At 43.3% G+C, this 241,781-nt stretch overlaps 5 protein-coding genes and 1 pseudogene across 14 annotated transcripts; 4 read left to right on the top strand and 2 right to left on the bottom strand.

Annotated features, from left to right (window-relative positions):
- Positions 1-5,987: 5,987 nt before the first annotated feature.
- clptm1l (CLPTM1 like) lies at positions 5,988-38,035 on the bottom strand. Its single transcript, XM_078539490.1, has 17 exons — positions 37,706-38,035; positions 32,573-32,673; positions 29,151-29,340; positions 23,930-24,072; positions 20,817-20,895; positions 19,920-20,037; positions 18,624-18,718; positions 17,557-17,641; positions 15,781-15,884; positions 15,558-15,623; positions 13,643-13,693; positions 13,227-13,309; positions 13,092-13,126; positions 12,910-12,965; positions 10,971-11,015; positions 8,440-8,555; positions 5,988-7,856 (listed from the first exon to the last, which is right to left on the bottom strand). The coding sequence occupies exons 1-17, from the start codon at positions 37,874-37,876 to the stop codon at positions 7,769-7,771; spliced, it is 1,626 nt and encodes a 541-aa protein (XP_078395616.1). The 5' UTR covers positions 37,877-38,035; the 3' UTR covers positions 5,988-7,768.
- Positions 38,036-51,189: 13,154 nt separating this feature from the next.
- Positions 51,190-89,282, bottom strand: LOC144679134 (MARVEL domain-containing protein 3-like). 5 transcript variants are annotated; one of them, XM_078539489.1, is made up of 4 exons: positions 88,802-89,137; positions 85,493-85,731; positions 81,868-82,043; positions 51,190-53,514 (listed from the first exon to the last, which is right to left on the bottom strand). In XM_078539489.1, exons 2-4 carry the CDS (start codon positions 85,693-85,695, stop codon positions 52,823-52,825), a joined length of 1,071 nt encoding a protein of 356 aa, XP_078395615.1. In that variant the 5' UTR covers positions 85,696-85,731; positions 88,802-89,137; the 3' UTR covers positions 51,190-52,822. The 5 variants fall into 5 exon arrangements, with proteins under 5 accessions (XP_078395615.1, XP_078395613.1, XP_078395612.1 ...); XM_078539487.1 differs by lacking the exons at positions 51,190-53,514; positions 88,802-89,137 and adding exons at positions 65,243-67,966; positions 89,150-89,282; XM_078539486.1 differs by lacking the exon at positions 51,190-53,514 and adding an exon at positions 65,243-67,966 and having other exon boundaries at positions 88,831-89,137.
- Positions 89,283-105,232: 15,950 nt separating this feature from the next.
- LOC144679132 (leukocyte elastase inhibitor-like) lies at positions 105,233-156,363 on the top strand. Of its 4 annotated transcripts, XM_078539484.1 has the most exons (8): positions 105,278-105,293; positions 116,394-116,439; positions 119,941-120,119; positions 141,320-141,457; positions 143,574-143,691; positions 144,804-144,946; positions 149,942-150,106; positions 154,872-156,363. In XM_078539484.1, exons 3-8 carry the CDS (start codon positions 119,952-119,954, stop codon positions 155,274-155,276), a joined length of 1,137 nt encoding a protein of 378 aa, XP_078395610.1. In that variant the 5' UTR covers positions 105,278-105,293; positions 116,394-116,439; positions 119,941-119,951; the 3' UTR covers positions 155,277-156,363. The 4 variants fall into 4 exon arrangements, with proteins under 4 accessions (XP_078395608.1, XP_078395610.1, XP_078395609.1 ...); XM_078539482.1 differs by lacking the exon at positions 116,394-116,439 and having other exon boundaries at positions 105,233-105,293; XM_078539483.1 differs by lacking the exons at positions 105,278-105,293; positions 116,394-116,439 and adding an exon at positions 112,734-112,754.
- A 4,517-nt stretch (positions 156,364-160,880) lies between these two features.
- On the top strand, positions 160,881-178,207 carry LOC144679141 (leukocyte elastase inhibitor-like). 2 transcript variants are annotated; one of them, XM_078539502.1, is made up of 7 exons: positions 160,881-161,035; positions 165,112-165,288; positions 167,985-168,122; positions 169,429-169,546; positions 172,833-172,975; positions 176,449-176,548; positions 177,616-178,207. In XM_078539502.1, exons 2-7 carry the CDS (start codon positions 165,121-165,123, stop codon positions 177,708-177,710), a joined length of 762 nt encoding a protein of 253 aa, XP_078395628.1. In that variant the 5' UTR covers positions 160,881-161,035; positions 165,112-165,120; the 3' UTR covers positions 177,711-178,207. The 2 variants fall into 2 exon arrangements, with proteins under 2 accessions (XP_078395628.1, XP_078395627.1); XM_078539501.1 differs by having other exon boundaries at positions 176,449-176,616.
- Positions 178,208-195,608: 17,401 nt separating this feature from the next.
- On the top strand, positions 195,609-206,889 carry LOC144674458 (leukocyte elastase inhibitor-like; annotated as a pseudogene). The gene is made up of 6 exons (XR_013574564.1): positions 195,609-195,648; positions 197,782-197,849; positions 198,115-198,232; positions 201,345-201,481; positions 203,191-203,358; positions 206,320-206,889. The product of XR_013574564.1 is annotated as a leukocyte elastase inhibitor-like (transcript).
- A 2,330-nt stretch (positions 206,890-209,219) lies between these two features.
- Positions 209,220-226,300, top strand: LOC144679140 (leukocyte elastase inhibitor-like). The gene is made up of 7 exons (XM_078539500.1): positions 209,220-209,339; positions 215,390-215,566; positions 216,127-216,264; positions 216,521-216,638; positions 219,195-219,337; positions 221,891-222,058; positions 225,771-226,300. Exons 2-7 carry the CDS (start codon positions 215,399-215,401, stop codon positions 226,173-226,175), a joined length of 1,140 nt encoding a protein of 379 aa, XP_078395626.1. The 5' UTR covers positions 209,220-209,339; positions 215,390-215,398; the 3' UTR covers positions 226,176-226,300.
- Positions 226,301-241,781: the final 15,481 nt, after the last annotated feature.

Genomic DNA, 241,781 nt, shown 5'->3' with positions numbered 1-241,781 from the left:
CTGGAGGTTTCATCACATGACTTGCTCCCACACTGCAGCCATTAGTCGGCCAACACATCCATTCTTGTGACTTACTGCCTTCCTACCCCAATTGGAAAGCAAAAAGACTCATTACCCAATTGGGTGATGCTTGACTGTCAGCCAGCCTTTTCTTTTTCCATTTTCAATAATTTTATATCTGGTGAAGAGGAATGTTCAAAGATTTTTTTTAAAAATCTTTCTTAATGTCCCTATGATTTTTCTCCAAAATTGCACACAGCAGTGTCCTGGAAATTGATCTTCAATTCTTGGAGATCCCAGGCCAATCCTGGAAGGTTGGCAACGCAATCCCTATCGGATTCATTAATGACTATCTACTGATGGTTAGGGTTCATTCCTAGCACTCTCGCCCCTGAATCTTATGGTTCTGGGTTCAAGTTCCAGCTTGAGACAAAACAAAAATCCAGGCCGACACTCCAGTAGTCCTGAGGGAGCGCAGCACTGTCAGAGGTACCGTCCTTCAGACGACACATTAAACTGAGGCCCCATCTGCCTGCTCAGGTGGATTTTAAATGATCCTGTGGCACTACTTGGAAGATGGGCAGGGAAGTTATCCCAGTGTCTCGTTCAATATTCATCCCTCAATCAACTTCGCAAACACAGATTATCTGGTCGTTGCTGTTTGCGGGAGTGCAAATTCACTGCTGTATTTCCTACATTACATCAGTGACTATACTACAAAAGTATCTCATTGGTTGTAAAGTGCTTTAAGATGTTCAGTGGTTGTGCAAAATGCTGTATAAATTCCAGTCCTTTTTCTGGGTAAAGAAGGTTCTCCTGAATTCCCTAATGGATTTGCGATCATCTTATATTTGACTTCGATTTTGGACTCCCCCGCAAGGTGAAACATCTCTAAGTCCAACCTGTCAACCCCTATCATCATTATAATGAGCTCTATCACCCCTCAGCCTTTCCTTTTCTATAGAAAAGAACCCCAACTTGTTCAACCTTATTTATCCTCGAAGTTCTGGTATCTTTCTTGTGTCATTTGTGTGTCCTCTCTGTGCCTCTATACCTATTTTACAACACGAAGACTAGAACTACTTTAAAGTGCGGTCTAACCATGGTTTTGTATAAGTTTAACATAAATTCCCTGCTTTTCCATTCTCTCTCTAGAATTAAAATTCCGGTGCCAGATCACCACCCAGGAACTATGGACAAATTTAGTTGAAAATGGCTGCTGTCAGTAGCAGATTCTGTTTAATCCTAACCATTAATCCTAACACAAAATCACCTAGCGTCAATAACAATATTCTGGGCTGGGAGTGCTATTTCAATGACATCGTTAACTGTATTATCAAAATCGCTTGCCATTTCAACACTCCACCCTGCTCTCATGCCCACATGTCCAGTGAAGCTCAACGCAAACTGGAGGAACAGCACCTCATCTTCCGACTAGGTACTTTACAGCCTTCCGGACTGAATATTGAGTTCATCCGGACTGAATATTGAATTCAACAATTTTAGATCATGAACTCGCTCCTCCATCCCCACCCCCTTTCCGATCCCCCTTTTTTCCAATAATTTATATAGATTTTTCTTTTTCCACCTATTTCCATTATTTTTAAATGTATTTCCATCCTTTGTTTTATCTTTACCTTTTAGTCTATTTCGACCCCTTTCCCCCCACCCCACCCCCACTTGGGCTATCTGTACCTTGCTCGTCCTGCTTTCTACCCTTAATGTCACCTATTAGCACATTCCTTAGATATCACCACCTTCAACAGCTCTTTGTCCTTTTGTCTATGACATCTTTTGGTTATCTCCACTTATCACTGGCTCTCTATCCAGCTCTACCTGTCCCACCCCCACTTAAACCAGCTTATATTACACCTCTCTTCTATTTTTCCTTAGCTCTGTTGAAGAGTCATACGGACTCGAAACGTTAACTGTGTTCCTCTCTGCAGATGCTGTCATACCTGCTGAGTTTTTCCAGGTATTTTTGTTTTTGTTTTGGATTTCCAGCATCCGCAGTTTTTTGCTTTTATCAATGCTCACTTTGACTAAATATACAACTCTTCTCCCCTCCTGTGCTAAACTGTTATATACCAATGTATGATTGACAATGCATGCTATGAGATGTTGGCAAACCGGAAAATACTGCAGGTGAACAGATGAATCCATTTCTGAAAGTTGATGTTTAGAATAGTCCTAATCTTTAAATACTCTTGATTGGCAAAAAAAAATCCGATGGCATATAGTGATCTGAATGTCAGAGGCTTTTGTCACTTGTTCAGGTTTTACAATGAGAGTAAGCACTGAGGGAAAGAACATTGCCAAATATAAGATGTAATGAAGGTGTATATACGAACATAGAATTAGCAGGGGTAGGCCACTCGGGCCCTTGAGCCTGCCCTGCCATTCAATAAGACCATAGTTGATCTGATTGTAACCTCAACTCCACATTCCTGCCTACCCCTGTTAACCTTTCACCCCCTTGTTAATCAAGAATCTATTACATCTGCCTTAGAAATATTTGTAGACTCTGCTTCCATTGCCTTTTGTGGAAGAGAGTTCCAAAGACTCAAGACCCTGAGAGAGAAAAATTTCACCTCATCTCTATTTTAAATGGGTGGCCCCTCGTTCTAGATTCTCCCGCAAAACATCCTTTCCACATCCACTCTGTCAAGACCTCCCAGGATCTTATATGTTTCATTCAAGTTGCCTCTTACTCTTCTAAACTCCAGCAGATGCAAACCTAGCCTGTCCAACCTTTCCTCACAAGACAACCCTCCCATTCCAGGTATTAGTCTAGTAAATATTCACTGAATTGCTTCCGTGTGTGATTTGCTCAGTAATTGCTCAATATTTTTAAAATTAATATTAAGTTTACTTACAAGTCAGGTTTCATTATTGGTCTGGTTGATAGGTTAGTGAACAAGTTGGAGGCAATATGCATCTAGTGGGTGCTTAGAGGGGAAGCAGTGTTAAAGAAAGCACTTGCACAATCTCAGATGCCCAGCGCACCTCAACCAATGAACTATTTTTGAAACATAGTCATTGTTGTAATAAAGGAAACATAGCAGCCAATTTGCACACAGTTCCCACAAACAACAATGAAATAAATGACCATACAAACCGTTAAAATGGCATTGGTTGAGGGATAATCACCAGGGAGAATTCCCGACTCCTCTTCGGACAGTGCTGTGGGATGCTTTACACCCAGGTGAGACGGGGCTTCTATTGAATGACCCACCGAAAGCCAGTACCTGACAGTGCAGCACTTGCAAATAAAAATAATTCGACCACATTAAAAAAATCGAATCACACTTTGCTGCGGTATTATTTTAACGTAGTCTTTAACCATTTCAGCCTAGGAACAATGTAAAAACATGGTGAAAAATGCTGTCTATTATTCTGATTACTGTATTACAAGAAAGACTTTTAAGTATTAGAGATGGTTCAGCAAAAGGCAACCAACTCGCCACAAAATTAGGACTAAGCCATTTCGGAGCAAACTCAGGAAAAAGCTCTTCTGCACAAAGCATAGTGGAAATCTGGAGAACACTCTCCCCTCAAAAGTTTGTGAATGCTGGGTTAATTGAAACTTTTGAAAATTACATTGGAGGATTTTTCAGGGAGGGGTAATCAAGAAATATGGGGAAAACTCAGGTAAATGAAGTTGAAGCACAAATCAGCAACAATCTAACTGAATGGTGGAACAGCCTCAAGCGGCTGAATGGCTTACTCCAGTTCCTACCGAAACTGATAACTGGAGTTAGGTAGTAGAGTTATCATATCAGCGCAGGTGGTAGAAACTAGAAACTTTTAGACAGGAAGAAAATCAGGCATGATATTGAAGCATTCAGCATCATTTACTGTATGAGATAAATATCACAGGAAGGGGGGTGTGAATAATGGCTCTCTAATAAATACCCAAGATGATAAGGAAACAAAAAATGAACAGAAAGTAGTGCTACTGCAAGCACAGGGTTGCGGCGGTGTAAGTCACATCAGGTAACAGGATGACATTAAGCACGTGCACACTAACCACAGTCAGAATGTGCTTATATAGTAATTTCTTATAAAGGGTGCTACGCAATTCAGGAACTTTATGCGGGCTTGTTTAGGGCTAGTGTGAACAGTCAAAATGACATTCCTAGGACCTGATGAGTTTGTTAATTGTGAGTATGAGTGGTACTAACATCATGTGCACTTAAGAGTTGCCGACTCTCCAGGATTGGCCTGGAGTCTCCAAGAATTTAAGATCAATCTCAAGGTCACTGCTTTATGCAACCCTGGAGAAAAATCTTTAGGACATTGAGAAAGATTTCTTTTCATTTTCTTTGAACATTTCTCTTTATCAGATATAAAAATATTGAAAATGGGGAAAAAGGCTGGCTGACAGCCAAGCATCATCCAATTGAGTAATGAGTCTTTTTGCTTTCCAATTGGGGTAGGAAGGTTGTACATCACAGGGATGGGTGTGTTGGCCAACTAATGGCTGGAGTTTGGGGCAGGTCATGATGAAACCTCCAAGAATACAGTTAATCACAGCTGGCAATCCTATGTGCACTGCATGTAATGGCTGGTAGTACAATCATTAACTTAATCGTCTCTCTAACTCAAGTCAGTGTAGTTAGAACACAGGAAAAATCATTAGGCAGATTGGGTTTGTCCTGCCTTTTGTGGACTAGACATACCTGGACATTTTTCCACATAGATGGTAATATTGTAGCTGTATAGCTTGGCTTGTTCTGGATCACAAGCCCTCAGCAGTACAACTGGAATGTCATTAGGGCCTGGAGCCTTTACTGTGTCCGGTGTGCTCAGCCATTGGAGCTAGAGACTTCTGATTATTAATAATGAGTATTAATGTAATGGGTTTACATGCAGTGCTAATGAGATCAGCATCACTAGTATTCATATAAGCACACTTCTCATGTCCTGTAAACAACATTCTTTTGAATGTTTAAGCTAGTCTTATACAAGCCATTTCTTAGAATCACATGGAATGAATTGCATTGACTGAAGACTAGCAGCTGTGATGTTGAGGACTCCAGAAGACCCAGAATGATCACCACTAAGCAACTCTGGCTGATGATGATTGCAAGTATTTCTGCCGTGTCTTCTACACTCACATTGGGCTCCACCATGGTTGAGAAAGGGATTTTCAGGACGACTCATCCTCCTGTTTTGTCCACCACCATTTACAATTGGTGGTGGCAGGGCTGCAAGCTTCAATCTGATGCAGGATTGCCAGCTCCGTCTGTAGCATTCTGTTTCACATTCACACTGTCATGCTGTTTTCACCAGGTTGGCACTTCTTTTTCAGGTATTCCTAGTGTTACTTCCAGTGTGCCTTCCCACACTTTTGTTGAACCAAGGTTGGCTGTCTGGCTTGACGGGGATGGAGGAGTGAAGGATATGTCAGTCCACATGGTTTGCAATTGTATAATTGTGTTGCAGCTGATGCTCCATTACACCTCATAGATGGCCCTAGTTTTGTATTTCTAATTGAACCACACTGTACTGGGAGTTTACGTCCCCCACCCAGGGTACATTCTATGCCCTTACTACTCTTATGTTTAGCATGGATGACTGATCCATTAACTGAGAGTTCAGTAAATGGTAATCAACAGGAGGTTTTCTTGCTCATGTTTGACTTGAAGCCATGAACATTTAGGGGGGTCCAGAGTCAAATGGTGAGGACTCCCAGTGTCCCCCCCACTGGGACAGGGCATATCCAGGGATTGTAATGGAAGAGTCTGTGACCTTGACTGATGAGCAAGAATGGCATCTGTGGAAAAATAGCGAGAGCTCAAATGGGCTGTTTTTGAAAGATCCAGTCCCAGACCAGATATGTAGCGGTTATAGCTTAAGTCTACAACCTAACAATTTTGTAGATGGGAAAGAAAACCACTTTCAGTTTAAATAGCTATGTGGTGTCATAATATGTACATGGACATATGCATGTATTTTTAAATGCACTTCCATAGAAAATTAAGTCAGATAACATCAGCAATTTATTTATCACACAGTCTCGAGTGCAATTTTTGTATTCATCTTCTACAGTTCCCTAGTGCCAGCAATTTTTCATCGGATCAACATTTCTGGTTTTGGACTGATTCAGAATTCTCACGCATTCATCATTTCAACCACTTCCTGGATTCACCTCTTTCTATGTAAATCACTCTGCATCATACTGCATTTACCCATTTGAAGACAACCTCTGTTAAAAGAGTGACAGTTTAGTTGGTACTAGGATTGCCCTATTTTGATTCTATTACCAACTGGACTAAGAAAACACATAGCCGTAGCCAAACTTTACAGCCCTGAGTGAGCAGATTATATCGGTCACTACTGCTGGTCTAGCAGTGACACCAGTTTGGTGCAATTTTATGAATTAAGAAAGAACATCTAGAGCCTAATGGTCTATGTGCTATCACTAAAAATAAGTTAAAAGATATTAACATATTCAGCTCTTAAGTTTCTTATATTCATACTTAAGCTCTGGGACTTACTCCTTAGAAAAGATTTGCCATCACTGCAAATATTTTGATATTTAGTACCTACAAGTTTTAAATTTGGAAAAAGTTGCATTCACCTTCACCACAGATACATAAAAACTGCAGAAAACACTTTTGGTGAGTATTATTAAAAAATAACTTTATAACCAAATCACAAAAATAAAAAGGAATGCATATTCAATTGAGAGATCATTACATCTGTTCAGCAAATCAAAGCAAATTTTATCAATAGTCAGAACAACTTAGAAAGAGCACTACCGAGAAGATTGGTCAGCAATGTCAATCATTAAATCAACAGAAACTAGAGCCATTTTCAACTTAGAGCCGATGTTTACTTTCATCGGCCTGAAATGTCCAACCCTCGGTCAGAATTAAATCAGAAGTTCTAAACAGCCAATTGTTAAATGTTACCACAGATTAGTATGAGATCATTTTTCCCTATTGATTTTTAAAATTGAATTAAAGTGATACTGCTGAATAAATTAAAAGTGTTGTATAGGTTTGATTTCAATATTTGAGAATCCAGTCAACAAATTAAAGCAAATTATTGTCCTTTTACCTTTTAAACATTTAACTTGAAAAATATTTATTGTACCCTCTACAAATCAATAACGTGGTCAAGTTTAACATCGGAATTGAAAATTTTAAAGTCCACTCTGTGCTAACTTGGATTAGTTTCAAATGTTTCAATCATTCGTTTGGCCGAATCATGGCTTATTAATACAATAAATGGAATGCAGAACTACAACTCCAGTAATAACCATAGTCACACAGAAACAATGACATCAAGCCGCCATAAGTTAAGTCAGATTGTAAATGTTGTAATGTCCCCTCTCAAAAAAAATGCAAACCGGTAAAATAAAGGCAAGCCTGTAAGGGTAGTGCGAGAGAATGCTTAAATACTCCGGTCATTAGTGAAGTTGCAAGTCATCCTTGACCAACTTTATCTACCGTTCTGATCAGTTAACACCACAACGGCTTGGACCCATGAAACAAATTACAATAAGTTACAAATTTGAACCGTGCTATCAAACAGCAACATTATAGTTTACACTCTCTATCTTCTTTATAAGAGTAATACTGTTTAACTCTCATGAGCTATGACCCAGAGTTGAAAATCCAGAAAGGTTGGCACTGCTGGAAATAATTTATACTGCAGTCACAAGCAGGAAAAGATCAATGATGAAGTGGCTGAGCTGCAGGTAACAGAGATTTGAAATATGGCTAGCAGCTGGTTGCAGAGAAAGCCCAGTCTAAAATCATTCTTTATGCTGCTTTTTCACAATCTCTTTCTCATCATATGATTCACCAAACTCATTAATTCTGGTTTTATCCACTGGGTAAAGCCTGCAATGAAAAATAACATTGAATTTTAGAATCATGGGGGAATAAAAAGGTAAATCTACCTGGTTATTCCGATTTACCATTTAAAGACAGCAATGTATTCACAAAACAAAGTCTGAGGCAATTTTCTCCCTTTCTTAATTTCAAAAAGTTGTTGGACAACGTTTTGTGCTCATCGTGGTGGACTGTGGTGCGAAAAGATGAAAAGTTCTTTCGCTCTGTTTGCAGCATCGGTATTACCAGGTCATGTGTTGGCTGCCTGACTGTCCAATAACATATCTGTAGAGCAAAGTGGCATTTCCATGTCTCATATCAGCCGCTGTTGTGGCCTGAGGGAAATGGCCAATTTAGTGCCAAGATACATTTTACAGGAAAGGAACTGAGAAAACTTCAATCCGTTTCAGTCAAGAATTTTGAACCCAGAAACTGTTAGTTTGGGCTCAATTCAAATTCAGCAAATGAAAGCACTTCACTCATTTCCTTATCTTTCTAATAAAACTTCTGCTTGAAATGTAAAATATAGCAGTTTAAAACCTTTAGTTTCTCAAACTGATATATTGCAATGATATATATTGGAAAGTCTTACCATCTCTGGTAGAGGTACACAAGAAACACTACATCATCTCTGAAGCAAGCTAGTCTGTGTGACGTTGGCATGGTGATGATGAAAGCAAAGACATCATCAATAAAGGTGTTAAATGCCTGCGAAGACAGACAGGTTGTGACAATAAAAGAGGTACATTATTTCGAGTCAGAAAGAGAAAAAATATTAGACAATGCATATTAAATTGCTAAGTGAACAGGAGTAACATGATAGAATACAAGCCTATGCTTACAAGCCTATGCTTTCAATTGACCACAATGAATTAATATCTCTGCTCAGCCATCATAGGGAAGTGAATACCAGACATCAGATTTGTGTTTTGTTTATATTGGAGACAGGAGTGGTTGTCCTTTATACATAAAATTGGCTACAAAACAAGACATTTGCTTGCTCTAGTTTGTCAAAAGATGGTACAATTAAAACATTTTCATATTATACTTCTCTATTATATTCATGTAGCTTTTCCTTTACAATCCGCTGAACATCTAGGCATTTGGGCTGACTTTCTCTATAGTGATAATACAAGCCTAAGATGTATTCAGTGGAAATGTAAACTATAAAACAGCAATTCCAGAGTAGTTTGGGCTTGGTGGCTCATGAATACACATTAATATAAATGAACAAAGCGGAGCTAACCATTGGGTTGAGAAAACAAAAATGAAACTAGAAAATAATAACACCACCAGAGATACTTTTGCCAGCGTCACTGTGTAGAGTGTTTGAGCAATTTTCAATAGAAACATTTTTGGGGGAGGAAACGTCAGCTCCATTCAACGTAAGCATATTTACACAGGAAACGAAGGTTGGCTAATGAGCCAAACTTTCATGTTGCCTCCCCAAAGACAGTAAATGATAAATAATTCATTAGCCCTTCTCCATAATTAGTAAACATCTCAACACCCATTATATTGCGAAGCTAATGGCTCTGGCCACTGTGCTGGGACTCAACAGACTTTACCCTCTGAACAGAGCATAATTTTAAAAAATCAAAGAGAGAAACATAATCAAACAGCCAATCTGGTCTTAAACAAAAATGGCAAGCTCTGGCCAGGCTCTGAGGAAGAATGCAGAAGGATTGTTAGAGTTATTTTGTTTTAGTCAAATTAGAAAACCGACTAACGTAATTCACTAATAAGTTGTACTGATTTAATTCTAATCATAATGGCATCTCTTTTTTCATTTGCTAGGAAATAAATCAGCTAAACAATTCGTATATGACCTCATCTTACCACCTCTTAGTCCACTATCGAGAAGACTGGAGAGGTACATGTATGAAAGATATGAATATCCAATTCAGATAACAATGGGGCACTATTGCTACACCCGTATTACACTATCTTATCATTTATATTGGTGATACAGGCACGCCCCTAAAGGTAAGATACTCTCAGCCTGCTTTTAACAGAGGCAGTGGCTATTTATCCCATTGTGCCTGTGCCAACACCTTAGAAGAGCTACTAAATTAGTCCTACTCCCCTGCTGATTCCCATAGCCCTTACATTTTCTTCCCTTCAAGTACTTATTTCATTCCCTTTTGAAAGTCATGATTGAATCTGCTTCCATCAAACTTTGCGGAAGCACATCCCAAACCATACTAACTTGCTGTGTAAAATATCACTGCTGAACCTGAGAGAATATCTCAGGAAAGATTTAAAACATGCAACAACCAAGAATATGTTACAGAGCTTCTGAAAATTTTCAGCTAAAAATACACTCATGTCACCACAGCCCACAATGTGCATTTTGTTTCAGTAAAGCTACTGAAATACAGCAAGCATCGTTTCAACCCCTAATTCAATTGCCAAAATCTATTTGTAAATGGATAAAATCAATATTTGATCACAAGTACTGGGGTTAATATAAGCCAAGGTGTTAGAAAATGCTAGGATATGGAGTCCACACCCATGATTATCCCGTCAGCAAGCTCCAATTCCCCAAATCAGCTGTACATTCAATGATAAGTGCCATCTGACTGTGAAAAGGCCACCCTAGCACACTTAGATATAAGAGTGGAAAATGCCTGGGACAGAGTCCTCTCAACCAGGGAACAGTGCACAATTACTTCTAGCATTTTTTTAAACTATAATGCTTCAAAATTAAATTAGTCCAGTTAGTGTTGTAAAATATTTATAACTAAATTATACACATTTGATTTGAGGATAGGACAAATCTGAATTTTCCTAACGAAACTGGAATCTGAGAGAAGAGTTAATCAGCTATTAACAAGTGCACACTGATGCAATTATAAGCTCTATGCAGAATTGGATATCCAGAGGTACAGTTATAAAAATCAATAACTTACATTCCATTGTACTCAATACATACAATGAGATGTCTCAACGCGCTGTACAAGATTGTAGATAGAAAATAGGCACTACTAAAAGTGCTAAATTCCCAAGTAACAGGCAACAGATCGCACAGGCACCACATGAGGAATTGGGTTGCTCTAATTCATTTGTGCATTATGTAACACTTGAGTCAGATTGGAAACACAAATAAAATTAATAGCTTACTTTATACATAAAAGCCTTCCATGGTAAATGTGCCACAGATTTCAGCTGCAAGTAAACAGAAAATATTAATTGGCAGCTGTCTTGAGTTTTAAAAAACCTTTCGCAACAAGCCCCATTCCCATTAGAGATAAGTTAGTCACTCTCCTGATGGAATAGTGCTTAAAAATGCCATCTGGTATAGTTTTAAGCCACATAGACAAGGAGGCCCTGGTACCTCAGCAGGAAAGCTGCTGTTGGGTATTCCTCACAGGAAGTAGGGTTGAGGAAGGGCTGGAGGGGGAAAGAGGAACATAAAAAGTTAGCCAGGATCCCATGCTCAAGTGTAGCTTGTGGATTTCAGTTCAGAAACAATTTGGGCTCAGCTGCCGATGAGTGCCCATGCTGACACTCATTGTCTAAGATTACATAGGAAGAATGGCTGCTCGAATGAGATATTAAAAGGCTGTCAGTGATTGCAGAACTATAACCCAGTAGGCAGCATTACAAAAAAACAATCAGGCATAATTCTCCAAACCTGTAATCTGTCTTGTGATGGGGACACTCAAATACTAGTTAACCTTCACTGAGGGTATTGATTGAGTACTACCAACTTTGGTCTATTCCACAACCCAATCTTTTAGGAACCTGACATTCGGAGATTAAACTGCAGACTGGATTAAATGGCAAATGTTGTGAAAGTCTGACATTTATTAAAACTTTTTTTTAAACAAAATGTTGAAGTACTTTATTGGGTAACAATACTTATAGGGATTGGAAAGACTACCAACTCCAGCCACCAGAATGACAAGCAGCAGATAAACCTGCCAAGTCATTAAAATTTGCCCATCTGAAATCGTCAAATGTAGCATGCCTTCACAAAACTGCAATTTTTAAACTAACAGAGTAACTGAGCAGGAATTAAGCCTTTTTCTTTACTCAGAATACATTGATTACTACATGAAACTGTAAAAAAATGCATTGTAGTGCCAAGTCTAATACAAGACCAGTTACTTTTATTATATAGTCTCATTTTTGCACCTTAGAATATGCTCAATATTTATTTACAAATTTCACTGATGGATCCATGGACTAAGGTAGCAATGTCCCATCATAAAATTCAAAATCAATGTACATTTTTGAAGCTCTGATGTGAAGGGAACTTTCTTTTTATGTATTGGATGTGCTAAAAGTTTCATATAATTGCTTTCTGGACTCTCATTAGGTTGCGATAATGCCAGTAGCCCTCTAATACAGTATTTGTCCTGATCATTCCTAACGTGTGGACCTGTACTGTGACCTGTACTCTGGAGCTATACTAAAGCGAAACAGGTTTTCTGAGCATTGAGAATCACAGTCAAGCTCGATCAATTCCACAATTCACTGGACTGTGATCTTAAGCAAGTACCCCCCCACCCAAACCCTGATAGCACAGTGTTGCTCCAGCTAAAGGTACAGAAGCTGGGGGTGGGGGCACTGGCATGTGTCTTTTTTTCCACACCACCCTACCAAAATTTATCAATTGGGCCTTTGAGATTTTATTGGATGCTCCAATTTTGGATGCCAGTTGCAAGTTCATACCTGTGGCTCCTTGATCTCAGCTACAGCTTTCTCACAGAATGAAAAACAAAACATGCAGAAGGAAGGGTCGGAGAGGAGGACTGGGGCGGAGGTGGGGGGGAGACACTGGACGGGACGCGTCGCATCAGTGGTAATGCAAGGCAGCCAAGGCCACTGTCTCACACTTCTAGTAACTAGCTTGCCTGCTCAAAAAGAAAGAACACACATTTGAAACCACCAAAAGAGACGAGGAGGATAATACACAATCAATGTGGCAGGGGCAAAAAGAGAAAGATCTAAACACAATAAAATGGCACTGGGGTCATTCCATTTCCAATTAAGATGGGCTGATTTCTCCTAAAATAGCTATAACACGAGCAGGATAAACTGTCTGATTACTAACCTTATAATTAACGAACAGTTGAGGCAGCATAAACAGGAATCCAAAAGCATAAACACCTGCAACAACCACACCAACATTTTATTGGCCATGTGGGAAAAAAAACAAACGTAAAGCAAATATATAAATGACTGTATCTAGAAAAACAACTCAAGTTAACAAAGCAATGTGCAAGAGACACTTACCGTTAACTAAACTATTTATCAGCCATGAGTACCAACTGAAAAGATATGAAATAATGTAAATCCAATGCACTAGATAACCTTTCCTTGAAGTTTCAAAAATAAATCAAGCTTAATTCAAAGGCCATTAATAGTTACCTTTTGTACTTTATATTTAATAAGGAATACACTGCTCCACCAAAACAAAGTGGATAAAGTACGTAGGACAAGTATTTCATTGCCTAAACAGAGAGGGATAAAAATCCACAACCATCAGAACATGTTTAAAATGGACTGAGAGCATCATATCCACTATATATTATGAAAATGAACATACATTTCTTAAAAATTTCATCAAACCCTTCAACATTTCGCTTTGGTTTATTTAGATTCAGTTAGCAGTCTTTCATACAGGAGTCAACATGAGCTCATATTGGGGTAATGCGTATTAAATATACTCAGGTGTAGACTGATGCACAAGATCCATAGCCCATAAAATTTCAACTGGATATTATATTCATTTTCTTAAATAACCATGCCAAGCCCAAGTAGAATAGCATAAATAAACCAAATACCTGAGTATCATATTCTTCAGTCTTTTTTTCAGATTCATCAAATGTTCCAAACTGCAAGTAATGGACACCCAAAGTAATCAATTTTGCTGCTCATCTAAATTTATATTTGTCACAGACAACTTGCAAATATACATAAAAAGGAATGCCCTAGTACAGACAGAGTTATCTTATTTCATTTAAGTAGTGGCTGATAAAATCTGGCCACAGCATCCTAGGGCTGGGGAGGAGAAAAAGTCAGATACCTTCTATCCAGCAGGCCTTCCCCAAAAGTCCTTGTGAGAACTGATGAGGAAAAGACTTGACTCCAGCCAAATTCTTCTCAGCTAATCACACATACCCCCACCACGCTGTTCTAGCTCTAATCCCACATCTAATTTCTCCGCCATCTCTCCACGAGGCCGACCTCCTGCTGCCTTGACAACAATCCCATTAAACTTCCTTTGCATTAGATAAACTTTTCTTTAAGATTCACTAACTCCATGCCGTTACCATCAAATACAACCTCAATTGGTTTAAAACCTTGATAGATACAGAGTCAAATTTTAGGCCTCACATCTGTTCCATCACCTGCATAATATCACCCAGCTCCGATCCTGCCTCAGCTGTCAAAACACTCATTCATGCCTTTGTCACCTCCAGACTATTCCAGTGATCCCCTGGCCGATGTTCCAAACTTAGAAAATTTCAGCTCATCCAAAACTTTGCTGTACTAGCCTGCTCGCCTATGTCTTCACTAATCAAGATTCATTCTCTGTCCCCCAACGCTTCCAGTTTAAAATTATCATCCATGTGTTGAAACCCATTCACGGTGTTACCCCTCTAGAGCCTCAATTAGGCCTTCAACCTGCTCCCAAGTTCTCCACTTCTTTACCTCTGGCATCTAGATCATTGCCCCTTCCTATACCCCTTCATTGATGGCCATGCCTTAGCCACCTAGGTCCCAGCTCTGAAACTACCTCCTGCTCAAACAGCTCTGCCTCTCCTCTTACATTTTCTCTTCAAAGACTTTCCTTAAAATGTTCTTCTTCAACTGAGTCTTTTTACCACCTTATCTAATATTTCTTTCTTTGATTTGGGGCACATCTTTATCTGATTATGCCTCCATGAAAGACATAGGGCACCTTTTCGCATTAAAAAAGGAGTTTAAAAAATGAAAACGTTGATTTTCACAATGCATTTCATCATGTCAAAATGTCCCAAAGTGTTTCATAGCCATTGAAGTACTTCTGAAATGTAGTCACTGTTGTAATGTAGCGAAATGCAGCAGCCAATTTCCTCAGGACAAAGTCCCACAAACAAATGAATGGGGAGGTTGGTTGAGGGATAAATTGTGGGGTATGTAATTCTGTTATCAACAACCCACAGCACCTCAGGGATGTCAAGTATTTCTTAGTCTGTCTCAATTACCAAATATTAGTGCACACTACACAATGGAGAAAGACTTTGTGGTGATGGTGTCTTTTTCCCTTTTAAAAGGATTGGGCAGTGGTCACGTCTACCAATTCTACTGTGGACATTTGTCCACGACTTCTAAGTTGGCAAGGATGATAATTTTTATACTTATTTCACAACTTGCCATGGGCAGATAGGCATGGACTCATGACTTTTGGGATTCTAACCCAGTTCAATACCTACTAGTCTACCGTACATTGGTGGCTAAGATACTACACTAACGAGTTGTAGTGATGGCTTTAAAATAAAAATCATAAGGAATTTTTTTAAAAAGGCCAATACTGCCAATTACTTCCTACGTACAATCATTCAGGCTGAACTCTTGACTTTCTAACGTTTGAAGGACTCAGCTGACCTCACAATTTAAAAGCAAGCTCAAGCAAATATTTCAGTGCGCAGTGAATTTAAAGTCATCTCCACTGCACATGTAAAGAAAAAAATTCCAGCTTTTCTCATACTTCACCTGAAATATTGGTCGCAAACCACGCCATTTAACAGTCATCTTAAAGGCTTTCTTAACTTTCCAGACCTGTAGAATAAAGGAGCGTACAAGTTACACTCATTAAATACAAACTAAAAATAGTCGCAAAGTTAAAAAGCAATTCAAATATCTTAAGTGTTTTAAAGGTTGATCCAATACCCAAGTAGATATTGATCTTGTGTGTAATTCTGGATTTTTACTTTACCTCTATAATTGCACCAATGCCAGCTGGAATAAGGACTAATAAACTGGTCTGCTCATCCAAAAGGAAAAGAAATACCACAATAGTACTAAAGCATCGCCAAAGCACTGTAGGAGAGACCAAGGGGAGAAAGAAGTTACATTCTACTAGTCACTTTCTTAGTTTTCTTAAGTTATTGGCTACCATCAACAGGTCAAATATTTAACACAGTTGTGTGGCTCTGTTCAAAACATAAACAAGCACACAGAGACAAGGACTCCTGCTCCTCTAATTTTCTCTCCTTAAAAGGCCTTACAGTTCAGAACTTGAGCAATCAGCAGTCTAAAAAGTGAGTAGACTTTTTTTTATGCTTTCATGATATGTGGGTATTGCTGGCAAGGCCAGCATTTGTTGTCCATCCCTAATTGTCCTCGAAATGAGTGGCTGCTAGGCCATTTGAGGGGGTAGTTAAGAGTCAGCCACATTGCTGTGGGTCTGAAGTCACATGTAGGCCAGACTGGTTAAGGATAGCAGATTTCCTTCCCTACAGTACCATTAGTGTCCTTTAAACACTAGTGAAAAAGATTGACTTTTACAACAATCAATGATAGCTTCATGCTCACCATTACTGAGACTAGTTCTCAATTCCAGTGTTTATTAATTGAATTAAATTCCACTAGCTGCCATAGTGGAATATGAACCCATGTCTCCCCGAGAATGTGAACTTGTAAGGCCATCATACATTCTACAGTCACACATGTACTTTCCATCATTAAGAACTGTTTCCCCCACCCATCCTTAGGCTAGGGATCACAAAAGCCAATTATTGACAAAAACAGAAAATGCTGGAAAAACTCTGCTGCGTTTTTCCACCATTTTCTGTTTTTGTTTCAGACTTCCAGCATCCCCAGTGTTTTGCTTTTAGCCAATTATTGACACTGTTCCATCTGAGATTCATTAACAATAGAGACCAGGAATTGAATCTCATTCAGAATGAAAAACAACTATTCTATTATAACAGTGTTACAGTCCCCACTGCTTACAACAGGGTTATCACGTGAATGCAATTTGTCCACTATACATAATGACTGATACGATGTGGTACAGCTAGGAAAATTTAAAATGATTCTAGTTAGTTGGCTTTGAGTGGTTGCTGAGCAAATTTTAATATGTAAAAAGATGTATTTTAATTTATATATGAAAAAATATATATTCCACCGAGTCTGGCAGTATCTAACAGCATTGACCAAATCTGTGTCAAATCCCAAGTGAGGGTGCATCATTGTTCAATGTCAGTGGTAAACAAACACCAACAGAAATTTCATTATCACACAGTATTGGTTGAACAGCAGTGTGTTAACCATAGTGACCTGATCTGACCGTTCAGGTACTAACAAGCTGCCAAAGTTCCACCCAGGTTTACAATACCACCACTCTTCTTGTCCTGTCATTCACTTTCTCCGCCTTTCTTCTATGTTGTGGATTGAGGCTTTGGAACAATTTTCAGTGATATTAAATCAGCATTTTGAACTGTAGAAGAAATGGAAGTCCAAGGGAACTGAAGGCTGTAAACTAGTGAGTACGCCAAGTTGTTTCTGCCAGAAGCAGAGCGCTCACGATCCTGTAACTACCAACTTTGAAACCAACAGTAATGCAAATGGAACAAAAAAACTGCTGGAAAAACTCAGCAGGTCTGACAGCATCTGTGGAAAGGAAGACCGAGTTAACGTTTCAAGTCCGTATGACACTTCATCAGAACTGAATATGGGTGCTGTTCATTAAACGGCATTTAGCTCTTACCTGCTTTTGTGGACATGCCAACCATACTTTTCTTCCGCCTCCAAAACGTAATATCGTTCTTAAAAGCTAAGAAATCAAACAGGAGCTGCACAAAAAAGGCAAATACATATTTAGTGCAGGACTGCAACAATAACTTGCATTCAAATAAAACCTTTAAATATAGAAAAATGCCCCAAATTGCTAAAAGAAACTGGACACCGCAGAAACTTAGCAGGGAATCTAGGGTGGATAACTAAAGGCACAGGTGAAGAGATATTTCAAAGCAATAAAAACATAATCCATGCTTGTGGATTCTTTTTTTCTGTCACTTTAGATGCTGGCAATTGCATGTCACTGCACTGCCTCAACCTTAATTTTACCAATATTGTTGAATGCAGTAAGCATCAGCTTCACATACGGAACTACGCCCCTGAAATGCAATGTTTAGAAATCTCAATCTCAAGCAGACCCTTTCTGTGAAAAGTGCTTCAGTGAAAAGGTTGGAAAATCAGGTGAGACAGAGTGGCCCACATTCTAGCAGCTGGATACAGAACAGCAATGGCAAAGGCCTGCTGAAAGGACGCATGCCTGTCCTTAGACTGGGAATGAACATAGTATTCTCCATGCTGCAGGTACTAATAAAAGTTTAAGTGCTCATTTGTTCAATCATACACATATCCACCAGTAAGTACACATGAATTGATGCTTAAATACATTTTGCTTTGAAAATATTAAATTTATTCCTTCTAATAGTTTGTATAATTTTGAATACCCCCCAGGAAATATCCTATAGATCTTACAAGCAAAGCCAGTATAAACAGGTAGAATTAGTGGCTGATTTCAAAATCTGACCTGCAGAATTATTGAAGAGCAGCATTAAAAAAATTGTCTCCCTCAAAACAGTTTTCTTATGTGCATTGGTTTTTTTGAATTAGACAAGTTACATTCCATCAAACACCCCAATGAAACAATCTTTAACTATGCATTTGGCTTTTTCTCACTGGGAAGTGTCCCCAAGTCTAAATATGCTGGACAACAGATAGAATAGTCCCCAAGGGAATAAAGCTTCTGACTTAGCTATAACTTACATGGAATGCTGCGACAAAGAATGTTAAAGCTAAGAAGTAGAGGTTGGTGTCTACAAAGATCCCTTTTACTTCATCAACATCTTTTTCAGTGAAACCTAAAATGCACATCATGAAAAGAGGAAGGAAACATTAGCTAAAAATAAAAATCAGCTAAAGTAAACAACCTTCCTTCCTATAATGCAACTTCTGGGGTTAAGGAGCAAAAATAATCCTGGCAACTATACAAATTTCAAAATAATTAGTACCATTATAATTCATGTAAAATAATTCGCCAGCTGGGTCTTCTGCAGATGAGATGGTGCAGCTGTGAAGAGATTTTCATCCTGAAGGCGGAGTTGCCTCCAGCAGGAATTACAGACAAATTATAATCACTACGTCCAAAGCAAAAAAAATTACAAGTGATTGGTGTGATTTGTAATCTTTAACATTCCGAGTGTATACTTCGATGTCATTCACAAAGCAATTAAGCACAGCATTAAGTCAACTTCCTATTACCAAAGAATAAATTTAAAACATCTCAGAAGAACACCTTTACTCAAAATGCCAAGCACTAAAGCAAAGAGAGGTAAAGGCTCTTATTGGAGTTATTTAAAAGATGATTATTTCCAATAATGAGAGCTGATGCACATAAAGGATGAGCTTTCATGATTAAATGGCTCTTTTTCCAACCTTAATTTATTTTTTTTAAATCCACAGTGAATTAAGGGGCGAGAGATGTGATTAATGTAGCAACAATCAATTGAATAATGTTAACAACAATATTCCAGTACTTGACATGGCTTGCCAAATAAACAGCAAGATGTTAATTAAAAGTATAATTGAAACAGTTCATTTGGATTCCACTGGTCCGCAAAAATACCTACAATATTCTTAGAAAAACTGCCAAATTACTGATAAGTGTGCATGACGCACTGCTGCACAGTTCAGTAATAAAATTCTCCAAGACTGAAATATTGGGTAGCTCTAACTCAGGACCCAGTGGCATGGCACACAATGCAGCGTTACCCATAATACAGCTCTAAATCAGCAAACAAAGGATGTGGCACAGGACTGTTGAGATGAGAAATGGAAGTGCAGAACTGGTACAGTAAAATATGCTCTTCTGAGATATATCTTAATGCCAAAGTTGACGTTTTGCTCAATGAGATGTTATGCCAGTATAACAAATATTAATATGGGTGCCCAAAATGGGAGAGACTCCCATTCCTCAGTACTAACATCCCTCAATTTGATAACAAATAAGAACACTTTTGAAAGCAAAAAGTAGCTGGCCATTTTCAAGAGCACAGGGCATACCAAAGCGTTGTAATGAATAGACAGCCTCTTGCATGTGGGTCCAAAACCTTAGCTTCCCAAGTGATATAGCATCATAAGAGATAGTAAGAGGTAACGTAATCGCTGTAGCATTTATAACCTGCAATATAAAGTTTCTCAGTATTAGACAACAGAAAGTATATTGTTCTGAAAAGGTGAAAAGGGTTTGGAGCACTGAAAGAGTTTAGTTCAAAGGAAACAAATGCAACTTTGCTCTAAAATATCCAATTTACAACCATTTTCTGATTGGAAGCACAATCTAGCAGAACTTCACAAAACATACTAGTACACAAAGGCTTCAAACATCAAGTCTAATCCAATCATTACTTCCCTCTGTTGATTAGTAAATTACTGGGTATAATTTACTGGGCTTCTAAGCTGCCATGCTATACAAGTGGTGATTGCTCCTTTATTTTGAGATTTGCCATTCACCTACATAGTGAGTGGACCAGAGATTACCATCCAAATGAAAATGTATTATTTCTTGGAAATATCTTAGGCAACAGATTGGAACACTGGTGCTTTTTAACCACAGACTGGTAAATTGGGAATTAACAACTATGATTTTCCACATGAGTTACAGATTTCAAACATATCAGCATGGGGAAGCCAGATGCTCCTACACTAAGTAGGAGAGCCTAAGGAACTCTTTGGTACCTCCCAGTGGGTAGTTCGAGAACAGCGAGCAATACAGCAAGTTACCTGGCAAGGATCAGGAAGAAAGAGGATAGGGCAAGGAAATATTTTTAAAAACCTTTTCCAACTTCTGTCATAAGACGAAATTTGGCAGTGACTGAACATGGAATGAAGCACATCCGTACATTTAAGTGTGATAACAAGGGGTTCTCCAGTTACGGGGGGAAAATAAAAGGAACTCACCCTCAAATCTCTCACTCGGTTGCTTAGCTCATCAACAAACAGTATAGGAAGATACTGCACAGTCTTTCCATGCTGCACCCTAAGATACCAAACATCACAACTGAAGTGTTAAAAAGAGGTGGTTCTTGGTCATATAAGCCTTTATTAAAGATCAGAATGGTTCTTCCTTCTTAAAGCAGATCCTGTGCTTATAAGTCCATCATGCTTGGCTAGAAAAACATTTCAATGAGGGAAAAGGTTTCTGTAGAATTTGAACACATAAGCACAAGGATTTACTCCGCCTAAACGGTTCATGATTTTATACACCCCTCTCAAATCTTGTAGCCTTCTCTGCTCTCAGGATAACCCAAGCTTCTCTAATCTATCCAAACAGCCAAAATCGCTCATCCCTGTACCCCTTCTTTTTAATCTCTTCTGTATCCTCTAAAAAGCATTCACATCCTTCCTAAAAGTGTGGTGCCCAGAATTAGACAATACTCCAGCTGGGCCAGACTAGTGTTTTCTACAGTTTTAGCATTGCACCTGGCTTTTGTACCTCTATTTAGAAAGCCTGGGATTCCACATGTTTTATTAACTGCTTTATTATCTTGTCCTGCCACCTTCAAAGATTTGTGCACAAGCACCCCCAGGTTTCTCTCTTCTAGCACCCTCTTTAAAATTATATAATTTAGTATAATTTCTGCTCATTCTTCTGACCAAAATTGTATCACCTCATACTTTACAGCACTGAATTTCACCTGCCATGTCTCCACCCATTCCACCAGCCTGTCTAGGCTCTCCTGAAGCCTACCAACATCTTCTTCAGTGTTTAATAATTTCCCAACTTTCACGTCATGGCGTATTGGCATTGTCACTCAACTAGTATTCCAGAGGCCCAGGGCAATGCTCTGGGGACTTGGGTTCAAATCCGAACTTAATGAAAATCTGGAATTAAAAGACTAATGACCATGAAACCATTGCCGATTGTTGTAAAAGCCCATCTGCTGTCCTTACCTAGTCTGGCCTACATGTGACTCCAGATCCACAACAATGTAGTTGACTCTGAAATGCCCTCTGAACAAGGGCAATTAGGGATGGGCAATAAATGCTGGCCTACGCAGTGACACCCCCATAAACAAATTTTTAAAAATGTACACCACAGGATTGGTCCCAGCACTGAAACTTGGGGAACTCTATTGTACACTTCCTTCCAGTCCAAAAAGCAGCCATTCACCACAACTATTTTCTATCCCTTAGTCAATTTTGCATCCATAATGTTGTTGTCCCTTTTATTTTTCAAACAAGCCTAGTATTTGATATTTAAAAGTCCGTGTGCACAACATCAACTGCACTGCCCTCATCCACCCTGTTATCTCATCAAAAAACTCAATCTAGTCAAACACGATTTGTCCTTAACATATGGCTTTCATTTATTAGCCCATGTTTGTCCAGGTGGCTGTTAATTTTCTCCAAGGTTATTGTTTTTAAAATTGCCCCACCATGAACATTAAACTGACTAGTGCATAATTGCCTGGTTTATCATTCTCCATCTTTTTGAACAAGGGTGCAACATTTGCAATCCTCCAGTCCTTTGGCACCACCTTGTATATAAGGAGGACTAGAAGGCTGTGGCAACTTCGGCAATTTCTATCGTTACTTCCCTCAGCAATCCAGGATGCATCCCATCTGGAGCAAGTATTTTATTCAGAACTACCAGCAGTACTAGCACCTCCTCTTTATTCATTTTTATCTCATCCAGTACCCCGCCAACCACCTGATGTACCATAATTTTGGCAAAAGTCTTTTTCCTTGATAAACATCAATGCAAAGTGCTCAATTATACCTCAATCATGCCATCTGCCTCCAAAAATGCACATTTTGGTCCTTAATCAGACCCACCACTCCTCTGATATCCAATTTACTGTTAGTATGCATATGGAAGACCTTTGGGTGCCTTTTTGTGTTGGCTGTCAATGTATGCTCATACTTGTCTTTACCGCTATTTTCTTTCTATACTTCATACTTTTTACATTCAGCCTGATCCTCCCTTGTATTATCACCTGCCAAATGCACCCTCAAAAGGAACTCTCTAATAAAAAAAAATCAAGTGTCACAACATGCAGTCATTCTAACAGATTTAATTAAAGTTTACATAGGTAGATAAATACAAATGTCTTAGTAATACCTGTATTCAAATAGTCATTTGGTAGTACAGAACTTGAGTATTGCTGAAAAAAGGCATTTTGTTGAAGCTTTTCATCTTGCACTCATCAGGACAATCGCAATACTAATGTCAAGGGAAACAATAACTTATACTGTATGAGAAGACAGTGCTGATTGATTGGCAAGTGGACTCTAATTGGTAGAGGTGTTGTCATGGAGAATGCGCCAGTTAATGGTGACTGACAGTTAACTGCCAATTATTGACTGAAATTTAAACCAGGCACCTTGACTCTGATTAGTCAAGGCATTGCCCTGAGAAATGAACCAACAGATGGCTCTTATTTATTTTGTTTAGCCGAGACAAGCACAACGTGTGTACATGTTCTTTCTGTCTGCAAAGAACAGGGCCCTGTGTATTAATGTATGTAGTTTCCAGTACACGCAAATGCGCCACACTGCTAGCCCGACTGACAATCTTAAATTGGTTGTCAGTGTAATTTTTAGCATACTCTGAGGATTATTTAGCAAATGTTGTCCAATCACAGAATCACATCTAACGTTGGATGCTGTGTTTTGAATTTTGCAAACATGAGTTGGTTGGCTAGTCTGTACCTTGCCTGTTGCGAACAGTGGAAGGGACATGCTGTTTGATACAATCCGCCAGTACAGCCTTCATACCTAGCATCACTGGCACTGAAATTCATATACCACATTGCTTGGCAATTAACTGTCAGTGACCATTAACTGGTGCATTCCCCATGGCAACGCCTCTACCAATTAGAGTCCACTTGCCAACCAATCAGCACTTATCTCATATAGTATAAAGCTGTTGTTTCCCCTGACATTGGAATTCTTGCGATTGTCCTGATGAGTGCAAGACAAAAAGCTTCAACAAAATGTCTTTTCTCAGCAAAATTCAAATACCTGTATTAAGATTTGCTTAAAATATCTACAACTAGTTATAAACTTACAATTTCAAATATCTGTGTACATCAGCAGGAAGTGCAGATCCATCAAAGGTGAAGTTGTCAGCCATGATATTGATGGTGAGTTTTGAACGCCAGTGTGCAACAGGCTGATCTGCAACTTTAGTTTCAGCGCTACCTGCTGTTTCCTGGTTTTGTGGAAAAAAATAAAGATCAAATTGATTCTGCAAAGGAAAGGAGCAAGATCTCTTGCTCAATGAGAAGCTGAAGAGTAGCCAGAAAATACAAAATAAAACTCCTAAAAAAGTGAAATGCATAAAATAAGCCAGTATAAGCACTGGGATTTGATTAATGCGTAATATCCAACTGCTGTTAAAATGAATATCCAGGTATATATTACCAATGGCAACATTAAGACCATAAGACGACTATAAGGCGTAGGAACAGTAGGCCATTCGGCCCATCGAGTCTGCTCCGCCAATGAGATCATGGCTGATCTGATAATCCTCAACTCCACTTTCCTGCCTCTTCCCCATAACCCTTTACTGATTAAAAATCTGTCTACCTCAGCCTTGAATATACTTAATGACCCAGCCCCTACAACCTTCTGCGGTAAAGAATTCCACAGGCTGACTACCCTCAGAGAATAAATTCCCCCTCATCTCCGTTTTAAATGGGCGCTCCCTTACTCAGATTATGTGCTCTTGGTCTAGGCTCTCCCACAAGGGGAACCAGCTTCTCAGCATCTACCCTGTCAAGCCCCCTAAGAATCTTATATGTTTCAATAAGGTCGCCTCTCATTCTTCTAAATTCCAAGAGTACAGGCCCAACCTACTCAACCTCTCCTCATAAGAAAATCCCTCCATCCCCAGGATCAACCTAGTGAACCTTCTATGGACTGCCTCCAATGCCAGTATATCTTTCCTTAGATAAGGGGACCAAAATTGCTCACAGTATTCTAGGTGTGGTCTAACTAGTGCCTTGTATGGTTTTAGCAAGACTTCCCTACTTTTATACTCCATTCCCTTTAAAATAAAGGCCAACATTCCATTTGCCTTCCCTATTACCTGTTGAACTTGTATGTTAGCTTCTTGGGATTCATGAACAAGGACTCCCAAATCCCCCTGTGCTGCAGCCTTCCACAGTCTTTCTCCACTTAAATAATATTCAGCTCCTCTATTCTGCCTGCCAAAGTGCATAACTTCACATTTTCCCACATTATATTCCATCTGCCAAGTTTCTGCCCACTCACTTAACCTGTCTATATCGCCCAGTAGACTCCTTGTGTCATCCTCACCACTTGGCTTCCCACCTATTTTTGTGTCATCCGCACTTAGCGATAATACATTCACTTCCCTCATATAAGTCATTAATATATATTGTAAATAATTGAGGCCCCAGCACTGATCCCTGTGGCACTCCAACAGTTACAGGTTGCCATTCTGAAAATGCCCTTATCCCAACTATCTTCTATTAGTTAGCCAATCCTCTGTCCATGCTAATATACTACCCCCAACACCATGGGCTCTTATCTTAAGTCGCCTTACATGCGGCACCTTATTGAGCACCTTTTGGAAATCCAAATATATTACCGTCTACTGGTTCCCCTTTATCTATCCTGCTCCTTACATCCTCAAAGAATTCTAATAAATTTGTTAGGCATGATTTCCCCTTCATGAAGCAAAGACGACTCTGCTTGATTAGATTATGTATTTCTAAATGCTTTAGAATAGCTTATTACATCCTTTATAATAGGCTCCAACATTTTTCCAATGACCAATGTTAAGCTAACTGGCCTATAGTTACCTGTTTTTTGTCTCCCTCCCTTTTTGGATAAGGGTGTTACATTGGTCATTCTCCAGTCCTCTGGAGCCTTTCCAGAATCTAAGGATTCTTAGAAGGTTACTACCAATGCATCCACTATCTCCATAGCTACTTCCTTTAATATCCTAGGATCAGGTCCAGGGGACTTATCAGCCTTTAGCCCCATTAGTTTCCCAAGTACTTTTTGTCTAGTGATTGTATTTATTTCCTCCCCCACCTTTTGCCCCTTCATTATTTAATATTTTTGGAATGCTATTAGTATCTTCTACCATGAAGACTGAAGCAAAGTATTTATTCAACTCCTCTGCCTTTTCCTGGTTCCCCATTATTATTTCCCCAGCCTCATTCTCTGAGGGGCCTGTGTTCACTTTGGCCTCTCCCTTCCTTTCTATATACTTAAAGAAGCTCCTACTGTCCATTTTTATATAACTTGCTCGTTTACCCTCAAAGTTTATTTTCTCCCTCTTTACTTTTTTTTTGGTAATCTTTTGTTGGTTTTTAAAGCTTTCCCAATCCTCTGGCTAACCACTAATCTTTGCCACATTGTATGTTTTTTCTTTCAATTTGATACTGCCCTTAACTTTCTTGGTTAACCATGTTTGGTTTATCCCCTTCCCTGAATCCTTCTTCCTCACCGGGATATATCTTTGTTGAGGGTCATGAACTATTTTCTTAAACGTTTACCATTGTTCACCAACCGTCTTTTCTGCTAAACTGCTCCTAGTCCATTCCAGCCAACTCTACCCTCATTCCATTGTAATTACCCTTATTTAAGTTTAGCACAGTTGTTTCAGACCCAAGTTTCTCATTCTCAAACTGAATGCTAAATTCTACCATATTATGGTCACTTCTTCCGAGGGGATCCTTTACATTTATTAAACCTTCCTCATTACACATTACCAGGTCCAAAGCAGCCTGACCCCTGGTTGGATTCACAACGTATTGTTCTAAGAAACTGTCCCGAATACACTCTGAATTCTTGCTCGTGTCTACCTCTGCCAATTTGATTTTCCCAATCTACATGAAGATTAAAGTCACCCATGAATAATGTACTGCCTTTTTTACATGCCCTCATTATCTCCTGATTTATACTCTGTCCTACAGTATAGCTGTCAGGGGGCCTATAGACCAATCCCACCAGTGTCGTCTTCCTCTTCTTGTTTCTTACCTCCACCCATATGGATTCTACATCTTCCAATCAAAGATCCTTTCTTGCTATCGCACTTATTCCATCTCATACTAAAAAAGCTACCCTACCACCCGTTCCTTCCTGCCTGCCCTTTCAAAAAGTCACATACCCCTGAATATTTAGTCCCCAGCTTTGATCTCCTTATAGCCATTATGGAGATGTGGTTACAAGATCATACCCATTAACCTCTATTATTTTGTTCCGAATGCTACGTGCATTTAAGAGCCATTAATTTTGCATTTTTACTATTTTTTTTCCTTTTTGACCCTATTTGCTGCTGTTTTTTTAATGTTTGCACTCTCTGTCCCTTCCTGTCACACTGGGTATCACTACCTAAATAGCTGACCTGCAAGGCTGCCATGTCCTTTTGCTTTATAAGCCTACGTATCCCCTTTCCAGAACCCTCCCCACCACTTATTTAATTTACATTACATCAACAATTATTGCACATCCAAAACCTTGCAAGTCATTCTTGTCGATTAACTACCATGTAATTGTTCTACTTTCAGTCTGTTGAACTTTACTGTCTCTGTAACAAAACAGAGTATTCCCTACGCATGCTACAGATGAACTTTAATAAGAATCTCAAGACATCACATGTTTGTCAGGCCGCTGAAAAAAATGACCTGAATAACATCACAACAATACTTAAGCTGGACATCCAGACCATCACGTTTTTCTATAAAATGGAATCTTAATGTTGTATCTATATAAATTTTTCTCAAAATATCAAATCCTCCCAAATAGCTTTGCTACCTTGAATTCAATCCTTCATATGCAAAAATTTGAATATGGAGCATATGGTCGCCCACTGAACCAAGATTGCTATAGCAACTTTAGTTACACAGTACCTTTAACATAGCAAAGCTTCTCGAGGTGAGTCATACATTCAAGCAAGAGGAGGCAGTGACCAAAAGTGCAGCCAAAGATGTGGCATGATATGAAGGTTCTACCAGAGAGGGGAGCAGGAGTTGTTACAGTCGACCAGAGGGAGAGAAGGAAAGCAGAAAGTGAGATCTTAGATGTTATAGCAGAAAACAGGCCATAGAAACTCTTGATGACAAGGATGAGAATTTTAGAGATGCTGAGAGTAGGGTGCCAATGCAAGAGGCTAAGAAGCCAGTGATAGGTAAAGAGGAATTTGTGCAGGTAGGCAAGGAATTTCAGAAGAGTTATAGTTTACGTAAAACAGAGGTTGAGAAGTCAGTGGAGAACACCTTGGAAAAATAAAGTCTCACATAACTAAGGCATGGACTGGGAATTTCAGCTACAAGGGGACTGAGTTAGAGACAGTCAAGTGAAGCTTCAAAGTTGGAAATGGACAGTACTGGTTGATGGACTGGAGATAGGGCTCAAAGCTCAGTTCAAGGCTGAACAAGATATCAAGGCTGTGTACCAATGGGTTGAGTTCAAGCAGCCAGCCAGGGAAGTCAGTATGATCGGAAATTGATTCTGGGGAGTGGCGGTGGGGGCAAGGCAGAAAACAGGGTGATTTTGGTCTTGCTAATGTTGAAGAAAGCAAGGGTTTCTCACTACGCCAGGAGAATACTTATGCCCACCCACCTAATAGTGCAGCGTACTACTTCCGGGCAATTAGGTTGATCAGTGGAAAGGAAGTTGAGAAAGCAAAAATAAACTGCATTGTCTGAAAGGCAACATATAATCAAATGTTATTTTAAAATGCACCAAGATCCTTGAGTTTTCTGAAAACTCTGGGTGAAGAGGTACCATTTTCAGCACCAATTAGGCTCTATGGTACAGTGACCAGGAAATGCAAAATTATACGGCAATGATTATTAACCACACAATCTACTAAAAAGCTAGAAACAGCAACTGTTTACCAGGCAACTAGCATCTCCAATGATTGAAGATGAGTGATTAAAACCATTTCTCTCAGCAGTACAGTCGAGGTATGAGTGCTTTAAGCTGCTGAACCCATTAATAATTAAAGTAAATTGGCTACTTTTGCTGAAATCACCTCTTTTCACATTTCCAAATACAATGTCAATTTGCTACTAATTTTGGAGCAAATCACCAACCGTAGCCCAGTCTGAACTTGCTATGTTTTCAATCTATTAAAATCAATACTCGAAATAAAGTGGAAACGTCATGTGGCTTCCTTCAAGCTCAGGTGATGCCAGGGGTTTGTGTCTGTCCAGGGACCTGCGTTGAGCTGTCACTAGCTCAGAGAGCCTCACTTTTTCTAACTTTAGTTTTAATTATATTTCCGTTCGTCATTCTTAAAACACATACTTGGGCCTCGGTCTCTCCTGTAATTAGGTTGATTTCCTCAGGTTTAGGAATCATGTATGTTGTAAGGTGTCCAATGCCATACACGTGATTACTGTCATGCCAAGGTGGTATGCCAACATGGTGGAGAAATAAGTGAGTGTACAGTGTCCCATTGTTACGGGTTTTCTTTGGTAATGAAACATTGACGACCCTTTAAAAAGATAAAGGAATGTATGTTAGATAGAATGATCCATAGAAGCCATGGTTATTATATACATATATTACCTAAGCTTGGTGCAATGACATTAATTAAAATGATAAAATTCACGGTAAACCAAGTTTTATTGTCAAAGAATGTAGAATTCAAAATAAATTCAGGGGATTATTAAAGAGAAACTAAATCCAAATGAAAACTCATTCCACCTAATTATCTCTAATGATATTTGACAGTTATTGCTGAAATTCAAAGAACATAGCATTTAACAGGTTACTGTGTGTCATTAGATACAATCATCTCCATAAAAAAGCAAACATTGAAACAAATTGTATATTAAAATCTCAACCAAATTTGAGTTATTTGTTGGCGTTTAATCTGTAGATCACCGTTTCTGTAGTTTTTTATTCCTTTAAAAAGTCAAACTCATTTGGACTACACGTTTTGCTGGGAAGTACTTGTTTAATTCATTTTACCAAAATTCTCCATTTTAAGAGTTGTAGGTGTAAACAACACAATGAAGTTTCCACAGTTCTTGCATAACATGTCTTTTCCCACACAGCATCCAATACTGTGGATGATATTGTGCAATGAAGATTAATTTTAAAAGATTGCATTTATACAGAGATTACACAAGCTTGCCAACTGACCCAAGCAGTCTGTGTTGGTATTCATTCTCTACATCCAATAATTAACATGGGAAAAGGAATATCTTAGCAACACTGAACAAGCTAAACAGATGGACACAAAATATTCTCACTAAGGGAGCAGGAGACAAACACATTACCAGTTTTTGTTTCTCATACAGTATTAATGATTTCTGCGCTCTGCTTAAGGACAGTTTTGTTCTATGGCCTCACAACAGTCAAAATAGAGATAAGCCCTCACTGCATTTCACTTGAGGCCATTACAAATATGGCAGAGAGACTCTCGATTGCTTTTAGATGGATGGGAACCTAGGCTTCAGAGATGAAAGAATAGTGTTTTTATACATTGCACCACCCAATCCAGTGCAGTAGCATTGATGAAAAGGTTTGCTGAAAAAGTTAATCCACATATTCCCCAACTTCTTCATCTCTCTCAGCTGGTGAAGTTCCAGTATTGAGCAGCTCTTTCATAACTATTAGCCAGGAAACTACTGAATGGATTTGTGAAGTGAAATCTTCACCCATACTAACCCAAATTAAACACAAACTACTTAGCAAATTACACATTCTACTCTCAATGCACAACTGAAATATGTACTCCAGGGTCTAATAGCTGGCACTCAAGAGTAACCAAGAAATTATGAGCCGTTTTTGGAAAACGTTAATATATATTTTTAAAGGCCCACTTCAGAAAACAACATTAATGGTCAGCCCCACATCTAGTCCATCAATCTGATCTTCTCTCGGTCCAGCACCATGATTTTTCTCTCGGTCCAGCACCATGATTTTTCTCTCACCCATTTCAAATCAGCTGCTTCTGTTCTTAATTTACTCTAATTGCTGTCAATATTCAGCACCATGCATTCATCACCTTGAGGACAAATTTCTGAAGCCTGCCCATTTTGGCCTCCCGAACCTCCCAGTTAATGCAGAACTCCAAGGCACAAATCTTCTTATCCACAAAGTCGGCACTCACCAACCCATTCTTTCACAGTTCCATTGGCTCCCAACATAACATTGAATCAATTTTGAGACCCTCACTTTTGACTCCTATGACAGCCTTACGCTACTCAACTTGGATAACTATCTGCAGTTATTCATAAAGACAGACCAAAAAGCAAGCAACTGGACACAGAGGTGACCTGTTTGATTGGGGTGCAATAAACCATTATGCCAGGTTCATCGACTATGTTGGTACACATAGGATTAGAATCACAAAAGTGTAGTGCTATAGTCATGGCGTTTGGAGGAGAAAATGTGAAGAAAAGTGGAATAGTTAAGTGCCAAGATAGCTGAGAGGTTGAGAAGGAGAATGAAGCACAGCAAGCTGTGGTCATAGTTACAGAGTACACAACTGGTGACTTGTCACCGCTGTCTGGTCATAAACTAGGCCTTGAGACTCAATTAGTAATAAGTACTTGGGTACATATTCAAGGAGCTTGGATAGAAAGGAGAGTTTAGGGATAGAACTTTAACAAGCGAGAATAGAAATGTCACAAGAGATAAATAAGAAAAGTTTTAAAATATATGGAAACAGTGCCAGAAGAATGAGTGAAGTTGACCATGTCAGAAAACTGAAGAAAGAGAAGCTGGTTGAAAAACCAAATCACGGACATGTTAGAGAAAATAAATCTGATGAGAGCTGCAGTGGTAATTGAGAAGGAGCACCAGAATATGGGAGTGAGGTTAGGAAAATGAGAGCTACAATAGGCCCAGCTATGTAGAGACATTGATTTTGGAATCCAGAAGCTCCTCACAGGTTGGGCTTTCCTTGCCTTCCAGGGTGACCTCTGGCAGAGGACGATTTGGCTGTGCAATGCTCAACGTTGGAAGAATGTTCCACAAGAAAAAATATAGTTAGGAGGTCTAGCCAGGAATAATCATTTTATGAGCCTGGAGTCAATTATTACATATTAGAATGCCTGTCTTAATGGGTAAGCAACTAGTCTACTCCTGATCATTCAAAGTCATTTCTACATGAAAAATGAGAATTACCGCAAATTAAACAAGTAGAACAGAGTAGTAGTACATTCTGTACTCAAAAAAAACATCCAAAATGAATTAAGCAACTTTCAATTAAGAGTAGATTATATCTTTGAGTAAACATCGCTGATTATTTAACGCTTTTGAACTACATCCAAAGGTTCAAACAATACTTATAGAGCACTACAGGAGCTTGCATTCAGAAAATATGAATCCTGGTGCTAAGGTTCTTTGGGGTTATTTATCCTTCCTTCTGATTCCGCTCCCCTCTCCTATTACCCCAGAACCCTCCATACTCAAATGGTCTTGTTATGTAGGAAAGGATTGTGCTCATGTCTTTTTAACATATCTGCAGGAAACAGTATTTCAAATCTAAGAATTAATTGGCAATAAACAGTGACATAAATTCATTTTCCTTTTTACTTCCGTTTTCTGGAAAGACTAGAAAAGTGAAGTAGAGATCAGCATCCTTCAGACTATGGGCATACTCTTCTACCCACCGGTAAGTGTGGAATACTCACTAATTCAGGTGTGACTTAGGTTTCCCACATACATAATTAATAAACACACTAGAATGTATTAAAGTGAAAAGTAGTTACCTCTCAAACTTAGAGTTCACATCAAAGTGTTCTATCTTCAATATGAGGTTTAAATTGGCTCCATCAATAACACTGCTTTTTGTTGAAGTATAGACACTCAGCTAAAATACAAATTCAAAACTGTAAGCAAACTTTAAAGAAAAATCATTTATTCCATTATTCTTTCAAGGCTGTGTTCCTGAAAGAAGCATTTACTAAAATGGCAATGTTAACATCATCCATATAAGCAAACAAAGGCACATCAAGTAACATTGGGAGTGCAAACAATGAACACCACAACACTAAGTCGCAGAAAACTGAAAATAATTGTTTCAAAGAATGTCAAATGTTGTCAGCAAAATCAATAACAATTTAATCCTGCCTCTAACAATATGAGAATTAAAAATTATGTAGTCTCATTGTTTTTCCTTTTTGGCAAAGCATCTCACTGAAAACCAACATACGTCACCTGAACAACATGAAACACAAGCTGAAGCCTCTCATGCCATCTTCCCAAAGCACAGATTGAAAGCTGGGTATGCCCACATAAGGAGGAAAAATTGTCAATCCGAGGGCATTCTCTGACACCTCCTAGAACTTGGCTCAGAATAGGAATAGATAGGGCCTGAGAGGAAGCCACATCCATCATTTGGGTAGCTTTGGGAAGAAAATATAAGGAAGCTAGCCTCTGATTAAAAAGAGCACATTCAATAGATGATTTGATCAGGTTGCAGCTGTAGAGCCTGACAATTGTCACAGGAATCAAATGGTGCCGTGATAGGTTCACTGTCACACCAGCTGCTCTGAAAGCAGCTTAGGAGTAGGTGTCATCTCTGGGTTGTCCAACCGGCCTCTGAATCTTCACAATTCAACCTTTCCTGTCCAGGCAACTTGGTCCTATCTCAAATTTTATTTCTTGTTTGCTGGATTGTGATGCTTGAATTTTGTCGTGCTAAGCTTGGAAAGTTTTTTTAGGCACTGTTGGTTGGAAAGAGCTGTTTTCAGTGCTGTTGCTCTAATAAAACTGGGTAGTTTCCCAGCACAATGCTTTAGCTGACCTCAGTCATAATTTGATACACCACAAAGTTGATCTTTAACAAGACAGCAAAAAATAAAGCTGCCATTCACTGTGTTTGAGCTAATTATTTAAAAAGCACAAGAACTGCTCAAGCACTAGTAAAACAAGCACATATTAGGCCAAACAATTAAAAGATTTTGGCCTTTTCTTCCTTGCCATTTTAAAAGTCAATTTTATAATGTTGTGGGTCAAAACTATTTCAAGGTCAGCTACAGCGTTGTGCTATCACAGAAACAGTCCCCTGACACACAGGATCCGCATAAAAACCTGTCAGCAGCCAATTTTAAGCCGGTTAGATTAACACTACATCTTCTGAAGGTCTTTGTCTGTGTCAACAACCCGATTCAAAATGGGAAGGTAGAGGATACATCGCAAGTACTGGAAAATAAACCACTGAAGCTGCTGCAGAATTCACAAATGCTAGAGAAAGTTGAGTTACACTGACCCTTGCCAGTAGTTTGCACTTTGAACAATGGCTCACCTCTTGAGTCAAAGCATATTAGGTTCAAATCCCCCTCCAGAGATTGAACTCAACTCTAAGCTGACACTCCTGTGTAGTACCTGAGGAGCGCTGCAGTCAGAGATGCTATCTTTTGAGGCACCAACTGCTCTCTCAGTGAGATGTGGAAGATCCCGTGCATTAATTCGAAGAACAGGGCTGTTATCCCCAGTGTCCTGCTCAATATTTACCTAACAACCACTAAACACAGATTATCTGGTCATTATCACATTGTTCTTTGTAGAAGGTTGCTATGTGCAAATTGGCTGCTGTGTTTCCTGCAGTGCAAAAATGACCGCAGTTACTTAATTGCCTATAAACTGCTTTGGGGCACCCTGATGTTGTGAAAAGTTATTATTTAATGCCAGTCTTCTTTCTTTCTTGGTGTCTAATGTGTTATCCTCACACCGTGTAAATCTTTGAAATAAAATTAATCTGATCATTTCCAGCACAGAATTAGCAGCAAGCTGTAGGGTAGCTGTAGTGCTGTAGGTGAGGCAAAACTCAAACATTATTTTTATGTCTACCTGATGTTCTCACTGGATGAAAAGAAATGTTAGAAATTCATACCCAAGACCGAGAAATAAAAGAGAGTATCAACACATCAAATATTATTCATTCAGGCACCTGGTTCTACAAAAAGAAATGTTTCATTATAATTAAATGTACTTCAGCCTTTAAAAGCAAAACATGTATGGAATAATGCTAAATTTATATCAGCTGCCACTACAGTCAAAGAAATTATTCCGTAATTTCTTTTTGTTAGTTCACGGAGTGATCGTGTTGCTGGCTAGGCCAGCATTCATTGCCTATGCCTAATTGCCCTCGAGGAGATGGTGGTGAGCCGCCTTCTTGAATTGCTGCAGTCCACATGATGTAGGTACATCCACAGTGTTGTTAGTAAGGGAGTTCCAGTGGCCATGAAGGAACAGCGATATAGTTCCAAGGCAGGGTGTGGCTTGAAGAGTGGTTCCAAGGGAGCCAGGTCTACTTTCAGAATATAGGAACAGGAGAGGAATCTTCAGCTCCCCAAGCCTGTTCAGCCACTCAATTTAGGTCATGACTAAGCTGTACTTCAATTTTAGTTATTCACCTTTTCTTCATACTTGATACCTTTACCTAACAAAAACCTATCCAAGGAAAACTTCAACAGAACCAAAATCCACAGCTAATTGTGGGGGTTTGGGGGGTGCATGCGTTCAGTTTTCCAGTACTGTTCGTGTAAAAATGCATCAGGATTTCACTCCTCTATTGTCTAGACCCAGTTTAAAAATGACATTGTGTTCTCAATTCCAGCAGAGGAAATAGTTTCTCTTTCCAACTCATCGACTTCCTTTTTTATCAACACGTCAGTTATATCAACACTTAACCTTCTAAATGCAAGGACACAGTAAACCAGGTTTGTGCAACCAATCACATAATTTAACCCATAATTCTGCTGAATCTACACTATATGCTCTCCAAGACTAATGTATCTTTTTTGAGGTGTGGTGCCCAAAACTGAAGTCAGTACTCCAGGTGGGGTTTGATCAAGGCATTATACAAATGAAGCACAACTTCCTCACTTTTGCATTCCAACTTCCTTGAGATAAAAGCCAACATCCCATTAGCCTTTTTGATTACTTTTTTTCCTCCATAGTTCATAGTCTCTCACCAATAAAAAAAATGCTGATTTGTCTCAGATCTGGAATCAGTGATTTTACATTGAACGCCATCCGCCACAGTTTTGGTCACTCACTTGATTATTTCCCTCTGTAACCCACTGCTCCCATCTACACAACTTACTGTGCCTAACTTAATCTCTTCTGGAAATTTGCACATATGACTCTCTATTCCCTCATCCAAGTTGTCAGGGTATACAGTTAAAAACTGAGGCTCTAGTACAAATCCTTGGGGACGTGACCAGTCACGCTCCCTATTCAAAGAAAGCTCCGTCTACCTCTATTCTGTTTCTTACCATCCAACTAATTACTAACCATGTCACAAGCTACTCTTTCCTAATTCTGAGAGCTTTCATTTTTGCTATATAAAAAAAATCTTACCTGGAACCTTTAAGCCTTCTGAAAACTCAACACAAACCAACCATAGGCACTCCTCTCTCCAACGTGCTAATGATCATCTCAACAATTCAGTTAGAGAACTGAAACAAATGTGCATACATAAGCATGCATGTATAGCTGTTTTAACATCACAAGATAGTGCCACTTAACTACCTCTTCAATGACTGTGACAAATGAAAACCATGCAGCAGTTTCTGGCGAAAGCTTCACCCTACCGCATCATGAAAACAAAATCCACATGAAGACAATTGTCACAGCATGTTTTTGTGCAAGTAATCCACCCCTGCAAATACTGACCCTTTTGTGACCACATCCGCCCATTCCCCCCACCCACAAATTTATTCCTGGGAAAACTGGTCCAAGTTTCCTAAAGGGTGCCAGTTACCCATGAAAACAGGGCCAGTATCACAGGCCTTTTACAAATACTCAGCAACAGAAACAATTTGCCAGTAAGTCATTAAATATAAAAATAAATGCTAAATTCCAATAACAGGGAAATCTGGTGACTTCAGGGATTCGCTGGAAAATCTCAACTTGATATCCTATGGTTATTTCAGTAATGTGCCAGCACAAGGCCTCCTCCATTAATAAATTGTCAAAGTAAATAGGATGGTATCCCCGTCACCAGATGCAGTCGACAGGTCCAAATATGTTCCTTTGAGCTCCAGCTGGGGGACATGTGCAAACAAGAAAATGGCTGCAAGTGCTAGCCCATGTTCTCAGCCTCCCTAAAAATTATTTCATCAATCACAGCATAGTTCAGATTTTGCCTGACCTTTGTCGGTGCTCCCAGTTGCAGAAAAAGTCACTGCGATTTAAAACAACTGCACACATTCCGAGCAGTTTTATAGTGATGCTGGCTGTCCCTCCACAACATAAATGGAGCAACTTTTACAGCAATAGCAGTGACTGTGAATGCAAGTACAGTATAACATTCCTCCGTATGAAGGATTTAAGGATGACTTCAAAGCATCCCTGAAGAGGTCAAACACCCCCACCAACACATGGTAGACCCTGGATTGTGACCGGGCAAGGTTCATTCGGGAAGGTACCGAACAAACTGTTTCATCTGAAAAATGCAGAGACAAAGTCTCGGCGTCGCAGGGAGGACACAAACCTCCCAACAACTCACATACCCAACCCTCCAATCACCACCTGACTCACATATGGCAGAGTCTGCAGATCACATATTAAACTTACCATCCATCTCAGAGCCAATCAAACTAAAGTGGAAGCAAGTCAACCTCAACCCCAAGATGGACTGCCCAAGACTCAGTATAACAGTGAAACTTCCCACTTCTAAAGTTGATTCAGTCACTGTCTCAACATCAATGAAATTTCTAAACCACAGGCAAAGTATTAGGCAAACCTTTAAAAAAAAACTTTCAAGCCACATCATATTGATATCCTGAACTAAAATATACAATTTAGAGGAAAGGCATCAACTTAGCTAACATGTGATACGTTGAATTTTGGAGGAGAATCAACTGCAGTGTGTAAAAACCAAAGGCACTGACCTGAATTTTAGGGTTAAGAGCTAGGTAAGGCTTGATGCAGTTCTTGTTCTTGGGGTTAGTGCAGGGCTTGGTGTAAACTATCCCATACATCACCCAGCAAGTGTGTAAGACATAGGCAACAAATACCCCCACAATCAGGGTGGTGAAAGAGGTTGTCTTTAACCCAAACATATTGGGAACAGTTTAAAACTACAAGAACAGCAACATATCTGAATTTAAAAATAAAAACGATGGAGCTGCAAGATAAACCGCCCCTCCCCGCCTGTCTAACTCGTACACTCGCCCTGCGCCTCCATTGCTGCTTCCACCGGTTAACCGCCAGCCCCTTCCGCCCGGAACTGACGTCACCAAACTCGCCGGCGGAAATAGAATGGCGGCACGCGGACACCGAGACCGTTAATTGTTCAAAGCGAGAGGGCGCGCTCTGTGGAGAAACTCCTCCCCCAGAATCCTCCCCTAAGCCCCTCCCCCACCACACAGCGGGACCGTTAACATTCAAATTGGGAGTGTGGGCTCCCCGCGGGGCAGTCTGCTCATTGGAGCCCTGCACCCACCCCCTACCTCCTCACTCACCCTCCTCCAACCACCTCACTCACACTCCCCCAACCCACCCCCCACCTCCTCACTCACCCTCCCCCGACCCACCACCCCCCCCACCTCCTCACTCACCCTCCCCCGACCCACCACCCCCCCCACCTCCTCACTCACCCTCCCCCAGCCCACTCCCTACCTCCTCACTCACCCTCCTCCAACCACCTCACTCACTCTCCCCCGACCCACCCCCTACCTCCTCACTCACCCTCCCCCAGCCCACCCCCTACCTCCTCACTCACCCTCCCCCAACCCACTCCCTACCTCCTCACTCACCCTCTCCCTACCTCCTCACTCACCCTCCCCCGACCCACTCCCTACCTCCTCACTCACCCTCTCCCTACCTCCTCACTCACCCTCCCCCGACCCACTCCCTACCTCCTCACTCACCCTCTCCCTACCTCCTCACTCACCCTCCCCCGACCCACTCCCTACCTCCTCACTCACCCTCTCCCTACCTCCTCACTCACCCTCCCCCGACCCACTCCCTACCTCCTCACTCACCCTCTCCCTACCTCCTCACTCACCCTCCCCCAGCCCACCCCCTACCTCCTCACTCACCCTCCCCCAACCCACTCCCTACCTCCTCACTCACCCTCTCCCTACCTCCTCACTCACCCTCCCCCGACCCACTCCCCACCTCCTCACTCACCCTCCCTACCTCCTCACTCACCCTCCCCCGACCCACTCCCTACCTCCTCACTCACCCTCCCCCGACCCACTCCCTACCTCCTCACTCACCCTCCCCCGACCCACCCCCTACCACCTCACTCTCTCCCCCGACCCACTCCCTACCTCCTCACTCACCCTCTCCCTACCTCCTCACTCACCCTCCCCCGACCCACCCCCTACCACCTCACCCTCCCCGACCCACCCCCTACCACCTCACTCACCCTCCCCCGACCCACCCCCTACCACCTCACCCTCCCCGACCCACTCCCTACCACCTCACTCACCCTCCCCCGACCCACCCCCTACCACCTCTCACACTCCCCCAACCCACCCCCTCACTCACCCTCCCCCGACCCACCCCCTACCACCTCACTCACCCTCCCCCGACCCACTCCCTACCACCTCACTCTCTCCCCCAACCCACCCCCTCACTCACCCTCCCCCGACCCACCCCCTCACTCATTCTCCCCCGACCCACTCCCTACCTCCTCACTCACTCTCCCCCGACCCACCCCCTCACTCACTCTCCCCCGACCCACTCCCTACCTCCTCATTCACTCTCCCCCGACCCACCCCCTCACTCACTCTCCCCCGACCCACTCCCTACCTCCTCACTCACTCTCCCCCGACCTCCTCACTTACCCTCCCCCGACCTACTCCCTACCTCCTCACTCACCCTCCCCCGACCCACCCCCTACCTCCTCACTCACTCTCCCCCGACCCACCCCCTACCACCTCACTCACCCACCCCCTACCTCCTCACTCACCCTCCCCCGACCCACCCCTACCTCCTCACTCACCCTCCCTCGACCCACCCCCTACCTCCTCACTCACCCACCCCCTACCTCCTCACTCACCCACCCCCTACCTCCTCACTCACCCACCCCCTACCTCCTCACTCACCCACCCCCACCTCCTCACTCACCCACCCCCACCTCCTCACTCACCCTCCCCCGACCCACCCCCCACCTCCTCACTCACCCACCCTCCCCCGACCCACCCCCCACCTCCTCACTCACCCACCCTCCCCCGACCCACCCCCCACCTCCTCACTCACCCACCCCCACCTCCTCACTCACCCACCCCCACCTCCTCACTCACCCACCCCCACCTCCTCACTCACCCTCCCCCGACCCACCTCCTCACTCACCCTCCCCCGACCCACCACCCCCCCCACCTCCTCACTCACCCTCCCCCGACCCACCACCCCCCCCACCTCCTCATCACCCTCCCCCGACCCACCCCCCCCCACCTCCTCACTCACCCTCCCCCGACCCACCCCCCCCCACCTCCTCACTCACCCTCCCCCGACCCACCCCCCCCACCTCCTCACTCACCCTCCCCCGACCCACCCCCCCCCACCTCCTCACTCACCCTCCCCCGACCCACCTCCTCACTCACCCTCCCCCGACCCACCACCCCCCCCACCTCCTCACTCACCCTCCCCCGACCCACCACCCCCCCCACCTCCTCATCACCCTCCCCCGACCCACCCCCCCCCCACCTCCTCACTCACCCTCCCCCGACCCACCCCCCCCACCTCCTCACTCACCCTCCCCCGACCCACCCCCCCCCACCTCCTCACTCACCCTCCCCCGACCCACCCCCCCCCACCTCCTCACTCACCCTCCCCCGACCCACCCCCCCCCACCTCCTCACTCACCCTCCCCCGACCCACCCCCCCCCCACCTCCTCACTCACCCTCCCCCGACCCACCCCCCCCCACCTCCTCACTCACCCTCCCCCGACCCACCCCCCCCACCTCCTCACTCACCCTCCCCCGACCCACCCCCCCCACCTCCTCACTCACCCTCCCCCGACCCACCCCCCCCCCCCCACCTCCTCACTCACCCTCCCCCGACCCACCCCCCCCACCTCCTCACTCACCCTCCCCCGACCCACCCCCCCCCCCACCTCCTCACTCACCCTCCCCACCTCCTCACTCACCCTCCCCCGACCCACCCCCCCCACCTCCTCACTCACCCTCCCCCGACCCACCCCCCCCACCTCCTCACTCACCCTCCCCCGACCCACCCCCCCCACCTCCTCACTCACCCTCCCCCGACCCACCCCCCCCACCTCCTCACTCACCCTCCCCCGACCCACCCCCCCCACCTCCTCACTCACCCTCCCCCGACCCACCCCCCCCACCTCCTCACTCACCCTCCCCCGACCCCCCACCTCCTCACTCACCCTCCCCCGACCCCCCACCTCCTCACTCACCCTCCCCCGACCCCCCACCTCCTCACTCACCCTCCCCCGACCCCCCACCTCCTCACTCACCCTCCCCCGACCCCCCACCCACACCCCCCTCCTCCACTTTACCCCTCTCCCCTTTACCCCCCTCCCCCACACCCCTCTCCCCTTTACCCCTCTCCCCCACTTTAACCCCCTCCCCCACACCCCCCTCCCCCACACCCCCCTCCCCCACTTTACCCACCTCACCCACACCCCTCTCCCCCACTTTACCCACCTCACCCACACCCCTCTCCCCCACTTCACCCACACCCCTCTCCCCCACCTCACCCACACCCCTCTCCCCCACCTCACCCACACCCCTCTCCCCCACCTCACCCACACCCCTCTCCCCCACCTCACCCACACCCCTCTCCCCCACCTCACCCACACCCCTCTCCCCCACCTCACCCACACCCCTCTCCCCCACCTCACCCACACCCCTCTCCCCCACCTCACCCACACCCACACCCCTCTCCCCCACCTCACCCACACCCACACCCCTCTCCCCCACCTCACCCACACCCCTCTCCCCCACCTCACCCACACCCACACCCCTCTCCCCCACCTCACCCACACCCACACCCCTCTCCCCCACCTCACCCACACCCACACCCCTCTCCCCCACCTCACCCACACCCCTCTCCCCCACCTCACCCACACCCCTCTCCCCCACCTCACCCACACCCCTCTCCCCCACCTCACCCACACCCCTCTCCCCCACCTCACCCACACCCCTCTCCCCCACCTTACCCACACACACCCCTCCTGTGCCCCTGCTCACTTTCCCCTCCCCCACTGCCCCTTAACCTCATATCCTCAATTCCCTGCCCCATGATCTTCCAAACCCCTTCCTCTCCCCCACATCATTTCCCCACCCTCTCACCACTAATTGTCACTACATGCCAAGATTTTGTCTGTCCCTAGTGTTGCAAAGGATTAGTTTCACCACATTGCCATTGAACGCCCCAGTCAGTTGGAGTGTGTCGCACCACCTGTCCCTCGCAGAAAAGTTTATGCACAAAAACCCCTTTCACCACAAGTCCATCAGGCAGTGGGCGGCATGTAACGTCCCAGAGGCCCTGCAGGAAAAGGAGATGGCGAATGGTTTTTGCAGACTGTCAAATTAATTTATGCTAAAACTTTCAAACAAGCACAAAATGTAGCTTGACTGGAGGAAAGAGCCCTCCCCATCAGATTGCAAGTGTAGTGAAGCACTGCAGAGTGTGACATACTGTATTAAAAGAAACTGATCTATTTGGAACTTCATGTAATGTCTACTTTGACCTGTTGTGCCATATACAGTTAGAAATTTTATGAATGAAGTATATTTCATAAAGAAACGCAATGATGATGGCGATGAGAAGGGTCCTCCCCAGATCTTCCTGTACGCCAGTGTCTCTTCCCCCTCTCGACACTGCCCTCAGGGTGGCTGCAGTAGAGGAGACTGTTGCCCACCTCCTTCTGGAGTGTTGCTTCGCAAAGCAGGTCTGGAAAGAGATGCAGGGATTTCTGTCAAGGTTTATCCTGAGCAGCTCCATAACGCAGGACTCTTGTGCGCTGTGGGATTTTCCCAGGGATACACACTGAAATAAACATCAACCACTACTGGAGGATCATCAACTTGGTGAAAGACACCTTTTGGTCTGCCCAAAACATGGTCTTCCAGTGCAAAAAGCTCTCGATGACCGAGTATTGCAGACTGGCATCTGTTCAAGGTCCAGGACTATGTGCTGAGGGACATACATCCAGTGTACAGCTGATTGCCAGATAGTTTAATTAAAAACAAATTCAGGGCAGAAGCTCACACATTAAACTAACTATTTCTGCAATTTAATTTTGCATTGAGTTTTATCTAGCTATGGCTCAGTTGGTAGCACTCTTACCCCACAAGGTTCTGGGTTCAAACCCATGAGTGGGGCTTGAACCCAAAAATCAAGGCTAACACTGTAGTGCATTACTGAGGGGGTGCTAGTGTGGAAAGTGCTGTCTTTTGCTTGGAACATTAAACCAAGGCCCCATCTATCTGCCCCATCAGGTGAATGTAAAAGATCCCATGGCACTGTTTGAAAGAGGAGCAGGTAAGTTATTCCTAGTTTCCTGGCCAATATGTATACTTCACCCAACACCAGGAAAACAAATTATCTGGTCACTATCACATTGCTGTTTATGGGAGTTTGATGTGTGCACATTGGCTGCTGCGTTTCCTACATTACAACAGTGACTGCATTTCAAGAGTATTTTGTTGGCTCTAGGCACTTTGAGACATTTGTGGTCGTGAGAAACACTATATAAATGAAAGTCTTTCTTTTTGCTCAACGGATGTCAGGTGAATGGAATAGCACAACAGTACGACATAGTGGCCAGCAACCTGCAACTCATGACTAGCAACATTTCGCCATCAGAAATCCCATTCCAAGTGTGTTTCCCGTAGAAAGTGTTACTCAAAAGTAAACCAGTAAAGTTTACGCCCAGGGAATATGCATCACACGCAAGACATTTTTCAGTGAAAAATCAAATATTACATCAAAGGCAGAGATGTCAACATAATTTTATTACTGCAATTTAAGATAACATCTACACTTTACAGTAAAAATATTTTGAAAACTATTTAATACAATTTTTTGGTCGCTGATCTTTCTCCTATATTCTTCATTTTAAGTTTTATTTCGCATTTATTTTAAATTCTAAAAACTTACCTGTGTTTTTAAATCTCCACTGTCCCACTGTCTATTTGAGAGCTGGAGCCCACTGTAAAAACTGGGTACCACTGGCTGCAAATTAAGTCTGGAGGCTGATCTTTCTTAACCAGTGGTGAGATAGAACAATGAATTCAGATCAAATGCATGATTCATGACATTTTGGAGATAATATCAGGAATTCTAAGCTCATGGTAACTTCTATGAGGCTTTAGGAAGCTGTTTACCCTGAAACACTTCTTGCACTAGTGACAACATGAAGGGCAACTTTCTAATGTACAATGACATGTGCTTGTAACCAAAGGTTAGAAAACAACCCTTTAGACAACACTTTCCACCAAATTATTTATTGTTACACAAAAAACAAATGGTTACAATACCTCATCAAAAGGGGATTCACATAATCTAACACTGTTACAAAACCATTGTTCTGAATGTTCATTAGTGAAGTACGAAAGCTTTAGTACTGAATTAAAGTGTAAATGCTTTTTTGCGAATAGGAAATATTCTTCGCAAAATTGTAAAAGTCACCAGGGATGCAACAATATTGATGACCAGAAGTTAACAAACTTCAATGTGGTAGCACATCAATTGCCAAACTTGCAGTAAGCAAGATCATAGGACATCTAGAAACCCAAAACAACAAACTAATCTGTTCTCCAAGATTAACAATGGTGAGAGTCATAATACATTTGACTGGGGTATATTGGCAGATTATTTATTGGATAACCTGTATTGTAAAATTTGGCCCATAACTTGCACCTTCACACAGAGTTTTAAGAACTGTGAAATTGTGGGTGACTTATTCACGGGGGTAAGCAATCACTACCATATGCCATGAGGAAGTAAAGGGGCAACTTACACCCGCACACTTTTTTTTTTTAAAAACAGTAGAAAGGTGAAATACATACAATCTGAATCATATTATACAATAAAACTGTAGATTATCACTGCTGTTTTGCTTGTTTTTACAAGTTCTGCACCTAACATAAGAATTCAGTAAACATCACCTACAGTAAAAATAAAGGAAAATGACTCTTAAAAAAAAACACATTTCAATATATAAAGGGGCTTGTGCAAGCTGCTACATGAATACCTGCTAATGATATTACATTCATGCCATGAGATCAGCCATGATCGTAATGAATGGCAGGGCAGGCTCGAGGGGCTGAATTGCCTACTCCTGCTCCTAGTTCTTATGTATCATCGCCAAGCTTTCTCTTCTGATTATTTCTTATTTCTGTATATAGCACTTCTGTAAAAAAAGCTGTAATGGGCCAGCTGTCTACCGTTCTTTATTTTTCTTTACAATATGTCATGCTGACAGTTGATTACAAATTTCAAAACAGTATCAGCAAGTTTAAGTCACACTATTATCGCTGCATCTCTGAAAATAAAAGCAAAACTTATCTAAGACTAGAACCTCAAGATCAAAAAAAAAACTTTCTAACACTGATAACAATTCCACTTCAGTTGTTAAGCGAATAAAAATACAAAGTGGCAATCATCTACTGCAGAACAGTTCACAACAGAAACAACAACTCCCAATAAATACAATTTAGGAGAGTAAAATTTAGCTCCTACTGAAATCAGAGCTTACCAATTCTGCATAGTACATGTATTCTTTCTAAATAATTCAAAGGTTACATCTGCAGCTAGCCAAAAAAAACACTGGGAAACAAGGCAAAGTTTTACCCCAAATTTCCACTAGCAAAACATAACCAACTGACTTGGTACTGTAATTATAATTCTTACTCCCAATGAACTTCAGATCTGGTGCTTAAGCATATATAATCACTCCATTAATAATTACTTTCTGCTTCCCAAGGGATATGTCAAGAAGCTGACTTTCAACAGGTTATTTGTACTCTAACAGCTTATTTAAAAAAAATGTAAGTAGCACAGGTTGAAAATTGGTGATAACGAATACAAAAGCAAAGCCTCATCAGCTCAGCTAGATTTTGAGTCAAACATTTTGCTTGCTTCACTTTCTATATAAAAAAAATTCCTACAGTTGCCTTGATGCTTACTTTTATCTTTTTACTCAGCGTCCAATATTTCTCTGGTATTGCTTACTAATTCGCCACCAGAACAAATGGAAAACTTTGTACATCCAGCCAACTCATGAACTGCTACTTATGACTGAGGCAGATATGGTTTCCCCTGCAATATAAAGCTTTTGCACCAGGATTATTGCCAACTCTTAAGTAAAAATAAATTTAGTCTGTAATCACTGAAAGTGTAAAGTGATCAAATATCGAGAGATCAATTTAGGATCAAAACTAGTTATCTGCCTCAAGCATTCTGGAATCTGTTGCATTTTAAGTGTCAACCTCAGATCTAGAATACCTGTTTGGGTTAAATTTCTCAAATCACCTGCTCAGCTGTTTTAGTATGAATAATATTATTAAATCTCAAAATAAGTGGATAAAAAAAATAATTATTTTCTCACTTACATTTTAGTATGCTTAAAAAGCTGTTAGTGTTAGCTCCTTTGAGAAATATATAAAAAAAATTGTTACTATCCTTTCATTTAAATTATTCTTCAAATAGTGAGTACTAACAGTATTCTAAAACAAACAGGCTAACCAAAACTTTGTGAAAGCAAGTGTTTCTAAATTGCCATGTGCACTTGGCACAGGTTAATGACTTGTACCCGAGTTGCTAGGTCTAATTTCCTCATAGTTTCAGGCAATTTTTTTTTTTCTACAGCGTGTTCCTCTATGTCATCAGTATTTATCATTTGAACAGAAACATTCCGCAAAATAAAGCAGCAAACAGGCAAAAAGTATGTAAATCGTGACTCTTGAAGCAGCAGGAGTACCAAGGATAGCAGCAGCTCTCTCATACAGTGATCAAAAAGGTGATAAATATATAAGACTCAGGTTTGGCAAACTTAAAATGCAATTCTTCTAACCAAAGTACTAGCAAATTGCGGTGTAAAATGCGGACTTATATAATCAAAATATTATCCCTTTTTGAATATCTAATGTGCTGCATATAAAATAAATATTAGTTTGGTCAAAAATAATGGTTGGAGCACCATAAAGTCGAACTTCCATTCTGAAAGGATGTATCTGTGTACAACATCTAGAGCAGAATGGGTGCCAAACTAAAAATAGTTCTGCCCCTACCAAACTTGTAATGACTGAGGAGTAAGTCTTTCCTGTTACAGTTATGGAAAACAATGCACTGATGATAATTCTGACATGCAGCCAACACAAGGATCAGACACTATCTCATACTTGGACTAGGAACTTCCTAACAACTACTCGCATTCCTGCACTTTGTCAACAGGTGAGTGGAACCCACGTTCATGCAGAAAAGGGATTTCTGCTACACTTCTGCCAACGTTATGTTGTTCAGCATGAGCAGCTATGAGAAAATTCCCAGTCTGAGTTTTGTTATTTTAATGATTATTTTCTCATCATACATTACATTACAACTAAAATTCCCCATTTCTTAAACACAGGTTTTGTTAAAAACAAGATGGAAGCTATACTTTAAGATTCCACAGAAGTTGAATAAAACAAAAAATATTTCTCCTGTGCATATTTAGTCCAGGTTTTTTCCATTCTAATATTTAAAAAAATGTTCAAGTTATCAATCCAATATGCCTGCCAGATCTTTATTCTCTGCCACACTGATGGATTCAACTGTATTTTCACCTACTATTGACACATTAGCTTCCACCACCTCAAAAAAAGGATCCACATTTCTCAAAGGGCATGATCAAAGTTATAGGGCCACTAACATTCTGCATTACTGGACTCTCTTCAGCGTGTCCTTTGATTGTATCCTCAGCATTCTCATATTCCTTAACAGACTCCATTGCATCATTTACAGACTTCTCAAATGTCTCTGCAGACCGTCTACTGTTTTCCCTTTCAATTGTTTCCTTTATGGGCTTTTGTTGATTAGCACTCTCAGATGTTTGAATCAACTCCTCCAGAGATAACGTGTAATTCTACATTGTGTGCTTGCTCTTCAGCCACACTCACTGTAGTAGCACAGTCAGTATCTTTCTCCATAATCTTAAATATGTTTTCTACTTCAGATGATGTGCTGCTCTGGACACAAGTAATAGAGCCCAGTGAAGGCAGACATTTCTTTCCAGGCTCACAGATCTCCTCTATTCCAACATCTATATTTTCCTCTTCAGTCTGTTGAAGTTGCAACAAGCCCTCTTGGTTAGAATCCTTTTGCTCAACATATTCAGTCTCCCAGTCTTCATGTATTGATGTGTTCTCATTTTTAGTATATATAGATGATTTTTCTTCAAAGTCAACCGATTTTGATTGCTCTGTGTCATATTCTGAATCCCAATCTTCCGATGAAATTCTTTTTCCAGCAAAGGTTGATCTCTTCTCTTTATTTGTCGACTCAATTATTTTGGACCTACAATTCTCTCCCAAACGTTCATTTCCCTCTTGTATTGCAGAACCTGGTTGTCCTCTTTGCTGCCAGTTGCCTTCTCCAATTCCTGACCAGCGCATTTGTTTGGGAGCTGATAATGAATCCTGACGAGTGGACCATGAGGTTTCTTCTTCATTTCTCTTCCTGCTTCTGAAGTCTGACCCAAATGATTTTTCTCTGCCAAAACCACTCCTTTTATAATGATCTCCTGCATCTCCCCTCCTATAATTGCCACTTGCATCATCATTAAACTTTCTTGCAGCTCTACTAAAATTCCTGTCTTGCCATTCACGATCATCATTCTGACTACTTTTCCAATTCCCGGAGGTTCCCTGAAGTGAAGTACTTCTGAAATCATTTCCTTTGAAAGAACTCCTTACCTGATTAAAGCCACTTCTGCATCTTTCGTTAAAAGAAGCTTCATCAAAGGTTTGCATTGGTCTGGATGTATCATCCCATTTCTTTGTACTTGTTGCAGAGAATGAAGAGTTCATCTGTTCCCATCTTCTGTCTGAATGAAGAGCCATTTCTCTATTACCAATATGTGGATCAGCATAGCTATAATTCTGACTTGGCACTGAGTTTATTGGACCAGGCTGGTATCCTGTGTTAATGCTTGCTTGATTGGGATAAAATGTATTTGTGGAGTTATGTTGCTGGGTCAAGTATACAGGTACTGAATGACAGTCAACTACATTAGGCGTTCCACCATGACAAGGGCAGTAGGTCAAAGGGATAGTGTTTCTATATGCAGCTATACTGCATTGGTTGGCAAAGCATGGCCCTTGGGGTATTACATTGTAAGGATTCATAACAGTATGATTTAGCAAATAGGCAAGAGCATCCAGACGCATGGGTACAGTGATTGAAGATAAACTCCCCATTGTCTGAAGAGATTTTCCTAATATTGAAGATTGCAAATCCATTTGATTTGAACTTGCAAGGCTTTGGCTGACTGATTTATGGTTCTTGACTCCATCAGAGCTCTGTACAGCCCGAGTATGACTTGTGACAGAGGATACTGGTTTTCTGGTGGTGCTTAACTCCCTGCTCTTCTTTTGACGTTCCTCCTTCTTGCAGAGGTCCATCAGTGCACTTTTGTGACTTGACACAGATTTTGAAGTAACAGTTGTTTGAATGGATGGCTGTTTCATAACTGCTTCCACAGATTTTGTACTATTCAATTCTGCCTCCATTTCACCTTGCAACTTTTGTAAATCTTGAATGGAATCAGATGGACTGCAATTAAAAAAAATATAAAGTTATGATTATGTTAGGCAGCTGTTTGGAATTAATGAACCCCATCCAGAACGCAAGAAATGCTGTTACATCTCTTATGACTTACATGTAATATGGTTCATTTGGTGGGCATTCATTGCACTATCCATACATTTAGAGTCTTGGGTGATCACAAGTAAAACGTTGGGTATAAACTGCAAACTGAAACTGGACCATGCAGTGGATCAGCCTAAGCATGAGTCACTGGTAGTGGTAAAAAGGAACAAATGGAGAAAGTATTAATCTGCCATAAAATAATGAATGAGTTCTCTGGATTTTTAGTGAAAGTTGGTATTAAAAATTCAGAAACAAATAGTGAACAGAGAAAACAATTGGATAAATAGTGCTGTGGTCACGTCCTGTCCCCTTTGGAAGAGAAGTTCCAATAGATTTTCACATTTTTTTTAAATTTGTAAGCAAACCAGCCTGAATGAAGCCTACACCAAGTGTTCATAGAAATTACAGCAAATTAAGCCATTTGGTCGGTGGTAAACATTCTAGGTAAATGTGATAGAAACACGATTGTGCTGTGTTTCGAATGCATTCAACTTTTTCTTTTGAGAAGATTGCTGCCCACCCGCAGTATTTAAACATCGATGAAGGTCTTACCTTCCTCACTTATTTCTGAAAAAGCCATCAGCAAAAAATTGGCCCGTTTTCTTCAACAACCACCACCACCACCCCCTCCAACAATTCTTCTCCCCAATCATCAGCACCTCGTCCACCCTCAACTTCCACCCTGAACGTTTCAATTTAAAAGGTTTTTTTTAGGACTTCCTCTCCCCACTTGGATTCATTAGGGTCGAATCGTTTTTGCTTCACAATAATTCTTACCCTTCTTTAAGGTTTGCAATCTCTCCATCCTCTAATTCCATCTTGATTTTGGCGGCGCGTTTCTCTTGCTCACTCACTCACCACCTCACCTTCGTTTTCTTACCCACCAGCTCCTCCTCAAAACCCTGGGGGGGATGAACAGAAAAGAGAGGCGGGGCGCACTTGTTTGGGATAGAGCTAAAAACCAGGTGAGAAAGTGGTCCCGCATTGTACTGTCTACTTATTAAATCAGCTACATCTCTTACAAGTATCCCAGGTTTTAAGAGGTCAAACTTTCAGTGTTGACTCGCTTTTCGTTGTGCCTACAACGCTCACCTGTTTTGGAAAACAAATTTTATTGATCTTGTTGCAGCATTTATTACTTCTGCATCGCTCCAGTTTCCCAACTTACCAAATGACTCATCTCTTTTGGTGGGTTTAGACCTTCATTGATCTTTTCCACCACCGTTGTCAACCTTTAGGAACTGTTTTTTTCTGATTGCATTCCAATCCAATGACAAGCCCTGCCACTAATAAAACGTGTTTGTGTTGAATTGTTAGTATTATTTGATTAATGGCTCTTTTCTATATCACATCCTCAATTTAGCACGTTGACTCTCAACAGAATTGATCAATTAAAAGTGTGGAACGCCACACGATCAAGATGTTAACTCAGGCCACAACATTCTTTAGGGATGATTTACATTATAAAGGTTGGACAAATGATCAAAATCTCAGTTTGATCCACTCAATTGGCAAGAACACACATGAAATGCATACTTCAGAAAGTCAGTTTATTTAAAAAATATTTTCAAGACAGTCTTAAGAAATGGAGATTTTATTTGAGCCTTATGTAGATAAAGATCATATACAAAACCAAGTATTTTAATGTACACGTGGCTTATTAGGCTCCCTCTCATTTACAGCTAGAGCTCTTCACAAAACATTTTTCATTTATCTCAATTTGTGAACTCGCTGTAGCAGAAAACAGCAGCATTCTTCCTTCTAATAGCAAGCACAGATCATACTTTCAGAAAATGTACTAAAGTATTGGATTTTGCATAATTTTTAAAATTCTTGCAACATGATATGCTTAATACTTTAAAAAATGTCTGTAATGATGGAGGTAGAAACTGACTAAAAGGTCAAGAGAACATAGGACAAAAAAAGTGAAACTTGAGCTGTTTAACTCAAATTTATATATATAGTAAAACTGGACTTCTTACAATCTCATTGTCATCAGACAATGATGGACAGCAGATTAATTGAACTATATGACTTGATAATGACATTCAGATTTGATTTTATAGATTTGTGCAGAGGAATATCATACCACCTACAGCGTGTAAGATTTTCAACATGTAAAACCTATTATTTTCCAATTCATTTCATTAGGTATTGAACACGTGGTTGCAGTCATCTCCATGTGATGTAAATATGAAATGAAATTAACTGTTTAAAAAAAGAATCAAGATTGTAAACCTTCACCAGAGTTGTAGAATTTAATTTTTTTTAAAAATTTTTTCAGCATGTTAATGGAGCAACTTAAAATGTTTTTAGTTTCATCTTGGTAGCATATAGTTCCACTGGTTACCACTTCCAGTATCTCAGCCCAGCCTAGGTCATTATTCACATGTGAGCTTTGACTTTTGCCGGCAGTCTATTGAGCCCAGGGATCCATCATTACCAAGTCTGGTTGTGTTCTTGCTTAACATCCATATGCACACTTCTGCAGATATTATTGGAGAGTTATCATCAGAAGTGGAAACACTAACGGATTTTTTTTTTCCTAACCCTGGGAATTCTGGCTGGTTTTAGTTTTCTTTCACTCGACTCATTCCTGGGATGAGGGGTTTATCTTATGAAGAAAGGTTGACCAGGTTGGGCCTATGCCCATTGGAGTTTAGAAGAATGAGAAGTGATCTTATTGAAACATATAACATCCTGAAGGGACTTGATAGTGTAGATACCAGGAGGATGTTTCCACTCGTGGGGGAGACTAGAACTAGGGGACGCACAATTTAAGAATAAGAGGTCTCCCTTTTAAGACAGAGATGAGAGGAATTTTTTTCTCTGAGGGTTGTTAGTATGGAATTCTCTTCCCTAGAGAGCAGTGGAAGCTGGGTCATTGAATTTATTCAAGGCGGAGTTAGACATATTCTTGATAGACAAAAGAGTCAAGGGTTATTGGGGGAAGACACTACCCCATGATCTTATTGAATGGCGGAGCGGGCTTGAAGGGCTGAATGGCCTACTCAGCTCCTAAGTCCTATGTTCACTACTCCAGCTGATATCAGGTAACACAACACAGATCAGTGATTGAGCATGGCACCTTCCCGACCTATTTGGCTCAATTACTCACTAGCTAAACCTTGAGACACTGGGGAAACAAAATATACTTAGGTTAGCTACTTTACACAAGAGTCGTGAGCTGCTGATCAGCCTTACCATCCTGATGGTTTGGATTCTCTTTATATTCAACTTCCTCAAAATCTTGGTGGACTGCATTGTCCGCATTCATCTCTTTGGTAATTTTCTTCAGAGTTCTCAGTGCCAGAAAACTGAAAACTGCACTTGCACAATACAAGCAAGCAGAAATTAAGCCAAATAAAGCCACAGCAGCATCTCCTCCCTGAACATCACAATTCATAAAGGTGTAACCACGGCCGGCATATAAACGGTTTCTTAATCTACAAACTTCTGTGCTATTTACCGTAATTATAAGATGCAGGTAAAGCCCAACGCCCACTATGTACCCGATACAGGCAAGAATATTAAACACAAATTCAGCCATGAGAAATTTTGAGGAAAGGCGGTGAAGAGGTTTAGCGCCGCCCACTAAAAAGAGAAGGGTGAGAGAACCTGCAACAATGCTAAAAACGACCCCTGCGTACACTCCAGGGGTTCTCATTTGGCTAAACTGCATGTCAAGATCCCGGACCTGCTGCAGCTCAGTGCCTTGGAAGGGGCTGTACGCTGAATCAATGCTAAAAGCACCTGTCCCAAGTCCTCCCATAGACGTGTAGCCAGATATTGCTGCTTGCGAAGCTGCCACGCAAATCAGGACCATGAGGTTGGTTATAATCTCGCTGAACTGCAAGATACCTGCAAACAAAACACAAAGATTTTAAGACCATGCAATCACACAAGAACTTTGCACTTTGTAAAGGTCAGATATTTTCCTCCCGTTCCACTGGCGGTGGGGCAGGAGGAAGGAGGCAATTATGGTGAATCCGTAGCTGCTTTCACTTGGAAATTGTAGCATAGTTTGGAGTTTGTAGCCAGGATGAGAGCTAGTGTTAGGATTTGTGCCCATTGTGGCTACAATATATGGCGTTAGGGCCTGAATCCTATTCCCACGAATGGCGAAGGGAAACTTTCATCCCAAATATCCCAGCTGGATCAGATGACCACCCCACTGGGACAAAAACACGAATGACCAATCATTCTGGGGTTGTTGATGTCAGAGTCAGCAATTCCAAGTGATATTGAGCGGAACTTGAAGTTGGATTTGTTTAGACCAAAAAGAAACTTTACAAAGCCATTTAAGATGGTTAATCAGAAGTAACATATTCCACATTTAAATAATGATTATAATAAATAAGGGATGCTTCACATGTCTGGAAGGTCACCAAGGCTCCTTTATTTTTTATATTCATTTATGGGATGTGGGTGTCGCTGGCTAGGCCAGCATTTATTGCCCACCCCTAATTGCCCTTGTTCAGAGGGCATTTGAGAGTCAACCACATTGCTGTGGGTCTGGAGTCACATGTAGGCCAGACCAGGTAAGGACGGCAGATTTCCTTCCCTAAAGGACATTAGTGACCAGATGGGTTTTTACAACAATTGGCAATGGTTTCATGGTCCTCATTAGACTTTTCATTCCAGATTTTTATTGAATTCAAATTCTACCATCTGCCATGGTGGGATTCAAACCCTGGTTCCCAAAGCATTACCCTAGTCTCTGGTAATCCGGTAGTCCAGTGACAATACCGCTATGCCACCGCCTCCCCATAGACAGCATCTTCCAAAGCCATGACCACTACCATCTAGAAGGTCAAGGGCAGCACATAGATGGGAACACCACCACCTGGAAGTTCCCCTCCGAGTCACTCAACATCCTTGGAAATATATCGCCGTTCCTTCACTGTCGCTGGGTCAAAATCCTGGAACTCCCTTCCTAACAGCACCGTGGTGTACCTACATCACATGGACTGCAGCAGTTCAAGAAGGCAGCTCACCACCACCTTCTAAAAGGCAACTAGGGATGAGCAATAAATGCTAGCCCAGCCAGCGAAGCCCACATCCCGTAAATGAATATTTTTAAAAATTTTGCATACTCTTGCACTGGCACTGGTTATAAGTCCTCAATTCTCCAACACAGAAATTCTGGACCCCGGTGAGTACAAGAAATATGACTATAAGGACACTGACAGGGAAAAGCAAAACAGGAAATGAGATCCAGAGACAGAAGTACAAAATATTTAGTTTTGACCATTTTTTTAAAGCTAATTTTGTTGTTATTTACTTAAAAGGAGAGAAAGACCGAGTAAAGCAATTAATAGTCTTACTTATACTCTGTCCTGACAGGTCATATAGTCATGTTTAATTAATCAATAATCTTTTTGCATGGTGGGTAAACATGCGTGGAGGGCCTGCAGTTTTTTACAGCATGGTGGTACTTTCAAAGAATGTGATGCATACTGAACATTGCTCATTCCTTTTGCAGTTCTTAAGGTCTATTAAACAGTTCGATGAATGCAAACAAAACTAAAATATGTCCACTTTTTGACACCACTGTGTTTTTAATGAGATTGCATAGACATCAAGCTCAGAATTGGTTAATATTTGCCAATGAACTCTCCAAACCTGTTGACTGATTGGGTATTAAAATCGGTTGATTAGCAATGTGTTTACATGGTTTGGCAGATCTTTCAGGCCGATGGCTAAACTGATTCACAAATTTAGTTTGATCAAGGTATTTGTTGACAATAGCTACAGTTTCAAATGTTGTCAACTTGTCTGTAAATTATACATGTAAAAAGGTGGGTTTAATAACTGCCACTAAGCTGAAAACTTGATGACAAAAAAGACCCATGTAATTAATTTTGTTGTGACCTACCACTCATGCAGGGCAAGGACGTGAGAGCAAACGCAACACTAACAGTGACAGATTATTGTTATGGAAAAAATACGATTACCAACTGATGCTCGAGCAAATTATTTGGATGCTGGATTAGATCATCAACCTGAAATGAAAGCTTATCTCTCTCCATAGATGTGGCCTGACCTGCTGAGCATTTCCAGTATTTTCTGCTTCTATCACCTACTAATTCAGCTCACGATCTGAACATTTGCAAGTAAAAGCAAGCTGCAGATTGTAGAGCTGATAAATTCAGCATGGCTCGTTGGAGATGGAAAATAGCCTGTTATTTATTTCCCACTACTCACACTCTTGGGAGGTCTTATAGCGTAACGGGCAGCATCCCTGAGCTTCTGAGCCAGAAGTTCTGGGCTCAAATTCCCATCCCAGAAATTGATGGTCAAGGAAGGCGTGGTTCATAATGTAGCCAAACAGGTTAAGTATCAACCTGCAGATCATTCCAACACACGCCAATGGCAGGTGTTAAGAGTGAGAGAGATTCCTGGTCAGCCATGTGGTGGAAAGAATGTTCATAGACTCAGACATTTACAGTACAGAAGGAGGCCATTTGGCCCATCATGTCTGCGCTGGTCAAAGATCTGACTACACTAATCCCATTTTCCAGTACTTGGCCCATAGCCCTGGAGGCTATGGCAACGCAAGTGCAGTAAATGTTGAAGCCTCTACCAGCGCTATCCATAGCTCCAGGTTACAACAGGCATGTGCAAGTCACCACAACATCTCAGACTTCCTGGACAGAATTTTTCCGTCGGCGATCTGGGGGCGGGGCCCGCTCGCCGATATGAAAATGACGCAGGATGACGTCGGGGATTCCTGCCCCATTTAAATATTCAGGAAGGCGGGGGGGGGGAGACAGCGCGATCAGCTGTCCACCCGCCAACCTGTCAATGACCAATTGAGGCCATTGACAGCGTAGTTAAATCAATTAAAGGCCCTGCCCATCCAACCTTAAGATTGGCAGGCAGGCCAGGAGTCCCGGCGGGCTTCTGAAATAACATGAAATCTCATCCACCGGTGGGATGAGGTTTCATGTCGGTTTTAAAAAACTTTAATAAAGTTTCTGTGATATTTATTAGCATGTCCCATCTCGTGTGACATTGTCACATGAGGGGGACATGTTAATAATTTTTTTATTTTTCTATTTTTAAACTTTCAAACACCGTCAGCGCTCTCCCTGCACGAAAGAACGCACTCTGGCAGCATAGCGCTTCCCGTCGGGCGGCCCGCTGGACGGGCCATAATTGGCCCGCCCACTTAAAATGGCGGCGGGGCCTGTTTCGGCGGTGGCGATCGGCTGCCTGCCTGTTGCCGAGCCTGTGGGCCCGCCCCGCCCACCCACCAAGGGCAAAATTCTGCCCCCTGAGTGAACAGTAACCCACCACTATTCACATTTTTGGTCTTGTGCCTTTGGCTTTTGCATTAAATGTAAAAAAAAAAATCCCAGGAAACAAAATTAGAATATTTTTTCATTTTATGTTCTAGGTATAAAAAAATTCAGTTCCATTTTTAGAATTCTGGAATTCAATCTCTCCATTTTCAATACAGTTTTGTTGTTTTGGCAACAAAAATATTTGGAGGATTCAGCACCCAGTAAGCAGACTGCAATCATTTTCACTCTCCTTAACTCTTGCAATACCTTCTAAACTTTTAAGGCGGCAAACAACGTACATTTTTAATCAAAACTTTCAGAATAGGTGTAATAAAGAATGCTTATAAAAAGAAAAAGAAACACAATTTATTTTCTTAAATGAATTACAGTATGAAGTTAAAATACAAAATATCATCCAGAAATATTCAATTATCCATGATTTGTGTTTTGAAGTTTAACGCGTGAGCCTTAAAACAAGTATCCCCACTGTCACACTGAACATTTTATTGCGAAAATTTGCAACTGAAGCCAAACCAATTTTCATCATGCATTTTCCTACCATATTTTAGAGTTTACATGAAGCATTGGATTTATTATCCCGTTTGAAAAGTGCAGCCACATTTATCTGTTGCAAACAACCGCCTTTTATAACATTTTGTTTTGTACTAAATGCATTAGTATGCATTGTTCCGTTTGAAACTCTGTACCATTTTTATAAAATGTTAACCAAAGCATTTGAAAAAACCTAGTTAGGAGGGAAAAGCTGAGGAGTTGAACTGAGCATTTTGAGAACTAAAATACCAGTCAAAAACAAACTTGATGCCACACAATCTTCACCATTACCATAGAGAAAACGGCAAAGTCTCTCAATAAAAAGATGTCAATATTCTAAAAATATGCAGATTTATGGGCCGGAATCTTTCATTCTGGAGTCAGAGTTCAGGGGCAGGTGCGGAAGTGGGAGTGATTTCCACTGGGGGATGGGATGGCTGGTCAAACTCGATCTTGCGCTGTTCAGCCCATTACATATGTATCCGCAAGAAGCTCACCGATTCTCGCGGTGGGGACCGGCAGGAAGTTGCATTCCTGCCATTACCTCATGAGGTCAAAGGCCTAGATGACGTTGGTAAAGGCCGCCCGGACAGCCTGAACTATATCTTCCACCTTTGCCCGGCCACTGCTCCACCCTTCCCTGCTAACCTTTCCTCTCTCCCTTGGTCATCCTCCACACAACTTGCACTGCCACCACCCGGTCTCAAGCATTGGGGAGCATCTGTAAATGCCAACCTAAGAGGACAATGCAACTGCAACTCACCGTTAATCATGGAAGAAGCTTACCTCGCCAGGTGCACACAACTTATGTGCAGTTGTGAACGTGAATGTTCTAATTTCTCGCTGGCGGGGAACTTAATTCCAGCGAGCTGGCCTTTTATTGAGCACCCATGACATGTTAATACATGCAAAAGGGCTTCCCGACATTGGTCGTCGGGAAGACTCGCCTTTATAACCCCAAGAACATAACTGCTGAAGTTCATCTTGCCATTGGGCAACTGATTTTTCGCCTTGCGCCAAATTAAGTTCCCCCACCCGCCACGCTTCCCGTCCATAATCGGCACATCCAAAAATCTTTCAAAACCATACTGTAACCGAATCCAACTATTACAATTCACGATGATGCTGCAAACAATAGTTTGGCTTCAGAAAACATGGGGCCATGTTTGGAGTAAACATACTCAGAGACACTTACACCCAGCACATTCACCTATTTACTTACTGTTAAATGAGTCATCAAGAAACTCAAATTCTTGTTTTGGTGACAAAGCTGAAATGATGAAGATAATGTTGTACTGATTTTCTTGCCCCTTGATGTTGCAGGAGTGACTTCTAATTGTAGAATGAGAAACCTCTTAATTTTGTGACCTGGGACATTTGTTTTCTACCCTTAGCTTGGAGTGAGGTTGCAGCCTCTCTTCCACTATTTGAAGGGGCTGCACTTCAGTCCCATACCCTGATCTCTGGCCACCAAGTGCAGGGAGGGGTACAGGCAAGTCAAAGGACCTCTTCATGGGTCTGCTGTTTGGCCTGGCCAAGGCAGCCATTAACAGGTCCAGGTAGCATGTTGCCATGGGTGGGGGTGGTGGGGAACAACCGCCCTCCTTGACTGCCTGCCTCTCTTCCATTGCTATGTACCTGAAGAGGGAGGAAGCATATGGTGGCTGCAAATACATTTGAGGCCTATGACCTGTGGGCACTAGAAGGAAGACTTTGGAGATTTTTGTCAACGCTGTTTTAAAATGGGACACGTTTGTTTGTTTGAATTGTGTTGGTCACAAAAATCAATCAATCAGGAAACAGGAGAAACTCGGCAGCTAAAATTACCCTGATTGTGCTGCACTTTGGGAACCAAAGTTATCTAAAATTTAATCATTGGCTATGTAATCAAGTGGTTTACCTTCAAACAGTTCAGAACCAAATAAAACTAAACCTGCAGAGGCTGACTTCTTGATGGGAATGGTGATTATTGAGATTACTACTAAAACTCAGTTTGAGTTCCAGGTATGGTCTAACCAAGGTTTTACACAGGTTAACACAACTTCTCTGCTTTACAGTTTTATTCCTCTAGAAATAAATGCCAGTTGATTTGCTTTTTAATGGCCACATTAACCTGCATTGCTATTTTAAGTGATTGGCATATCTGTACTTCCAAATTCCTTTTTCTCTACCCCATTCAGACATTTATCATCCAAGCAATATATTGTTAAATGTATCCCAAGCCAGATGGTGAAGCATGAAACTAGACAGATCCTTTTCTTGATAATAGGTTTATTCACAGAATGCAGCATTACATGTTTCTGCCTCTTACCTACCCAGGGTCTCAGCAGTCCCTTTTGTGTGTGCTCAAGATACTTAATTATCAATACCCAATCCTTAACAATACAATTAACATAACTAACATATGTGGCCTCCGAATTCTTCCCAACAAAATATATCCAGCTCACACTTACCTCTAAAGTTCATTTTCCAATTACATGCCATTCTGCAAGCAAAGCAATATCTTCCTGTATTTTATCACTGTTCTCCTAAGTATTAATTACAGCCCCAAATATATCATCCACAAATTTTGAAATTGAAATTACCAGTCTGAGTAACTACCTTACTCCCTACTCTGTTTTTTAACCAGCATTGCTATCCATTCCGCTTCTTGCCTCTCGATTGCAGATGTTCTGATCTTCATTACGAATCTATTATTATTGGGGCATCTTATTCAAGCACTATAAGAATCCTTAAATATAGAATTAATTTAATTCCTTCTAATACCCGAAATCCAGAACAGATTCAAACTTGTTCAGTAGACCATATAGTCAACTTACTAATACAAAACACACAGGCAAAAACATGCTGGAGGAGAGGAGGGAAGATTCAAAACATTAAACCAACATTGTACTGCCTTCACCTGCAGATTGTAAAAAGTACATTACAAAATAATATAAACTCTGCTGTACCTTCACCAGTTGCTGCCAAGTCCGTCAAGGGCGGATTATCACCCCCAGACTACAAAAGGGCGCGGAGAGAAGAAATATCCCCATTCCCGGTTTGTTGGAAGTACACCAAGGTATGAGCAGTGTGCGAGGAGGATCGGGTTGAGCTGTGATGCCTTTCCCAGACTAACAGTTCACTGAAACTCATCACCTAGGCTTACATATGAAGAGTAGCTGATTCAGGAAGGCAACGTTTGTACAATTGTACTCCGGTAGCTTAAAAATATCAGGGAGAAACTTTTGGAACTGCAGTGAAAACAAGCTTTGGTATTCTACCCTGCTTGTCCCATCAGCTAATTGTATTGTCTCTTCTATCCTTCATGATCAGGAAGGTGGGCATTCTCAGTGCATATAACGTCTCTCAGTCTTTTTCATCATATGACCTAATCTGGTGTCAAAACCAGTGGACTGCCGCGAAATAAAAAGGTCTTTTGTAAACCAATAAATAGAGTGAGTTCTAGAGCTTCAACAACCATCAACAAAGCATATGGAAAATTTACCCAGAAATGCTACATAGAATTTTACTGTGAGCTTTGTGCCATATTTTTCACTGTCACTACAGGGTCACAGTATTAATGTAAAATATATGTAACAGAATGATAACACTCTTAGACAAATACAAACAAGCAGTTCTGAGTGAACTGTGGGATTGAAAAATGCGTTAATAAATTACTACATCTGTAAACCTGTTGTTAATCCCAAAATTTAAAAGTGCTGCAAGAATGAGATTAAAGCCTTCCACTTCTATGCAGCGTAAAAAAGAATGTATAGAGTTTTCTTCTGATAATTCAAAATTGTCCTTTAAATTGATTAATTAAACAAATTTTCGAGTAGTTTCAATTAACAATGCAGTACTGGAGGTTTTTTGTTGTTGATTAATTTCTATTTGAATTAAGCATTTTTCATCCTTCTTTTCTCTTTCTTGGACAAACATAATTGTATATACCGCAATGTGATGATATAATTCAGCAAATGCCATGTTTTTTAATTTATTCTTTCATGGAGTGTGGGCGTCGCTGGCAAGACCAGCATTTGTTGTTCGTCCCTAACTGCCCTCGAGAGGGTGGTATCACTGCAGACAGTAAGAGAAGAGCCTCACCAATGAGAAAGTTCCAAATCATTGCAGAATAGCATTAATCTTCAAAAATTAGAGATGGACTATGTAATATTTTTCAACATAAACTGTAACATAATTAATGGGCTTCTACTACCCTAAATCTCAACAGTGAAGGTTAAATGCTTACAACACAAAGCAACATCAAGCCCCAAGAATGTGTTACATCCAATAACATATGTCCAGTCTTACTTACCTATCATCCTCTCCCTCCCCCCGCAATAGCCTTACAGAACTATAGATCATTTTTAAAATGTCCAAGACAATCCTTAATAATCCAAATTATTAGGCAATCTCTTGCCTAATTTTTCTTCAGAGCTTCCTCGATATTGAAAACTTGCTCTTTGTAGAATTGAGGACTAAAACCTGTACCCTCTCACTAAGTATTACACTCCATTGCCTCCCAACACCCTTTACCGGAATCCAGTTTGTGCATTATCTTCATTCTTGGGACTTTTCTGTTTTAGTTTTCCCCAAATTTTCATTTGGAATTAATGGCTGATATTGTTTTCTATTCAGTAGCACCTCAGCATTGCTAGGCTAGATGGATAGTCGGATTTTTGTATCCTCCACGCACCGATTGAAGTTACATAGGTAAATCACATTGTGTTACAATTGTACAAAAAGCTATGAAACTATAAACAAGAAAATCAAATGTTTTCATTAGGGCAACAGTAAATTTCCAAAACACTTTTGTTTAAATGTCCAGCAAAGCCCTACACATACATACAATAACATTAAGAGAATAAAGCAGTTATGAATACAATATTTCCACATTCCTTTTGTCCCCAATTCATTCTTTTTTCACCTGCATGTCACACTGCCAAATAAAACTAAAAAATGTAAACAGAATAGCTGACATCAGCTTTAAGGTAGTAAGTTCTCTTAAAGTTTTGATATTATTGTTTATTGATTATTATTGTTAACCGACACTTAGGCCGGGACTTTCCAGTCCCACCAGCGGTGGGCATCGTCGTGGATAAGATGTGGAAAATTTGGAGAGCGGCCAAAAGTCAATTGACTTGTTTGACCACTCTCCAAATTTTCCCATCCCGCCCATGTCGAGAAAATCCCACCCTTAGGTTGTTCTTGTAGCTAACCTAAATAAGTGCATGCCTCAACTATCTCCTTAGTTAGTTGCTAAATACACAATCAAGATGCCACGGATCTTATTTTTTAAAAATTTATTCTTTCATGGGATGTGGGTGTCACTGGCAAGGCCAGCACTTGTTGCCCATCCGTAATTACCCTTGAACTGAGTGGCTTGCTCAGCCATTTCAGAGGGCAGTTCAGAGTCAACTACATTACTGTGGATCTGGAGTCACATGTAGGCCAGACCGGGTCATGACAGCAGATTTCCTTCCTTAACGGACATTAGTGAACCAGATGGGTTTTTAACAACAATCAATGATAGTTTCATGATCACCATTACTGATACTAGCTTTATATTCCAGATTTTTAAAAATTGAATTTAAATTCCACCAGCTACCCCACAGCATTAGCCTGAGCCTCTGGGTTACTAGTCCAGTGACATTATCACTATGCCACCATCACCCCCCACTGTACATTCTCTTTCTCATTGATTAAGCCTGTTAAAAGAAGCTTGCTTATCTTTCAATCTCAAAAAAGTCAAAGCCCAAAAAGTTAATTTTTTCCTTTTTACTTTCAATTTATAATCCATTATAATTATTATATTTCAATTTATAATCCATTATGTGTTTTTATTTTAAAAAATCATTGCTCTTAAAATCCCGTGACTGTATGTTGAAACTCCCAGTGTAAAAAGGCAATTTCAATTTGCTAATTATATAAAGTAAAATATCAGAAGTCATGAAGACATGATGGTTATGAAGGATTCCACCATATAATGTCATTGAAAATTATTAAGAATTTTGTCCGGTAGGAAACCTGGTTTCCGATCCAAATTGTTATCCTACCTCCTTCACAAGTCCCAACTTCAATCGCTTAGCAGAAATGCACCTTTTAGAAGATGCACAAAATTTAGGATTATATATATGTTCCTTTCTATAACTAATAGCTTATTTATGAATTTGTTCAATTCATCTCAACCATTTCCACAAAATATATTTGAAATCACATGATGAATAAGGTTAAAGAGATAGTGCTGCACTACTGAAGTACAGTAAAATGAGAACACAATGACATGATCAATGTGATATTGGTGTCAATTATATCCAGGGCTACAAATTCATTTCTAGCTTAGCTGTACTATAAACAGATATAGCACCTGCTGTCCCCATACCATCTGGCACAACTGGTCTGTAGAAGAACTTTCAAGGCAAGTTCCTTCACACGTTGAATTTTTCTGAGAATTTCCTGCTACTTCAAGCAGCTACAACTGGATTGAGAGTCAAAACGAATCTCAGTTTATATTTGAGAAGTGACAGAGGACCAGAGGCCAGGTGAATGTGCCCCTTCGGCAGGTTAATAATAGTTGGATCTATACACATGGGGGTAATTTCAGAAGTCTGCACTCTTAAACAGGAACGTCACTGGAGTGCAATCTCAAAATCAACTGCATAAACTTGGACAAAACAAAACAAAGACTACATCAGTATTTGGTTTCTAATCGATCCAAATTGTTAACCTACCTCCTTCACAAATCCCAACTTCAATCGCTTAGCAGAAATGCATCTTTTACAAGATGCATAAAATTTAGGATTATATATACCTTCCCTTCTATAACTAATAGCTTATATATATATATATATATATATATATATATATATAAATTTGTTCAAATCATCGCAATCATTTCCACAGCAAAAATTGCAGACATACAAGAGGCTACTGGCATATATGTAAACATCTAGGGCGGGATTTTCCAGCCCCACCCACTGCCGGGATCATCCGGTTCCACTTTTGGCTGGGCCGTTAAATCTCCTATGGTGGGTCCTGCCATGATGGGGCTGAAAACCCTGGCCCTGGATTTGAAACAGAGGCAAGGAAAATGTCTAATATACCCAGATCACAACCCTAACTTCTATTACACTTCACTGAACCAGGAGAATATCTTTAATTATACTTAAGTAAAGTTTTATGATCAATTCAAATTGATCATTTTGTGGTCTATCACCTAATTACATTGTATTACTTTTTTCATTTCAGCGTTGTGAAGACAGAGTCTGTCCATTATATCACTGCTGATTAATAAAGTAGGCAATTCCACGCAGATGTGGGGAATAATGAAATAGTGTCATTGGATAAATGTATTCCTAAACCATCTTACCCACCTCACTCTAGCTGTCTCAAGAGCAGAGTTCATGATGCCCTTGAAGCAAGTCATGATTCACCTCAATTTTTATGTACAAAATGTCTGCAAGTGCTATATTACGATGGAGCCAGAGCTCCATGTAAAACATGAAGAAAAAACAAAGACTCGCATTTATTTAGCACCTTACACAACTACTGGACATCTCAAAGCGCTTTTCAGCCAATGAAGTATTGTTTTAAGCGTAATCATTGTTGTAATGTAGGAAACACAGCAGCCAAGTTGCACACAGTAAACTCCCACAAACAGCAAGGTTTTCATGGCGATGATTGAAGGAAAAATATTAGTTAGGACACCAGAGAGAACTCCACTCTTCTTCTTCTTCTAAATGGTGCCATGAGATCTTAAACATCCACCAGAGGGGGCATACAGGGCCCAGGCTTAATGTCTCACCTGAAAGATGGCACCTCCGACAGTGCAGCACTCCCTCAGTACTGCAATGGAGCGTCAGGAATGATTTTTGTGCTCAACGCTTGGAGGAACTTAAACTTTCTGACTCAGACTTGAGTGTGCTACCAACTGAGCCATGGCTGACACATGGACACATATTATTTACAACATATCTAAGGCACCTATCAGTGGATCACTGCAGTTGTGGAAAAAAATCAGGATATTGAGGTAATCAACCATTAGACCAGGGGTGTCAAACATGTGGCCCACGGTGTATTGTGGCGAGTCTTCAGGTGGTAAATTTCCAGGTCATGCTTCTAACAGGGAGAGGAGAGAGTCAGGAAATCAGGACTCAGGGAGAGGTAGTGGGATGGATGGTGTTCAGAGGAGTGTGACAGAAACTGGGGGTTGGATAAGGGACTTGGGCGAAGAGAAGGAGACCAGGGAATGGCTATCACCAATTTGGGGCTTGGGCAGAGAAGAGGGGAGAAACAATGGACTAGGAGTCGGAGTGATTGGGGCTCAAGGGGATAGCGGAAAGAGAAGACTGTAAAATGGGGTAGGCATGGAGCCTAGCATCCTCTGCAGAGCCAGGAGCAAAGGCACCATGGGAACAGTGCCAAGACAGGGACAGCCAGTCAAGGGGGCTAATGAAACTTGGGAACTTTGCTCTGGGTAAATAATGAATGACTGTTACCACTGGAGCACAAAGGAGGAACAAAGTGACTGGAGACTGAGGACGCCCCTGCCCTTTGGGAGCTGCATGCCCTGATTATCTCTTCCATATATTATGCCTCTTGATGTATAGAATAGGGCCAATTGTAGACTGGCAGCCTTCTGATGTAGTTCTGCAAGGAGCATTCCTTCTTGCTCCACATAAAAGGGGAAATAATGAAAACGTGCCCTGGAATCTCTAGAGTGGCCATTTTGAAGACTGCCAAACTGTAAACTCTGGGTGGAGAGTGCAGAGCATATGCTCCACCTAATCTGCCATGCATTCTGCTGAAGAACCCTCAAACAGGCACTGGTCCTTTCTTCTCATACTGTACTTAAATTGAACCAATATGGATGTCAGGCAGTCGCCAGTTGACTTAATAAACCACATGCAGATTAGGTGCAGGATCTCGCAGTCAGGACATTAGTGAACCAGATGGGTTTTTACGACAATCAACAATGGTTTCATGGTCATCATTATACTTGTAATTCCAGATTTTTTTATTGAATTCAAATTCCACCATCTGCCATGACGGGATTGGAACCCAGGTCCTCAGAGCATTACCCTAGGTCTCTGGATTATTAGTCTAGTGACTATACCACTACACTACCGCCTCCCCGGTCTTGCAGTCATCAGGATAAATACAAAAATGCCAAATTTCAAATGATCACAACAATTCATACTACACTACCCAGGAGCTTGAGGATCCGTAGTTCCCCATTCCTTTCTTCATGGGAATGTCTCGGCTAATCAGAGTTGACTTGCCAACCAGCCAGCGCCCTTTTCTCCTGTAATATAAATTGTTGTGATCGTTTGAAATTTGGCATACTTGCATTCATTCTGAGAAGTGCAAGGTGAAAAGCTTTGGCAACATGTCTCCCTTTTCAGCAATATTCAAGTTCTATACTACCGAGCAACTGTTAGTACAGGAATAACAGATCTCTAAAGTCAAAATTAAGCCTGTAGATGAAGCCCAAGTGAAAGCATTACTTATGACTCAGGTGGCACCTGCAATCTTCTAGGCAGGAATTTAACTGATCTGCAGTTTCTGAATGCAAAAATATATTTTTCTATATCCATATGCAAAATATCATGCCACAAAATTAGCATCATTGGGTTACAGTATTCGCAAACCCCAAAATGGACAGATTTGACAATTCTTATTTCTTAAACCGGCTGTAGACTGGTAAAGACCCTGCTGGTAAAATCAGTCAAATAGATCTCACTGTTTGTATTATGAAAATATCATCTTCACTTTTGGACCAGAAACTCAAGTTTATATATACGAAAGGTCAGATTTCATTGGCACCATTTCAGGAGATGTGGTATGTTCCTGCGCGGTAGAGGTCCCTGGAGATTTTGTATATTCTGGTTGTGTCGCTTGCATGTCTCGGTAAGCCAAAACGCCAAGCACTACCCCGGCAATGTAAACAATGATCAGCATCACAGCAAAGATGGAAACTGCAACCTCTGTGCCTAGTATGTCACATTTCACTGAGCTGTAGCCATGCCGATTGTAGAGTGACTCCCTCTGCTTGCACGTGTCAGTGGCATTAACTTTATGAATGAAGTGAAGGTACAGTGCCACTCCTATAATGTAGGCCACAGCTGCAAGAGCCTTCGACACACATTCCACAATCAGGAAGTTTGAGAATGTACTGTGCTGCACGGAGGATCGGTTGTGCTGCATTACCCATCCGACAACTAGAAAGGCCACAGCAAAAGCAAACAGAATAACACTCAGCCCCACTGCACAGTACACAGTGGCTGACTTCATCTTGTTGTACAGTACGTCTAGTCCGCCGATCTGCTGTACTTCGTGATTTAGAAATCCACTGTTGGAATAACCCATGTTGTAATAATAGGGACTCCCGAAGCCTCCGATACTATCGAAGCCAGCAGAGGCACTTTGGGTTGCTGCAGCACAGATCAGCACCACCAGGTTCAGAATGATTTCAAACATCTGCAGCAATCCTGCAACAAGCAGATTGAGGAAGTTTGTTAATGGCAAAACGCAGCACACACTCAGTCCAACACCTCAACACAGCAGACCAATAGAGGATATAATGGAGGACCTCTGAGTGCGTAAGAGAATTGGTCCATTACTAGGCTGTATTATACAGTTAAAATACCTAGCTATACATACTAGAGCACACAGTACTTAGAAATTACTATAAAGATTGGATTTTATTGGATATGATTTTAATAGGTAAACTTATGGTTCAAACAACAATGTTTTGGCGTAAACGTCACACTTCATTTAAAATGCATGTTTTTCTTGTATGTGTTTTGTATTTTTGATATTTTATGATACTAAAGAATTCTGATATTTTGATCACCTTTATTATGTCGGTTGGTGCCATTAAATTAAAACTTGCTGTGTTCAATTAAACTTACTTGACCTATAGGTTTTTTTTAAAAAATAGGACAATTCCACTCAGGATTGGGAGACAAAAAGAAAAACTGCAGATGTTAGAAACCGAAAACAGTGATTGGAAAATGTAGGAAACACTCAGCAGGTCAGGCAGCATCCATGGAGAGAACGAACAAGTTTAACATTTCAGGCATGGATCTTTCACGCAAACAGTCCTGACAAATGGTCCACATTCAAAACGTCAACTTATCTTTTCTCTCCGCATATGCTGCCTGACCTGCTTGGCATTTCCAGTTTTTTGAAAACTATATACCTTGGTATAGTCTAGTTATCTAGTTCATGAACCTAGTTCAGGTTACACTAGAAAAATGCAGAGTGTTGCTATTTTGGAATTGCAGTTTTCATTCTTAGACATCTTGTCTGCTTTGCTATTATTATGAAGGCCCATGGTAGCTTCTAATCTGCTTTGTCCCATCAACTCCCATCACACTGCAACAATATACTAACTGCCTTCCTACCTGCTAGTGCTTAAAGAGAGTCCAAAGTGTGATGTGTTCCATGATCTGGTACTCATGGCCATAATCACACTTCGGGTCGTCCCTTATCTTCCACTTGTGGAGCAGGTGGCCATGTCGTCCATGTCCAGTATGGAATTGGCTGAACGCTGTCCACTGACTTTGAGAGGTCAAAGTCAGGAACCTCTGCTGTTGAGGTGTTGGTTCTTTATGCTGCATCTGTCTCAGTATGATTCATGAGCTAGTGTTTTCAAGGACGTTGGGGTACAACGATCATAGATGGCTATCCAACATCTCCTCCAGGCCTTAAAACAACTTGGGAGAGGAAGTTATAGCATGGAAAAGGGTCATCAGCCCAACTGGAGTCAGCATTTACCCTTCATACAACACACAAGAACACAAGTAGGAGCAGGAGTAGGCCATTCAGCCCTTTGAGCCTGTTCCACCATTCAATAAGACCATGGCAGATCAGATTGTGGCCTCAACTCTACCTACCTTGTCTGCCCCCATAACCCCCAACTCCGTGATAAAAAAAATCTAATATATTCAGTGACCCTATATTCTGCTGCTCTCTGGGGAAGAGAATTCCACAGACCAGTAACCCTGAGAAAAAATTATTTCTCCTCAACTCAGTCTTAAATGGGAGACCCCTAATTTTTAAACTGTTCCCTAGTTCTAGGCTCCCCCTTAAGGGGAAAAATCCCCTCAGTATCCACCCTGTCAAGTCCCCTCAAAATCTTATATGTTTCAATAAGATCATCTCTCATTCTTCTAAATTCCAATGGATACAGCCCAACCTTTCCTCATAAGATAACTCCTTCATCCCAGGAATCAATCGAATAACCTTCTCGGAGCTGCTTCTAATGCAATTACATCCCTTTTCAAATAAGGAGACCAAAACTGTACATCGTACTCCAGATGTGGTCTCACCAAGGCCCTGTACAGCTGTAGCAACACTTCCCCACTTTTATATTCCATTCCCCTTGCAATAAATACCAACATATAATTTGCCTTCCTAATCACTTGCTGTGCCTGTGTAGTAACTTTGTGATTCATGCACCAGGACACCCAGGTCCCTCTGTGGCATTTACATAATACACTGTTTTTCTATTCTTCCTGCCTAAGTGGACAAGTTCACTTTTTCCCTCAATATACACCATCTGTCAAATATTTTCCCCACTCAACTTAACCTATCTAAATACCTCCATAGACTCTATGTCCTCTTCACAACTTACTTTCCTACCTATCAGCAAAGTTAGCTACCATATATTCGGTCCCTTCATCCAAGTCACTGATACAGATTGCAAATAATTGAGGCCCCAGCACTGATCCCTGTGGCACTCCACTAGTCACAGCTTGCCAACCTGAAAATTTATTTAATATTATTCATTCATGGGATGTGGGCAACACCGGCTAGGCCAGCATTTATTGCCCATCTCTAATTGCCCTTCTTCAGAGGGCATTTAAGAGTCAACCACATTGCTGTAGGTCTGGAGTCACACATAGGCCAGACCAGGTAAGGACAGCAGATTTCCTTCCCTAAAGGACATTAGTGAACCAGGTGGGTTTTTACAACAATCGATTCATGGTCATCATTAGACTTTTAATTACAGATTTTTATTGAAGTCAAATTCCACCATCTGCCATGGCAGGATTCGAACCCAGGTCCCCAGAGCATTACCCTGGGTTTCTGGATTACTAGCCAGGGACAATACCACTACGGCATCATTTCCACCTTTGTTATTTCTCATCTCTGCCCAAACTGATTCCACATCTTGATCTTCTGAGCTACTGCACTAATGTCATCCTTAATTAACAGAGCTACCCCACCATCTATTCCTAACTTCCTGTCCTTCCTAAATGTCAAATACCCTGGAATATTTAGGTCCCGGTCTTGGTCATCTTGTAGCCACGATTTCGAAATGGTCAACAAGTCGTACATATGAATTTCTATTTGTGCTATTGATTCATTCATTTTGTTACAAATGTTGAGCGCATTCACATACAGAGCCTTTAGTTCTGTCTTTTTACCACTCTTGCAAACTCTGGCCTTATCTGCTGGTGCTCTCAAGTTTGTACTCTGTCCTTTCCTGCCTCACTCTGGTTACCATCGCCCATATTTCAACCTTGCTCTATTGCCTTGTCCTGTCTCTTTAACTCACCATATCTCCCCTCGCGTGATCCCTCAACCTCTCCACTGCCCTAATTATAAAACTTGCCAGCATGGTTCAGGTGAAGACCATCCCAACTGTACAGCTCCCACTGCATCGTGAATCGAAACCCATTTCTCCCACACCAACCTGCATTTAGCTCTCTAATCTTATTTACCCTACTCCAAATCCCTCGTGGCTTGGGTAATAATCCAGAGATTCCTTTGTGGTTCTGCTTTTTACCTCAGCTGCTCATAATCCCCAAAGCAGAACCTCTTTCCTGGTCTTATCTATGTTGTTGGTACCCACGTGGACCATGACAACAGGATCCACCTCCTCCCACTGTAAGTTCCGCTCCAGCCCTGAGCAGATGTGTAGAATCCTGGCACCTGGGAAGTTTTCTTCTGGCAAGTTTTATAATTAGGGCAGTGGAGAGGTGCAACACAGCCGTCCAGGCTCACACTCTCAGCTGTAGAGAACTGTGTCTATCCCCCTGACTATACTATTCCATACTACCGCTATATTTCCTATTTACTCCCCTCACTTGAATGGCTTCCTGCACCACAGTGCCAATGTCAGATTGATCATCCATCTTGCAGCATCCACTCTCGTCCATATTAGCTGCAAGAACCTCGAACCTGTTGGACAATTATAAAGGCTGAGGCTCCTCCGCTTCTAACTTCTCAATCCTCATACCAGCCACACTCACAGTCACACCCTCCTGTCTTTGACCATGAATCAAATGAGACAACCCTAGCCTAAGGGGTGTGACTGCCGCCTGGAACAAAGTGTCCAGGTAACTTTCCCCCTCCCTGATGCATCGCAGCGAATGAAGCTCGGCCTCCAGTTTATTAACTCTGAGCTGAAGTTCCTCAAGCCACAGACACTTACTGCAGATGTGGCTGGCACGGATCACACTGGCATCCACCGGATCACACTGGCATCCACCGGATCACACTGGCATCCACCGGATCACACTGGCATCCACCAGCCCCCAGATTCTGCAGCTGCAATACATCATGTGCCTATCCATTTTTGTGTTTTAGTTAACTTATTTTCTTAAATAAATTTTCACAAATGTCTCGTGTGTTTATATTCTTCTCATTTCAATTAGGCTTCTACTTACCCAAATTGAAATTCCCTAGTTTACATAACAGAAATAGAAAATACTCCTCAACCGTCTACCTGCTTTCCTGCGATGTCACATCACGATTTTTCTTTCTGAATGCAGTCTCCACCGCCCATGTAGTGAACTTTCACTTTCTCCATGCTGTTTTGTACCTCACTCTGCCCTCGCTCTTTCCTGCCACTCAACAAGATCCCACCATACAGGGGTATCTTCTGACAATACCCTCTAGCTTCAGGATTTAACTCCACTACATCTTCACTCAAAGCAATGACCTTTTTGGGTATAGGACCTGCATTATAGAAACATTACAGCACAGGAGGGGGGCATTTGGTCCATTGTGTCTGTACCTGCCCTCAGCAAGAGAATCACGCCTTGCCCCATTCCCTGCCTTTTCCTCATGGCCCTGCAAATTTTTGCTTTTCAGATAATTAAGGCCATGATTGAATTTACCTCCACCACATATTCAGGCAGTGCATTCCAGATTCTAACCACTCACTGCATATAAAAGTTTTTCCTCCTGTCGCTAGTACTTCTTTTGCCGATTACTTTAAATCAATGTCCTCTGGATCTTAGTCCTCTCACCAACGGAAACATTTTCTCCCCATCTATCCTGTCCAGACCCTGCTATGAAATGTCCTCTTAATCTTCTCCAAGGAGTACAGTCCCCAGCTTCTCAAACACACAAATGCTCAGATAGTACACACAAAACAGCAGCTTTTGCAGTAATTACAGTTCTAGCCACACATACCATTTGTGTCTCATTCTCTCTGTTTGGCAGTAAGATCTATGAATCAACATTTAAGCAATGAACTCAAACCTTGATGTCTCTTTGTTAGTCTATACTAACTTCTAGTTTAGGAAAGCTGGAGAGCACCATTAAAAATCTTCGAACGACAAAACTAGTGTGAAAAACCTATGTCTAGTAAGCAGTAACGACTTATTAAGCAGAAGGACTTTTCACTGGTGTTACAGACAACACAACCAAAAATTGATCATATTCTGCGCAATTGTTAACTTAAGTTGCGTCCATGAGCTTTGTCACATTGCACTGCAATAGGTTACCCAATAGGTTACCCAAGTCTAATTCTTAACAATGAAAAGTGTCAATTATATCTGAGCACAGAGCTAACAGTAATTAGAAGGATGGATAGAAGGAGGAGCACACAAGGTTATTTCCTCTTCTCACCATGTATCATGGCAGCAAACTAGTATCTGAACTTTTTAGAACACCACCCGTTGCAGTTCTTGTAATTTCACAATTTATTACTTATCTGAGTGAAAATGAAGGGTTCAGATTGGAAAAAAAGAAACGCTATGGCAAGAATTTTCCCGTTGGCGAGTGGGGGCGGGGCCCGCTCACCAACGCATCAGATGATTCTGGATGATGTCGGGCGGAACTCCCGACACCATCCCGTGTCACTTGCATTTTCAGGTCGGCGGGGGGTGCAGCCAAGTCAGCTGTGCGCCCGCCGACCTGTCAACGGCCTCTTGAGGCCATTCGAAAAGCAATTAAAGCAATTAGTGGACTTGCCCGTCCAACCTTAAGGTCGGCGGGCAGGTCGGGAGCTCCACCTGAAAACGCATGAAACCTCATCCACGGGCAGGATGAGGTTTCATGACTGAATTAGCAAATTAAGATTAACTTTTACTTAAAAAGTTATGCCCATGTCCCAACTCATGTGACATTGTCACATGAGGGAACATGGATGTTTAATTAAATTTTCGAAAGGAAAACTTTTTCCCTTTGGGAACCGATCTCCCTGAGGCAGCGCTTAGTCTCGGGGAGATCGGAGCGCACTTCCGCATTTGCCATTCCCCCTCCGCCCGCACAGGGAGCGCACAACGCTTCCGTGCGGATGTCACGCTGGGCGGGCCTTAATTGGCCCGCCCTTGAAAAATGGCATGGCACCCCCAATTGAGGGTGCCGATCGGAGGGCCACCCGCCCACGTCCGCTCCTGCACTTTCCCCCCCAAATGGGGGGAAAATTTTGCCCAAATCAGTCCTCCTCCAGCATGTCAGCAAATCTGGAGTTCTGCACTACTGCATGAGATTAGGCAACAACTAGTGACAGCAAAGGATGAACGTGTAATGGTAGCAATTCAAACAAGAGCAAAAACACCTCTTCTAGTACCACACTTAGTGGCACAGTTGATCCACTTACGCTACCAGGAGACTGGAACGAAGCCATGAATTGTACAAATACAATAAACATAAGTTAAAACATCGCTGAATACCAAATGGAAGAGATATTCAGACCTCAGCATGAAGAACCACTGTAGCTTTAAGACTTATTGTACTGTGTAGTATCACGTGACAGTGTGAACGAATCAGCCTGAAGCACGGGGAACTTTAGGGGTGGAGTTTGTGTCTAGTTGCAGATCTTGGTGGAAGCATGTAACTGCTGCTGAAGCCTTTTAAATAAAGTTCGCTGTTTCTTATGAGAAACCTGTCTGGAAAATCAAGTCCATAATAACCACAAAACTACCCTTTCAGACTTAAAATCTGAATAGATTTTAAAGAACTCTAACATAGTTGCAGTATTGGGAATCTTAACAAGCTTATTCACTTGCACACAAATCTCAAGTGGATTTAGAAGATTGCTAGCACTAAGATTAAATAGTGATACTCGAGTAACACACAGTACTGGCTAATTGTTACTAAGTAGTCTGATTTTCTTTCAAATTATTTAAATATTGCTGTAGTATAGTTGACCACCTGTTCTCCAGCTCTGTAAGTACACCAGACATCATCATGTGGTGGTGAAATGGACGACAGGCTGGTAGTTTGAGCTTTCACTGCTATTGTAGAGGCTGCCTGCACAGTGTTGAGCAATTCCACTATGAGTCTGGAATGCAATTAGGATCATTCAACCAATGCTGGATCAGGAGGCTAAAATAATCGGTCGTGTTACAGAACACCTTGTTACATAACAAAGAACATTTTGTTTCTGGTTAGTCCTCTCTTAACTGAAATTCCCAAACTCTACAAAACTAGACCTCAAAAGTCCAGACACATCTACTGTTTATTGCTACAGAGCATGGACAGAAAAACATATCACAACATCACATGCATATGCTATAACGTAATAGGCTCTATATAGCTGTGGGTTCAATAGTCAAATATACAACATAGGTTTCAATACAGTGACAGCTACTATGCATCACTGAAAAATGCTTGAATGGGTGTGGCTCAATAGCTCTTTCCTGAAACTAGGCTGGTTAAAACTGGTTTGGTTACTATAGTTTCCTAAGGGCAGATATGGAAACAGTCCAACAGAAACTCCAAAGTCAATTACTCCACAACAACAACAAAAAATGAGCTACATTTCTTCTTTGTTCACATGCAGTTTATTTGTACTATTTTATTTGTAGCTAATACTTTTTGAACTTCCCCTAAATCTGAAAGGTGCCACGTCTGCAACGATGTGCTACAGGACCTACAAGGGCCGGGATTTTCCGGCCTCTCCATGGCAGGAGCCAAAAGTCCATTGACTTTCAGCGGGACCGGAAGATCCCCGGTGGCAAGCATGGCCGGAAAATGCCAGCCAAGGCCTTTTGGCGCAGTGGGTAGCCAACTTTCCTCTGAGCCCGAAGCTCCAGGTTCGCGTCCCATTCCAGGGCTTGACGTCCAAGGAAGGTGCATTCATAACACAGCCAAACCGGTTGAGTAGCAATCTGCAAATCCTTCCAACACACGCCAATGGCAGGAAGAAGGGGAGAGATTCCTGGTCAGCCATGTGATGGAAAGAGTTGCAGCCTCTACCATCACTACCCTTAGCTTCAGACTACGGCATGCAGGTAAAAGTCTATGTTGCCGCACAAACTTACACTCCCAACATGGACTCCCCGAGTCAACTATAACACACCGTCACCATCACCACCACCACCACCTCCACCTCCACCACCACCACCAGTTATACAGTAGGATAAAGTGGATCTCTCTGTAAACTGCTAGAAAATATAAGACACACTACCAAAATGTCACATTGTAAGATTTTTGACGATTTCACCACAGAAGGAGCTTGGTGTGATTTATACTCAAACATTATTGGAATTAAATTTCACTTTCAGAGGATTAATTTCTCTAGCAAGAGGGCTAGTTGACGTATTCAAGCCAAATAAATAATTGTCATGCCATTTTGCTTCTGGATAATGGAGCGTTGAAGCCTCGCTGCTGGAACTGTCTAGATGATCCTGTTCATTTTGGAAACAACAGCAAGCTTAATGTATGAAAGTCAACCTAGTCCCAGAGGACCACAGGCTGCTCTCTCATTAGAGAGAGAGAAACGACTGTGACGGTGAGTTTAACATGAGGGTCACCACACCTCAGGCAAGGGGCAAGGTTGAGAAGGTGGGGCCTTCATGGATGAGCCCACACTGTTGGCATCACTCTGCATCACAGACCAGCGTTCAGCCAGCTTAGCTAACCAACCCCCAAGGCTCAATGCAAACTCGAGGAACAGCACTGCATCTTTCGATTAGACACCTTTCTGACCTCGACAATGAGTTCAAAAATTTCAGGTCATAACCTCTGCCCCCAGTTTTTCAGACAACAGCTGTACATTACTCATCTTTCTTGCCCCATTACCATTATCGTTTTGCATTGTACCATCATCCCTTTGTTATTTAATCTCTCCTGCCTTCCATCCTATCACAGAGCTTCCATTTTGTCCTTTCTCCTTCCCCTGATTCTGTATTTGCTTAAAGCCCAACACATCTCTAACTTTTCCAGTTCAAAAAAAAAGCCATTGACCTGAAGCATTAACTCTGTTTCTTTCTCCACAGATACTCCCTGACCTGCTGACCACTGGCAGCATTTTCTGTTCTTAAATTAATTTTTTGGGCACTGCTGCAAGCAACCCAAGAGATAGTAGGAAAGTAGAATTTGTAGTTCACGTCTGTAGGGTTTCTAACTGACGCTTCAGCATCTGCAAGCATCAGTACCCTGGGAGGTGGAGTTCTTCACAGGCTTTTACCCTGCGATGGTGGTTAAGCCTCTGAGAGTGCAGAACTACAACTCCCAGAATGCTCTGTCCACCCTACCCTCCAAACATGGCATCTTGAGAGAAAGCAATGATCAGTGGGTGTGAAGTAAAGGACTTGCATTTATTTAGCGTTTTTCACAACCGCCGGACATCTCAAAGCGGTTCACAGCCAATGAAGTACTTTTGAAGTGTAATGTAGGAAATGTGGAAGCCAATATGTGCACAGCAAATTTCCATAAACAGCAATATGATACTCTGTTTTTGTGATGTTGATTGGAGGAATAAATGTTGACAAGGACACCAGGAATAATTCTCCTGCTCCTCTTTGAACTAGCACCATAGGGGTTTTTCTTCATGACCAGAGCAAACAGATGGCGTCTGGATTTGATGATTCATCCGAAAAATAGCAGTTCCGACAGTGCAGCACTGCCTCAGTACTGCACTGGTGTGTCAGCCTTGATTTTCGTGTTCAAGACCTGAAGTAGGACTTGAGCCCAGGCTTCTTGTGTCTCAGAGGATGGAATGTTACCAACTGACTCAGAGCTGACCTCTATGTTCATATAGAACAAGAACATGAAGCACAGCAAATCAAACCTTCCCCACTGGATGAGGTTTAGAGGGAACAACCAAACAAACAGACCCACAGTAGTTTAGCAGCAAAGTTTTAGAAATACAGTGAAAATTACAGCAAATTTTGAAATGATTTAAAGTCAATGCACTTTCAGCTTTCTCTCCCCACATTCAAAACCTCCCTCTTCGACCAAGCCTCAGGTCCTCCTTCCGAACTCTACTACTCCAGTGACTGACTGTTTTATTCATGCCCCAAGAATTCCTAATCCAGCTCTGACATTTTGAGGCCTTAAAATAATTTTTGAAATCTTCCTTGGGCAATTCAGTTCCCTTTACATGCCTGGCTGCCTCTTCCAACACTGAGCTGCAGGTTCCTTTTTACTAGCCCACCCGGATTGGGAAATTACCTCAAACTTGTGGTGATCTCCAGAATTGCGAAAAGCAGCAAAAAGCAAAAAGCCAACCTAAGTATGGGTTTAAGAAAGAAATCATGGGCAAGGACACAAAACCAAGAGGGCTGCCTGTCTTACTAAGCGAAGATGCGTCATCAGTGGCTCAGTTAATAGCATGTTTGTCCCTGAATGACAAGATTCCAGGTTGGAGGACAAAAATCAAGATTGACATTCCAGTGCAGTACTGAGGAAGTGCTGCATCGCTGAAGGTGCTGTCTTTCGGATAAGATGTTGAACCAAGAGCCTGCCTGCTTGGGCGAAGGTAGAAGAACAGGGGAGTTCTCTCCAGGCCAATATTTATCCCTCAATCAACACCACAGAGCCAGATTATCTGATCATATCAAATTGCTGTTTGTGGGAGCTTGCTGTGCATAAATTGGCTGCCATGTTTCCTACGTTACACTTCAAACATACATCATTGGCTGTAAAGCGCTTCAAGACATCCGGTGCTTGTGAAATGCACAATATAACTGCAAGTCTTTCATTCTTTTAAAGTAAATACAGTACTGTTTGCAAATGCCAAATGTTGTATATGTGTCAGAGCAATGCAGAGATGACACTAGTTTCTAAGTGTTTAGCAGGTTTATTTACAAGAGCTTTAAAATATCTCTGCAATCACAAAATCTCTGCACTCATGCTTGTCCCAGCTCTAGCTTCTAGCAGCTTCTCCGTTTACACAAGCTCGGAGTCCACCCCCAAGCTTAACCAATCAAACACAGTGAGCATGGATCAGTTACCAGACTCTCAATCAAACACAGAACAACTGAACAATTGAACACTACACTACCTGATCAAACCTCCAGGAATATGTCTAACCAGAGTTGGCAATGCTATTCCTAGCTGGACCTTTCACAACCACAGGACATCCCAAAGTGCTTTACAACCAGTGAAGTACTCTTGAAGTGTAATCGCTATTGTAATGCAGGAAACATGGCAGCCAATTTGCACACAGAAACTCCTACAAACAACAATATGATAATGACCAAATAATCCATTTTTTTTTAAACTGATGCTGATTGAGGGATAAATATTGACAAGGACAAACTCCCCTGACCTTTTTCTAAATAGTGACATGGGATATTTTACATCCTGCTGAGTGGACAGACAGGACCTCAGATTAAAGTCTCATCTGAACGACGGGCACCTCCAATAGTGTAGTACTCCCTTAGTGCCGCACTGGAGTGCAGCTTAGATTTTTGTGCTCAAGCCCAGAAGTGAAACTTGAACCTTCTGACTCAGAGGCAAGACCACTACCAACTGTGTCACGGCTGTCACTCTATTCCAAGATTCTATTATAACCTTCGAAAGGGGAATTTGAAGGGGGGTGGGGGGAGGGAGGCGGTGGGACTAATTTGAGCTCTTTCAAAGAGCCATCACAGACACAATGGACTAAATAACCTCCTTCTATGCTGTAAGATTCAATGATTCTATCTCCCTAGCAGGCAGGTAATCAATACATCACTTGAGAATCTCCAATCTTGTCCTCAGACTCTTTAGAACTTGGGTAGTTTCAGATGCACAGGGGTTTCCTGCACCCCTCTGCTTTTTCTACAACTGCTCACCTATTTCTCCTGCTTCTGGCCTTCCTCAGCCTGCAGAGTCAGTGCCTTGCTGTGGCACGTGTTCCACGAACCTTCTGTATGGTGGTCGACTCATGCACCATCTCAACACTGTTCTGCTCCAGCAACAAAATCATCCAACACTTCATCCATGTGTACTTCTCCTGGATAGTGTGTGGGACCAGGAAAACCTACATCACGTATGCCAGAAACAACTTCTTTTCCCCCCCCACAATTACATTTGCCATTTTCCTAAAGAGAACTGCTATTGGTTTCTAAAATGAAGTAGGTAGGTTTTTTTTGTGTGCGGGTAGGAAAATTAGTGGTACTGCACCATGAAAAATGTGGCAGATCTACCAGAGTCACGAGGAGATACGGTTTGCAAATTCCTGTTCATGATTTGTCAAACTGCTGCCTAGGCAAATTAGCAAATATGAGTATTAGCATTCATCCAGAATGCATCTAGTCTCTGCCACATTTCTTTTAAAAAGCTACCACTGAGTGGCAGTGCAAACATTGCAGCATCTCATAGAACACCAGGTTCTTGCAGATGAGAAACTCAACATCCTATAAAGTCAAATCAGTGCCCAAAAAAAAAGTCTAGGGTTGCCAACCCTGCAGATCAGACCTGGGGCAAAATTTTTACCACGGCGGGCGGGCGGGCACGTGCCCGACCCACTCGAGCATAAAATGACGCGCGTTGGCGTTGGGTGTGCGTCCTGACATCAACACACAGTCCTGCGATATTTCGGTTGGCAGGCAAGCGCCAGAAACGGCTGTGCTCCAGCCAACAATTAAAAGGCCAGTTAAGGCCATTAAAGTCTCAGTTAACTTACATTTTTCGCTGCCCGTCTAACCTTATGTTTGGCGGGCAGGCGAAAAGGCCAAGCGGCCTTTGCACTTCTTAGGAAACATCATCCACAGGCGGGATGTGGTTTCCAACAGCAATTAAGAATAAAATTAAAATGTAAACTTTTCATTAATAGCATGTCCCTGCTCATGTGGCAGAGTCACATGAGGGGGACGTGTTTTATAACATTTTTCAATTGTTTTATTTTGAAAACTCTTCTCCTCCTTGAGGCAGCTGTGTGCCTCAGGGAGATTCTCAAGCACGCGCTGTTCCGCATGCGCCAAGTTTGCACTCGCCCTGCTTGCCCTCCTCCCCCCCCCGCCCGCACAGGCAGCGTTGTCGCTTGCGTTTCACGCTGGGAGGGCCTCAATTGACCCGCCAAAGTGAAATCGCCTTCCGGCCTCGATCTCGTGCAGCGGTCGGCTCCCCAACCACTGCCGCCGAGCTCGCCCGACAAGGGCTAAATTCTGCCTTGGGGTCTCCGGGAATTGAAGGTCAATCTCCAGCACACTGCTGTGAGCAACTCTGGAGAGAAAAATCATAGGGACATGAAAAACTATAGTTTTTAAAAGAAAATTTCTTTGAACATTTCCCTTTACCAGATATAGAAATATTGAAAATGGGAAAAAGATGGCTGTTTGGCTGACAGTCAAGCATCAACCAATTGGGTAATGAATCTTTCCAATTGGCGTAGGGAGGCTGTGTGTTACAAGGATGGATGTGCTGGCCGACTAATGGCTGGAGCATGGGGGAAGGTCGTGTGATGAAACCTCCAGGGATACATTTAATTACAGTTGGCAACCCTATCACAGTCAGAGACAGAGAGGATAATGATAAGGACAGCATGGAAGTAAAAGATTAAGAAGATTTCAATAAGAAATTATACACAGTTGAAGAATATCGACCATGTGATATCACAGGCAAAAAATTACCCTGTATTGGAATTTAGAATTTTACTCAGTTTATTGCTTATCAAAATATTGCAATATGGAAATATAGATAGGGGTCCTCTTGTATTGTCAGAATATGTGGACCTGAATATGAAATCCAATAGAATCGCTGTATTACAAACATCCACGTGCAAATAAATTAATATGAAATACAGCTGAATATTTAACCAACAGGAAATACTGTTTTCAGTAAACCACTGTCACAGAAAGGCAAACTGTGCTACATCAAGCTTCTTCATATTCCCTGTATTCCCAAGATAAAAACATTTTGCATATCAGTTTAAAAATGGTATAGCAAGTTGCCACTCTTTTTAACTCAAGGTCAGTAACTTTATACATACCTCTTCTTGAGCACAAATATGAACATTTTGTCCCAAAGGATTCTTTTGGAGAGTTGTTAGTTTGTGATGCTGAGCTGTAATAAGGTGGTGATGAAGAAGATGGACGGCTGTTGGGTTGAGCTGGTGGCAATCTAGCACTAGGTGGTCTGGAGTAAGACTCTCCTCGTGGATCATATCTACAGAAACAGAACATTTTAAACTCAGATCAAATTTTCAATAGTTTGCAAAGATTCATAACGGATCCAAAATTGACAATTAGACTTAAGTCACCCACTGTGACTGCACTTCTGGAAGAGTTTAATTGCTGAACAGCCCAATTTAGCAAATCTTTCTGGTGTGAGAGGACTAAGACCTCACACTGTAGGTTTTTTATAATATATATTTCTCATCACTATTACTAAAATTTTTTAACACTGAACAAGACCTTTAAAATGGCTGAAACTGTGTCCATTTGTGACCCCTGAATAAAAGAGGTCACAAATCAGTTTCAGGGGAACTCACACCTTGTTATCTCTGAGGAGCTACAAACAACCACTTGCACAGCCCAACTTCAAAAGGAACCACACCAAGGCCATTTGTATTTGATAACCTAAGCTGGCCCGTGGAGACGTCTCAAACAGTCCTTTTAACCCATAATGGCCGAGACATTATCAACCTGGAACACAAAGCCAATTTCCAAACACTGGTTAAACAAAGGATGGAGAGATAAAAATCACATGACCTAGGCCTCTGGCTTGTTGAACAAGTAATATTGCTTTGCTGGGCTGAATAGCTCAATCTGCTGTTTAACATCTGACTAACAGGCCACACTGAAGGAGCTCTGGCCCAGGTTAGATACCTGGCACCATCTACCCTGCTTCTGCTGGAAGCTCTGTACCATGTCCTAATTCATCTCTGCATGCCTATCTCATCGTGTGAAGCCAGCGCCACCAGAAAAGTGAATTAGCCAGCATTGGTTTTCAACCCACCAACCTCTGTGAACGAATACCTCATTGGACTTTGATTCTTGATACTCTTGATCCACTTGAAACAATATTTCTTTTCTCTGTGGTCTCTGTACTGTAAATCTTTCCTTTTCTCTATCCCTCCCTTTACTATCTGAATACGAGGGGGGTGTTGTGAACCCTTTGTTCGCATTTTGAGTGTGCACAAGTAAACTAACCCTTTGACTTCATCCTATTTCGAGTTTGCTGTGGGATTGGATCGCACCAAAACTGAGGAGTTGGGAAATATGGAGGAGAAATTAGTGCTGTTTACGTTAGCCCCCCTCCTGTCTGTAACACTACATTACTGCATACAATGTTGTGGCATACCAATATTCCACTAAATCATTTGTTTTTATAAAACCCCTTCAATAAATACCTTACTTTTTTTCTTCTGATCTTTCATCTGCACTTTTAACTCATTCTTACTTTTTCTTTAAAAAACGTCAGCTGGGGTGGACCAATTCCTTCCCCAGGATATTTTAATCCTATGTCAATTTGGAAAGGCACTTGAATGTCTTTTTGTGAGTTAGGCTTGCCTGACCCATGACCAGTTAGATCACTGCCTCTTCTAACACTCATGGGGCAGAATTTTGCTGTTGGCAAGCAGGGGGCGGGGCCCGCTCGCCGACGCATAAAATGACGCGGGATGATGTTGGGGCGAACCCCCGACGTCACCCCGCCCCATTTAAATCTTCAGGAAGGCGGGAGCACAGCAAAATCTTCCGCTGCTGTAATTTATATATCACTCTGATTTTATTAAACTACACCTCTGTAGTGTGCTTTATACATTTTAATGTGCTCCCGCCGACCTGTCAATGGCCAATTGAGGCCATTGACAGGATCATTGAAACAATTAAAGGACCTGCCCGTCCAACCTTAAGGTTGGCGGGTCGGCCAAGAACCTCGGCGGCAAATAGAGAAAACATGAAACCTCATCCACCAGCGGGATGAGGTTTCATGCAGGGTTCTAAAAAGTTTAATAAAGTTTTACTGTAATTTATGGACATGTCCTATCTCATGTGACATTGTCACATGAGGGGGACATGTTAGGGGATTTTTTTTTCTATTTTTAATCTTTTTAAAAGCGTCAGCGATCTCCCTGAGGCAGCACTTAGCCTCAGGGAGATGTGCGCTCTTTCATGCGCATGCCGAAAGACCGCACTCTTGCTTTTGGGGAATCCCCCCCCCCCAACCCGGCCTGTACAGGGATCGCATAGCGCTTCCCGCCAGACGTCACGCTGGGTGGGCCTTAATTGGCCCGCCCGCGTAAAATGGCGGCGAGGCCCGCTTCTCCGGCAGGGTATCGGCTCCCCGTCCGCCGGAGATTGGGTCATGCCCGCCCGCCCAACAGGCAGAAAATCCTGCCCATGGTGTGGTAAGCATATGCACAGGTCCAGATACACGTTTTTTTTTAAATAGACAAAACCCAACTTTGAAAAAATTGCTGCAGATCTTTGAGGTTACCCTGGAATGATTTGATCACACAGCATTCTTTCCAAAACACCAACCAGGAAGGAGAAAGACAGTTTTTTGAATGCACAGAGGGTCAACTTTCATAACAGTACAAAAAAGCCATGGCTTGCATCACTTCTGAAATTTTCAATTGCCAAAATTCATTTTGTTTTAATAAATCAAAACATGTTCTACATACCACTTGACAATGGTTACTGAGAGCAAATAATTCCTAAAGTTTGCCAACCAAGTCAATTAAATCCTCCAAAGAGGAAAAATCTCGAGATCAGATATACTGCACTAGGATCTTTACCCAATAAAGTTTTTGATGACGGAAACTCCAGTGCTCCTCCAAGAACAGAACTTGCATTCTTAAAATAACTTTCACATCTTCTGAACAATTCACTGGCTTCACAAACAGCAGATAATTTTTAAAATTTTTATATAAGCAAAAATGGTGACCAATTTGCACACAGCAAGGTCCCACAAATAGTACATGAACAAGTGATCAGACGGTCTGTATTTGGTGGTGTTGGCAGAGGGATAAATCTTAGCCAAGACACCAAATATTTTTTTCTTCTTTTTACCTTCACCTAAACAGGCAGACAGAACCTAGATTTCAACTCATCAGAAAGACAGCCCCTCCGACAATGCAGCACTCCCTTTGTACTGGGCTGAGAGAACAACTGAGATGACATGGTTAAAGCCACGCTGGAGCTGGAACCCACAACCTTTTGACTCGGAGACAAGGGCTAGTTACTGAGTCAAGCTGACACCAACCAAAACTTGTCAGAAGCTACAGATTATGCCCTTTAAATTCACAATGTCACAAGGCATTTAAATCCCTGCCAAAGATAACCTGTATTGCATGTCCTGCACCTTGTATTTCAACTTATTTTTTCATTCCAAAGTATCTGCATACAAACTGCACAGGATGAGGACAGGAAAATGGCATATACAGTTCTATACTAAAATGGCATATAGAATTCTATACTAAACAAGAAAGTACTTTATATAAAGATGCAAAACTGCATTGAATGTGAATCCAATAGTTTTATCATTTCATCTGATCTGAAAAAGTGGCTTTGAATTCTCGCACACTAAAAATGTAATTAATGTTATATGGTTGATAAAATAAAGAATATATAAATGATATGATGGAAAACAAGTTATAAAATGGAATATACCTTTCACTGGAAGGGTACGATTGCCTAGAAGGATATGGTTTGCTTTGATGGGACTCCCTGGGATCTCTGTGATCTTCTCTGCTACGTCTACCAGAATGGTTACTCTCAGCACCAGAACGATCTTGATGTCTTCTTTCTCGATGAAGTCTATTAGAGGGACGGTTTCTGTCAGAACTTCTCGGAAGTTTATTTGCATCAGACATTTCTCTGCTTCATTTGTTCCCAGGTCTACATCAAATCTGAAGATGAAAGTACATTTATAGAATAGAGTCATAGAATGGTTACAGCACATAAGGAGGCAATTCGGCCCATCATGTCCATGCTGACTCTCTGCAAGAGCAATTTAGCTAATCCCATTACCCTGTCCTTACTCTGTAGCCCTGACAATATTTGCTCTACACATGCTTATGCAATTCTTTTTTGAAAGCATCAAATGAATCTACCTCCCCCACACTCTCAGGCAGTGCACTCCAGATCCAAACCACTTGCTACAAGTTTCCTCATGTTGCCGTTGTTTCTTTTGCCAATCATCTTAAAAATCGATGCCCTCTGGTTCCTGCCAGTGGGAACAGTTTTTTCTCCCTATCTACCCTGTCCAGACCCTTCATGATTTTGAATATCAAATCTATCAAATCTCCTCTCAATTTTCCCTTTTCCAAGTGGAACAGTCCCAGCTTCTCCAACCTATCCACAGAACTGAATGGTTCCAGGCCTGAGGAACTTTCTTGTGAATCTTTTTGTTCCCTCTCAAAAACTGTGAGAACAGGAGCAATCGTATTTTTAAATAAGATCTTAAACCTTTTAATAATTGGTACAGAAAGATGAGCACAAAACATTACTAGTGAAACATGTTCCAAAAATTGTTAACTGTTCATCCTTCAGGCATACAACCGGAGCATTTACAATATGCCAAATACATCTCCATATTCTACATGTGGCAAAGGAACTTTGCACAGTCTGCCATAAAAATATCTTCATTCCCATTTTATTAATAAAATGTTTTTCATTAAATAGGTCATTTGACATGGTGACAAATGTAATACCTGCAAACTATGTACAAGACTGTAATCTATACAGTAATCTCCATTCACAAAGAGTGGTCAACATACAATTGATAATTATTATCAAGTACAAGAAACAATGTTCAGTGAAATCTGTAGTTCTACATTATGAGTAAACATACTGCCTACACAATAAAGATGAAGTCCAGCAAGAGAAAGAGGATTTCATTTTCAATAGTCGCATCACTCAAATGAACAGAGCTTGAATTAACATTGATACAGGCAGAATGTTAAGAGGCTTTATGACATGATACTTGACTGGTACTGGACTGCAACATGGATGACTACTCTGAAATGATACTGAGAATGGGAAAAAGGTGTTAATCCCACCACTACAACAGCAACACACACTCTCAGCTAAACAGCTCTGCGGTGACTTCCCGACAGAAAATGTCAGAATTCTAAATGCTGTGGGAAAGAGTTAAAATGAGATTCCTTCTAATTAAATTAGGGGGAAAATGCTTTTCAGTACATCATGTTGCGGTAAACAGAGCACGACAGCAATTTATGTTAATATAGCACCATTGACATAATAAAATGTTCCAAGGTGTTTCAGAGAAGCATTATAAAATAAAGTATGACACTGAGCCTCATAAGGAGATATCAGGTCAGATGACCAAAAGTTTGGTCAAAGAGGTGGGTTTCAAGGAGGCTCTTTAAGGAGGAAGGTGAGGCAGAGAGATTTAGGGAGGGAATTCCAGACCTTAGGGCCTAGGTAACTGAAGGTGGGGGCATCAACTGTGGGGTGATTAAAATCAGGGATGCACAAGAGGCCAGAATTAGAGGAGTGCAGATGCCTAGGAAGGTTGTGGGGCTGGAGTAGATTCGGCGATAGAGATAGGCGAGGCCATGGGGGAGGGAGGGGCGGTGGGAATTAGAAAACAAGGATGGCAATTTTAAAATCATTTTAAAAAACATGTCACCAAATGGTTCGCATTTTAAAAAAAATACTTGGAAATGCATGTGCTGTAGCCTACAGAGAGCTGGAAAGCCGGAATCAGACTGGACGGCACAGACACAATCAGCCAAATCCTTCTGTGGTGTAAATATTCTGCAGAAGCAACGATTTCCTTTAAATTCCATTACAGATTTTGGCGCCATATAAAATGCTCCTGTTGAAAGTGCGATCAAGGATTCTGAACTATCACAAACAGTAATCTTTAAGACTTCACACAGAATAATTGTATTTGAGTGATGGTTGGAAAATGCGAGCACTTCAAATACTATAATCCAAAATGTACTCTCCCTTTCAAAGAACATTAGGCCTGTTATTCGTAGTTTCTTATTTCAATTTGCAAGTTCAGCAGGTGCAGGACAAGCTGAAACATGCCAAAACAAAACAAACAACAGGTAAAAACAATTAAATCCTTTTGCAAAATACCCAGATTTATTTGTGCCATAATTGACTAGTAGATGAAACTATTTTTTTTCAGGAAATAACAGAGATACCAGGCAGGAGAAGCTAATCTTAGTATAGACAATGCTACTACAGTGCTACTATGTTATTTGACAACACCCTGCAGGTACATTCTTTAGCTGATGCTCCTTGCCTAGGGCATTCTCCCATTTCTTAACAAAGTCTCCCATTTCTTAACAAAGAACAGTCGTGGTAGAAAAGGATGGGGCACCAGGTCAACTTTAAAACGTCCACAGAGCCTGGCACTCAATCAAAAGGAAGAAATTTTCCCTTGGCTGTTCCCAATTAGCCACCATACAGTCGAAAGGAAAACAACCATCTGCGGACTTTGACGCAGTAAACGTTGGCCTTAGACTGAGGTGAGGTGAGGTGAGGGGGTGGGGGGGGGTGTTAAATGAAGGGCGGGGGTTTAGTGGGGGCGCCGAACTGGGCCACCCCAATCCTCAGGTGTGCAGACAAACAGGTAAAGAGTAAATTAAGAGAACAAATCGGACCCGACACCTGGGAGAAGCAGCGGGGTTCGCATTTGGGGCACGGGCGGCGCTCTCTGCCGCTTCCAGGTGATAGGCAGCAGCGCGGGTGGGAGCCATTCGGCCCGTCCTACCTGTGCTAGGGGGAGACTCATAAAACAATCTCCAGGCCACATCACCCTACTGTTCACCCCAAACAAGGTCTCAAATATTTATATATGTGTATTATATACGTATGTATGTATATATGTGTATATATATGTGTGTGTGTATGTATGTTTGTATGTGTGTGTGTGTATGTATAAAAGAAAGTGAAGATAAAAGAAGGAAAAGACAAATAAGCAAAAGAAAATGATCCGACCTCTGCTCAAACCGAGATAAAGTCCGCACCTTTCATCAGCAGCGCCTTGTTTGCAAACCGAAACCAGGCAGGTAAGCAGAGGGTAACTAACTGGTTATTCAGGTTGACCGAGCTTCTCGTTGCAGCTACAGCAAAACGACTGGCGAAGCTACCATTAGGACGAAAGAAAGTCTCTGATTAAAATGAAAAGGAACTTGCCGCCTGCAAAACTTCACAAAGAACCAAAAGCTGCTCCACAGAGTTCAAGCTTCAGATTAATGATTAAACCAGCAAACAAAACACATCGCCCGGCCCGCGAGAGAAACCAGTTTCTAATTCTCCTCGTTCCAGATCTGGCGAGTTGCTCACCTGAATCTGAATCTCTCACTCTGGAGACTGAACCTTCAGAGGGCGGGAATATCAGGAGGGCGGCTGTTGTAATTGCAACCTTAAAGCAGCTTTATTTACCCCAGACTATGCTTCATTCATAACACTTGTAAAGGTGCAATACTTTACACTTCAAATGTGGTCATTCATATGGTGCAATGCAGCCCAATTTGGTTAAATACTCTAGGGCAATTGAGATTCTGAAAACATTTTTGGTTGAATGAAGGACCTTACTTTTCGAAAGTGCTAGTAATCATAACATCCCGATAAAAGCAAAATACTGCAGATGCTGGAAATCTAGGGCAAAAACGAAAATACCTGGAAAAACTCAGCAGGTCTGACAGCATCTGCGGAGAGGAACACAGTTAACATTTCGAGTCCAAATGACTCTTCATCAGAACTAAAGAAAAATAGAAAAGAGGTGAAATATAAACTGGTTTAAGAGGGGGTGGGACAGGTAGAGCTGGATAGAGGGCCAGCGATAGGTGGAGATTGCCAAAAGATGTCATAGACAAAAGGACAAAGAGGTGGTGATATTAGCTAGGAAATGTGCTAATGGGGACATTAAGGTTGGAAAGCAGGACCAGCAAGGGACAGATAGCCCTAGTGGGGGTGGGGGTGGGGTGAAGGGATCGAAATAGGCTAAAAGGTGGAGATAAAACAATGGATGGAAATACATTTAAAAATAATAGAAATAAGTGGGAAAAGAAAAATCTATATAAATTATTGGAAAAAGGAGGATCGGAAAGGGCGTGAGGAAGGAGGAAAGAGTTCATGATCTAAAGTTGTTGAACTCAATATTCAGCCCGGAAGGCTGTAAAGTGCCTAGTTGGAAGATGAGGTGCTGTTCCTCCAGTTTGCGTTGAGCTTCACTGGAACATTGCAGCAGACCAAGGACGGACATGTGGGCATGAGAGCAGGGTGGTGTGTTGAAATGGCAAACAACAGGGAGGTCTAGGTAATGCTTGCGGACAGACCAAAGGTGTTCTGCAAAGCAGCCACCCAGTCTGCGTTTGGTCTCTCCAATGTAGAGGAAACCACATTGGGAGCAGCGAATGTAGTAGACTAAATTGAGGGAAGTGCAAGTGAAGTGCTGCTTCACTTGAAAGGAGTGTTTGGGCCCTTGGACGGTGAGGAGGAGGGAAGTAAAGGGGCAGGTGTTGCACCTTCTGCGGTTGCATGGGAAGGTGCTGCGGGAGGGGGTTGAGGTGTTGGGGGTGATGGGGAGTGGACCTGGGTGTCGCGGAGGGAATGATCCCTGCGAAATGCCACCAGGGGTGGTGAAGGGAAGATGTGTTTGGTGGTTGGTGGTGGAATCATGCTGGAGTTGCCGGAAATGGCGGAGGATGATCCTTTGAATGCGAAGGCTGGTGGGGTGATAAGTGAGGACAAGGAGGACCGTATCATGGTTCTGGGGGGGCGAGGAAGGTGTGAGGGTGGATGCGCGGGAGATGGGCCGGACACGGTTGAGGGCCCTGTCAACCACCGTGGGTGGAAAACCTCGGTTAAGGAAGAAGGAAGACATGTCAGAGGAACTGTTTTTGAAGGTAGTATCATCAGAACAGATGCGATGGAGGCGAAGGAACTGAGAGAATAGGATGGAGTCCTTACAGGAAGCGGGGTGTGAGGAGCTGTAGTCGAGGTAGCTGTGGGAGTCGGTAGGTTTGTAATGGATATTGGTGGACAGTCTATCACCAGAAATTGAGACTGAGAGGTCAAGGAAGGGAAAGGAAGTGTCAGTGATGGACCATGTGAAAATGATGGAGGGGTGGAAATTGGAAGCAAAATTAATAAATTTTCCCAGATCCAGACGAGAGCATGAATACCTCGCTGCCGCCGCTAAATGATCATTCAGCGCCCCCCGAGCCTGCTGGCCACTATTATGGCTTTAACTCCATCTTCCTGCCTACCTACACCAGCCACACACCACTCCCCCATAACTCTTGACTCTTGTCAATCAAAGATCTGTCTACCTCAGCCTTGAATATATTCAATCTGCCCCCTGGGGGAAGATAATTCCAAAGACTCGAATAAAAGCAAAAGGCTGCAGATGCTGGAAATCTGAACTAAAAACAGGAAATGCCAAAGAAACTCAGCAGGTCCACCAGCATTTGTGGATCAGAGAGACATAAAACTAATGTTTCCAGCCCATTTGACTCTTCAGAGCTATAAGACAATAAACTCTGAGAGAAGAAATTCCTCCTCATCCCTGTCTTAAACAGGATATCCCATATTTATAATCTGTGCCCCCTGTTCTAGATTCCTGCTCAAGAGGAAACATCCTCTCAGCATCTATTCTGTCAAGGCCCCTCAGAATCTTATAGGCTGCAATAAGATCATCTCTCCCTCTTCTAAACTCCAATGAGTATATATATATATATATACATATACTCATATTGGCCCAGCCTGCTCGACCTTCCCTCATAAGGTGAACGCTTCATCCCAAGACTCTGAACTGTTTCCAATGCAAGTATATAACTCCTTAAATAAGGAGACTAAAACTGTACTCAGTACTCCAGGTGCGGTCTCACCAATGACCTGTACGGTTCTAGCAAGACTTCCCTATTCTTATACCCCATCCCCCTTGCAATAAAGTCCAACGTTCCATTTATAAAAACAAAAAACTGCGGATGCTGGAAATCCAAAACAAAAACAGAATTACCTGGAAAAACTCAGCAGGTCTGGCAGCATCGGCGGAGAAGAAAAGAGTTGACATTTCGAGTCCTCATGACCCTTCAACAGAACTGAACGTTCCATTTGTTTTCCTAATTACTTGCTGTACCTGGGTGCTGATGTGATTCATGTACAAGGACACCCAGGTCCCTCTGTAGTGCAGCATTTTGCAGACTGTCTCCATTTGAATAACATTCTGCAGTGTCTCTCTATCCTTGGTAAGCACAGGAAGGAAGCAGAACTTGGAGAGACAAAGAGCATGGAAGAGCAGAAATGGGGGATAGGGGAGCAGGGCAGTGGGCAGACGTATGAAGAGAGCAAGAATTCGATGAGTAGAGAACAGGGAGAGCAGGAGCATTGGGAGAGCAGAGGACAGGGAGAGCAGGAGAACTGGGAGAGCAGAGGACAGGGAGAGCAGGAGAACTGGGAGCGCAGAGGACAGGGACAGCAAAAGCATGGAGGCACAGGAACACAGAGAGAGCCTGGGGGTTTGGGGGTAGCAGAGCACACCTCTGGTCACCAACCATTCATTTATTCTTGGCTACAGCACTTTCACATTATTTGTGGAGCCCATGGAAAATCTCTACAGATCCCAAAGGATCTATGAATCCCAGTTTGAAAACCATTGCACTGAGGTAGGGTTGGGGGGCGGGGGGTGGGGGGAGGATGGAGGTGGCGGTGGTGAGGGCTCAATCCACTTATGAATGCATCTACTTTTCCATTATATTAAACATTTCCTGAGGCGTACAGCCCCAGGGGCTTTACAATGGTTCCAGCCAGTTTATCATAGTGGGAGGGCCATAATCTGTCGCCTGTTCCCATTAAGACTACTTTATTCATTCCCAAAATATGGGCATTGCTTGAATAAGGCCAACATTCAGTGCCCATTCAAGTGGGGATCGTCTGCCATTTCTGTTAACCTGTTAGGAGACAGGTTTTTGAGTGTCATCAACCCAAATGAAAGAAATCTTTAAAAATGTCCCATTTCTATAGGGGCATAACTAATGCAACCTAAATCATAAAAATACATCAGATAGTTCTCAAGTGAATAATAACAATGGTATTCAGAATAGTTTGTTTACTTAGAGGAGATGGTGTTCCCATACGCCTGCTGCCCTTGTCCTAGGTGGTGGAGGAAAGTGAGGTAATTTAGGTTGCTCTCTGAAGAAGAGTCATACGGACTTGAAACGTTAACTCTGTCTTCCTCTCCACAGATGCTATCAGACCTGCTGAGTTTTTCCAGCATTTTTTGTTTTTGTTTCATTTAGGATGCCCCTTTGAATCAAACAATAAGAAAACACTGGACTGTTCCAGTGTCATTAACAAAAAGCGCTCACGTTTTTAGAGAGGCACATCTAATAGAAAACTAAACCATTCAAGATTAGGAAACTTGGCAAATCAAGTAATGTTGCCACCCCTACCTAATGCACCCCATTCGTTGTGATTTGGTTAGGATGCATTTCCAGACAATAACAGAATTACCTGGAAAAACTCAGCAGGTCTGGCAGCATCGGTGGAGAAGAAAAGAGTTGACGTTTCCAGTCCAACATGACCCTTCAACAGAACTGAAGTATAGTTAGGAGGGGGGGAATATAAGCTGGTTTAAGGTGGGGGGCGGGGGGAGAGAGAAGTTGAGGTGGTTGTGGGGACAAGCAAGCAGTGATAGGAGCAGATAATCAAAAGATGTCACAGACAAAGGATCAAAGAGGTGTTGAAGGTGGTGATATTATCTAAGAAAAGTGCTAATTAAGAATGGATGGCAGGATACTCAAGGTACAGCTCTAGTGGGGGTGGGGTGGAAAGACTAACAAGGTATTAGTTGTAGATTTAAAAATAATGGAAATAGGTGGGAAAAGAAGAATCTATATAAATTATTGAAAAAAAAAGGGAGGGGGAAGAAACGGGGGGAGGATGGGGGGAGGGGGAGTTTAAGATCTAAAGTTGTTGAATTCAATTTTCAGCCCGGAAGGCTGTAAAGTGCCTAGTCGGAAGATGAGGTGCTGTTCCTCCAGTTTGCGTTGGGCTTCACTGGAACAATGCAGCAAGCCAAGGACAGACATGTGGGCAAGAGAGCAGGGTGGAGTGTTAAAATGGCAAGCGACAGGGAGGTTTGGGTCTTTCTTGCGGACAGATCGCAGGTGTTCTGCAAAGCGGTCGCCCAGTTTGCGTTTGGTCTCTCCAATGTAGAGGAGACCGCATTGGAAGCAACGAATGCTGTAGACTAAGTTAGGGGAAATGCAAGTGAAATGCTGCTTCACTTGAAAGGAGTGTTTGGGCCCTTGGACGGTGAGGAGAGAGGAAGTGAAGGGGCAGGTGTTGCATCTTCTGCGTGGGCATGGGGAGGTGCCATAGGTGGGGGTTGAGGAGCAGGGGGTGATGGAGGAGTGGACCAGGGTGTCCCAGAGGGAACGATCCCTACGGAATGCCACCAGGGGGAGTGAAGGGAAGATGTGTTTGGTGGTGGCATCATGCTGGAGTTGGCAGAAATGGCGGAGGATGATCCTTTGAATGCGGAGGCTGGTGGGGTGATAAGTGAGGACAAGGGGGACCCTATCATGTTTCTGGGAGGGAGGAGAAGGCGTGAGGGCGGATGCGCGGGAGATGGGCCGGACACGGTTGAGGGCCCTGTCAACGTGGGTGGAAAACCTCGGTTAAGGAAGAAGGAGGACATGTCAGAGGAGCTGTTTTTGAAGGTAGTGTCATCAGAACAGATGCGACGGAGGCGAAGGAACTGAGAGAATGGGATGGAGTCCTTACAGGAAGCGGGGTGTGAGGAGCTGTAGTCGAGGTAGCTGTGGGAGTCGGTAGGCTTGTAATGGATATTGGTGGATAGTCTATCATCAGAAATTGAGACAGAGAGGTCAAGGAAGGGAAGAGAAGTGTCAGAGATGGACCGTGTGAAAATGATGGCGGGGTGGAGATTGGAAGCAAAATTAATAAATTTTTCCAGGTCCCGACGAGAGCATGAAGCCGCACCGAAGTAATCATCGATGTACCGGAGAAAGAGTTGTGGGAGGGGGCCGGAGTAGGACTGGAACAAGGAATGTTCCACATACCCCATAAAGAGACAGGCATAGCTGGGGCCCATGCGGATACCCATAGCCACACCTTTTATTTGGAGGAAGTGAGAGGAGTTAAAGGAGAAATTGTTCAGTGTGAGAACAAGTTCAGCCAGACGGAGGAGAGTAGTGGTGGATGGGGATTGTTCGGGTCTCTGTTCAATGAAGAAGCTAAGGGCCCTCAGACCATCCTGGTGGGGGATGGAGGTGTAGAGGGATTGGACATCCATGGTGAAGAGGAAGCGGTTGGGGCCAGGGAACTGGAAATTGTTGATGTGACGTAAGGTGTCAGAGGAATCACAGATGTAGGTGGGAAGGGACTGGACAAGGGGAGAGAGAAGGGAGTCAAGATAACGAGAAATGAGTTCCGTGGGGCAGGAACAGGCTGACACGATCGGTCTGCCAGGACAGTTCTGTTTGTGGATTTTGGGTAGGAGGTAGAAGCGGGCCATCCGAGGTTGGGCAACTATCAGGTTGGAAGCTGTGGGAGGAAGATCTCCAGAGGAGATGAGGTCAGTGACAGTCCTGGAAACAATGGCTTGATGTTCTGTGGTAGGGTCATGGTCCAGGGAGAGATAGGAGGAAGTGTCTGCGAGTTGACGCTCAGCCTCCGCGAGGTAGAGGTCAGTGCGCCAGACAACAACAGCACCACCCTTGTCAGCGGGTTTGATGACAATGTTGGGGTTGGACCTGAGAGAACGGAGTGCAGTAAGTTCAGAGAGAGACAGATTAGAATGGGTGAGAGGAGCACAGAAATTGAGACGGCTAATGTCACGCTGACAGTTCTCAATGGAATGATGAAGAGAAGGTAAGAATCCAGAGGGAGGGGTCCAGGTCTCTCTCCCCCCGCCCCCCACCTTAAACCAGCTTATATTTCACCCCTCTCCTAACTATACTTCAGTTCTGTTGAAGGGTCATGTTGGACTCGAAACGTTGACTCTTTTCTTCTCCACCGATGCTGCCAGACCTGCTGAGTTTTTCCAGGTAATTCTGTTTTTGTTTTGGATTTCCAGCATCCGCAGTAGCTTTTTGTTTTTATTTCCAGACAATGTTGTGTTGTGCAGCATCCAGGTACAGAGACACAGTCAGGCAATGGGAGGTGTAATTGGACACCATTCTCCAAACTTTCTGCCTGGAATGTGTAATTTGATCCAACCAGTGGTGCTGAGATGGGTGGGGTGGGGGCTCAGCAGCCTTCAAGAACTCGTTAACTGCTTGAGATAGTTGCCAATGTAAGGTGACACCACCAATAACAACTTACGTTTATACACTGAGTACCTTTTGGTACATTTAAAACAGTAAACCATCCCAAGCTGCTTAAAGGAAAATAATCAAACAAAGTTCAACACCAAGCCACATTAGGAGATATTCGGGCAGGTGACCAAGTCCTTGATTTAAGAGGTAATTTTTAAAGAGCATCTTAAAGGCAAAGAGAGAGATATAGAGGAGGAAAGGCTCAGGGAGGGGATTCCAGAGTTTTGGGCCCAGGAGCTGAAGACAAAGTCACAGAAAGTGGAGCAATTAAATTCGAGGTTGCAGGGGCCTGATGGGGAGAAGCACAGAGATCTCAGGGGCTGGTAGAACTGGAGGAGGTTATAAAAATAGGGAGGGGCAAGGACATGGAGGGATTTGAAAACAGGAATGAAAATTTTAAAATTGAGTTGTTACCAGACCAGGAGCCATTGTACAGACAGTACCAACCAGCCAGTGCTTGAAAAACTCAAAACACAATGTCCAACATTAGATGTGATTCCATGATTGGATAACGTTTTCTAAATAATCCTCAATGTGCTAAGAATTACGCTGGCAACCAATTTAAGATTGACAGTCAGGCCCGCAGTGTGGCACATTTGTGTGTACTGGAAGCTACATATATTAATACACAGGGCCCTGGTCTTTGCAGACAGAAAGAACATATACACATTGCGCCTGTTTCAGCTAAACAAAACAAGTGACAGCCATTCGCTGACTCATTCTTCAGGGCAATGCCTTGACCAATCAGGGTCAAGTTACCTGGTTCAAATTTCAGGCAATGCTTGGCAGTTAACTGTCAGTCACTATCACTGGTGCATTCTCCATTGCAACACCTCTAACAATCAGAGTCCACTTGCCAACCAATCAGCACTCTCTTCTCATACAGTATAAATTGTTGTTTTCCCCTTATTTTGGTATTCTTGCAAAGTGTCCTGAAGAGTGCAAGACATAGAGCTTTGACATGTCTCTTTTTTCAGTAATACTCAAGTTCTCTACCACCAAACAACTATTGGTTAGGAATTGGAATGCATGGCCTCAAAGGGGATGGATATAGATTCAAGAAGGCAGCTCACCACTACCTTCTCATGCACAATTAGTGATGGGCAATAAATGCTGGTCTAGCTAGCGATGCTTACGTCCTATCAATGAATAATTTTTAAAAAGATTCAAAAGCAGCCCCCAGAAAGGAACTGCAGAAATAATTGCAGAGATACAAGGAAAGAGTGGGGAGTGAGCCCAACTGGAGTGCTTTTCAAAAGAACCAGTGCAGACATGGTGGGCCGAATGGACTTCTGTCCTGTTTTATCCTATGATTCTATGAGAATAAATTTGGAAAAAAAAATGATATTTAGGCTATATCTGCATTTGGTGCTCTTTCTCCAATTTTGGTCCTCACACATGACTAATAATATTGAGGCTTTGGGGAAAGTGTACAGAGAAGGTAACCAGAATGATCCTTAGCCTAAAGACTCTTTGTCATGAGAACAGGTTCTGTGAGTTAGAAATAAGACAAAGGTTTGGAATAGCCAAAGATACATTTCAAACAAATGAAAAAGATTATGATGAACTCAAAACTACCATGAAAACAAAGCCGAGAATCCTGGAATGTACATCACACCAATTTTGACATATGGAAGCGAGTGTTGGACGATTAACGAAGCAATGCAGAAAAGAACTGAGGCTGCGGAATTGTGAGACAAATGATGAATAAACGAACATACAAATGTACGAACTAGGAGCAGCAGTAGGGCACTTCAAGCCTGTTCCGCCATTCAATAAGACCATGGCTGATCTGACTGTAACTTACCGCCTACCCCCGATAACCTTTCACCCCCTTGTTAATCAAGAATTTATCTAGCTCTGCCTTGGAAAGCCTTGATGGGGGTTGGAGAGGCTACACACTGCAGGCCCGTCAAAGCATCGAGGACTAGGCCAGCTGCCTAGAGATGGCCTCTTGATGGACATGGGAATGGGGGAAGAGGTGTGCATGGGTGCACTGGTGCCCCAGGCAGGCACTGAGACCCTTCCCGCCCGCCTGGCTGCAGGCTGCCCTGTGGAGGGTTTCCCCCTCTACCATGGTAGCTGCTAAAGCGATTTTTTTTTAAATTGAGGTGGCTGTGCTCTCTTTTACCTGAACTACAACTTGTTCCAAGCTATTGGCTGCGTGAGCCCATCCGCTGTCCCTAATTGGACAGCGAGCCATCCTTTGGCCACTATTTGCCCCTAATGGGGGAAAAAAATCACTGCCGGGTGTCTCACTGTCTCACACTGTGCGAGGTCATGACCCCCATTTGACCCTGACATTGGGATCTCGACCCAAAGCCGTTCCCAAATCACCCACCAAGACTCTGGTCACCCCCTCCTAATCTCACCTCCTTTGACGCAGTGTCTTTTTGTCTATGAATCACAGAATTGTTATTGTGCAGAAGGAGGCCACTCAGTCCATCATGTCAGCACTGGGTCTTTGAATGAGCATTTCACCTAGTGCCATTCTCCTGCCTTCTCCCCGTACCCCTGAGCATCGTTTATTTGCAAATAATCATCTAATTCCCTCTCGAATGCCTCGATTGAACCTCCACGATACTCTCAGGCAGTGCATTCCAGACCTGAACCACTCATTGCGTGAAAAAGATTTTTCTCACGTCGCTTTTGCTTCTTTTGTCAAATTACTTTAAAATCTGTGCCCTCTGATCCTCGATCCTGCCACCAATGGGAACAGTTTCTCCCTGTTTACTCTGTCCGGGCCCCTCATGATTTTGAATACCTCTATCAAACCTCCTCTCGGGCTTCTTTTCTCCAAGGAAAACAGTCCCAACTTCTCCAAACTATCTTCATAATTGAAGTTTCTCATCCTGGATCCATTCTTGTGAACCTCTTCTGCACTCCCTCCAAAGCCATCACATCCTTCCTAAAGTGCGGTGCGGGAATGTTTCTTGGGGTCTTTCTCCATTTTAAAAATGGGGCATAAATGCCAGTTATGTTGCTATCCTTAATTGCCCTGAGAGGGTAGTCATGGAACTTCATCCCCGAGCACTTGGTTTTGGGGAACGAATGACTTGCTGGGCCAGTTCAGAAGGAACTAAACATTACTGGCTGCAGACACACGTGTCAAAACAATCAAGAGGTTTCCTCCACAAGACACAACAGCTAGGTGGCGAGGCAGAGCCAGGCAGACACACACACACACACAAACACAGGGTGCTGATTTTCAGCAGTAACCAGCCGAAATGCTGTATGTTCCACATTAAATGTGGACAGCTGGGAATGTAGCCAATCCCAGTGGGCACCAGATAACATTAGGAATAAGGAAGGAATCAGCAGCTTTTTATAAGCCAGAGTAGAGCATTACAGTTCATCCCAAACAAGGTTAAAGGAAGAAGCTTGTGCACAAGAGCTGAACTTTCATAAAAGCAAAATACGGCGGATGCTGGAAATCTAGAACAAAAACAAAAATACCTGGAAAAACTCAGCATGTCCGACAGCATCTGCGGAGAGGGATACAGTTGACGTTTCGAGTCCGCATGACCCTTCATCAGAACTAAAAAATATAGAAGTGAGATGAAATATAAGCTGGTAGAGGGGGGTGGGTGGGACAGGTAGAGCTGGATAGGGGGCCAGTGATAGTTGGAGGCCAAGAAGAGATTGCCAAAGATGTCATAGGCAAAAGGACAAAGGGGTGTTGAGGGTCGTGATATTATCTAAAGGATGTGCTAATGGGGACATTAAGGGTAGCAAGCAGGACAAGCTAGTGGCAGATGGCCCTAGTGGGGGTGGGATGGGGGGAAGGGATCAAAATGGGTGAAAAGGTGGGGATGAAACAATAGATTGAAATAAATTTAAAAATAGGTGGGAAAAGAAAAATATATTTTTTTAAAATTATATATTATTGGAAAAAGGGGAATCGGAAAAGGGGTGGGGATGGAGGAGAGAGTTCATGATCTGAAATTGTTGAACTCAATATTCAGTCCGGAAGACTGTAAAGTGCCTAGTCGCAAGATGAGGTGCTGTTCCTCCAGTTTGCGTTGAGCTTCACTGGAGCATTACAGCAGGCCAAGTACGGACATGTGGGCATGAGAGCAGGGTGGTGTGTTGAAATAGCAAATGACAGGGAGGTCTGGGTCATGCTTGTGGACAGACCGAAGGTGTTCCACAAAGCGGTCACCCAGTTTGGTGTCTCCAATGTAGAGGAGACCGCATTGGGAGCAGCAAATGCAGTAGACTAAATTGAGGGATGTGCAAGTGAAATGCTGCTTCACTTGAAAACCTGGGCCCTTGGACTGTGAAGAGGCGGGGGGGGGGGGGGAAGTAAAGGGGCAGGTGTTGCACCTTCTGTAGTTGCATGGGAAGGTGCCGTGGGAGGGGTTTCAGCTGTAGGGGGTGATGGACGAGAGGACCAGGGTGTCCCGGAGGGAACGATCCCTGCGGAATGCCGCCGGGGGGTGAAGGGAAGATGTGTTTGGTGGTGGCATCATGCTGGAATTGGCGGAAATGGCGGAGAATGATCCTTTGAATGCGGAGGCTGGTGGGATGATAAGTGAGGACAAGGGGGACCCTATCATGGTTCTGGTTGGGAGAGGAAGGTGTGAAGGCGGATGCGTGGGAGATGGGCCGGACACGGTTGAGGGCCCTGTCAACCACCGTGGGTTGAAAACCTTGGTTAAGGAAGAAGAAAAACGTGTCAGAGGAACTGTTTTTGAAAGTGGCATCATCAGAACAGATGTGACGGAGGCGAAGGAACTGAGAGAATGGGATGGAGTCCTTACAGGAAGCGGGTTGTGAAGAGCTGTAGTTGAGGTAGCTGTGGGAGTTGGTAGGCTTGTAATGAATATTGGTGGACAGTCTACCACCAGAAATTGAGACTGAGAGGTCAAGGAAGGGAAGGGAAGTGTCAGAGATGGACCATGTGAAAATGGTGGAGGGGTGGAAATTGGAAGCAAAATTAATAAATTTTTCCAGGTCCCGACGAGAGCATGAAGCAGCACGGAAGTAATCATCGATGTACCGGAGAAAGAGTTGTGGGAGGGGGCCTGAGTAAGACTGGAACAAGGAATGATCCACATACCCCAAAAAGAGACAGGCATAACTGGGGCCCATGTGGGTACCCATAGCCACATCTTTTATTTGGAGGAAGTGAGAGGAGTTTATGGAGAAATTGTTCAGTGAGGGAACAAGTTCAGCCAGACGGAAGAGAGTAGTGGTGGATGGGGATTGTTCAGGCCTCTGTTTGAGGAAGAAGCGGAGAGCCCTCAGACCACCCAAGTGGGGGATGGAGCTGAACTTTCATCTGTCCCACCCACATTGTATACTATCATGTGCTGTGGCCACGCCCTCTCCCCCCCCCAACCATCCCTATCAGCTGATTGGACTCAGTAAAGTAGGAGGAACCCGGGCTATGCTCTGCCCTTTGTGCTGTCAGTCACCCCGCAGTGAGTATGCCTGCTGTCTGTTTGTATCTGCGCTGCTGCTGCGCTAGCGCCTTGTTCTGTATCAGCGCAGCCGCGTTCAGTGAGCCAGAGCCCTGTGGGCAGCAGTGGCTGAGTCACTATTCGGGTGGGTCTGGCTTGCAGCACCTTTAACTCTTTTGGAGTCAAACAATTAAACTAAATTAACAAATTGAGGTATAAAGTAAACACAGCCCCTATGTTAGGTTAGCTGTAAAACCAAAGACAAAGTTTAAAGAAAACTTACAAACATCAAACCAAGATTTGATTAAGAGGGTCGATAAAGCACCCCAGTCCCCGCGGTGCCCACCGGGCATGGAAGTCCTCGATGGTGCCGGCAGATACCGTGTGCTCCCTCTCCAGGGACACCCAGCCACGAACGTAGCCGCGGAAGAGGGGCAGACAGTCAGGCGGGATGACCCGCTCGATCGCCCGCTGCCTGGACCTGTTAATGGCCAACTTGGCCAGGCCCAGGAGCAGGTTCACGAGGAGGTCCTCCTCCTTCCCGGCCCCCCTCCGCACCGGGTGCCCGTAAATCAGGAGCGTGGGACTGAAGTGCAAACAAAACAGAAATAAAAGGTTTTTTAAATAACTGAAAAGGGAGTGCAGCCTACCACACCCTACATAAACGTGGTGCACGGACTCCACAAGCCAACAAAAGGGGCAGGTATCCCGGGAGTCCGTGAGCCTACACATTCTGTGATTGTAGGGGACTGCTGTGTGCAACACCCTCCACCCCAGGTCCCCGATGGAAAGCGGGAGGACACCTCCGTAGAGGGCCCCCCGCCGCCGGACGGCAACAAGGCACCCCAGGGTGTGTCCGGGCAGTGGGCGAGGGCGAGGAAGTGAAAGGTGTGCAGCAGCAGCCCGTACAGGAAACCCCTCCGCCCTGTGCTAAAGGACACGGAGGGCATTTCCCCGAGGTGGCTCATATTGCGGGGCACCAGCACCCGAGGGAGGGTTCGGGACTTGGGACCAATGGGGAACGTTCAGACAGAAGACCACCGTGCACCTGGGCCACCTCAAGACCTAAAATTACATCGGGTCCGAGCACGACCGTCCTGAGGTCTCGAATGGCATCGGCCACGAGCCGGACGCCCACGGACGCGCGACACGCCAACTCCTGCAGGAGGATCCAGCCCTCTCCTCCACCACCCAGCACGCCCCCGATCTTGGCCACCCCGGCAGCCACAGCCCTCCTCTCCGCCAGCCACTGAAACGGACTCTTGGGGTCTTTCTCCATTTTAAAAATGGGGCATAAATGCCCGTTATGTTGCTATCCCTAATTGCCCTGAGAGGGTAGTCATGGAACTTCATCCCGCAGCACTTGCAGGGCCAGTTCAGAAAGGAACTGAACATTACTGGCTGTAGACACACGTGTCAAAACAATCAAGAGGTTTCCTGCGGAAGACAACAGCTAGGTGGCGAGGCAGAGCCAGGATCACACACACACACACACACACACACACAGGGTGCTGATTTTCAGCAGTAACCAGCCAAAACGCTGTATGTTCCACATTAAATGTGGACAGCTGGGGATGTAGCCAATCCCAGTGGGCACCAGATAACGTTAGGAATAAGGAAGGAAGGAATCAGCAGCTTTTTATAAGCCAGAGTAGAGCATTACCGTTCATCCCAAACAAGGTTAAAGGAAGAAGCTTGTGCCCGAGAGCTGAACTTTCATAAAAGCAAAATACTGCGGATGCTGGAAATCGAGAACAAAAACAAAAATACCTGGAAAAACTCAGCAGGTCTGACAGCATCTGAGGAGAGGGATACAGTTGACGTTTCGAGTCCGCATGACCCTTCATCAGAACTAAAAAATATAGAAATGGGACGAAATATAAGCTGGTAGGGGGGGGTGGGGGAGGTGGGACAGGTAGAGCTGGATAGGGGGCCAGTGATAGTTGGAGGCCAAGAAGAGATTGCCAAAGGATAGACAAAAGGACGAAGGGGTGTTGAGGGTCGTGATATTATCTAAAGGATGTGCTAATGGGGACATTAAGGGTAGCAAGCAGGACAAGCTAGTGGCAGATGGCCCTAGTGGGGGTGGGATGGGGGGAAGGGATCGAAATGGGCTAAAAGGTGGAGATGAAACAATAGATCGAAATAAATTTTAAAATAGGTGGGAAAAGAAAGATATATTTTTTTCAAATTATATATTATTGAAAAAAAGGGAATCGGAAAAGGAGTGGGGATGGATGAGAGAGTTCATGATCTGAAATTGTGGAACTCATTATTAAGTCCAGAAGACTGTAAAGTGCCTAGTCGCAAGATGAGGTGCTGTTCCTCCAGTTTGCATTGAACTTCACTGGAGCATTACAGCAGGCCAAGTACGGACATGTGGGCATGAGAGCAGGGTGGTGTGTTGAAATGGCAAGCGCCAGGGAGGTCTGGGCCATGCTTGTGGACAGACCGAAGGTGTTCAGCCAAGCGGTCACCCTGCTTGGTCTCTCCAATGTAGAGGAGACCGCATTGGGAGCAGCAAATGCAGTAGACTAAATTGAGGGAAGTGCAAGTAAAATGCTGCTTGACTTGAAAGGAGTGTTTGGGCCCTTGGACGGTGAAGAGGGGGGAAGTAAAGGGGCAGGTTTTGCACCTTCTGCGGTTGCATGGAAAGGTGCCGTGGGAGGGGGTTGAGGTGTAGGGGGTGATGGAGGAGAGGACCAGGGTGTCCCGGAGGGAACGATCTCTGCAGAATGCCGCCGGGGGGTGAAGGGAAGATGTGTTTGGTGGTGGCATCATGCTGGAATTGGCGGAAATGGCGGAGAATGATCCTTTGAATGCGGAGGCTGGTGGGATGATAAGTGAGGACAAGGGGGACCCTATCATGGTTCTGGTTGGGAGAGGAAGGTGTGAAGGCGGATGCGTGGGAGATGGGCCGGACACGGTTGAGGGCCCTGTCAACCACCGTGGGTTGAAAACCTTGGTTAAGGAAGAAGAAAAACGTGTCAGAGGAACTGTTTTTGAAAGTGGCATCATCAGAACAGATGTGACGGAGGCGAAGGAACTGAGAGAATGGGATGGAGTCCTTACAGGAAGCGGGTTGTGAAGAGCTGTAGTCGAGGTAGCTGTGGGAGTTGGTAGGCTTGTAATGAATATTGGTGGACAGTCTACCACCAGAAATTGAGACTGAGAGGTCAAGGAAGGGAAGGGAAGTGTCAGAGATGGACCATGTGAAAATGGTGGAGGGGTGGAAATTGGAAGCAAAATTAATAAATTTTTCCAGGTCCCGACGAGAGCATGAAGCAGCACGGAAGTAATCATCGATGTACCGGAGAAAGAGTTGTGGGAGGGGGCCTGAGTAAGACTGGAACAAGGAATGATCCACATACCCCAAAAAGAAACAGGCATAACTGGGGCCCATGTGGGTACCCATAGCCACATCTTTTATTTGGAGGAAGTGAGAGGAGTTTATGGAGAAATTGTTCAGTGAGAGAACAAGTTCAGCCAGACGGAAGAGAGTAGTGGTGGATGGGGATTGTTCAGGCCTCTGTTTGAGGAAGAAGCGGAGAGCCCTCAGACCACCCAAGTGGGGGATGGAGCTGAACTTTCATCTGTCCCACCCACATTGTATACTATCATGTGCTGTGGCCACGCCCTCTCCCCCCCCCAACCATCCCTATCAGCTGATTGGACTCAGTAAAGTAGGAGGAACCCGGGCTATGCTCTGCTCGTTGTGCTGTCAGTCACCCCGCAGTGAGTATGCCTGCTGTCTGTTTGTATCTGCGCTGCTGCTGCACTAGCGCCTTGTTCTGTATCAGCGCAGCCGCGTTCAGTGAGCCAGAGCCCTGTGGGCAGCAGTGGCTGAGTCACTATTCGGGTGGGTCTGGCTTGCAGCACCTTTAACTCTTTTGGAGTCAAACAATTAAACTAAATTAACAAAATGAGGGATAAAGTAAACACAGCCCCTAAGTTAGGTTAGCTTTAAAACCAAAGACAAAGTTTAAAGAAAACTTACAAACATCAAACCAAAATGTGAGGAAGAGGGTCGATAAAGCATCCCAGTCCCCGCGGTGCCCACCAGGCATGGAAGTCCTCGAGGGTTCCAGCAGACACTGCGTGCTCACTCTCCAGGGACACCCGGCCGTGAACGTAGCCGCGGAAGAGGGCCAGACAGTCGGGCGGGACAACCCCCTCGATCGCCCGCTGCCTGGACCTGTTAATGGCCAACTTGGCCAGGCCCAGGAGCAGGTTCACAAGGAGGTTCTCCTCCATCCCGGCCCCCCTCCGCATCGGGTGCCCGTAAATCAGGAGCATGGGACTGAAGTGCAAACATAACAGAAATAAAAGGTTTTTTAAATAACTGAAAAGGGAGTGCAGCCTACAACACCCTATACAAACATGGTCCACTGACTCCACAAGACGGCAAAAAGGTCAGGTATCCTGGGAGTCCGTGAACCGACACATCCTATGGTTATACGGGATTGCTGTGTGCAAGACCCTCCAACCCAGGTCACCGATGGAAAGCGGGAGCACACCTCCATAGAGGGCCCCCCAATTGGGACCTCCGCCGCCGGACGGCAACAAGGCGCGCCAGGGCGTGTCCAGGCAGTGGGCGAGGGCGAGGAAGTGAAAGGTGTGCAGCAGCCCGTACAGGACACCCCTCCGCCCCGTGCTAAAGGACACGGAGGGCATTTCCCCGAGGTGGCTCATATTGCAGGGCACCGGTACCCGAGGGAGGGTTCGGGGCTTGTGACCAATGGGGAACGTTCCGACAGAAGACCACTGCGCACCTGGGCCACCTCAAGACCTAAAATTACATCAGGTCCGAGCACGACCGTCCTGGGGTCTTGGATGGCATCGGCCACGATCCGGATGCCCATGGACGCGCAACACGCCAACTCCTGCGGGAGCATCCAGCCCGCCCCTCACCCACCCAGCACGCCGCCGATCCTGGCCACCCCGGCAGCCACAGCCCTCCTCTCCGCCAGCCACTGAAACGGACTCTTGGGGTCTTTCTCCATTTTAAAAATGGGGCATAAATGCCCGTTATGTCGCTATCCCTAATTGCCCTGAGAGGGTAGTCATGGAACTTCAGCCTGGAGCACTTGGTTTTGGGATGAATGACTCGCTGGGCCAGTTCAGAAGGAACTGAACATTACTGGCTGTAGACACACGTGTCAAAACAATCAAGAGGTTTCCTCACAAGACACAACAGCTAGGTGGCGAGGCAGAGCCAGGCAGACACACACACACACACACACACACAGGGTGCTGATTTTCAGCAGTAACCAGCCAAAACGCTGTATGTTCCACATTAAATGTGGACAGCTGGGGATGTAGCCAATCCCAGTGGGCACTAGATAACGTTAGGAATAAGGAAGGAATCAGCAGCTTTTTATAAGCCAGAGTAGAGCATTACAGTTCATCCCAAACAAGGTTAAAGGAAGAAGCTTGTGCACAAGAGCTGAACTTCCATAAAAGCAAAATACTGCGGATGCTGGAAATCGAGAACAAAAACAAAAATACCTGGAAAAACTCAGCAGGTCCGACAGCATCTGCGGAGAGGGATACAGTTGACGTTTCGAGTCCGCATGACCCTTCATCAGAACTAAAAAATATAGAAATGAGATGAAATATAAGCTGGTAGAGGGGGGTCGGTGGGACAGGTAGAGCTGGATAGGGGGCCAGTGATAGTTGGAGGCCAAGAAGAGATTGCCAAAGGATAGACAAAAGGACAAAGGGGTGTTGAGGGTCGTGATATTATCTAAAGGATGTGCTAATGGGGTAGCAAGCAGGACAAGCTAGTGGCAGATGGCCCTAGTGGGGGTGGGATGGGGGGAAGGGATCGAAATGGGCTAAAAGGTGGAGATGAAACAATAGATTGAAATAAATTTAAAAATAGGTGGGAAAAGAAAAATATATTTTTTAAAAATTATATATTATTAGAAAAAAGGGAATCGGAAAAGGAGTGGGGATGGATGAGAGAGTTCATGATCTGAAATTGTTGAACTCATTATTAAGTCCAGAAGACTGTAAAGTGCCTAGTCGCAAGATGAGGTGCTGTTCCTCCAGTTTGCACAGCAGGCCAAGGATGGACATGTGGGCATGAGAGCAGGGTGGTGTGTTGATATGGCAAGCGCCAGGGAGGTCTGGGTCATGCTTGTGGACAGACCAAAGGTGTTCAGCAAAGCGGTCACCCAGTTTGGTCTCTCCAATGTAGAGGAGACCGCATTGGGAGCAGCAAATGCAGTAGACTAAATTGAGGGAAGTGCAAGTAAAATGCTGCTTGACTTGAAAGGAGTGTTTGGGCCCTTGGACGGTGAAGAGGGGGGAAGTAAAGGGGCAGGTGTTGCACCTTCTGCGGTTGCATGGAAAGGTACCATGGGAGGGGGTTGAGGTGTAGGGGGTGATGGAGGAGAGGACCAGGGTGTCCCGGAGGGAACGATCCCTGCAGAATGCCACCAGGGGGGTGAAAGGAAGATGTGTTTGGTGGTGGCATCATGCTGGAGTTGGCGGAAATGGCGGAGAATGATCCTTTGAATGCGGAGGCTGGTGGGGTGATAAGTGAGGACAAGGGGGACCCTATCATGGTTCTGGGTGGGAGAGGAAGGTGTGAGGGCGGATGCGCGGGAGATGGGCCGGACACAGTTGAGGGCCCAGTCAACCACCATGGGTGGAAAACCTTGGTTAAGGAAGAAGGAAAACGTGTCAGAGGAACTGTTTTTGAAAGTGGAATCATCAGAACAGATGCGACGGAGGCAAAGGAACTGAGAGAATGGGATGGAGTCCTTACAGGAAGCGGGGTGTGAAGAGCTGTAGTCGAGGTAGCCGTGGGAGTCCGTAGGCTTGTAATGGATATTGGTGGACAGTCTACCACCAGAAATTGAGACTGAGAGGTCAAGGAAAGGATGGGAAGTGTCAGTGATGGACCACATGAAAATGATGGAGGGGTGGAAATTGGAAGCAAAATTAATAAATTTTTCCAGGTCCCGACGAGAGCATGAAGCCGCACCGAAGTAATCATCGATGTACTGGAGAAAGAGTTGTGGGAGGGGGCCGGAGTAGGACTGGAACAAGGAATGTTCCACATACCCCAAAAAGAGACAGGCATAACTGTGACCCAGGCGGGTACCCATAGCCACATCTTTTATTTGGAGGAAGTGAGAGGAGTTAAAGGGGAAATTGTTCAGTGAGAGAACAAGTTCAGCCAGACGGAAGAGAGTAGTGGTGGATGGGGATTGTTCAGGCCTCTGTTTGAGGAAGAAGCGGAGAGCCCTCAGACCATCCCAGTGGGGGATGGAGCTGAACTTTCATCTGTCCCACCCACATTGTATACTGTCATGTGCTGTGGCCACGCCCTCTCCCCCCCTCAACCATCCCTATCAGCTGATTGGACTCAGTAAAGTAGGAGGAACCCGGGCTATGCTCTGCCCTTTGTGCTGTCAGTCACCCCGCAGTGAGTATGCCTGCTGTCTGTTTGTATCTGCGCTGCTGCTGCTGCGCTAGCGCCTTGTTCTGTATCAGCGCAGCCGCGTTCAGTGAGCCAGAGCCCTGTGGGAAGCAGTGGCTGAGTCACTATTCGGGTCGGTCTGGCTTGCAGCACCTTTAACACTTTTGGAGTCAAACAATTAAACTAAATTAACAAAATGAGGGATAAAGTAAACACAGCCCTTAAGTTAGGTTAGCTGTAAAACCAAAGACAAAGTTTAAAGAAAATTTACAAACATCAAACCAAAATGTGGTTAAAGGGGGTCGATATTGCACCCCAGTCCCCGCGGTGCCCACCGGGCACGGAAGGCCTCGAGAGAGCCGGCAGACACCGCGTGCTCACTCTCCAGGGACACCCGGCCGTGAACGTAGCCACAGAAGAGGGGCAGACAGTCGGGTGGCACGACCCCTTCGATCGCCCGCTGCCTGGACCTGTTAATGGCCAACTTGGCCAGGCCCAGGAGCAGGTTCACGAGGAGATTCTCCTCCCTCCCGGTCCCCCTCCGCACCGGGTGCCCGTAAATCAGGAGTGTGGGACTGAAGTGCAAACAAAACAGAAATAAAAGGTTTTTTAAATAACTGAAAAGGGAGTGCAGCCTACAACACCCTACATAAACATTGTCCACGCACTCCACAAGATGGCAAAAAGGGCAGATATCCTGGGAGTCCATGAACCAACACATCCTATGGTTGTACGGGATTGCTGTGTGCAACACGCTCCACCCCAGGTCACCGATGGAAAGCGGGAGGACACCTCCGTAGAGGGCCCCCCAATGGGGACCTCCGCCGCTGGACGGCAACAAGGCACGCCAGGGTGTGTCCGGGCAGCGGGCGAGGGCGAGGAAGTGAAAGGTGTGCAGCAGCAGCCCGTACAGGAAACCCCTCCGCCCCGTGCTAAAGGACACGGAGGGCATTTCCCTGAGGCGGCTCATATTGCGGGGCACCGGCACCCGAGGGAGGGTTCGGGGCTTGGGGCCAATGTGGAATTCCGTCTGAACAGGGGAACGTTCAAACAGAAGACAACCGCGCACCTGGGCCACCTCGAGGCCAAAAATTAAATCGGGTCCGAGCACGACCGTCCTGGGGTCTTGGATGGCATCGGCCGCGAGCCGGATGCCCATGGACACGCGACGCGCCAACTCCTGCGGGAGCATCCAGCCCACCCCTCACCCACCCAGCACGCCCCCCGATCCTGGCCACCTCGGCAGCCACAGCCCTCCTCTCCGCCAGTCACTGAAACGGACTCTTGGGGTCTTTCTCCATTTTAAAAATGGGGCATAAATGCCCGTTATGTCGCTATCCCTAATTGCCCTGAGAGGGTAGTCATGGAACTTCATCCCGGAGCACTTGGTTTTGGGATGAATGACTCGCTGGGCCAGTTCAGAAGGAGCTAAACATTACTGGCTGTAGACACACGTGTCAAAACAATCAAGAGGTTTCCTCCACAGGACACAACAGCTAGGTGGCGAGGCAGAGCCAGGCAGACACACACACACACACACACACACACGGGTTGCTGATTTTCAGCAGTAACCAGCCAAAACGCTGTATGCTCCACATTAAATGTGGACAGCTGGGGATGTAGCCAATCCCAGTGGGCACTAGATAACGTTAGGAATAAGGAAGGAATCAGCAGCTTTTTATAAGCCAGAGTAGAGCATTACAGTTCATCCCAAACAAGGTTAAAGGAAGAAGCTTGTGCACAAGAGCTGAACTTTCATAAAAGCAAAATACTGCGGATGCTGGAAATCGAGAACAAAAACAAAAATACCTGGAAAAACTCAGCAGGTCCGACAGCATCTGCGGAGAGGCATACAGTTGACGTTTCGAGTCCGCATGACCCTTCATCAGAACTAAAAAATATAGAAATGAGATGAAATATAAGCTGGTAGAGGGGGGTGGGTGGGACAGGTAGAGCTGGATAGGGGGCTAGTGATAGTTGGAGGCCAAGAAGAGATTGCCAAAGGATAGACAAAAGGACAAAGGGGTGTTGAGGGTCGTGATATTATCTAAAGGATGTGCTAATGGGGACTTTAAGGGTAGCAAGCAGGACAAGCTAGTGGCAGATGGCCCTAGTAGGGGTGGGATGGGGGGAAGGGATCGAAATGGGCTAAAAGGTGGGGATGAAACAATAGATTGAAATAAATTTAAAAATAGGTGGGAACAGAAAAATATATTTTTTAAAAATTATATATTATTGGAAAAAGGGGAATCGGAAAGGGGGTGGGGATGGAGGAGAGAGTTCATGATCTGAAATTGTTGAACTCAATATTCAGTCCGGAAGACTGTAAAGTGCCTAGTCGCAAGATGAGGTGCTGTTCCTCCAGTTTGCGTTGAGCTTCACTGGAGCATTGCAGCAGGCCAAGGACGGACATGTGGGCATGAGAGCAGGGTGGTGTGTTGAAATGGCAAGGGACAGGGAGGTCTGGGTCATGCTTGTGGACAGACCGAAGGTGTTCCACAAAGCGGTCACCCAGTTTGGTGTCTCCAATGTAGAGGAGACCGCATTGGGAGCAGCAAATGCAGTAGACTAAATTGAGGGATGTGCAAGTGAAATGCTGCTTCACTTGAAAACTTGGGCCCTTGGACGGTGAAGAGGGGGGAAGTAAAGGGGCAAGTGTTGCACCTTCTGTGGTTGCATGGAAAGGTGCCGTGGGAGGGGGTTGAGGTGTAGGGGGTGATGGAGGAGTGGACCAGGGTGTCCCAAAGGGAACGATCCCTACGGAATGCCGCCGGGGGGTGAAGGGAAGATGTGTTTGGTGGTGGCATCATGCTGGAGTTGGCGGAAATGGCAGAGAATGATCCTTTGAATGCGGAGGTTGGTGGGATGATAAGTGAGGACAAGGGGGACCGTATCATGGTTCTGGGTGGGAGAGGAAGGTGTGAGGGCGGATGCGCAGGAGATGGGCCAGACACGGTTGAGGGCCCTGTCAACCACCGTGGGTGGAAAACCTTGGTTTAGGAAGAAGGAAGACATGTCAGAGGAACTGTTTTTGAAAGTGGCATCATCAGAACAGATGCGATGGAGGCAAAGGAACTGAGAGAATGGGATGGAGTCCTTACAGGAAGCCGGGTGTGAAGAGCTGTAGTCGAGGTAGCCGTGGGAGTCAGTAGGCTTGTAATGAATATTGGTGTACAGTCTACCACCAGAAATTGAGACTGAGAGGTCAAGGAAGGGAAGGAAAGTGTCAGTGATGGACCACATGAAAATGGTGGAGGGGTGGAAATTGGAAGCAAAATTAATAAATTTTTCCAGGTCCCGACGAGAGCATGAAGCAGCACCGAAGTAATCATCGATGTACTGGAGAAAGAGTTGTGGGAGGGGGCCTGAGTAGGACTGGAACAAGGAGTGTTCCACATACCCCATAAAGAGACAGGCATAACTGGGGCCCATGTGGGTACCCGTAGCCACACCTTTTATTTGGAGGAAGTGAGAGGAGTTTAAGGAGAAATTGTTCAGTGAGAGAACAAGTTCAGCCAGACGGAAGAGAGTAGTGGTGGATGGGGATTGTTCAGGCCTCTGTTTGAGGAAGAAGCGGAGAGCCATCAGACCATCCCAGTGGGGGATGGAGCTGAACTTTCACCTGTCCCACCCACATTATATACTGTCATGTGCTGTGGCCACGCCCTCTCCCCCCCCCAACCATCCCTATCAGCTGATTGGACTCAGTAAAGTAGGAGGAACCCGGGCTATGCTCTGCCCTTTGTGCTGTCAGTCACCCCGCAGTGAGTATGCCTGCTGTCTGTTTGTATCTGCGCTGCTGCGCTAGCGCCTTGTTCTGTATCAGCGCAGCCGCGTTCAGTGAGCCAGAGCTTTGTGGGCAGCAGTGGCTGAGTCACTATTCGGGTGGGTCTGGCTTGCAGCACCTTTAACTCTTTTGGAGTCAAACAATTAAACTAAATTAACAAATTGAGGGATAAAGTAAACACAGCCCCGAAGTTACGTTAGTTGTAAAACCAAAGACAAAGTTTAAAGAAAATTTACAAACATCAAACCAAAATGTGGTTAAAGGGGGTTGATATTGCACCCCAGTCCCCGCGGTGCCCACCGGGCACGGAAGTCCTCGAGAGTGCCGGCAGACACCACGTGCTCCCTCTCCCGGCCGTGAACATAGCCGCGGAAGAGGGGCAGACAGTCGGGTGGCACGACCCCCTCGATCGCCCGCTGCCTGGTCCTGTTAATGGCCAACTTGGCCAGGCCCAGGAGCAGGTTCAGGAGGAGGTCCTCCTCCCTCCCGGTCCCCCTCCGCACCGGGTGCCCATAAATCAGGAGCGTGGGACTGAAGTGCAAACAAAACAGAAATAAAAGGTTTTTTAAATAACTGAAAAGGGAGTGCAGCCTACAACACCCTACATAAACGTGGTGCACGGACTCCACAAGACCACAAAAAGGTCAGGTATCCCGGGAGCCCGTGAACCGACACATCCTATGGTTGTACGGGATTGCTGTGTGCAACACCCTCCACCCCAGGTCACCAATGGAAAGCGGGAGGACACCTCCATAGAGAGCCCCCCAATGGGGACCTCCGCCGCCGGACGGCAACAAGACACGCCAGGGCGTGTCCAGGCAGCGGGCAAGGGCAAGGAAGTGGAAGGTGTGCAGCAGCAGTCCTTACAGGAAGCTCCTCCGCGCCATGCTAAAGGACACGGAGGGCATTTCCCCGAGGCGGCTCATATTGCGGGGCACCGGCACCCGAGGGAGGGTTTGGGGCTTGGGGCCAATGTGGAATTCCGTCCGAACAGGGGAACGCTCAGACTGAAGACCACCGCGCACCTCGGCCACCTTGAGGCCCAATATGACTTCGGGTCCGAGCACGACCGTCCTGAGGTCTCGGACAGCATCGGCCGGGAGCCGGACGCCCACGGACGCACAACGCGCCAACTCCTGTGGGAGCATCCAGCCCACTCCTCCGCCACCCAGCACGCCCCCGATCCAGGCCACCCCGGCAGCCACAGCCCTCCTCTCCGCCAGCCACTGAAATGGACTCTTGGGGTCTTTCTCCATTTTAAAAACGGGGCTTAAATGCCCGTCATGTCGCTATCCCTAATTGCCCTGAGAGGGTAGTCATGGAACTTCATCCCGGAGCACTTGGTTTTGGGGAACGAATGACTTGCTGGGCCAGTTCAGAAAGGAACTGAACATTACTGGCTGTAGACACGCGTGTCAAAACAATCAAGAGGTTTCCTCCACAGGACACAACAGCTAGGTGGCGAGGCAGAGCCAGGCAGACACACACACACACACACACACACAAACACAGGGTGCTGATTTTCAGCAGTAACCAGCCAAAACGCTGTATGTTCCGCATTAAACGTGGGCAGCTGGGGATGTAGCCAATCCCAGTGGGCACCAGATAACATTAGGAATAAGGAAGGAATCAGCAGCTTTTTGTAAGCCAGAGTAGAGCATTACAGCTCATCCCAAACAAGGTTAAAGGAAGAAGCTTGTGCCCGAGAGCTGAACTTTCAGCCGTCCCCACCCCACGTTATATACTGTCATAGACCGTGACCGCGCCCTCTCTCCTCCCCACCCAAACCCACCCACACCCATCCCTGATCAGCTGATTGGACTCAATAAAGTAGGAGGAACCCGGGCTATGCTGTGCTCGCTGTGCTGTCAGTCATCCCGCAGTGAGTATGCCTGCTGTCTGTTTGTATCTGCGCTGCTGCTGCGCTAGCGCCTTGTTCTGTATCAGTGCAGCCGCGTTCAGTGAGCCGGAGCCCTGTGGACAGCAGTGGCTGAGCCACTATTCGGGTGGGTCTGGCTTGCAGCACCTTTAGGAGGGCTTAACTAAAACTGCATTTAATACACAGGGCGGCGGGAGGAGAGGGGGTTTAGTCATTGCAAAGGCGGTTCCATTCATTTCCTGATCTCATCGCCATGTTAGTTAGGGTGATTATGCTTTGGAAAATCTTGGATGTGAGGGCGAATCGAGTCTTTTAAAATAAAAATCAAAGCGGCAACTGTTAATTTTTCTTTTGAATTTGACGTGTCCTCGGATTTTATACATGGAAGGAATTTTATGAGTTAAATTACTTTGCATTACTTCCCCCAAGATTAGGTGAGTTTTACTCATTACAATTTTACAGCATCTAATTTTAAAAAAAAACAATTCAAATTCTCATGGTGGGATCTCTCTGCATTAGTCGTCCAGACCTCTGGTTTAGTAATCTGACCATTATAACTGTCGCGCCCCCAAATTTTTAAAAGTCACCACGTTATAGTGCGAGGCTATTAATTTCTTAATTGCTACAGGCGCCTATTCTCACTAGAGTGAAACCCAGTCTGAGTTTTCTCCTGGTTTGATTAATCTGTGCAGTGATCTAACTATCCACCACTTGTTGATTGATTTTTAAGAACATTTCCTGAACGCTCATCTGAATGAAGCTACTGAGTGTAAATAAAAGCATTTGGGACTTGTCCACCTGAACTGTTCAGCTGCTTTGTCCTTGGATGCTGATTGGCCTGATAACTTCCAGTATATGTTTGTCGTCTTAAATGGAAATGTCCTGATTTTAGATTTAGCATTGTGTGAGCACTGAGTAACAGTGATATTTTGGGTTTTTTAAAAAAATTATATGCTGTAGTCTTATTACACTGACATAAACTGGCCTGGTGCCATTAGCCACTTTTGTGTGGTATTTGTACATTTAGAATATAAAATCCCTGTAACCTTTCCACAAAACAGTGCAGGTTAAACTTGTTGAAAATTGTTCACCTACCAGCCATAAAGTACTAATTCTCAATGGACCCAAAATTCTGAACTCAACTAACCTACAGGTTTAGACCATAAGACCATAAGACATAGGAGCAGAAATTAGGCCATTCGGCCCATCGAGTCTGCTCCGCCATTCAATCATGGCTGAAAAGTTTCTCAACCCCATTCTCCCGCCTTCTCCCCATAACCTTATTTCAAAATGGGTTTGTCAGGAATGGGAAAAGACAGTGTGCTGTCAGAATGGTTAAGCTTTTCATGGGATGGGGCAATAATTGTATAAAATGGTAATTAGACAGTATTAAATTCACTGGGTTTAACACCCTTGCTGACTTTGTCTTGTAGCAACATACTATTGGCTAGCCCATTCTTGCAATAGTGACTAACACTATATGTTTCACAGGAAATCTGATTTAAATATGCCAGAGCGAAGATAGTGGCAAAACTGGGAGTTCAGAAGCATTTTTACAATTGCAGTAATAACGTTGCTGCTGCTCAGTTTATAGATCCTTTTAGTGAAGTGGCATATTGATATCCAAGTTGTGATTGCAATGTCTCCCTGTATAAGCTGAAGACCTGCTTTAAACAAGTCTTCAAAAGTATGTGTTTTGTGAATGTTTGAAATATTAATTGTGTTGTCCATTCTTAGTCCATGGCACAATGAAATGAGTTTACTGACTGAAATTAGCCTGCAGGTAAGTGCATGACCCCTTTGTCCTTGCTCATCCTTTTCATAGTCATCAGGCAGTGGGACAATAGCTTGCATTTATATATCGTTAATGTAGTAAAATGTTCCAAGAGTCTTCAAAAGTGTAATCAAAGTTTGACACCAATCCATTAAAATATTAAGACAGGCGAAGGTCAAAGAAGTAGGTTTCAAGAGGGAAGGGTCCAAGGAAGGAATTTCGGGAACTGCCATCAGAAGGGTGTGTTGAAAATTGAAGGAATGCAGAGATCTGATTTGCAGGATTGGAAAAGTTTAGAGATCAGGAAGGGTGAAGCCATGAAGGGATTTTTTTTAATATCCTTTCAAAGAATGTGGGTGTCGCTGGCTTGGCCAGCATTTGTTGCCCATCCCTAATTTCCATTTGAGAAGTTGCTGGTTAGAATAGAAGGATGGGAATTTTAAAATGGAGGTGTTGATGGAACAGAGACATATGAATGTTAAGAAGTAGGAGTAGACCGTTTGGCCCCTCTATTCTGCTCTGCTATTCAATAAGGTAGAGGCTGACCTCATTGTGGCCCCAGCTCTACTTTCCTGCTTGTATACCCCACACACCCTTCATTCCCTCATTGATCAAAAAATCTGCCTAACTCAGCCTGGAACGTATTTAGCGAGCCAGCCTCCACAGCTCTCAGGTAGAGGATTCAAACGGTTAACAACCCTCTGAGAAGGAATTCCTCCTTTATGTTTGACTTAAATGGAAGACCCATATTCTGAGAATGCGCCCCCTTCTCCTCCCCATGCCCCATGCGCCCCCCCCCCCCCCCCCCCCCCACCCCCCCATGAGTTCTAGATTCCCATGAGGGGGAAAACAAAAGAACACGAAAAACAGACTGTAAAAGCTTTTCTAGGTATGTAAAAAGGAAACGTTTGGCTAATACAAATGTGGATCCATTACAGGCGGAGTCAGCCACACAGGCGGAGTCAGCCGCACAGGCAATGGGGGAATAGAGAAATAGCAGAGAAGCTAAATGATTGCTTTGTGTCTGTCTTCATTTGAGGAAGATACAAGAAATCTCCCAGAGATCCAAGGGACTAGGGAGAATGAGGAGTTGAAGGAAATTAGTATAAATAAGAAGTTTGTATTGGGACTGAAGGCTGATAAGTCCCCAGGACCTGATATTCTACATCTGAATGTTGAAAAAGGTGGCTGTGGAAATATTGGATGCATTGGTGATCATTTTCCAAAATTCTGTAGCTACTGGAATGGTTCCTGCGGGTTGGAAGGTAGCAAATGTCACCCGACTATTTAAGAAGGGAGGGAAGAGAGAAAACAGGGAACTATGGACCTGTTAGCCTTGCATCAGTACTAGGTAAAATGCTAGAATCTATTCTAAAGGACGCTATAAATTGACATTTGGATGCCAATGATCTGGTTGGGCATGGCCAACATGGATTTATGAATGAGAAATCATGTTTGACGAACCAGTTGGCATTTTGTTGAGGATGTTACTAACAGAATTGATAAAGGGGAGTCACTGGATATAGTATACTTGGCTTTTCAGAAGGCTTTTGATAAAGTCCCCCTGCAAAAGATTGGTTAGCAAAATAAAAGCAAATGGGATAGGAGGTAATATACTGGCATGGATTAAGGATTGGCTAACGGGCAGAAAACAGTAGGAATAAATGGGTCATTCTCGGGTTGGCAGGTTGTGACTAGTGGGACGCCATAAAGATCAGTACTTGGGGCCCCAGCCGTTCACAATATACATCAATGATTTGGATGTGGGGACCAAATATAATATTTCCAAGTTTGCAGATGACACAAAGCTAGGTGGGAATGTACGTTGTGAGGAAAATGCAAAATGACTTCAAAAGGATTTGGACAGACTTAGTGAGTGGACAAGAACATGGCAGATGGAATATAATGTGGAAAAATGTAAGGCTATCCACCTGGTAGGAGAAATAGATGTGCAGAGTATTTCTCTTATCATTTAAGATTAGAAAGTGTAGAAGGGACCTGGGTGTCCTCTTCAGTAAGTTGCTGAAAGCTAACATGCAGGTGCAGCAAGCAATTAAGAAGGCTAACGGTATGTTGGCCTTATCGCAAGAGGATTTGAGCACAGGAGTAGTGAAATCTTGCTTCAATAGTATAGAATCTTGAACTGCACCTGGAATACTGTGTGCAGTTTTGGTCCCCTTACCTTAGGAAGGATATTATTCCCATAGAGGGAATGCAACGGAGCTTCACCAGATTTGCTCCCGGGATGGTAGGATTTGTCCTGTGAAGAGTGATTGGAGAAACTGGGCCTGTATTCTCGAGAGTTTTGAAAATGAGAGGTGATCTCATTGAACCCGACAAAATACTTTTAAGGGATAGACTGGGTAGACGCAGGTAAGATGTTTCCCCTGGTTGGGGAGTGTAGAACCAGGGACACAATTTCAAAATAAGGGGAAAGCCACTTATGAGATGAGGAGAAATTATTTTTACTCGGAGGCTTGTGAAACTTTGGAATTCTCTACGCCAGAGGGCAGTGGAAGCACACTCATTGCGTATGTTTAAAGTAGAGATTGGTATTTCGAAATCCGTCAATGACACAAAGGGATATGGGTATAGTGGGGTGGGTAGGAGTGGATGATCAGCCATGATTGTATTGAATGGTGCAGCAGGCTCAATGGACTGAATGGCCTACCCTCGTCCCTACGTTCCTATCCTCTGTGTACCCTCAGAATCCTTTATGTTTTAATAAGATCACCTCTCTCTCATCTAAACTCCAATGAGTATAGGCCTAACCTGCTAAACCTTTCCTCATATGACCCCCCTTCATGCTAATATAGGTTTGTGAGCTCTGAGGTGAAAGGAACTTGTGGGAGTGAGGATATGGATAGCAGAGTTTTGGATGAGCTCAACTTTGTGGAGGATGTAGGACATTGGCCAGGTCAGCGTTGGAATAGCGGGGTCTGAGCCGACCAGAACCTTTTTATTTAATGACGTACCTGCAAGTGGTGGGAAAATTAACTCAAATCCAGGAAATGTGCAATTGCTGCTGTTTTCAGTAAGGGGAGTGGAGTTTGCATGACTGACTTTTTTTTGGGTTTCTTGGCACACTTAAGTTCCAGGAGACTGTGGCCTTGTGAGAACAGCGGCATTGCTAATGCCACAGGCTAATGTAGGAATGGCATACATCATGATTTTCACACTACTATGGTGCTACAGCCCAGGAAATTCCTGGTCAATCTTTAGTCCTGAAATCTGTTATCGCTCCATTATAATGCAAAGTTGGAATACTACTCCCTGCAAAGCTGACCAACATTCAAAACCATGCTGTCCCTACTCCCTGCCCTCATAAACAATAGTGTTTGCTAGTCTTGTCAGCTTGTCTGCACAGCAAGGGATATAACTTTCCCTGCCCCAAACCAATCCCAAATGACTGGCATTTCGACAACGTGTCCTTTCTGTGAATTGGCTGGGAGAAGAATCGACGCAAACCACAATTCAAATATATATTTTTTTCCTTTTCTCCTGCTCTAGATACATTAAACATGGATTTTCTGGGTACTTCAAATGTCAATTTTGCTGTTGACCTCTTCAAACAGTTGAATAAAGAAGATAAAGATGGCAATATCTTTTTATCTCCATTAAGTATCTCAGCTGCTCTGGCCATGGTGTATCTCGGTGCTAAAGGAAACACTGCAGCTCAAATGGCTAAGGTAGGTGTATCATGAGCATTACATTATTAAAGGTATGCTTCTATTTACGTAGGATATATGGCACAAATTGACCCAATGAGTCCATCCCAATGTTTATGCTCCATTTGAGCCACCTTAAATCTATTGTTGTAACCCTCTATTCCCCTTTTCCCTCAATGTTCGTCTTGCTTCCCCTTAAATGCATCTATATCATTTGCTCCAGCCAAGCTGCTCCATGTGGTTCCACATTCTTAGCACTCCTTGGGTAATGAAGTTTCTCCTGAATTCCCTACTGCTTTTCCTTTTTTTTTACTGGCTATCTTATATCGATGGCATCTAGTTATGCTCTTCACCCTCGCCACCCCCTCCCCCACCCTGCAATGAAAAATTCTGTATCCACTCTTATCAAAAGCTTTCAGAATTTTAACTACAGGTTAAAATAGGTCAACCCTCAGCCTTTTGTTTTCTTGAAGAGAAAAGACACCCAGCCTGTTCACCCTTCTTGTAAACTTTCTCTGGACCCTCTCCATTTTCTTATAGACTTTGAAACTGAGCAAGAAAAACATTTAACCACAGAAAGCTCATGAGTAACAGAAGCTTGTTAGGGCAGCTGATCTATCTTAGTCACACTGCTGCACTCCGAACCTATTTTCTCACGACTTCTGGGACTTTGGCAGCAGTCATAGAATCACACAGCATGGATGGAGGTGTTCAGCCCATCATGCCTATGCCAGCTCTTTTGAATAATCTAGTCTTTTAGCTTTGGCCCCCTGCATGTTCCCAATAGTCCTGGACTATTACTAGTAATTACTAGTAATTTTTTTCACTTCGAATACAGATCAATTCTCTTCTTTAAAGTTAGTATTTAACCTGCTGCTGCCCTTTTGGACAGTTTCAGACGGACAATTCAGCTGTTTGTTTTTAAATAACTTTTTCTCTTCTCCCCTCTCTTTAGTGAAATAGAAAATCACTGGCCTATTGTTCTCATGCAGCAAATTCTTATCCCCACCTCATGATGAACTCATTCGGTTTTTAAAAGATTTCTCTAGTAAAGTGATGATCAGTTGTATAGTTTGATGTGATGATCAGTTGTGCAGTTTGACCTATTTCAAACTGAAGTGCGATTTAGAAGTGATGAGATGACAAATATGAGAAATTATTTAAGGTGATCTTTAGGATTGGGGTGGGAAAAAGAAAATGGGAAAATTCGCAAGAATAATAATGGTTTATTTTTGATGTAAACTCATTCTGGATTCAATGATAATCTATGAAAGCCGCCTCCTCTGAATGTGACTGACTTGTCAACATTATTTCACTGTGATTTATTGGCTAAAAGTATAAAAATCAGAGTTGGGGGTTTGGGGGTGAGGGGGGGTGGTGGGTGGGCTGGGGGGGTGCAGGTGGTGGGAAAGGTTATTTAATTAATTTTAAAATGTAATCTTTTTAAGATCTTTGCCAGGTTAAGTCCTTAACAGACGATTATAATCTTCATCCAAAAGTAATATAATGTAATATCATCAGTGATCAGTTAAACAAATATACTGGAATTTATTGAGGGCAGGGGAGAATCTGACAAAATAACTTGCTGACCAGGCTGTATATTGTGCAATGAATTACAATGACAAATAGCTCTCTCTCATTATGCAATAGATAAGGCTAGTTTACTTTGTTTTTAAACAGCAACCTTGTGTGGATAGCTTTTTTTAAAAATTGTTTCCTCTCGATCATCCGATTAGAGTCATATTGTGACACAAACATTACTATCATTTTTTAATTTCCGCTATGTGACATGCTGCTCTTAATCCCCGGCAATAAAGATGATGCTTATTTGAAATTGGCATTCGGCGGGGGTTTGCTGTTTTGAAACTGTAGTGAGGGGTGCTCTTGATGATCTTGAGTATCTCTCTTTCACCGAATTTGGAACTGCCTAACTGGACTGAATGAACGAAAGATGAGTTTCTGTAGCATCAGCAACTGCAATCATTTGGAATAGCAGCAGCTTATAACACAGGATCTAATATGGGGCTTGGCACATTAAATGAATTAGATGTTTTGTTGTACTGAATGCCACCTCTGGATTCCAGTCTTTTCAGAACAGCATGATCAAAGCTAGACACAAATGTACGCTCAGCATAATAAATCCATTGCATGGTGCTGTACTATTTAGGCATATATTGTCTCATTTCTATTAGTTAAATGATGCACTCCTTTTATAACCTGTAAATATAGAATTGTGTGCTGATCCTATGTTGCATTTGTAACTTAATTTAATTGCAGAAGAGAACAGAAACAATCGACCACCGACCTGAAACGTTAACTGTTTTTCGCCAGAGGTGTGGCTTGACCTGTTGAGTGTTTGCAACACAACTTTGGCTCCTAGTTTTTCTTTGCTGATGCTACAAACTGTAACCTATTTCTCTGCTGTTGCCAATATGCTATCCCACATTCGTGTGAAAGATGGCACAGACTGATCTCGAGTATCATGCTGGGCGAGAGTGTAATAATGCCTCAGCTCCTTTCTGGTGTCTTATGTATTCATATTGCTCTTAAACTTGTAATCAACTTCTCTATTTGCATCTCTATCCTTCCACTTTTTAAAAAAAATTGTAGAATGCGCTGTTGCCTCAATTACATTCCCACCTCGGATTCCTTGTTCACATGCTAATTTTTCCTGATTTAACATTGGAGGCGAAAGGGTCAGCTTCTAAATATACTCCCTGCAGTTTACCTCTCCACTTTCTCTGCTGCCATTTGGCTCAATGTTCATCTGACATGAAGGTCTGGCTACTAGAATTTAAAATTACTAACTGACTCTCTAAATGTCTACCTCTCCCTAGTCTTATCATCATCAACCTCCTTTAGCTGTCACCTGAGGCTAGGCCCTGAAGTCGAAACTCTTGGAACCCCTGAGCTTAACTTCTTTCTCTACAGCTTGTTTGTCGGCAAGATTACACTCTTTTCCTTCCAAAACCTTGTTCCCTCCTTTACCTCTGCCTTTCCCTCTCTGCCACCAAAAACCTGATCAGCACCTTTGTCGGCATTATGTTTAATGGTCTTTCTGCTACTACCCTCTAAGCTACGAGTTGTCCAGAATGCCATATTCTTGCCTGCACTAAAGCCCACCTCCCATCCCATCCCTCCTTGTCCTTCTAATTCTACTGGTTCTGAAATTGAATTTAATTTTCATCTCTTACAAATTGCTTCAGGCCCACCCTTCCATACATCCAATTTCCTCTAGCCATGTGTTGCTTCACACGGGCTCTATTTCTCTTGTTCCATTTTCCTAGCACTGACTACCTACTTGTTCCCTGCCCTCTGCCTGCCTCGCCACCTTTCCAACGTTTTTGATTTATCACAGCTTTGTTGACTTCTAAAAATTCCCTAAAAGTCATTCCTCTTTAGGTGTGTGTTTTGACATGGCAGGTGATGTGTGCCAGGCAGATCAAATTCACAAGGGAAACTTGGCCATGCTATCACAAGGGCTTTGCAATCTGTATTTTTATGAGAAGATTTGTGTACTGAATTCCAAAGCTATGAGTCCACTAACACTTTTTAGAGATTTTAAAAACGAAATTAAAACATTTTTTTACAAAAGAAAAGATTTCCAGCACATACATAAGATTACAGTTACTTAATACTACAACAAATCCCAACATCCCTAATTGACCTACTCCCAACTACTCACCCCTTTTTTAAAGGCAACAATTCCAAAATAGATTTTACATTTAAATACACAACCCAGCAAGTTTGCTACAGCACCCACTTGACAGTGGAATTCCAAAGGCTTTTTAACACAACTTTAGTTACTGGACACATCAGGCTTCTGCAAAAGTGGGTAGAGGCTTCCTCCAAGTCTGTCACGTGTTGTACCTTTCAGGATTTCACATGGCCACGCCCTTGCATAGCCTTTCATCCCTCTTTATATATGCTTTCTCTCTCTTCAACCTGTAAATTCCCTACATCTTTTGAAATTTACTTTTCCCATAATATAAAAATCTTTCATGTTGTCAATATGGTCAGTACCTTTTGGGGGAAAAATAAACATACTGCTTGGCCTTCCCTATCTTATTAGCTGTAAACATCATATCATCCCTTTGAAACCTAAACAACCCTTTCACTTATCTAAAAATGAAAATTTCCCTCACACCCTACATGCTGCCCTCATCCATGTTTACTCATTAGCATTTCAAATGCCTTTTGCTCCCAAATTCTTTTGATAATTTCAAGCTTGCAGTCTATCTGACTCTAATTCAATTAAATCTCAGCGGCAGAGCCATCTACACTCGCACCCATAAACCTACTTTACAATAAACCACACTAATATGTTAGTTAAAATGTTAGTTTCATGATATATATGATTACCAAACCTTAACTGCCCAAGCCCCCCCCCCCCTCCCCCCCCTCCCCCCCCACCCCTACTTAAGGCACACTTAGTGACCACTGACTTGGGGAAAAAGTAATAATTGAGTGTAAATCTCAATTTTCCTATATGTAATTAATGCTTAAAGTATTTTTCTTTTAGTAGCAAGTAAAATGCCAGCTTCAGGCGACAGCTAAGGAGGTTGATGATGATGAGACTAGGCGTTTAGAGAGTCACAGTTAGTAATTTTAAATTCTAATAACCAGTATGATCATCTTTGCCGCAGTAAAGCAACAATACTGACTGGCTCGAGCCACATCCATGTGCATGACTGTGTATTTATTTTCAATATATATTAGAATGGGCTAATGATGAGGTGTTTCTCTTTGATTTTGGCAGCTTTTTTTTTCTCTCATTGCTATTAAAGTACAGTGGCACTTAAGATATCATAATGAAGGAGCCAAATGAAGTCTCCAGAATCTTAAGACATAAGTGATGTACTGATATTTGATGGTGATTTCCAAACAGATGCTGCTGACTTTTGGCCACCAGTGTGAAGGATTTAGTGGTTGGGGGTAGGTGCATGTCATAACAATCTTCTTGTGGGTCTGCTCCTGGACCTGGCAAAGGTGACTACCTGTAAGTCCCAGAAAGGCATGGCTGGGTAGTGGTTGGTGGGGTGTGGTGGTGGTGCTGCCTCTCTTCTGCTCACTTGTTCATGTCTAGGTAGCCCTGGAGAGGGAGTGTGTGGTGATTGCCAGTATGATTGAGACCTTCAATGGTGGGCATGCATGACAAGACTAGAGTCTTTTTTAGGACACTGGAAATAATACAAACAATTGTTCAAAGTTATTAAGTAAAATTAAATATTCAAGACCTTTGGGCAGGTCATTGCTGGCCTATGAAATTTGCAGATGACACAAAACTTGGAAGCATTGTGAACTGAGGAGGATAGTGTAGAACTTCAAAAGGACATAGACACATTGGTGAAATGGGTGGACAAGTGGCAGATGAAGTTCAATGCGGAGAACTGTGAAGTGATTCATTGTGGTAGGAAGAACGTTGAGAGACCATGTTAATTAAAGGGTACTTTACAACTCTCAAGAGGATGCTGGAGCAGAGGGACCCTGGTGTATATGAGCATGTGGCAGACAGGTTGAGAGAAGGCTTACGAAAGCAAACTGGTAATCTAGGCTTTATTTATAGGGGCATAGAGTACAAGAGCAAGGAGATTATGTTGAACTTGTGTAAGACATTAGTTTGGCCTCATCTGGAATAGTGTGTCCAGTTCTGGGTGCTGCATTTTAGGAAGGATGTGAAAGCGTTGGAGAGAGTTCAGAAAGAATTCACAAGAATGGTTCCAGGCATGAGGAGCTTCAGTTATGAAGATAGATTAGAGAAGCTGGGACTGTTTTCCTTGGAGAAGAGAAGGCTGAGAGGAGATTTGAGAGAGGTATTGAGTGAGGGGTCGCGCCAGAGATGGAGAAGCTGTTCCCACTCGTGAAAGTATCAAAAACCAAAGGGCACAGATTTGAAAGTAATTGGCAAAAAGAAGCAAAAGTGATATGAGAGAACTTCTTCATGCAGCAAGTGGTTAAGGTCTGGACTACATAGCCTGAGTGCAGTGGAGGCAGATTCAGTCCAGGCATTCAGAAGGGAGTTGGACTGTTTTCTGAAAAGGATAGAATGTGCAACGTTTTGGGGAGAAGTTGGGTGAATGGCTCAATTTTGGAGAGCAAATGCGGACATGATGGGCTGAATAGCCTCCTGCGCTGTAACAATTGTGATTCTGTGATGTCGTTTACCTTAAGGTTGAAAACAAGTTAGCTATTGGCAGTTTGATGGATCTTTCTGGAACTTTGGATTTTGTTAATCTTGTAGGGGATGGTTTTCTATTGTCCTGTTCCCTATTATACATATTGATAACATTTTGTAAAGCAGGTTAGTTAAATTGGGAGATTGGCAGTACCGAAACAATTCCTGAAGGTGCCACAATCTACTGCTGATCACTCTTCAAATTTAGTTATAGCTCGAGGTTAAATTTCAATGGCTATTGTGATTCAGTTTTTTTGTGTGGTCGATTCTATGAAGTTAAGCAGGGTGGCTATTGTTGGATTCTTTAGGTTCGCAAATCAGAATTTTAAATGTGTTTCTATGTCATGTAAAGCTGAATTTCTGCTATGATGTGTCCTGAGAGATGTACAGCCTCCTCTGCTGGCACCACATGAAAAGCTAAGCCAGTCAGCAATGGAGGCTGTCATATAGTTGCTGTTTAAAAACCCATCTGGTTCAAAACTGTTCTTTAGAGAAGGAAATCTGCCATCCTTACCTGGTTTGGTTTCCAGACCCACAATTAACTCGTAATTGCCCTTACAAAATGGACTAGCAAGCCACTCAGTTCAAGGGCATCTAGGGATGGGTAACAAATGCTGGCCTTGCAAGTAATGCCCACATCCCATGAAAGAATAAAGAGGGGAAAAAGAAACTGGCTTAACTTTTCAATGTTGAGCATATGAATTAAAAGCAGGAGTAGGCCATTTGGCCCCTCGAGCCTGCTTCACCATTCAGTAAGATCATGGCTGACCTGATTGTGGCTTCAAAATTTCCACTTTCCTTCCTATTCCTAATAACCTTTGACTCTCTTGTCTATCCCTGGGAAGAGAATTCCACAGACCCACAACCCTCTGAGAAAAATATTCACCTCATCTGCCTTAAGTGGGGGACCCATTATTTTTAAACTGTGTCCCCTAGTTCTGGTCTGTCCCACAAGGGGAAACAACCTTTCAGTATTTACACTGTCCTGAACTGCTTCTAAAGCAATTATGTCCTTCCTTAAATAAGGAGACCAAAATTACACAGTACTCCAAATGTGGTTTCACCAACACCCTATATAACTGTAGAGAAACATCCCCTACTTTTTATATTCCATTCCCCTTGCAATAAGCAATAACATTCCATTTGCCTTCCTAATCACTTGCTGTACCTGTGCACTAACCTTTTGTGTTTCATGTACCAGGACACCCAGATCCCTCTGTAGCACTGAGTTCTGCGATCTCTCCCCATTTAAATAATATGCTGCTTTTAAAAAAATTCTTCCTGCCAAGTGGACAACCTCACACTTCTCCCATATTGTATTCCATCTGCCAATGTTTTGCCCACTCACTTAGCCTATCAATATCCCTTTGCAGACTCCTTCACCATGTAAAATGCATTTTTTAAATTTTGTGTGTATGTAGCTGCCTTTTGAGTGATTCAATTTTTTAAAAAAAAAGTAATCCAGCAGACAAGATTTATCCTTTAAACAAGATAAAGGTTAGTGTATTACAAAGTTACTTGGGTAAAAGTGATCAGCTAAAATACATTTACAAAGATTAAAATGCAGATAAAGGAAAAAGATACTTGCAAATGAGATTTCAAAGCAGCCTCTCTGAGCTTGTTGCAGGCCCATTGCTTGAGCTCCTTTTTCCCCAAAGTGAAGGGGTTGAAGCTCGGTTTTGCTTAGTAGCTGCGATTCCAATTGCTTGTTCGTCTTTTTCAGGTGGAGTCAGGTTTTGGGGGGAGAAAGAAGGTTTCCCATTCCTCGTTAATTCTGCCGTTACAGAACTTGTCGGTTGCCTGGATTCTTATGGCAGAGCAGCAATTAATTTCTTAATACCTTACTCCTGGCCCTCTCAGCCAAGAACACTCCCTAAAGTTGTTTCTGTGTTCTTCCAGGGGTTCTGTACACAGTGGCTATACCCTTCCAGTCTTTATTACAACCAAAACAAAATGGCTGCTGTTAATTTCGATGAAGCATTGTTCCATTAGGCAAAGAAGTTAATTATGTTGAAGTCCCTTACTGTTTGCTCTTCCCTTTTGAAGTAAAAGGGTTTATCACGCATTTTAGAATTCAATGGACGTCCATGGAGGGGTCTTATTAATTACCGTCCATAGCCAGCTCTAGAGATACGAGTCTGACAAAGTTTGAATAAACACTGGAAGTGCTTTGTCTGTCCGCACTTCCATTTTGAAAAAGGCATTTAAACTCCCGTGTAAGTATTTGAAAAACAGCAATGTGCCTTTAAAACAGTTATCTTTAAAACCCGCATTACCTTTAAATATTCATGACAAGTCCTTCTCACCAATTCCTTTCCTTTCCAATCTATCTTTGTGACATCAGCAAATTTAGCAACCATATATTTAACCCTGTCATCCCAAGCCACTACTATAGATTGTAAATAGTTGAGGCCCCAGCACTGATCCCTGTAGCGCTCCACTTGGTCAACCCAAAATCACCCATTTATGCCTATTCTGTCTCCTGTTCACTGGCCAATCCTCTATCCATGCTATTCTATGAGCACTTATTTTGTGTAGAGACCTTAGTGGCACCTTGTAAAATGCTTTCCAGAAATCAAAGTACACAATAGAACCATAGAAAAATTACAGTGCAGAGAAAGGACGTCCAGCCCATTGTATCTGTGCTGGCCAAAAAGAGAATCTAGCCATTCATATATTTTATTATTATTTATTCATTGTTTAGTCCCACTTTCCAGTACCTGGCCTGTAGCCTTGCAGGTTACAGCAGTTCAGGTGCAGATCCAGGTACCTTTTTAAAAATGAGTTGAGTGTATCAGCTTCAGCCACCGTCTTGGGCAGCGAATTCCAGATGCCCACCTCCTTCTGAGTGAAAAAGGTTTTCCTCATGTCCCCTCTAATCCTTCTACCAATCACCTTAAATCTATGCCCCCCTGGTAATTGAGCCCTCAGTGAGGGGAAACAAGTATTTCCTATCCACCCTATCTAGGTCCCTCATAATTTTGTACACTTCAGTTAGGTCACCCCTTAGCCTTCTCTGTTCTAAGAAAAACAACCCTAGCCTATCCAATCTCTCCTCATAGCTGCAATGTTTAAGCTCTGGCAACATTCTTGTAAATCTTCTCTGTACTCTCTCTCCAGAGCAGTTATGTCCTTCCCTGTAATGTGGTGGTCACCAGATTACAAGTTCCCCTTTCTCTCCACCTTGCTTGTTCCTTTCTCAAAGAATTGCAATGCAGTAGTCAAACATGTTCCCCCTTTCACAAAACCATGTTGACTCTAGCTGATTGCATTCTAAGTGTCCGGCCATAAACCTCCTTAATAATGGGGTCCAGCATTTTCCCTATGACAGATGTAAACTGACTTGTAGCTTCCTGCCTCCCTCCTAACTTGAATAGAGGAGTTACATTTGCTATTTTCCAATCAGATGGGATCTTTCCAGAATCTAGGGAACTTTGGAAAATTTAAAACCAATGCATCTATTTTCTCAGTGGCTACTTCTTTTAAGTCCTGAGGATGAAGTCCATCAGGACCTGGGGACTTGTTAGCTTTTAGTCCTAATAATTTTCTCAGTACTCTTTTTTTCCCTGGTGATTGTAAATGTTTTAAGTTCCTCTCTCCTTCCCACCCCTTGATGCACACTTATTTCTCGGGTGTTATTTGTACCCTGGCACCAGGCAGCCAACACAGCCTTCTGGACTCATGCACTTGGCTGCAGAGAACTGTCCTATCCCCCTGACTATACTGTCTCCTAATACCCCTACTACCACTATATTCCTATTTACTCCTGCCCACCCCTGATCATGTTTGAATGGCCTCTTGTACCACAGTGCCATGGTCAGTTTGCTCATCCACCCTGTAGCCACCACTTTCATCCATACAAGTTGCAAGCACATCAAAGCTGTTGGACAATTGCAAAGGCTGAGGCTCCTCCACTACCTTCTGGGTCCTCATACCTGCCTCACTTGCACTCACATCCTCCTGTCCCTGACCCAGTGACCAAATCAGGATGCTCTATCCTAAGGGGTGTGACTACTTCCTGGTACAAAGTGTTCAGGTAACTTTTCCCCCTTCCTGATGTGTTGCAGTGCCTGCAACTCAGCCTCCAACTCAATGAGCTGGTGACCCTCGAGCTGCAGCCATGTGTCCAGACCGTGAGCTATTGCCAGGCTTGGATTGCCCCTGCTCCTCAATGATCCTGCAATACAAAGATAACCCTTGCCTCAGGTGGCTTTTATCCATTGCCGACTGTCTCCTGAAATCCCTCTCTCCAGGCCCTCTGCCTTCACCACCAAGTACAAGGAGTACAAGCGGACTTGGCACTAAGATTGCTGCAATTGTTTCAGTTACTCCACCCAAACCCATGTCTTTCACTAGTTTCTCTCTTCCCATCCCTCAACTTTATCTTGTGCCATTAACATTTGTAAATGGCTTCCTTTTCCTAGAGTTCTGTCCTACTCACATTGAAAAATGCACTATTCCTCCCTCCAAAAAAAACCACTCCGTTCCTCTCATTGCAAACTATCACCCTGTCACCCGCCCCCCTTTTTCTCTCCGGTTCTTGAACATCATGTCATTGCTAAAATTTGTTTCCAGTGTTCCTGCCCCTGCCACAGTACTGCAGCCCTAATCACAAATAACGTCCTCTTTGACTAACCATGGTGCAGAATCCTTACCCTGCCTTTGTCCTCATCCTCCGGTCTTTAACATAGTTGGCCGCACCATCCCCCTCCATTGGATGGTGGAAATGCTGTCACCCGGTTCCACTCGTAACTACCCAATCATAGCCAGAACATGTCTTTCTGTTCTTTTGACCGCTCTTCCTCGGCACAGACTGATAGCATGAAGGTATATTCTGGCTATATGGGAGTAGTCAGTGTACGTGTGGAACCTGATGCCAAGTCTCCCTCTCTTCCAACCCTCTCATACCTTTCACTGCCTCCTTGTCATTAGCCTGTTTGTCCAATACCCTATCCTGGGTGAGTTACAGTTTTTACCAGTGTTACGAATGTGAAGATTATAAGATGATTACATTTTAAAACATCTCTTGATTTTAAAAATGGGATATTGAAAACAGCCATGTGGTCTGTTGAGTTCTGCCCAGCAACAGGCCAGGTGGGCTTGATTACCCAGGTGAGAAACACCCCACCCCCCCCTCAAGTCCAGCGTTAATAAGAGCAAGGTGAAAATAAGTGTTCACACCTGAAACAAAGGCAAGAGTAGCTGGTGCTGACAGCAGGTTGACTTTGTCTCTGAATTTTGAATAGAAAGGGAGGGAGGCCTCTGAGGGACAAAGGGCAGCTCCTATTGTGGTCAACAAAGAGGAAAGTGTGGCCTGCCTGTGGACTACTAGGTGGAATGTGTGAGGGAAGACAGTCTCTCTCTCTCTCTCTCGCTCTCTCTCTCTCTCTGGTCGAAGGAGATGCATCCCATGGAAATCTAACCAATCCCAGATATTCATCTTGGTGTGGCTGGGGTGGAGGGGTGGAAATGCCAAATAGGCGTACTGTTGGTATTTGGTTTAGGACTTCTCTGAAAACTGAGAGAAGTGCCTTTTGATGATCACTCGATGTTATGACTTAACGAAATGGGAGAGGTGAGCTCATTGGAAGCTTGGAGTGATGTTGGACTGGTTGCTATAAAACTACAATTCTGCAGGCAGTGAAGTATAACTGCAGCATGGGGATTTTGCACGTATTAAAGGGGTGGTGCCTTTTCTGTAGTTTAGTGTAATAGCTGCCTATTAAATGGCATTTAGCTGGTGTTTGTTACAATGGAAGTCTTAAAACTTGAAATGTCGTCATGCTGTTCCTTTAAGTCAGTCACTGGGAATTCAAATATCTTTTGTTATCGGTCTCTATGGGGATCGTAACACCAGCTACATGTTGAAAAGACCCAAGCCAATTTCTTCAGCCTTGCCACTAATTCCATCCTCTCCATAGCCGCTGTTGCTGGGTGAAGGCAAATGTTTACAACCTTGGGCATCCTATTTGATTTTGAGCTGGGCATCTGACCTTATAATCTCCCAGTCACAACGACTTTTATTTCTGTGACGTTTTCCTTTGTGCCCTGCCTTGGTCAGTGTGCCACTGAAACCCTTTCTCACCTCCAGATTTCATTATTCTGAAGTTCCCCTGGCTGGGCTCCCACTCTCCCTTCGACTCGGCTAAAACTCTGTGGTGCTTGTATCCTAACCCGCGTTGAGTCCTGCTCAGAGTTAAAGTTTTCAGCTTTGTGTTCAAGACCCTTCATGCCCTTGCCCCTCTCTCTCTAATATCGTGTAGCCTTGCAGCTCTATTGTTCCTCCAGCTCTAGCTTCTTGCATGTTCCTCACTCTTCGCCTTACCATGGAAACTATTCCTTCAGCCATCTTGGCTCTTATGCTGTAGAATTTCCTCCCTAAACCTCTCCACTTTTATTTTTAAACCCTTGTCCTCACCTCCTTCAAACTCGACTTTGAAGCTTTTAGTTACATCTCCTATTTTTTTTGTTTTAAGATTGGTGTTTAATTTTGTCTGATTAGGCTTCTGTGACAGCAAGAACTTGCATTTGTATAGCAGCCATCACATCCTAACGATATCCCGAAGAGCTTGGCATGCCAATAAAGTACTTCTGAAGTTAAAACAGAAAAATGTTGGAAATGCTCAGCAGGTCTGGCAGCACCTGTTGGGAGGAGAAACTTGAGTTAAAGTTTCAGATGGATGCTCTTTGTCAGAAGTTGTTTACACATGTTTGTATATAATGAAATAATTCAACTGAAATTGAGGGGAGGAAGATGGTTTCCAAGTGAATGACTTCAGATTTGTTTAGAAATCTAATCCCATTCACAACGTACCCTTGAGTGACAAAACGGTATGTATATCAAACTGAGGCAGAGCTGAACCAAGACAGACCAGTTTTCTCTCACTGGCTCCAGAATTTTTTTTAAAATGCAGCATTTTTGAGAGTGTTAATTTGTTTTCGCGACAAGGCCTCTCTGTAAAAGTGTACACAATGAAATGACTGTGTGGAGTAATATAATCTGACACTGACCAGAAAGGATGGAGCGCTATGAATGGAGACTATCCCAATTTGTGCTCTTAGAGGTTTATCACAAAGTCTTTGTGATCCTGAAGTTGTTGTGTCATATTGGCTGCAGGAATGATTCCTTTTTTTTTCATAAGGAGCTGAAAAGTTCAAATGAAGAATTGAATGGGTGGATAAAGAATGTTACAGCAGATGAGACTTCTGCTTTTAGACCAAAATGAGTGAGCACACAGATATTCGTTAACAGGAAAGGACAGTCCGACCACATTCTTCCATTGAATGTTAACCACTATAACAACCTTTTCACAATTATTTGAGCTGAATTTTTTTTTACAAAATGGGATAGTTCTCGTAGAGGGGCAGGAGGAAAAAATGGTAAAGCGTCAATTTTAAAATCCTCACATTTTAATTTCAATTCCGGCCAGCTCTGGAGCTGTCTTGGTGTGCTCGTCTCCTCCGCCACATCTCCCCAGTCCCTATCTGAGCTATTATCTGTAGCACAGTCTTTTAGCCACTTAACTCCACGGTTTTCAGACCTCTCCTTCCACCTTGCTATAAGGGTTGCCAACCCTCCAGTATTAACCACTCCAAGAGAGGTTGGATAGACTTGGGTTGTTTTCGTTGGAGCAGCGATGACTGAGTGGCGACCTGATTGAGGTGTACAAGGTTGAAGGGCGTGGGCAGGGTGGATAGGGAGCAGCTGTTCCCCTTAGTTGAAGGGTCAGTCACGAGGGGACATAAGTTCAAGGTGAGGGGCAGGAGGTTTAGGGGGATGTGAGGAAAAACTTTCTTACCCAGAGGCTGGTGATGATCTGGAGTGCGCTGCCTGGGAGGGTGGTGGAGGCGGGTTGCCTCACATCCTTTAAAAAGTGCCTGGATGAGCACTTGGCACGTCATAACATTCAAGGCTATGGGCCAAGTGCTGGTAAATGGGGTTAGGTAAGTAGGTCAGGTGTTTCTCACGTGTCGGTGCAGACTCGATGGGCCGAAGGGCCTCTTCTGTACTGTGTGATTCTGTGAACTGAAGATCAACCTCCAGGACCTTGCTGTGTGCAATCCTGGAGAAAAAAAATCGGGACGTTAAAGAAAAAACAATTTTTAGAACCGCTTTCTTTGAACGTTTCTCTTGACCAGGTATAAAATTATTGAAATCGGGGCGGGAAGGAGGAAGCCGTTTGGCTGACGGTCAAGCATCATCCAATTGGGTAATGAGTCTTTTTGCTTTCCAACTGGTGTAGGAAGGCAGTGCGTTACAGGTTGGAGCATGGGGGCAAGTCATGCGATGAAGCCCCCAGGAATATATTTATTCGCAGTTGGTGACCCTACCGGCTTCTATTTCTCGCTGCTTTCAAACCTGGCTCACCAGTGATGCCTTCAATTACCCGAGCAACGCACACATCCACCACCTCCTGAACAATCCTAACTGTTGTTAGCACCCCCAGCTCCGCAATTTGGTGGCCGGCCAACCTGTTGGTTTAACTACTGACCAACTTCAACTGTAATTTCCTGCCTGACATTACGAAAGAACAAGGTCACGTTGAAACCATCAGATGGTTGATTTGAGATTTTGCAGCTGGCCTGTGTTGGCGTTGGTGTGTGGTGTTCTAGCCAATCTGATATTAACATCTGACATGAGATGCTTTCCACGTAATCTAGGTTGATGCTGGCTTCTGCTTCCCCATTGTTGCACCTAATCTCCAACATTATCTTATCTCAATCATGACAATGACCACATGGAGTGATTAGCTTTTGACTTGTGTCAGCAGTCTGTGATCTGGAGTTTTATCAAGCAAAGTACAATATGGAGCCATGTAATGAGGTATTGGGCCAAATGATCAAAAGCTTAGTCAGATGGAGGTTTTAAGAAGTGCCTTAAAGGAGGAAAGCAATGTAGAAAAGCTTAGGGAGGGAATTCCAAAGCCTAGAGGCTAGGCAACTGAAGGCACAATCACCATTTATTTTTGTATTCTTTCATGGGATGTTGGCATCACTCGCAAGGCCAGCATTTGTTGCCCATCTCTAATTTCCCTTGAAGGTAGTGGCTGAGTGAATAAAATCCAGGATGTTCAAGATGTCAGAATTGGAGGGCGGGTACCTCTTAAGGTTTTGGGGCTGGAGGAGATCAGAGATGGGGAGGGGGTGAGACTTTGGAGGGATTTGAAAACTAGCGCGAGAATTTTAAAATATTCTTACATATATTATGACCCAGCAGTTTGGTAAAGCTGAGTTATTTAAAAATCCCAGAAAGAATCTTTAAGCAACTGTCATAACCTATATTTTTTTGTGGTTATGCTTGAGATGCAACTCTAAATTCAGGAATCAGACCACTAGTCCTCGATAGGTTTTATATTAAACTAAATGAAATGTTTTATTAATTTACACAAGCTAAATATATATACACATGGCTACAAATTACTATTATCATAACTTTTAACCAATTCCCAAACTAATCTCCATTTAAGGCAAAAGCAACCTATACACTTAATCAGACACCAGGCAAAGCGTTTTCACCTTATGAATTCAAAATGAGGTTCTTTCATTTTGGTTCCTGTGGAGACATTGTAGGCTTACAGCTACTTTGATCTTACTTTGCCTCTGCCCCTACGCGCACACAACTGCCATCGGATATATCTAACGCAGCTCATTGAATGTAAATTCTCATTGTATCATCAGCCTCCTTGATCTCCACTTTTTCTAACAAAACTCCTTTCATAGTACCAATTTTATTAATAATATAAACGCATTGCTTGGTCTCTGCTAGCTAGGTGCCAGATTTCATCCCACTTGAATGCTCTATTCAAAAAATGCAAATGCACTCTACCTCTCTGTTTACATCTCAAAACTAGTACACAAAGCACCCAGACTATCTGGCTTTAATCCAATTAAGACACCCACAGACTGAGCCTTTATTTTTAAAAGAAAAATAGTTTCCAATAATATATACATTAGTAGCTTCGTGACACACATGATGTTACTTCAAATGGAGGGAAGCTTTCCTACTGTGTGCACCAGCTGTTTGTTTAGTACCATGCACGTGCAAAGGCAACAAGAGTTGCCATCTTCTCTCCATTTCCTCAGGAACAGATCCCATTGAATACGTCAACTATGCAGTCCGCTAACCCACAACTAAATGCCATCACGAATGGTGTAATGAACCACTTTTGTTTTTAGAAAAAGGGCATGCTTTTGTGTAAACTTAAGGGAAGAACCACCACCACTGCTGCTAAAACAGACAATTGGCAAAGGCCCTGGCCCTGTAACTCCTGCCACTGACCGGAAAGGTGTAAGCATCCATGCGGTGGCTGCCTGAGCATGCGCAACTGTTCCTGCCTCCCTTCTGATTGGCGGCTGGTGTTTGAATTGGGATTGATTGCACTGTAGCAAATTTGCCAGCAATAAGTTCATCTCCGCTCCCAATTTGTGATGGGGTCATTTGAGTGATGCCTCCATAAGCTAGGCCCAGTGTGTGAAGGCTTTGTGTAATGAGTTTTTACACGGCCCAGGTTGCTCAATCAGTGGGTAATGGGACTCTTAATCCCAGGGTCATAGTTTCGATTTCCACATTGGATAATGAATTTTTTCCTAGATATTTTAATCAAAATACTCCTTTAGCCAATAAGTGTCCTTAAACTAAATATTACAATCAATTCTCCACATTGGAAATTGAGGATCTCATTTATTGAAATTTCCTGACTATAGATCTTCATTTTTAACTGAATTGCCAAAGGGAACAGCATGATAGGTGGGCTGTATACAAGAGCTTGCAAATGGTTAACTCAAACTTTATTTAATCTGGTAAAAGCAAAAATTTTAGATCATGAACTCTCTCCTCCATCCCCACCCCCTTTCCGATCCCCCCCTTTTCCAATTTATGTAGATTTTTCTTTTCCCACCTATTTCCATTATTTTCAAATGTATTTCCATCCTTTGTTTTATCTCTACATTTTAGCCTATTTCGATCCCTTCCCCCCACCCCACCCCCACTAGGGCTATCTGTACCTTGCTCATCCTGCTTTCTACCCTTAATGTCACCTATTAGCACATTCCTTAGCTAATATCACCACCGTCTACACCTCTTTGTCCTTTTGTCTGTGACATCTTTTGGTTATCTCCATCTATCACTGGCCCTCTATCCAGCTCTACCTGTCCCACCCCCCCTTAAACCAGCTTATATTTCACCTCTTTTCTATTTTTCCTTAGTTCTGTTGAAGAGTCATACGGACTCGAAACGTTAACTGTGTTCCTCTCCGCAGATGCTGCCAGACCTGCTGAGTTTTTCTAGGTATTTTTGTTTTTTATTTAGTCTGGTCTGTGCCAAGCCAACTTATTTGCCTTTAATGCAGGCAGCTGTCACTCTGACACCTGAGACTGCAATGGGCATGTGCAGAAAGTGCTCCCCTAGTACTGCGGCACAAAGAAACACAGCCTTTTAAAAAAATATATATAAGATTATCCGATTGATTATCACAGTGCATTTATGAGAGCTTACCACATGTAACTTGGGAAACTTGGCAGTCAATTCACAACAGTGACTACACTTCAAGAGTACTTAATTGACTATAAAATAGTTTAGGATGCCCTGAAGCCATGAAAGGTGCTATCTTTTTAATATTCATTTATGGGATGTGGGTGTCACTGGCTGGGCCAGCATTTATTGCCCATCCCTAGTTGTCCTTCAGAAGGTGGCGGTGAGCCACCTTCTTGAACTGCTGCAGGCCATGTGGTGTAGGTACACCCACAGTGCTGTTGGGGAGGGAGTTCCAGGATTTTGACCCCGCGACACTGAAGGAACAGCAATATATTTCCAAGTCAGGATAGTGTGGCTTGGAGGGGAACTTCCAGATGGTGGTGTTCCCATGTCTCTTCTGCCCTTGTCCTTCTAGATGGTAGCAGTCGTGGGTTTGGAAGGTGCTGCCTAAGGAGCCTTGGTGAGTTCCTGCAGTGCATCTTGTAGATGGTACACACTGCTGCCACTGTGTTGATGGTGGAGGGAGTGAATGATTGTGGATGGGATGCCAATCAAGTGGGCTGCTTTGTCCTGGATGTTAAGCTTCTTGAGTGTTGTGGGAGTTGCACTCATCCAGGCAAGTGGAGAGTATTCCATCACACTCCTGGCTTGTAGATGGTGGACAGGCTTTGGGGAGTCAGAAGGTGAGTTACTTGCTGCAGGATTCCTAACCTCTGGCCTGCTCTTGCAGCCACAGTATTTATATGGCTTGTCCAGTTTAGTTTCTGGTCAATGGTAACCCCTTGTATGTTAGTGGGGGATTCAGCAATGGTAATTCCATTGAAAGTCAAGGGAAAATGGTTAGATTCTTTCTTGTTGGAGATGGTCATCGCCTGGCACTTGTGTGGCATGAATGTTACTTGCCACTTGTCAGCCCAAGGCCTGGATATTGTCCGGGTCTTGCTGCATTTGGACATGAACTACTTCAGTAGTTGGGGTTGGGTGGACGGGAGGGGTTTGTGGGTCAGCCTGGCTTATGAAGCGTGGCAGGCAAAGAGGGCCTCTTCAGCTTGCCTAGAGCACTAGCTACCCTCCCCCAGGCTGGCATTGTGAATTTTGGCACCTGCCTGCACAGGGTGACCAACCCTTACCAAATATAAGGGACACCTTGACCAAGGGGTGTGGGAGGGGTGGGTCCTGGTGACTGTAATTCCCCTGGGTGGCCAATGGCCCCGGTGAACATGCTCACAAAAAGGAGACAAATGTAAGAGGAGACTCCCAGATTTATTCTCCCACAGGCTGCCTCAGAAGTAAGGGACTAAAGGCTGTGAGGGATGTGGGCCAAACAGTCAAAATAAGGGACAATCTCTCTCTAAAAGTACAAGACAGTTGGTTACCCTGTGCCTGCCTTCATGCTTACCACCATCAGGCCCTAAAAATTCAGCCCCTGGATTTGCTCTTTCTCTCACGTAGATAGTATGCCATCCAGAGGCATGTACCATAGATATGTTGCTGCACCTTATTAAACTCAGCTTTTCTTGCTTTTGTGGGTTTCTAGCTTCTGTTTATGTAAACAGTTCTTGAAAACCAGTGTCTGTGTCCCAGGGATATATGAGTCAAAAAGACAGAAATAGCATTGGAAACCTGTCAGGACCCAACTGAGGGAAACAAGCTAGCCAGTCCAGACATTATTTTTGCTGCTGTCTAGTAGAGTTCAATAGTCTCCATTGTTGTTCCACACTATAGGTTGGAAAATGAAATTTAAATATTGTGGAGAAACCCCTACTTATCAGGCTGAGTTCGGAGGTTGGGAACTCTGACCCCCGACGATCCTCTGACCTCTCGTGCACGTGTTGGCCGGGAACTGGGCACGCATGCACTGTACTACCGTCCCCATGTTCTTCAGGGTGAGGACCAGCCCTGTGCAAAAGAAAGAAGAATGGCATGACACCTAGTTCAGGTGACCTGGTGCAGTGCACCATTTTTGAGTGAGTGTCCCAGGGAGCGAGACATGGGAGGGGGACACTGAGGTCTCAAAAGGAAGTCCCGGGTAAGGACTGGGGCCAGAAATAAGTCCTGTTGAGTTAAAAGAATGGAGCAGAGAAAAAGTCTCCAAATTCAAGTCTGCTCCCTGCAGCTCTTCCTTTAGGTGAACTGGGCTCGGGAGAAGCCCTGATGATCTGAGAAGGCAGCTGAAGGCTGGTGATTCCATGCTACAGGCCATTGGGGGTGAAGGTGCCCCTTTGGAGCAGGGGTGTTCTGCTTGGCACAGCCGAAAATCTGAAATTGTGCTTCGAAGGCGAAGCTCGAGTATACTGAGATCTAGGGGAAAAGAGAGATTGAAACCCTGCGAAGTGGACCATTGTTGAAGCCGTCTTGAGTGGGAGCAATTTTTGGAGAGAATGCCAAGGTGAGATCTTCAAAGGTGCAGATTGGAAACCCTAATGAGAAAGATGGAGTTTGTGAGATTGGTTTGCACACAATGTGACAACAGTCTGGGCGAGGTGTTGAGAAATCCATGGAATCAGGTTTGGTTGCATCTGTCATCCGTTGTGTGGTGTTTTTGACCATAATTCATATGTATCTCCATATATTCTGAATGTTTACATGTAGGGTGGATATTGTAAGTTATTCTATCTTTCTGAACTTGTATAGTAAAGCTTTTATTGTTGTTTGTTCAAAACCCATGGACTCTTGTGACTTTATTCACTTAGTAAGTGTCTTGAATCTTTAGCTTTCCCTCCTCCTCCTTAAAAACGTCATTGGTCACTAACCAGAGGGTCTGGCCAAGGATCATAGTATATTGTAAAATTCAAACTTGCTTGTACACTTATACATGTACCTAAAGAGGGGGGAAAAAGAACTGAAATTATTGTCAAGGTTCAGAATGACCCTCTAGCACTAAGTTACCAGTGAAACATAAACTTATAACTGTTCTGAAAGAAGTGAAAGATTGTTTTTTAGTCAGGTCAGGACTGGGGTAGCCCACCATGGAACTAAATTCCCTAGGCTGTAATTGACTGTACACTGCGTTAGCAACTCTCCTCTGGCACAAGTTCACAAGATACGCCATACAGATTGAGCAATTTTTTTGAGATGATGCGTGAAACGTATCATCCAGGCAGGGAACTATTTCTGAACAGCCTCTGGCCAATGGCCTACCTCAATGTAGTCCTTGGCATGACCCTAGTCTCTCTTCACATTCCGATTGGCCAAACCAAATAGTCAGACACTGACTAATTTTCCAAGTTAAGAAATTGGATCTCCTTGTTGGACACATCCCCTGATAACTTTTGGAAACTCTGCTCTAGAGCTCTAGCCGTACATACGTGGCTCGGGAAACTTTTATTTTTCAGATTGCTTGGCTTTGAAGTAGCCTGGTGATGTACAGCAAATCTTGTCCAAGCCTACTGGCAGATATGTGAGCATGTTATGGAAATCATGGGGAAAAGAAATGATGTTGAAGTTGAACAAATCAACCAATGCCAAATAGTTGGTATGGTTTTCACCCCTGATTTAGAACTGGAATTCCAAATCTAAAATTAGATTCCCTTTTTAATTGATGGCTTAACTTTTTATCTCTCTCTCTCTCAGGTGCTTGCCTTTGATAAAGTACAAGACCTTCATTCTGAATTTCAGAAACTGCAAGCTGTAATCAACAAGCCTAATTCAAACTATCTGTTGAAGCTAGCCAATCGCCTCTATGGGGAAAAGAACTTCAACTTTCTTTCGGTAAGATCTGAACTGGTTGGACTGGGGCTCCACCAATGTGTCCAGTCAAATGGGGTGGAATTGCACAGATCAGCAAAATAGAGAGTTTGCTACCCATTTTTTTTTTTTAGTAAGCTGATCAGGGAACTGTTGTTACGAGTTATGCACTTTGACTTTCCCTTGCAAAGCCCAAGGATTGAAACCCATCAAGTTCCTGATCCTGCTTTATTAATTTGGTGAAATTGACTACAAACATAGGTGGGTGAGAATGGGCTTCCTCTTTTTTTTCCCTCATGGTCGAATAGCCTGCTATGCTACCTAGATGAATGGGCACAGGGTGAAGTGCTGTACATAAGGATGTGAGAACTAGGAGCTGGAGTCAGCCATTTGGCCCAGCAGCAAGATCATGGCTGATCTCCCACCTTAACTCCATCCAGTACTGACACAATGGGCTGAATGGCCTCTTTCTGTGCCATAATTGTTGATGGTCCTAAACGGCCTCCCTGTGCTATCCCCTTAATCCTTTAATTCTATTTGTAGCCAAAGTTCTCTTGAATATACTGACTGAGTACCCACAGCTCTTTTGAGGAATGAATTCCAAAGGTTCATAACCCTTTGAGTGAAGAAATTTCTCTTCATTTCAGTCCTAAATGGCTGACCCCTTTATTCTGAGGCTGTGACCCCATGTTCCAGATTCTCCAGCCAGAGGAAACACTTTCCCAACATCCACCCCGTCTAGCCTCTTTAAATTTGTACTTCAATTAGGTCACCTCTCGTTCTCCTAAATTGGAGGGAATAGAGGCCTAGTTTACTCGATCTCTCCTCCGAAAAAATTCCCTTATCCCAGAAACCAGTCTAGTGAACCTTTCTGGAGAGGAAGTATGTCCATCTGTAGGTAAGGACCCAAAATTGTGCGCGCACGTCCTGCAAGGTGAACATATTGTAGTAAATCAATGTAGCATTGTTTGGAGTATTGCATTTGGGGCACTGACTCTCAAAGGGGCAGTATTGTGGTAGGTAGCAATGTCAAAGTCGACCTTAGTGTAGATGGTTCACTCTTGAACCACAGATCCAATACCAACAGTTGAATGATTATAAAAATTATGCCAAGCCTCGGGCTGAATTTTTAAAAATAAACTAGAAGAGTCTAGCCAGAGGACACCGATTTAAGGCGATTGGCAAATGAAGCAACGGCAATTGTGAGGAAAACATTTTTTTTGAATACAGTGAGTGGGTAAGGCTTGGAATGCACTGCCTGAGAACATGGTGGAGGCAGATTCAATCGTGGCTTTCAAAAATAGGTTGGATAATTACCTGAAGAGAGAATTTTCAGGGCTACAGGGAAAGGTTGGGTGAGTGGAACTAGCTGGGATGCCCCTGCAGAAAGCCAGCATAGACATGGTGGGTCAAATGGCTGTCGCCTTCTGTTCTGTAACCATTCCATAATTCTATTCTCAAAATTTTGAAGCTTAATTTTGTAGTGATTCTATGAAAGTTAGAATGATTAAATGCCCTCCATTGCATTAACCAATACTTACCTGTACACCAAATTACACAGCAGAGTGTTATTTAGAAGTATTCGGGAAGGCATCCAATTTCCTGACAAAGTGAGCCTCCAACAGTTTATTATGCAGCAAATGTTTTTTTTTAGGAGGATCTTGTGTAATTTTAAAATGCTGTTATTTGAATTTACTGATGGATAAAAGTAAATAAAACAAACGAGAGGCAAAGATTCTCTGCAGAAGATTAATTTCCATCCTTTGCAAATGTTTTTTTTTGAGTGTGCAGAATCACTTCTGGGTGGGGGTTGTATTTAAATCTAGAATCTGTACGCTAATCTCTACTTTGCTTTACTTTTCCATTGATCTTGTGTTTGAGTTGGTGAGCACTTGGAGATGCTGGGCAAGTCATGACCCACAAACTTTAGCACTATACAAAAGGCAGTGAAAATCCACAGGGATATAACTTGAGGTAAAGGGTGGAAATGTATTTGCCCATTTTTTTTTTTGCCTGCCTGCTGCCCCACCCACTCTAAGCAATGCCACATTGTCACTCCATTCCAGTTGTGAAACTAATATTCAAATGGTGGAAATTAGAAAAGTTGATTATCTTTGACATCTCACCTGTCATCCTTCAGGATTTCCTTGGGGCCACTGTGAAGTACTATCAGGCAGAGTTAGCTGCTGTTGATTTTAGCAATGCAGCAGAAGAAGCTAGACAACAGATCAATGCCTGGACTGAAGCACAGACTGAAGGCAAGTGCTGCTAAATAGAAACTCTTTTTCCAGCTCTATTCTCACCACCTCTCGAACGACTCTACCGTTGCTAAATTATCAGACTGTATCTGACATCCAGCACTAGATCAGCAGAAATCTTCCAGTTAAATAGGAATGACTGAAACCATTCCAAACTCCATTCCTTAGCTACTGACTCCAGCCCCTTTCCCTGTCAACAGCCTGAGATTGAACCGTAGTCACATTTGACCCCGAGATGAGCTTCTGACCACATTTTGTGCCATTACCTGAGACCACTTATTTTCACTTCCATAGCTTTGGTTCTGTCTTGGCTCATCTGTTAAAACCCTAATTTGTGCCTTTACCTCTAGACTCGATTCTTAGAATGTGGGAGACCAGCCAGTAGTGTATTCAATCATCTGTAAACTGGAAGTCATCCAAAACTGGCACCAAGTATTGTTCTCCTATCGCTCATGTATGTTACTGGTCTGGGAGCCAATGTCTGATTTTTAAAATTCTCATCCTTGTTTTCAAATCTCTCCATGACCTCATCCTTCCATATCTTGCTAACCCTCCAGCTTCGCAATCCTCTGCACTCCTTTGGTTCTGGCTATTTGAACATCCCCAATCTTAATCACTCCACCATTGGTTGTCATGCTTCAGTTGCCTAGTATCTAACCTCCAGAATACCCTTTCCACCTCCCTTTAAGAGACTCCTTCAAATCTACCACTTTGGTAACCTTTTGGTCATCTGACCTAATATCTATATGTGGCTCGGTGTCATACTGTTTTCTAACGCTCCTGTGAAGCGCTTTGGGATATTTTACTATGTTAAAGATGCAGTATAAAAAACCATTGGTTGTAGGTACCTTCAGGATGTCTAATGCTTCCCAAATGGTCTCATTTACAATGTAGTTCCAGTCACAATTGTGAGGCATCAATCTATAAATGTTAAGTAACTTGTTTCAGGAACAAAAATCTCCTCTTGAGTCATGAAGCACCACGCAGTTGTCACATGACGTAAATACTTTAGTTCACAGCTTTGTGACCTTTGCCATTCATTTCACTATGTTTTCTTTTTTTAATTGATCTTTGACCTGATAATGTAAGTTTTTTTTTAAATTATCCTACAGGCAAGATCAAGAACTTGCTAGCCAAAGATACTGTTTGCAGCGACACCAGGCTTGTCCTTGTGAATGCCATTTATTTTAAAGGAAACTGGGAGAAGAAATTCCAAGAAGGAAATACCCATGAAGGACCATTCCAAATAAATCAGGTAACGAGAGAGAAACTGGGTGATGATATATCTACTGCTTGATGAACAAAAATTCAAATGGGAAATCTAGCAGAATATTGCTGAGTGCCCCCAATAAATTCCTGTCCTTCATGGTATAAATTTACATATTTGTATTTAACTTCCTTAGCTTGGCTGATACATGGAATAGAAACCAATGCATTCTTATAAGATTATAAGAAATAGGAGCAGGGATAGGCCATTCAGCCCCTCAAGCATGCTCTGCCATTCAATAAGATCATGTCTGATCTGATTGTGGCCTTAACTCCATTTTCCTACCTGTCCCCATAACCCTTGACTCCCTTGTCGATCAAAAATCTCTCTAACTCAGCCCTGAATATCTTCAGTGACTCAACCTTGACTGTTCCCTGGGGAAGAGAATTCCAAAGGCTAACAATCCTCAGAAGGAATTCCTCATCTCCATCTCAAATGGGAAATCCCTTATTTTTAAACTGTGCCCCCTAGTTCTAGATTCCCCCACAAGAGGAAATATTCTCTCAGCATCTACCCTGTTGAGCCCCCTGAATCTTCTATTTTCCAACAGACCATGAAGTGCCTGTTTACCTTAGTGAGAGAGAGGATTACAAATTCCAACTCCCTACCCCAAAAGATTCTGATCAAAATGGAGCATTTGAATGACCTGTAAAGATATACCGAGAGTTAATTGTGACAACATCAACTTGCAAGCTGAAATAGTAAAACGTCCCAATGAACATTAAAGGAGTGTTATTGAATAAAATTGGACACTTGGCCCTTTACAGCTTTTACTAACTCTGCTAGTTTCATAAATGCAACACAACTATTTCATGCTGTGATGCATGTAGTAGAAGGATCTGGTACCTAAAGGGTTAACATGGGACTGAGTACAGTACCGCCCACACAGTGATGTAAGAAAGTACATGAGCTACAGCTGGGGCCGGTCTAGAGACAAGAAGCTATGTGTAAGGACCTAGTATGGGATCCTCTCCAAACCTACTGTAAATATGTACATAGTTAGGCACTGTTAATAAAGACCTCCTTGTAACTTATACAAGGCTACTCCATGGTGTCCAAGCAGTATTCTTCATGCAGAGCGACAACAGAATATATCATGGTACCAGTGGTAGAATCGATCATGATGGCATTGTGGTTGACCTCAGTAATTTTTTTAAAAATTACTATCAAATGAGAAAGTGGCCTTCGCAAGATTTGTTTCTTGATTTCACGGACAAGCAAAAATTTAGGGCTAGGTTTTCTGAGCCGTCAGGTTAGCTGCCAGCAGTGTAACAGAACCCTTCTTTTAATCCACCGGGGCTTTACTGGCAGGGTTAGGGAGGTTAAGAAGATGTAACTCTTGTAGAGTTAAAACAATTAACTAAATTAACAATAACAAGGGAGAAATCAAGCACAGCCCCTAAGTCAGGTCAGCTGTAAAATCAAGGAAAAACTTTAAAGGAACCTTACAAACATCAAACCAAGATGTGATTAAAGGGGTCAACAAAACACCCCAGTCCCCGCGGTGCCCACCGAGCACGGAAGGGTTAAGAAGATGTAGTTGCACAGCCTGGGCATGGGTGTTAATCAATTGTACTTCACTATTGTAAATAAACTCCCAAGAATGTCTCCCTGACTATGGCTCCATGTTATGATGAGCAATATCAGAGCCCTCGCCCAGTATGAGATGGCTATGGAACTAGCCAAGGAGGAGCAGGACTGTGCATGATTTCGCTGTCCGCCCGCCTTCCTGAAGATTTAAATGGACCAGGATGATGTCGGGGGTTCCTCCCGTGAGCGGACCCCGCCCCCAAATCGCCGAGGAGAAAATCCTAGCCACTGTTTCTTAACTTCTTCTGGCTAGGTGTAACATTTCACCCTCTCTCTCTATCTCTCTTTTGAATTCGGGCTATTCTGGTTTCTTTAAAAATGCAAATGTCCCTTTACACCTCACATTCTACAATTTCACCATGTTTACCTAGTTAGCATTTCAAACCTAGTTTGTCCTCTATAACAAAGCTTTCAGACCAGCTGCCTCTAATTCAATTAAGTCTCTCACACACCCTATCCACCTGAAGCTGCAACCCTAGCACATCCCTGCTTCTCCGGATATACTGTCCACCCCACCATGTTCCCCAGATTGCCTGTCGCCTGTTTCCATCCTTGGCGCAGCTTTTGCCACTGGCACCCCTCCGAGTGATGGTCCCCTAGAAGGCGAACGCAATGCCTACTGACCTCAACATTTACCTCGCCACGTTACACCACTTGTGTACAGTCATAAAACTGTTCTAAATTCTCGCTGGTGGGGAGCTTAATTTGGAGGGGGAGCTTTAATTCTGGTGAGATGGCCTTTTGATGAGCATGCATGACATGCTAATGCATGTAAAATAGCTTCCCAACATTGTTCGTTGGGAATCTCATCCCATCTTTAAGCCACCTTTATCATCCCGAGAACACAACTCTTACAGTTCATCCTGATGTCAGGAAACTGACTTTTGGCCTCGCACCAAATTGAGTTCCCCTGCCCACCATCCTCTCTGCTACCGGCAGGACTGGAATTCCACCCAATTAGTTTATTGTACCGATGATGAAGCCGCACTGAATCTGAACCAGGGAGTGAATTCGCCATTATGACAATGTCAACTCGGGTGCTGAAACCACCCAAAACGAAGAGAAAGCAAGAGTTGATAGAGAAATGAAAGACACAAATATCAAATCTCCAACAGTAGTTAAAATCTGAAAGAATGAGACTCCATACTTCTACAGGTTAATTTTCAGTGCCAGAGAGGTGGTTTGCTTATAATTCACAGTTTCAAAAGGTACTTGTATTGGAATGGACAAGCTTCTCGGACAGTAACTTCCAGGTTCCAGTTACCAGAAGCTGCCCTCCGATTTACACTTAAATAATTGTGCCGTTTGATCACTCACTTATTTCCACCATAAAATCTTGCCCAGTGGGTGCCTGCTGAAATTGGAAGGAAGTGACTAATGGTGTATCTCATGTTAATAGATCTGACTTGTGGCATCAATTATTCACCTATATATTGATTGATGACTCTGATATAGGGCTCTTATTGTGTTATCAGAGTTTGCTGATGACAGTGATTGGCTGTACACTAATTTAGTGTAAGTAGGAAGCATAAAATTGCCAAGAGACCTTGATATGTTTGCGTTGAAATCCATCTACCACAGTTTTGCCCACTTAACCTGTGTGAGGTCATCCACCTTGGACCAAAAAAAATGAAACTTAATACTTTTTAAATGGTGAGAAGCTAGGAACAGCAGTAGTATGAAGAGATTTAGAAGTCCATGTGGATTGAAATGTAATAGACAAGTACAAAAAAAATCTAAAAGCTTAATGGAATATTGGCTCTTATTTTCGCTTGCTAGATAGATAAAAGAGAGGGTGTTTTTGCTGCAACTATACAAAGTCCTGGTTATATCACACCTGGAGTGCTGTGTACAGTTCTGGGCACCACACCTTTTAGAAGGGATATATTGACTTTGGAAAGGAGTGCAGTGTAGATGGAGTAGAAAGCTGTCAGGGCTACAGAGGTTAGGTTATATGACCCAGGCTACATTTATTCCAGTCACTACACTTCAAAAATACTTCATTGGCTGTGAAATGTTTTGGGACATCCTGGGGTCATGAAAGGTGCTATGTGAATTTTTAAGGCTTATAGTCCTTTGAATATAGAATGCTGAGGAGTGATTTAGATTTGAAGATTTTTTTTTAGAATTTTGAAAACCATTGGTAGGATAGATTGAGGGAAGCATTTTCTGCTGGAGGTGTTCATGCAGGGCAAGGGGACATGACCTTAAAATCAGATTCGGGCTGTTCAGTAGAGCAATTCGGAGACACCTCCTCATTGCAAAGAGTGGTGGGTGTATGGAAGTCACTTCCACAAAAAGCAGTAGATGCTAGCTCAATTAATCATATTTAAAATGTGATTCAGGTTTTGGTTTCTAGTCAGGGGTACTAATGGACATGGAGTCGAGGTAGGTGGACAAGGTGAGGATACAGATCAGCCGTGATCCCATTGAATGAATGGTGGAACAGACTCGAGGGCTGAAGAGCTACTGATGTTCCTATGTTGATAATTTGGGATTTGCAACTCTTCGTTGCTGCATTGCAAAATTTAAAACCTGATCTTCGAGATTATCTGCCAACCTCTTGGGACTTGCATTTGAATGGTGTGTACCATTAGTTAGACTTGCACCCGCACACTTCATCTCAAACACAATTGTCCACAGTTTCTGATAAGGACACAGTGAGGGGAAAGGGGGTGTCTGGCACCTCAGTGAGCAGGCAACTAACAGTATTATCTCCTTAGCCAACGAGATTTAAGCATTAGAAAATAAAAGCCAGACGGTGAAGGGCGAATGACAGGTCAGATTCGGGAAGAAATGGTCATGTAGTTGTTCTTCACATGAGAATTCCCTGAAGAATAGCGCAGAATTTTTTCCTCTGTTTCCCAAGTTGCATAACCCCAAGCACACAACACTCCAATTGCATATTTATATGAAAGGGAATGTCTAGTTTGGCTGCACGATGCACAGGGAATTTAGTTAATTAAATTACTGTGTTTTACTTTGCCTGAATTTTGACAACTTTGTCTAATGTGGGCAATGTTCCCTCTAATTTCTCTTTAGTGGGCGTGGCTGGCTTGTTGTGCTGCATGGTCCCTTTAAGATTGGCACATGGCCATGCATCTTAAAGGGAACATTGCTTGAGCTTGGTCCATTTGCTCCCTGAGCTGCACGTTCCCTATTGCTGCGCACACTTTCAGCTTTAGAGAAAGCGTTGATCGTGGCGCATGCCATGAACCATGCACTAACTGACATTGAGGAGTGATAACATGTTAAAGCTGGCTGAGCAGATCATCATTGTCTTGGTTGTACAAAGTGGAAGGAGGCTTTATTTTGTAACCACCTCCTCTAGAAATGATTTTGTGTGTGTTTGTGCATTCTTCAGCTTTGCTAATATTTTCTGTTTACTTGTAGAATGAATCTAAACCAGTGCAAATGATGTACCAAAAGGCCAAGTTTAATATGGCTTACATTCATGAAATTAAGGCCAAGGTACTCGAGCTCCCCTATGTCCAGAGTGAGCTGAGTATGATTATCCTGTTGCCAGATTTGGAAGACAATGCCAATGGGCTGGAAAACGTAAGTTGGAAGCTTTTAACATGAAACTTTATCTCAAGTTATTCAGAGGGAACAAATCAGCTGAGGGAAAAAATGATCGGCTCATCTCACCCAAAAATAAATGCACCTGACTAACTCCAATCTCATGACTAAATGGGAGTAAAATTCAGATAAACAATCTATTGAAATGGTTTATGATTAAGGCTAAAATCTGATTTGACTAACTTTTTTTGTGTAAAAAGGTAAGTGGGCCAACATTCTGACTTCCCTTGACAGCATTTGACAGAATGTGGCATCAAGGAGCCCTAGCAAAACTGCAGTCGGTGGGAATCAGGGAGAAAACTCTGCACTGGTTGGAGTCGCACCTAGCACAAAGGAAGATGGTTGTGGTTGTTGGTCAATCATCTCAGTTCCAGGACATCATTGCATGAGTTCCTCAGGGTAGTGTCCTAGGCCCAACTGTCTTCAGCTGCTTCATCAATGACCTTCCTTCCATAATAATGTCAGAAGTGGGGATGTGCGCTGATGATTGCACCATTTGCGACTCCTCAGATACAGAAATAGTCCATGTCCAAATGCAGCAAGGCCTGGACAACATCCAGACTTGGGCTGACAAGTGGCAAGTAACATTCATGCCACACAAGTGCCAGGCGATGACCAGCTGCAACAAAATAATCTAACCATCACCCCTCGACATTCAATGGCATTACCATCGCTGAATCCCCCACTATCAACATCCTGGGGGTTACCATTGTCCAGAAACTGCACTATACTAGCCATATAAATACTGTGGCTACAAGAACAGGTCAGAGGCTAGGAATCCTGTGGTGAATAACTCACCACCTGACTCCCCAAAGCCTATCCACCATCCACAAGGCACAGGTAAGGAGTGTGATGGAATACTCTCCACTTGCCTGGATGAGTGTAGCTCCAACAACACTCGAAGCTTGACACCATCCAAGACAAAGCAGCCCATTTGGCACCCATCCACGCTCCCTTCACCACCAACGCACAGTGGCAGCAGTGTGTACCATCTGCAAGATGCAGTGCAGGAGCTCAGGCTCCTTAGACAGCACCTTCCAAATCCATGACCACTATCACCTAGTAGGACAAGGGCAGCAGATACTTGAGAACACCACCACCTGGAAGTCCACCTCCAAGCCACTCGCCATCCTAATTTGGAAATATATCGCTGTTCCTTCACTGTCATTGAGTCAAAATCTTGGAACCCCCTCCCTAACAGCACTGAGTGTACCTGCACCACAGGGACTGCAGCAGTTCAAGAAGGCAGCTCATCACCACCTTCTCAAGGGCAATAAATGCTGGCCTAGCCAGCAACGCCCACATCCCATGAACGAATATTTTTTTAAGAAAAGAAATTCTGCTTGACTCTAATTTGTAGATGTGATACACGTACATTCAAATCCACCCATCACTTGGGTAAATTGCTAGGTGGTTTTGCTTTTAAGGAAGTTTATCTCGTCATTGTCCAACAACTGCAAATTACATAATTGTTCTTGTTTGGCCTTTTTGCTAACCAACAATAAGTAAATCTCTACCCTTCTGTCAAAACATCTTTGAATCTGAATGTTTCCTCCATTTCTCCAGAAGAGCTTTTTTTGGGGGAGTGCAACATGAGTATAAGATGTCTCCTGCTGCTTGACATAAATCTGTATTACAATTGGAGACTCTGCTCCAATGTTTAAAAAGGTGCAGAAAATCCTCTGGGACAAATGTCCAGAGTCCATGTCAACATCTGAGGGCAACATTACACTGCCCTGCACCTTGGTGTGAAGATTGACACATTTTTCCAACTAAAATTTATTTGTGTTATTAGGCTAGCAACACAGTCAAACAACTAAAACCAAAGCTTTTTTTTATTAATCTATTGATGAATAGTTTTAGATAGGTGAATGAGCCATGATTAACCACTAATAACCTCCCTTGTTAAACGATGAATAGCACTTTTTTATTTTAACGGCCATTTCGGTGTGTGATCTGTTGCAATTGTGGTACTTGAGTTTGTGGTTCATCTTTGACAGTTGCATAAGGTGCCTTCAATTTGTTAGCTGCATGGGAGATATTAGCTGGTGGTTCCCAGGGATCTGAGATTCGATTTGGATGAAGGGATACTTGTATATGCAAGTTTGCAGATGACACTAGAGATGGCTTGGGGAGCTGTTTTTAGATGGGAGCTGAAAGTTACGGAGGGCCATAGACATAACTATGTGGGCAAAACTATGACCGTCCAATGTGAGGTTAGGATTGATCAGAGAATGACAGGTCTGATCATTTTCTTTTCATGAATAGACTAGTGGAACTCTGGAGAAACAATGGGATTTAGGTGCCTATGCAAACTAGGGTTGTCAACTCTGCTTGGAGGTAGTCCTGAAGGTTTGGTCATGTGATGTCTGACTGTTCCCACACTTACCTATTAAAAGGTTGGGGCCTTTTTAGTTGAGTAGCATTGCTCATGCACCTATAACCAGGGCCAAGAAGTCACCTGTAAGAGGGCGAATAGAGGGCATGGAAGAGGAAAAACCACAGGTAGAGGAGCAGGCAGGAGGGAAGCCAGAGTTAGAAAGAACTTTGATTCCACTAATAACTCTGACATTGCACAGACATCTAATAGTCACACTGGCAACAATCTGACTTTTCCCCCTCCTAATCAGCAGTAGCTCATAACTCAAATCTGTAGATAAGTAGTAGTAATATGTCTGGTGCTCTGCTATCCTGCCTGTAACTAATAGTAATTCTTTCAGATAAAAACAAAATACTGTGGATGCTGGAAATCTGAAACAAAAACAGAAGATGCTGGAAAAACTCTATAGGTCTAGCGGCATCTGTGGAGCAAGAAATGGTCAACGTTTTGAGCCCACTCTGAAGAAGGGTCATACGGACTCAAACTGTTAACTCTTTCTCTCGCCACAGATGCTGCTAGACCTGCTGAGTTTTTTTCCAGCATTTTCTGTTTTTGTTTCAGTAATTCTATAATATCTTTATGCTGCAACCAAAGCTAGAATCTCCCTGCACTGCCAGAACTAGGATGCATTATCTTTTAAATTTAGAGCTGGGCCATTAGGAGAGAGAACACTTTTTTCGATGCAAAGGATAATGGAATTTTGGAACTCTCCCAAAAAGGCCTAAACTGCTGAGTCAGTTGAAAATTTCAAGACTGCGAGGATAACATTTTGTTGGTAAACAAAGTTGGGGTACGGATTGAATTATCAAGGAGCATAAAATAGTAAAACAATTTTACAGACACAATGGAAAAGGGAGTGATAGAAATTGGATCATTTGAGGGATAGACAGGACACTACCACAGTGAACAAAAGAGAGCAGAAATATTAAATAATTATTTGCTTTGATATTTACCAGTGAGATAGAACAGATGGATATGACATTGAGTCATATGAGAAATGCGTTGAAAATACAAGATGTATTGAATAAACTAAACTCTAGGATAATGCCCTAGTCCAGATGGCTTGAATTTGCATATTGTAAAAGAATCTAGGGAATGATAACGGAAGCATTATTGCACATATTTAATAAGTCATTAGCTATCCGCCAATCATGGGTCACTAATATAATTCCTATATTTAAAAAGAAGGATGGAACATGTCCTTGAAGTCCTAGACCAGTCAGCTTAACTTGGTGGTAGGAAAGAAAAATAATGGAATCCCTACCAAAGGAGAGAATGGAAGTATGCCTAAATATAGAAATATATTAATGGTCTGCATGGATTTCAAAAGAGAAAATCTTACTTGATCAACCTTTATTGAATTTTTTTTCTTTGAGGTACCAGAGAGCGAATAGGCAGTGATAATGCTGCAGGTGTAATTTATCTGCATTTTTCAAGTGCCCCAACAATCTAATGAATAAGGTGAGAGAATGTGGAGTTGGAGACAAGTGGCAGAAGTGATAGCGGGCTTCAAGACAAAGCAGAGAGTGGGCGTACAGGGTTAGTTATTCAGAGTGGCAGAAGGTAGGGACTGGTGTCCCACAGGGATCAGTGCTTGGACCACTGCCGTTTAAAGTTCACATTAACGATTTGGACTTTGGAATCAAAAATACAATTTCTAAATTTGCAGACGACACCAAATTGGGTGGAATAGTCAATACTGAGGAGGACTGCAACAAATTACAAGATGGCGTTGTTTTCCCATTCTGCAAGTTTAAGATCAACACCGATTAAATGTGTGTCAGTAACAGGACGATCACATTACTTGGAAGGTGCAAGCCTAGGTAGGGTAGACAAACAAATGGATCTGGGGTACAAATACATCAATCACAGTTAGCAAGGTCATTTTAAAAAAAAACAAACCAAGTACTAGCCTTTATTTCTAGAGGTATGGATTTGAAAAGTAGAGAAGTTATGTTAAACCTATATCCACCCACGTTTGACCACACTCAACCAGCACTGCAAGCAGTAATCTTGCCATTTTATAAAAAGGACATGGAGGCACAGAAAGGGTGCAGAGAAGATTTACAAGCATGATACCAAAAATGCATGGGTATACATAACAGGAAAGGATTGACAGGCTGGGTTTCTTTGTGTTGGAGGGGGGTGGGGGGAATAGCTGAGGGGTGACCTGATAGAGGCCTTTAAAATTATGGAAGGTTATGGACTGACTTCAACAAAACAAATAAGGTCACCGATTGGCAGCAGAGACACAAATGGAGTAATACTGATTCCACATTTCTTGAAAGTGCTGTTTGTTTTAAATACTCTGCATAAAGGTTGATGTCCAGAACTTTTAACATTTGGATTCATTTGTATTTTTAGCTTCAAAATCAACTCACCTTTGATAATCTGATGGATTGGACCAACCCAGAAAATATGGGTAATGTGGAGGTGAAAGTTATGCTGCCCAAATTCAAGCTGGAGGAGAAATATGACCTTGAATCAACCCTCAAGCTTATGGGGATGGTAGATGCTTTTAATATTTCACATGCTAACTTCTCTGGGATGACTGAGCAAAGTAATCTGTTTTTGTCAAAAGTTGTTCATAAAGCTTTTGTAGAAGTTAATGAAGAAGGCACTGAGGCAGCTGCTGCCACAGCAGCTATCATGATGTTGCGAAGTGCAGTAATTACACAGGAGTTTATGGCTGATCACCCATTCTTGTTCTTCATTAGGCACAACCCAACGCGCAACATTTTGTTTTTTGGGAGGCTCTCCTCCCCTTAAAACAATGCTTGAGCTGCAGCTATTGCCACCCAACCCTGCTCAGACTAATTGTATAAGGTCTAAACAAGTGGTTTTCCAACTACGCTGAACAGATCCTTTGACAATCTAATGCATTTCTCAGAATCTACAGGGTATTTAACTAGAGTGGACATTTAATGGAAGTTGAAAGAGAGAGGATAGAATGAAATAAAATGCATATTAATTTTTAATCAAGTCATAAAATTACTGTTGTTTTATCTAATACTGTTCCAGTACTGAACAGGAAGATTAAAAGTCTTACTAGAGGGGCCATGTTGCAAATCGCATTGCCTCCTATCGTTTGGTATGGCAAAGAATCTGTGATAGGGAGGGTTCTAATACAGAAGTTTGAAAAACCATTTTGTCCAGACATTTAATTAAAAATAACCAAAGGCTGTCTTCATTTATGCAATGTAACAAGAGGACCAAAGTAATGTGACCTTGATTTTAATTTTAACTTTCCATCCTATCTGGCTCAATAATGCTTTATTCCAAAACTAAATACAGCATCTTAATTAATCAAGGCAGATGATACACACACACTTCAAACCCCATTACAGCATTTAACAGTTTCCTTTATGCTTTGAGTTGTTACTTCACTATTGTATCTGAGGCTTCCTTCCAATTTTGCTCAATTTGTGATTACTTTCCTAAATGTACCATTTTCCCCAATTTAGACCTGTATCCCCATTTCCTATTTGCTACTTTAAATAAAAATCATATTCTAGATTCACCTTTCCTGTTCTCTTAACTGTTTTGTACACTTCTAAGATCACTTTGGATTGTTTCTGTCCAGACTTGAAGCACTTTGATTTTTAAAGATTTTAATGTTATGAATTATTTTTGAAGTACAGTGATTGTATGTAGGGGAATGTGGTTTTACTGCAAAGACTGTTCAAATTTCTGGAGAACAATTTGTGTTTATTAATACCAAAAAAAGTACAATGTTTTGCTGTGTACACTGCCTTTGTTTGGCCTTAACCTATATGTTGAAGGCTGCAATTTTAAAAAAAATGTATAATTGATGATCTATTGTAGCCGATGGCAAAATAAAATGCTTTGCATTTGCCTCATGTTTTCTTCATTTTGCTCATGACTGAGATCAGAGGGAGGAAACAATTAGACACCTTTTTAAGATGTTTCACTGTTGTCAATGTTGCCCTTAAAAGGGCAACATTTTGTTACAATGGTCAAGTTTATGATGTTTTCGGACAATATATTTTGGTTTGTGTCCTAGTTGGGGACTGAATCTTTAAATTTTGGGTAAATTAAGGTGATCATGTGACCTGTAGCACCTGCCTGACGATAAGCCTGGGGGGTTGAATTGTTCCAAGATCAAGGGCTCGGATTGTGTTTTTGAAAGGGAGGTGCCAAATGTTAACTCCTGGTGACAATGACTGTTTCTAAGCCCACATTGAGGAGCCCCTAATGCCTCCCAAAATGCAGAAGGAAGAAAGGGGTTATCAATAAGTTGTAAATATTTGTGCTGGAACCTGTCCCATAGTTTCTCAGATGAACGCAATGGTGATATCTGATTAACATTCTACTTGGTTGCAAGGCTGTCATGTTTCCTGTTGCCATGGAATGGAGGGTAGATAAGCCATTTTGATATCATGTTACAGGCTTCCCTATAAACCCAGGGATATCATAGACAGGGGGAAGATGCAGTTTGGTTCTGTGTAGTCTGCAGCCAACTTGGAATTGGGGAGCAAAAAGAGATGGATGTTAGCCAGGCCTGCACCTTAAGCTGAGAAAATGCTGAATCAATTATTCACCATGTGGAATGCAGGTGGGAGCTTGTACTCTTTTTGTTTGTTTGTTTGTTTGAAAACCAAGGTCATGAGGAGTTGAATCAAGGCTGGAGGATTTGCCTAGCTGAAGCTAGAGGGAGAATCCCCAGAAAACTCTCACTGGAAGATAATGTCGGAAGGAAAAGAACAAGAACGGAAGCAAAGCTCTTAGGAGTGACTAAACATTTGAAACTGGTTTCAGGGAAAGCGGGTGTCTACGTGTGAGACCGAGTAAGGGAATAAAATTGAGGTTTTTGATCGTCAGTAAAAGTTAAAAGGGACAAATTCTGTTTGGTTGTTTCAAAGCAAATTGCTATGACTAGAAAGTGTTTAGTTAAGTGTTTTGTCTTTAGAAGTTGATACAGTAAAAGTTATTTTTCAAATGTGAAATCTTGACTGATCATCCTTTTCAACTAATAACTAGAAGTTCAAATTTCCCTTAATTTTGGAACAGTATCTATGGAGATCATAACAGTTTTGGGGAATTTGCTTTGTTCCCCATCAAGAATTATTGGCTTTTTACACTGGCTTTTCAAGCTGGTTGGTATCAACTTTTCATTGGTTTTCAGTAAACTTTCCACTCTTTCACTGTGGAGGAAGAGAATACAATACCAGTATCATCAAAGAAACCTTAAAGTGGAGGTGGAACTTGAGTGGATTTAATACAAATCTGGGGAAAATAATGGAATTTGAGCAAGTGTTGAGCTGATATTTTCCACCTTGGTGTTAAAGAAATGGATGACTAAATGGCAAAAAGCATTTGTATTTTTCCAGAGCTCTCCAGATTGAAGAATTGTGCCATTTTGGGGATAAGAAAATTACAAATACTATTCCATTATTTAAGGGAGGGAGAAGCGGGTGACCACAGATGGACCAGTTTAAAGTTTGTCATTTTATGGGAGAAATTACTGGCTCCATCACAGGGCATTCATAATGTGGCCCAACCAGTTGAGTATCGACCTGGGGAAAATCCTTCCAACACATGCCAATGGCAGGCGGTAAGAGTGGGAGAGATTCCTGGTTAGTCATGGGATGGAAAAAGCGTTGGAGCCTCTACTGTCGTCTCTTCCCCCCACCCACCCTTGGCTGCAGCCTACAAGATGCATGTAAAAAGTGTATGTTGCCACAGCAACTCTGACTCCCTGAATTAACTAACACCACCACTGGCTCCATCATGCAGTGAGCATTTGGACAAGTACCCATTCTTTGAGATGATACGCGATCGACCAGGCAAGTCTGAGAAACCGTGAGAATTTCTTTTTGAGAAGCTCACTTATGTTGAAGAGGGAAGTGTTTTATATGGGTTTCCAAAAAGCACTTGGCCAGGATTTGCAAAACAAATTGCTCTCAAAAACCCAGAAGATCCACATTCATTTCATAGCCCCTTCCAACAACCTTAACGGGCCCTTCACCCATCGTCGAGGAACCCTCACCCTCCCACTCTACTGCATTCCACTGCCTCTTTTAACCATGACTGTAAGCTCCCACCATCAAGACCCTCTGTTTGCTCCTCAGGGTTCCACTATCAATACCAAGCCTTCCCTCTGAACCCTTCCGCGCCCTCCGCACCTCTGCTTTCATGTTACCCTTCTCCACCCCCCCACTCACAGCTCTCTGCTGCTCCCATGGCCCTTGCAACACTCTCTTGTCCAGTACCCAACTGCACCCAACCAAGACCCCGCAAGGCTTCATACTTTGCCGTCACACCCACCCACCCCCTCGACCACTTTTGACCTGCCCACCTCTTCGTGCCTCTCCTCCTCTCCATGTGCTCCATGAACCCCCCCCCCTCCCCCAGACCCGGTCACCGCACACCATCCACCTGCTCCAGCCTCCACTTGCTCCAGCCATCCAACACGTTAAGTCCCAGTGTGTGGGCGCCACGTTTTCCAGTCGCACTCTGGACCACCATGAAATCCCGCTGGCAGGGTGGTTGATCAGACAAAGTGGGGTGGGGGCGGGGTCAATTACGGCCGGGTGTTAATTTGAATCCCAACAATGGGATGCAAAACAGTTTCCTCGCGGCCTTTGGTGGGAACGGCGATCCGCCATTCTCCTGCCACGGTGGTCGGGACCACAAGTTCCCACCATCAATCACCGGCATCGGGAAGCCGAATTTTCCTTTCCTGCCGTATTGTCCGTCCCCATCCGCCACGAACCCTGCTGATGGCGGGAGGGGGCGATTCCACTGACGGTAATCGGTGCATCATATTAAAGGTGTAGATATTATTGAAATATATAATTGCCCAAATTTTTGTGGTCAATGGCAAACAAATTGTTCATTATGGTTACAACTGCCCAGAGGCTTTGAACGCTGTTGATGGCAACTCCCTGCCAGTATCCTGACGTAGCCCATGTGTAAACAGGGCAAGCACCAGCGTGTCTTCAACCAATCATGCTGAAGAATGCTTACTAGGCCTGCAGAGTCTAAACCAGGGAGTGGCAGCTAGAATAGTTAGGGAAATATAAAATCCTGTACAGAAAGTGAAATAAAGAGGGGATTAAGAAGAAGAGATAGAGATCAAGTTGAGCCAGGATTTTATGGTCCCTCTCACCCGGTGGGACACCACGTTCCCGCCGAATTGAATGGAGATTTAAATGGCTGCCGCCGGAGGCAGACACGCCACGGGGTGGGGGGAGGTGGGGGGGAGGGGGTAAAATCCTGGCCCAAGTTTTATTTTTTAAATCTCCGACAATTAAAATCGGAAATAATTGTATAATTTAATTACTGTCTGTTCAGTAGTTATCGTGCCATTTAAAACTTCACTTGCACTTGTATGGCCAAGTCCTATCTTTTTCCTGACATGTTTAGTCTGGGATGGAGGGGAGAGAAATGGGGGCCTGGGGAGTGGGGAAAAGGGTGCATGGGGAATGGGGGAAGAGGGTGGCAGCGGGAGGTGACAAGGGTGGAGTGGGGGCTGGGGAGTGAAATGGAGACGGGGAAATGGGACCCATCATTACCCACAGGACAGGAGAAGTGGCAACACGTTGGTGAGTGGGAGCAGCATCAAAGGTAACATGACACAGGAGTTCCTCAGAGGGGTCAGGCCTGTTTGTCATCAATTTGGTATCAATGGATCAAACCTCCAGGAATGCTTGCAGCCAGAGTTAGCAACCCTAGTCTTGAGTGCTGATAGGGGTTTAAGATTGAGTTCAGTGTGGAACTGGGCAGTGAGGTTACCTATTGTCTGCTTCAATCTGAGTGAGCATCCAGGGAGAGAGTTGGAGTCAGGAGTGAAGGGGGATGAAGGGTGAATTTCCTAAGGGTTTCTCCAGCTCCAATGCACTAGTTTTGTCGGAGGAACTGCAGCAACCCGGGGAAATGGTGTAACGGGTGTCGATGTTGTTTTGCTGGAGTTTCTGTCGCTCTTGAACTCAAGGAGAAACCCCACAGCAATTCACCCCGTTCGGCTTTTAACAGTTGATGAACAAAATGGTTTTGAATTATCTTTTTCAAAGTAATTTAAGAATCAGATTCAGAGAAGACCAACAGATATTGACAATATTGAGTCTCATTGGAGGAAATTCTCAGTGGGGAAATAATTGCCCAAATCAGCTCCGCCAGGGATGGGATGTGTCTGCAGCTTTCACTACAACACAGCCATGTCCTACTGCACTCTCAGTGTAACTACACGTCGTTGACCTGTATTCAGGAGGGTTTTGTACTTTCTGGGGCTCTGTCAGCTTGTGTTAAATTGACATGTACACTTCTCACAAGCTCTGTAGGATTTAATTTCGCAACAACTTGGAAAAACAAAAGCAGGAAACTCCTGGTGTGTCTGGGGAGAGGGCAGTCTCCGCTGTGACCGACAACACAGCAGTCCCATCAATCTGAGGGCGGGCGGGCGGGCGGTCACTCCGGGTTAAAAACCCGCCCCAGAGGCGGCGCACAGAGCAAAGTGAACACAGTGAAGAGGAAGTGTTGGATGCTGAAAGGTAGCGGTGCATAAGGTAAGTGTCTTTATGTCTCACCCAGGGGTTTTAGTCTCCCTACACTTCCCCGTCAGCGCTGCAAACCTTCGCTAAATTCATCATCAATTCCCCTCTTCGTGCATCAGAGAAACACCAGCCATTTCATTCATGTGGAAACTGTCCCTTCTCTCTCGGCCTGACTGTCAACAAACACTAATTGTCACCGAGCTGTTCATTTCGGATCGGATACAGGGAAATTTGCAAACCTGCATTTGCTTGAGGACTGACGATATTTTAATAGCCCAGCCCCAAAAGATGAAAGCTCACAGTCCTGAAAGGTTTAGTTTATTTCTCTCTCCACAAAAGACCTACTGAGTATTTCCAGGATTTTCTGTTTTTTCGCCGAGATTGCCAGTATTGTGATTTTATAAGAATAAGTGGACACTGGGGTAACTGGAAAAGTTGTGAATTTTGATCATATACCGAAAACCGAGGACTCGAAACGTCAGCTCTTTTCTTCTCTCCGATGCTGCCAGACCTGCTGAGTTTTTCCAGGTAATTCTGTTTTTATAATAGTGAACTGTTTTTCCTTCCGTTTTGTAACAGTAATAGGGCATTTAGATAAATATAAACCATAAAAGGTGAAATCAGAAGCAAGACTGAGGATTGATAATATTACGTGATTAGTTCCTGCAAATATTCATAATGGTCGACCCGAGAAACATGCCCAAGACAAACAGAATGAAGCAAATTAAAACTCATGACTTTTAAAGACCTAGTGAGGCTAACAAGGCTCCAAATGAATAAATCACTGGGAATCGATGGTATTTCCCCCAGAGTGCTGAAATGAATGGGGTGCCTTGTTAATAATACTCTATTCTACTCTGCATGGCTATCATGGGACAAGGTAGTAATGCACCAAAGGAATGTAAGGCAGGAGGTAGGATATCGCTGGTTATTTGATTGGCCATTTTGCATTCCATGGTGCAACATGTTTCTGCTGCAACAGAAATGAACAAAAAATTAGGGTCCCAATATGAATACTGACTGTACTTTGCAGCGTCATTATTTAGGTGGTCTCCTTTCAGAGCTGAATCTTGCTTACCTAAAGTGACAGGTCGTGTTCAAAAGGCTTTTAAACCACTTTTAAATAAGCCAGAAATCAGCCATCAAAGTACTTGGCTGTAATTGGTTTCAGTTTGTTCATGGAAGCTGTGCAAGGGCTGTTTCATGGAACAGATCAAAATCCAGGCTCAAGGGAGATATCTGGTAACATAAACTGATCCACTTAGTATGGTTTCCAGTTGTAAGCAGAAAATGTTGGAATCACTCAACAGGTTGGTCAGCATCTGTGGAGAGAGAGAAACGGGATTAATATTTCAGGTAAACATTCCTCAGAATGAAAATGCAAGGTGGGACCAGATCAAGTTATTACAGTACTTTGAGCTTCCAGCTATTTATATTTCAACAATGAACAAAAAGAAGGTTTCTGTGTTTCACACAGCTCCAGATGTTGGCAGCAAAAAAAAAAATCAAACCCCTCTCAATTCAGCGCAAGCATTATGCACCACTGATTCACATTTCCAGGAAAACTGCTACTAGGCATGGGTGTGGGATGATTGTGCAACTATTCCATGTTTAGAGCCAAATTGGTTTCCATTTTATTTCTCTTTGCCTTTGATTTGAAGATCCACAGAGAAATTGCTAAAGTGTTTACATCACCAACAATGCCAGTTACAAAACAGGTCAGACTTGTCCCTGCTGAGAGCTGAACCTAAAGAGGAAAATGCAGCAAAGGAATAGAATTGTTTCTTTAGAAAGTGGCCAAGTTACTTGTTTGTCACAGAGAAGCATTCGATTTGAAATAGGTTTGTTTTAATATATTAATTTGCCGCACTAGTGAGTGAGACAAAAATACAATAATTATCATCGGTTGTGCCTCAGAATGGTTTTGGTTCACCAGAATTTTGCACATTTAAAGTTAACTGTTTTACTGAGCTGAATAGGGCACTTATAAGCGTTTTCTTCTTCGGTTTTCTTTGTTAATTTCTGAAGCCTTGACAATTTGTTATGACGCAGCAGATGATGTGTGCCAGGTGGACTCAATCCATGAGGGAAACGTGGTCACGCTATCACAACAGTTATGCAATATGTATTTATTACGAGATACGTGCATTGAATTAGAAGTAACAAGTCCACCAAGACCTTTAGAGATGTAAAAAAAATTAAACTAAAATATTTATTAAAGAAATAAAAGATGTCAATTACATACATAAGACTACAATTACTACTATAATAGCTCCTAAAATTCCTAATTAACCTGACTCCCAGTTACACTCTCTTTAAGGAAATGGTCTGAAGTAGAGTTTAGATTTAAAACAGACTCAGCAAGTTAACACAATACCCTGGACAGTGGAATTCCAAATGGCTTCTCCCCAGCTTCTGATTTGTAGGACAGCAGAGACTTATGCATAAATGCTGGAGGCTCCATTAAGGCTATTTCACACACTTCTCTTCGCTCTTACATGGCCTTCTCCTGACACTTAGCATTTCACTCTCTTTTATTTATGCTTCTCTCTTTTAAATATGTATATTCTATTGTTTCATATGTCTTTGAAACTATATTTTCCTCATAATATAAAAACTTTCATGTTGTCACTATTTCCAGTAACCTTTGGGAAAAATTAATACATTCCTTAGCCTTCCTTATCTGGATAGTTGTAAACAAACTGAGATCCTTTTGAAATCCAAATATCCCTTAATTTATCTAAAAATGCAAATTCCCTTCACACCTTACATGCTAAGCCAGCATCTATGTTTACTCCTTAGCATTTCAAGCACGTAGCTTCTTTTGATGATTTAAACCTGCAGACTGCTTGACTCCAAATGTAATTAAATCATGCACAGACAGACTCAACTATACTTACCCCCATAAATCTACTTCACAATAAACCAGAAAAATATTCTGAAAATTATTATACTTTCATGACAACTTGCTGTGTTATTTCGCACCCATTGCTATCTTGTCTAATTGCCATTTCTGTGCAAGTATGAAAATTATAGTCAGCCTTGATCAATGTCTGCACTCGATGTCTGCACCTGCCAGCTCCCAGTTGGGACCTCTGGATAGTGAATAGGGTCAGATGGTCATCTAGTTTTCCCATCACAAATGAATACTTCAACTGCTGTCCTTATTCAGCACAGCTAACTCAGCATGAACCAGCAATTGAGCCTTCCTGTGTTCAGCTACCTGCTGCCGTGTTCTCTATCTACCAATAGTGACTACACTTTCAAAGAGCTTCAATGGCTGTAAAGTGTTTTGGTATGTTGTGAGGTCAAGAAATAGAAAGATAAATAAATGCAAGTTCTTTCTTTCTTTCTTTCTTTCTTTATAACCCCTTTCTTTATAACTCACTGAGAACTCTGTGTTATTTGATGTTTCCAGTTTTGTTCGGGAAGGATGGAGTTTATTTTTTTGTGATTGATCTATTGAAACAACTTTTCTTAAACTGGCAAATTTCCCATGAGTGTTTCAGTGCAAGTCAGAAGGCAAACTATTTAATAGATGACTAGATTTACTAGGTTTACTGGAATGTTACCTGGAATGAAAGATTGAGTTGTGTGGAGAGACTAGAGATCCTAGGGTTGTTTTCCTTCCAGTAGCTAAGATTAAGAGGAGAATTGGTAGAGATCTTTGAAATCATGATGAGTTTTGATAGAGTAAAGAGAAATAACAACAATTACATCTTCCTTTGTTTCCTAAATTTTCAAATATTATAGTGACACATTATCTGCTTCATTGATTGCAAATGTAACTTGGTTCTCTGGAATGTGTTGATTTTAAAATCTGGTTTTGAAAGAGGTGCCTTGAGACTGAAGTCTTTGTCTCATCAATGAACCATCAGTATGTTAGTTAGTCAGGAATGATAATATTTGAATGGCCTCTGTCTGCGCTGTAACATTTCTGTGGCTGTATGGCTCTATAGAGACATGCAGAATAAAAACCCTGTGCCCAGTTTTGCCAATTTTCAACCATGATAATTCATTAATTTCATGAGAAGATTATTTGATCAAAATGGCTTTAAAAATCTGTTTTACATTTATTTTTCTTACAGTTCAAAACAATGGAGGACCTGAGCAAAGCAAATTGTCAATTCACACTTGACCTATTCAAAAAGCTGATTGAAAAAAATCAAGCTGGCAACATCTTTTTTTCACCATTCAGTATCTCCACTGCATTAGCCATGGTTTACCTCGGAGCAAAAGGTAATACTGCATCTCAAATGGCAAAGGTATGTAGAAAAGTACTCTGAACAACAGATGTAGCTGAAAGGTTGTTTTAAATGTTTTGAGCGTGTTTTTATTAATAAGTCCTCACTTTTGCCAAACTCTAAACACTTTCAACCATGACAGGTGTTGTTGTATCTGATATTCGTCAATGTCAAGAAGCTTAAACGTAGCTCTTGTGTTCAGATAAATATCCACAGATCCTCACTGTAGTTATACTAAAGGAGAATGCAAGCCTATTTTGATAAAAGAAATGCTGTACTGCATTCTGATCCACATACCAGAGTGTTCATTGAGTTTTTCACAAGCCATCTCTCTTAACACTAAGAAACGCTATTTCTCTTAATTCACTGCATTCTGGGTGATAACCCACTGAGATCTCACTGCTACATGAAGCTTGTTGCTTTGCTTCACCAGCTGGCTGTATCTTGTTGTGCTTGGTCCCTCCCCACTGCCTACTACAGGTGAGTGAGAATAGGATTGTTAAACCTGATGCACTTTGCCAATTAATCATGTGGCAGAAAATCTGTTTCTGCCCGATGGCTGTATGCAAGCATGACAATGAATATGAAGGTTTTTTGCCTGTTTGGATAGAGATTTTCAATGAGGTGTGTGCATCTCAGCCTCCATATGTTGTTTGGCAAATAGAGTTTATGATGGGTAAAGAGGTTCATCACCAAAGGAATTAGGGATGAGCAATAAACACTGGCTATCGATATGCAAGTCCTGTATGGACAACGCTGTATCCATGTGCTCATTTGACATTGCTAGCCTATTCACCAATGTTTCACTTAAAGAAGCCATAGATATTTGTGCTGCAGCACTATATCATGGTGATCTAGTCCTGCCACCATTGCGTGAATCGGTATTCATTGAATTTATGAACTCAGCAATTCGCGCATTTGAATTCAACTTTAATGACACCATGTATGCCCAAATAGATGGTGTTGCCATGGGATCCCCTCTAGGCCCAGCTCTTCCAAACATCTTGGTTGGGTTCCATGAGAAAGAGTGTCTTCGATAGAATGGCACCTAAGCTCCTATCCCTTGCATATTTCCAATATGTGGATGATAATTTTGCTTTATTTAAATCCACAGCTGCATGTAATAATTTCCTCGCAAGTCTTATTGGGCTCCATCCTGCCCCTTGCAAGTGGAGCAGTCAAATGAACTCCCTTTCCTTGACATACTAGTTGAGGAATCTGCCAAGCATTTCTCTACCGTGGTCTACCTCAAGCCTACCTTCACTGAGATTCTTACAGTTCCATGCACTATGAAGTTAGTCTTATTGGCAACCTTGTAAATAAGGCCCAAGCCATTTGCTCATCATGCGAGCTTAATGCTGAAATAGGGCACTTCAAAGGCATCCTGCGGTTAATGGCTACCCTGAGTCATAGAGTCATAGAGGTCTGCAGCACAGAAAAAGGCCCTTCAGCCCATCAAGTCTGCGCCAGTCAAACAAGCACCTAACTATTCTAATCCCATTTTCCAGCACTAGGCCCATAGCCTTGTATGCCATGGCATTGCAAGTGCACATCCAAATACTTCTTAAATGTTGAGGGTTTCTGCCTCTACCACCCTTTCAGGCAGTGAGTTCCAGGTCTTTTCACGCTGTATATCGGGCAAACTCATGAACAGGCCCAAGGCTATCACTTTCAGCCCTGAAATGTGCCCAGTCCACCTCAGATTATCCTGGAAGAGCAAGGTATCTCAAAACTTTGAGTAACAGGTGAAGCTAGATGTTTCAATCTGCTATATGCGGTAGCAACATGAGTGGCATTCGCCACTAACAGGATGCTGCTGTCAAGCCAAAAAGACGTTCTGCCTATCACCCAAATGAGTAATGTGGTATATCAATTTCAGTGCTAGTGTGATGCTAGGTATGTAGGCTGCACATCACAAAAACTGGCGGATCATATCAAACAGCATGTCCCAGTCGCTGTTCACAATGTGTAAGGTATGGACCGTACCAAACCAAAATTCAAAACAGTGTTCAACATTAGATGTCATTCCGTGATTGTACAACATTTGCTAAATAATCCTCAATGTGCTAAGAATTACACTGACAACCAATTTATGATTGTCAGCTCACAGTATGGTGCATTTACATGTACTGGAAATTACATAGATTAATAGACAGGGCTCTGTTCTTTGCAGACAAAAAGGATATGTACAGACATTGTGCCTGTTTCAGCTAAACAAAATAAGTGACAGCCATTCGCTAGGTCATTCCCCAGGGCAATGTCTTGACCGATCAGAGGAAAGCTGCCTGGTTTAAATTTCAAACAATGTCTGGCAATTAACTGTAGGTTACCATCAACAGGTGCATTCTCCATTCTAACGCCTCCACCACTCAGAGTCCATTTGCCAATCAATCAGCACTCTCTTCTCATATGACTTGTTGTTTCCCCTGACATTGGTATTTTCTTGCAAATTGTCCTGATAAGTGCAAGATGAAAAGCCTCAACAAAAAATGTCTCTTTTTTCAGCAATACTTAAGTTCTGTACTACCAACTATTAATAATAATGGACTTTAGCAGAAAAGTAAGGGAATCAGGTTGATTTGGAAGCATTGGTCAACAGTGTTATCTCTGGATTGATTACTCAGTCCCATTTCCCCAATGCATTACAAAGCATTAATTAAGGGTGAGTGAATTATTCATTGCTTAATGTTTGTTTTGCCTATTTATTCTGATAACAGGCTCTCCATTTTGATCAAGTTGGAGATGTCCATTCTGGATTCCAGAAATTACAATTAGATATTAACCAAGCTGATGTTTCGTATCTGTTAAAAGTGGCCAATCGACTTTATGGAGAGAAGAGCTACAACTTCCTAGAAGTAAGTTGTGAGTGGGTCACCTGTTCCCAGATTCTTCCAGTGCTCAGGCGCCAAGCTGGAGGACTCATGCCAGTTATGTTCACAGATTTGTTACAGCACAGAAGGAGTCCATTTGGCCCATCGTGTCTGCACTGGCTCTCAGAAAGAGCATTATGACTCAGTGCCATTCTCCTGGTTTTACCCTGTATCCTTGCACATTGCTTCTTTTTAATAATAATCTAATGTCCTCTTCAACGCCTCGATTGAACCCGCCTCCACCACACTTCCAGGCAGTGCATTCCAGACTTGAACCACTCACTGTGTGAAAAGTTTTTTCTCAGATCACATTTGCTTCTTTTGCAAATCCCTTTAAGTTTGTGCCCTCTTGTTCTCGATCCTTTTACGAGCTGGGACAGTTTCTCCATATCGACTCTGTCCAGCCCCCTCATGATTTTGAACATCTTTTTCAAATCTCCTCTTAGGCTTCTCCTCTCCAAGGAGAACAGTCCCAACCTCTCCAATCTATCTTCGTAACTGAAGTTTCTCATCCCTGGAACCATTCTTGTAAATATCTTCTGCACTTCCACTGTGGCACCCAGTACTGCACACAATACTCCAGCTGAGGAGTAACTAGTGTCTTATATAAACTCAGCATAACCTTCTTGCTGTTGTACTCCATGCCCCTATTAATAAAGCCCAGGGTACTATATACTTTAGTAACTGCTCTCTCCACCTGTCCTGCCACCTTCAATGATCTTTGCACCTACACACCCAGGTCCCTCTGCTCCTGCACAGCGTTAAGAATTGAACCCCATATTTTATATTGTCTCTCCATGTTCTTCCTACCAATATGCATCACCTCACACTTCTCTGCATTGAACTTCATCTGCCACCTATCTGCCCACTCCACCAACTTGTCTATGCCCTTTTGAAGTTCTATACTGCCCTCACAGTTTATAACACTTCCAAATTTTGTATCATCTGCAAAATTTTAAAATGTCTCCATGCACACAAATATCTTGATCATTAATATATATCAGGAAAAGCAAGGTTCCAATACCGACCCCTGGGTAACTTCACTACAAGCCTTCCTCCAGCCTGAAAAATATACATTGGCCATTACCCTCTGTTTCCTATTCCTCTTATTATTGTTCTTGACTCCCCCGCCCCGATAATCCCTTCAAGGGACAGAGCTAAATCTATTGTCAATGTTTGTACATTGCTGCTACAGATGATACACCAATTCTGGTGATCCATTAATTGTTCAAGGGTTCAAAGACTTCCAAGCTGGACAGTATAACTAATTTTCCCTACATCCATTATTCAGGAATTCTGTAAATCCACAGTCAAATTTTACGGAGCAGAGATGACTGCAGTTGATTTCCAAGCTGCTGCAGATGAAACAAGACAGGAGATCAATAAATGGGTAGAGGCGCAGACTGAGGGTAAGTCCTCCCCATTATTGCAATTATGAGGTTTATAAAATTGTAATGTTTTGAGACTGTTCTGCAGTCTGCCTGACAGTAATCCTGGGTGTTTGATTGTTAGAGATTAAAGATGGATCAGATTGTTTAACTCGGAAGGAGGTGCAAGTGTTTATACTTGGAAACAATGGCAGCAGCCTGTGTGCTAACAGTGGATAGACTGCGATTCTCCAAAGTCTCAGAAAAGTGTTGTGAATGTTGTCCTCTAAATAGTTGTGCTTAAAGCAGTCAATTTACTTCCAAGTAAAAAGAGAGTTGTGGTCTCAAGGATAGCTAATCATCATTTCTGCCTGGATACAAAGCCCATGCGATTCACATTGCCATGGAGGTGGACTTTGAGAGGGGAAGGGTTTGTTATCCCTGAAAACTCACAATCAAGGTTAGTCTGCCAGGATCTGGGAGAGGGAGAGCAGCTCTAGGCAGTATGACACTATAGCTCACCATGCAGGAATGCGGGTGGGAGGTCACGCTCAGATTGAAAAGAGTGAACTCATGAAGAGTTAAAGCAAGGCTGAAATTCGTGAGGAGTAAAACATGCCTTGTGCTTTAGCAAGAAACTCAGGGAAAAAACCTCACTGTCGAAGGCTGTTGTGGGATTAAAGGTTCCAAGGCTGAGAAAGGAAAGGACAGAAGTAAACCCCAGAAGCTTAAAATCACCTGGAAATGGTTTCAGGAGAATTGATTATGTTGTGAGAGGACAGTGTAATATATATGTGTGAAGTGTGTTTTCGGTTGAGCTAAAGGAAAAGGGGGAATGTTCTCTCTTGTGGTTTGCAGTATAAATTGCCTTTAATGCTTGTAGACTTTTGTTAGAGTAAACGTCTCCAAAACATGAAGTATTGTTGTGTCATCCTTGGTGTTATTAACTGGAATTTCAAATTTCTTTTTAAAATCATTGGTCTGCACAGAGATTGTAATGACATTCAGCCATTTGCAAATTGAGGGTGAAGCAAGAATTGAAGTTTAAAAATGAAATGTATAACTCTTTCTCCCAGCCATTTTGTCAGTACATTAAAAAAATCCATTATTCAACATCGGGGATATTTTATGAATTAGCCTCCTCAGCAACAACAGTGTGAACTTGTAAAAAGTACTTTAATGTATTATGTAGAGTGAAGCTCGATTTAGAAATCAGACTGGTTGCCAAGAGAAAATTATTCCTCAGACTTGAGCCAGATTAATTGTGTCTCAGCTATCCTGATGACAAAGTGAATTGAGTTGAACAATAAGACGTCCATCCCATAGGTCAGGTTCTAGGTTATGCTGGCTGCACACAGTTGCATTTAGTGGCTTTGTCTGAACTTCAGAGCGTTTCTGTTGTGTACAGAAACATGCTTCATACACCCTCCATTGTCTGAATGTCTGTGCGCAACGATGCACTTTGTTACAGAATGCTGATGTACTTTGAGCATATGTTGATCAGAGTTACTTGAAAACTTGTGTGGAGGCAATAGTATAACCAAGGCCCAATGCTGATTATCAGTTTTAAAATAAATTGTGGAGGTTGGGGTGTGATTTGGGCCCGATTTTATGCTACATCCAAATTTCATTGATCCTTTAAGGCAATTGCGTAAAACCTCTGCTGCTGAATAACACGGCCTCAACTCCTGCACACAGCTGCAGCCGACGCAAACTTCCTGAATTTACGTCAGTTGTGAATGAGCTGCAAATGTGCTCCTATAACCTAATGTGTAAGGTGCACCAAAAGTAATTTTTCTGATGGTTTATGTTTTTTTTCCTTTTCTGGTTTCTCCTCACTCTGAAAGATGATTTATTTTCTTTGAATGCGTCTTTGTGGTGTTAAAATGTACGCTAAATATTCAAAATCAGTTGGTAAGGGCGGGTGAGTTTCCTGGTCAGCCTGCAGAAGACAATGACAAACCACTGCAGTACTTTGCCAAGCATGACCATGGACCAATTCAATGGAAGCTCATGGTCACCAATGCCCTTTTGGGGCGTGGTACCTGAAGTAGGAGGTGAAGGCATGTAACGGTGCTGAAACTGTAGGAGGAGAACTTCCTCCGTGCGTGCAGCTGCAGTGCCTGTGACATCAAAGTCAATGAGTTCTAGGCAACTGTCTGCACCAAAGATGGTGAAAATTAGCACAGAGTTCTCCTGTTGAAGACACAGGAGCTTGGAGGACTGAGAGGGGAGCGCACCTTCATTGGCAGCTGATGAAGTGGTTAGATTTTTTTTATTCATTCATGGCAAGTGGGCTTCACTGGCTGGGCCAGCATTTATTGCCCATCCCTAGATGCCCTTGAGAAGGTGGTGGTGAGCTGCCTTCTTGAACCGCTGCAGTCCATGTGGTGTGGGTACACCCACAGTGCTGTTAGGGAGGGAATCCCAGGATTTTGATGGAATTCCTACTTTTACACGCGGTGCTTTTCTAGAATGACGGTCAAAGAGGGTGAGAGACAGAACGAGGTTTTATATTGTTTTCCATCTGAAGATATGTCAAATGAGAGGGAGAACCTGGGATTTACATGTCTCATTTATATTACTATGAGCACCAATGTGCAGGGATCCTATTATAACCAAGACAGAGTGATCTCTTTCAGCTGCATATTAAACCTTACCCAAGGAGATTGAAATTCAAAATATTTAATCCAGCAAATTTCATTATAATTAATCCTACAAATGAAAACAATGTGTCACCATGTTTTTATTGTTGACTGACATCTTGAAGATTCAACATAACCACTGCTTGTAAACATGCTTCACTTCAATGGTTTTGTTTGTAATTATTGAAAGTGTAGCAATATATGGTATTATAAGCACCATAGGAACAAGGAACTCAAGGAAAAAAATCCCTGCAGCTCACCTGGCTCATCTTATCATTGGTATCTGCTGAAACATAGGCTATGGATTGCCAATGTATTGTAAAATTATCTGTTGGAACAAAGAAAAGCTAATTTGAAGAACCATTGGATGTATTATTTTCAGTTAGCAATGTTTTTGTACAAACTAACCCCTCCAGTACTCATTTAACATGGATATGAACCTATTTGGGAAATTGGACCATCCAACCCAGTGTGTCGATGTTCTGTGGGAAAAACCTCCCACTTCAGTGACTATTCTGAGAAAACATTTTTTAAAAGATGTAACGAAACATAGTTGAGTACTATCAATTTGATTTTTTACTCTCCTGAAGTTTTAAATTTAGAAAATAAATGACTGATGATTAAACTTTCTAAGTCTTTTTCCTGTGAAGTGTAGTTTATATAGAGAATCTCTTTCTGTTCAGGTAAGATCCAAGACTTGCTGATTCAAGGGTCTCTTAACAGTAATACCAGACTCGTGTTGGTGAATGCCATCTACTTCAAAGGAAGCTGGGCTGAGAAGTTTGATGAACAAAACACAAAGGAGATGCCATTCAGACTGAATAAGGTATACTAAACATGCTGCCAATACTGAACAAAGATCTTTTGTCTATTTATTTCTTCCCCGAGAAGAAAACACACAACTTATGGCCCTGATAATTGAATATTATAATTCAAATGATGACGTTTGAAGATTTAGCTGAGCTTGGATCAAGAACAAAGGGGCTAAATTGGAACCAAAATTAACACAACAGATGTGTTTTGCATGGCTTAGGGTCATTGTGTCATTTCTACCATTGTGAGATGTGAGTTTGGTGAAGGCCTAGAAAAAGACTCGGGGCAGAATTTTAACCTGGTCCTGCGACCCGGGACTCAGAATACGGGGACTGCTTCTTGTCCCAGTCCTGGCCATAGCCGCCACTGGCACTGCTGGGACAACAGAGCTCCTGGCCTTTCAGATTGGCCGGCATTTCTCTGAGCCAGGAGTTCGGCCTCTCCATCAGGTGGAAGTCCCACTCCCAGCCAATTAACGTCGCTCGGAGCTTTAAATGGCTGTGACGTGGCCATGATCAATGGGGAAGCATTCCTGCCGACTCTTCAGATGGCGATATGGGAAATCCCACCATCCAAATAATCCTGCCTGTGATGCATTCCAATTGTTGAGGCTTGCTGATCAGTAATGCCAATGTATCTACATAATGAAATAATATAGTATCTGCGGTCAAGGAGTTTAAAGGAACAGCTAACTTTTTAAATCCATAATTATTGATTTTAAGTGACCTAGTACCCGGTACCAGAATAAAGGTTCATTTTACAACAGAGAACATTTCTGAATGACAAATGGGTCTTCTCCTGTGGTGTTTTGTTTATTGAAAACTAAATTTGTATTTTGATTGGTCCAGAGGTGTAAATTTGGTAACGTGTCTTAGTGATTAAATGGTCGGCCAAATAAACTTAGCTGTAACTTTCATAAAGTGCATCCCACTTCCCTCAAAACCATATCTACAGGAAAGAGTAAAGTTGATTGGTTGTAGGTCCAGCATCATGACTACTTATCTTGACATAATAATGAGTACTCTTGTCAAACTGTGGCAATTATTACTGTCTCTTGCAAATTAATGCAGTATAACATAATGTACATATGTAATAATACTCAGTTTTTTGTCTGTGCAGATTTTTAAGATTGGTCAGTTTAAGTTGCACAACTGTTCATGTGTTTCTTTGGTGGGTGTGCCTGGTGAACATAGATACATGCGAAGGACTGGAGTGCAAGATGCACATGCAGCTACCAATGTTTGGTGGCAGTGTTGGCAGCAAGGTGGGGGGTTTGTTGGATGAGGGGAAACAGCAGAAGGTAGGAGGAGCCCAACAAAGTTACCCTGGCTGGAGTGATTGTTTCCATCAGGGATGGGATGGGATTGATGGGAGGGATATGGGGATGGCGCATGTGAGATGGGGAATGGCATGGGATGGATGGAGATGGCATAAGAGGGGCGGGTGGTATGGAAGGGAGAGGGTGGCATGGGAGGGGTGGATGAGATGATTGAATTGGTTTAGTGTGGTAAAATGTCGGGACAATTGTCTGATACAAATTATTAATCAATAGCTATTCTCTAAAAACGAGGATTCACTTGGCTTGAAGGAAAAAGTTTTAGAAAAGCTGTCAGGTGAATTTAATAAATACATCAGCATTGACCAGAAAGACCAAAAAAATGATAACAGTCTACATCCTCCCCAGGTTTCTCCAAGGTCTAATTCCAATGGAGATGCCACCGCACAAACTTAAGCTCAAGGAGGTGCAGTTATAACGTTGCTGAAGAACTGCTGAATCCTAAATAAGGCCTGCAGCCTGAATTTTCATCGCCAAGGCAGTGGCGGGAGTCGGGAAAATCCCCGGCTTGACCCGCATGCCAGGGGAGAAAGTGCCTGTAGAGGTGGGAGCTTCATTGCTGGGTGTGGTGCAGGGTAGGGGGCTGGAGTCGGGCCACTGGGAAACAGGTCAGAGGCAGCCACAGGGGTTGCCGGGTGGCAAGGTGAGTTGTTTTGAAAGGCCCACTTTGGTGCTTGTGGGGCTTTGTCGCAGTTAAAATAAAAGCAGAAAGGCCCTCCGGCCCTCGCCCCCTCACACCTCCTCACCCTCTACAAACTCCCCATGCTCCATCCAGGCCAATTCATGCCCCCTCACCCTCCATTGCCCCTCATACCTCAATGCTACCCTATGACCCTGCAACATCACCCCCCATGGCCCCTCATGCCCTCAATGCAAAGCTACGGCCCCCCATCTAACCCCCATGCTCCCTCATGCCCCCTATGCCAGGCAAGGTGGTTCACGTACCACCCTATAGCCAGTCTGGCCCTCTATGCCAAGATATAGCACTTCCATGCCCATTTACCCACTATACACTGCAGAGCACCAATGAAAGTGACAGTAGAATGTGTAAACAAATCTTTAAGAAAAGTTATTCATTTATTCCTGACCGGACTGTATGAAACTTGTGGAGCAGTAGGATGTGCCTATCTCCGCAATGCAGCAGCCAGACGGAAGTACCAGATGCAGGACTTTGGCACAAACCAGCCCGCATCCTTTAAAGACATTCCCAAAAATCAGGCAGCCCGGGAATAGGGTCAGGAGTCCCGGAATCGGGACCTGCCAGCCATCTTTAAAGGGCTCCCAAGTCACGCCAATTCGGTGAAAATCCAGCCTTGGCCATGGAATAAAATGGTGAGTCAGGAAGCTGTTTTCTTCGATGATAGATTCTGTAATTAGCAGGCAGATTTCAAGGAAATATTGGGTTTATTCCTCGGACAATACTGAGCCCATCAGATGTAAAGCTGCCTTTTCAACTCAGGAGAAAATAGTTCCCATTTAAGCTTTCAGGGATAAAGAAGTCGTCACAAGGCCAGATTCTTGACAAGATTTGTAGTTATATGCTTGGGCCTGTTTTCATTCATGGAGAGCTTCATGTCGCATTTCCAGAGTGAGAAGTTTTGATTCTGTTAATGTTTTTGCTGAAAGAATAACTAGAAATCCAGTAATTAAAGAAACCCTGTTCCAAAAAGATACAAATATCACCACAAAGATTTTGTGGGTCTCTGCTAGTAAAGAACAAAATGTTTATTTTTCAAAGTTAATAATGTGTTTTGACTAGCCCAGAGATGTAAATTTGGCAACTTGGCTTAGTGACTAAATGATCTGGGGAAACACATGTGGTTCTAGATCCCAAATCTCTCAAAAACATATATACAGTAAAGAGTAAAGTTGGCTAATTGTTGCAGATCACCCTGACTATATATATTTATGTAGCAGTGTGTACTCTTGTTAAACTATGTGCAATCATGACACTGCACTGTAACACAATGCACATGTACAACAATATGTTTATTTTGCAGATTACAGCATCATCTGAATTTTTACCCATATTTTTATCGTGACTGGTTTTGCTTCTTTTGAGTAATTTCTAGAACTATCTCTTTCCACACCTTTTTCAATTAATTTAATTTTAAGAAGGAATGATATGCAATGAATGTTGTTGTTCACAGAATGAAAGCAAGCCAGTGAAAATGATGTACCAAGAGGAGGAGTTTCTTTTCTGTGACAATCCTGAATTGAAAATCAAAGTTCTTGAGCTTCCATATGTTGGTAATGATTTAAGCATGATTATCTTGCTGCCAGATGACATCATGGATGATTCTACAGGTCTCAAGCAGGTACAGTTTCTTTTCATGATTTAAAGTGTTGACATACTTTACGTGGAGTCTGAAATTTGACATACAGATGCAGAACCCATTACTCTGTGAGCTGCAGGATTTTGACCCAGCGACAGTGAAAGAAGGGCGATATATTTCCAAGTCAGGATGGTGAGGGGAACTTCCATCCTGGTGGTGGTGGTGTCTCCATGTACCAGTTGCCCTTGTCCTTCTAGATGGTAGCGATCGTTTGGGTTTGGAAGGTGTTGCCTAAGCAGCCTTGGTGAATTTCTGCAGTGCATCTTGTAGATGGTACGCACTGCTGCCACTGTTCATCGGTCGCAGAGGGAGTGAATGTTTGTGGAAGGGGTGCCAATCAAGTGGGCTGCTTTGTCCTGGACGGTATCAAGCTTCTTGAGATTTATTTGAGCTGCACTCATCCAAGCAAATGGAGAGTATTCCATCATACTCCTGTGCCATGTAGATGGTGGACAGGCTTTGGAGAGTCAGGAGATGAGCTACTCGCCACAGGATCCCTAGCCCCTGACCTGCTCTTGTAGCCGCTGTATTTATATGGCAAGCCCAGTTTCTGGTCAGTGGTAACCCCCAGGATGTTGATAGTGGAGGATTCACCAATGGTAATTCCATTAAATGACAAGGGGCGATGGTTAGATTATTTCTTGTTGGAGATGGTCTTTGCCTGGCACTTGTGTGGCACAAATGTTCCACACAAATGGCAGCAAGAGATCCTCTTGTCGTCCAGTCTGTCCCACACAATTGTGATACCTTGAGTATCACGCGATATACACTCTGTACCTCACCCAGAAATCAGGTGATTCACTGGGAGAGGTGAAAAAACATTTTAAAATCTGGACCAATTTGTTGGGGAGAAACCTGAATTTGCTCCTCTGTTTCCTTGCAATCAAAACTAGTCCAGCAGATCACTGTGGGCCTGATCTTTTTACCTGAGCTTTTCTTGCTTTGGTCTCTAACTGATATCCCTGTATTTTGGTCCATCAGCTGGAGAAGGCACTTACTTTCGAAAAGCTGCAAGAATGGACACTTACGAACCGAATGCGAAAGATGAATGTTCATGTTCGTCTGCCCAAATTTAAACTGGAAGACGAGTATGAGCTCAGCTCGCCCCTGTCCAGCTTAGGCATGCAGGATCTTTTTGAAGTTTCGAGGGCTGATCTATCTGGAATGTCTGGAGCTCGTGACCTGTCCATGTCCAAAGTTGTACACAAGTCTTTCGTGGAGGTGAATGAAGAAGGAACTGAAGCAGCAGCTGCTACAGCGGTGGTCATCAGATGTCAGAGCTACACCATGCCACAGAGATTCATTGCTGATCATCCCTTCCTCTTTTTCATCAGGCACAACAAATCAAATAACATTCTGTTCTTTGGTAGATACACGTCTCCCTGAACACTCCTTATTAATGCTGCATGCGAAAACTTGAAAGTAAAATGTTGCAATGCTTGATCAGTAAATGGAAAGGAATAATCCTAATCCTAATTAAAAATATATAAAATTAATGTTTTTCACTTGTGAAAACTTCTGATTTACAAAAGTTTCTTTGAAATAAAATCTACCATTTGAAATGAATAGAAAATATGGCTCAGTGATTATTATCTTCAAATCCTTCAGGACGGATTTTATATCATGCTTGATTTGGACAGTGGCAAATCCCCATTTTTTAATTTTTTAAATATTAAAGGGATGTATTCTTTGGAATAAAAATAGAAACTACTGGTAAGAAATAATGGTCTAGGTTTATCAATTTCAGGCATAAGATTGTTGCTACAGATTGAAAAATCTTGGTTAGTGCATTAATCAGCATCCAAAACGCCAGGAAATGTTAATTTCATCAGAAGATATATACAAACATGGGAACAGGAATAAGCTATTCAGCCTCTTGAGCCTGTTCCACCATTCCATTTGATGTATCTTACCTGGTATGGGGGTAACATAGTGGCATGGATAGAAGATTGGCTGGCCAACATGAAGCAGAGGGTAGTCTTAAATGGGTCTTTTTCGGGCTGGCACAATGTAACAAGTGGTGTGCCACAGGGATCAATGCTGGGACCTCAACTGTTTACAATTTGTATTAAAGACTTGGATGAAGGGATGGATGGGATGGTTGCCAAATTTGCTGATGACACAAAGATAGATGGGAAAGTAATTTGTGAAGAGGACAAAAGGAGGCTACAAAGAGGTATAGATAGGTAAGTGAGTGGGCAAAGACCTGGCAGATGGAGTATAATGTGTGAAAATGTGGAAGTGTCCATTTTGGCAGGAAGAATAAAAGAGAAGCATATTATCTAAATGGTGAGAGATTGCAGAGCTTTGAAATGCAGAGGGATCTGGGTGTCTGAGTGCATGAATTGCAAAAGGCTAGTATGCAGGTAAAGCAAGTACTTAGGAAAGCTAATTGAAAGGTCCGAGGAATACTCTGGTACAAAATTTCAACACTCGGAGTCCAGATGCAATATTCAAGTGGTTCCTTTATTATGCAAATGCTGGGCAGTCCAGGCGCTTCTCCCCCGAGGTTCAAATGAGACCTGACCCCTTTGTTGGATGTATACCATTCGCGTGCGTCCGATAGTAACTGGGAGCCGGGGCTTAAAGCAGAAGTTGGAGGTGGTGATGTTGCAATGTAGGCTCCCGTATGTGTATGACTGCTCAGTGGTTGTCACACAGTATTTCCCCCTTTCCCTTGTATCCTGAGCGGGTGTGATGGTTTTCTCTGTGGGTAATTTCTAACATACAACCCTCCGTTCGGTTGTACCCGCGTTCGTTCAGCCCCCCGCTGTTCCAACTGGATGGGGGCAAATCGTGAGGCTACTTTTCCTCCTGCACCCGCTCAGTGATACCCCTTGTATGCCCTCATTCTTGTGTATGGCAGGCATGTCTATGGGGTAGTACCGGAAGGAATCATTGTCTCGGATTAACCCAATGTTGGTACTGAGGGTGGGGGCCCGTGTCTGCCGTGACTGAGGGGATTGCCCATACCATGCCTATCACGTTCATTTGGATTCTGGTGCACTTCTGAATCACTGGATACACCCTGGTCATTCCTTTCAATGTACAGGCGCTGATGACGCCTGGGTTCTTGGCCATCCCCCACAACCGGGTACTGTTGATCCAGCCCGGTACCTCCCCCCTTTGGATCTGGGCCGGATTGTGTCTTTATTGCCCAATCATCCACTGGCTGTAAGCGTGGCACAGCTGGCTTTTTGGGGTGCTGTCCTCTTGTTGTTCCTCCCTTTCTATTAATTGATTGGTGGCTTTAGCGTGGGTCTCTATAACGTGTACACTTTCCAATAGAGATGCCACACTCTTGCCCCTAGGGCCGCTGCTGTTTCACCGCCCCTCGCTGCTCTTATAAGCAGCTGCCTCATGATCCCTTTACGATTCGTGACCTCGGAGTTGATTCCTTGAATGTCGAGAGAGTTTACCAGGGAAGTTCCTGTGTTCACCCCTGTCAGTACATTGTTAACTAACCCTCTCTTCTGGTGGTGGAGAGCAGCATTTCCCCCGAATCTAGTGGCGCCCGTGGCGTCGGCCGCCTGACTAATCACAGCCTTACTCAGTCATTTGTATAGTTTTCGTAGAGGCGCTTGGTTACTACAATACTCAGGCAGTTGTATACCTGCCAGGTTCACAATTACTGGTACAATTTCATGTTTAACGTTATCATACAATAGTTCACCGTCCATATACAGTACCAGTCCATTCTGTGGCCCAGGGGTCATGTCTGGGCAAGATCGTCTCTGTGGTGTCATTGTGTCCCGTGATAGCGGGTTGGTGTCAGTCTGGGGTCCGCTGTTGTAGTCAACTCTGCGTGTTTGGGCCTCAAGATCCAATGCCAGGTATCTGTCATTCCCAAGTTGTCCTCCCCGGGACAGTGACCCCAGTTGTTGTTGTCCCGGGGTATGAAGGTAAATTATGAAAAGTCTCTCACACATTATATCTGGACCTGTGCCCCCTTCGCACATGTCCAGGGTCCGTCCAAACCATCGCTGATCTGGAAGCATGTTGAGCCCTCATTTTTCCATCGGAGTTCCGTTCCCATATCCCAGCTCTGCCCTAGGCTCTCTCCATCGCTCATTCCAATGGATAGTTGCTTAAGCCTGGTGCCACACTCCTTTCACACAATATCCATCGCTGACATTCTTGTAGTATAAGCCCATACAGGCCGCGGCTTCACGGTTTACGTTCTGTATGCCAGTGGCTGCGATAGCCAGGGCTCTGGTAATGATCATCGACACCCAGCTTTTTTCCATCTTGGCTTGGAGGTTACCCGGTTATTGTTATTTCTGTAATGAAGCATACTGCTGGTGACCACCAGGTCGTATTTAAGAGGCAGCTTTCTCCTTTTCACCCCTCCTTGTGCACAGCCCACGGTGACCCTCCCCGTAGTTGAGGATTCCCCTTTTGTCTTTTGGATGGCCAGTCCTCCAGATCAGGAATGAATCCTAAACCGCTTGGCTAACACAGTATGGACTGCTCGTTGCCCGTTTTCCCCCCACTGCCCGGTAATTCAGTCTTTCTTACTAACGTCATACCTTTTCAGTTGCGACCAGTGTTTCCACCTACCTTTTCCCTTCACATTGACGCAGGCACATGAATCGCAGGTCAAAATAATTTTGTACGGTCCAGTCCATTTTGGGACAAAACCTGGTTGGCTCGGGGTGATTTGAACAAACACCATGTCTCCGACCTCAGCCGGTGGTGATGGGGCCCCCCTTTTGTCCTCTCTGCTAAATCCCTGATAGCCTGTTGGTCCTTCACTTCCTGTTATAGTTCCTTTAGCTGTCCATCCAATTGCTTAATATAGTTTTTAATTTTATCTCTGATGGGTCCCCTATCCTCGCTTCCGGTGGCAATGCCCTCTGGCAAGCGCATAGTCCTCCCGGTCATCAACTCATAAAGGGTTAACCCAGTTGTCCTGTTAGGGGTAGCCCTCAGTCACATCAATATGCAGGGGAGCACATCCACCCATCACCTACCAGTTGCTGTGATTGCCTTTCCAATAGCGTTTTTTAACGTGCGGTTCATATGTTCTACCATTCCTGAGCTTTGTGGATGGTAAGGTACGTGAGATTTCTGTTTTACCCCTAGCAGTTCACACATCCTTTTCATAACACTGCCCGTAAATTGCGTTCCTTGATCCGAATCTATCTGTAAAGGGGTTTCCCACCTTGGTACCACTTCAAAAGCGAGGATCATTGTGACCGTGGTGGCGCTGCAGTCCCTGGTGGGGAAAGCCTTCACCCATCTAGTGAACTGGTCGATTATGGCCAGGCAGCATCTCTTTCCCCTGCTGTCGGGGAGGGGTCCCGTAAAATCTATCTGTAGGTTTTCCCATGGGCCCTTGGGGTGTGATAGCCTTACTTTGATCGGTTTGCCAGGGTTTTGCTGGGCGCAAATGATGCATCTCTGACAATACTTGGCTATATCCCTGCCAATGCCAGTCCACCACCAGTTCTGAAGCAGCCTACTGAGCATACTGCCCTGTCCGCTGTGGTCTGGTTCGTGATACAGTTTCAACAGGGTGTATTGTATACAGTTCGGGGCCATTGCTAACAACCCTTTCCTCCAAATTCCGTCTTTTCCCGTGGTGGCCCCCGCCCTTCTCCATTTTTCCTTTTCCTCGAGATCTGTATCTTCCTGTAATTTCTGCACATTCACCTCCTCTGGGCTATAAGCAGCCACCCGGACTATGTACGGTTCCTCATTCTCGGCTGCCTCTTTGGCCGCTGCGTCTGCCAGGATATTACCCCTTTGTTGCTGGTTTTCCACCCTCCTATGTGCCTGTATTTTAATAACTGCTGCCTCCGTGGGCGTCTGAGCTGCTTCCACTAACTCTCGTACTACATTCTCGTGCCTTATGTGCCCCCCCATCCTGAGGTGATGAATCCCCTCCTATTCCAGGCTGCCATGTAGTCATGGACTACCCCAAATGCATAGCGGCTGTCAGTATACACGTTCACCCTCTTGCCTTTAGCCGCTTTGAGGGCCTCCGTAAGGGCAATCACTTCAGCTACCTGAGCTGACAGGGTCCCTTCTAATCCCTCTTTTAGGACAGCCTCTTCATTCTGGTCTGCGACTGCCCACCCCAGTCTGAAATTGCCTGTTTATGTATCTTCTAGATCCATCCACATAAAGGATCAAATCTGGGTTCTCAAGTGGTTCATCTGAGATTCCCCCCTCCACCTCTTGGTCTAATCTCATCTTACACTGGTGCGGTTCCCCTTCGGATATCATTCCGTCTTCTGGGTTAACTTTAGTACCCCTTATGATCTGTACTGCCTTATCTTTTCTTAGTAACACAGCTTCCCATGTCGCCCGTCTGGAGCCTGGCACTGCTTCCAGTTTCCCAATGTTTAACAACTCCTCTAAAGTATGCTGGGTGTGCAGTATTATTTGTCCAGACATGGTGACAGGTTCACACACCCGGACTGCCCACGCAGCACAGTCTAGCACTGCCATGCACCTGGCCAGTCCCTTCACTACAAGGGACTGCTGGGTGGAATAATATGCTACGGGTCTCATACTTTCTCCTTGTTGTTGTGTCACTACCTGCATTGTAAAACTCCCCATCTATACTGCCGCAAATGTGGAATGGACGGGACATGTCGGGTAGCTTGAGGGCTGGTGCTGACATGAGACCAGCCTTCAACCCCGTATATGCTGTCTCTTGCTCTGGCTCCCATTCGATCTTTTCTGTCCCGGGCTTTCCTCCCTTTACTAAGCTCTGTCTCGGCGCCGCCGTTGCTGCAAACTGGGGTAGGAAGTTGCGGCAGTAGCTGAACAGCCCCATGACCTTTCGGACCCCCCTTACTGTAGTGGGACGAGGCATGTCCGCGATGGCCATTTTCCTGGCCTGTGTTAGGATCTTATTTCCCTGACTGATCTCGTGTCCTAAGTATCCAACCAGCGTTTGCCCTACTTGCGCCTTTTTGGGGTTTATCTTAAATCCAGCATTTTTCAGTGTCCTTAAGACCACCAAGAGAGCTCCGATGTGGCCCCTTTCTGATTCTGACGCTATTAGGATATCATCTATATATTGTAAGATTGTACTGTTGTAAGACTCTACATCACACTGACTCAGCTTCTCACTCATGACCCAATGGAAGATGTTCGGGCTGTTGTGGAATCCCTGTGGGACCCTCGCCCAGGTATACTGTCTCCCTCCCACAGTGAAAGCAAATTTATCTTGGGATTCCTGGTCCGGTGGTATTGACCAAAATCTATTGGCTACATCTAAAACTGTAAATATTTTATGTTCGGACTTTTACAATTAAAACTCACCTCGGGTTTAGGGACGGCTGTCGCGGTGGCCCACCGTCTCAGTGGGGTCTGTAACCTCCACTGCCAACACCTTTATCCTAGTTTTCCCTATGTGGTTATCTACCCCAGTGGCCCATCTTTCTAGCTCATCATATGTGTTCTTGTCTACTATCCCGGTGTTTAGGATTGCCTGGGGGGCCGGGCTAAGGCCATCCTTGTACAATTGCATAAACTGTCCATCGTCTCGGTTCGGCGCAGAACCTTCGCCCCTGTAGTTACAATATGCCTCAAACTTCCGATTGTCATATTCATGGGCACCATCGCCTTTTTCTTGTTTTACTCCAGTCACTATATTCCAATTAACTGGGGCTTGCCCTCAGACTTGTGCTATTTCTGCTCTAAAGGCTCAGAAATCGGCTTGCTGCTGTGCCTGGTCTGCCTGGTTGTCCGGGTACCGGGGGCACCTACTCTGTCTTAATTGGGGCCATGGGATATGGGGGTGCTGATTCCCAACCCACTTCCCGTTGTTCCTCATATCCTGCTGTCTGTTCCGCTAGCCCATTTCAATCTACATTATCTGTGTATTGTGGAGCTGCTGGTGGCTGTGTTAAAGTTGGTGAAACTGACGAGATTTTTTTGCCTGTACTAGCCCTTCATTTTGGGATTTGTTGGTCAACATTCTATTTACTTTCTTACTTAACTCTACATGTTGTCTTAACATTAGGATCCAGGCTTTATCATCTTTGTCTTTTTTCTGATTATCCCACCATTTTCTCTGAGCAGTGGGTGAGTCAAATGGGTTCCAATTGTTCTTTATCATTTTGCCTATCAATTTCTTAGTTTGACAGCTAAATGCTGTGTCAGGGATCCCTCTGGTCCCCACTCGAGTTTGTGGCTACTGGCCATCTCTGGGTAAGACGGTCAGTTGTCGCCAGCGGTACGGTTCTTACCTGGGTCCTTTCTGACCGTTACTTGCGACTAATACCGGATGTAATTATAACAATCTATAATACAAGCGTTTCTACCCCACCCTTACCACCCTTTGAACTATTGCCTGGAGCCTAGGTTTCGGATACGCGGGGCGCCTGGTATTTCCTGGGTCCGGGCGGAGTCAGATTGAGTATGAATAAAAATGTACTCACACGGTGACTCATCCCGGTTCCCCCTCGGCGTCCTGCGTCTTTTGTGCACTGCTCGCAGCGCCAATTGAAAGGTCCGAGGAATACTCTGGTACAAAATTTCAACACTCGGAGTCCAGATGTAATATTCAAGTGGTTCCTTTATTACACATGCGGGGAGCAAACACTGGGCAATCCAGGCGCTTCTCCCCCGAGGTTCAAATGAGCACAGTTTATATATCTTTTACTATCAGTTACAACTTAATGGTATTGGTTAGACAAAGGCCACAGCACAATGACCCCTCGGTGGGCTGATAATTGTGTTCTTGTACAGTAATTGCAGTGCAATTGTCCTTTTGAAGATGGCTATCAGACGGTGCAAAATGGCCTTCTCCATTTCTTGACTGAGTTATCCAGTGTCCCCGCCCTTGTGTCTGCCATTTCCTAATTGCAAATTTACAGCAGAGCCCTTTGTACAAGTTTTTAGCTTTCATGTAAGGCTGTGATTGTCTGTGTCTGCTTTGGCACCCTAGCTGCTGGTCCTGGCTGGCATTTTAAAATAAATCCCAATTTTCTCCATCTTCAACTGCAACACAGCCATGTCCTACTGCACTCTCAGTGTAACTACACGTCGTTGACCTGTATTCAGGAGGGTTTTGTACTTTCTGGGGCTCTGTCAGCTTGTGTTAAATTGACATGTACACTTCTCACAAGCTCTGTAGGATTTAATTCCGCAACAACTTGGAAGAACAAAAGCAGGAATCTCCTGGTGTGTCTGGGGGAGAGGGCAGTCTCCGCTGTGACCGACAACACAGGAGTCCTAACAATCTGAGGGCGGGAGGGCGGTCACTCCGGGTTAAAAACCCGCCCCAGAGGCGGCGCACAGAGCAAAGTGAACACAGTGAAGAGGAAGTGTTGGATGCTGAAAGGTAGCGGTGCATAAGGTAAGTGTCTTTATGTCTCACCCAGGGGTTTTAGTCTCCCTACACTTCCCCGTCAGCGCTGCAAACCTTCGCTAAATTCATCATCAATTCCCCTCTTCGTGCATCAGAGAAACACCAGCCATTTCATTCATGTGGAAACTGTCCCTTCTCTCTCGGTCTGACTGTCAACAAACACTACCGGGGCGAGGGAAATCCACTCGGTTCCGCTTTAGGAATTGTCACCGGGCTGTTCATTCCGGACCTGAAATAAACGGGGGAAATTTGCCAGCCTGAATGTTGCCCGAGGACTGACGATATTTTTTATGGTCCTGCAAAAAAAAAATAAATCTCACCCCGGTTCTGATAAACTCTGTTTCTCTCCCCACGAAAGACCTGCTGAATAATTCCAAGCATGTTCTGGTTTTGTTTTGCCGAGATTGCCAGCAACTGCGGTCTTTCACTCTTTTTTACAGGAAACTGGAAAGCTTGTGGATTTTGATCACGTATACATTCATATGGTATACATTTATACTCTATACATTCATATCGTATACATTCATACTCTATACATTCATACCGTATACATTCATATGGTATACATTCATATCGTATACATTCATACTCTATACATTCATACCGTATACATTCATACTCTATACATTCATACCGTATACATTCATATCGTATACATTCATACTCTATACATTCATATCGTATACATTCACATTCTATACATTCATATCGTATACATTCATACTCTATACATTCATACAGTATACATTCATACTCTATACATTTGTATGGTATACATTCATATCGTATACATTCATACTCTATACATTCATACCGTATACATTCATATCGTATACATTCATACTCTATACATTCATACCGTATACATTCATACCGTATACATTCATGCCGCATATAAGAACGCCACAAGCATCGGGGATAAGATGGTAGAACAGTTGTGCAGGGGGGAATTAAGATGTAGTGGGACTATCAGAAATATGTGCAAATATTTATATTTACAGATAAATATATTTTCCGGAAGTGAAGTCAATGCTCAGTGTGTTTAGAAAAGACAAAGGACAGGACAGAAACGCTGTTAGAGGGATCTGTATGTCAGGGACGCGTGGGCAGTAATCGCTGTGCATCCTGTGTTAGGGGGAAAAGCTGCGGAATGATCCACTCTGGGAAAACACCTCCACTCGGTCAAATCCTGACAAAATCTAGGGTATAATACAAAGCCCCAGACCTGCATAAAAAGGACAGATTGCTCTATTAAGAGATAGGAAGGATGTGCAAGTGGAAGAAGATTATTTTAATGGGAGATTTCACCATCCAAAGATAAATCACGGTCGGTAGATGTCCTTGTGTTGATCTGGTGTTAGGGGACTTGGACAATGTACAAGAACTGAATGCTATAAGCAAAAAACTGCGGATGCTGGAAATCCAAAACAAAAATAAAAATACCTGGAAAAACTCAGCAGGTCTGACAGCATCTGCGGAGAGGAACACAGTTAACGTTTCGAGCCCCTATGATTCTTCAACAGAACTAAGGAAAAATAGAAAAGAGGTGAAATATAAGAAATATAAGCCGGTTTGAGGGGAGGGGGGTTGGGGGGGGGGGGGGGGGGGGGCACAAGTAGAGCTGGATAGAGGGCAGTGATAGGTGGAGATAACCAAAAGATGTCATAGACAAAAGGACAAAGAGGTGTTGAAGGTGGTGATATTATCTAAGGAATGTGTTAATAGGTGACATTAAGGGTAGAAAGCAGGACAAGCAAGGTACAGATAGCCCTAGTGGGTGGAGGGAAGGGATTGAAATAGGCTAAAAGGTGGAGATAAAACAATGGATGGAAATACATTTAAAAATAATGGAAATAAGTGGGAAAAGAAAAATCTATATAAATTATTGGAAAAAAGGGGGATAGGAAAGGGGGTGGGGATGGAGGAGAGAGTTCATGATCTAAAATTGTTGAACTCAATATTCAGTCCGGAAGGCTGTAAAGTGCCTAGTCAGAAGATGAGGTGCTGTTCCTCCAGTTTGCGTTGAGCTTCACTGGAACAATGCAGCAGGCCAAGGACGGACATGTGGGCATGAGAGCAGGGTGGTGTGTTGAAATGGCAAGCGACAGGGAGGTCTGGGTCATGTTTGCGGACAGACCGAAGGTGTTCTGCAAAGCGGTCACCCAGTCTGCGTTTGGTCTCTCCAATGTAGAGGAAACCGCATTGGGAGCAGTGAATGCAGTAGACTAAATTGAGGGAAGGACAAGTGAAATGCTGCTTCACTTGAAAGGAGTGTTTGGGCCCTTGGACGGTGAGGAGAGGGGAAGTAAAGGGGCAGGTATTGCACCTTCTGCGGTTGCATGGGAAGGTGCCGTGGGAGGGGGTTAGGGGGTTGAGGTGTAGGGGGTGATGGAGGAGTGGACCAGGGTGTGGCCGGAGGGAACAATCCCTGCGGAATTCCGCTGGGGGGGGTGAAGGGAAGATGTGTTTGGTGACGGCATCATGCTGGAGTTGGCAGAAAATTATAGCCTCCCATGCCAGCTGTGCAAGTACAGTTTCTTAGAATGTATTGAAATCGAGGCTTAAGGGAGAAGCCTGGTAACAAGTCCAAATTTTGATCCACTTAATTTGTTCACTGAAAACCAAACTAAAACTCAATTATAAACAGAACGTGTCAGAACCTTAGCAGATTTGGCAGCATCTGAGAAGAGAGGAGAGAGGAACAGAGTTAATATTTCATGTAAACTTACATCAGAATGTAAACATGTGATGGGACCAGGCCAAATTATTACTTTGAGATTTCTGGCTATTTGTATTTTGACAATGAGAAAAGGGAAGGTTCCTTTGTTTCACACAGTGCCAGATGTTTCCAGATGCCCTTCTCAAGGGCACTTAGGGATGGGCAATAAATGCTGGCCTAGCAGTGACGCCCACATCCCATGAAATAATAAAAAAAAATGTTGGCAGAGAAATAAAATCAGATCCCTCAAGTTATTACAAGCATCTACACTCTTAATACTTAAGGTAAAGCATTGACTGCACATTCCCAGGATGACTGATGTCAGGCGTGGGTGTTTTTTGCTGATTGTACAACTATTTCATGGTTACAGGCAAATGTTTTCCATTTTATTTCTCTTACATTTTGTATCTTCAAATCAAAGTTAAATTGCTAAAATGTTTCGATCACCAATGTTGCCGGTCACAAACCAGCTCAGACTATACTAGGCTGATAGCTGCATCTAAAGAGAAAACAACAGCAAAAGCTCTTCTCTTCCAAGCAGCCAAGTTATTTGGTTGTCACAGAAACATTTGATTTGAATTAGCTTTGTTTCAATACATTATAACGCTGTGGGCCATCAGCGGCAGCAGAATTGTACTCAAACACAATCTGTAACCTCGTGGTCCGGCATATCCCCCACTCTGCCATTACCATCAAGCCAGGGGATCAACCCTGGTTCAATGAAGAGCATAGGAGGGCATGCCAGGAGCAGCACCAGGCATACCTGAAAATGAGGTGTCAACCTTTTGAAGCTATAACATGAGACTACTTGCGTGCCAAACAGCATAAAAAGCAAGTGATATACCGAGCTAAGTGATACCACAACCTACGGATCAGATCTAAGCTCTGTAGTCCTGTCACATCCAGTCATGAATGGTTGTGGACAATTAAACAACTCACCAGAGGAGGAGGCTCCACAAATATCCCCATCCTCAATGATGGAGGAGCCTAGCACATCAGTGGAAAAGATAAGGCTGAAGCATTTGCTACAATATTCAGCCAGAGGTGCCGAGTGGATGATCCATCTTGGCCTCCTCTGGAGGTCCCCAGCATCACAGTTGCCAGTCTTCAGCCAATTCGACTCACTCCACGTGATATCAAGAAACAGCTGAAGGCACAGGATAATACAAAGGCTATGGGCCCTGGCAATTCCAGTTATAGCACTGAAGACTTGTGCTCCAGAACTTGCTGCACCCCCTAGCCAAGTTGTTCCAATACAGGTACAACATTGGCATCTATCCAGCTTTGTACAAAATTGCCCAGGTATGTCCTGTATACAAAAAACAGGACAAATCCAACCCGACCAATTACCGCCCCATCAGTCTACTCTTGATCATCAGTAAAGTAATGGAAGGGGGTCATCAACAGTGCTGTCAAGCGACACTTGCTTAGCAATAACTTACTGACGCCCAGTTTGAGTTCCGCCAGAGCCACTCAGCTCCTGACCTCATTATAGCCTTGGTTCAAACATGGACAAAAGAGCTGAAGAGGTGATGTCCTTGACATCACGGCTGCATTTGACAGAGTGTGGCATCAAGGAGCCCTAGAAAAACTGGAGTCAATGGGAATCAGGGGGAAAACTCTCCACTGGTTGGAGTCATACCTAGCACAAAGGAAAATGGTTGTGGTTGTTGGAGGTCAATCATCTCAGTTCTAGGACATCACTGCTGAGTTCCACAGGGTAGCATCCTAAGCCCAACCATCTTCAGCTGCTTCATCAATGACCTTCCTACCATCATAAGGTCAGAAGTGGCGATGTGCAATCATCAGTGAATGATATTCAGCACCATTTGCAACTCCTCAGACACTGAAGTAGTTCATGTCCAAATCCAGGCTTGGGCTGACAAGTGGCAAGTAATATTCGCACCACACAAGTGCTAGGCAATGACCATCTCCAACAAGAGAGATTCTAACCATCGCCCCATGACGTTCAATGACATTACCATCACTGTATCCCCCACTATCAACATCCTGGGGATTACCAATGACCAGAAATTGAACTGGACTAGCCATATAAATGCTATGGCAACAAGAACAGGTCAAAGGCTGGGAATTCTGTGACGAGTAACTCACCTCCTGACTTTCCAAAGCCTGTCCACCATCTACAAAGCACAAATCAAGAGTGTGATGGAATACTCCCCACTTGCCTGGATGAGTGCAGCTTTCACAACACTCAAGAGGCATGATACCGTCCAGGACAAAGCAGCCCGCTTGATTGGCACCAGATCCACAAACATTCACTCCCTCCACCACTGATGCACAGTGGCAGCGGTGTGTACCATCTACAAGATGCACTGCAGGAACTCACCAAGGCTCCTTCAACAGCACCTTCCAAACCCGCGACCATCACCATCTAGAAGGATAAGGGCAGCAGATAGACGGGAACACCATCACCTTGAAGTTCCCCTCCAAGTCACTCACCATCCTGACTTGGAAATATACCGCTGTTCCTTCACTGTCGCTGGGTCAAAATACTGGAAACTCCTTCCTAACAGCACAGGGTGTGCCTACACCACATGGACTGCAGCGGTTCAAGGAGGCAGCTCACCACTACCTTCTCGAGGGCAATTAAGGATGGGCAATAAAAACTGGCCCAGCCAGAGTCACCCACATCCTGTGAATGAATAAAAAAAATTCACTGCACTACTGAGTGAGACACAAATACAATAATTATCATCAGTTGTGTCTCAGAATTGATTTCACTAAGTGAAACTGTGCACACTTAAAGTTTGCTGCCTCATGGAGCTGAGTGGGGCACTTAACAAGTTTTTTCCTTTGCAATTTTCTGTCCTCTCCCAAAATCTTGACTCTTGCTGGGTGATTTCAATCACTGTGCTATCTTGAAATCACTGTGCTATCTTGAAATCACTGTGCTATCTTGTCCATTAGCCATTCTTTATGTGCAGGAGTGGAACTTATAGTCAGCAGCTTATTCAATGGCAGGGGAGGTGAGAGGTGTGCCGTGGTCACTGTCTGATGTCCGCACCTGCCAACTCCTAACAGGGATCTCTGGATAGTGAATGGGGACAGATTTGCCATCCAGTTTTCCCATTGCTATCTAAGGTGCACCAAGACCAACTGTAAGTCTTCAACTGCCATCCTTATTTAGCACAGCTAACTCAGCATGAACCAGCAATTGAGCCTGAGATCAGCTACTGGCTGCCCTGTTCTCTGCATGGCAAGAGTGACTATACACTTTACACTTTAAAAGAATTTCACTGGCTGTAAAGCGCTTCAGGATTTTTTAAAAAATAATTCATTCAAGGAATGTGGGCTTCACTGACTAGGCCAGCATTTATTGCCCATTCCTAATTGCTCTTGAGAATGTGGTGGTGAGCTGCTTTCTTGAACCACTGCAGTCCATCTGGTTTAGATACGCCTACATGCCCTGAGGTCAAGAAATATAAAGCTAAATAAATGCAATTTCTTTCTTTTATAACCCAGTTAACATTCTTAACAGGGAACATGTTTTACTTGATAGAGTAAAAGAAAACAAGTTGCATTTACATATAACCTTTCAGAACCGCAGGATATCGCCAAAGCACTTTACAGTCCATCATGGGCCCATATCTTCTGAGCCATGCTTTGTTGGGCCAAGAGGGACAGTCAGCAGTTGCGCATTGTGACCCTGGGGAAGTCCCGACACGTGGACATGTGCAGAAGATCAGAGCAAGTTTTGAACTTCCAGTTAGGTTTTTTTTGCACCTCCTGATTCTTTTCGATCTTTAAATAGATAGTCGTGGAAAAGCTCATCAGTGTGTAGACTTGGGCTGGATGCTCGGGTGTGACGAAGATAATTAGAGGCATTTGCTTAGACTTTATCACTCAAAGGGCAGAATTTTACGGAAGGGGGTTTTACGTTCCCGCTGAAGTCAATGGGGTTTAGAATGTCTCGCCGAATTTTACGACCCCGTCCCCACCGAAACAGGGCCGTAAAATTCTGCCCATAGTCTAACAGCAGCAGCGAAGAGAGGAAGCAGCTATAGTGGAGAACTGGTGAAGGTGGATGAAAGGTACTTTTTTGATGCTGAATTGATGGTTCCAACGATCTGTAACTCTGCAGAATATTTTAAAATGATAGAAATGCGGAGTCTTTAACAAATTTTTCATGCAATTGGGGTGTGTATGATCCCTTTCAAAAGGGCTTTGTCTATGCAGAATGGTGTATTTAAGTTTTAAAAGTCTCTCTAGTGCAATGTTGATCTTTAGAAGCTTTTTGGAAAAATAAATGTGATATATGTGGGTTTGGAGGTCTGCAGCATGTTATAACTCACTGTGACAAGTCGGTTTCTGTACTTGGGCTTTTTAGAATGTTTTATAAAAGTGCAATGTGTTATCAGTGACATAAGCAAACCCACCTGTAAGCTGATGTAAATGGTCACTTTAACAGGTATTCCCGAATCTGTTGGAGAATTGAGCTGGAGACATGCTCGCCTCCTGGCACCTCAGAAATCGTGCTTCGCGTACTGCAACTGTGCTGCTTATATTGAGGGCACGACGCAGGCAGAGGGACCACCAGAGAAGAGTCAGGCAACATGTCCGCTTGCTGACCAAGAAGATTAACTACCCACCTCAGAGAGTATACAGGCAGAGGATGTCCTATGAGATGATGTCGGAGGAGTTGTGTGTCAGGAGACTAGGTTTCAGCAAGGAAGCGATCGGACGCCTCTGTGAAATCTTGAAGGATGACCTGAAGCCAAGCTCCAAATGTCTTACTGCCCTAACAGTGCCAATGAAAGTCACCATAGCACTGAATTTTTTTGCCTGCGGGTCACTCCAATCTGATACTGGTGACATGTGCAACATTTCCCAGAGTGCTGCAAGGACCTGCATTCACCAGGTAACAGAGGCAATTTTCCATAGGGCTTCAGACTTCATTCATTTTGATATGTCCCCTGTGAGGATGAAGGAGAGGTCCCTTGCATTCTACAAGATTGCTGGTTTCCCAGAAGTGATTGGGGCCATCGATGGAACGCACGTCCCACTGAAGCCACCAAAAGACGAGCCTGTTTCCTTCGTCAACAGGAAGGGCTTCCATTCTTTGAATGTGATGATTGTATGTGATGCCCAGATGAAGATCCTGACCGTGAACGCAGATAACCGGGGAAGTGCACACGATTCATTTGTCCTGGCGAACTCAAGGTTGCATCGGGCCATGAGTGCATCACCAGGAGTTACAGGATGGCTACTGGGTGATGAGGAATACCCGTTGAGAACGTGGCTGATGACACCGTATCGGAGGACCAGGAGCAAAGCGCAGGATCGATACAACCGGGCGCATGACACAACGCGTAAGGTGGTGGAGAAGGCGGTAGGGGTACTGAAATCACGCTTCCGTTGCCTGCGGTCAGGGGGCACTTTACAGTACTCGCCTGTGAAAGTTTCCAAGATTGTAGTCGTGTGTTGCGCATTGCACAACTTTGCCCTCCAGGAAGGACTGACCCTTCACCTTGAGGATGACTTAGCGCCAGAAGTGGAAGAGCTGGAGGAATGCAACGTGGATCCAGATGCAGACTTACCTCCTGGAGCATGGGAGGAGGCCAGGGCCGCTAGAGATCACCTGGTCGCTAGCGCTTTTGAACACTGAGGTTTGCAAACTCCCTGTCGCTTCCTTGTCCCCTCCTCCCCTCCTGAAATAAGACAAGAGAACTGGTGTTTTAACAGTAAACAAATTATTTTATTTTTGTACCAAATTCTTGAAAGACTTTTGAGGTATACAGATGAAGAAGGTAAAGTTCAGCTGTTCAAGTAAATGGCTATTGTGTTCTCAAATATTTAAGATTTTGTGTCTCTTCCGTTACTTTTATGTGAATAAAACTTTTCAGAAAACTTTATGAAGACTACAGCTAATATATTATTCGAGGATCAGAAACAGTGAATACTTATTCGTTAATAGCTTTCTTATATTTAATGTTACTCAAACAAATCTGAAGTGGAACAGTGCACATTGGCATAAATATATCAAATAATACAGAAAACAATACAAAACAAGTTAAATCTAACACACAGTGTGCAGTCAAATGTAATGGTGAATATAACGATGAATGTGGATGTCACAGGCAATTTAAAGGTGTTTTCCCCAAAGTCACCCTTGAACGATGGCCAGGATTTTTTCAGTCAGCATGCAGGGGCGGGGCCCGACTACGCTGATATGTAAAATCACGTGCGATGATGTTGGGCGTGTGTCCCGATGTCACCGCGCTGTCTCGCGATGTTTCGTTCAGCGGGCGCCCGCTGATAACTGATATGGCCTTTAATAGGCCTTAACGAATTAATTAATGTCATTGTTTACACTGCCCGTCCAACCTTAAGGTGGGCGGGGCAGGCGATAAGGCCAAGCAGCCTTCACATTTTTTTAGGAAACCTCATCCACGAGCGGGATGAGGTTTCCAAAAACTTTTATTAATTAAGTAAATTTCTCTGAAATATAAAAACATGCCCCATCTCATGTGACGCAGTTAAATGAGGCGGCACGTTTAATTACATTTTTAATCCATTGATTTATTTTTTTTAACAATCGCTTCAATCTCCCTGAGGCAGCTCCGTGCCCTCCCACCGACAGAAAAATTCAGGCCAATATATTTGTGAGTGTGTACGTTTTGTCCCTGGAGTGGGTAATTCAATTTAAAATAACCTGCCAGCAAAGACCTTTATCATAGAAAGGAAAAAGGTTAGTTTATTTCACACTATTGCTCTGGAAGTTACTTACGGAAAGATCAAGTTATCAACACGTACACCCACAGAGATTTGTTACAGATGAAGATTAAAATGACACTTATAAGCACGAATCAAGTTCAGTCTGCATAGTTCAGTACTGGCCTGATTGAAGTCGTGATGTTGCGTTGTCTGAAGTAAAGGGGTTTTGAGGATGTCTCTGCAGCTGTGATGGCTTCCATTGTTGAATTGTCAGAGGATGCTTTAACAGGTGAGTTTAGTAGGTGGAATCAGGTCTACAAGGTGGAGAAAAGATTCTTTGCTTCTAGTTCTGCTTTTAATTACAGCAGACCATTAACTGTTTCTGGATGTCTCTCCCGGGGTTAAAATTCTCATCTGTTTCTCTGAAGGTGTATCAAGATGGTTCAAGATGAAAGAAAAACAGGAAATGCTGAAAAAACTCCAGCAGGTCTGACAGCATCTGTGGAGAGAGAAACAGAGTTGACGTTTCGAGTCCTTATGACCCTTCTTCATACAGACTCGAAACGTCAACTCTTGTTTCTCACTCCACAGATGCTTTCAGACCTTCTGGAGATTTTTCAGCATTTTCTGTTTCTCTTTCAGGTTTCCAGCGTCCGCAGTATTTTGCTTTTATCTTGACTCAAGATGAATCTGCTTATGTAAGCCAAGATGGTCACTTATCATGTGATCTGTAGGAGAATGCTGTGTCACTTTCCATATAAGGCAAGCGGTAATCCCATTTAACAACCTGAAGCCTCCTTAACACCTGCAGTGTTCAAAAGGGCCAAAGTTTTCATACATTCAGAGAAAAGCCATTGTCTATTTGAGGACTCAGTGGGCAGGATTTTGCCCTTGGCAGGGGTGCTTGGCAGGGACGGTTGGGAAGCTGACCAACGCCCGCGATCGGCTCCACACCGCGATTTCATGCTGGCGGGCCAATTAAGGCTCGCCCAGCGCTGCCTGTGCGGGCAGGGGGAGGATGGCGAGCAGGCCTAGCACGATCTTCACGCATACGTGCGAAAGAGCGCTTCAATCTCCCCGAGGCATGGAGCTGCCCTCAGGGAGATGAAGCGCTGTTTTTACAAAAGATAAAGGAAATAAAACTATCATAAAACATGTCGCCTCATGTGACCCTGGGACATGTTTTTAATTCAAAAATAAGATTTTTATTCAATGTTTACTTGCGTTAGGAAACCTCATCACGCCCGTGGATGAGGTTCCCTGAAAAATGTAAAGGCTGCTTGGCCTTTTTGCCTGCCCGCCAACCATTAGGTTGGACGGGCAGCATGAATTTGAATTTAATTACCTTCTGAGTGGCCTTAATAGGCTTTTTAATGATCGGCGGGCACACAGCCGACTCCAGCGCGTGCCCGCGAACGAAATATCGCGAGACTGCGCGATGACGTCAGGGCACACGCCCAACGTCATCGCACGTCATTTTACACTCGGGTGTGTCGGGCGCGTGCCCGTACGCCGAATATAATATTCTGTCCACTGAATTTCAAAGGTCTTTCTGTGCCTGGGTATGTCTGCTTGTAAACCACTTGGAGCCTTCTGAAAGCTTCATAACAGTTTATGCAGTCAGGTGACTTTTGGCAGCCATTTTTAAGGCCTACTGAGTGCATTTATTAAAAGAGAGTACAGATTTTTACAAAATCTATAACATCAGAGCTACACACACCGGGACAAGGAGCATAACACAGAGCGAAGAAAAGACAGAAAAATATCCCTCATGATTAATAAAAGATGGGGGGTGGCATGGATAATGAGGTAGAGAAGGCAATGGCGGAGGGAGGAACACTTTCTGTGTCTCCCCCCGTCACCGTGACATGAACTCTCTCGTGCCAAAGGCATGCCCAGTAGCAGTTGTCACTGTCCTGGGCTGCTGCTGGCCAGAAGGTGCAGGCACTAGAATTTGTGCCATCGTGCCATTCAAAGTTTCATTGCTTCTTTGCAAAAGCTGACAAAGAACCTCTCTATGCTGCTGAAGAATCTCATTATTCTGGTGAAGAGCCTCATTGTTTCTTTGTGGATGCTTGTAATTCAGTCCAAAGTTTGCTGAAGCAAGTTAGAAATGGCCTGATGCCTCTCACTACTTTGAACTTGTTCCTGACATAAGTGCTCAAGGAGCATGGGTTAGCTTCATTTTCTTCACCACAGCATGGACCTGATGTTGCCTGCGTGCTCGTGGACCTTCTCCCAAAGCCACAGGCTCCTCACCGCCTGAAATTTCTGAGCACCCTCCCTCCCCCACAGCATCTCAGGCCTCCCCCTCCTCACAAACCGTAACATTTTAACGTTACCACAAAAGTTTCACCAGCTACCCTCCAAATTAGACATCTCACCTTCCTGTCCCTCCTCCTACAACTAGATATTAACTGAGCTGATGTTTCATGTCTGTTAAAAGTGGCCAATCGCCTTTATGGAGAGAAGAGCTACAACTTCCTAGCAGTAAGTTGTGAGTGGGTCACCTGTTCCCAGATTCTTCCGGTGCTCAGGAACCAAGCTGGAAGATGTATGCCAGTTATGTTGTTCTTAGCTCCTCCCAATAATCAGTTCAAAGGACAGAGCTGAACCCAATGCCAATGTTTTGGGCATTGCTGCTATAGACAATATATCAATTCTGGTGATCCACTAATTGATCATTTTTAAATCAGGTCTTAAAAAGCTTCCAAACTGGACAGTGTAACTAATTTTCCCTATATCCATTATTCAGGAATTCTGTAAATCCACCGTCAAATTCTACGGAGCAGAGATGCCTGTAGTTGGTCTCCGAGCTGCTGCAGATGAAACAAGGCAGGAGATCAATAAGTGGGTGGAGGTGCAGACTGAGGGTAAGATGTCCTCCACATTCAACCATTTGCAAACTGAGGGTGAAGCAAGAATTGACTTTTTAAAACGCAAAGGAAGTTTAAATCTTTCTACTGGCAATTTGGTCAGTATATTTTTTAAAATTCTCATTTTGATCTGTTGTGAGGGTGGCCAAGTTGCTACTATTGATAGAGTTGATCCACAGAGGCTTCTTGGATGGAAACATTAAGCTTATTTACAATATACTCAACAGCAACTACACACATGATTTCAACTCCAACTGTATCTCTACACTGACTGAGGTAGCCCGTGCTGCTCTCCTATTGGTTACGACAGAACATGTGATCTTTCCCAACAAGTATTATTCTTAAAGGTACATTACACACTAAATTAAACCATAATTACTACATGAACACAGGGTAGATTGTATGATAAAATCAAAATACTGTGGATGCTGGAAATCTGAAACAAAAACAAAAATTGCTGGAAAAACTCAGCAGGCCTGACAGCGTCTGTGGAGAGAAAGACAGAGTTAACGCTTTGAGTCCAGATAACTCTTCTTTAGAACTAAAGAGAAGTAGAAATGTGGTGAAATATGTGCTGTATAAGGCGGTGGGATAGATGAAGCTGAAGGCCAGAAATAGGTGGAGGCAAAGGAGAGATTGCAAAAGATGGCATAAACAAAAGGTCGAAGGGGTGTTGATGGTGGTGAAACTGGCTAAAGGAGGTGCTAATGGTGACATTAAGAGTAGAGAGCAGGATGAGCCAGTGACAGATGGCCCTAGTGGGGGTGGGGTGGGGACAGGGGACAGTGTTGGAGCAAAGATCAAAATAGGCTAAAAGATGGGGATAAAACAATGAATGGAAATAAATTTTAAAAATAACAATAGAAATAGGTGGGAAAAAATGTGTATATAAAAATTGAAAAATAAATATTTGAAAAAAAGGGATCAAAAAGGAGTGAGGATGGAGGAGAAGATTTTATGAATTAGGCTCCCGAGCAACAGCAGTGTGAATCTAAATGATGTTTTAATGTATTATGTTGAATGAAACTGGATTTAAAAAGCAGACTGAATACCAACATCAAATTAATTTCCTTTGACTTGAGCCAGATTAGCTATGTTGCAATGTACTACTGTACCTTTATTGTAGCTATCCTGATGACATAGCGAATTGAGTTGAACAATGAGACCTTCAATGTACAGGTCAGGTTATAGGTTATACTGGCTGCACAGTGCGCTCAATGGTTTTGCCTGAGGTTTGGAACTTGAGGACTTCTATTGTGTACAGAACCCGGTCTGTCCGCAAGTATGACCCAGACCTCCCTGTCGCTTGCCATTTCAACACACCACCATGCTCTCATGCCCACATGTCCGTCCTTGGCCTGCTGCAATGTTCCAGTGAAGCTCAACGCAAACTGGAGGAACAGCACCTCATCTTCCGACTAGGCACTTTACAGCCTTCCGGACTGAATATTGAGTTCGACAATTTTAGATCATGAACTCTCTCCTCCATCCCCGTCCCCTTTCCGATCCCCCCTTTTCCAATAATTTATATAGATTTTTCTTTTCCCACCTATTTCCATTATTTTTAAATGTATTTCCATCCATTGTTTTATCTCTACCTTTTAGCCTATTTCAATCCCTTCCCCCCACCCCCACTAGGGCTATCTGTACCTTGTTCGTCTTGCTTTCTATCCTTAATGTCCCCATTAGCACATTTCTTAGCTAATATCACCACCGTCAACACCTCGTCTATGACATCTTTTGGCAATCTCCACCTATCACTGGCCCTCTAACTAGCTCTACCTGTCCCACCCCCCCTTAAACCAGCTTATATTTCACCTCTTTTCTATTTTTACTTAGTTCTGATGAAGAGTCATTCGGACTCGAAACGTTAACTGTGCTCCTCTCTGCAGATGCTGTCAGACCTGCTGAGTTTTTCCAGGTGTTTTTGTTTTTGTTCTTGCACAATACACCCTTTGTTGTCTGAATGTCTGTCACCTTGTGCACAGTAATGCACTTTGTTAAAGAATGCAGGTGTGTTTTGATTGTGCTCACGTTGACCAGAGATACCTAAAATCTTCTGTGGACACAATAGTATAACCAAGGCCCGATGTCGATTATCAGTTTTAAAAATTGAGGAGTGTCAGGTGTGACTTGCACCCAATTTTATGCTACATCCAAATTTCATTGATCTTCTGAGGCAATTGCATAAACCTCTCCTGCTGAATAACACGGCCTTAGCTCCTAAAGTGCAGCTGACGCAAAATGTGAATGAGCTGCAAATGTACTCCTATAATTTAATGTGTAAGATGATCAAAAGCCATTTTTCTGATGTTTTATGCTTTTTTTTTCCCTTTTCTGGTTTCTCCAGAAGATTTATTTTCTTTGAATGTATCTTCATGGTGTCACAAAAACTTATATTAAAGATTCAAAAACTTCTGCTCTTCAATCTTCTTAAAAATCTTGTGCCAATGTGCAGAAATGAATGCTCGATGGTTTCAAACTTCAATTTGGTTGCCTAAAGAGGGATTTAACAGAGAATCTGGCATAATTTCTGTGCTTCCCTCAGGCCCTGACTGTTTACACTTGTTTCACCCTGGTTTTTTACATTGGCTGTAGGTAACGTGGTGAAACTGTAGGGGGAGCCCTTCCTGCACACTCGCAGCTACAGTGCCTGTGACATCAAAGTCAGCAACGTCAGTGGCAACGACTGCCTGCACCAGAAATGGTGCAAATTAGTGCAGGGTCCTCCCAGCCTAGGACACAGGAGCTTGGAGGACTGAGAGGGGAGGCCACCTTCATTGGCAGGTGGCGAAGTGGTTAGATGATGGAAGTTCCTACTTTTATGGATGGCGCTACTGTAGAATGATGGTCAAAGAGGGTGAGTGACAGAATGAGGTTTTGCATGGTTTTCCTGGTTTTCCAGCTGAAGAAATGTCAGATGTGTGGGAGAGCCTGGAATTTTCATGTCTCACTTACATTATTATGAGCAGAACTGGGCAAGAATCCTAGTATAACCAGGAATACATGATCTCATTCAACTGCATATTAAATCTTACCCAAGGAGATTGAGATCATGAATATTTAATCAAGCAAGCTTCATTATCATTAATCCTACTAATGATTACAGTCCAACACTTGCTGACTCAAGGGTCAGTTGGCAGTGATACCAGACTTGTGTTGGTGAATGCCATCCACTTCATTGGGCACTGGGCTGAGACGTTTGATGAACAAAACACAAAGGAAATGCCTTTCAGACTGAAGAAGGTATACCATAGTACCAATACTGAACAAAGATGTTTTGTTTCTATCCTTCTTCCCCTGTAATAAAACAGATAAGTTATGGTCCTGCTCACTTCAATCCTAATGTTAAATTATGACCTTTGACAATTTTACTGAATTTGGATCAACAGCGAAGGAGCTAAACGGGAACCAAAATGAGTAAAGCAAATTTGTTTTGCAATGCTTGGGGGCATTGTGGCATTGCTATCAGTATGAGACATGAGCTTTGTGAAAGTCTAAAAACAGACATTGGCCGGGGTTCTGTATAGGGTCAATGGGGGTCTTGATCATTGGCTGGAGAACTTGGGGGTATTCCCCAACAGTTCTGTGGGTGGGGGGAGACTCAATGCTAACAATTGCTTTTCAGGCACTTATGTAGCCACTGTCTGGCCTTCCTTGCGATTAAAGCCCCCAGCAGTGATAGCCTGAGCCACCGAGAGCTGCCAGCCTATCAGAGGCTGACAGCTGCTTATTGCTGCCAGTGCCAGCAGGAATGGTGGCAGCTGCTGGCAATATACCGGCCAGAGGTCCAGGAACATTGTGGGACCTCAGACCGAAGGTAAAAGAAGGTGGCATTGAGATCGCAGGATGTGGATCGCGGGATGGGGGTCATGGAAGAGGGGGAGCAGAGGGGTCAGAGACACGGGCAACAGAGTGGCTTTCAATGGCCCCCCTTCTCGATTCCAGGTCCCTCGATCATGCACAGAGCGCCAGACTATGAGAAAGCCCTCCAGGAGGCCGGTGTTAAACACAATTTCTGGATAGTGTTCCGAGGGTGCAGAAAAGCTGTGCAGCCGCCATTTAATCCCTGAGCCACACTAAATTGCCATGGGCCCAGGGATTATGAGTGTCAATTAGCTCATTAATGAGCCTGATTGACATCCCCACCACTGGCGGCCAGGAATCCCGCGTCAGTGTCTTCCGCCTCTGACTTAATTGGGTGAGGCTTTCCTGCTGCCAGGTCTCTCCTGCGATTAACTGGACCCAGCCACCATGTTTCCCATTGTGACGCACTGCATTAAATCCAGCCCAATGTATATTCCAATCCTGGAGACTTGCGGATCAATAATGCCAATGTATTTAGACAATGTATTTAGATAACTATATAACAAAGTATCTATAGTCAAGGAACTTGGAGGAACAGTTAATTATTTTTCATGTAATCATTGATTTTAAGTGAACTAATACCCGGTACCAGAATAAAGGTGACCACATTTTAGAATAAAGGCCTTTTCTGAATAATAGTGGGTCTCCTCCCACAGACTGTTTTGTTTACTCAAAGATAAAAATGTAGATTGATGATTGGGTAACTTTGGCAACTTGGCCTAGTGACTAAATGATCTGGGAAGTATACTTAGTTGTAGCTTTCAGAAGAGCAAATCCCTGGCCCTTAAAACATATATACAGTAAAGAGTAAAGTTGATTAATTGTTTGCAGGTCACCCTTACTACATATATTTATTTAGTTCTCTTGTCAAACTATGTGCAATTATGACACTGCACTATAACACAATGCACATATACAACAATATGTTTATTTTGCAGATTATAGCTTCACCTGAAATTTTACCCATATTTTTATCTTGTGACTGGTTTTTCTTTTGAGTAATTTCTAGAACTGTTTTTTTCAACGCCTTTTCTCAATGAATTGAATTGACAGAAGTAATGATGTGCAATGAATGTTATTGTTCATAGAATGAAAGTAAGCCAGTGAGAATGACGTACCAAAAGGCGGAGTTCAGTTTCCACCATGACCCTGAATTGAAAATCAAAGTTGTTGAGCTTCCGTACGTTGGTAATAACTTGAGCATGGTCATCTTGTTACCAGATGACACCATGGATGATTCCACAGGTCTCAAACAGGTACAGCATCTTTTCAATGTTGACATACATTATGTGGAGTCCGAAATTCCACACATAGTTGCAGAAACTCTCTACATTATGAGCTGCGTGAAGATTCAGCACTCTTAAATTTGAAGCATTTCTAAAATTCTTAGGATTCTTAGGAATCCTAAGAAGCATTCTTAGGAATGAAGAGTATTTATAGAGTAGTTGAATAATTTAACTTCAGGGCCTATTGGTTACATCAATCTGTTTCACAGCTTGATACTTATTTGTCCATTTCATGAATGGAAAACACAACTTTCAGCCCCAATATGTCAAAATGGCAAACTAGGCGAGATTGTGAACCAGAACAGCTGAGATTCCTCTGAATCCACCGTCCTTTATTTTAAACTGCTTTTCATCTTGCAATTCTGGGGAGACCATGCCATAGTGACAATATCACTGGACCAGTAATCTAGAGGCCCAAACTAATGCTCTGGGGATATGGGTTCAAACCCCAGCATGGCTGCTGGTGGAATTTTGTTCCAATTAATAAACCTGGAATTATGAAGATAGTTTCATGGTCACCATTACTGAATCTATCATCCATTGTTGTAAAAACCCATCTGGTCCACTAATGCCCTTTAGGGAAGGAAATCTGTCATCTCAGCCAGTCTGGCCTACATGTGACTCCAGACCCACAGCAATGTGGTTGACTCTTAACTGCTCCTCTAAAATGGCCAAGAAAGCCACTCAGTTCAAGGGTAATTAGGGATGGGTAACAAACGATCGCCTTGCTAACGATGCCCACATCCCATTAAAGAAAAAAAATTGTCGATTTCTAAAAAATGGCGGAAAAACATAAACATAGAATGAGAAGCTGAAATCATTTTATTATCTACGCTGGATTTTACTCATAGAACTGACATTCACAGGTAAAAGGTGTACCCCAGTAAAATGTTTACACTATATAATGTTTAGAATAAATGTACTTTTATTTTTTGAAGTTCACCACGGTGAATGCTTCACTGGCTCTGTAAGTTCATCCATTGAATTAGTTGTACCATACAGACCAGAACCAGGAACTACAGTAAGGTGGCTAGAATTCACCCTCTCTGTGTCATGCACTATTCATTTTAAAGTACCTTTTGTTCCCGGGCTAGAAGAGGAAACTCGGAGGAATTCTGCCTGTGATTGCTCCAGCACATTCTAAGTCCAATGTATGGATTTCCAGTCAGTTTGCTTACACTTGCTGTTTACAGTGATAATGGCAATGTAGCCAATAAGAAAGCTGGACTAGTGAAAGCATTGTTCAGTACAGAGTCAGCACTTTCAAGGAAGTGGGGTCAAAAAAGTGGCAAGAGTAAAAATAGTTTCCCACCCAGGGCTACAATGCTTCAGCATTTCTGATGCAAACATGACATGAAAGAATTACTTCCAGCTCCCAACACCAATTATGATTTAAGACATACAAACATAAAAATTAAGAGCAGGAGTAGGCCATTCAGCCCCTCGAGCCTGTTCCACCATTCAATAAGATCATGGCTGATCTGATTGTAACCTCAATCCCACATCCCTGCCTACCCCCAATAACCTCTCACCCCCTTGTTAATCAAGAATCTATCTGTCTCTGCCTTAAAAATATTCAAAGACTCAGCTTCCACCGCCTTTTGAGGAAGAGAGTTCCAAAGGCTCACAGCCCTCAGAGAAAAAATTTCTCCTCATCTCTGTCTTAAATGAGTGACCCCTTATTTTTAAACAGCGATCCCTAGTTCTAGATTCTCCCACAAGAGGAAACATCCTCTCCACATCCACCTTGTCAAGACCCCTCAGGATCTTAAAGGTTTCAATTAAGTCACCTCTTACTCTTCTAAATTCCAGTGGATACAAGCCTAACCTATCCAGCCTTTCCTCATAAGACAGCCTGCCCATTCCTGGTATTATAAAGGCCCGAGTGCTGTTGAACAAGGGGCCTCTCTGGAGCCTGTTAGCAAAAGGTTTGCTTGTGCTGGTCCCCATAAGGCATGAACATGTGAACAATGGTGGACAGGAAAAGAGCCTCTAGCCCATCCAGCCTGTTCCACACAATTGTCAAACCTTGGGTAGAATCTCGTGGAGGCAACGGGAGCCTTGGCTTCCAGCTGGAGAGCCAGCGAGCCCTCACTTTGCCTCTTTTCAGGTAGGCCCACTGCATCTTGTGGCATCAGGCGCTTAACAGGCCAGTGATGGGCCTTCCTCCATGATGAAGGATCCCAGGAGTGAAAGTCCTGCTTGTCAAGAGCTGCCAGCCAATCAGAGACGAGCAGATCTTCTGTACTCAGCAGTGCCACTGGGAGGCAGTGCCTGCTGCCGGTACAACACACACCCAAGGCCTCGGATTGAGGAGGGACCCAGTCCCAGACACAGATGAGTGATAGCGGGTAGAGAGTGATGGGGTGGATGGGTCATGGGTGAGGGGGTAAAATGGGGTCAGCAGCAAGGGCAGGGGGTGACTCTCAGCGGGGCCCCCCCGCCCCTCTTCCCAATTGGCCGGGTCCCTCAATCAGGCACTGAGTGTCATTGAACAAGTGACCGTCTGGAGACTGTTAGCAAAGGGTTTGCTTGTTCGGGTCCCCACATGGCGAACCGGCCGGATAAGATCCATAAGTGGGCATTCATTGAAGCGGGGCAGGAAGGCCATCCATAGGCCATCTCACGGGCTCCACCCACTACCCTCCTTCTAGATTAAATGCCTGCATTATGAAATACCATGGGAGAGGGCACAAGATTCCACCCCTTGTCTATCACAATGTATACACTCTCCAACCCACCCAAAATCCATGTGGTCTCCTGGGAGAGGGAGAAAGAGATTAAAAATCCAGACCAATTTGGGAGGAAATTCCTTTCTGATCTTTGCATGCAATCAAAACTATCCCAGGAGATCACTGTGGCCCTGGCCTTTGTAACTGAGCTTTTCTTGTGCTGCTCTCTAACTGATGTCTTTTTGTTTTGGCCTGTCAGCTGGAACAGGCACTTACATTGGAAAAGCTGCAGGAATGGACACTCCCAAACCATATGGGAAAGGAGCATGCTCATGTTTGCCCAAATTTAAACTGGAAAATGAGTATGAGCTCAACTCACCCCTGTCCAGTTTAAGCATGCGGGATGTTTTTGATAACTCCAGGGCTGATCTATCTGGAAGGTCCGGAGCTCGTGACCTATCCTTGTCCAAAGTTGCGCTTAAGACTTTTGTGGAGGTGAATGAGGAAGGAACTACAGTGGCCACTGCTGCATGGGTGAAAACAGTGCTATTATGTGGGCTCCTAGAATCCAAGATGTTCACTGCTGATCATCCCTTCCTCTTTTTCATTAGACACAACAAAACAAATAGCATTTTGTTCTTTGGTAGATACACATCTCCCTAAAGAGCAGATTAAGTAACACTGTATGTCAAAGCTTGAAAACAAAATGTTGACGAACTCAATTATTAAATGCAAAGGAATAATCTTCAGGTGATTAAAGACATGTTGAATGAATTTATTTTCCTTGTTAGAACTTCTGATTCTCAGAATGCGATTCTCAAATAAAAACTAATGCATAATATGGTTCAGTGATTATCATCTTGGAATCTTTCAGGATAAATATATTGCTTTCTGAATCAAAAGATTTAACTTGTTTTATATCAAGTTTTATTTGTAATGTACCAAAAACCCTGAGTTTTAAATTTCAAAGGAATCTTTTTGGAATAACCAGAGCTGTGTAATATAAATTCCACTCCCTTGTAATCCAGCACTCACTAGACAAAGTCAACTTCCCATTAGTCTTTTAAATTATTTTCTGTACCTGCCCACCTGTTTTAAGGCAATTAGCAAAAGAATGAAAGGCAACGTAACTTTTTCATGCAGTGAGAGGTTATGTTCTGGAACGCGCTATCTGAGAGGGTGGCGGAGGCAGATTCAATCATGGCTCTCATGAAGGAATCGGATAAGCACTTGAAGGGAACGAAATTCCAGGGCTATGTGGAAGGAAGGGGGAAGTGGGACTAGCTAGATTGCTCTTGCAGAGAACCAGCATGGATACAACGGTCGAATGGCCTCCCCCTTCAGTGCGATAACCGTTCTGAGATTTAAGTAGCTTCTGGTAAACTCTGTATCTGGACCCCTAAATCTCTCTGTTTATCCACAGTGACATCTAGAAATTACTCTGATCTTTCATAGGACCCAAGTGGATGACTTCATATTTTCTCACACTGAACTCCCGTCTGTCGAGAGTTTTTCCCACTCACTTATTCTAATGACCCCTGGCAACTTTCTGCTCCCACCTATGCTATCTATTGTGTGACCTAACTTTGTGCTATCAGGAAGCTCAGATAAATGTCTCTCTATTCCATCATATAGATCATTTATAAATCTAGTGAACAGCTATAGACCAGTATCGCTTTCTGGGACACACCACTTGTCACAACTGCCAATTTGAGTACATACCTGTTATCCCTAAAATATATCTCCTACCCCATGACCATGACCAATTCCTTATCCAAATCAATAGGTTGCTGTTAGCCAATTCCATTCCCTCTCATTTTAAATGGAAGCTTAACAAATGACTCCTGAAAGTCCAAATAAATAACATTCAAACCTCCTGAATCAGTTATCTCCTGAAAATAATTCTACTTTGTTGATTGGATATGATTTACCCTTTACAAATCCATGTTGGCAGTCTTTGATCAGTCCATATTTGTCCAAATGCTCAGTCACTCTATCCCTAATAACAGATTATAAGAAGTTCTGCACAAATGACTTTAGATTAATAGGCCTATAATTTCCTAGTTTATCTTCCACCCTTCTTAAATAGGTTCCCTCTATTCCTGCTTCCCCCCTCTTTCCCCCTGTTCCACCCTATGTTCTTCTCTGCTCTTTCCCCCTTACACATAGTTACCCCTCTTCCCCTGACCTTAGTCTCCCCTCTTCACCTCCCCATCCTCAGTTTACCCTATCCCTGCCCTAGTTTTCCCCTCACCACCTTCTCATGAGTGAACTCTTGGTTCTTGGAACTTCTCACACAATAGCCGCTGGTGGGAAACTACAAGCAAAATCACCAAGTGCAGGTGACCGAACCCTTATGGATAATATTTCTACAAGTCCCGTGATTAGATGTCATATATAATCATATAATAGCCCAGCTCAGGAGGAAAACTGTTTTGACACATGAGGCTTTTTCGAAGGGCAATCTGGTTTGTCCCACTCCCTGCTTCCCCCCACATCCCCCCCCCACCAAAACATCCTTCCAATTTTTCTCCAAGTATTTATCCGATTCCCTTTTGGGAGCTACTGTTGAATCTGTATTCACCACCCTATAAGGCAGTGCTTCCAAATCCTAACCACTTGTGTGGGAAGGTTTCTCCTCCTGTCACAGGGAAATGGTGCGATGGGTGTGGTTGTTGTTTTGCTGGACTTTCTGTTTCTCTTGTGCAGAGGTAGAGCTCATGGAGAAACCCCACAGCGATTCACCCCGTTAGGCTTTGAACAGATTGACGAACAAGATGATTATAGCAATTTAAAAATCAGATTTAGGAAAAGACCAAAAGATATTCAGCATTTTGGATTCCATTCCCACTGGGGGAAGTAGACGCAATGTTTTCCCAAATCAGCTCCGCCAGGGATGGGATGTGTCTGCAGCTTTCACTACAACACAGCCATGTCCTACTGCACTCTCAGTGTAACTACACGTCGTTGACCTGTATTCAGGAGGGTTTATACTTTCTGGGGCTCTGTCAGCTTGTGTTAAATTGACATGTACACTTCTCACAAGCTCTGTAGGATTTAATTCCGCAACAACTTGGAAGAACAAAAGCAGGAATCTCCTGGTGTGTCTGGGGAGAGGGCAGTCTCCGCTGTGACCGACAACACAGCAGTCCCATCAATCTGAGGGCGGGCGGGCGGGCGGTCACTCCGGGTTAAAAACCCGCCCCAGAGGCGGCGCACAGAGCAAAGTGAACACAGTGAAGAGGAAGTGTTGGATGCTGAAAGGTAGCGGTGCATAAGGTAAGTGTCTTTATGTCTCACCCAGGGGTTTTAGTCTCCCTACACTTCCCCGTCAGCGCTGCAAACCTTCACTAAATTCATCATCAATTCCCCTCTTCGTGCATCAGAGAAACACCAGCCATTTCATTCATGTGGAAACTGTCCCTTCTCTCTCGGTCTGTGTAGTTCACCAACACTACCGGGGCGAGGGAAATCCACTCGGTTCCGCTTTAGGAATTGTCACCGGGCTGTTCATTCCGGACCTCAAACCACAAAGGATGCAAGGAAAAGCAAAACAGGGTTGACAATATTGTGTGGTCTGCAGGTATTCAGGTGGGAGAATCTGGGAAACATGCCCTCCTCAAACAAAGCGAAGCAAAGTAAAAGTCATGATTTTAAGAACCTGGACGAGCTGCTAAGGCTCCCAATGAATAAATCACTAGTAATGTATGGTATTTCTTCCCGTGTGTTGGAAATACCCTTGGAAGGATAGTTGTGAGGCATTGCACAATGAGGGAGTTGATGGAGGGGAGGGGAGGCGCCAGTAGGTTGGAAACAGGTCAGTGTGTTGCCGAAGTTCAGGAGAAGAGTTAAAACCAGACATAAGCAAACTCAAGCTCTTTTCAATGTAAGTACAATGTAAAAGAAAAGATTTTCATTTATATAGCACCTTTCATGACCTCAGGATGTCGCAAAGGCAATTATGAAATGAATTGTTGTCATATATATATATATATATATAAAAGGGAAAACCAGTTGAAAATTTTCTGTCACCAGTAATACTGTCACCAGTAATACTGGCAGCAGTAATACAGGAGTTCCATTTTAAGGTACACAAGATCAGTCCGGACAAGCTTTACTGGTACGCCCCATTTTCAAGTTTTACTGGTCTTTCCTTTAGGAAACGTGGCAAGCCAATTTGTGCACGGTATGATCCCACAAACAGCAATGTAATAATGACCAGTAGGCCAGCAGGTCTGAGACCTCGAGTGCTAAAAATCCTGAATTTCACAAATACTTATGAAGAAAATTGTGCAAGTAATAATAGTGTTAAAACATTTTGAGTCGTTCTGAGGCCATGAAATATAAAGCTAATTTGTTTTTATAACCTCGTAAAGGCTTCGAGGAACCCACGCTGACTTCTTTAACAGGGAATGTGTTTTAATTGAGTGAAAGAAAGAACTTGCAGGTATATAGCACCTTTCACAACCTCAGGATGTCACAAAGTACTTTACAATCAATGATGTATTTTGAAATGTGGTTGTCGCTGTAAATAGGAGACGCAGCAGCCAATTTGTGCACAGCAAGATCCCAAAATCAGAAATGAATTAAATGACCAGAGAATCTGTTCCACTGATGTTAATTGAGGGATAAATATTAACCAGGACACTAGGGAGAACCCTGTGCTGCTTCTTCCAATAAAAGCGATCTTTTACATCTGTCTGAGAAGACAAATGCAACCTCCGTTTAACGTCTCCTCTGAAAGGTGGCACCTCTGACGGTGTAGCAATCCCTCAGCATTGCAAGCCTTACATCCACATCCCACAGCTTGCATACACTGTCAGCTATTCCACTATGGCAGCCATGTCACCCAAACGCACGGCGCCACACTCACAGACACACCTCCCTCTCGCTTGCGTAAGCTCAGGGAAAGCTACAGAATGATCCATTCTGGGTAAACATCTCAAATGCATAAAATCCTGTCTTACACTGAGATTTAATACAAACTGCCAGACTAACATCAAAAAAAAAGAGACAAATTGCTGTATTAAGAAATAGGAAGAATATGTAAGAAGGTGGCTATTTTAATGGGAGACCTCAATCATGCAAAGAGAAACAGAAGTACCTGAGTTTGATTCAGGGTTGGATGTGCTTGCCTTGACTTGGTGTTTGCAAAAGCATTTAGTCAATGTACAAGAATTGATAGTTACACCACCTCTGGGCAGTAACTATAATATGTTGATGTTTACCTCATCTGGAAGAAAGATATACCCAAGACCAGGAGATTAGAAAAGATAAATATAATGAGGGAACAATGAGTGCCTATAGGTTGTTGAAATATGTTCAGCAACACTTCACTAAAGGACAACTGGAATACATTGAAAGGAGTAATGCTGAAAGTGCACTATAAATACCTACAGAAAACTAAGAAGCACAAAATAAACAGACATAACTCAACACTGATCAACAAATTAAAGCTAAGGAAAAAACGACTTCTACGAAATCTGCAGAAAAGGCTTGCGGTTTACGAGGAGAAATATAGTTAAGTTCAGAAGCCAGTCAACAGGGAAATCGGAGAGACATAGAAAACACAGCAGCAGAGGCCGAACGTAATAGTAAAACAATTTTTCGGCTTTGTGACAATAATCAGGTAGTCCGAGATGAAGTATAAACTGTTAAAAGATGTCAGCAGAAGCAAAACTGAGGGTTGATGATATTATGTAATTACTTGCTGCAAGTATTCATAATGGAGGATCTGAGAAACACACCCTGTAAATTTAGTGAAGCAAAGCAAAACTGACAAATAAGATGAAGTCCGAGACAAGCTTAAAAAAAAATCCCCCAGTTAATAAATCACTAGGAATCTGTGGTATTTTCCCAAGTGCAGAAAGAGTCTAGGAAGGATATTTGTGAGGCACAGTCCACCATTATCCTTATTCTTTAATGGGAAGTGGGCATCACTGGCAAGGCTGGCATTTGTTGCTCATCCCTAACTGCCCTTGAATTGAGTGACTTGTAAGACCATTTCAGAGAGCAGCTAAGAGCCAACACATTGTTGTGGCTCTTTCAGCAGGTTTCCTTCCCTGAAGGGGCATTAGTCAACCAGATGGGTTTTTATGACAATTTATGATGGTTTCATGGTCACCATCACTGAGACTAGCTTTTAATTTCAGACTCATTATTAATTGAATATCAAATCCACCAGCTGCTGTGGTGGGATTTGAACCCATGTCCCCCAGAGAATTGGCCTAGGCCTCTGGATTACCAGTCCAGTGACAATACCAGTACACCACTGTCTCCCCAAAGTGAAGATCTTGAGGGAGTTGTTGGACACTGGAGATGCACCAGTAGGTTAGCAACAGGTCAGAAAAGGGGATAAAGCAGACAGAGGCAATTAAGACCTCCATTCACACTGCAGAAGTAAACTTATCTCTCTCAATCAAACAATGAGCAGTACACAACAGATTTAAGGAAGGGGACGAACACGTCTCACCAACTTGGAGGAAGAAACACCTTGGGCGGAATTTTATGCCGGCGGGATTTTACGGCTTTTGAACGGCCGGCCGCATCTTACAGCCTTGCCACACCCCCCCCCCCCCACCCACCGCCGTGACAGGGTCTGTAAAATTCTGCTGCTCAAATTTACTATGGATAGTATTATGGTTTAGCGTACCTAATCTCCAAAAGACATTTGACAAAATTCATCATGTAAGGTTTTAAGTCAAACTCAAAATGATAGGGTAAATGATAGAGTAGATCCTAGAAATGAATAATAAGCAATTTGAATAGTAGAAAGCAACAGGTGCAATATAATTCAAATACGGAGAAGGTATGTTAAATGTTAACAGAACTTTGGTAAATCACACCTGGAGTACTGTGCATTGTTCTGATCTCCATATTTAAAAGGACATAGAAGCATTAGGGAAATTGTAAATAAAAAGATTTGCAAGAATGATACCAGGACAGAGTGTGTAACTATCAGGGAGAACTGAGCACTCTGGGGCTCTGTTCTCTAAAGAAGAGAAGCCTGAGAGGTACCCCGAGAGGGATATTATGAAGGGGTTCAATATGGTAGACGTAAAAAAGATATTTCCACTTGTAAGGGAGTCCAAAACTAGGGCACCATAAATTCAACATAATCACTAATAACGAATTCAGGAAGAACCTCTTTACTCAGAGAGCAGTGAGAATGTGGTACTTGCTACCACATGGGGTTGTTGTGGAAAAGAGCATAGATGTATTTACAGGGAAGCAAGACAAATAAATGAGGAAGAAGGGAATAGAAAGCTAAATTGATAGGGTGAGAGGAAGTAAGATGGGAAGAAGCTTGTGTGCAATAGGGACCTGTTGGGCCAAATGGCCTGTTTCTGTAAAATGCTCTGTAAAAATAAGGAACATAAGTACCTCATGAATGGTACAGAAATAGCTAAGAATCAGATAGAAAGAGAGCTGGGTGTCTTGGTACACTCAATGTTAAATATGTACAGACTAAGGCAGGGCAGCAATCAGCAAACCCAATAGAATGTTGACCGACATAGCCAAAATGTTTGGATATAAATCAGAGGAAGTTATGATAAAGCTGTGAGTGCTCTGATTAGACCACACTTTAACAACTGCGTCCAATTCTGATCACCAAAGACAGCAAAACCTTCTAGTGCTGAAGGCAGCAGCAAGGTCGACGAGACTGACCCCTGGTTACTGTGGTCTGAGAAATTAGAAAAAAAATACCTTATAGAGGTACATGAAACAGCAGATGATATGGAAAAGATGAATGTGGAATACTACTTTAAATTGTGGGGAACTGTGCAAGAAGACAGAGGTGAAAAGTAGTAAAAGGTACCTTAGGATTGATATCAGCAAATTCTTATTAATGTAAAGAGTGATCAATGATTAGTGTAAATTTCCAGGTGGAGTAGTACAGGTGAAAATGCATTTGAGAAACATTTCATTACTACAGTGGGAGAACTGTAGGCTATTCATGGATGGATGAACTAATAAGGGTCAAGTGATTTTCTTTGTAGTTACCATGTCATTTATCAATTCATCTATCCCGATAATAGTATGTGCACAACGAAACATGTTTGAAGGTGGTGATGGAAATTCATTCAAACTGTTCGTGTGTGTTGAAATATTATATCTCATTCCGTAGTTTCTTCTATGAAACCAAGGCAGAATGGCTGATGCAAGCATTATGGGCAGGATAACATGGCTAACAACAGTTAGCCTAAGATAGCAGTGTGTGCTACTGCACGTAGTCTTTCAAAGCCCTTAGCCTCAAGGTAACACATATTGAGCTCCTTAGACAAAAGCAGAAGTCTAACATTTTCAATGGCTTACCTTACCAGCTGTATAGGAAGGTATTTCAGACTATGCAAGGACAGAGACATGAATAATGGTGGCTGACCATTGACTAACATCTTGATAATCTTAGACAATGGTGCAGAATATGATAAGGAGTCCTGTATGATTACGCACATTCAGTAATCTGTTTGATGACCTCAGAGTAATAAAAATGGTGAAACAGGCTGAGGGACTGAATAGTCACTTCTTTCACAACGGCTGCATTAATCTTCTAACTTTGATTGGGTGAACTTTGTGCATTGCTACATGGACCAGATGGATCCAGTTAGGATGTTCCATGTGTGTGGTGCGAGGAGGAAGAGCAATATGTATAAAAAGGCTGTCAAGTGTGCATTTTACCTTGTACAATTGATTGGCTGATTGCAGATTAGTATTGATAGCCGCTATAGAAAAATCTGTTAGGATATGATTTGTATCAGAAGCTATTTTCTGTTTTAAAGTATATGATTAGACAAAGTTGAGGGAGGTCTGTATCTTGATTATGATTTAGGGGTGAGCTGATAATTAATGGTTTAAAGTTCATTTTTAGCAGCATACAATGCAACATTTATGACATAACAATCTCCAGGGACCTGTACTGGGGTCTCACCTTTTCTCTTTATTTCATAATTGTTTCCAAATATTATGGCACCACCCTGCCTGCTTTACTGATAGTTAAGCAATTTAATTTGGCCGACTGGGAAATTCTATATTGATTTAAAAGCTGGTTGTGCAAAATGTGCCCCAACACAGATGCCTTTGCCTCAATTATTCATCACTTGATCAAGGTTACTTCAACAACTTCATCTCAGCCTTGTAAAGAATAAAAACCTGTGTCCAGTTTTATAGCAAGGTTGTAAATGTTTCGTTGCAAACACTCAGCTTGTGAATCTTCATAAGCCAAATCTTGCCTTCAGTTGCAAGTTCTGGTAATTCATTAATTTTCTTGAGAACCTTGTTGTGCTAAAATCCCTTTCAACATCTGTGTTTTATATTTATTTTTCTTACAGTTTAAAACGATGGAGGATTTGAGCAAAGCAAATTGTCATTTCACTCTTGACCTTTTCACAAAGCTGATTGAAAAAAATCAAGCTGGCAACATCTTTTTTTCACCATTCAGCATCTCCACTGCATTGGCCATGGTTTACCTCGGAGCAAAAAACAATACTGCATCTCAAATGGCAAAGGTAGGTATGAAATTACTCTGAACAAAAGACGTAGCTAAGTCTTTTGTGTTGTGTGTACGCGTTTTGTTTTTATACATCCTTGTTTTTGCCAAGTTCGGTTAGCTCATACGAAAAGTGAGTAGCTAAGCGTCATAAAACTGGAAGATCCTGGTTCAGCGCTTGGCCTGCACCGAGTTAACTGATCCAAGTGGAATTAGTCATGTTCGGGAGGGGACGATCCACCAGCTTTCCTGTCCCCTACTCACTGTTCAGTGATCTCTACTGTGAATGTGCGGATGTTGGCTAAGAGCAGTGTTACCATTAACTGATGTGCCCAGGTAATTGAATAAGTTATTGACATTCAATCTCTAGGCTTAGACTGAAGCCTTCTTTGGTGAGATACTGGGAGGTGATCAGCATGTACAGAATGGTATCCCAGCACAGAATACATGTCTACAGGAAGGGGGCAAAGAAAACCAGCAGGAAACAAAATGGCAGAAAGAACATGGATGATTATAACTTGTAGCTCATTTTTCAATTCATTGCTTGATGTTTGTTTTGTCTATTTATTCTGATAACAGGCTCTCCATTTTGATCAAGTTGGAGATGTCCATTCTGGATTCCAGAAATTGCAACTAGATATTAACCGAGCTGATGTTTCGTATCTGTTGAAAGTGGCCAATCGACTTTATGGAGAGAAGAGCTACAACTTCCTAGAAGTAAGTTGTGAGTGGGTCACCTGTTCCCAGATTCTTCCAGTGCTCAGAAACCAAGCTGGATACTCATGCCAGTGTTGTTCGTGACTCCTAAATAATCTCCTCAAAGGACAAGTTGAACATATTGTCAATGTTTGGGCATTGCTGCTATAGACAGTACACCAATTCTGGTGATCCGCTAATTGATCATTTTTAAATCAGGGTTCGAAGGCTTTAAAACTGGACATTATAGCTAATTTTTCCTATATCCGTTATTCAGGAATTCTGTAAATCCACTGTCAAATTCTATGGAGCAGAGATGTCTGCAGTTGATTTCCAAGCTGCTGCAGATGGAACAAGGCAGGAGATCAATAAATGGGTGGAGGCGCAAACTGAGGGTAAGATGTCCTCTACGTTCAACCGTTTGCAAACTGAGGGTGAAGCGAGAATCTTTTTAATGCAAAGGAAGTATAAATCTTTGTACTAACAATTTCATTGGCATATTTAAAAAATTCGAATAAAAACTATAGAGTAGATTTTATGAATTCGCTGCCCCCGGCCATAGCAGTGTGAATATTTTATTGTATTACATAGAATGAAACTGGATCCAGAATCCTGACTGGTTATCAACAGTAAGTTAACTGTCTCGGACTTAAGTCGCGTTAGCAGTATTTCAGCGTCCTATTCAGTGTACTATTGTAGCTTATCCGATGAAAAAGTGAATTAAGTTGAACAATGAGACCTCCATTGTACAGGTCAAGTTATAGTTATACTGGCTGTACACGGTGTGTTGGTTTTACCTGAATTCCAGAGCACTTCATGCATGTACAAAAATGTACTTGTGTCCATCCTGTGCTGCCTAAATGTCAATCTTCTTGTGCACGATGCCCACATTGTTACAGAAAGCTAACGTAATTGGATTCTGCGCACATTGACCTAATTACCTGAAAACTTATGGCGAGACTGCAGTCTAACTATGGGGCAGTACTGAATTTAAGTGAAAAGATTTGCAGAGATTTGGGTGTAACTTACATCTGAGTTTACACTACACCCGAACTTAATCGATCCTTTTAAGCTGATTGCACAAAAACTCCGCTGCTAAATGTGTCATGTCCATATGCAGCAAAACCTGGATAGCATTCAGACTCGGGCTGAAAGGTAGCAAGTAACATTCGCCCCACACGAGTGCCAGTCAATGACTCTCTCCAACATGAGAGAATCTATTGATCACCCTTGACAATCAATGGCATTATCATCACTGAATCCCCCACGATCAACATCTTGGCAGTTAACATTGACCAGAAACTGAACTGGTCCAGCCATATAAATACAAGAGCAGGTCAGAGGATAGGAATTCTGCAGAGAATAACTCACCTCCTGACTTCCCAAAGTCTGTCCACTGTCTACAAGGCACAAGTCAGGAGTGTGATGGAATACTCTCCGCTTGCCTGGATGAGTGCAGCTCCAACAACACTCGAAGCTCAACACCATCCGGGACAAGGCAGGCCACTTGATTGACATCCCATCCACCTCCAACACCCACCTCCTCCACCACTGATGCACAGTGGGAGCAGTGTGTACCATCTACAAGATGCACTGCAGCAACTCACCAAGGCTGCTTTGACAGCACCTTCCAAACCTCCGACCTCCACCATCTAGAACAACGATGGGCAACATGTGGCCCGAGGGTCTAATGGGGCCCAACAGGGTTCTGAGTGCGGCCCAGGAGACGTTTTGTTGACTGTTGCCCGTGCTCAGGGTTGCCAGATTCCACTGGTTTCCATCCACGGTTTTTTCCTACCAATGTTACTAAAGTGATATGCACGCAAAGCAAGGGCACGTGAAGTGAGGTGTGTGCTGATTGCACGGAACATTGCTGTGAGAGCCGTGTGCTCCCTCTGCGTCCAATCGAAGCGCTGTTACGGTTCAATCAGCGTATCCCGCAAAATCTTATTCATGGAGTTATGGTCAGTGCACATGCCCGATTTCAATCTCGCAGCCCACTGAGATGCTCACTCACTAACCTAGGTTGCCCATCACTGATCTAGAAGGACAAGGGCAGCAGATGCAAGGGAACATCACCACCTGCAAGTTCCCCTCCAAGCCCCACACCATCCTGACTTGGAAATATATCGCCGTTTCTTCACTGTCGCTGGGTCAAAATCCTGAAACTCCCTTCCTAACAGCACTGTGGGTGTACCTACACCACATGGACTGCAGCGATTCAAGAGGGCGGCACATCACCACCTTCTCAAGGGCAATTAGGATGGGCAACAAAGGCTGGCCCAGCCAGCGATGCCAACGTTCCATGAACGGATAAATATAGAAAAAGAGAGTCCCACAACTCATGCAAAATTCCTGAATTAATGCAAGTTGTGAACGGGCTTCAGTTATACTGCAGTAGGGGGGGGCGGGGGCGGGGGGGCGGAGGTGGGGGGGTGGGGGTGGGGGTGGCTGGGGGCGGTGGGGTGGTGGGTTGGGCACCTGCCCTATTTTGTGTGCCCACCTGCTGGAAACACACCGGGCGGAGCACGTGAAATGCTGCCCAAGGTCGATGAAATGGGAAGTGAGACTCGTGTGGATTATAAACTCCAGCACAGGCCATTTAGAGTGAATGGTCTGTTTTTGTGCTGTATGTCCTATGTGAGTCAATGTGCTAATTTAATTTGGTTATTAATCTATTAAAAAATTTCATAGATTGGTAGACATTTAATGCACAGAAGGAGGCCATTCGAATCATGTGTTTAATTAATGTTCTGTGGGAAAAGCTTCCTGTTTTAGTAACCTTTTAAAAAAATGTAGCCTGAAAGATTTGGGGACTGTTAATTCTGATTTTTTTTTTCTGTCTCTCCTTCTGATGTTTTAAACTTACAAAAATAAATTAAAGAAGGTTAAATCGTTCCTCATCCTTTTTGCTGCTGTTGTGTACTATGCCAATGTCTCTTTCTGTTCAGGTAAGATCCAAGACTTGCTGACTCAAGGGTCTGTTAACAGTGACACCAGACTCGTGTTGGTGAATGCCATCTACTTCAAAGGAAGCTGGGCTGAGAAGTTTAATGAGCAATGTACAGAGAAGATGCCATTCAGACTGAATAAGGTACTCTAAACAAAATGCCAGTACTAAATTAGGCAATTTGTTTGCTTAGGGGGGGAAGACTTAGAGGGCTGGATTTTGAGAAGTCAGGATAACTCTGGAGACCTTTAAAAATGGTGGGTGGGACCCGGATGTGGAAGTCCCACCTCCATTTCCATCTGGTGCAATTTTCGCCGATAGATGGAAGGGGGAGGGGCATGAATCACTAAGGTACGAAACATGAGTCTGCTAGGCCGTTTGAAAATAATGCTGAGTTTAAACAGACCCTATTTTTATTGTTCCCAGGGCCTGACTTCCTAAACCCACAGGGTTCAGTCCTTGGGCCCCAATTATTTACAATCTATATTAACTTGGATTCAGGGATAGAAGGTACTATAGCTAAATTTGCAGATGACACCAAAAAAGGTGGGAAAGTAAGTTGCAATGAAGGAATAAGAAATTTACAAATAGATATGGACAGGTTAGGTGAATGGGCCAAAATTTGGCAGATGGAGTTTAACGTGGATAAGTGTGAGGTTATCCATTTTGGTCGGAAGAATAAAAAGGCGACTTATTATTAAAATGGAGAGAAACTCCAGAATGCTTCAGTGCAGAGGGATCTGGGCGTCCTTATACATGAATCATACATCCTTATACATTGAAAGCTAGTATGCAGGTGCAGCAAGTAATAAGGAAGGCAAATGGAATTTTGGCATTTATTGCTAAAGGAATAGAGTATAAAAACAGGGAAGTGTTGTTGCAACTGTACAAGGCATTGGTGAGACCGCACCTGGAGTACTGTGCACAGTTTTGGCCCCCTTACTTGAAGGATGTAGTTGCATTCGAGGCGGTTCAGAGGAGGTTCACTAGATTGATTCCAGAGATGTGGGGCTTGTCTTATGAGGAGAGACTGAGCAGTTTAGGCCTATACTCGCTAGAGTTTAGAAGGATGAGAGGAGATCTAATTGAGGTTTTTAAGATGCTAAAGGGGATAGACAAAGTAGACGTGGAGTGGATGTTTCCCCTTGTGGGGCATTCTAGAATAAGAGGCCATAGTTTTAGGCTAAGGGGTGGTAGATTTAAATCAAAGATGAGGAGGAATTAGTTTTCTCAAAGGGTCGTGAATCTGTGGAATTCACTACCTCGGAGTGCAGTGGATGCCGGGACACTGAATAAATTTAAGCAGGAGATAGACATTTTTAATTAGTAACGGGTTGAAAAGTTATGGGAAGAGGGCGGGAAATTGGAGTTGAGGCCAAAATGAGATCAGCCATGATCGTATTGAATGGCAGGGCAGGCTCGAGGGGCTGAATTGCCTACTCCTGCCCCTAGTTCTTCTGTTCTTATGCTCTTAACCCACACTGTGGGAATCACATATTTCTGGAGGAAACATAAACACTCTTGAAGGATGGATAAGGTCTGTTTAAGTGTCATGATCTGAAGTTATTTAAACCCCCAGGTCTGTAAAGATGAAAATGAACTAGGCTGCTGTTTTCAGTTAGAGTAAAACTGCACATGCTGCTGGAGTGCATTGATTGACAGGCAATCTGGTGTAGCTTTGGCCCTGCAGTTTTAATAGACTTCATTGTTAACAGTTTCCAAGAGCTGTTATTAAAGCTAAGCTCATTATGAATGCTTGGCTGAGTTTCAAAAGGTCAAAAGACCACTTATCTCAGCAGGATGGCTGTTCACCTTTTGATTGACAGTTTTAAGAGGATATTAAAGGATTAGATGAATTTGATGTGGTTACTAAATAGAAGCTTTTTTTAAATAACAGATTGACCACTTGAGAGGATTTAAAAACTTTGACTGGGCTACATGAATGAGAGCTCTCTTAGTTTGTTAGAAGTTTAATTTTTTTCATCTTCACATGGCTCTGGAGGTCTTCCCCTAATGGATACTGGAATGGCTACGGAGGCGGCAAGGGGTGTATGAGATGGCAAAGAGGGAATGTGGGGCGGGGGGGTGGTGGGGGGGGAGCTGGGTGAAGGGTAAAAGCTAGACGGCCTAACAGCCTTTTATAAACTGGGCCAAAGTTTCAGAGAACTGAGGCGGGCCTTCTAGCCAGCCCACTGTGGCACTCACCCACCTCCATTGCCCCTTCCAAACCGCTTCCAGAGGCGGCAGGCCCAACTTGATCATGCCCTCACCTCCCTGGAGCGAAAGTTGTGTGTGGCAGGGCCCTTTATATGGAGGCATGTCTGCCAAGTCAGGACATCGGCCAACTTGAGCTATCTGCCTCGGTAGCAAAATTCCGGCCCAGAGGGACAATCTTGGTATGTTCTACCCACATTACTAAAGTTACTACTTAGACTTATATAGCAGTGAGTAATCTTGTCAAAACCTGGACAATTATGATAGTTTCTTCAGGATTAGTGCATGATGAGAATATAATACACACCTCCAACAATGTGCTTGCTTTACAAGTTACTGCCTTATCTGTGTTGGGCTTATATTTGCATCTTGTGACTTATTTTGTTCCCTTTGAGTAATTCTCATAATTGTCTCCTTCAATGTATTATTCAAATAAATTAAGTTACAAAAATAATGAAATGCCTTGAATGCTACTGTTCACAGAATGATAGCAAGCCAGTGAATATGATGTACCAGAAAAAGAAGTTCTTTTTCCGTCACGTCCCTGAACTTAATATCCGGGTACTTGAGCTTCCATACGTTGGTAACGACTTAAGTATGATTATCTTGTTGCCAGATGACATCATGGATGATTCTACAGGTCTGAAACAGGTACAGTATCTTTTCATCATTTAAGGTGTTGACATACTTTATGTGGAGTCAGATATTTTATATAGGGATGTAGAACCCCTTACTCTGTGAACTGTATGAAGCTTGAATACTCTTGAATTTACTGCAGTTCTATGATATTCTTAGTAAAGATAAGTATTTGTGGAGTAGTTGAATAATTTAGCTTTAAAAATCATTGGTTGATGCTGGAAGGGTGTTTAGAAAATTGTCTTCAGTCCCCGCTACAGACTGCATTCCCTAGCTACTGACTCCATCCCTCTCTCTGGCAACTGGCTGAGGCTGAACTGTTTGCCACCTTGATGTCACAAGATGAGCTTCCAACCACATATCTGCGCCATCACTAAGGTAAAATCATTCTGATTTTAATTGCTGTACTATTGGTAGCCTTGCCTTCAGCTGCCTATGCCCTAAGCTCTGGAATTCCCTCTCTAAACCTGTCTGCCTCTCTGCCCATTTTCCGTCCTTCGAGACACTCCTTAAAATCTACCACTTTGACCAAACTTTTAGTCATCTTCACTAATATTGCCTTATGTGGCTAGCAGTCAATTTCTACCTCCACAACATTGCCTAAGCTTCTCCACCAAACCTCATCTGCTGCTGAAATCCTTATTCATGCCTTTGCTATCTTAAGGCTTGACTCCAGACACACCCTTGGCTGGTCTCCCACATTCTACCCTCCGTAAACGTGAGGTGATCTAAAACTCTAGTGCCTGTGTCACAACTCACACCAATCTCCCTATTCCCCTATCACCCCTGTGCTCACTGCCCAACATTGGGTCCGAGCCAAGCAACACCTCCATTGTAAAATTTTCATCATTGTTTACAAACCTCTCTCTGGCTTCACCTCTCCCTAGCTCTGTAATCTCCTCCAGTCGAACAACCCTCCGAGATATCTGCACTCATCTAATTCTGGCCTTCTAATCATTCTGATTTTAATTGCTGTACTATTGGTAGCCTTGCCTTCAGCTGCCTATGCCCTAAGCTCTGGAATTCCCTCTCTAAACCTGTCTGCCTCTCTGCCCATTTTCCGTCCTTCGAGACACTCCTTAAAATCTACCACTTTGACCAAACTTTTAGTCATCTTCACTAATATTGCCTTATGTGGCTAGCAGTCAATTTTGATTGATAACGTTCCTGTGCAGGACCTTGGGACTTAAAGGTGCTATATAAATACAAGTTGCTGTTGTTACCCATAAATTACAGGTGTCCTCAGATATTTACTGGGACGTCCCCACTTGCGTGTTGGCCCATTTGGTGATTACGAAACGCCACTTTATGGTTTCAACCAGAGCAATTAGGATTCCTCTTAATCGACAGCCCTATATTTTAAACGGGCGTCCATCACACAATTTATTGGTGCAATAAATGGCAGCTCAGATATGCTCCGCTTTCGAAAACTTCACACTTTGACAGAAAGGCAGAGACATGAATTGAGGGGCTAATGACCTGAGACCATTTGGTATTTAGTCTGGATTTTATTTATAGAGCTGAAATTCACAGTTAAAATGTGTACTCCAGAATAAAGTTTACACTAATCTTATCCTCCCTATCTGCAAAACACACCCTTGTATTTAGAGTAGAAGCATTTCTGTCTTTGAGGTTCACCATAGTGAATGCTTCAATCCTCAGCAGGTTCATCATTAAGTAATTGTACCATACAAACCACAACTTATCTATGGCCAGAATTTTTCACTGAGCAGGCAGGCGCGTGCCTGACCTGCTAGAGCATAAAATGACGTGCGATGGCGTTGGGCAAGTACCCCGATGTCATCGTGCACCCGTGCGATATTTTGGTGGGCACGCGCGGGAGTTGGCAACACGCCCGCCAGCAATTAACAGGCCATTAAAGTAATAATTAAACTTTTTCACTGCCCATCCAACCTTACAGTCGGCAGGCAGGCAAATCGGCCAGGCGGCCTTTGGATTTTTTGTGAAACCTCATCCACGGGCAGGATGAGGTTTCCAAAAGGAATTAAAAATAGGATAAAAATGTTTAGATTTCATTTATGACATGTCCCTGCTCATGTGGCAGAGTCACACGAGGGGGCCATGTTTTTGACGTTTTTAAATTCTTTATTTAGGCTTTTAAAATTCTTCAGCTCCCTGAGGCAGCTCTGTGCCTTCAGGGAGCTTTCAGTGTGCACGTCCGCACACGTGCTCGCCCCCACCCTGGCGGTGCTCAGCGTTGCAGCGCGCGTTTCACGCTGGCCGGCCGTTAATTGGCCGGCCCGCGTGAAATCGCAGTCGGGGCCCGATCGTGAGCGGTGGTCAGTTTCGCTTCCGCTCCCAATCCCGTCTGCCGAGGTAAAAATCCTGCCCTATGCTGCAATAGCTAATTACAGCCGATGTTCAGCAAGGGCACTAGAATTCCCAACGCACCCTTACCATCTAGTACAGTAGTCATTTTAAAATGCCTGTCTGTGTACCGATAAGTCAACTCTGGGCTAGGAGAGGAAAATCAGGCAGGAATTCTACCTGCGATTGCCGTCTGTAACACCCTCCTCAAATCACAGGTCTGGATTTCCAGTCAGCTTGCCTACACTTGAAACCCAGGCTAACATGTGAATGCTGGCTATGTAGCCAGTGGGTGACCACCACTCCCCAGCACAAAGTCAATACCTTCGGGTGAGGAGGCCAAAATCGTGACAAGGGAAACACTCAGCACAAGATGGGGCAAAACCTTTCAGCATTTCTGAGGGAAGGTAAAGAAAGGCCACGTGTTGTGGTCACTTGTGTCCCCCCAACACCAATTATGGTTTAATATTATGCAAAGGCACGAACAATGACAAGGCAGCAAGAGGTCCTCTGGTCCATCCAGCCTGTCCCACACAATTGTGATACCTTATGGGCAGATACCTTGGCGGGTGGAAAGCTGACTACTGCCCGTGATCAGCACCGCACCGCGATTTCACGCTGCCCGTGTGGGAAGGTTGTGGGGTGGGTGGTGTGCGGGGGTGGGCGAGGGCAAGCGGGCCGAGGACAAACTTGGCGCATGCGCAGGAGTGAAGCGCTGCATAATCTCCCTGAGGCACGGAGCTACCTCAAGGAGATGAAGAGGTATTAAAAAAAAATAAAGAAAATAACAATGTAATAAAACATGTCCCTCATGCGGCTCTGTCACATGAGCAGGGACCTGTTATTAATGAAAAATTAAATTTTTAATTTAATTTTTTTTTGCTTTTGGAAACCTCATCCCGCCCGTGGATGAAGTTTGCAAAAAAAGTTTTCACCTGACCCCCTGCCAACCGTTAGGTTGAATGGGGCAGCGGAAAATTTACATTAATTGATTATTTAATGGCCTTTAACAGGCCTCTTTAATTGTCGGCTGGCGCACACCCGCCGATCGAACTATCGCGCAACTGCACGTTGACGGCACCCTCGGCCGACTTCAACGCACGTCATTTCACGCTCGAGCGGGTCAGGCGCGCGCCAGCCAGCTGACCGAGAATTTCTGCCCTATGTGTCACACAAGATACACTCCGTACCTCACCCAGAAATCAGGTGATCCCCTGGGAGAGGTGAAAAAAACATTTTTTTAAAAATCCGGGCCAATTTGTCGGGGAGAAGCCTGAATTTGCTCCTCTGTTTCCTTGCAATCAAAACGAGTCCAACAGATCACTGTGGGCCTGATCTTTTTACCTGAGCTTTTCTTGCTTTGGTCTCTAACTGATATCCCTGTATTTTGGTCCATCAGCTGGAGAAGGCACTTACATTCAAAAAGCTGCAAGAATGGACACTTCCGAACCAAATGCGAAAGATGAATGTTCATGTTCGTCTGCCCAGATTTAAACTGGAAGACGAGCATGAGCTCAACTCGCCCCTGTCCAGCTTAGGCATGCAGGATCTTTTTGAAGTTTCGAAGGCTGATCTATCTGGAATGTCTGGAGCTCGTGACCTGTCCGTGTCCAAAGTCGCACACAAGTCTTTCGTGGAGGTGAATGAGGGAGGGACAGAAGCAGCTGCTGCTACAGCAGTAATGGCTCAGTTTTGTATGGCGATGGAGGAGGAAATGTTCACTGCTGATCATCCCTTCCTCTTTTTCATCAGGCACAACAAATCAAATAACATTCTGTTCTTTGGTAGATACACGTCCCCCTGAACATGCCAGTGAATTGAGTAACGCTGCATGAAAGCAAAACGTGGAAATACTTCATCAGTAAATTCGAAAGAATAATCTTATTCGTGATTAAAGATGCATTAAATAAACGTATTTTCCTTGATAAATCGTCTGAATCACAAGAAGCGTTTTTATTTTAAAACAGCATCAATTAAAATGAATGCAAAGTATGGTTGAGTGAATCAAAAGCGAAATGCTGAAAATCTGAAATATTAGCAGAACCTTCTGGAAATACTCCAGGTCTGGCTGCAGACATGGAGAGAGCAACCGAGTTAATGTGTTATGTCGATAGACCTTGAATCAGAACTGATTGTTGTTTCAGAATTTTTAAGGATAGATTTTTTTTTCGTTCATGGCAGGTGAGTGTCGCTGGCCAGGCCAGTGCATTTATTGCCCATCCCTAGTTGCCCTTGAGAAGGTGGTGGTGAGCTGCCGCCTTGAACCGCTGCAGTCCCTGTGGTGTAGGTACACCCACAGTGCTGTTAGGGAGGGAGTTCCAGAATTTTGACCCAGCGACAGTGAAGGAACGGCGATATATTTCCAAGTCAGGATGGTGAGTGGCTTGGAGGGGAACCTATTCCCGTGCATCTGCTGCCCTTGCCCTTTTAGGTTATAGCGGGTTTGTAAAGTGTTCACAAAAGAGGCTTGGCGAGTTGCTGCAGTACATTTTGTAGATGGTCACACTGCTGCCAAGGTGTGCCAGAGGTGGAGGTGAATGCTTAAAGTGGTCTGTGAGGTGCCAGTTGAGCAGGCTGCTTTGACTTGGATGATACCCATCTATCTATTTTCTTTAATCTGTAGCTGCATGAAATATTAATGAAAACCATCAATAAATTAACAAAATTGGATTCGTACTAACTGTGGGCTGGATTTAATGAGGTTCCAGGGTCCCCAATTGGCCGTTAATAGGCTGGAGGCGGGACTTCCACCCTGGAGGAGGAAGTCCCGCCTTAAGAGAGCTGCTGGCCAATCAGAGGCTCTCCAGTACTGGCAGCACCGTCAGAAGGGAGCATTGTCAGTATTACACTGGGACTTTCAGCAGGGATCTTGTTGGATCCCTGGAGATAGTAAGTGTGGGCAGGGAGGAGGAGCAGGGAGGAGGCCGCTGCTAGGGGTTAGGAGACTGTGGGGACTGGAGCTGAACAACCTGGGGGGTGAGGGGAAGCTGGCAGTGTTACACCTTGGTGGGACTCCAGGGGGCCCATTAAGGAGGGATCCACCCTTCCCCCATCCCTGCCGCCTTCACTATCCCCCCAGACAGAAAGCTGCCAGGTTGCGGCTTGGTGTGGGCCACTGCTGCTGGTTAAATCCTCACAGTGGTGGGATTAGGTCCTAAACTCTCTGCTTTTGAGTCTTAAGTTTCAAATGAATGTTGACTTTTTTCTGTATAGCAATAAACAGTAATCTGGATTTATTAATAGCAAGCATTCGGTTGGCGGCACAGATTGAGTCACTAACCTCGAGAGTTTCCAATCGGCATCTACAACCCAAAGACACGTTCATTTCGACAGAATGGAGTCACGCGTGAAATTTACGGCCGATGCTGACCTTGTTCCAGCGTGGGCTATCTTTTTATTTCAGATTTCCAGCACTTTCCTGGGTGCGCATAAGTGAGAATATTATTTGTGGGCCTTTTGTGTGGTAACTCTACCCAGCTCTGCTGCTGTCAATAATTGCGCTTTTCTAGAAACAGTGATCTACAGATTCTGGAATCCTGACTCTCTGCGAGTCAGGGAGTATCTGAGGCAAGAAATTAAATTAAAATAAGGAACACACAAAATGGTGAAAATACTCAGCGGGTCGAGCATTTCCAGCAGATACTGCCAGACTTGCTTAGTAGATGGAATTTAATATGGAGAAGTGTGAGGTGATGCACTTTTGGCAGAAAGGTTAGGGAGAGGTAAGACAGATTTAGTGGCACAGTTCCAAAGAGTGTAGGCTCAGGTTCATGTGCTTAGACCTTTGAAGGTGGCAGGACAGCAAGAGAGTGGTGAGCAAAGTATGTTGGGCTTCATAAATAAGAGGTATTGAGAACAAAAGCAGGAGAGTTTTGCTGAACCTTTTAAAGCTCCTGGTTAGGCCACAACTAGGGTATTGCGTCGTTCCGGTCACCATACTTTAGGGAGGATGTGAGTGAGGTCCTTGAGAGGTTGCAGTGGAGATTTACCAGAATGGTTCCAGGGATTGGGGATTTTAGTTCCAAAATACAAACTGGAATTGATCTCCTTGAAGCAAAGAAGATTGAGGGTTGATTTGATAGAGGTGGACAAGATTATAGCAGGTTTGGATAAGGTAAAGGAAAAATTGTTCACATTAGCTGATGTACAAAGACTAAGGGACACAGATTTAAGGTTTTGGACAAGAGTTATGGTGGGGGGACTTGAGGAAGAACATTTTTACGCAGCGAGTGTATATGACCTGAAAGTCACTGCCTATGATGATGGAAGAGGAAATGATCAATGATTTCAAAAGGAAATGGAATCAGCACTTAAGGGAAATAAATTTACAGGGCAATGGGATAGAGTGAGGGAATGGGAGTGACTGGGCTGCTCCACAAAGATCCAGCAAAAACACAATGGGCTGAATGGCCTCCTGTACCATAAATGACTCATTAAACCAGACTGTTGGATGAACAGCGCTAACTGCTCTACACCTGACTCCTGATTCCACTCCACATCCACAACCCAACCACACATAGCCAGCACCGTGTAGAATGAGAGCCAGTCTATCATAACCAATGGAATTGAGCGGACCACTGGGGTGCTGAAGCGATTGTGCCACTGGCACAATCACTCTGGAGGAGCTGTCTAGTACTCGCTGGAGCAGTTCCCCCAATCCGTGGTGGTCGGGTGTAGCTCCACAACCTGGTCAGCACTGGCCACAGGCCTGGCCACCAGAGATTCAAAAAGCACTTCAGGTGCAGGAGGAGGGAGGAGGATGAGGAGGGAGGAGGTAGCTGGCACATCCCCATTCTGGCTGGACTGCCTGTGAGTGCCTCGTTCACCTCTGGTTTAATACAACCCCAGATCCCCATAATACGCCTGTCCCGCACCCTAGTATCCTGCTGCATACCAATATGGTGTTGCCTTGGCCACAAAGCTGAAATAAATGACACCACAATGCAAATATCCCATTCCAACTTTACCCAACAAAACATCTGATATGCGAAACAATATGTGACGAACCACCATTACGTACTGTGCCTGTATTGCTCGTGCCTTTGCCTGTCCTAGTGTTCCCACACAGTGCTATCACAGTGGCTGCAGCATAGCTGGTGGAAGACAGCTGACTTCCAGTGGGGGAAGAATGCAGATGCCCTTGGATAACGACCTTGAGTAGCTCTGGGCCTAGGAGGCCAGGCTTCAGACTGCAACATCTTGGCTTGGGTGGCAGCAATCTCAGCTGGCTGGCTGACAAACAACTACAAGGGCAGTGGCAGAGAAAGGGGCATGGAAGCTGACACCCTGTCACCCCCAGGCAGGTGCCTCAGCATTCCACGTAGTCTGCTGGAGCACAGATTTCTGGACAGCTGTGAGCTCCTGCAAACCCTTTTGAGTACTGCTATCTGCAGCCATGATGGCAGCAGACTGAGCCTGCCTACAGCAACCAGCTCAGCCTGCATGATCTCCATCTGAGCTTGCATTCTAGCACTCAGGTGTCGGGGGTCTTCTGCTGGTGCTGCAATGGAAGCTGGGACATTGGCCCAGGTGATGCATCATGGTTAGGTTTGCAATGGTGGAGTTGGCCAACACACTGGAAAGGAGGGGCTCCAAGCTCTGCAATAAGCCCCGTGCCAAGTAGGAGGCAGTCTTCTCCATGCTCCTTGACAGCAACAGCAGGCTTTCAGGCAGCCCTGTCAATGCCCATCAGCCTTTTCCTGAACACTGCCCCAAATCAGTCCTCCGCAGCAGAACTCCTGTTCATCCTCACCCTCTGGGGAACTAATACCCATGCTATTCTTTCCCCCTGACCTGGCTGCAGTCCACACATGTCCAGTGGATCACCACTTCCAGGTCCTCCCTCCATATTCCCTTCTAAAAGCAAGAGTTCTCAATCTTTCTGCTTCTCAGGCTACCCCCTCATGTTACAAAAATTCTGCTGAACCCCCTATAAGACAAGCGCCTTTTCTGTATAAGAATTAATGATGCAATTAAACTGATGATATAGCACAGGTACGATGGGCTGATTGGCCTCCTTCTGTGTTCTATGATTCTATGAAAGATGATCCATCAACCTGAGTACAAATGGTACCATCCTTCAAATGGTTCACCTTGAAGAAAGATTCCCTCAATATTTCATGTGCAGGTAACAATACCAAGAATCCATCTATAAAGAGACTTTGGAATAAATGCACAGAAACCCCATAAGTTATCTCAACAAAAATAGAAATGTGTGACCTAGAAGCACCACTAGAATATTGGCCTTATTCAGTGATAGTGCTGGAAAATTTCCCATGTCCGGCGCCAAAAATTCCAGCAATATTAGATGTGAAACAACGCACTTTAATTGTTTTTTACGACTTAATTATTTCCAAATAATTCATAACGAGGGCAGAGATTTGATGAATGCTGGTATGTTAAGTTCCAGATGTACACATCGGAGAGGATTAATTGATCTGCACAACAGTTATTTAAACATGTTTTTCATCTGCGTGTTACAAATTCCTACAATTCAAAAGCTTTACCTACAAATCCGTGTTTGAAGCAAAAGGCTGTGGTAACATTAGTCGGGATTTTTAATGGTTGCTTAAAAACTGAAAACATGGCAAACAAATAACTATTGTCTTTAATAAACTTGCTCATCTTCATAAACCTAACTGTACCAGTATTATAAAGATAAACAGGGCATATTACGTATATTGGTTATCTTTAAACCGGTCGATAATTATCAAATTTGCCTTCCCAATTAGATAGATATTTAAACCTCCGTGCCTTGTGGTGGTCCCCCAATGATAATTTCACCTGCTGTGCGTCAGATCTCGAAGAAATACGAAGCCAGTCAGACTGACCATCTCAATGTTCAATTTCGACATCTGAGAACTATACGGGTTGGCGCAAAAGTACAATTGGTCGCTCAAGGAGTTGACTTGCGGCTTTTAAAGCGGAAAGTTATATTTTAATGTCGCACGTTTGACCAGGAATAAATGTTCATAGCATCATTTCACATGAAGCTTATTTTCACATCAGCTGCTCCACCAGAGAGAGAGCAAACAGACCACACTCCAAAGCTTGTCCCAACGAAATCACTAGCCCTGACATTGCCATTCTATCTAAACTCAGCCAGCCCCACTACCACATTACACAGATTGATGAGTAAATCATTTAATTGACATTAGCCTAGAATGTAGAAATAAAATGAAATGTATTAAAAAAACACACAAAAATAATCATTATGGCATTTGTCAGAGTGAGCTGAATGGTGATTTCCTTTGCATCTCTCTGACACTATCAGGAATGAATTGTTTCATTAGGTAAGGCAGAAGTGACATTCACAGCTCCCTGCAACCTATCTCACTGCGATACTTAAAGGAAATGTCAAGGGTGGACCTGCAATATTTCATCTTTCACTCACCCAGGCACAGGCCACCTCTGCAAATCAGATTTATTCAACTTTTCCCTAGGCACACACCAACATCTGCCTGAGAACTTCAGCTTTGTCCGGGATTGGGCATCAGTCAATCACCGTCAGGGACCTGCTTCTCTTGAGCTCCCCATTACCGCACTACTGCCTGACCAGGTGGCAGTTCCTATGGTATCAGAAAGGAGAAAGGCACAAGAGTACGATTGTGGGGGAAGGTGGAGGGGCAGTGAGGGGGGGGCAGGTATCCAGAACAGAGTGGGAGTTACATGCTGGCACTACCTGCAGTTTGTAAATCACTGGGGATTGCGAGATGGGGAATTGGGATATGAGAAAGTGGATTAGGTAGGAAAATTTTTTATGATCTCTACCCTGCCATCGGCCACAGCCTCAATGGCTGCTCTAAGTATGGCGACCACCATCCCCTCTGTGGGGGTGGAGGAGGGGTGCAGCTGTGAAGACATGAAGCCATGTCTGTTCCCCAGCAGGTAACTGCTGCTACCTCTGGATGTGCCCTGTGTTTGGATAAATACCTTTACACACTGGAGCTTCCATACTCATGTGACCACCCCGATGTCATGATATGTAAATAAAGGTTTTAGGGCTGTGGTCATTTTACACACCACATGGAACTTGGTGTGAGAAGTGTTTGGCTGGAATTGAGTGGATTTTGATAGCAGGTAGAGAGCCAGCAGATGTGAAAAACAGCAGAGATTAATTAAAACTTCAGTTTGCGACTTTGCACAGGATAATTGACAGCGGGGTGAGTCAGTGTGGCTTCGAATTTTCCATGATCTAATCCTTTGGAGATGAAAGAAGATTTGAGAGGGAATTGGAAATCCTCCCAGTCTCAATGCAAGAGTTATGAGATTGCACAACGTTAAAAAAAAAACTAACAAATAAGAGTAGCAACTCTGTTATCAGCAAAGCGGGAGAGCACTACTAGCTGCATTGTGCCCTCGACCTCACCAAGGAGCAGAAAAACAACTTATGTGTAATTCTGGTAGCATTGAGGACCCACTTTGAACCCTCTGCTAATGTTATTTATGAACGCTATGTGTTTAACACCAGAACACTGGAAGAGAGGGAAGATGTTGATCAGTGTGCAGGAATTCACCAAGGCTCCTTCGACCGCACCTTCTAAACCCACGGCCACTACCGTCCAGAAGGACAAGGGCAGCACATAGATGGGAACGCCACCACCTGGAAGTTCCCCTCCAAGCCACTCACCATCCTGACTTGGAAATATATCGCCGTTCCTTCACTGTGGCTGGGTCAAAGTCCTGGAACTCCCTTCTTAACAGCAGTGTGGGTGTACCTGCACCCCTTGGACTGCGGCGGTTCAAGAAGGCAGCTCACCACCTCCTTCTCAAGGGCAATTAGGGATGGGCAATAAATGCTGGCCCAGCCAGCAACGCCCTTATCCCATGAATGACTTAAAAAAAAGAATGTGACTATGCTGAGATGACTAACAGAATCTTGTGAGCTTGGGCAGCTGAGGGATGATCTCATCAGAGATGGGGTTACCTTAGCAACAGGAGATCCTGCTCTGAGAGCAGGGAGAAGAGAGAAGAGAAACTTATTCTCAGGAAGACATGATTGTAACAAAACAGCAAAAGCGGTACCAGCACTGAACAAATACTGATTTACAATTTCATAATTTGGATAATTGTATAAAATTTAATACCAAGAATTAGTGTTCGGGCGAATGATTTACTTGCTTTAAAAATGTGCAGCCATTTTAGAAGCAGATTGTCTGGCCACTGCCAGTTTTATAATTATCTTCCCCTTGGCAGTGGGGGTGCCTGTCTGATTCATTCTTCAATATGCAAATTGGGGGTCCTAAAAGATGGTTAGGACCACGATTGCAATTTTTAATGTTCATAATGGTAGTGTATGTGCCTTGCACGGCCTGTCCATGTGGTTTGGTCTTCAGAGGCCTAAACCAGAGGTCAGTAAAGGTCAGTTAACCACATTAAAACTGGTCCTAAAACAAATTCTGTGGATCCAGGAGGTGCTTTGAAGGGAATCCCTACATTTCCTGTTATATTTGGCATTTTGTGCCCTTAAGTATTCTTATGGCAGAGTGGTTAGCATCCCTGCCTCTTAGCCTAGAAGCTCTGTGTTCAAGTCCTATTCAAGACTTGTTGGCTCATCTGCTAATCCTTCCAAAAGATCCATGGTAGGTTGGAAGAGCAGGAGAGATTCCCAGTTAGCCACACTAGATGTGAAGTGATGCCCCTTGAGCTATAACCACTTGTCCCCCTCTAACAGAGAGAGATACCTACAGTCCCTCATGGACTATGGCTAATTATGGATAAACAGACCCTACATTTGCATCAAATTTTATAATATAAATTTGCATTTGACTTTAATACAGAATCCATTGTAACTTATCTCAACGATTAAAATTGACATTTAATTCTAGAAACTATTGTCATTTCACAGGGTGGGATTTTCATGGGGGGTTTCTCAATTCTCTGCCGTTCCTTCAGACTTTCTGCTGAAGTTCCAATCAGGAATCAGGAGAATCCCTGAGGAAATTCTCCCCACATTTTTAGGAGAGATAAACATTTATTGTCTCGAGACCTGCTTTGGGGTTGTGTAAGGCTGCAGTTGTAGGTGTGATTTTACAAAACTGTGCTCCTCATACATTGAGAATTTGTGATTCTAACTCCATTACTTTTAATGGACGTAATATCATGTGGAATGGACATCCAAACTCTCTGATATCAGTTCCTCGTCACTGACACTCTAGACTGGGAGGTTGGATTTTGTGAAATTACAGCTACACTCTACACTGTAAACTCTAACTTGATGTAAGACAGAATCCTGTAGAGGATCTGATACATCCAAGAGTTGGCATGTTCGACAGCTTGCTGAAGAACAGTAGCTGTACAATTGCACCTGAGGAGTGAACTTTTATTGCTGTATATGGCTGGGTTGAGGTTCTGGAATAAACTTTGTATGCGTCACTGAAGTTTTGTTCAGCAGTACAAACACACAGCATATACAACCTGGTATGACAGCATTCTGCCTCCACACCCAGCTATAATGCTTTGGTTTTATTACTTTATAGTTGACTAAAGTTTGAAGCTAGTTAGCTGATTGCACTTTGTCACAGTTACGATCGTGTTTGGATTAAGGCAAATTTTACAATAAATGCTCACTTTGTCCAGAATGTTTACTTTAAGTTTGGGTGTAACATCAAAGCCTTTAAAAACTTCAGTGGTACTTCTGTACCGAGAAAAAAATTATGGTTTGTCTGCAAAAAAAATTGAGGTGGGCTCAGAAGAGTAACAAAGACATTTTTGGAAAAAAAGCTTATAGTTCCACTTATTAAAAGCCCTGGCTCTGAATTTTCACAGGGTTCACTCCTGATCTCCTGCCACAGCTTTGGTGGGAGATCAGCGAACGCACGAGAGAAATGGCACCAGTGGGTGAGAGGGGTGAGCCACGCTGTTTCTCCAGGGGCTCCAGTGACCCTCTGCCAAAGCTACAGCGGGAGATCAGGAGAACCCTCTGCAGGGCTTCAGAGCTTTAATGTTTGTGTGCACTTCAAGTCTGTACTCGATTACCTGCTGTCAGATTTCTAATCAGATTTTTAGTGACAACTTAATCCCTTTTGGAAGCTGAGGGAAGCGAGGGATATGGGCGTAAGTTGGGAAAGTGGAGTTGAGGTAAAAGATTGATCTAATTGAATAGCAGAACAAGCCCGAGGGGTGGTATGACCCACTCCTGCTCCTATTTTTTTATGCTCTTATTTTAAAAAGTGCCCATGCTCACATTTATAATAGGTATTGCCCATGTAATTTGTCATGCTGTAATTACCACATTATATTCTCTTATATTTTATATTAAAAGTGGTTTGTGATTGCAACATTCTAATATCTTGGCGTCTTTAGATGATACTTTAAGTGGTGCCCCTTAACTCTGTGAATGTTGTGTGACTGTGATGCTGAGCCATGGGTCTGAGCTCTCAGTGCAGTTCTTGCACTGTGCCACCAGGGTGTGCTATAGTGACGTATTTACTTGGAGCTCTGAGACAGTCTGATAATGGTCGATGGCAGAAGTGCTTTTCCACATTGGGCAAAATTTTAGTCACACGGACTCAATTGTCAACTGTGCGTTTTGGTAAATATTCCGACATTACATCTGTAGGTTTATTTTAACCTAAACTTGAATATTGCTGAAAAGAGAGACATGTTGCCAAAGCATGTGTGTTGCCCATCCCTACTTGCACTTTAACTGAGGGCTTGCTAGGCCATTTCAGGGGGCAGTTAAAAGTCAACCACATTGCTGTGGGTCTGGAGTCACATATAGGCCAGGATTTCCTTCCCTAAAGGGCGTTAGTTTACCAGATGGGTTTTTATGGCAGTCACAATTACTGAGAATACCTTTCGATTCCAGATTTTATTCATTGAATTTAGATTCCACCAGCTGCTGTGGTGGGATTTGAACCCGTGTTCCCGGAACATTCTGGGCCTCCAGTGACATTACTACTATGCCACCATCTCACCCAGCTGGGGACATATAAAGCACTATAGGGTCCTGTTCTCATCTCCCAAAACTGCTCATTATTCTAGGATCATCCCGGAATACATAGATAACTCCTGGTTTCTCCCTCTGCTGCAAGCAGTTTTTGCAAACTCCTCTCCCTGTGTCCTCCACCCTCACCTCCAATAAGAGAGGGAGACACTCATGGGCATCTTTGTCCTGAGATTGAGACTATCTGTTCAGCTGCCTCTGTTGTTTCCCCACCTTCCCCGAAGCCTGCCGTGCCAAACTTCTGTTAAGGTTCCTCCCTGAACTTGCATTATTCTCCAGTGTCTGTCCTATCTACCCTCATGTCCTCCACAAAGCTCTCCTCTGTTCCCTGGCTAATGACTCCAGCCCTTTCCCTGGCAATTGTCTGAGGCTGACCCAGGCTGCTCAGAACCTTGGAATCCAATTTGACCCCAAGATGAACTTCTGACCACATATGCACACCATTACTAAGACTGCCTATTTCCACCTCTGTAACATTATCTGAATCCTCCCATTGCCCCACCCTCCTGCCTCATTGCATCTGCTTCTGAAACTCAGGAATGCTGAAAATAAACATTTTGGTTTATCCAGAATTCAATAAAAGATGACTACTCATATCTACAATTTTCAATTGCTTGTCTCAGTAAATGAGTTACCAGCACTCCCTTAAAGTATCTGGTTACCAGCCTTCATGGACTGCCCATTTCAAACATTAATCATCTCTGTGTTGAGTAATCGTGGTGCTGAGTTCCTCAAGTGGATAGTTCATTCTTCCCACCGCCCTCCTGGAATATAGCAGGGACTCAATTGTGCCAAGTCATCAGGAGCTTCTTACTTGCTTTGTATGGAGCACAACCTCTGCCACCTCATACAAAGCGAATGATGACAAAAAGGCAGAGCCAGGCACTCATAACACTGGGAGTTCCTTTTCCTTTGGCTGGTTAAAACCTGGAGTATCAGTGGAGAACAGTACACCCCACCACTGAGGTGAGGTAACAGCCTCTACTTATGTGAGTTTGTGAGCCCCAACAGCAGGGCTCTGGCCAGGCAAGAAGCCTGCACCTATGACAAAATGCTCAATTACATTTTTTTAAAGATAGCGATTGGCCCCCATTTAAGGGGCGATGACCTAGATAGTATCGTAAAAAATCATTTGCCTTCAACCGTTTCCCATCCTCTCCTTAAGAGGGTGATCACTGTGGCTCAGCTGGTAGCAGTCTCATCTCTGAACTAGAAGATTATGGGTTTCAGTCCCACTCCAGAGACTTGAACACAAAAATCAAGGCCGATGCTCCAGTTTGTTGAAGACATGTGAAACATTTTTAAAGACAGGAGTCTAAATAAGGATTCAATGCTGGCAGGTTGCCAATCCTGACATTGGGCCAGGGTCCATCCCTATTGTTGCCCTCTGGTGCCTGCTGGTGTTTGCAAGTCATTGGGAAGAAATCTCATTCATGGGATGAGGTGGGTACAGCTACCATTGTGTCTTTGACCACCACCTACCCATGGCAGCTAGAATCTTTGGTGCCCACCATCCCTAACAGGACTGAGTTCTTCCAATCCTGATTCCTACCTTTTCTCGCCATGTCCACTCTCCCCTTGTCCATACCCTTGACTCTTCTGACTGCCTGTCATAATCCCCACACATTTCACACTTCAAAGACATCAAGTGGACTTGAAAAGTATGAGAATTGAAGGGTTGCAAGTCCAAGGGGATTAAAAGATAGCTGTCCTCTGACACTATTTGGAATTGGATTGCGATGGTAATGGAATATCAGACATTGCATCCAATTGTTATTTAGGGAAGTGGAATAAAAGGAAAAACATGAGGGAAGAAATTCTATGGGAGGTGGTAAGCTGAGTGATTACTTTAAACATTTTAGTAGCACGTGAGAATTCAAATGCAGAGGATCCTAACAGTTAAAATACCCCATTTTCAATAATTTAGCTCTGTTCTTACTACGGTTTTCAATGCTACATCTAGGCTCAACGTTTTTAATGCTTTCCTCACTGGCTTCTCAAGATTGACTCTCCACGAATCCCAATTTATCCGGAATGAGGACAGAATTTATTGGTTAGGATTAAGAAGCAATCGAAGAGATATGGAGCAATTGGGTGTATACTGTAGGTCACCAAATAATGACAAAGACATAGAGGAGCAAATTTGCAGGAAAATAGCAAAAAGATGCAAGAACATAAGTGTTGTGGGGGGGGGGGTGTGCGGGGAGAGTTTAGGTATACTAATATATGTTAATTGTATAAATTAACGTTAAGCGTACATAGGTGGGGGACACTTATTTGATAATTACTTGTGCAGATATAAGAGGCACTTTCCACTTTAAGGGGTTGATCATGAGTCAATTAGTTTATTAGTTCATTTGTTTAACTATTGTGCTCTTTAGAGTATATAAGAGACACTTACTGACACTGGTGGTGGATTGTAGAGTTAGGCATTAAACATTCGCAACGTTTCACTTTGTGAATAAATCCAAACCTGAGTAAAGATTGATTTCTGGCCTCCTCCTTCGTCAACTGGCTGTAAGAAGCTTAGCAATATAGATAGGGAAATAAGAGTGTTAAGGAAAAAGAGGTGGAGGATTTCCTGAATTTGTACTACTGGTCAGTGTGTTTCCAGCCCAATGACAAAGGAAGCAGGCGTTGGATCTAGTTCTGGGGAACAAAGGGCAGAATTTTGCCCTTGGTGGGCAGGCTTGGCAGGGGTGAGCGGGGCCGGCCGGAATGCTGACCGCCACCCGCAATGGGCACCGGACCGCGATTTCACACTGGCGGGCTACTGTGCGGGGGCGGGGGGAAGGAGGGTGAGCCTGCCGAGCATGAGCTTCACGCGTGTGTGCGAGTGAGCACTTCATAATCTCTCTGAGGCGCAGGGAGATGAAGAGATATGAAAAAATAATTTAAAAATAAATAAAAATGTCATGAAACATGTCCCCTCATGTTACTTTGTCACATGAGCAGGGACATGTTACTAATGATTAATTAAAGTTTTTATTTTATTTTTATTTGCTTTTGGAAACTTCATCCCGCCTGTGGATGAGGTTTCCAAAAAAAATGCAAAGGCCACTTGGCCTTTTTGCCCGCCCGCCAACCGTTAGGTTGGACGGGCAGCGAGAAATGTAAGTTAATTGATTACTTAATGGCCTTAACAGGCCTTTTAATTGTTGGTGGGTACGCTGCTGGCTCTGGCGCGCGCCCGCCGACCGAACTATCACGCAAATGTGCGTTGACGTCAGCATGCTCGGCCGACATCGATGCCCATCATCTCACGCTCGAGCAAAAATTTCTGCCCAAAGTGGGACAAGTGGAGCACGTTTCAGTGAAGGAGCATTTGGGAAAGAGTGATCACAATATCATTAGGTTTAGAGTAGTTATGGAAAAGGACAAGGAAAAATAAAATATTCGACTTGGGGAGGGCTAGTCTCAGTGAATTGGAAAGGGATCTGGCCCGATGGGTTCTAGTCAAAGACGGGCAGGTAAAATGAATAATTGAGCAACAGGAAGCTTTTAAATAGAAGATTGTTCAGGAACAGACCAGACACATTCCCACAGGAGGGAAAGGAAGGGTATCCAAAGCTAGAATTCCCTGGATGACTACAGATACAGAGATGTCGGGTTCATAAAAATATAGAAAACCAAGCTGAATGTTGAATGTATATGGGAGAAGTGAAGAAGGAAATAAGAGTGGCAAATACCGTTTATGAGAATAGCTTAGCAGGTAATATAAAAGGGAACCCCCAAATGCCTTATAAATAATAAAAGGTTCGTCAAAAGAAGGGCAAAAGCCAATTAGGGACCAAAAATGAGATTTGCTTGTGGAGGCAGAGGGAATGGCTGAGGCACTAAATGAGGACTTTGGCAAAATTCTCTATAGTGAAGACAGATGCAATGTCACAGCAAAATAGGAGTCAGTAGAGAAATCAGAGAGGATAAAATTAGCTAAAGAGGAGGTACTTAAAATGTTTTCTGAGTTCAAAGTATAAAAGTCTCCTGATCCATTTGGGATGTATAGGCTGCTGAGGGAAATAAGGATGGTAATTGCAGAGGATTTGGTCACAAGCTTCCAATCCCCCTCAGATACAGCAGTGGTGTCAGAGGACTGGAGTGTTGCAAACGTTACACACTTGTTTAATGGAGTAAGTAAGGAGAAACTGTTACTCGTGTCAATAAGATCAGTTACCAGAAGACTCCGATTTAAGGTAATTGAAAAAAGAACCAAAGGAGCGATGAGGAAATTTCTTTTGATGCAGCAAGTTGTTACAATCTGGAACACACTGCCTTAAAGAATTGTGGAAGCAGATTCAATAATAACTGTTATAAGAGAAAATTGAATAAAAACTTAAAGGGGAAACTATTGCAGGGCTATGGGGAAAGACTGATCTGAGTGTGACTAATTGGATAGCTTTTTCAAAAAGCCTGCACAGGTGTGCTGATCTGAACAATCGCTCTCTATCTGCCTTATCATCATTTTTAAAAATAGTTTGCTGGATATGGACAACACTGAGAGGAACGTACTTATTGCCAACCCTACCATAATGAAGTGATGGTGGGCCTTCTTATTGAACAATTGCCTTAGAGATGACGATATGCTGGTGCTAGGTAGGGAGCAGAATATAGTCCATCGGTAGCAAATCATTCAGCTCTCTGACTCTCACTCTGTAACCCTCTCCATAAACCCCTCTGCCTTCCTACGCCTCTACCCAACTTCCAATGTCTCATCCAAACTTACCTTTAAGACTCTGAAGAAGAGTCAAACGGACTCGAAACATTAACTGTTCCTCTCCCCACAGATGCTGTCTGACCTGCTGAGATTTTCCAGCATTTTCTGTTTTTATTACCTTTAAGACTGTCGAGGAGTAAAATCATCTTCAAAAACTTTTAGGGAAATGGACGAATGATGACAAATGACACTTAGACAAATGTAAGGCGTATAGGCAGGACCAACACAGAATATGCTCTTCAATTGTAGAGAGCAATAAGGAAAGCAGTTAAAAGAGTGTCTCAGTGTTATTGTGTACAGGTCACTTAAGGTTCACGACCAATGAAAACGAAAGAAGGACTTTGTATTTATATATGACCCCAGGACATCCCAACTGCTTTATAGCCCATGAAGTAACAGTGTAGTCGCTGTTATAGTATAGGAAACAATGCAGCTAGTTTGCGCACAGAAAGCACCCATGAGCAGAAACGTGTTAACGACTAGATAATCTGTTTTTTGCAGTGTTCATTGAGGGATAAATACTGGCCAGGATACCCGGGATAACTTCGCCGTTCTTCAAAGTATTGTCATCGAATCTTTTACATCCACCTGAGAGAGCAGATAGAGCCTTAGTTTAATATCTCATCCAAAAGGCAGCAGTGCAGTAGTAACCTAGATTTTTGTGCCTATTCCTGGAGGGAGAATTGAACCAACAACCTTGTGATTCAGATGTGAGAATGGTACTAACTGAGCCATGGCTGGTTCCGTAA

Source organism: Cetorhinus maximus, chromosome 3 (genome assembly GCF_964194155.1).
Source record: "Cetorhinus maximus chromosome 3, sCetMax3.hap1.1, whole genome shotgun sequence".
Classification (NCBI taxonomy): Eukaryota; Metazoa; Chordata; class Chondrichthyes; order Lamniformes; family Cetorhinidae; genus Cetorhinus; species Cetorhinus maximus.
This window is presented reverse-complemented; position numbering and strand designations above follow the sequence as displayed.

Excerpts from the sequence above, each read along its gene's own strand:
- LOC144679141 (XM_078539501.1), top strand. The coding sequence starts at position 165,121 with ATGGAGGACCTGAGCAAAGCAAATTGTCAATTCACACTTGACCTATTC. Across the intron at positions 168,123-169,428 it reads AGAGCTACAACTTCCTAGAA|GAATTCTGTAAATCCACAGT; the intron begins GTAAGTTGTGAG and ends TCCATTATTCAG. Across the intron at positions 176,617-177,615 it reads ATTCTACAGGTCTCAAGCAG|CTGGAGAAGGCACTTACTTT; the intron begins GTACAGTTTCTT and ends TTGGTCCATCAG.
- clptm1l (XM_078539490.1), bottom strand. The coding sequence starts at position 37,876 with ATGTTTGGGTTAAAGACAACCTCTTTCACCACCCTGATTGTGGGGGTA. Across the intron at positions 32,674-37,705 it reads CTCTTAACCCTAAAATTCAG|CTGAGTGTCTATACTTCAAC; the intron begins GTCAGTGCCTTT and ends TTTGTATTTTAG. Across the intron at positions 15,624-15,780 it reads GCATTGGTGCAATTATAGAG|GTCTGGAAAGTTAAGAAAGC; the intron begins GTAAAGTAAAAA and ends TTTATTCTACAG.
- LOC144679140 (XM_078539500.1), top strand. The coding sequence starts at position 215,399 with ATGGAGGATTTGAGCAAAGCAAATTGTCATTTCACTCTTGACCTTTTC. Across the intron at positions 216,265-216,520 it reads AGAGCTACAACTTCCTAGAA|GAATTCTGTAAATCCACTGT; the intron begins GTAAGTTGTGAG and ends TCCGTTATTCAG. Across the intron at positions 222,059-225,770 it reads ATTCTACAGGTCTGAAACAG|CTGGAGAAGGCACTTACATT; the intron begins GTACAGTATCTT and ends TTGGTCCATCAG.
- LOC144679134 (XM_078539487.1), bottom strand. The coding sequence starts at position 85,695 with ATGTCTGATGCAAATAAACTTCCGAGAAGTTCTGACAGAAACCGTCCC. Across the intron at positions 82,044-85,492 it reads TCGTACCCTTCCAGTGAAAG|ATATGATCCACGAGGAGAGT; the intron begins GTATATTCCATT and ends CTGTTTCTGTAG. Across the intron at positions 67,967-81,867 it reads ATATTTGTGCTCAAGAAGAG|GATTGCTGCAGATGTTTGAA; the intron begins GTATGTATAAAG and ends TGCTTGTTGCAG.
- LOC144679132 (XM_078539481.1), top strand. The coding sequence starts at position 114,666 with ATGCCTGCTGTCTGTTTGTATCTGCGCTGCTGCTGCGCTAGCGCCTTG. Across the intron at positions 141,458-143,573 it reads AGAACTTCAACTTTCTTTCG|GATTTCCTTGGGGCCACTGT; the intron begins GTAAGATCTGAA and ends GTCATCCTTCAG. Across the intron at positions 143,692-144,803 it reads GACTGAAGCACAGACTGAAG|GCAAGATCAAGAACTTGCTA; the intron begins GCAAGTGCTGCT and ends ATTATCCTACAG.